The sequence below is a fragment of the Maylandia zebra genome, linkage group LG11 (assembly GCF_041146795.1).
Source record: "Maylandia zebra isolate NMK-2024a linkage group LG11, Mzebra_GT3a, whole genome shotgun sequence".
Lineage (NCBI taxonomy): Eukaryota > Metazoa > Chordata > Actinopteri > Cichliformes > Cichlidae > Maylandia > Maylandia zebra.
Genome location: NC_135177.1, coordinates 12172597 through 12415294, shown reverse-complemented (window position 1 = coordinate 12415294; position 242698 = coordinate 12172597). Strand labels below are relative to the sequence as shown.

General features: G+C 39.8%; 4 protein-coding genes across 12 annotated transcripts in view; 1 reads left to right on the top strand and 3 right to left on the bottom strand.

Moving 5' to 3' along the window:
- The first annotated feature begins 13024 nt into the window (after positions 1-13024).
- Positions 13025-175644, top strand: LOC101473661 (RNA-binding motif, single-stranded-interacting protein 3). 4 transcript variants are annotated; one of them, XM_004568057.4, is made up of 15 exons: positions 13033-13182; positions 41694-41763; positions 92845-93026; positions 103351-103409; positions 113757-113848; positions 139552-139709; positions 140628-140707; positions 155889-155995; positions 160287-160330; positions 164354-164450; positions 165506-165556; positions 172489-172605; positions 172836-172922; positions 173302-173426; positions 173811-175644. In XM_004568057.4, the coding sequence occupies exons 3-15, from the start codon at positions 92872-92874 to the stop codon at positions 173812-173814; spliced, it is 1176 nt and encodes a 391-aa protein (XP_004568114.2). In that variant the 5' UTR covers positions 13033-13182; positions 41694-41763; positions 92845-92871; the 3' UTR covers positions 173815-175644. The 4 variants fall into 4 exon arrangements, with proteins under 4 accessions (XP_023009732.2, XP_014266341.2, XP_004568114.2 ...); XM_023153964.2 differs by lacking the exon at positions 41694-41763 and having other exon boundaries at positions 13025-13182; positions 92848-93026; XM_014410855.2 differs by lacking the exon at positions 41694-41763 and having other exon boundaries at positions 13025-13182.
- Positions 175645-177993: 2349 nt separating this feature from the next.
- entpd3 (ectonucleoside triphosphate diphosphohydrolase 3) lies at positions 177994-188277 on the bottom strand. The gene is made up of 10 exons (XM_004568053.2): positions 188098-188277; positions 185682-185819; positions 184936-185053; positions 184622-184781; positions 183042-183201; positions 182701-182928; positions 181793-182056; positions 181594-181704; positions 180258-180386; positions 177994-179493 (listed from the first exon to the last, which is right to left on the bottom strand). The coding sequence occupies exons 2-10, from the start codon at positions 185814-185816 to the stop codon at positions 179305-179307; spliced, it is 1494 nt and encodes a 497-aa protein (XP_004568110.2). The 5' UTR covers positions 185817-185819; positions 188098-188277; the 3' UTR covers positions 177994-179304.
- A 6894-nt stretch (positions 188278-195171) lies between these two features.
- ddc (dopa decarboxylase) lies at positions 195172-228603 on the bottom strand. Of its 3 annotated transcripts, none has more exons than XM_004568052.2 (14): positions 228477-228603; positions 218346-218553; positions 217966-218079; positions 217740-217859; positions 214817-214951; positions 213580-213723; positions 213006-213072; positions 212637-212731; positions 211247-211314; positions 199813-199889; positions 198997-199016; positions 198813-198911; positions 196907-197008; positions 195172-196648 (listed from the first exon to the last, which is right to left on the bottom strand). In XM_004568052.2, exons 2-14 carry the CDS (start codon positions 218544-218546, stop codon positions 196448-196450), a joined length of 1443 nt encoding a protein of 480 aa, XP_004568109.1. In that variant the 5' UTR covers positions 218547-218553; positions 228477-228603; the 3' UTR covers positions 195172-196447. The 3 variants fall into 3 exon arrangements, with proteins under 3 accessions (XP_004568109.1, XP_004568108.1, XP_076745908.1); XM_004568051.2 differs by lacking the exon at positions 228477-228603 and adding an exon at positions 225664-225799; XM_076889793.1 differs by lacking the exon at positions 228477-228603 and adding an exon at positions 219358-219895.
- Positions 228604-231063: 2460 nt separating this feature from the next.
- grb10b (growth factor receptor-bound protein 10b) overlaps positions 231064-242698 on the bottom strand; it is a 72895-nt gene continuing 61260 nt past the window's right edge. For 3 of the 4 annotated variants that reach the window (XM_004568048.5, XM_004568050.6, XM_012923800.5), the window contains 11 exons: positions 239131-239246; positions 238810-238884; positions 236359-236496; positions 236074-236184; positions 235655-235753; positions 235457-235534; positions 235211-235327; positions 234729-234795; positions 234523-234610; positions 234290-234383; positions 231064-233421 (listed from right to left, as the gene is read on the bottom strand). In XM_004568048.5, coding sequence (XP_004568105.2) covers positions 233275-233421; positions 234290-234383; positions 234523-234610; positions 234729-234795; positions 235211-235327; positions 235457-235534; positions 235655-235753; positions 236074-236184; positions 236359-236496; positions 238810-238884; positions 239131-239246 — 1130 coding nt within the window. In that variant the 3' untranslated portion in view covers positions 231064-233274. The remainder of the gene's footprint in view (positions 233422-234289; positions 234384-234522; positions 234611-234728; positions 234796-235210; positions 235328-235456; positions 235535-235654; positions 235754-236073; positions 236185-236358; positions 236497-238809; positions 238885-239130; positions 239247-242698) is intronic. The other variant, XM_004568049.5, reaches the window with a different exon arrangement.

The window sequence follows — 242698 nt, the reverse complement described above, 5'->3', positions numbered from 1 at the left end:
CTGTGTCAGCATCTGAGCCACCTAAAACCACACACACAGGCCTAAAGACCAACTAGCAACCCCCAGGAACCTCTGGTTACTTGGGAAAAATGTGTGTTCCCTGACTGGTTGGTGAGTAGTTGTTGGTTGCTACTAGGTGTGATTGGTCACAAAGATGTATGTGGTGCTGCCCCAAAAACCTGTGGGTGGCTATAGGAGTCTGCTAGTGATCAAAACCGATCACAAGGAGGTTTTCAGCACAGCCCGATATGCCTTTTTGCAAAATACTTTACCTAGAAACTGTAAACAACCTCCTGCAGCCATCCACAAATCAGTCAGGGAATACATATTTTTCCCTAGCAACTGGTTACCATCACACATACATTCACAGGCATGTGTGACTGTGGCTCAGCGTAGAGTTCAGCCGACTGCTAGCGGCCTTCAGCAACCACTTGAAACCGGTTGGGGAATGCACATTTTCCCTAGCAACCAGTGGTTGCCAGGCAATTCCCTCCTGATCTCTAGGCCTGCGTGACTGGGATCTAATTAAGATCCTCTTGATTTTACTTTTTCTCTGTTTTGGTCCAAGAAAAGCAGTAGAATGATAGTTATGTGCTGTTGACTTTTTCCTGTGATTTATCGAAACAACAGGAAACGCTGAAAAGATGAGAGCTTCAGCCTGCCTGGACTGCCAAACGACACCACATATTAATTAGTGTGAAATACATCACACAACACTCTGTCTCTTATCTTGATAAGCCGCAGTCATGCAGAGTACTTTATATTTCAAGTGCGTATAATTTCCCATAAGCTGCCATTTATTTTGAATGTTTCTTGCATACATAACAAAGACCCACTGCTTCTCCTGTGATTTAAATTGCCCCTCCTGTGAGTGATAGAGAAGCTTTGGCCGTTTTGATTTAAGATGGGGTTGACCGGGTTGAGCCCTTCGAGGGTAGAGAAGGCTCCTTCTGTCCCTTTTCAGGGGAGAATCCTTTCTTTAACTTCCTCTCCCTCTTCTGTCTTCACTCCAGTCTAAATGTCAGCCAGCCTGAGAGCGAGAGAGACAGAGAAAGAAAGAGGGAAAGCTGCGGTCTTCTGGGAAAAAGCCATTGAAAGCATACATGATGACACACTTCCTCCATTCAGTCTGATGAGCTATTGAAAAGCAAGATGACATTTTGCAATAATACACCATATAGCTCCAGAGTTTAGGGAGATTAAATATTATTCATAAATATGTGATGCCTGGCATTTATTGATGTTTGCGGCCAGATTTTCTGTCAAATCATTTTCTGTGTCAGCTCGCAGTTTCAGCTTTATACGTGAGGAAATATACCGCATCTAGTCAAGATGATGAACCATGACAGTGAGCTGTTATAATCAGCTATCCGAGATTGTTTAGCCAAAGGAACGTAAAGAGTTGCAGAGGATAATATAGAAATATTTATAATACACCTCAAGCGTAATTATGAAAAATGAGCTATCGTGCGTGTTGTGCAAGCAAACCATGTGATCGTTGAGGTAACAGAACACCAAGAATCGAGTTCAGGCTTCAGCTTTGTGTCCTACTTACAGTAGAAAATTTTGCTACATCAGCTTGCACACCAGCCTGGAAAATCAGTTTTAGGTGATGAGAAAAATTATTTAGTTGACATGCTTTCCCACGAGAGTGTGTCTGAAAGCTTCTCGTTTTTTATGCTGAGAGGTGTGTGTGTGGGTTTGTGTAGCTGCATTTGCCAGTATGTGCAAGCACACGTCAGGTGGAAAACTAACAATATAGCAATTTTGGGAAATCAGTTTGCCTTTTTGGGAGCGGCAGGCGAGATCATGCTTTTATGTCTGTTCTCCCTCCTCCTCTGCCTCCCTCAATTTTTACCCTTTTCACCTTCCTCTGTGTTGCGTTCTTCTATCATTCCTCCTTCTGTGAGAAGAGGAATGCATGTTATTTCCTTTTATGTCCCCAAATCGGTGTGAAGTCCCCATGAAGGGTAGCAGATTAGTACCATTTTCATCCAGATAATTTCAACAGCTGCAGCGATGGCGGTGCTGCCGACATCTGTAGCCTCTTGTCTCCTGAGAGACACTCTGGCTGTTGGTTAAATTTCTGTCGCTTCAGATCAGCCCAGCTGGAGAAACACTAAACAGGCACATTTTATTCGCTCTGGGCCCCCACGGATGTTCTGGATTCACAATGCTGGAGCTGAAGTATCAATGAAGTATTGACTGTTGCATGCAGAGAAGGGAACAGCGAGGGTAGCAAGGGGACCTGAGTTAAATTTTACAGGGGGAAAAATGTTTGGTTGAAGACAGCAGAAGACTTTTAGAAGACTAGGGAAGTTTTTAAGTTTGGGTTAAATAAGTAAAACAGCGTAAATCTCATTAAAGGCTCATTAGACTTGCAGTCATGGGTATTCATATTTTGCAAATATGCGCTTTTTATGTCGTCTTGTTCTTTATTTGATCTAATAATCTTTCAGTTTTAGGGTTTTACCTTTGAGAACATCATAAAAATAATCCGACCCCTAAAATGAGGTTAATATGACCTCAGATCAACTACAAAACATGGCACGTCACACTGTGAAATATTTATTTAACAAAACATAAGCCAAAATACAGAAAGTACATTATTACTGCTTCCATAGGAAATATGAGGGTAAGAAGCAGCTTGGTGCTGCTAATCAAACGCATGTGGTTCACCGATCGTCAGTAAGTGTGGGCACTTCTATAAAAGCAGAACCTTTGGCAGTTTGCTGGTCTCAGAGCATCCAAGTGTTTGTTAAAACAATACAACAGAGGAAAGACATCAGCACTGATTTTAGAGAAGCAATTGTTGCTACCCGCCAATCTGGGAAGGGTTATAAGACCGTTTCCAAACAATTTGAAGTCCATCATTCTGCAGTGAAGATGATTATTTAGAAGTGGAAAATATTCAGAACACTTGCCCAGCAAAGTAACCCCAAGGTCAGACCGTACAAGGGTGAGAGAAACTGCAAAACACCCAAGAGCTATGTCTCGGCTCTTCGGGCCTCAGTTTGCATGTTAAATGTTAAACTGTCAATCCACAAAACCTCTGAAACAGTGTCTTTTGGACAGAGAAGACCAAAGTGGGGATGTTTGCTATAATGCACAGTACCATATTTGGCATTACGTCCTGATATGCAAAACCTTAGATATGACCGTGACAGTATATTGGGGAAACTCCGTCTTTCATCTAGCTTTATTTCATTTTGTTTTAATTACTTGAATGCTATCACTGTTAGTACACTTTTAATAATATTATAATGAATGTTTCTTTTTTTTTTGCTTTCGTCTCTTATTGAGTGCATCTGTTCAGATGTCTTGCTCTGACAGACTTACTCTCGAAAAACAGAAGCAATCTGGAAATGTTCAAGCTGTCATAACAACTGAGGGTCACAGATTGCTCTGGACCCTCAACATCCTTTACATGTTGAAATCCCTGATATTCTGGGTGCTTCAGTCATTTCTGACTGAAGCACCCAGAATATCAGGGATGCAGGTGCAATGAATAGATAGTCCCATCTTTTAAAACAAACTTTAACCTATAATCTCACAGCAACTCTTATATTGTATTACAAAAATGTAAATCAAATTGCCCTGCAGAGACACTAAAGTTTTACTCTCTTCTAATATGTTAATATCAGTGATCTATTTATGCACTACACAGCCAGCTTGCCTTGGACTCTGAATGCACTGAATAACAAGAACCCCATAAAACAAATATCACCAGTCATGTAGTTTTGTATTAAAAGGAAAACACTGTGTTTAGAGTACAACGAGTGAAGCATTTCTGATGGCTCTGACAGAAACAAAGGGTGGTTGTTGTTTTTTTCAGCTCTCTAATCACTAAACTCAGTTGCACAGCATGAGTGAGTGTCATTGGCAGATCTGCAGAACTGCCTGTGTGCTGTGTTTGCATTGGGTGGGTATTGATTTTGTGTTTTTCCTGGTAAATACTGTATTTTGGAACCTGCTGCTTCACTGAAATCTGGACAGAGTTGCTGGCTGGTAACAGAGGAGATGGAATGACACGCATGGGAGAGAGGTAAAAGAGTGCATGGCGCAACAGTAATACAGCCTGTGGCAAAGAGGGAGGGAAAGTGTGCGCTCGACAACTAACAAAGAGAAGGAGTGTGGAGAGCGGGGAAACAATAGGAGGTACAAAAGAAGGGGATAAAAAAAGAAATAAGACAATGGGGTAAAAACGCAAGATTTGAAGAAAAAGAATAATGAAGCGGAGGATGAAGGAGAATTTGTGGGCTGCTAATTCTCACTTGGAATACATATACTCCAATTCACTTCCAGTACAGACGGGATTTGTAGCCAAATCATCATTCGATCCTCCCACTCGTTCCCCTCGCTGTTCAAGAACTTAATTGCAGAGTTATTTTGGCCTTGTCTGTTGTTGTCGTTGTTGCATTCAGTCAGCTAATGAAAACAAAGACCACACATCAGAGATGAGATCAGGTCCTTTTCTAAAAAGTTAAAATGAAAGAAAAGAGAAAAGTTAAGAAAGAGTCGTCAGACTTTGTGTCAGCGTTCTGACAAGGATAATGAACGGCAAAGCTTTTCCTCTGCACGCTGGTGCCAGGAGGCATGATTAAGAAAGAATCATCAGACAAAGAAAAGAATAAATAAAATAAAAATGAGTTTATACTTAATCTTGGCTGTTGACTGTCCTGTGTCATTTTTGGAAAATGAGACAGTGAGAGATAAATGATCCTCTTAATGCTTGCTTTGTCTTTAATTAAGTGAAATTACAGACTTTTTGTCATTTAAACATCAACTAAAAACACTTCAAGTTCCAGACAGGACTAATTACATAGAATAGCAGCATGCGCCAGAAATGCTGTTCCCCTTCAACTTCAGCAGTGCTTTAAATGGAGTGTTTTTTGGGCATAAAGAGATGGAACACAGAAGAATGTAAACAAATAGAAGAAAAAGGCAGATGAGTAATCTGTGACAAAGAATTAAGCTTTGATTTGGGATTTGGCCTGGGATGTATTTGCTTAGGAATAAAAGTGAAATCTGAGAATTGTTTTAGTTTAATGGCTTTTTAATGCTAACGTATAAATACATCCGGCTATGTTTAGCAAGTGTTGGCTGCTTTTACAATCATATTTTTTTACTAATTTCAATGGCGGATTTAAAAGCAGCAAGGGTGACCAAAGTTTTTTAAAAGTTAGTTCAGAAAAATCAAAATGAGATAAATAAAACATGACATCAATCAAACACAACAAAATTGATTAAGAGCAGGCTAAAGCAAAAAGACAGCACATTATAAAAAATGTTAAAAAAAACCAAAAAAAAAAAACCTGACGGGGTTTAAACTGGACGAGGTATAAAATGGTAAATGGCCTGTATTTGTATAGCGCTTTTCTAGTCGCTAAGGACCCCAAAGCGCTTTACACAACCAGTCATCCACCCATTCACACACCGGTGATGGCAAGCTACATTGTAGCCACAGCCACCCTGGGGCGCGCTGACAGAGGCGAGGCTGCCGGACACTGGCGCCACCACCACCAGTAGGCAACGGGTGAAGTGTCTTGCCCAAGGACACAACGGCAGAGACTGTCCAAGCCGGGGCTCAAACCGGCAACCTTCCGATTACAAGGCAAACATCAACAAGAACCTTGATTAACAAGGAGCCTCAACACCATTCAAGTGGATCAAAATATCTGGTAAGGAACAGACGACTGAACTACAAAGCAGGATTTCATCGTATCCAGGTAACTTCAGGGTTAACCCTCAGTTTTCTGTACTACAAAGGTGAACCACCATGGTAACTAAATGCAAATCTAACCTGCTCTGGAGTGGGTTATTTGCATTATATAAGCATGAAATCACTGCCTACTGACAGATCAGTTCTCCAGAAAATAGCGTCGCCAACCCTGGAAGATCCCACAGACCTCTGCAGGGAGAGTATGAGGGTCTAAAATTTTTCAGTAGTGTCTAATGCGTTTGTATAATTATTATTATTACACTTGATTCCCCCCCATTGGTTACAAACTACTTTACAACAATATTGTTGTATATGCATTAATATATCATGAAAACAGAGGATCAGTTTGTACTTGCATCAAACTTGCTATGTTTGAATTCTGTTTTTATGTTTATTCTTTATTCTCAGACCGTTAAACACCAGTGGACCTGCAGCTGACGTAATGAAAAATACAACTGTCTAACGCAGATTTAAACATCAATTTAATGAAATACTCAATTAGAATTGATCAAATCCTCCTACTAACTCACTAACTCAGTGATCTTTCACGCACACTGATTTGTCTCCAGCAGTTGAGTTGATTTGCCAACAACACACCTTTCGTGTGAATACACGAGGGAAACCCTGGTTTAATTTGGTGAGTTGATAACCTTATTAGTGGCGTAAGTAAATCCAGATAACATAAAGATTCCTGAGGTCGGTTGAACTCACTCCACGGTACAGCCCTGGAAGAGCTGGCGCTTATAGGTGAGGGGAGACTGGCTGCAAGTGTGGGAGCCAGCAGAATGCAGAGACCTGGAGAAAGACACACCTTCACTGAAAGGGAAAGGTGAAAGACAAAGAGAGATGGAGAAGGAAAGATAGAAAATGAGGTGCTGGAGGACAGGAGGGACCATGGTATGAAGTTGTATTTGCAGCTTATAAAACTTAAAAAATGAACTGCTGTATGTAGTTGTAGTCCTGAGATAGTAGTATTAAGAGTACAAGCCTGAGTAACAAACTGATCATCCAAAGTTGTTGCCATCAGCCTCAGTGACAGAAAAGAAGCTGGCATGGCTGGTACTTTAACCAGGCGAACTTGTAAACCTTAATTAACCGAGTCTCTAAAGAAAGAGCGAAAATGCACCTTGATGGGAGGACTGACATGAAAAGAATGTGGTGACATGTAAATGCAAGGGGAGCACTGTTTCACTTACTGATTACTGTCAAGTACAGAAAAGGTTAAGTAAAATGTCAAATAGCATTTTCACTTTAAAACTGTTAAAACCTGCTTTTTCTTTTGGATTCTACTGACATGTAAATGTATTAAACTGGAGGAGTGTTTTCGTCTATTTCCACTGAATGTTTCCACTGAAGAGCAAGTTTTTGAAAATTGAATAAGAAATGTCTTTTCCATTTTTTAATGTCAGATTTCAACAAATAAAACTGCATTTCAAGATGAAGCTTTTTTGAATAAAATTTTCATCGTCATTTTAATATAGATTCTTACGGGTTTCTTTAATAGTACAAATTAAATTACAATAATAAGCAAACTGATTAGAGCAGCTAGTAATAACAAGATACACAAAGATTTTAGAAATCTGTCGGAAACTTGTTTAAGACTAAAAATTGCAGTTTACTTGGCAAATAACAAAATTAATTCACATTTTTATGCCTAAATTTGAGCCAGCACATTCTCAGACTCAAATCAAGTAAAACACACTTTTCTGTTCAGGAATGTAAGTAAACAACTGTAATTTGACATCTTAATCACAAATATAATAATGTGCTTTACTATTTTTTCAGCTTTTTGGGGGGTAAAATAGTACATTTGAAAAATTTTGGATAACATTATTTATATTTTAGCATTAAATATATAATTTCAAGTAAATATTTTGCACATACTAGTAAATTAGCTATTACAGATTACATTAAATTACATATTTTTGTAATTACCGTTACTGTTAATTCAGGGCAGCTGTGATGTAAACCTTACATTGGGTGCTGTTCTAGTAAATTTCTTGAAGACCATACTGGTAGTCTCTCTAGTACATTTATATAATGTCAATTAGTATTTTCAAATATTTTCATTGATTCCAAGGACCAGAGTTCTTGCAAGGCTTTAGTGGAGAATTGTGTGAATTAGCAAATTGCTTCCACTAAGTTAAGGTTTGGATTTCCAACCCATACCAGATGCTTATAGATCAGCACAAGAAATACAACTGTGGAAATGGCCATCAGTGGAAGTGTGGATTTTAAGTGAGACAAAGGAACTGCCACAGTTGGAGACTGCATTAGTTGAAGTCCTGACTAGATAAATTGCAGACAAAGCTCGTCCTGAAGCACCACTCAGTCTCTAGAACCCTGAGGAGGTATTCAAGTCTGCAGGGATGCCCCCCTCCATTTATTAAATGATTTTGCCGCAGTTACATAGCTATATAAATGTCACTTGACATGTGGGCGAAACTCCATTTAAAGCTTGTCAGAGAGATTTATCAGGGTATTAAAAACTTTTAAATGTGGTCTCTCTCTGTCTCTGTCTCTCTTTTTTAAAGCTGTTTTGATGTACCGTATACTTTCACAGCTGTGCATCATTGCAGGAGGGTGAAATAAATTCGCTAGTAAATAAACAGCGTGTGTTTAACTCTCGCACCATTGATCCATTCAAAGTACAGTTATTGTTTTTTATCCATTGTGCAGCATATAGCTCAACTGAACCGTAATGTATAAAATATTATTATAGGCTATTACATTTGCTTAAGTACTGTTGCACGGTCACTTTATTAAAAAGAGGTTATCGTGGGCTTTTTAAAAAAATTAATACAGTAAAATGAAAGATAACTAGTATAGCAGAAAGGATGTAGTATATCACTGGCCTAACTAGGATGTGTGCACTCCACTAGCCTGGAAATACATGGGTCACATATCTGGCTTTGGCTCCCTGTGGTGTCAAATACATACCTTGACTAAGCACAAATGGGCCACAACGAGGCCACCACTGACCCCCACTTTCCAGATGAGACACACTCATATGTTCCACAGGCTGCATTGCTAGTCGCCTGGTGCATAACATGAAATTATGACAGCAGTGTCATTTTTATAATCCTTCTTCTGGAATTAGGGCTGATGCAACCAGGCCAACTGTGGGGTTTCCGTCATGGCGGCTGCTGTGCACGACATAAAAGTTCCCCTGGTGCTTTTACACGCATGCACACACACATACACACACAGAGACTGTGTGCACTGTCCCTTCTCATTTACTGATGCACAAAGCCACAGACTGTGGACCAGTGGATTTATGGTCTGTGAACAACACTCCCCCCCCCCCCTCCTTTAAAAAAAAAAGGGGATTAGGTAAACAGTGTTTGGAGCCAACTGATCATTTTGCCGTACATTATCCCATTTGCTGGAACACAATTGCCGCTTTGCCAGTAACACTGGCTAGAACTTGGCAAAATGGGCCAGTGGACCAATTGCTTGTTGTTTCCTTAACAAAGGAGTTTAGACAATATATTTTTGAGCCAATTCTATTTTCTTTATATTGTCATCTACTTAACAGCTTTAATGGTATTTCTTACCACTACTATGATGATGTGTAACTGTACTTTTCTGTTAAGCAAGACAACCTCAACAGCCTTTCTTACCTCATCGACGACTTCACTGCTATTACTAATCGGATGGCTTTAAATTTCCTCCGTCTTAACCCTGGCAAAACAGGGGTTCCTGTTTTCAGCTCTGACAGCTTTTCCAAGAAGGTTCATCATTACATCAGCTTTCATGCCACCAATATCAAATGACCTGCTAAGAATCTGAGTTTTGACCAGCATTTTGGTTTCAATTTTTTCACCTGTCTAATGTCATTCAGTCTTGATGACCTTAGACAGACCTTATGTATCAAAATATCCTTAAATATCAAAGTGATGTCAGTGATGTCCTGTTTGATGTTCCATTATGAAACGTTATGCTGCAGCTAACATCATTAAAAAACAATAAAGGAAGCCTTTTGTTTTATAATCTGGTGCTTTATTGTAACACATATTACAGTTTAAAAAAAGAAGAATCCTTTTTTATGTGCCTTTACATAACAAAGGCACATAAAAACGGCTTAACAAACTCAAACAGCAGACACGGTCCTTCTTGCTGGCAGGTGCTCTATGCAGTGTGGCGCTGGATCAGACAGAATCCTGCAGAGGTGTTAAGAAGTCCCACAGCTATCTAAGGAGAGTAGAAAATGTCTGTAAGCAAGACTTCCAAATTTTTCACACAGCAATATTAGGTTTTTTAAAATAAAACAAAAAAATGGAAAGGAGCCATTTAAAGGGGAACAGCTTTGTTTTTGTTGTTGTCTCAAGATATACTGTATATAGGATCAACATGACTCCATAAAAGGAATATCAATCAATCTAACTTTTAGCAAGTGTTACATAGAGTATTTGATCATTTTTTCTGCAAAGTCAAAAAAGATACAATAATGCTTTTAGAAGTCATAAGGGGTGTTTTTTTTTTTTTTTAATAGTTAATTGGTATTTTATTGATATTAATTAATTCACCTGAATAAAAGCCTAGGAGGGTGCCATTCAGTAATTGTGTTTTTCATTGGTAGCTTAATAATAATAAACTGCTTGTTTACATTATTGTATTTTGCACAACTCTGTTGCTTGTGACGCTCGCACACAAGAATTTCACTCACATGTACTGTACCAATGTACCTGCACATGTGATGTGACAATAAAAGTGATTTGATTTGATTTGAACTAAACTCATAAATCTTAATCGAACAAGCATGTAACAACAGGAACAAGCAAGTGAACGAATAGGCCAGGTGTGACCAAAATGCTTGCTAAATATAAAAGCAAAAAGCAAACCGAAAAAATCATCTTGGAAAAAAAATCATTCTTGCTAATTAAATTTGTTTTAAATTGTTTGTTGTCATCAGCAATTGTGAGGGTTTTATGTAGAAAATTGTGTTTGAATGTCACTTCCTCATGACATGCAGATCAAGGAACTATTTGGCATGAGAGTCTAAAATTCTTTCAGCTTTCAGATGTTTTGTTTTCCTGCCACAATTCTGCACTTTCTTACTGATACAAGAGATTTGCTGATACTCAGAAGCAGCAGCCTCCCTCTACCCACTGTCTTTTTATGATGAGGAACAAGAATGCCTAAAGGACTTATGGATAATGCTCTGGGGAAGCTTGGGGAAAAGTTCGGTTTTAAAGTTCACACTGGTTCTTGCTACAAGGTACTGTTGATGTTCAAGTGATACTTGAGAAAAAGACATCATTTCTGTTACTGCTACATTAGTAGGTTTTGTCCATCTCTTTGGAAAAAATGCCATACTCAAAGTGGAGAAGACACCCTTACATCCAACTGGCTTGGCTAATTCAATTAAAGCAACATTTGATTAAGTCCAAGCCTGAGAGCTTAATTAAATACTAAGGGTTAGGGGGATGCAGTTGTACGTGCATGTTTAGTATGCAATTACACATCTGGGGGAGTGGATGCACATGAATGGTGTGTGTGTGTCTGTGTGTGTGAGAGGCTGCAGGTGCATGTCTAATTCAGTTTGTGTGCTTATGCTTGCATTGCTGTTTGGGTGTGTGTGTTTTATAACTGGTTGCTAGGCAAGGGATGAGATAAACTGAGACACAAGAGATTTCCAACTCGCTCTTAAGCTGCTGAATACACAATAGGATGGAGTTCAACAAAGTTCACATCAACCACTTCTGAATACTAAGTCAATGCTACATGAATATGAATTTGTGTTAGTTAGTCAGATTTTTTTCAAAGGGATAAAATTCAGAAAAACGCCTTGCAGCCAAAACAAACAGGCAAAGATGTTCACGCACAAGGTAAGGGCACGCACGCCCCCAAGACTTTGAACTATCAACTTGACATCAACAAAGACAGGGCATTAGCACAGGCACAAGGTAAATTATGTGTTTTGCATAGAAATATTCACAATCAGCATAGAACAAAACACTAGCTGAGGTTTTGACAAAAATGGTCTTCTTTATGGCTATGCACGCACCGTTGTTTTGGGTCAGAGCGAGTCTGATTTATGGGTCAGCCAGTATTATCAGACAAGTCTGGCCCATCACAGATAAATGGCTATGAGGATATACTGGAAAGTCTTTATCCTGGCAATTATTGGACAATAAATATGTTATCAGCACTGACTCTCAAAATGTAATCTCAGTCTATCTCTATAAAGCGCATGATAAGAAGTAATTCAAGAACATCTTTATTTATGTATAATTAAAAAGAATCCAGACAGCTTTATATTTATTATTTTAACATTTATTTGAAAGTTGAGTTAGGAAATCTGTAACAAAAAAGCTCATATTATCGAATAATCCAGTTTATGAATACAATGCACATCAAATGACGATCTTAAGTTAGTATTCATTTGAAGGTTGGCCTGTCACTTCTTCCTTTGTCCTCCTTCCTTTGTCCTCCACTTGTAGTCAAATGTTTTTAAACCCACATCACATACCATGCCATGATATGCCAGTTTTTGAGGCTAATGGCTCTATTGGGATCACCTTTTTGGTCCAAAAATACTATTTTATTCCTATCAAATTTGTTATCTTTGGCATTGATCAGAGACTTAACAAAAAAAAAGACACACTTCCCTTGAGTAAACAAAAAATTCAAGGACGTTTGGCTTCATTGAAGTATAAAGAAATGTAATGAAAGAAGCAGTACAGTGTGTCAGTGCTAGGCCTACAGGTTAACATCTAAAATTACTTTTCAGGACTAAAGTAGTGAACCAAGGTGGCTGTGTGATTCAAAGGTCAGTGTTAAGTGGCTTAACAAAGAAAGAGAACACTTCTCTGAAAATGATCAACCTCAAGGACTCAACTAAAATCGAATGAAAAAACAGCTAATATCCAAAACTAGTTCGGAAAATGATTTTAAAAAAAGCCCAACTCCTTAGAAGCAAAATATACAGAAATGAGGGGTGGCTCAAGACCTTTACACAGTCCTGTACTTATAAACATGTTTGATTGCTGTATTGGGATTAAAAATCAATGTTTTCTTTTGTTTTTCTGGGAACAGATTTTGCATAGTTTTTCGCTGTAGGCAGGGATAAAGATTTTTGGTACTGGAAGTTTTCTGGTTTTCTGCTTGTAGGCCAAGCAAAGTTTGTATTTTCTATACATCCAAATGATCACTTTTTAATTTCTTGGAAGCTTTATTTAGCAGGGGTCTAAGCCTACCAGATTATTCATTAGATTAGTCCTAATTTACAATTTTCAATTTTCATCCATTTAGATTCGATAAAGGTTTTAGGGGCGTGGCTTCTCTCACGGACAGGTTTGCCGCCACACCTGGGCTGATTGAAGTCACTGAAGCGGACCTGTGTCTTACCTTTGTGGTGCTGCTGCAGCTTTGGTGCATTCTTTTGGAATTATCTGAAAAATAATATGACTTGTCATCTTCAACAGCTTGTCCAAGAAGTTTGTGCTTCGGTTTTGGTGAGTGAAATTCTAGTATTTTAGTAGCTGTTATGTTGCACTAATTAGCAGGTATATGCGACCATGCGTAGCAGGTGCTGCTCGCTAACAACACTATAGCCTTAGCTAAACTTAGTACTTCACACTCTCATTCAAATATTATTACTTCATATTCATATTACTTCAAATATTATTAACAAATAAAACATGGTGACGACTAAAATGGTAACATTGAGATTTCAAAACGCAGTATCACACTGTGGCATTTCCATGTCGTTTATAGTGAATAGCTCAGTGTGCAAACTGCACTACAACACAACAACACACTATGATAGTGCGTTTTCAATAAGTGACAGCAGCAGTGTGTGCATGCAGTGTTGTTTGAAATGATGAAGACAGTGTATTTTCATTTGGCTCCTAAATTCTCCTGCAGTATTTGTTTGGATAACTATTTTCTAACTATAAATTGTTCTTGTTTTTTATTTATTTATTTTTTAGAAAGAGGGGCAATACATATTAATGAACATTTTAACAAATGTAAATATGCCAGATTATAGCCTTGGGCTAATTTCCATCTGCAGACCCTCTGGCAGGTTGGTGTTAAACACAAGTTAGTAAAAACATACAGAGACACTATTTACAGGTCATGTGACAAGGACAAAAACAGTGATCACATTATACTAGAACAAACAATGACAAGGAGAGTGGACACAGAGGACAGTATTTTTTTTTATTTTGGACTGTTTAAAAGTTTTCCTTACATAACCTGATTTGAATCCTTCTCATTTATGCAACTAAGGAAATAGTCACCAGAACATCCCTAGAAGAATGCTTGGTTGTCCTCCTTTGGTGAAACAGGGCTAAAAGCACAGTTTTGTGAAGTGATGCAGCCAGTGTTAGGATAGTGGCTTTTTTGCCCTCTTTGACACAGGTGGGCAGTGATTGAGGTTGTAGACTCAAAGCCTCTGCACTGAAGAATCTCACTGTCTACCTCTAAAAAGTAATTTTTGGGAGCAACGCCACTTTGTCTGCAGCCATAGCTCTTGAAGAGACACACATGGTCATTTCAGCCATTAGCAGCAGGATACCCATTACTCTTGGGGCACACCTGGACATGTAGTTAACACTGAGCACATGCCTGTGTACTGTGGCCCCATTTCCATGCTTTACTTAGAATGGATTATCATCACCTTTATGGCCATTTAAATTCACACTTGGAAAACACTTAAAGTTCAGTTCACTTAGTTTATAAACAGTGAACTAAATTTTCAAAGACTGACTAGTTCAAATTATTATTATTCTTTATTGTTCCGTGTGAGCCCTTGCTTCACAGACAGGGGACTTTAAGTGTTTTTGTCTTTTAGCATTTAAACAATGTTGCATAAACCAGAACAACTGAAAGCAGGCCAGCCTACAAATGTAATTCAGCTCTATAAGAATGTCTGCAGCTGTTAGTTGTTTGCATGATCTTATCCTTTGGTAGTGATTACTTCTTATCATCAATCACTAGCCAGATGCTCCAACTCAGTGTTGCGTTTAAAATTGGTTGCTGATGTTCTGACTTTTGAAAATGTGAGATTTTTTTTTTTTTTTTTTTTTTTGGTCACAATCTGAGGATCTGTACTGATGGCTTCCTTTAAATGTACATAAGGACTGACTTCAGCAGTTCCTTTGGGAGCTGCATTGTCTAAAATCTTTCACCTCTTTCTTCCTTTCCATTCAACAAGAACAGTCCACGTTAGTGGAGATAAAGTAAACAAATATGAACAATTTACCATACTAAAATAAGTTGAAAGTGATAACAGACTTGGTTTGACATGAGCCATTCTTTGAGATGTGCCTTTTAAAGTTTCATATGTTGAACTCTCCTCTAGGAAGTGGGCAAGTCTGTGGAAAATCTTTATCTATACATCTATACAGCAAAACAATCATACTAGAACTTGCCATGCTGACAGGCTGTATTTCTGTTTTACAGCATCCTTTCATGGGTACCTGTTAACTTCTGAGAGAATGAGTGATGCTGACATCATGTTCTTTATTTGAAAACAATTGAAGCAATGCAAAGAAGTCTGTTTCTCACAGTCTTTTTTTATACAATGTCATAATGTGTATTTTTAAAGTTTTAGTCCCATTTACAGTAAACTTGATGATACAGCAGGATATGCTTTAGGACGTGGCTACCTTGTGGTTGACAAATCACCGCTGTATGGGTGTGGAATCCTCTCATTCTTAGTCAGATCCACTCCTTGCTTGTCACAACTTTAGAACTTAAAGCCATGTTGGCTAAAATGCAAAACCCAAGACTTCGAAAGAGCACAAACCAAATGCTGACTTAGCATAGTGGTTACATCCATCTTTTGTGTACAGGCATGTGAAAAAGAGCATTTTCACAGCTTTACTACTTCCATAAGAATTAAGAGGGTGGCAATCAGGTGCTGTTAATCAAATACACTTGACAGAGCATCCACGAGTGTGATCACCTCTATTAAAGCAGATGTTTTGGGAATTTGCTGGTGTGGAGTATTCGAGTGCGAGTCAACACAATGCCAGTTTTCCCAAGAGTGGACATATGTCAGCAAATTTACTCCAAGGTCAGACCATACAATAATTAGAAAATTAAATACAAAAACAAGAGCTACATCTCAAACTATAGACTTTGGTTAGCTTTTGAAATGTTTATGACATTAAAACTGGAAAAAGACTGAACAAATATGGCTTGTTTGAATGAGTTGTCATGAAAAAGCCTTTTCTAATTATTTTTTTGGCCTTTTTTCAGCCTTTATTGGATAGGGACAGTGAAGATGGACAAGAAAGTGGGGGTGTAGAGGGCCACGGGTTTGGACTCGAACCCGGCCTACTGCTCTCCAGCCATTTTTTTTCCCACTTGTACAAGTGCTGTGTTGTGGTATACATTAATGCTCTCAGAAGATTTTTTTTTTTTTTTGACGGGGTGTGTGTGATAAGTCGAGCATATTAATTGATTAATTATTTTCTAGCTAATTGTACATGTTTTATCACCCTGATACAATCAGCTCCTAGCTGGGGCTACAGCGCCCCCATTCTGTTTGTCTGGTTGTTGGTAACTGCCAAATTGTAAACTTTATTTTTTGTTGTACAAGAACAAACATAAATCCTCCAGTCTTGTTTTTCTCTCCCTTTCTGACTTGCTGTAAGGATATTAACCTAGGGTGTGTTCAGTCTTCTCAGAGAGCCTGCTGGGCTGTAAAAATAAAATTCAGTCCATCCATGTGACACAAACTGCATTCAGCAGGTCACATGACACAGGAGAATTGGTTCCAGGGACATCAACAGAGTAACAAAGATGGTCACTGAGACAATTTTCAGCAGGATATAAAGTACTTGAATTGACCTCTATTTTCAGCTCTAAATGACTCACCCAGTGTCAGGGGGCCTTTTATGGTCACATGACAATTGGAGAATGTTTGTTTATGAGATACGCCTGAAGGGAAAAAAAGGGAACCACTTCAAGTCATGCTAGTCTCCTTAGTCTTGCAGTGAAGCAGTGTAATACCTGTCTTTTTGATGAGACTGGAAAATGACTAAAATAAATTCAGACTTGCTGTTACAAAATCATTTAAGCTTGACTTTGCTGTTTGTGATGACAATTTATCAAGAGACCAAAAAAAAAAGATTTGGATGCTTTCGTGGATAGCACACATTCATCCAGCTCGTCAAAACAAAAGTAGGTATTGCAGTTTCTAGCCTAATTCATTTACACAGTAGCTTATGTACTGTAATAGCTGATGGCAGTATGTGGGGTGATCTGGGAGCCTTTGGTGAAGAAAGGAACTGGACTTGATGTCAGATGAGTAGTTTTCAGCCTCCCATGCTGACTGAGAGCAGCCTCCTTCCTATAATTTACCTTTTTTGGAAATGATCTGCTAAGTAATTAAAAATTTATTTCCCCCTCAAATCCCATAAGGGCAGAATATCTGCAAGGCATGCAAAGAATATCTCGTGCCATCTGAGACACAAATTGCTGCAATATCCCCGCTCAGTACTGACTTACAGCATTGTGTAAACGATTACCTGCATCGGCTTTTGTAGTAATGATGCAGCAAGTGTGCACAGTAGGCAGATTCTGTGGTTCCCTCAGCATGAAAGAGCACTTTGTTTATAAGTAAGTAGTTGAGGAATACCCGTGCCTCTGTCAGGGTTCAGAGTTATGCTCCCATTGGAGCCACTAGTATTAAACACAAGAACACAGTTTGGCTGAGGCAAACAGCAAAAAAGGTTTGTATTTGCCCGAGGTGTCTTAATACCCATGTGCACAGCTGCTTTTTTTTTTTTTTCCAGAGTTAACTCTTCACCTGTCCCATTTTACTTTTGTAGTATTTTAAAATTTATCACTAAAAGTGAGTTTGCCTATGTGTGTCTATGGTCCAATTACAGTGTAGTTGTCAGTTATTTGATCATATTGATGCTACTTTTTGTCTGTTCTGTCAGGAGAGGGGTCCTCTGTCAGTTTTCCTACATCCCATCTGCCCTTCTGTCTCTCAGTACTTGTTTGTTCCACAAACATATATGTATAGCATTTTTCTATTTTATTACAGCTTCAAACCTTGTCCAATTCAGGAATACAAGCACAATATATATTGTTACGAAATCAGTTTCACCCCGGTTCTTTTATTCCTCGGGCATCCAGAGACGGCACTGGAACTCAGTAGTCATTTCACAAAACCTTTATTCATCTTCATTTAAGCATGCATCTTCTAGAAGGGAAGACGTGCAAGGCCGGTGTCCCTCTGCAGATCTTCCACTCCTTTGTTTGTTACAGCCAGCTTTATAGAAGTGACCCCATCATAAAACCCCCATGGTGTGCTGCAAACTCTGTCTGTGTGTGTATGCACGAGCACGTGAGTGCCTGTGTGTGCGCGTACCCGTGTGTCTATGTGAGTGACTGTGCATGTAGGTGTGGGTGCGTCATAACAGTCAAAGCACTGTGTGTGTGTGTGACTTCCTGGGGGTCATAAAAGTAATCTCACCCAAGCCACACCAAATTCCTTTAGACAACATACAAAACAGAGTTAACATATTACAAACACTGAGACCCCCACTCTGCATCCACTGGGCCAGTGGCCTCTTGTTGTCTTACATTTACAGATCATGTGGAGAGTCTCCTGCAAACCTACTTCTAAGTTATAACAATTATGAGTTTCTATTAAAGGTACAAGCATCAGCAACCCCCAACTGTAGCTTCCTGTCTCCTTTTATGACGGCAGAACCCAGTGTCCATAAATTCCTTTCTCTCTAAACAATTACACACAATCTCAGGCTACAGCTAAGCCAAACTAAAACACACAAACAAATCCTTCCCTATTCCTCTGACCTATTGCTGGACCCTCTCATCTAAGCAAATTTAACACATTACATTCTAATAATTATGTTCATGTATTCACTGTGTGTGTGTGTGTGTGTGTGTGTGTGTGTGTGTCTTTATAATGAAACAAGGTCATTAAGACTTTGTGGTGCAATATGAGATTTAAAATGTTGTTTAGATCATGAGTTCCCACAGCTTGGGTCTCTCTTCTCCTCTCCTTCTAGGTCTTTCTTTCTCTCCTCAGGTGACAGAGTGATGGATTAATCCCAAATAAACTCGTTCATCTTTCAATTAGAGCCAGTGTTGAGGAGGTGCCAGGCATTATGAAGCTGTCTGGAAGACTGGGACTAAGGTAGTGATGGAGAGAAGAAGGGAGGAGGAGAAAAGGGTGAGAGTGAGTTATGGCATTGGTGTGAGGGACAGAGATAGGTGTTTGTAAAAGACTGAGTGGGGAAAAAAGTGAGCACAAAATAAGATCTCTGTGTACATGGGGGAAGAAATGCATTGGTTGAGGGAGCACATCCAACTATTAAAACATCAATCAGATTAGAACTCCCATGCCTGGCTGACCATCCAAAGCCTGCCCCCTTCCATCATCCCCACCGTGGTTTGCACTTTTACACAACTTTGGATTTCACTGATTTTGTTTTTTTGTCCCCTTTGTTTCTTGTGTGTGTGTGTGTGTGTGTGTGTGTGGTTTGTTTTTTCCCCCACTTTAGTTGTTTAGATTGTTATCTATCACATTAAAACTTCGTAAGCTATATAAATGCTAAAACCTTTTTTTTTTTTTTTTTTTTTTTTTTGGAAAAAGTAGTAAAACAACTTGAGTCAAATGAGTACAAAAGTAGCTCTTGAGTTGAGTTCTCTATTCAATGGTTCGTTCTTAATTTGGTGATAGACTGCCCAGCCAAATAACTTTAGCTTTGATGATGTTTTAATAAGCTTATGTAATGGCAGAACATTTATTTTCATCTAAAATTGCAATTTTTTTTTTCTTGCATTGATAGGGTCAAGTCTTCTCCTCCAGTGTATCACACATGTTGTCAGTGGAGTTCAGACCCAGATTAATCACCAGATTAGTTATTTAAAGATATTAAATTGTCTTCGTATTGGTTTTATAGTATAGTGGTTAACATACATGTGTATTCAAAAGATCCTTGGATTGAGACCAGGAGGAGCCACAAATCTCTGAGAGGGTTGCGTAAAGGAAATGCATCTGCTGTTAAAAATCTGCCAGATCAAATATGCACTTGAATCGGCTGGTACTGCTCCATTATTGATAAGAAATTACAGAAGCTTAAATTGTATGCACAGGGTTCTACAAAGCACTTTGTCATTCAGGTTGGACTTAAATTTTTTTAAATTGTATTGGCTTTGTGCAACACAGTTTTAAATCAATCTTTCAGCATTGTTGATTTGGTCTAAACCAGGGGTGCCCAATCCCGGTCCTCGAGAGCTACCGTCCTGCAGCTTTTAGATGCATCCTTCTTCCCACACACCCGAATCAAATGAATGGCTTGTTATCAGGCCTTTGCCAAACATGATGGCATGCTGAAGAGGTAATCAAACCATTTGATTCAGCTGTGTTGGAGTAGGGATGCATCTAAAAGCTGCAGGATAGTAGCTCTCGAGGACTGGGATTGGGCAGCCCTGGTCTAAACCATGGGTCGGCAACCCTAGGCACGCGTGCCACAGTTGGCATGCGAAGGGTTAACTGATGGCACAACCATAGCTGGACTGGCCATCGGGCATACCGGGCATTTGCTCGGTGGCCCGATGATTTTTTTTAATTAATTAATTAATTTTTTTGTAATGGTATAAACAATGAAAGGTGGTGGATTGGCCAAATGCTGGCTGGTGTGTAAAAATAACTCAGTTGTTTGGTGGTGGCTATGGCGTAGCTTCCACAGATTCAGTAAAATTAACAAGTGGTGGAGGCCAGCAGGTGGATGAGGGAGAGGGGAGGCAGGAGGAGGAGAGACCCGAGGCGGCCGCCGGTCCGAGAGTGTCAGGTGAACTGAACTTCAGGTAAGAAGTTATGACCTGCAGTCTATCTGGGTCAGATATAAACCAAGTTTAGGTGGAGTTTATTTTCGTTGTGCTGACTTTTTACCGTCAGTTACAATAACTCGTACTGCGTACTAGCTAGCATGACGGAGTTTCTATACAGCTGGTTGGGTGCTATGATGTTACTGATAGTGAACTTTATTTTATTCATAAGGTTAGTTAGTAGAGTTTCCAACCGTCCCGTAAAAAGACGGAATCGTCCCGCATTCAGAGAAAATATTACGCGTTTCGTGTTGAGCTGAGAAGGGACGCAGTTTGTCTAGGATGGAAAAAGACACAAAGGTGGATTTATTCTGTCGTTACGCTGCACAGCTGCCTCTTCTTCTCCTCTTATTCTCTCCCCCTCCCTCTCCAGTTGCTACTTGACTGATCAATGATCAGCTGATTGGCTTTTCTCTCTTGTTTGTTTATCGCCCACTTTGCGCTAGAAAGAGGAAACCGCCGGATGTCGCGCTAAACAGCAGCAGCACGTTTAAGCTTGATCAGCTGTTGTTAGAATTTATTTAATATTAATTTTAAGTATCAGCTGATGTTTGCTGGAGCCACAGCTGTAAAAGCTCGTGGTCATGATATCGGTTTGGTTATCTGGTGAGAGGGAAACATGAAGATGAAACCAGGAGATGTCCTTACTGAATCATCAGCGCTGAACAGGTGATGGAGAAACAGGTTTACCTTTTAGGTGACATGAATGAGTTGAAGGGAAGTTATGAACTGTTTCTGAGAGACAAATAACACCAGGATCCTTTTTTTAATGTAGCTGACAGCTGGTAACTGTGCAGGGGCGGGTCTAGAAAAGTTTTGCCAGGGGGCCAGGTAGGGCATTAACAGGGAAAGGGGGGCACAGAGAAATACTTTCTTATTCTCATTTAAAATGTCTAGTTTTTATTAAATAATTGTGTGAATCTTACAACCAAAGTTTTTATCTGACATAAAATGTATCATACATATACCAACAAGATTGTACATCACTGTCACAACAGCGTTTGTTTTTATTCAAAGGCTTTATGGCTTTAATACCCGGTGGGCCGGTCTTTAGTCAAAATGCCCGGGCCGATTTTTTTCGTCCCAGTACAGCCCTGGGCACGACATGCAGTGAATTAATCTGAGAAGGTGCATCAAAAAATAAATGGCCGCGCCAGTGGTGCACGTCGCAAATCAGCTCGCATAGACACATTAGTTGTTCCTCTTCTTAATGATGGTATCTTAACTAACAACCCGAACTACCAGATTCAACTTGTAATTGGCTAAAAATAACAATAAAGCTAACAAAAAGGGACGTTGTTAGCTTTCCACATTTTGACACTTCAAAAGCTTCAGCAGCTGTCCGCTCAGCACAGCATCAGCACCACGGAAATACACGGATACATCCGTAGACTCGAGACACAATGCATCTTTGGGCCTTTCAGGTGTATGGACCAATGTTTTATTTTCTGATCAAACCAGAAATCTTTAATGAGTAGCTAGATTTGTCTCGCATTAACTGGCTGAGTTAATGCAACATCGAAGCAGCTGGAATCCACAGCTGTGCGTGTTCATGGAGCTTGCATTTTCACCTGCTGGACATCACTACCTGACAAGTTTAACTGTCTTCAGAACATTGCAGAGGCCTTATTGACAGTATTTGGCTCTACATATCTGTGTGAGCAGAATTCTTCTCACATGAAGAGATCAGAGATCAGTGTGTATTAACAAACATGCCATATTGGCTCAGTTTATTTTTCTTATCATTGTTGTGAGACCATAAATAGCATTTGCATTTTCTGTTGTACAGTTCATTTGCTGTTATGGATAAAAAGTGTCTTTTTTTTTCTTTTTTTTTTTCCAAAATGGCTGATAACTATTCGCTGATAGCTGCCAACATCTGCCAACATAATTCTATAAAGTGGTTCTATATAGTGTGTAACTGTTCATATAGTGTTATTAAATTTATTGCTAATGTAATCATATGGCACACTGACTTCTGAGGAAATTTTAAATGGCCATCAGAAAAGTTGCCTACCCCTGGTCTAAACGCTCTTAGGGTTTGAGTTTCAGAAACATTGTGCATGTTTTAACTAAATACAGCACTGTTAGTTTCATTGTGTTTATAAAAAAATTGAAATTCTAAATTGTCATAGATGGTGTTTGAAGACACTGGCTGAATAGTCTTACACGGTCTGCTCTAGTATGTTTGTTCTCTAAAAGATGTTAAAGTGGAACAGCGAAAAGATTGCAAATCATTGTGGATACATCAGTTTTTGCACCATGCAACAGATGGGCACGGCCCCCCATATACCTGTAGTCCTGATCTTAACATCACTAAGGCTACGTTCACACTGCAGGTCTTAATGCTCAATTCCGATTTTTTGATCAAATCCGATTTTTTTGTCTGCTCGTTCACACTACAAATAAAATGCGACAGCAAACGCTCTCTAGTGTGAACGCTCAAAGCGGCCCGCATGCGCAAAAGAAGATGTCACACACAACGCGCTCTGTTTAGACCCAGAGCAACAGTATTGTTTGACTGATGGCCCTTAATATAAAGACTTCGGTCTTCACGTTTCCCAATTTTTGCTTTAAGTTATTTTGTTATTTACATAATAATGTAAATAACCTAATAATTATCCTTATTGCCGTTTAAGAGAGGAGCGGTGCTTCAAAGGATAGCTGTAGATTTCTGTCAGAATCTGCAGATTATACAGTACAAATAAAATGTTTACGTTGTCTTCCCAACAGTTTCACTGACATCCACACTGGATGGCCAGGAAGCGTTCGCGATGTCTTCTCGGGCGCTTCTCTGGCGCTGATAATTGGCTTCAGTCTTGTGTCGGTGACGTAAAAGGCGGATTTAATGCGACTTGACCGTTCAAACAGCAGTCGCTTTCTAAAACATCGGATATGTATCGGATTCAGTACCACATACGAAAGTGACCCAGATCGGATTTGAAAATATCGGATTTGCGCCGTTCACACTGTCATAGCATGATCGGATATGGGTCGCATAGGGTCAAAAAATCGGATTTGATGCGCTTTCGCCTGCAGTGTGAACATAGCCTGAGTCTGTGTGGGATTACTAGAGACAGATGACACTCCAATATGATTCCAATATGTTTGCAGTAACCTACCTGCCAAGTAGCTAGAAATTGTACATTTTTCAAATCAACTTCAGCACCCAAATTGTTTGCACAGTTAAATGTAGGCGTAAGCATTGATATTAGTCTGCAAATTTGTGTACTTAATCACAGTGTGTGCGCTCATATCCTATTATTGTGTGTAAATACAGTATGTGTATTTATATACAGTAATAATGTGTGGGTACAAGAGGAAGAATAAGGCGGTGGTGTTTGAGGAGGCTGTTATGACTTTGTACCCTCACTTTCATTCTCACCTAGAAACCAATACCGAGCTGTTGGCATATTTTCATTTCTTCCATTTTACTTCTTCTGCTTCTTCAAGGAATATTATGTACTGTAGGCACACAGGGACGAGTTCTAATGAATTTGAATGAGCGTCTCAATTTATTTTCCATGTTTTATTTATTTTTTCAGGGTTTGGGGAGTAAATTGAATCGACGGCGGTGATGCGTGTGCTAGTCAGGAGCAATATAGGGACCTGCTGTTCTGATTAAGTTCCTGTTATGGAGCCGTTCATTATTGATTTCATTTCTCCTCACTTCTCCTCCCTCTCGCATTCACATTTACTCCATATCTCTTTCTTCTCAGCAGGGCTCTCCCTTGTTCTCTATGCCTCTTATTCTTCCCTGCTTCTTTGCAGTCAACTTTCGTCTAAAAGCAGCGACTTGTCATTTATAAAACTAAGAAAAATGTAAAATAAAACAATTAAAAAAAAATTTATTACAGTATTTGATTTCTTTTTTTCTACTAATCCCACTAATGTTTGGCTTTTGAGGTTACCAGTGTTGCTTAGTTCTTACAGGGACAAAACATGTATTCAGCGACATCTGTAATTCATTTATTTACCACATACAGAGATCCAGATACAGAGATCAAAATTTAATTATCATAGTTTGTGTTGATACACTGATTTAATTTTCTCTCTGTGCTCTTAGAGCTATGTTAGAACTTATGACAGGACAATATACAGCTAAAAAAAGTAACAAGATTAATATTGAGTCATAAATTGTTCTTATACTGTTTTATATTGTGTTTGTGTAGATTACAACACTTTTTTTTGTCTTATACACATGCCTGCATCACTGTAAATCACTAGTTGTTTGTTTTCCTTCTCGCACAAGAGCTCTGTGGACCACACTTGCACTGAGTCACTTACTGGCAGTCATACTCTTTGGGATTTCAAATCATTGTTTACCCTGCCTGTGGAGGTTCTGATACGTTCTTAGGTTTTCCAAATAATCTAGCTAGACATGCAGCCGAGAGTTTTCCAATAATCTCTCCAACCTTAAAATCCAACATTTCCAAACTTGATAGTATCAGCGGTGGCCAAGAAAACCATCTCACACACAACAAAGTCTTTGAATTTGGCAAATTTTGCAAATTTAAACTCAATGCAGATTTTGAGTTTTACATTTAATACAATTAGGACAGTCTCACTAGGATTAGCTGTATAAATAAATGTCTGACTTTTCAAGGTAAATGTTGTCAGTATGGAATAACTGATGGACAAACTGCTGCAGTGTAATGCTTCTGATGGAATTTTTTAGTTTTTATGTTAAAAGTGCAAGTTTGACATATGACAATGATCTTTTGGTTGTTATTCTATACCGAACTTGGCAAAATTTCCCACCCAGCTGAATGGTTTGAGACAAATACACCCACTGAACCCCCTATTTGACCCTTTCTTTTCCCTTTAGCACCGCAGGAAAACATGGGTCTGAAGTGCTCATGGAGCTTTTAAGACATGGGTTCTTGAATAAAACAGAATTCCTTTTAGCGAGCCTGTGGTAAATCTCTTTTGTTTGCGATTAAGTAGTGCTAAATAGTCTGCAGCTGTGTTGAGACTGAGCTATGGTTAGGAGGCCATCTGAAGTCCTCTGTGTTGTTATGACTAACTTCCTATAACCTGACCTCTCCATGAGTCAAGAGCCAAGTCATAGAAAAAGGAATGCGGTGACAGGTTCCACGGAACAAAGAAGAGGACCTGTTGTTTTTAATGAGCCCCTGGCCTTTTCCACTGGCTGGCAGGTTCGTGTGCTGGCAGTGTGGATAGCAGTTTGGATCACAAATGGGCCAGTTACGGCTAAGGTTGTTTTTTTTCTCCTCTGACTAATAATCTTAATTTGCCTGGCTTCCTGAGGCCGCCTTCATGGTTTCTGGTGTGCTGACTTCATGTGTGGCAGTTCTCATGCTAAGGTATTAAATTTTTACCATATACATCTGTCTGGTGTATTTATTTATACAGTTCATCACGTATAGGCATTTGTGAGCTAAGCTTTAAAGTAAGCTTTCACATGTAGTTTTGTCTGGCAGCCTTAGTCTGCCTTTTTAAAGAAACCACCCTGTCAAAAGTTTGGCCTTCATACCCCAAACTGTGAGAGCGGCGGGCTGAAACATCTGTGGTCTTGGCTGGGAATAAGAGGCTGCAGAGACTTGGATTTAGGATCTAATATGCAATCTCTGGGGTGGGGTAATGGGGAACTTGGCTTGGGGTTATGAACTAGGATTGTGAGGTGAGGTGAGGGGTAAGGGTGTTGGGCTGGGAAATTTGGAGAGCTAAGAATTTAGCTCTCCAAATTTGAGAGTTCGGCATTAGGTGATGAGAGGATGGAGTGTATCAGGGTAGCCTGGATAGGGGGAAGGGCGTGGTGAATTTTGAGAAACTGGGGTTAAGGCTGGGACAAATGCTGTTGGAAAGACAAGGGATCTTAATTTTGTAGCTGTACAGTGTTTTTAAAAATAGCAATAAATATGCCAAATAGACGTTTACTTAAACACTTCAAATACTGAACAGAATAAATTACTATAATGCTAAGTCAATGTTTTTACTAAGGGATTTTGTGTAAGGGAGACAATAAGAATTAGGTCGCCTACATGGTTAAGGAAGAGGCTTGTGTTTCTGTGATGTGGAAACCGTGGTGAAGCATAACTCTGGAGCTGGTTTAAGGTCCATGAATTGAGGTTTGTGGGCAGGGGATTGGGTGTTTTTTCTGTTTTTTGCTTTTTTCTTTTTTTTTCTTTTTTTTTTTTTAAGGACTGCAAAGGGAGGCTAATGTTGAAAAGTGTCCGCTAAAGCTGTAGCAAATGAATGGATGGATTAGTTGGAATACAAAGAATTCGAATGGAGTTGGAGCATGTGTGAGTGCTGTTGGCTTTCCGGCTGGGAAATTGGTCTGGAGGGTTGGGTGAGGGTCATTTGATGCTATTTTGGCTGTTCCCGGCTCAGTAACGGCTGGATAAGAAGAGGGTCTCTCTTTCTCTGACGCCCTCCCTCCCCTCACTCAAACGCATACATGCACATGCACACACTCCTTTCATGTTCGGCCAGTTGCATCCAACACTGGGGAGACTTTTGGGAAGATGATATTATGGATGATACGGAGTGGAAGATGACTCAGCCACAGGAATCCCAGAAAACCCACAGTGGTTGGCTGGAGTACATAGACAGAGAGAGACAGTGAAACAGAGGGAGGCAGAGGAAGTAAGTGTGTGTGTGTGTGTGTGTGTGTGTGTGTGTGTGGTATAAAAGCCAAGGAGAAGTAAAGGAGAAAGGGAGTCATGGGAATGTGTCATTGAAGTTGTCATTTTTATTTTTGGCTGTTATTAATGTGACTTTCCTTTAGTTCAGTTTAGCAGTCCATTAAAATAAGTACTTTAATGTTTCATGTATTTGTGTGCATTAGATATTAATGTTCAATAATAACGTGTCAGATCTATATCACTGAGGAAGTATGGACGCCTTCATTTAAGCATGTGCTTTCTGCTGCTTTTTTCTGCAAAGTTACCGTAATGTAAAGGCTACCAAATGTAACATTAGCATCAGTGAATAATTTATGACCTTTCATGACTGACTGTAACAGTGAGCAACCCAGAATTATTCCAGCCTAAGCTTTAGATGTGTTTGTTAGGTTCTAGATGCATCATTTTGTTTTTCATAACTATAGTTTGTTTACTCGGGTCTGAATCAGTTGATGAGTTTGACATTTTTTTGCTTTTTCCTGTGGTTTGGTTTTCATTGACACAGAGAAAACCCCAAGTGAACTCCAAGCAAACCAAAACTCTGTCAGGAGCAACAAAAATAAATGCATGAAGAGGGGGCCATGTTCTGGACTAGTGAATAACGTTCATGTTACAGCTAGTTGTCACAGTTTGTGTTCTGGGATGCTGGGAAATACACAAAGCATACCTGGCTAGGTAAAGGCATTTATCTCACACCTGCAGCTTATGCCTGGTGTTTGGGTAGGATTGATGTTGCATCATGTTCTCACCATAAACAAACCAGATTCAGGCGCCCTCCTCTAAAGGAGCTTAGGGTTTGTTTGTTTTTGTTTTTTTTGGGGGGGGCATGGTTACACCTGCAATTGAACAACTTTGGCTAAATGGACTAAACAGCACAGGAGTGAAAACACCCTTACGTCTATGACTTTATTCATTATTTGGTAACCTAAAGAGTTTGTAAGTTTTGTCATGTTCAGCTGTGCTCTTTGGTTCGGTTTCTAGCACAAAGAAGGAAAAGGCTGCAGCTATTCCAGTGCATATCTGGCTTTCTTTCGGTTAGTGATGGTAAAATGAGCAATTCCTAGTTGTGGAAGGAGATACCAATACTTTCTTAATAAGCCAAAGACTTCTGGGAGATGTGGTTTTAATGTTTTGGAACACCAACAACATTTACAGCGTAATTTAGACATTATGGTCTTCTCTAGCAAGGACTTAAGGTCATTGTGCAACAAGACCGCAACTAATTTGAGAATGATGGCTTAAATGTTAAATATCCAACATGTAAGTCTTGTCTTTTTTTTGCCTTTGACTCTGTGCTGTGATTGGAGCTGACATTGTGGCTTTTATCTGTTATCCTGCCAAGCTGAACTAGAGGCAGGCCTGGGATCAGCTCAAGTCCAATATGCTGTAAACGCTCAGTTTGTTGAACAGACACAAATGGAAGTTGAAATGTCCAGGTGAATGGGGTTTCAAGCTTTATTTCTGGCTGCATGCCTACCCACAGACTAGTTTTGTGAATTTGTCAGTTGATTCTCATTAATGGTGATAAAGCGATCTGTAAAATCAGATCTGTTTTCTGCCAGCCCATTTTCTCAATATAAAAGCTTTCTAAAATGCAGAGAGGAAAGCTAAGAGAGACTCAAATTGTGAGTAAACACTTACTTTAAGTGCGGATAGTAAAACTATAATTTGTGACAGTACGGCACAGATTTATTTTTATTGAAAGCAGAATTAGAGGCAGTTTGTGTAAAAACTGGATGTGAACAAAAGAGCATGAAGTAACATGGCCAAAACATCTGTAAAGCTGTGGTGCAACAGCAGATTTGACATTTTATTAACAAAGAATAGTTTTTACCCATAATGCCACCAGCAGTGTCATGCAATGGAGATACAATTTGATAATTAACAGCTTTTACACTTGCTCTTGTGCAATTTAAAATAAGCAGAGGAGTGGAAAAGTGCTGTCTCACCACTGAGCTCTTGGTATCGCGTGCCTTCCAAACTTTCACTGTGTTGCAGTGACCTTGAGCGCTGCAGAAAACAGCCTGTGAGTAACTCAGGAAAATGAGGAGTGGAAAAGAGAGAGGGAACCCTCCAGCTTGCTTGTCGACAGATAATCTGTCAACCCCCCACTGGTCCCCAGACTCACGGTACATGTGGCATACACACACATGCTATGCAGAACACACACACACACACACACCTCTCACCAGCCACCTACTCATGCTGCACAGCTGAGTGTCTGACAGTGAGGTAGCTGGTGGAGAACGTACTTACCTCCCTCCTCTCCTCATCTGTTTCAGCTTCATCCATCACACCCTACACACACCTTTCTCTCCCTATCTTTAACTTTCTGCCCTCTCTCTTCTGTTGTCTCTCTTCTCTATCATAACCTTTCTCTTTCTTCCTGTGGGTCTATCATGGTTTGTCCCTCCCTCGGTTTCTGCTCCTTCTCTCCAATTTATCTTCTCTTATTTGTCTTTGCCTGAACTCCCTGAGATGGTTGCAAAAAGAGAAGGCGAAAAAGTCATCAGTGAAAAATGGACACTGTGGAGAACACACACTGGTCTGTAATCTAAGTACATGCTGGAACACTCTTGATTATATTAGCCCTGTGATGTGCTGGAGCTAAGATGTAAAACAAGGCTCGCCATGAATGGTGGCTGTTAATAAACTCAGAATTGCAAACTATTGATTGGCTCACTCAGTATTAATCGTGCATGTGTGTGTGAAATGCACATCCGTGCATACTTCAGCAGTGATAGCCCAGTAGTTTTGAAAATAATGGTATCAAGATCTGTACACAGTTCTGCTCAGTGATTGCCTCCAGGCCTTTAATACCCTACAACTGACCCCTGCCTTGGGTCAGAACAAAGCATAGTCTTTAGTAAATGCTTCACTACTACCTACTAAGAATGCCTAAGGATCAAACCTTTGAATGAATGCCAACCATTTGCATAGACCATGAACACACAGGCATTGTAGAAACAGTGCTGCTGTAGCAATCATCATTTCATTTAGGTATAATCTGAAATAATACGCCAAATCAACGCAATGCACCATATTTTTTTGATGGATATCTCAGGGTGTTTTTTGTGCTACAGAAAACGCTCCCAGAACGTGCTGTTCATCTACAAATAAGAGAGAATCTCAAAGCGTGTAACCAAATCTAGGTTTTGACAAAATGTCAACAGAGCTGAGGTTTTGTTTGTTGCTTCGTGCTGTCTAATGGTCTTCCTTCCAAGTTTATTAAGCACCAGCATCACACACATGAAAGTTGTCCTTTCATTAATAATTTAAAATTATATAACATCTGTGACGTGATGACAGGATCAGGCAGGATCTAAAAGTGAAAGATTGTTTGGTATGATCACAACTGGGAGAAGAAAAGGTCTTGACATTTGCACATCTTGACTGTTGGGTAAAGTGTGCATATACACATCTAAGCATGTAGCTTTTAGACACATAATATGAAGGCACTGTGCATCAGTTGGCTTACATGTTTGACACCTCGTTCATGCATGCACGTGTAGAATTGGTGCCGTCTTTGCACGTAAAAATAAAACTGCAACTTCTAAGTCAGTCAGCTACATTATCTTGTATGCAATGAACTTACTCAGTCAGTGGGCAAACATGTGAAAGCTACCCATGAGAGTTGTCATATAACATGGAACTGGATACAGCAGTTAAATTTTTTTTCTTTTCCCCGTGAGTGGGTAGAGTGCAGAATGAGTCAGTGGGTTGACATTAACTGGCAGTTGTGCAAAGTGCGCAGATGTATTGCAAAAAACCCAGATGAGTCACTCCTCACTTCAGAAATGGTAATTGCACTTAATGACTCAATGACCACATTTGGATTGGAATTATTTCTTTGGAAGTTGTAGAACAAACTAAAGTGATATCATGGGCAGAAAGACAGGCAGGAAGGCAAATGGGAGAAATGAGTTGGATGGAAAGTGAGTGAAAGAAACTGATGAGAAAGATGGATTTAGAGTGGCAAAATATCCTCCACCACGTGGAGTTGTTTAGGCCATTACTGGCCATGTTGTTTGTTCTTCACTGTTCTTGTGCATCTTGCTGCCAACTTAGTGTCAGGGTAATGTGATGGTTAGATTTATAGATTTGTCCCCCTCTGGGCTGCCACAGGAGTTTGGGCAGCACAGATGTGATGAAGCACTGTCCAGAATCCAACAGCTACAGTTAAGTTCCCAGTCTGTGCCAAGAGCCACGTGAATTTGGGTGGGGATGGTGGAAGCGGATGGAACTTCTGGAGTTGCTGTGAACTAAATTCAATTTAACAGCTGTGGAGGGAAATGTCCACATGCTCATCATCTGGGTGGGTAAAGAGATGAGGTTGGGTTATGGATTGAATCCAAAACGTGTATTTTTTCTTTCTTTTTTGTATATACACAGGTCTGTGGCATATGTAGTCATGTATTTGTCTATGACCCAACATTACTGAAACCTCCCAATCTCACCTAAAGGTCATATAAACCATTTCTACAACCATCAAACACAGCAAAAACAACAATTGAAAGCACAATTGCGACATTTTTGCATAATTTGCATAAACACAAACAACCAAAACCCTGTGTTAACATCACTGTGTCTAACCAGGCAAACGACACATTGTCTAAATGCCGAGATAAAATTTTTGTCACGTTCTGACCAAAGTTCACTGAACCAACCACAACAGAAGATCACAAATGTTTTCACGCTTGATCAATAATAACATGAAATCAGTTTTACCTTTCCAGTCGCTTCCAAACCAAACATCCTTTCGAGACTACGGCTTATTTCCTGAATAACTCAATCTCCCACAATCCCTCAGGAGATTGTCAACACAGCGTTTGTAATTGCAGAGAAATACGCTATTCATTTTTGGGCTTGTCATTTTTGAGCAGGCACCTAACAAATACCCTTGGGGCTAAAGAGGTTAAGACTGTCTGAGCAGCTGTATTTAAGAAGTGTTTAAAGGTTGTAGACTATGTTTAGTGCTATCTTTTGTCAGTACAGAACATGGCGTCACTGGGTTGGTTGGTTGTTGCTAATAGGCTTCTAGTAACAGAACCAGTAACTCAGTGGAAAATAAGGACACTAAAACTAAAAATCGGTCTAACATTAATGAGTTTTATGTTAAGAACCCAAGGATACACTGTCCACATTCACTCTGTCTCTGAAGCAGTAAGTTATTTTTCATTGTTTCCCGTTTCAGTGCAGCTGGGCAAAGTCCACCTGTTACCTGTGATGTTTGGATTTGTAAAGCATTTTATAATTGAGAACTATCTCATCAGTGAGATGAGGGAAAAGGTCTCAAAAGTACAGCATCTCTTCCTTCGTCACTTTTCAGACGGAGCAACGGAGAGCTAAAATGTGCTATTTAACCTCCTAAGACTCGAACTCTTCCACGGCATGCATTTTTAATTTCTCTTTGATATTTGGGCATATTGGGGCCCGATGAATGTAAAAACAAAGAATTACCAGATTTTTTTTTCTTACCTTTGTTTTTAAGAAAAATAAGGGCCACATGAGGATATTCATTTAACATTTTGATAGAACAGTAGCAGTATAATGTCCTCATGAGTGGATATCAGGCCCTTGTAGAGCAAAATTGAGTATTTTGGTCTAAATAACCCAAAATGTGATGTCCACATATGTGGACGCCAGGTCCTAGGAGGTTAATGTGGTTGAGATGTAGGCTCATAAGGTCACCAACATAAACCGTGTAAAATCACAAAACGCTGATCCATTTGTTTTCTGCTGATAATTTCGTTATTGTACTCATACCAATAAAATGATAAAGACCTCTGTACACAAAGAAGAGCTCTGAGGCAGTGCAAGTCTGTGTACATAAAGGAACTTCCGAATTCATCAGCCTGTCAAAACAAAAGCCATAGCTGTTGCTTAATGAAGCATTTCATTTCCATCATTGTTTCTGCTCCCTCACAGGATTTCACTGTATCTTTTTACTTGATGTATGTGAAGTGCAGCAGAGCACTGTATCTGCATAATTTTAGAATAGAGGGCTCTGAAGCAGTGCCTCAGTATTCAGAATGGACTGGTAATGAGTCACAATGCTTTATTGAAAAAGTGTGTGTGCGTGAAAAATAATTGAATGTAAGTGGTGCCTATCAAGTTGTGGTTGTTTCTCTCTGGTAGTGAAACCTACGGAGATTTGAAAACTCATTTAGCTGTGCCACTTCAAAGAAAAGGAAGTATTACGTAAAATCGTTGTTGGACGGGGTGGCACGCTGCTCTGGGAAGAACTGCGCAAAAGACCTGGCGTGGTGAAAATGAATCAAGACGATCGAGTCGCTGTTTTCACTGTACTGTGGTTTTGTGCGTGTATGCGTGCGTGTGTTCACATCTTTGTCTAGGCTAAGTAAATGTTTGTATTCATGCTAATTAGTGTGTCCATTGAATAACAGGAAGCTGTTCCCAGTCTGCAAAGATGAAAGGCATTAGAACTGTGTCCAGTATTTCCTCCCTGGTGTGTTCACTCTAGCTCTGCAGGCTTTAACAATGAGATCTCTGAAAAGAAAGAAAGAACCAGAAAGGAGTTTGATAAGCTCTCTTTAACAGCAACATCAGAGTGAAAGCCTCAGATGAGTGCAGCCAGGTCGGGAAGGTTCCAGTGCAGAGCAAACTAAAAAAGCAAAACACATGCTTTCTGTCAAATCCACGAAATAAAAAAATAAAAAGATAAAAATGTGTGTATAGGGTTATAAACATACATTTACAGTGTTGCATATCCTATGTCATATTTGTCATATCTGCCAAAAACTTGTGTGTGCATGTGTTTCTTTGTATGTTTACAACTAAGCCAGCCAATCTAATGAGCTGCCTGGCTTGAAATGGATTTAATTAAGTTAAAACAAGATTTGACTATTAAATTTAATTGAGGTAAATATTATTATAACACGGGTTTAATACACACAGTGGGAACATAAAATGGTAATGTAACATTGTAGTTTTGCTGATGCTGCTTTAATAGAAATCTAATTGTGATCTAATTGTTTTCTGGTATCTCGGGAATTGCTTTTTACAGTTAAACGGCATAAAATAATTATAGCATGTGTCAAATGCAATTTGAGTGATTACTAAAGAAAAAGAAAGTATCCTATCTAAATCAAGTAAACAAACAGCCTAGTCTCTGACAGACTTCATAGTTTCTATAAACATAAAAACTGATAGGTGAATTATAACGTAGCTTATTGGCCTGTAGAACTTTTATAATTAGAGTGGAAAAGGTTTTTGTTTTGTTTTGTTGTTGTTTTTTTTTGTTTTGTTCCCCCCCCCCCCAGGCTTACATGACAGAAGTGGCTGAAGGGGACAACTCTCCAAGTCTAATTATACAAAGAAGCTATTCATAATATCCTATGAATTATTCATAAAATGTCACAGATACGCAGTCTTCAAATTTCATTTTGCGTTTGAGAAATCTTAGGAAAGCCTTTGTTTTAGTTGCCTGTCCTAGGATCACAGATCAGCTTGATACTGATAATATTGTTGTTATTGTTGTTATTAAATTTCTCTGCAAATTTAATAACAACAATGCATAAAGTCCCTTCCAATTTATCCACTTGTTTCAGGTAATCTGGCGTTTTAATTTGTCTGAATATGTACCCTGGTCTCTCTTAAACGCCACAACAGGAGTTTTAGTAACAGATCTGATTAAGCATCACTTTTAATACAACACAAGTCTGAATGCATGCAGTCACATTATGTTTGATGTTTCAAAATAATATAGATTTAGGTATCTGACAAATCTATAGCTGTTAGTAAATATGACACGTGAGCCTAGTAGCACAGCTCATCCTTTAATTCTTTTTAAAGAAGAAGACTCGATTTTCCTAGAGTAAAACAGGACAGAACCGCATTGCAACTAGAAGAAAATGTCTGGTAGCTTTGTTTTTTTTTTTTTTTCTTTTTTTTTTTTTTTCTTTCTTTCAGGTTCATTATCCAATTGCAAGCAGTTGCAGGAACCACTTTTGAATGCAAGGTGATTGGACGTATTGGCTGATGGGATTCAGATTCACACTCAAACTGGCGAAGATTTGCAAATAATCAGTGTCTAATTTATGAATGCAAAAAGATTGCCAACATGTTGCAATAGCTGGAAGTTGGTCTGCATCTGCGATTCAATGGGGCGACTCAACTCAAATGATTACCACCTTTTTGCCAAGTACCTATGTCATTTTGCAGTTAAAATGTTTTTCTGCATTTGTGGAGGAATTTCTAAATTTGTTTTAATTTGGGGTTCTAGTTACTTACAATGTAAGCAGTTTTTGGGAAGTCAAATTCCCTGAAATGTCTCTGTCAACGCATTTTGGCAGTTTGTCCAAATTTTGTTCATTCTGCACTCCAGATGGGTTGAGCGTTAAATTTTTTTTTAATCATGATGACCGCGTTTAAGCGGCGTTAACGCTGACAGCATTTTTTTTTTTTTTTTTTTTTTTTGTTTTGTTTGTTTGTTTTTTGGAAACTAGTTTGTCCATGTTTGGACTGCTTCTGTGTTGTAAACGCGCAAATCAGTCCGTGCATGATTACGTTGCCCCGCCCATCAAAAAGTCTGCGCATGCGCAAATATATCGGCCATCGGCATTTGTTGGACTGACGATTGCCGATTGGAAAATGTTTACATACCGCCCAACCCTATTTCCAGTTTGATATATACCTGAGGTATCAAATAGCAGCACAAACCTGTCATGATTGTATTTTTTTTTTTTTTTAACTGAGTGTGTCATACCTATAAGCTAACACAATAGCATTAACAAAACATAATAAATTCTCCCTGACATGAGGACAGGATTGATCAGGATATTAAAGGAAATGATGAGCTGTCCTAGAGAGTCACAGTTTAGTAGATTAATCAGACAGTTATAAAGTGTGTTTTTATATGCGTTTCTATAATCACTTGTCGGATTTGGCCTCTAATTATCAAAACAACTCTGAATATATAGCTGCTAAGTAGGTGTGGGCGATATGCTGATGAAATTATATCACAATATTTCAAGTAACTCTTGAAATATCTTTATCAATGTCAATTATATTTTTGTTTGTTAGCATAAACAAAATGAACATTTTCAGTCTTCGTTTTCCATTGAGCCACTATCAGCATAATGTCCAGTGACACAGCACAAGTCAAATGTAATTACAAAAGTATTCTAGGAGGTGTTTTTCTGGAAAGTTTAAGTATAGCATATAGCATATAGCATAGCATAACTGCTTAATAGCTTAACAGTGACTAAAATAATTTAACCTTGTACCTCCTCAGGAGCTGTGCAGTATTTTCACAAAGTAAAACAGAAAATATTTTCTCCGTGGGACGTATCTTGGGGTGAGCTTTTTAAACCAGCTCCTTAAAGCCCTCCTCTATCATTGTGTAATCACATTTTCCTGTTAAATGGAGTGCAACTAACAAGTGCTGGTTGAGTCATGTGTTTACTTCTGGGTCACACATCACCAGTTGCTAATAGGGCTAGGGGTTTGATCCAAAATGAATTAAAACTGACATTCAGAACCTCTGATCAATGTAAGCTTGTCCATGTCATTTATTTATTTTATTGTGTTTAGACTCTCCCCTCTTATATACTTTGGGCTGGGTAGACTCATAACAACAATCTGCAACATGGAAACATGATGGAGGAAAACTCAAATGCTGAGCTGACTGCACATCTCGAGCAATTTGGACACCGCATTTTCATTTACATTCTTTCAACACATTTTTGACTTAAGTAAAGACAACATCAAACAAAAGAAAAAATCAGAGTGAAAATTGGTGATATTACTTTTGGCCACAATCTGTTACAACATTTGAAGCACCGTCATATTAAAACAAAAGAAGAAAATCCCAGGTTTTAGTTGAGCAAATGAAACGAGAGAGTGTGTGTTTGTGTCTGTATGTGTGCGTGTGTATATTTGTGTTGCTGAAAATAATTTTTCATCCAAGTTGAGGTAAAATTTTGAACCAATTTTTTTTTGCGGTCACATGGCCCAGCTCTAGTTGGTATTATATCCTGCTTCATAGCGTGGTTGTAGTCAGTGGTGTTTTTGCCATAAGTGGTGAAACAAGTTTGTTGTTTTTACCTTTATCTTGGTCAGTTTTCTTGCTTATTTTTAAAGCAGTGTGTTGCTTTGCAGGTTGTTGAACATGGCTGTTGTGCGCTCCAGGGAGCTTAAATTCATGGTGTTGCTACATGACTGATATTTTATGTAAAAATGTATGCTTGTATCATCGTGCATGAGAGTTGGCACAGTCCCATCGCTAAGTTAAGAATATTCAGATCTAATGCATTAGGTTTAGTTCCACAGTTATTTAGACGATGACATAATCCTTGTAATCTTGCCTCAGTACAGAGGTTTTAAATCTGCTAGTTTAAAATCAAACAATCAAAATCTTATTAAGTGGAAACTTAGGAGTAGGAAATGTCACAAAACACATTAAAATACAACAAACTGTCATTCTTGAAGCATATCACAATCATACCATTTAAATAAATGAATCCTTCAACTGTCTCTCTTGTGTTTGATTGACCGTAACAAATGGAGGGAGCAGAGTAGCAGTCAGAAATCCACTGGCACAGATTCACACATTTAAACAGCAAAGGAAAGAATAAACAAAAACTCCACACTTAAGCTGAAACGAAACCAGTGCGCACAGATGCATACAGGTGTACAAAGCTTTGCTAAAGTTAAATCGGCCTTATCACAAGTTAACCCCACACCTAAAGGGTGGTGTGTGTGTGTGTGTGTGTGTGTGTGTGTGTGTGTGTGTGTGTGTGTGAGAGAGATATGACCAGCTATTGTGTTTTGTGTTATGTTTATATCTATTTTAGCATGACCAGAGATCTGGTCAAGAGGATACCACCATTATGTAAATTATATAAATATAAATCAAGAAAATCAAATGGGCAGCTCCAATGTTCTCTGAAGGTTAAGTTGCATCTTGCTCATGTAATGAGATCAGATGGCTACCCTAAAAATGAACAAAGTAATCCAACTGTCTGAAGGTGTTGGAAGTTCATACAGGCTTTGTATATAAAACTGTGCCAGTAAACCAAATTATCAATTAGACAGTGATGTGCACTAGACAATAAAGCTGATATAAAATCAAAAGAACTGTGATAGTCTAGACAAAGTGCAGAGGAGGAAGCATGCATGCAATTAATGTCATCATAATTAAGAATATTTAAGAAACCCAGTGAAACTTGTACAAGGATTTTCCCACTTAATAAATTCAGACCGGCCTTATTTCAGCAATAAAACAAACAAACATTGTAACCTTTATCTTTTTCACTAAGTGCTCATTTTGCACACTAAATACTTGTAGGATGATACAAGTCTGCTCCTAGGGTATGACTGCCAACATTGTCTAAGATTTGGATTCATTTCTGGAAAACATGAATGTTTTTTTTTTTAAGCACTGAGAACCAACTGTAAACCTTGCAGTGATGCCTGTAGTTGCTGAAAGGCAGTTTGAAGTTTGTGAACAGCTTAAATTAGAGTACTACTGAGTAAAGTGCAGTATAATTTGCATAAAGGCACACTTTAGCTGTAGACATATTAGTCTTAATATTAATAGAAATGGGGCCTAAAGTTTAACTCCTTTTAAAATCCTGAGACAATTTGACTTGTATTCAGATGTATAAATGCACTGCTTCCTATCTGTAGTGTTTGAACCACCCTATAGCCCCAATGTCACTGAGACTACTCATGGTCAACAGAATCAACAAACAAATGGCAGAAGGCAGTTTTACTTAGTGTAAGGTATTATTGTCAAGTTTTTTTCAAATGACTTTATTACAAAGTGTAGAATCTTAATATGAGAAGCTGCAGATATATGATGCTAATTTCGTAAATCTGAATGATGCCCAACCCTAAATAAGGGCAGAGCATGGGATGCTTTACAGTTTGTTTTTTTTCTTCTTCTCTTTTTTTTTTTTAAGGATTATATTAGTCTGACTCAAATATGAGTAAAAAAATCCACTGTAAGCTTTAGAAGATGGGGATTCAGATGACTGGTTTTTTTTGGCTCAGTAGATTTCAAAGGTTTATTGATTGTCACAAAAGAAATGGATCCAGAGAGAATTCAAATTAGAAAACTGAGACTTTGCTACATTTGGATGAAAAACAGAACTAGTTGATATAAATTGTTCATCAAAATGCTGAATATCAGTTTTACTTTTGATTTTAACTGAGTTTTCCTATATAGAACTAATGTCGTTTTGTGATGGTCAAACTTCCATCTGAGGTCTATTTCTTACCCCTCTGTAGGAAGTTCAGTCTGCAGGGGAATTTGTTGACCTAGCATTGGCATTCATTTCCCTGAGTACTTATACTGTGAACCATGTATTTCACAGATAATCCAAATTTCTTTATAGGAGCATATTCATTGCCTATTGTAAAAATGTTCCCATGCAAACTCAACATAATGTATTACATTAACTCTGCTAATATCACTATTGTACATGTAATTTAAAAGAGCTTATTCATCAGATTCTTTAAAATATCTTTTAAAAACACAAGGTTTGAACTAGTATGTCTTACAGAAGTGTTACCACAATGTTCGCGTAAGTCATTAAAAGTACTGCAGTGGTTGAATAGTTGTTGGGTGGATTTGTAGGGTCTTGGATCTTTTGAGTTAACCCTTATAGGAACATTAAGAAATTGCATTAGGTTTAAAGATTCCTGCAGGCACTTGGATGCAGAACATGACCAAATCCCATTTTAAGTCACACAGGACAATTAATTTTGAATCTCTCAGACTTTGTAAGATGGCAGAGAGGAAATGGCATCTTTTATATCATCCTACTCGTATTTTAACTGCAAGCAGTTCAAACTGTCTGGCTTTAGGTTTGTTAGATTTTGTTAAGGAGGTACAAAACTGATTTGACAAACATTGCAACTCTACCACCGTTATGATCAGTGCTGCAAACACTCTAGGAAAAAAATCTTGTCAGATTATCAGGTACTGACTCTTTTGGCTGAGTTTATAATAACACCATAATATCCATGTTAATTGGGGCAGCCGAGATCTTGATCAAGTCCATTTTATGGAGAGTTCTTCTAACATTAGCATACACAAAGCCAGGATCTACTATATTTTTAATAGTGGTAATATTTTTCATAGGGCCAAGGTTTGATTGCACATTCCCAGTTAAAAATAGCAGCAAAATAAAACCATTCAATATCCTAGAATGTGTGTTAGTCTCTGGCAGTAGAGCGTTAAGAGTACTTTTTGCACAGTGAGGATGCAATTCAGAGCTTTGAGATTGAAAATACAGCAGCGCCATCAATTGTGATTGGAGAGAGAGAGAGCCATCCAATCACATGGGATATAAAGGTTTTACTTAAAGATTAAATGAGTCTTTTCCCATAGAAGTTCTAAAACTTGGTGAGGGGATAAAGATCCCAGATGGTCCAGAGAGAGACATGTTAATTAAAAAAAACAACAGATGTGTGTTGGCAGCAGTGTCCGGAAGAGCCAGTCACACTGCTGCCTGTGGTCATTGATAAACAGCAGCAACCACAATACAGAAGGTAAGCTAGGCAACCAAACTAGGCCCCAATAAGCCAACACAATTCGTCCATAACCCAAGAGCAGTAGCTCAGTTCAGGAGAGTCCCTTAGCATCTCTTGTGTAATCAAAATGAGCTTCATAGGAGGTGTAAAGGTTTCTATCAAACAGCCGTGCCCATGTAGTCTAGTGCTAGCTGTAATCCATGAATGCAGCAGCACTAAAAAACTTAAATCTCCTGGCGGTATAAACTGCAATACATTTCTTTTGTTGATGTATAAAAATGTTACTATTCATGACTGTATTATCAATAGAACCCATATGGAAAAGATATATATAAATCTTATAAAGTTTGTATCTGTCTTGTGTGAAACTTGTATGAAAAGCATATAAGTGTGAAAACAGATATAAGATCCCTTGAAAAATTATATAATGAAACTTGTATGTTTTGGATACTTACTAAAACAATGTATGAAAGTAATGCGAAAGTGGCCACTTTCATGAGTAAATCATGTAAGCCTTATATGATTTACTCATGAAAGTGGCCACTTTCATGAGTAATCACATATAAGTTTTTACTATTTCTTTTCCGTATGGGAAGACACGGGAGAGGGGAATCAAATTTCAAATATCCCATGCAGGCACACAAACTGGTGAGACTGGTGTCCTCCTTGGGAGCCAACATGCTTAACTCATCTCTAAACATGCGTTTCAAATTAATGCCAGAAAGTTATACTGCTACAAATCATCAGACAGGGCAGATATTAACTCTAAAGATTGTTCCTTTGAAGAATAAAGACTCTGGGAGCTATCATTAAAAGAGTTTTCTTTTTCCTGTTTTCTCATAATCAGTAATCGTTGACTCAAACTGGAATCCTGCTTGATGCTAGACTTAAAGTAGGGTGTAGTTTACTTTCTCTGTATTAAAACTGCTAGATTAAATGCAACAGCAGGGCAAGGGCAGTATAACTTAATGACTCCTTTTTTATTGTAGCTTTTTAGGTCGTTGCCGTACCGCTCAGTGAACGACATCTTCATATTCAGCAACAGGGAGACCAGAGAAGGTAAAAATATTGTTTTCACTGATTTTTCTTTCAAAGTTAACAAGGGCAATGCATGACATATTTTGTGTTAACAAGGGAAATGCTGTCCCCCCCACTCAAATTGCCCCTCTCCCGTTAAAAGCCACCAGGGTATGAAGCAGAAGCCGTTGCTGTGAGGAATGAAAGCCATTGAGTTAAGCTTGTTGAGTTTAATGGAGCAGGAAGGCTATAGTAGAAGTAATGGCTGAGGGTGAGCTTAGCTGCAGGCCTGTCAGGTACCGCAGGGAGAGCAGAGGAAGGCTATATCCTGCAAGATCCTGCTATTATTTACCCCTGACATCCCTTCATTTTTTAAATTAAATACTGTATTTTCTTAGTTGTGGCTTTAGGTCACCATATATAGTTTTGTGCTGTTGCAGCTAGAGAACTTGATTAGTTAAGGCAACAGGAAGTGGACGCCGTTTTGTGTAAAATTTCTGTTAAATCATAAATTGGCTATTAGTCCACTCTTCTGTGATGTGCAACTTTAAAAGCGATACCACTATATCTTTGCAAAGTTAACAGATTGTTTTAATGTGTTTTGGCTTTTGCAGTATCCACTATTGGTGAAGTGTTACCCTTATTGTACTTCCTTTGTATACTTTGCGACTTCTTGATCAGCCATGATGCTTTTGAAAAGCAAACATCCCTGCGGTAACTTTGGTGAGGCTTGATTTGGAAGATCATTAGTGATAATTTTGGTGAGCATGGGTTGAAGAAAGTGTCCTTACAAAACCTTAGATTTTTGTTTTTTGTAGATGCTTTTAACTTGCCTTGATCAAAATAATCTAGCATTTGATACAACCAAATGGGCTATAGGGTTCTTCTTTTGCTTTTTTCCTTCTCTCTACTTAATTCAAAACAACTTTAAGAATTATTTTTACAATGACAAACAGGCAACTAAAAGACAAATGGCAATGAAAAAGAAGCCTTCTTGGTGGAGGTACTTGGTACCTCTCAGTTGCCTTTATGCTTTAAACCAGGGGTCTCAAGCTTAAATGAGCTGTGGGCCACTGTTGGCGCTGTCATCTCATTGGAGGGCCACTTTAGTGTTCAAGTAGTACAAAAACACAAACAAGAAAACACCCACAAATATTTCCTCACTCTTAACTGAAGCCTTTCATTGACAATTCATTGAACTACCAAAAAAACAAATTGGTACTCTCTTTCTGGCCAGACACGTGACAGCACTTCTGTTATAATTTTGTTCGTATTTAACAAAATAAGAATACAGATGTAAGTGTACACATTAGTTTTTGACTGCTAGTGAAAATTGTTTTCTCTACAAATAACTCTCACTGAACTAACACAGCCAATCCCTCAACATGTTTGTACTCTCTGCTCATATTGCCTTCATATTAAGTCTTTTTTTTTTTTTTTTTGCTTTTTAAAGAAATTATTTTAACATTGCACTCAACAACAAACATCTCCTCCCTAACAAAATAACTTCAAGGGCCACATTTTATTATATTTCTTCATGGCCACAAGTAGGGGTGACGTGGGCTGCAAGTGGCCACCAGGCCGTGACTTTGAGACCTCTGTGTTAAACTAACATGGCTTTAGATAAGGCCACCTGTTCTTACCCATCACTACTTGTTGATAATAATGTCTTAAGTGATTGCTTGGTTGGCTAATTAACAGCAGCTTGGAAAAAGAAGTAGCAAATGATGACATTTGGCTCTCATAATATGCTAATGTCAACTAGATGTTGGCTACAGACACTGGTGGTTTATGTCTGCGTGATGGTGATATCAGGCAGGTGTTGCAGTTGTTAATGGTCAGTTTTATGTCTCGTATAGTTTGTTCTAGAGGCTGAACTGCAATTCTACTGATTGATTATAGTACAGACATGTCTGCGTGGGCATAATGACTACAATGGCAGGATTGATTTTATTTATTAAAGTAGAGGTTACAGTCTCTCCTCTCCTCCTCTTTTCTCCTCTCCTCTCCTCTCCTCTGCCAGATGGCTGCTCCTTAATCAAACTCTCGTACCTTAGAGAGGTAAACACATTATGCTGCCCTGATTACACTAGCTTGGTGAAGCGTACAATGGAATGTGCGTGTAGGCTTTGCATGTGCATGACGGCTAGTGCATATGTACTTGTGTGTATGGACAAACTAGACAGGGGTGGGGGGGCTCCTATTAAGAGGCGGTGCTGTGGGGTATACACTTGGGAACCTTCAGTCTTACAAAAAGCTCCCGTCCAGAAGGGATACACACACGGGAACAGAAATTGTTACTCAGCATAAAGATCTTCAGTTATTCTCTCATTCTCGGACAGTAAACAATCCCCCGCCCACTGTAGCTATGGAAACACTAGCTGCCGCAGGCCCTCATATGGCTCCACTAGTCTGTTCTACACTGTGGTATACTATAGTTATCCCTGCCAAGTATTGAGGCAGGCATACTGCTGTCATACATTCCAGCAAATGCCATAAAGGGTCCTGTCATACAATCCAGCAGATCAATAAGCCCCTGGGCTTGATGTCACACAGTAATATATGTCTAGCTGTGAAAACACTGACATCGAGGCAAGCCATGTAACTTGCTTTGGCAAGGGGAACAAAGCAGAGTGGGGCTGCAGTGCTAATAGTCTGGCAACCCGATAGTGTTAGAGGCAAACACTACGGTTTTCACAGGACTCAGCTGACAGAGTGCCGAATGACTGCGGTGTGGCTCTGCACGTCTTGGTCTCTGGAAATTCAGAGGGGGGAAGAAAGCAGTGTTACATGCTGCTAAGTTATAAAAACAGTCTTGCACTGAGAAAACCAAGCTGCTTTAGTGTTATTGACCTTTTAGGAGGGTGCAGAAAATTGTAAGCGGGTCATATTTGGAGTAGAAATGTAAAGGAGGTGAATATAGAATATGGACCCTGACAGCTTCCGTCTCTGTCTATAAAAACCAGGAGCAATTTCCTACATGGCTGAAAAGAAAATCCAGATGAAAGAAATGAGAATGATTTTATTTGTCCTTTTGTGATTCATTGTCTTTCTAGTTACTGCAGAAAGTGGCATCTTTCTGAAATCAGTATTTCCTTGTAGTAGTTAAGCACTCCTGGGATATGCTTATAGGTCGAGTCAGTCAGAAAAAATGCTGTATATTTAATTAGCTACAGAGAGGATAATTCAGACAAAAATCACAATACGTTATCTGTTTATCTAATTTCTTATGGTAATTAATGTAGTTTGTATCTCCTTTAATAAAGTTCTTTGTAGATTCAGCTGTATTTTCCGAGTGGTGCAGCCTATATTTCAAGGATGCAAGGGTGAATAGTTGGGTGGAGGTTGCCCGAGCAGTTATTCTTCGGATTTAAGAGATGATGTCTAGATTTAAGTAATTACAGCAAACAGTAACCAGACATTGTTCAGTACTGTCACAGCCAATTCAAACATTTTCTCTAACAAAAAGTTCAGATGTCATCATTTTGTTGAAAAGGAGGACATTATTGTGACATAGTTGCCTTTTCCCCCCTTCCTCTTCTCCAATGATTCCAAATATGGGCAGTGACATTAATAAGTAGAAAATTGGTCTGTTCAGGTGTCTGTGCCAGGATACAGATGAAGACAGTCATTTTGGTTATCAAATTAAGCTTAGATCTAGAGTAGTGTCATTTGACTAGAGTACCACAATGATGTTTATTCCACTGTGGAACACGTAATTAGCAGTGATGATACTGGCCTTTGATGAGGCCGGATGAGATATAGTGAAATCCTTCATGCATTATAATTTGTGTGGTGTGCAACAGCGTAGGCGTCAAGAGAATTAAGACTATGAATATGGATGTTGGGTGAGCATCATGAGAGTAAATGTGCTTACTCTATTGATTAAATCTCCCATCAGTCACCTAGCAGCGTGGTCCCCATCCCCTGTCTCTCCCCCCGTCTATCCTTTCCTCTCCTACATCTCTCTACTCATCTCTGTCAAGGCGGGCTCAGTGGAGTGGTTAAATTGTCCATAGCGCGTAAACGGTCGTTTATAAAAGTCGACAGACGTGGCGGTCGTTTGCTGAAATTAATTACCCCTCGAAGCCACAGCAAGCATGGGCTCTAGTCAGTCAGTCACGGTCCACCACCTCACATGCCCTGTACCTGCACAGAAAGACAGAGAAAGAGAGGGCTGGAGAGAGCCAGGTAGACTGGCATTATTTTTTGCAAGAGTGCAGTGACTGAAGGACGGGGATGATTAAAACTGGGAATGAATTATGAGTGATATATTATTCCATAAAGTGGAAGAAGTGGAGGTACAAAATCGACCCCCTATATTATGTTGTGATACCACAACAAAACACAGAAGACATCTTGGTATTAATCCAACTTGTGCACTTTTTAATTGTGAAGTACCACCCCGTGTGCATATATTACTGGAGCAAAAGATCCATGGGGAGTTTTGCGCTGACACAGCCCAGGAAGATAATGTGATACAGACCACAGTGACGTGAAACTAATCAGAATGTGTTCATCTTCAGCAGGAGTAACTTAATGAACTTCTGCAGTATCTGATGCAACACTTCTCTAACATTAATAAAAGCTTCATCTCCTGTCTGATTTGCATAATTGTTAAAATGAATCCACTGACGCGCTGCTCTTTTTTTCATTTTTAATAAAATGATGATCTGTGTTAAAGTGAGCCATCCCTTACTGTTGAGATGGGAGGGGAGAGGGAGGGAGAAGAAAAGAGCATGGGAGGAGTGGGATTTGCAAAGGGGCCTAAGGTGATTTGTCACAGTTTTGATTCAGTCATGTAATGAAGCATACACTGTTGTACAAGGGGTTATTGGTTTGAAGTGATATTTCATATGGCCTTATGGCAGTGGAGATGGTTTGGAATTTTTCCCATATACTGTAACACAATCTCTCCACTAGCTTGTCTGCCTGTCTCATTGCCTGAAACATGAACGTGTGTCCTCTGTTCTTAATCTGCTTCTTGCTGTTGTCCATTTAAAAATGCTGTGCCTCATATTTCAGAATATTTTTGCTAGTGTCACTTGCTATCATAGATGCTTAAGTAAAAATACTTAAAGTTGGTAAATGGACTGGTTCTTGTATAGCGCTTTTCTACTCTCACTGAGCACTCAATGCGCTTTACACAACTTGTGCATTCACCCAATCATGTGCATTTACACAAGCACTTATCTAAGGTTTTTAGTGCTTCTATCTAACATTCACTCACATTCATGCTCTGATGGATGCATCGGAGGGCAACATGGGGTTAGTATCTTGCCCAAGGATATTTGGCATGCAGACTAGAGCAGACTGGGATTGAACCACCAATCTTGCGGTGAGTAGGTGTCCCGCTCTACCAACTGAGCTAGAGCCATCCCATTATTTGTGTCGTAGAACTGAAGATGATTTCCTGATTTATTTAGAGGTGCTGTATGTGATTAGTTTCAGGCTGAACATTACATTAGGATTAGACTACCTACAGCACAGTACAGCTACTGCACTAACAGAGTCATGCATTCTGTCTGTCAGTACTTCTCCAAAGTGTCGGAATACTTTAGATAAGATCTTACATTACTTAAAATTCCATGTATTTGGATTAACCAAATCTAACAACTAGTATCTGTTATAAGAAAGACTAGAATCTGAGCTAGTCTGAGCCGACACTGCCCCAGTAAGCCTACAGGCATTTTTGCTGGTTAAAGACAAGTGTTGGCTAGTATCATCCTGTAACATTTCTCAGTATAAACCCAGTCAAAGGCAAAATGACTGTCAATACATTCAATATTGGTGTAGGAAATAATTATTAAAAATTGCATTTATTTTCTTTTTGCTGCAAGCTTTCTCCACATTATCTGACATTACACCAGACACAAAAGAACTTTCCTTGGCAACAAAACAACAATATAATAGCTACATAATGGGGACCCTTGAAATTAGTTTTAAAAAAAAATTAAATGAATGGGGCAGCATACAAGTGTTCTAGCCTCTACACATGTTGAAGAAGGATGACAATAAACACAGTAAAAACTACAATGGTGACTACTGCAGCTGCCAAGATGGTGCCAACCTGACTTGTTGATGAAGGCAGTAAGAGTTGGGTATGGAAATACTTTGGTCATCCACCTCAAAATGCAAAGGGGAATAACTGATCCCTAAAAGGAAATATACAATAAACATTAGGTTTAGTAAAGCACCTAAAAACCCAACTACCTGATTTATTCACAGATTTCAAGGTGAATGAGTTTCAGTCAATATCCAGCAACATCCAAATGATCATTCTCCTTATGTTACTGCGAAGTATGCATTTCCATTTAGGTTGGGAAAGCTGGCATTGCAGTTGTAAAGTCAGCTACATCACAAAGGCTATAATATTTGTAATGGCTCATGTCATATAAATGTTTAAGATAATTTGATGTAAATAACTTGTCCTGTGAGCAGAATCTTAGCATTTAAATGGTGTGCTATAACCATGCCATTCATTTAAAAAATAATAATAATAATAAAATAAAAATAATAAAAAAAAACAATTAAAATTTTTTTTTTTTTTAATTATTTTTTTTTGTTTTTTTTAATCGAGGATTTTATGTTTAGGTACATGGAATAATATGTATCAAATTGGGTGTGAAAAATTGTGTAATTATACTGGTATTGGTATTGACTGCTAAACTGTCATTCCAACTTACAGTAATACTTACAATACTTACAATATACTCTGGTAGCCCATTGACTGAGTTTAGCACTTAATCTTACTTCTTATCAATACTTTGAGGCAGCGTGTGGCTTTACTTACCTCTGCTATTAAAGAAGTCTTTGAGAATGTGGGAAGGTGTAAAGATTCACTAAATTTCAAGACTTGGATATTAACTTCAAGACATTTTATTTGTATATTCACATTATTTACAATTGTATTTAAAAAAAAAAACAACAACAAATTAATTAGTACATAAAGGAGACCCAGTTGAAATAGATGAGTGGCAAATTAAATCAATGCAATAAATCAGCAGGGAAGTTTTGAATTGCAGGTGAGATGTGTAACTTTTGGTCTTTCCTAGCTGCTACATTAGAGGCTTGAATCAGTCTTTGTGTCCTACATCATCACACAGCAGGAGCAATCTGAGGTATCAGGGGGGAGGAAGAGCAGGTTATTAAACCACCAGCCTTACCTGTGTTTAAGATAAGATAGAACTTTATTAATCCCTCGGGTGGGTTCCTCTGGGAAATTCGGTTTCCAAAAGCACAGCACCGACAGAAGTTACAGTTACAGTTGCCAATTCACTTTCTTTAAAATCTTCAGCAGTACTGACAATGTGCAAAAAACAGTTGAGAGAATGTGGCGTAGATGTAAACACACAATGCCAATGATATCATTTCTTTAGGTCTAATTTCTTCCCCTTTGAGTTCCTGGATTGAGGAAACCGTTTATTCTGCATTCTGTGTAGTCCCCATGTTTGTATCTCAGGAGACTCACAATGAGACAAATTTCCTCATGCTGTGTGTGGCAATTGGATGTAATAGTCCATTTACCACTGTAAATCTGCTGTGTGCGAATACCACTGTGTGTGTGCGCGTGTGTGGTGATATCCTGGCAAGTGTTTTTCCTGAATCCTACCAGTGCAGCTTCTGTAGAGGACTATCATCATCATATGACCTCTTGTATTTTTCCAGCTGTATCTGAACTAACATGTAAGGATTTGACTCTTGTTTTTTCTTCTTTTTTTTCCCTCACTCTCTTTTGTGGCTCAGTGTTTGTTATACATCTGGTGGTCAGTGATGAGAGAAACGCATCCCTGAGACACAGCATGGCCTTTCCTGCTCCATTTACAAACTGCTTTGATGTCTGTTATTTGTTAAACATTGGACTTGGAAAAATCCTTAGAACAATGTCCTTTTTGTTAAGAAATGCAGATGCAGCAGGGACACATTCAGTCTGTAGAAACTGGCTGAGAATTAGATTGTGCTTATAAGTCTGTTTGATATTAAAATTAAGACAATTAACTGGCGTGAACTTACTATAGTAATTAAGGCTGTCCTGTCACTGGATAAGGTAATTAGGAAGCTTTATTCTGGCAGCGTATGGAGTGAGATGTAAAGATTGTGCTGCTCATAATAGAACTATGAAGTTGTGGAGGAATCAATTCCCTCTCTTTCGTAAACTTCAGTGTCAGCAGAATCTTAAGAATTCATGAAACATTCGGTTGGTATGCTACTGATATTACACACATACACATCCCTTGGCTCCTTGTATGCATTGTTTTTTGGCATTCTGCACATGGTGTTGAATGAATGTGCAACCTTACTCGATCAAACACTGTGTGTGAGAGTCTGACAGGGAATGGATGCTCTTTAAAGGTATACTTACATAATTTCTGCTGCTGGCAGTTTCTCACAAATCGCTTGTTTTATTTCCCCAACATAATAAAAATAGTGATTTGATCATTTGAAATGATTCAAGATTGGACATGATGGAATAGAATTCTGTGAAAACTACCCAAAATTATCTGCTCAAATCAGCTTTCCTTTTAATAAAACTGTTGAGCCAGTTTAGTTTCCTAAACTTGTGAAATTGTTGAATATCTGTTGCAATTTTCTTTTTTTATGATTACACTAAAACAGATCAGGCACATTATGATGATCATTAATGCAAATGCTTTTTTTTATTTTATTTTTTTTATTTATACTACAGACTCACCTGTCTGGTATAGAAAAGTGTTCAGGAGTAACTGTTTGCTCCTGACAGTTGATTTTAGAGCAGAAATCTATGAAAGTCTCTCGATTTGGGGATGTTTAAATGGATCATGTCTAGAGACTCCTACGCACACAGCAATAAACTACCCTTCAAGCCTCATTAACATTTTGTTAAACCTGGATTGCATGAATCATCTAGAGCTTCTTTATTATCCTTCGGAAAGTTTAAGTGTTTAAACTGTCTCAGATGCCTTGTTGTTTATGGACAAGTGGTGTTATTAAAATATGAAAGTTGCCATTCGCACATTAAAAAAGACTTTGAGGCCTCTTCCTTTGAGTGTGAGGAAAAAATGAGTGTGAGAGTTGGTGATGCTGCTTTAGCTTGGATAATTTGATGTCCTGCTTGCCAGAATGGTTGCCATGGTTAATGTTACACATGTAATGTAGCAAAGTCCAGCACTGTTAAAGTTTAAAGCAACTATAGTAAATATGACCTTTTGAGCCTAACATTAACAGGTGCTAGCATGCTGTAACAGTAGAGGGATGTCAATGTTAGCCTTCAGCTCAGAGGAATATTGTTTCTAAGCCTCATAGAGCAGCTTGTATGGTTATAAAAATATGTGGCATCATATTTTAACTTAACTTTTTTTCTTTTTAATTGAAGAGTGTGTGTCAAAGCAGGAACCTGTTTTCTTCATGCAAAAGAGAAATCTTGATGGTTTGTACTTGTGCTTAATTGCTTGTCGGCTAATGACTTCAATCTGAGTCACTTGTCTCCCATTTCAAGTACATCATACACACTGTAAGATGAGCAGCCATTTATCTGATGACTTACTACCTTCCAGGATTACTTTGGGTTGAAAAGAATTTGATTTTATGGTTAGTAATAATTTACTGTAATGAATAATCACAGGTTCTTTAGAAGAAATATAGTCTAAAACTAAGTGGTTGACAGTATATAAGCAAATTTGAAGACTAAACCATGCAAAAACAATTCTTAAACACAAAAACACAATTGTAAAGATCAAGTTATTTTGATTACCTAACACTCTTATTGTATTGAAATAAATGTATGCACTCCTGATGACACATTTGTTTCAGAAGCAGAGTAAACAAGCTCAATTTGTCAAATGGTTAACAAGGCAGATGAAAGGGATTTACAGTGCTGAATTCAGGCTTGCCTACGGGCACGATGAAAGGTTAGAACTGTGTTGCACACTTTGACTCAGACCTGCATTCACACATCAGTGCTAAGGTAAGACCGGTAAGATTTTCCTCAATTAACTCTTGAAAACCCAGTTAGATCCTAATAAGAGCTTTATTTGACCAAGCGGTTCTGAGGACTACCTGGTGGTAAATACCCACTGGGGAAATTCCCTGGAAACAACAAACCTTTTTAATGTTTGTTTTTGCGTTGCTGAGAGAAATTGGATGTTATAGCTGGCCAGCAGTTGGTGATGCAGCATAACCTCTTCTTTTATTTCCTCGTTATCCAGTTTCACCCTCTGTTTTCTTTCTATGTTGCTTCCCTGTGTGGTGGATGACTATAGGGGAGTTACGTGGAATTGGTAGTGAAGATTTAGAATATTTCATACTGGGTCAAAGTTGCCCTTCATTTCATTTATTGTATACACACTCCACAAACCTTGGACATTAAATTTGTTGTGTTTTTCTTCCATTTTTAAGGACTGTGTTAAGAGCTTTTGTTAACATGGGTAATATGTTGGCAGTGGCTGCTGGAGCTGCATCAGTGTGTTCAACCAGTCACCCTACAATTAAATCTGTACCAATTACACTACGCCTATGTCAGTAAGAACTCATATTTTGTACCTTCTCTGTAGTAAGAGCTAAAAGAGGACAATAAACTGAGTTCTAACACTACAGTGGTCTCTAATTCCTGCATTTTGGACACGGGACACAAGAGAATAGTTCATCCAAAAGTCAGAATTATAAAGTTCTCCGGGTTCAGAAGTGCATAAACTCTGACCTGAGTGTGCTTGGTCCACAAAAGGCTGTAAAGATCATCGTTATCAGTGGTATAGAATTTTTTACCCATCTCTTATATATGGAGCAGTGTTTATGTTCATCCCCTGAAGATGTCTGTACATAAATGTTGCAGGTCTGCTGCTAAGGGCGGTGGGTAGATTCTTGGCATCTTTACTCTGCATGTCGAAGTATCCTAGCGCAAGATGCTGAACTCAATTACTCCTGATGCATACGAACAATGAGTGTGTCTGAATGTTAGGCGTAGAAAAAACAGTCCTTGTCTGTCCATTTCTTTTTGTAGCATGTCCTTATTTAGGCAAGAAGCATGGTGCACCAGCCTTTAGCCACTCTATCACCAGTCTGTTGCAGGGGAAAACTGCATGAATGCACGTGTCTTCACAATTTTGACGTTAAACAGCCCAACACAACAGTTTGTTTCAGGGTGACTTACAGCACCACATATCAACCAGTTACCTCAAGATTCTTAAAAGTAGAGATGGTGTCTGTCTTCCAAATCCAAACTGGAAGCTGGTTCCACAGAAGAGAGGCCTGGAATCTGAAGGCTCTACCACCCATTCAACTTGTAAATATTGAGTATCTAAGGCCACGGGTATCCTTAAGGTGAAGAAAAGCAGGAGCATAAACATCATTTTCTCCTCTTGGGTTTTCCACTTTTGTGAACTATGGGGAAAACAACGAAACAGGGATTGGTTTGGTCAATAATATTTAGTAATTTCAAGGACCATTTCACTTTCATAGTCTTTGGTCGAGAGCCATGTTTCTCAAACATTATGTTAGTAGTAGTAGTAGAGACAAGTGTTGCTGTCTTTACCACTACTGCCAAAAAATACTCTGTGACAATGGGAATAGTTCAACAGTCAGTTTTAGTAAAGTACGTGAAGTTTCCCTTTAAACCAGAGAGGGAGATGCTACAGTATATTTTTAAGGTGAAAAATATAATTTTGGTTATCCAGTTTTGCTTAACTGGTTTGTCCTGACCAGTATTGCTGCTATTATGAAAACCTTATATGGTCAGAAGCTGTTATGTAGGAAAACGGTTTCATCTTCAAAAGATGTTCAAAGAATAAAGTTATATTAGAATTTCAGAGCAAAACTCAGTATAGTTGTTACAGTTTGGTTTTTGCTGAAAATGTGACTTTTTATGACTACAGTGAGTGTAAACTAAGGTAGACCGGCCAAATGTTATTTGAGTTAACTGACCAGAGCAATGACTTCTCTACTCACCAGATTAGCTCGACTTGCTTATAACTTGCACGACTCACTCAAACCTGTGGAGAGTGGTATGAAAAAATTAATGTACATGTAGGCATAGTGACAAATGGCTCTTAGAGGAGCCCACAATATTAATGTGTTTTTGCATCACAGGCTGTAAAGTAGTTTAATTGCCCACAAGAAATGAAGCTCTTATCTAAGAGTTTTCATGTATGCTTTCTGTTCTTGTGCCCCCTCTTTCCACTGCAGTGCATTGTCTGCCAACCCTTGTATCTTTCTTTCTCACAGAGAGCTGTAGTCAGAGGGCAGAGCAGCCTTTTCATGCATGGCTCACTTTGCTTATGTAAGAGCACTACTTAAACCTGGTTACATCACATAACAGGCAGCACTGTGTCAGTGGGTCACTGTGCCATACAACCACTGAACTACATACACCCTCCATGTCGGGCCCTTTTGCTGACATGTGTGAAAGTAGCATTGCTGTGTGCAGCAAGGCATCCTGTGCAGTTTGGAAGGGACTGTTTTAAGCTTATAAGCTTTTATGTATTAATTTATCTCTGCTGGTTATATTAGATAATCTCAACAGTCTGTTTAAACCAGGATGGCATTAATTAATCACGTACATGTAGTGAAAAATGACCATTTTGCTGCTCAATTGTTGCTGCACCTGTAGGGTGCCAGCAGGGGGTCCTCTGTTTTCCAAATATTCTTTATGTATCCTCGTTGCACTCTTCACTCCAGCTCACACCGCCACCCACCTCCACCTTTCAAGCTGAGCAGCCCTTATCGGTCTTTCTTTTTCTCATATTCTATTTAGCACAAACACACTCACAAGGGCTTGGAAGAGGGCAGGACCAGCCACTCCCACTGTTCTATAGTTCCATCATAAACACAGAGGGCGAGAGAGCCAGACAGCGAGAGGAAGAGAGAGAGCGAGGGAGGAGCATAGCTGCGCTGAGCCGAGCCCCTCTATGCCTCAGCACGCACAGTGGAGCAGACGCCAACAGCCACACAAACACACTCCCCTCTCAGTTACATGCACAGTCACACACATACCGCACGCACACACCACCACCTCCACCACCGCTGTTGCCGCCACCACTTCCACCACACACACACACACACACAGTGACGGCTGCCAGGCGCAGTGGGAAGCAAGCCGTCAGGGAGTGAGCTTGAGAAGAAAGAGAGGGGAAGAGAAGAGAGTTGGAGGGGGCACCTTGTGGATCAGAAGGGATTTTCCTCTGTGTGAGTGCACGTCTGGATAACGCCATCTGCTTCTTCCTCAGCTAGAGGAGTTTTCACCACGGCTTTTTCTTTTTGCTCATCCTCCACGCCGGGCTTCAGCAGTATCTACCTATCTATCCCCGGAGCTTAACAAAAGAGGGAGGGAGTGAGGAAAAAAAAGGCAGTCACAGCTTCAGCTCTAGACCACCCTCTCTCCTCCTCCACCTCCGCCTCCTCTTCCTCCTCCTCCTCTTTTCTCCCCAGCTCCACATCCATGTGTGAGTTCATCGCTGATTTCCCTGTCTTTTAAGGATAGAGAAGAGGACAGCGTGTGTTCTCCAGGATACAGCCGAGCTCCCAGAGGGATCAGGGTCTCGTCTGGTACACAAGAGGGGGAGGAAGAACGAGACAGGGAAACGGATACACAGGAAGAGAGAGAGAGAGCTGGAGAGAGACAAGAGAAAGACACTGGAAAGCAAATTAAGGGGCATGTTCAGGGCAGCACAGAAGAAGAGTGAGTCAAATTTTTAGAGCGGAGTGTGCAGGGAACCGGCAACCGAAACCCAGCCGTTCATCCCTCCTCCTCCTTATCATCCTCTTCTTCTTCCCTCTGCTTTCCCCCCCCCTCTCAGTCAGGCTTTTCAATTCCCTCTATTGTTTCCCGTATTTCTGCTATCCTTTCATATCTTCCTTTCCTCACTCCACACCTCCTTCTCCCCAAACCTCTTTCTGCTGCCACTCCGGAATCTCTTTCCAGACCCACGCAAGGAATGGTTCTGTGAGATTCCCTTTGAGCTCTCAGACAAGTAGACGGACTAAAATCTCAAGCACTATCTGTTCTTCTATCCATTCCTCCTTCTGCGCGTGTATCACCTTCACCAGTGAGAGGAGAGCGTTCTCTCTTCATCCCCCACTCTTGGAAGCAGTCATTTAAAGAATTCAGGCCATCCCCTCGGAAGTGATCAGCCTCCAGGACCTTCAACTGGATTCCAGCTACATGGGAAAACGTTTGGAACAGCAGCCAATGTACCCCCACTACACCTACTACTACCCCCACTATCTCCAGACCAAGGTAAGATGGTCAGCAAGGTTTGACTTATTGCGTTTCTGTGTTGCAAATGTAGATCAGCACGTCGTCTTAAAACTGTTGCAAAATTGCACTCTTCAACTCCCCTGTTAAAGTTTCGCCTTCCATATCTTGTATCTCTTTAAATCTTTCCTAACCAGTGTGAATCAGTCCAGAGTGTCGAAGTTGTTGCCCCCCCCCCCCACACACACACACACACACACACACACACACACACACACACACACACACACACCTACCTTTGTTGGGTCACGTTCCTAAGTCTGTGCATCAGGATCCAAAGAGTGATTGTGGCATATCTCAGGCGATCATTCTTGCCTGTGTTTTACAAAACCAGCAAACACTGAATGACGGTAAAACGAGCATCAGTGTATATATGCTGGGATTGTCTTGGAACAGAGCGTGCTAAATAGCACTCTGTCCCTTGTTCCCCCATCTGCCTTTAAGCTGGGAGATATTGATGTCACTCAACTGGATTTTTTTTCCTTTTCCAGCTGCGCTGAGTGCTTGACCCTCTCCTCCCTTCTCTGACCCCACCAGCTCCAAGTTCAAGTTCAGGGCAGGAGGCCCATCCTTCCCTCAATCCTTATATTCCCCCCTACTTTGTCCCCCAACCCCCACCACCCTGAGAACTCCACCCTGTACCCCTCCCTTCTCTGGCAGTCCCTAGTCCATGCAACTCACCCATTATGATATGTTGTAGAAATGATTGATGGAACCTGATTTACTTCTCGGATTACCTAGAATGCAGAAAAACAAGCTCAGTTTATTTATTTTTTCCCTCCGCTTTGTCAGTTTGATCCCAGTATGCATACACAGAGCATCTTGATAAATTCATTTCACACATGCACGCACTGACATGTACTGGTTCTTCTACCACCGAGAAGGCAGAAAATGGGTTACGAAGGGCCTGATCGATAGCTCCTGCATCATATCACCCGCCATTCCCTCTGTCTGCTCTGATTCGTGTGTGTGTGTGTGTGTGTGTGTGTGTGTGTGTGTGTGTGTGTGTGTGTGCGCGACTGTCTTTTTTTTTTTTTTTTTCTTTCTTTTGTCATGATAGTAAATATGAGGAGTTGGCAGGTTTGCTGCAATATTTAGTAAATATGTACATGTCAGTGGGCAAGAGCGATGGTGAGAGAGGCAATGAAAAAGTGTGGGAGTAGAATGCTATGAGAATAGAGAGATCATGTTACTGGTGGACAGAGTGTGGGAAGAACAGGTAAGAAAATTATTGCTCGGCTGTTAAAAATATGTTGAACTGTGAGCCAAGCAAAAACTGCACGGTGCGATTGCAGGCCAACAGCAACACGTTTATGTGGAGTTCCAGACGCTGTTGGTCGAATTACCCTCCCAATTACCGCTTTCCTGCGCTCATTCTCAGTAAGCATCTAGAGAAGTCTTGATGCAGGTTATAGAGGATTTACCTTAAAATACCCAAATGACTCTCTTACTAACAAAATAAAAAGCAAAAGTGCAAGTGTCCATTTGAGCACAAAATATTGACCACAAAGAATACTTTAAAAATTTTCTAGTGTTTCTCTTGCGTCTCAAAGATCACAAGTGCGTGTTGGTCTGCTTTCATTTTGTAAATTGAAATGGTTCCACATGGAAGACTTTTTTCACTGCTCGTTAACTTTTATATTGCATGCCTCACTGCAACAAGTTGTGGACAATTACTATACAGCTCAAAGCTGGTGGAGTCCACTAAACAATTAAACTTTTTGAGGCTCTGTATAACTGAAACTGATCAACCAAAACATGTCTTAACTAGCCAAAGTATCAACTTTGAATTATCTGGTTGATCAGTATACTAATGCAGGGATGGGTAGATTTTGTTCATGTTCACATGTTGGGCACATGAACTCTAAGAAAAGGGTCATCTCACAATGACTAAAAGGTATTGTAGTCAAAGGCTTCAATACTTCCAGTTTTAGCAGCTATTTGGCTTCACCATATGAAGTCTAAGATTTTTTTCCTATTTAATTAAGGGATGCGTTTACAGATGACACATGCAGATTGTATTTGCAGCGTGTCGACATTACCCACTTATCTGCTGATCTCAGTGCTGCACACATTCACATCTGGGATCTGTCTGATGTTTTTAAGAGCGTGCTCAAGACGAACAAACAGAAGCTGAGAACTGTTTGTTAATGCACATCTGTGATTTGCTTGTAATAAACGTCTTCAATGATAAGCGCGCCTTTCTGTTTGCTAATTTGCACCAGAAAATTCACGTCTGCTAGTAGAGAATATGAAACATGTTGTTTTTAATTTTCCTTTTAATGGAAGAAACTTAAAGGCTATAGATGGTAATTGTCTCTTGGCACTCTTGTTTATTTTTTTTCTTAAACCGGATGGGGGGGAACAAATTATTGAATTTATCATCTTAACAAACCTTTTTTTTTTTTTTTTTTTTTTTTTTTTTTTTTGTCAGAATGAGTTTTTGACAGTGTTCATTTTGTGTTTAAATGCTGTGCATTTACGCTTGTTGTTATGATTGAAGAAAATTCACGTTGAACTTAAAAGATTACTTTTTAAATTCTGTGCCGATATCTAGCATATCTGTAAATCTGGAGCCATCAAAATAAAACTGACTGTGATTTGTTGCTTTATTACACCGTACTATGCTGCATGAACACGTAGGTTAGATTAACTTCAACACTTGATGCATGCCCGTTTTACGTGTACAGATGTCACTGTGTCACACTGCTGTGGCTTGTTCTATTATTTATCTCAGTCAGTTCAAGGTCATCTCATTTCTCACAAGTATTTGCAACAGGCATCTGACTGAAACCATCACTTCATTCCTCACACTCCATCCCTCTCTTCCACCAGACCTCTCTCTGCTCTCAAGGTCATATCAAATTGGATCCTTCCTACCCCAGAGTACACTCGCACTGCAAGCACAGCTGAAAGGGTGTGTGTTCACGTATGCATTCATAGACAAATAAAACCAGTATCCGTGACTGTACATGAGCCTGCAACTTTGTCAATTCATGTATGAGCGTGAACTGAATTTATTTGCTCACTTTTGTGTGGATAAGTGTGGGCGTGTTATCCTGTGTGAGGTAAAGTGACTCTCTGTGTGTGTGTGTGTGTGTGTGTGTGTGTGTGTGTGGCCTCTGAACAATGAGTCGTCGTCCCCCCCCCCCCGTGCCTGACCCCTTTTCAGTGCAGCTTGCTGTCATTAAAGCCCCCCATGTCCCAGAAGAACAGTCTCCTTAGAGTGTGCGTGCCCGCACGTCTAACTCTCCATAGAAGTTCAGGCTTAGTTATGAGTCTATATGGACCTTGACAAAAGCCTTGTGTTGGATCGGCTCTTCTACTCTGACTTATATCGGGCAGGGGTAGAGGATTGTTGGGTGGAAATGTAGCCGTGCAGGTATTTTTCTGGCTTCTTTCCTTTGTGTGCAGAGAGACTAAACTGGTAGTATGTGTAGTATGTATTGTGTGCTCTCTTCGTTACTTTCTCCTAATTTACAGATATCTTTTTCCGTTTCTTCCCCTCTTTTTTTTTTTTTTTTTTTTTTCTCCCTCCTACTTTTGCTAACTGATCTGATGGGCCTCTTATTAATCTTGATTCCAGCAAGAGGAGCTTCTCTCTTTCTGAAAATCAATTGCGTGTGTGTGTGTGTGTGTGTGTACACATGAAGTTTGCCTTCGCTGCCCTGCAGTACTAGTCTTTAAACCTACACACTTCCTCACTGTCATTAACACACATGCACCACCTTCACATAGAGGCAGTTATGAAATGGCTGGCTTAAACTAACAACGGGGCAGATGACGGAGTGCGTGTAAATGCGCGGCTGTTAAACGGAAATTTACTCTTGCTCTGCTTCCATAATGGGCTATAGGTACAGTTGGTGTACATTAGCAGGGTGTGGGGAGTGATAGCATGGCCTCTTGCGTGAGCCCAGTGGCCCTTAATCATGGCTGTAAGAGGGTGTGAGGGGATCAGGGTGAGGGTTAATGCACAAGTGCAGCTGCACTGTTAGATTCTGTGTGATTTGTTAAAATTTAACCTGTGTGTGTGTGTGTGTGTGTGTGTGTGTGTGTGTGTGTGTGTGTGTGTTGTTGCTGCTGCTGCTGCTGCTGCTGGAGGGACTAAAGCTCAAATCTGCCATTCTTGAATATGAGCAATGTTTTGGATTTTTCTGATTGCGCTTGTGAGCTGGTTTCATTTGCTTTATTTTCTATGCTTGTTGTATTGCTTAATAGTTACAATTATTTAATGAAAGGATTTTTTTTTTTTTAAGAAATGAAGACTGCAAAAATCCCTAACAAAATGTGCAAAGTATTTTAGCTTGTTATTATTGCTGTAATTTCCTGTGTGTTTTCCTGAGGTTGTGGTGGTGTCACTGCAAATTTAGCAAAAACAACAAACTGACATCTCTCCTGTTTGAGAAGAGGAAACATGGCATTCATGACACACGACTTTTAGTTTTGACAAGGCAGATTTTCTTAACTTCGTGTTACATACCTTTTAATCTGTTACAGTGTAACAATATTAAATTAGCTCTATAACCTGATGGAGAAAGGCAAGGATTTCTTAAATCAATCAAGATGAAGTGCAGGCTTTCAGCTTTAATTCAAATAGTTTACATCAACCTTTGAGGAATTACACCCATTTTTACACACAGGCCCCAATTTTAGAGGCTCAAAAGAAACTCAACAAACTAATATCATTTTAAAAGTAAGATTCTTTCTAATACTTGGATGAAAATCCTTTCCAGACAATGACTGCCTGAAGTCTAGAACCCACAGATATCACCAAATTGTCTGTTTCCTCCCTTAATATGCTGCAAGGCCTTTTAATGCATCCACCTGCAGTTGCTGCTTGTCTTTTTTCCTTCAGTTTTGGATTTAATAGTAGAAAAGCATGCCCTGTTGGGTTGAGATCAGGCGACTGACTTGGCCATTGAACAATATCCCATTTCCTTTACCTTGAGAAACTCTTGGGTTGCTTTTGCAGAATGCTTTGGGTCATTATTTGTACTGCTCGATCTGGCTCAGGAGGTAGAGAAGGTCGTCTATTATTCGGGAGGTTGGTGGTTTAATGTCTGGTATCCTTAGGCAAGACTGAACAAGTTCATCCTGATGCCTTCATCAGAGTCTAATTATTGGATAGAAAACACTTAGGCATAGAAAAAAGTGCTTGCATGAATGGGTGACTGAGGCTTGTATGCAGTAGAGTAGGAAAGCGCTATATAACAACCAGTCCTTTTATATTTACAGTGTTCTATTATTTTTGCAATATTTGGCTGAACACGAGAGTGCAGCCCCGTTTGCTATCATCAGTTACCAGTATACAGTTAGTGGCCTGGTTCAACTGGCAGCTATACATGTCAATGCCCCATAACACTGTCTCCACCGTCTTTGACAGTTCATCATCCAAAGCATATCATTGTTTCTGTCCTTGTCCATATCAGTCTTCCCATCATTCGCTTCTCGTGTTGCAAGTAAATTTAGATTTTTTTTTTTTTTCTCTTTTAGTCTCCAGTCCTTAAGATCGAATGCATTAGCCAGCTATCTATGATAATTGTTAAATGGCAGGCTTCTTCTGCCCACGAAACTGATTGTCATTCATTGTTCAGTTAATTGTGAGTCTTTGGTGGTGTGCAGAAGCAAAACCACAAAATAATTGTGCATTCCAACAATTTATGGACCTAACTTTTTACCTGCACACTTCCAAATATAAGCCAGCACTCTTGCTTGTCTTCAGTTAAAATGCAGAAACTTTCGAGTCTTTCTCAGCTCCCCAATGTTTTCATTTTGCTCATCTTTTTCGTGTATAGCTGTTTGACTACGCAAATGATTTTTGTCTCCGTATGCATGAATTTGCTAGTGAACTTTGATCTTTATCCATCATGCCTCTCTAACTATAGCAGCTATTCATTTTTTTTTTTTTTTTTTTATTTTAATCTTTGCAGCTTGTGGTGATTGACTGAGGATGTGAATCTTTGATGATAATCACTAAGAGGGAGATAAGAGAGGCTAACAGGAAAAAAAAGTCATATTATCAACCAGCTAATCATTAGTTTGCTGCAGATCAGTGTGCTAATATGCTCAGCGGCACACAAGGAGCTTTAATTAGGATAATGAGAAACAGCATTTAGTTGATATCAAAGTAATGACACATGCGGACATGCCTGGACATCTAAATAGAATATTTTGTCCCTTCAAAAATGAGCTTTTTACATTCAATTACTCCCCATTATGCGTTAGATAAATGTGGTCAGTAGTTGGCTTTGTTGTGATGAGTAAACCTCATAAAGGAAGGAGGGAAACGGAGCACACAAAACATGCCTGACCTCTTTTCGGCTTAGCTCGCTGTCATTAAAACACCCTGCATTGTGTAAACACAAAGAGAACATTAAAAATTTGATTAACTCATTCACCCATCATCCATTTCACATAACCTTCCCCCTTCTTTCCTCGTCTCCTCCCGAGCTTCTGTTCCTCCTCTTGTCAAATATAAAGTACTTCGTCTTAGCAGAAACAGCCGCCATAAATTATGCAGCACACATCTCACACACACAGAGACGCTGAAAAGTGTGTGTTTAGTGTGCAAAGTAAACAGAGGGTATAAGCTTTATAGCCTTGCATGCATTCTGCTCATGCCCTGTTTCTTCTCACACATCTGCCTGCCTGCATCAGTTGTAGTTTTACAACCGGCAGTATTATTATGTGCATGTTGTTTAAAGACCCAGCTATTCTGTTTAGATTTCAACTCTGATCTCCATAGCATCGCATGCCAATGAAGAGAAGAGAGAATGGCCTTATGTTGCCGCCTTCTACTCTCCCTCCTTTTTTTTTTTTTTTTTTTTTTTTTTTTTCCCTCTCTCGCTTTTCCAGCCCCTATCCCACTGTGTTCTGGGCTCTCTCTCTCCCCTTTCCTCTCTCCTACCATCTGTTCAGTTTGCTGGGCCTAGGTAGTTTTTACTGCTTAAAAGGGACTCTCCTAACCACCCATATATGTCCATTTATTATTCTCCGTGGGCTGTTCTATTCTTGTCCCAGTACAGTAGTGGTTGCTGACCATTGCCTTACTATGTTAAATAGGAATGAAAAAGCTTCAGTGGGTCAGCTCATGCACAGAGGGGTGAGAGAAGCTCACCCCTGCCAGTTTTGTAATAGAAAAATATGTGCAGGAGGGAAGGAGAAGGCAGGATAGAGGCAAAAAAGGGATGTGAAGGAGACATATCAAAAAGAGAACAGATGGCTGTAGCAAAAAGAATTCAAAAGAAGAAAAAGAAGAGATAACGATCCAAAGGGAAATAAAGAGCGACGCTGTGAAGGAGACAGGAGTTGCAGGCTCAGTCAGGGAATAATGGTGCTGCTGCATTTTTAATAGTTGGCCACTTTGTAGCGACCCTTGTCTAATGGATTCTCTGCCTCTTAAAAGCTCCTGTCAGAGCCCTCTACCTCTAACGGTTACACAACGGAAATTACTGAAGGCTCCAACAGTCCCCAACACTTCCTGATAGAATAATAATATTGTCTGGCATCAAACATAATTCCACTCCACAGATTTTTTTTTAATTTTTTTTTATTTTTTTTTTGGGGGAAAAATATGTTCCGAGTTAAATTTACTTGCAGGAAGCAGAAACTAAAACACTGAGGGCTTAAGAAATGTCCAAGACTCGCACTGATATTACAACTCTTTGAGACGAACAGCTCTGGCCGTCACTTTGCTTCCTTTTAGAACACCGCTAAGTGCCTGACAAAGACTTTATTGGTGTGGTGAAAAGGGAGAGACACAGAGCACAACCTCTAGCTGTTAGCTATTTTAAGTGTGTGTGTGTGTGTGTGTGTGATTCAGTGTACAGACTATGGCCCCTGGCCATGAGCCTGATCTAGTTTGTAGAGATGGTAGATACTGTTCAGGTCTTCACAAATTACAGTGGGACAGCTCCAGATTTGCATTTTATGGCTTGTGGCCTAGAAACCTACTGTAAATACAGAATGTTAATAATCCTTAACGGTTTGTGAACAGATGGAAGGCTAAGAAATATGATGTGTAAAAAGGAAAACTTTTAAATACTTTGGTTAACATAATTTTGTTTTTCATAGAAAGAATTTCAGTTTTTGCAGTGGTCAGTCAAATGCCAAGTGTTTCAGTCAGAGCTAAAATAATACCATGTGTTGTGTTTTAAAGATTCTTGTAGAGCATTTAGTTGACTGGTCAAGAGGCATTACATCAGTGCCCCTAAAGTACATTTGGTGGAAATATGATCACCATCATTTCTGAGGTGAAAAGTTTAAGACCTTAAAAACTGCTAATGGAAAAAAAAGTGAGTTATGAAAGAATCCTGGACACTTTGGTGTAAACCTTCAGCCAACCTGCACAAATTGGAGGAGAGCAATAACAGCATGACTTTGAACTGCAAACTAACTTGGCTTAGTCTCAGAAGTAGAAATATTAACTTTTATTTTGAAGACCAAGTAAAGTACAGTGTTGTGGCTTCATTGCTTCATCTGGAAAAGAAGAGGGAGATCTGCAACCTCAACAAAATTTATATGGGGATCTAATGCTTCAGAGGTGCTGTCGGAGGGAGGACATGGTACCTAGTACTTTAGCCACAACTAACATATTAGGGTGCTGCTACTTTGCTAATTCAAGATCATTTGTATGCCTTGGCATAAGATGAATGGGAAAAGCTTAAAACACTGCAACATATTCAGTATCCTTAAAAGTTGCATGCAGGAACATCTGACAAATAACACATTAAAAGATTTTTCTAGCTATCTGAAATTGGTTATTCTTCCTGTTTTCATGTCAAAGCAAGAAAATCATTCAAATTATAATTTTTTTGTATTTCACAAAATATTATGAAACTTACAGCACAGTTGTGGTTCTCTTTGGCATTCAACCTACATCCTCCTGCCTATGATCAAATCACAGCTGTACATTCAGTACAAGAGCACTCCCTAGTGATATTGTTTAATCAGTCTGGCTTCTGATTTAGAAGCGTCCTGTGATTCTCAGTACAACTGATTATATATCTAGGATTTTATGTAAGTTGGCAGAAGCCTTCAACTTAACAACTGTGTGTGAGATAAATGCATTTTTGGAAAACTGGCCAAAATTGTTGGACTCATAAATATAATAAATGTAATGACCAACAATGTTTGTTTTTTTTTTTTTTATGATAAACTTTCAGATTTGTGCAGAACTCCAGTCTGCGTTGCTCATCTTGAGCTCTCTCTATATATCGCTGCACATGTAAAACTTTTCCTCTAATTATTTGTATTTTCGGCTAAGAAAATAGTTTTTAGTTGCCACTTCTTGTTTGCCAGTAGAACCACAAAATATACTACGAAATACACATTGAATCTATGAAGCAAAACATTCAGTTGTGATCATTGTGCTGTTTTTGTTGATAAACACAATCAGATTTCATTAAAATACTTTGTATGAAAAAGTGCATTTTTGGTCAGGACTGTAGTTAAGAATATAACTCTATAACAAACAGACATTATTTGCATGTATGGTGTGCATATAATCTTATAATCAATATCGGGGTTTGGTTTTCTTAATCATGTTTTCCATTTACTGTGTGTGCTCCCCGATGGAAATGCAGCAGGGTAGGTTTGTGCATTGGTGGATGTGTGATCTCTACACTAGGGACCAGATAGATAATTGAAAGATGGGCCTAAGGGATTTTCCCCATGTGGTGTTCTTTGGCACTTCCTTCTTTACATCTCCCTTTTTTGTCTCTCTCTCTCCTCCCCCCCCCCCCCCCCCAATTGCCCCTCATCTCTTTCTATCTCATGCGGTTTCAGGATAGTGCTGGCTGTTCAGAGGAAAATTTCCCCCTGTAAAATTCCATACATAGTTATGAGTCATTGCATTTTGTTAAAGATGTAGCAGTGGTATTTCCCTTTCCTTCTCTTGAATACATGAAATCAGCAGTTGTGCTAGAGTAGTCATAGCTGTTGTACTTTGTTTAAAAAAAAAAAAAAGAGGAAGAATGCGAAAAATCTGCATACAATATCATGGAAGAACCTCTTGACTTCTGGGCATGAATAGCTAATAATTAAAACCGTAAGTTGTAGAACTATGACCTTGATGTCAATTTGTACTGAAAATCTTCTCCCCACCCACTTTACCTGCTTGTCTCATATCTCTCATATTTCAAAAAGCTCAAAGCTTTCCAGTGTTGCGTAGAGGTTACTGGAGTATGACTGACTGGCGATGCTGTCCAATCATGTACGATAAATCCCTCCAGAGTTGTGGTGAGTCAAAACCAACTAAATAGGTGCCAGGAGTGAGACCCCTGCAAAAACTGTGCATTAACTAGAAATCCAGCTTAAGATGTGCACAGGTTGGGGGGTGGAAAATCCTAGAGCTCAGTATATCCCACAAATTTTCTTTGCTAACACCTATGGTAAACTTTAAAACACACATTAAGGTTATACCCCACAACATAAGACCTCAGTATTTAGAGATTTCTCACAAGTCTTTTCTGGGCCAAATAACTGCAGACTGATGGGATTTTGAGTGTGTATTTCTGTTTGAAACTTTCGTTTGTGTATGCTGGAAAGTAATGTGCATATGGAATGAAAGTTTCACTTTTCACTGCATTAAAGTGTGCTTTCAATGTGCAGTCAGTCTCTTCATAATGGCTGCTTCCCACTGATACCATTTCAGTCCTGGTCACTTTTAGATTGCTTGCAAAAACATTGGTTTTTTTGTATCCAGAAGAAAAATGGATCGTCTCCAAGTGGGAACAAAGTCTGGTGCTCAACCTCTGTACATTTTCTTTCTTTGTTTGAGAGGAATTTTTAAAGAAACCGAGTTTAACTCCATAAAACTGCCACAGTGTTTGCCCTTGCAGACAGTTTAGCTGGGTTACAGACACACTCTTGTCCCTGAGCCAGAGGTGGCTGGCCAGAACAAACATCTCCTATTCCCTGTTAATGAAATCCTGAATAAAATTCTCCCTCCTCAGCTTGCCCCAGGGGTACCAACTTACTGCCTGGGCAATGGCCAGCTCACTCGGCTGAGCACAGATTGTTAGGCTACATTCAGCTTTTATTCATTCACACTGCAGCATCTCCTCGGAGACTACCAGCCTTTTTCAAAGTTGTGCTAGAGTCTGCTGTAAGTATGTTTTGGTGTGTGACTTGAAGAGTGTGTGAGCATGCGCATGCACAGGAGTGTGCCTTTGTGTGATGTGTTTTCCTGCTTGTGCCTGAGACACAGAGAGATGAGGCGAGTGTGCCAAAGTGAAAGATAAACAGACTAACGATGAAGGAGGAGAAGTCAAGTGTGCGCCTGTGTGCACGTGCACATGCGTAGTGGATGTGTCGAGGATGCAAACTAGCTTTGTAGCTCTCAGTGAAGTGTTGATTTAAGTGGAAGTGGAGGGAGGAGATGGGATAAAAGGCCTGACTAGATTAGGCTGGCACACACTACTGAGGCGTGTTGTACTGCCTGGCCTTTCAGCGCACTCTGAGCGCGTGCATACGCGCCTGAGAGACGCGTTCTTGTGTGACAATGTTGGAATCGGGTTTGTGCGTGCGACTGTTGGACGCACTTGCTCTGGTGCTGATATCGGTGCTGCTGTACAATAAAGCAGCAGATTAGCCAAGCCACCAGAGCCGCTAGAACAGCACTGAGAACACTAATCATTGTTCTGGCATCTAGCAATACTCTTTGCTGTACATTGTTTGTTACCACAGAGAAGTGGCATTGTGAAGATGAGGTATGGAGGTTTTACAGTGTCAGCCACAGTGTGTACCAGATTCTTTATCTCGGTGAAGATGGGAGGTAGATTACAGCTAATGCAGCTGTTTATTTCTTTAAAAGTACTTACAACCTTTCAGTTCCTGCCAGTACTGAGGCCAAAATACTACATATTCAAGCACCCCTATCCAGGCAGCCCTTAAAGAGTATCCAACCATAATAGTTCTTTGAGTAAGGCTTGCAGAACTGTCTCTCTGAGAGTGGGAGAGTGATGTCTGAGGGTTAAAAATAACTTTTAAAGTGGTTTCAAATGCTTGAGGTGAGGTTATTTTAACTTGAACAGACAACCTAGCCGCTTCAAAACGCTGCCTTTTTTTTTTTTTTTTAAGTCTTCTGCCTTTTACTGACTTTCTTTTTAACATTTCTGTTACATTCTGCAGCTGTTCAGGCAAGATGTAAGGGTTGCTTATAGGTGTTATTTGTGCAGTGCAGTTTCAGCTATTGAGACATTAACAAATACATGCTAACAAAACACTTGAATGAGTACCTGTCTATGGTTTGTCACATTTGGCAGCAGCAACCTGAGCGTAAATTGAAGATGCTGCTAAATAAGGGTTTATACAAATGTAGTTATTGCTTCTGTTCACAGTAAGTAAACAGTGAACTGTCAGAGGCAAGAAAAAGGGGGGAAAAATTTGTGAATTCCACACAAGCATGCTGTCATTTGTGCTGAACCATTGGAGGAGACAGGGACATTTGTCTGCTACATGTGGTACAAGAGCAATCTGCATTTTTCATTGATTTAACTTCCTGCATAAATAATTAAGAGCCTGAGAGGCAGTATCTTCATGTACTGTACATTTTCATCTTTATATATGCACAATCAATTTGTCTGGCTAAGTAGAAAGTGCATGGTTGATGGGTGCTTTTACAGGGTTAGTATGAACATGCGTCTAATTCTATGGAGCCCATTTTGACATTCATTAAAATGTACTTTGTGCATTTAGGATGTTTGACATGCAGTACATACTGCTGAACATCATTAGGAGAATTCTCTTATCAGAGCTTGACATTGTTGTTGGACTCATGCTGACTTTGAACTGACCTGTGACTTAGGACTGACTCAGTCTCCCGATGCTGAATTTCACAGAACTTTACCAAATTTCCAAATCAATGCTAATATTGAACTTTATGGTGTGTATTCATTTTAATTAATAAGTGCTGTAACATTATTGACTTATTGACATCAAGAGAAGATTCATTGTCCTGGTATAGTGCCCACCATAATGATTGGGACAAACAATTTCTGTAGTTTTGCCATTTTGTACTTTTGCTTTTGCACATTACCACAGCAACATGTAAATCAATATATGAACAGAGTGCAGACTTTTAGCGTTACTTCAGTGGGGTTTTTTTTTTCGTACAAACTGCTTAAGAATTACAGCCATTTTTCTTCAGTCCCACATTTCCAGAGGTTCAAAATTAATTGGACAATTGACTGACAAACAGTTCTACAGCAAGGTGAGGCCCGCTCCCTTGCTGTTTCATGTGAAATGAAGCAGACACAAAATCTGAAGTTGAGTCAAAGTAGTGAGTTTGTATTTTTATAGCTCTCACTGTTATGTTAAATATGAGACCCATAGAGATGGCAGTGAAAGTGAGAGAATCTCTAAACCCAAACAAACCTATCACAGAGAAATGGGAGGAGGCAGGTGTATCACCGTCAAAGTCGAGACGGCTTTCTGAATGGAAACGGAAAGTATGTACAAAAAGTTACAAAACACTGAATATACTCAAGAACACTAGATTTGGCCACAAAACATCTAAAACGCCTGCAAAGTACAGAAAAAGTCTGTGGAAAGATGAAACAAAGATTAACTTGAAACTGCTTACGATTCAAAGCAATGCCACATTATCTGCTAAACATCGTGGATGTAACATGGGTATGGGTATAATGCCTGCCAGTCACTAGTGTTTATTAAAGATGTGATTGCTAATAGAAATAGCAGGATAAATCTTTAAGGCTATACTCTCTCCTCAGATTTAGCCTAATGCCACAAAACTGACTGGACAGTGGGTCATTTACAGTACACTGTGAAGCAAGGCAAAGAAATGAGAGATTCTTCTATGGCCTAGTCATTCGCCTGATCTCAATTCAGTAAAGGATGTTTTAAAAACAAAACTGAATGCAAAAAGACAACAAACAAGCAGAAACTGAAAGTGGCTGCAGTAAAGTGAAGCTTGGGATCAAAAGCAGCATTTATTGGTGTCCATGGATTGCAGGCTTCAGGCAGACACCGGCTGCAAAGGAGTTTCATCCAAGTATTAAAATCTTTACATTTATTTTATTTTCATTTTGAGCCTTTGAAAGGAGAACTGTGTATAAAAATGACTTTAATTCCTAAACAGTCCAACAAAAATTTTGTGAAACCTCTTGAATTAAAGATTACAGTCTGCACTTGAGTCACACATTCATTGTTTGTACACAAACAATGAATGTGGATTGTAAATCTGAGGCAAAACTACGTCTTTATACAGGACACTGCATATAGAAACAATTACTATTTTAGTTTAGGAACCGTTTTTATGGTTTTTATTCAAGTTTTTTTCCCCACAGCAACATTAATAGCACATAAATATTACTTATTTAGTCCTTGCAACAATTTTGTAAAATTATAGCCATCAGACCCCCAACTACCATTATGATTAAAATCAAAGGCCTATGCGTGCACACAGGATTAAATGAGACTGATAGCAAGTAGTTTAATGTAAAATCTCACACTCCTCAGTTACACACAGACACACAGAGAAAGTGTCAGCCCCTAGATTAGATGCAGTGGAGACTCTGCGTATATCAGGAGGAGCTTTCAGTGCACTGCAGATAATACTAACTGTAGCACTCTTACCAATACCAACCCTAGAATTATCCTCTCAGCGGAGGTCTCAGAGTCCTCTCTGTCTCTCTCAAGAAGAAATCAATGATGTGTGGGACACTCAGGCAGTACAGTGGGGGACCCACCTGCATGCAAGGCATACAATAATTCCAGATTAGTCTCTTCTTGGTACAGAATAAGAAGATAATACAGTTGTAAGCTGCTGATATTGTTTTCAGTCTGAAAGATTTAACAAGCAGAATGTTTTTCTTTTTAAAGATAGTTTAGAGTGCTTCCTATTATTAAAAAATAATAAAAAATCACACTGATGAATTCATGCACTTAGGCAAAGTGGATTAAATACGAAGCATACAGAGGTGAAACTGCTACCAATCCTCTTGCACTGCAGTAAGTTCATCCAAAAGATTATTTTCAAAAAGTCACTGTATTCCAGTCATGGATATTTCTTTTTACACGGCACAGTGACTGACTGCATACTAAGGAACAGACCTGCTTATAAGGATGGGTGGGTTAAGTTAAGACCTTAGGAGCATACTGCAGTGATACAGTTGGTAGGTGTCCTGCTATGAATTTTAGGGTCTTCCACAACACATAAGTTGGAATAAGGTCTTTGACTTGTCCAATAGCACATTATCATTCCTGGACATTTCTTTTGGTAGAATAACCTGAGTGCTGAAGTTGTCCTTCTGCTTGGCACTCTCTTTTGGGATTTAGCTAGTGAACAGGTGTCCTGACATTTTGATTCAGTTTAAAGATAGAATGATGTTATTATGCTTAGATTTTTTTTCTTTCCTCAAACAGAATGCGCCTCATTTTAAATGAAACAAAATATTGTTCCAACAGCATTCTGGCTGAGCAGTTGCTTTCTGCGTGAAGGTCCCACCCTACCGTAATAAGTGTTCTCACCCCTCAGACTATTACACACTTTGTAGTCAGCGAGTCCTAGCGAGGACAACAAGAGCCTTGAATTTTCTTCATTTGTAATCAATCTGTCTGAGGAATTTTGGAGTTTAAACTCAAAGAAGTCTTTCTTGGAAATCTTACAGTGAATTACTTCCTCCAACATGTTGTGAAAATCAGATCTTCGTCATCCTGTTTATTGAAAACAACTGAAATCTCTTTACCGGTTCCTTTTTTCCCTCCTTTTCTTTTAAAGACACTAAAAGACACTAAGACGCTAAAGTGAAAAAGGAGAGTTGTTAGTTCGCCTGGAAGCATGTGGTAGTTTAAACGTCCACAGAGAATTCTGGGTCAAAAACAAAGTTAAAGCAAAACAGCTGAGGAAAAGTGAAGCAAATAATCGGATTAGAGTAAGGAGTGCAAAGGCAAAAATAACCCAGTCAGGGAAAGAAAGAGGGGGGGGGGGTGTAAAATATGTAGAGCCTATAAGATAATCTTACATGAAGAGAGTTGTTTGGTTTAAAGATCTACTGTCACTCTGGTATAGGAATCTCATTGTGCATCCCTCTGTATTGCCAGTGTACTAGAGTGGTATATGAGACATGTCAGGCGAAAAGCTGAAAGACAGTCCTAGAGAGTTCAAAACATACAATCTGGACTTTACAACAGTCAACCAGAGACATAGTCTAGCTGAATTCCAGATTGAGTGACACACTCAGACAGAAGGAAAATGGGGCTGACAAAAGAGGAGTGGCAAAACAGAGACAAAGCAGTGGAGACAGACTTTTGCTTTCTTCCAAAGTATTGCCACAAGCTGTTGGGCTCAGTCTGCCAACCTAACACAACTTCCCAGCCATAGATAAGCTTCGTGTGCAAGCGCATGTGTCTGTGAGTGTGTGTACATAATTCATAAGCAAAGCCAAATCATGATCTAGAGATTATCATGTCCAGTGGCACAGAAGTAGAGCAAAGAGAGAAAACTATAGATGGACTGGTGGATGGACGGAAAAGTGTTTATAAGGGGAAAACTGCAAGGTTTATAGTACAAAATCATTTATAGGATATATATATATATATATATATATATATATATATATATATATATATATATATATATATATATATATATATATATATATATATATATATATATATATATATATATATATATATATATATATATATCTATATATATATATATATATATAGATATATATCTATCTATATATATATATATAGATATAGATATATATCTATATATATATATATATATATAGAGATAGATATATATCTATCTATATATATATATATATATAGAGATAGATATATATCTATCTATATATGGAATAAGAGAGAACAGCACCACCAAGGCTGGAGACGGAGCAATACTGGAAGAGCATATGGGAGAAGGATGCAACCCATAACGGCAATACTCAGTGGCTAGAGGATCTGAGGGCTGACCACAGCGACCTCCCTGAACAGGGTCCAGTAACCATCACAGTGGCAGATATCCAAGAAAGGGTCTCCAGTATGAAGAGTTGGACAGCACCAGGGCCCGACATGGTTCACGCCTACTGGCTGAAGAAGCTGACTGCACTCCACGAGCGTCTGGCAGCACAAATGAACCAGCTGCTAGTTAACGAGAGACACCCGGAATGGCTAACTGAAGGCCGGACGGTCCTGATCCCCAAGGACCCCAAGAAGGGACCGGTCCCCTCCAACTACCGACCAATAACCTGCCTCAGTACTACATGGAAGCTCCTGTCAGGCATCATATCGGCTAAGATGAACAGGCACATGGGTCAATACATGAGCGGGACACAGAAAGGAATTGGCAAGAATACCAGAGGCGCAAAACACCAGCTACTGGTAGACAGAACAGTCAGCCGAGACTGCAAGACCAGACTGACCAACCTGTGCACTGCCTGGATTGATTACAAGAAGGCCTATGACTCAATGCCCCACAGCTGGATACTGGAATGCCTAGAATTGTACAAGATCAATGGGACCCTAAGAGCCTTCATCAGGAACTCAATGGGGATGTGGCGTACAACACTAGAGGCCAACTCCAAGCCCATAGCACAAGTCACCATCAAGTGCGGGATCTACCAAGGAGATGCTCTGTCCCCACTGCTGTTCTGCATAGGCCTGAACCCCCTCAGTGAGATCATTAACAAGACTGGCTACGGATACCGACTACGGAACGGAGCAGTTGTCAGCCACCTCCTGTACATGGAGGACATCAAGCTGTATGCCAAGAGTGAACGAGACATCGATTCACTGATCCACACTACCAGGCTATACAGCAATGACATTGGAATGTCGTTCGGACTGGAGAAGTGTAGTCGGATGGTAACAAAGAGAGGGAAGGTAGTCAGAACTGAGGGGATTGAACTACCAGAAGGCAACATTGCAGACATAGAGGACAGTTACAAGTACTTGGGGATCCCACAGGCGAATGGGAACCATGAAGAGGCCGCTAGAAAAGCTGCAACCACCAAGTACCTGCAGAGGGTCAGGCAAGTCCTGAGGAGTCAGCTGAATGGTAAGAACAAGATCCGGGCCATCAAGACGTACGCCCTGCCCGTGATCAGGTACCCTGCTGGGGTAATAGGCTGGCCAAAGGAGGAGATAGAAGCCACTGACATAAAGACAAGAAAGCTCCTTACCATGCATGGAGGGTTTCACCCCAAATCCAGCACCCTGAGGCTGTACGCTAAGCGGAAGGAAGGGGGCCGGGGACTGGTGAGTGTCAGCACCACAGTCCAGGATGAGACAACGAACATCCAAGAATACATTAGGAAGATGGCCCCAACTGACCGAGTGCTCAGTGAATACCTCAGGCAGCAGAAACCCAAGAAAGAGGAGGGAGACGAGGAACCATCATGGAAGGACAGGCCCCTGCACGGTATGTACCACCGGCAGATAGAGGAGGTGGCTGATATCCAGAAATCCTACCAGTGGCTGGACAAAGCTGGACTGAAAGACAGCACAGAGGCACTAATCATGGCAGCACAAGAACAAGCTCTGAGTACAAGATCCATAGAGGCTGGGGTCTATCACACCAGGCAAGACCCCAGGTGCAGGCTGTGTAAAGATGCCCCAGAGACAATCCAGCACATAACAGCAGGGTGCAAGATGCTAGCAGGCAAGGCATACATGGAACGCCATAACCAAGTGGCCGGCATAGTGTACAGGAACATCTGTGCCGAGTATAACCTGGAAGTCCCGAGGTCAAAATGGGAGATGCCCCCAAGGGTGGTGGAGAATGACCGAGCTAAGATCCTGTGGGACTTCCAGATACAGACGGACAAAATGGTGGTGGCTAACCAACCGGACATAGTGGTGGTAGACAAACAGAAGAAGATGGCCGTAGTGATCGATGTAGCGGTTCCGAATGACAGCAATATCAGGAAGAAGGAACACGAGAAGCTGGAGAAATACCAAGGGCTCAGAGAAGAGCTCGAGAGGATGTGGAGGGTGAAGGTAACGGTGGTCCCCGTGGTAATCGGAGCACTAGGTGCGGTGACTCCCAAGCTCGGCGAGTGGCTCCAGCAGATCCCAGGAACAACATCGGAGATCTCTGTCCAGAAGAGCGCAGTCCTGGGAACAGCTAAGATACTGCGCAGGACCCTCAAGCTCCCAGGCCTCTGGTAGAGGACCCGAGCTTGAAGGATAAACTGCCCGCAGGGGCGTGCTGGGTGTTTTTAATTATATATATATATATATATATATATATATATATATATATATATATCTTTTTAAAAAAATTTTTTTATTTAGTAACCCCATACTTAATGCAACAGCGTGTGTTCACATACGCATTCCCAGGCACCTTCTGTTTCTCTATCTCCTTTCAGTGGCTCCCTCGCTCTTTTACTTTCAAGGAAGGGTAATCCCTCTTGTAGTTAATGTGCTGTGACATTTCATGGTACAATAGGATTTGGAAGACACTATGTATTCTCATGGTGCCGGGGTCTGGCTGATAACCTTGCTGTCTGGGTGATTTTGGACTCCAGCAACTCTTGGGCTAGCTTTTATCTCACTTTGGAAATCTAATTCTCAAGGTAGAAATGCAATTCACGGTAACACAGACTGTGAGGTGACGCACCGGGGGTTATTGTAAAACCACAGTAACTGCATGCTGTCATGCATCATCTCAATTTCACAAATTCACTGCTAGTAACATCTGATTCATAGATTTAATGTGGCATCAGCTGCTGTGACAGATTAACGTTTTGCTGAGCGGCAGTGCAAGTGACAGCCAGTGAAATCTTTATACTTATGGAGTGGTGCATGCTGGATACGTACCATGTGCTGTTGGAGCCACTTGCCTTTGAGAAAAGCCTTTAATATTAGACAGTGTAAAAATATTGTATTCTAGGTTGTTTCCTGGAACGTTAGGGATGAGATGAAATGGTTGAGAATTTCCATGTTTTGCTGAGGGACATGAAGGGAGCAGAACATGTAATCATAACCAAGGAAGGAGGGCCTGTTCTCTGCTGCCACTTTTATTGTATTTGAAAACATGGTGCCAGCTATCACTGTCACCTGAAGAGGCATGTGAGATACAGCTCAACTTAGAGGAAAATCAAGTGAGTAGTCCATGGTGAGCTTTGACTTTTACTTGAAGCAAGTTGTGTAACGTGACATCATGTCATAGACCACATCTGTAAAGTCAACCACATTTAAATCTTTGCTCTGTGAGAGTTTTGGGCTTCTTTATATGGACAGTAAAGAAAAGTGCCAACTGCAAACAGTAAAAGAAGAACAATTAGAGAGCAGGACAGGACAAAAGTCTCCAGCTTCCTGTGCTTTTTTGCTGAATTGAGACAGAATGTCTAAATTTTAGGAAGTATCTTGGCGTATGCAATTTGACATGATACAGGCAGCAGGGTTTCGACTTTGGATGAGCTCACGGCCAAAGTTCTTATCATGCCTGCAGAGCTGATGTGAGACGGTTGGATATAAGGATTTTCCCCATCGCCCTTCAGACCAACTGCCTAGACAAAGGCAGTGTTGGAAGGGATGATGTTAAATGTTTTACATGACATTTCATTGTTTTCTTCTTTGTTTGGAGGAAGTTTAAGTGCCATAAATAACAGCATTAGCAACTTAATTCCCCTCAGTTATACCTTCTCAGAATTAAAACAAAACAGCTTTAAACAACCTTTGATTTGGATATGACATAATAATAATAATAAATGTTTATATTATCACTTAGTTATTTAAACTGTAGTGAAGCCTCCGGTCCGAAAAGGCTAATTCGATTCACAGGTTGTCATTTTGATCTACACTAAGACGAGCCTTAAATCATCAAATGAATGACTTTAATCCAAATCATGCAAAAAGGCTCCAACATAGTACAGAACATCTTCTGCTTAAGCTAAATGCAGATTACAGCTGAAGTGAACTGAGTGTTTATCTAGCTAACAGCCATACCAAGGGACTAACGTCTTGTCGCTTTGATTTGCCGTAAGATTTCTTTTGAGAGCGTGACAGCGAGCGTGAGACAGTGAGAAGTGTCACGCCCAGATTTATGAGACGGGCTTGGCAGCCCTGATATTGCTGTTTTGGCTGACTGTGTTATACCTGGAGGGAACTCGCTGCTGCCGCCGCTACACTGTAGCCAATTTAGCTGGAGCACAGCTGCTAAGAGGATCCCCGAGGTGTGTGTGTGTGTGTGTGTGTGTGTGTGTGTGTGTGTGTGTGTGTGTGTGTGTGTGTGTGTGTTCAGGATTAGCCACGGCACCAATTAAAGCCTCACACTGGTTTTTAAAGGATAAATTATTAACAGCAGAAGTGACCCCTCTGGTGGCCTTTCTTTCCTCCTTTGCTGTTCGCATGTCTTTTTTCTTCCTCCTTTCCTCTCCAGTATTCACACACTTTTATCAGACTTGCTTCCCTTTCGTTTTCTTGTATTTGCCTTTCCTTGCTCTTGTTCTTATTCACTACATTTCAGTCCTTAAAACTTAGTCTTTGTGCAACCTCTAAAAGATTGGGGCAGGCTTTTTTTTTTGTCCTGAAATCAAGTGTCCTTAAAGCTGCAATTTTACATCATATGTGTATTCCCCGTACTGAGTTTTTAGGCAGATTGATGCCTTCAGGATACAGTTGGGTAAGATTGTTGCTCTATGCAGCTCTGTTTCATTCTCCTTTTTCTCCCTGTGCTCAATAGCAAAAGCATGTTAGCCGGTAATGGATACTTTTAACCTTTTCCAGGTAATTTGATCAGGCCTTTAAATCAATCCAAACACTGTGTCGGGGTTATGATTTAATGCGAATACACGACTGCTACTTCTGTTGAGCTTCTGTGTTTTTAAATAAATGGACGAACCATGTCTTTCTGTTGTGAATGCTTTAATCCTGGATTCTGAATTGCAGACGTGAGATGCTGTGCACCATCTCTCACAATAACAAAAGACATGAGACTTGAAATGCTTCACAAGCATAAATGTATTAAACACCACTTCATGTTGCCATTCAGTATTCCAGCTAATGGAATGTCCTGTGGAAAATTCTGCGACATCCCCTCGTCATAGTTGCTCATCATTATCCAGATGTGTTTTGATTTGGCAGTTGACTCTAAAATGTGATTTTCATTTCAACAGTAAAGTGCATTTTTGAATTAGAGTCCCTGGTGTAAAATTATTAAGCTTAACTCACTCCATGGACATCAGATTTTTACTCTGCCTCTGCCTGGCCAGCTGTGTTATGCATTTCCTTTTAAGTCATGGTTTGGGTTCCTGTCCAATCATCCACCTGCAAAATAAAAATATTAATTCTCTGACTCAGTTATGACTTTGTTCTGGTATCAGAATCTTCCCTCTAGATATCGTCAGGTCATCATCTGATCTCACAGAGGGCAGATTTCACTAAATATGTTCCTGTTTCTCACACTCTGATTTCTTCATCCTTCTATCCCACCAATTTTCCCATTCCTCCCACCTCTGTCTTCTCTCATTCCCTGAATATTTGCCCCTCTCAGATTTGATTAAGGAATTTAATTACAGCGAGGGACATAGTGGAGGAAGGCAGGAAGCGGCTAATAAATGTTCGGTGACCCAGAGAGAACAAAAGGTAAAGATAAGTGTATTTAAGTCAGACCTGGGGAATCTGAAGTGGAGGAGCTTATTGAACCTTATGTCAATAGCCAAGACTGCATAGATTTAGTTGTGCATTGATGCTGCATCACTGCTCCTACAGGTAAATCCTGCAGCACCCTTGAAGATTTACATTCACCAACCACTTTATTAGTCACACCAGGCTGGTGCTAGACACCTATTTACTTTCAGAACTGCCTTAATTCTTTATGGCGCAGAATCAACAAGGTGCTGAAGAAATTCCTGAGATTCTCGTGCATATTGAGCAGCTGTATCTCTACTAATTGAAGATTTTACATGTTGTGCATTCAGAGATGTCTTTTTTTGGTATACTAGCGAAGGATGGTTGGGAGAATGACCCAAAATAGGATATGCGGTAAAGAAAGATGCCACTTGCTTAGGTTGTGTTCCCTTTAAAACTTATTCCTTAACAGAAGGTAGTAAAACATAACCTCTTATGTTTACTAGATGATGGTGGAGGGTACCATATTGTGTTGAAGTATGGCTGAGCAGCTAGCTGTACAATGCTGTCTCTAGAAGCACATACTTTGCTGTTTTAAGGGCATAGATGCACTTAAACTGCATGTAGTACACTACAAGTACCTGGATGTTGGCGCTATGTTGGCGCCTTAGCAGACTGGGAGGGACTTCAAAGCACTTTTCAGCCAGCTGGAGAATGTCGTGGCCATGAAAGAAGTAACCATAAAACGGGCACTTAAGCAGGACCCAGGAGACAACAGCCCAAAGTTCACAGATTTTACTGGCACAACAGGTGTCTTCACAAAAGGAATGTTAAACAGGATGTTCATGGGAAGGAGTCTCTGGCAACTTGGGACAGCAATCCTGAGATAGAGGAGATGAGCGTTGGAGACAGTCCAAAGTATGAGTGAGTCCAAAGCTGTGAGCAAAAAGCACATTTAAATTGTGAGGTCTTACTTGGAAGTGATGTGAGGTGAGCTGTGGGAGGAGCCACTGATCAGGGTTTGAGTGGAAGAGGAGGCAGGTAAGTCCAGAGGCTTAGTATTTGACAAAGTTTTCCCAGAGAAGGCAGGCCAGCTCAATAGAAACAGGTGAGTGAAATTGGATTTGTAACTACTATTCAGCCACAGAGGAATCACTGGAGGAGAAACACAAGGGGGTTAGCATGGGAGATACTGAGGTTTTGCTTAGAGCCATAGAGAAGTCTGATTACCGCTCGGTAGGACAACAATCTGGCAGAGACTCTGTGTTGGAGCAGGTGACAGAATAATAGGGGACAGGTGTGCAGGCCGAAGAGCAGGAACATGGAGACCTGCACCCTATCCTCCTCGAAACAGAAAATGTTAGCATTACAGAAAATGACAGATGACCAGTGCAGACTATGACAGAGTGAGATTTGTCAGCAACAATGGTGACTTTAATCGTGACCAGCTATAAAACAGTTGCTTATTATTATTTTTAATCAGGCACTGATAAAATATTGTTTGGTCTTCATGCATATTAAGTTGGCATCATCACTGCAGAAAAAAATATTGTGTGGCTTTTAAGTGTGTTCTACTTACAGTGGCGATTGTTACTGTAAGTGCACACCTCAACGCTCCTCATTTGAGAAAAGACAACCCTGTTAAAGAATTCAGGCTATGGAATTAATGTACACAGTGTATTACAGGTATTTAGGCTTGTTTTTTTTGCATTATGGCAGTACCTGGAAAAATGTCATGTATCCATGTATTGTGGCAGTAAATCGGAATGTCTTAACTTAATTTAAGCAATTTGGGCTAGTGAATCTAAACCTTTTTATTCTAAAATCCATCTTTACAATGTTGAATATGCGCACAAACCTTTTAAAATTTTTTGTTTTAATAATGTAGCAAGTTACTATTCTGTTGCCTTGCATTTTTCGATGTACTGTATGTCCCCACCTCTGATGTTGCTGCATTTGGCATTTTAATTGATTCACTAATGAGAGTAGACCACCCCCAACACCCAAGCCTAGACACGCATGTTGGGGAATTACTGAACGATAATTCTTATCGCACTGTTTCTTATTGTTGTAAGATGATGAACCCAACACACACCAGTCTGTACACTCAGACGCATGCAGATACACATACAGGACTGCACCAAATCCTATCTTTTCAGCTTCTCATTGTTGCTGTGGAGAGACATTATTCTGTCTGCACACTTATTCTATAGTCTCCATTCTTTGACCTGACGCTATATAAGCATTCTGTCTTATTCTTATGCCCTCTTATTCTGATGGTAATTTGACTGCCTGAAAAGACTGGCAGAGGATTGTTCTGTCTCATTCAACAAAATACGGTAAAAAGTCATTCCTGGGATTTAAAAAAAAAAAAAAAAAAAAAAAAAAAAATCCTCTGCGGTGGATTTCCAGGGCTCTGTCGTCGTGTCTGCAGTTGCCTGTCGGCCTCCCGTTCATATGCTAATGAGCCAGAGCTTGATTGTTTCCTCATATTTTAATCTCCTGCATGGTGCTGGAGGGGAGGGGGCAGCAGATAGGAAGAGGGTGGGTATGAGGAAGAAAGATGAGACTGAAGGGAACGAGATGATGGATGAGGAAAACAGGACAGGGCAGAGGATGTTGGAAACTGAGGAATGGAGAGGAGAAAGTTGAAAGGGAAAGATGTTTTTATTTTTTTTGAGACTGCTGACTGAGATGATATATTGAAGGAAAATGTTTGACAAGAACAGTAAAGAGGTGAGGGACGGGGTGGGGGGCAGGATGAGGTTATTAATATGCAAGAAGTAGGCGATAAGATAAAGACGGATAGAATCACTGCAGGATGATAAGCTGCAGATGGAATACACAGTTCACCTTATCAGGAGACATCCAGAGTTTATTAGCGGTGACACAAAAGAGGTACTACTACAGATGGAACTCTGCAATATTTTATATTACTTAATTTTAAACTTCAAGGGGGGTCATTGAAGATCAATGAAACTTCTGCACTTTTTCTTTTTGTAGAAGTCTGTTTTAAACCATTCATGATTCACCAACCCTGTCTGCCACCGCTTTTCATACATACTGCCGGATTGAAACACATTGACCAGGGGGCAATGAGAGGAGGAGCGAGAGAGACTTTCTTGAATAAACTAACGTTGAATTTGCATAAATATACATAATAGAGCTTTGTGCAATGCGCCTCTTCAATATGCATGTTTTTTTTCCTCTTTTTGTAACTTGTATGCTAGAGGTCATGCAATTTAGAAGGAAGAATGTAGAATGAGATTTGTTTTTTTTGGAGGGGAAATATACTCGGAGAGGTGGAGATAAAATCATCTGGGTGGGTTTTGAAGTATAATGTAGTGGAATGTTTTTGTTGGGTGTCACTCAGGAAGGGTTTTCTTTAGAAAAAGCATACAAGGTCAACCTTTTTTTGTAGTTGGATTTGAAAGTTGCTGTGATTGTGGCAGGCAGCAGAGATGGCACATATGCAAAGATATGGCTTGACCAAGGACTTGAATCTGAGCCAGTGTGTGCACCGCACCTACAGGATGTATTTGGTGGGAAATACAGTACCTGCACTGGTGGAGCCTTTCTTAAAATGAAAACTACTGAAGGAAAATGACAGTATTGCCAAATCTGAGCATACTATATGCTAGCCATTAACCACCAACCAACAAATTTCATTTTTGGAAGCACCTGCTTGGCCAGATATATTTCTTTGGATGTTCTGACACACAGAATTCAAACTACCTTCATTTTAAACAGTCAGAGCAGTATGCACCCATTTTCTGTTACATACAGCAGAAGATCACACAGATTGGGAAAATGTTCCAACCTCTTTGAGGCATACGCTGTTACATAACTCCATTATTTAGACAACTGCCAATATTGCGGTAATTGTTGTAATATATGCTTTCCAGCATATTTACAGTGCAAGTGCATTCTTGTTGATATACAATTCAGGTGCCTGTGTACATGATAAGGTGTGGTTATAACAGCAGGTTTGTTGCTATGGCTACAGCTTGATAAATATACGGTTAAGATCGGCAGCTAAAAATGTTAAGACACTGATTACAGCCAAAGAAACAAAAAACAAAACCCAAAAACATCAGATGCAGGTAGAACTGGGCCATATCATACCGTTCACGGTGATACTGGTATAATGTTGGGCAATGATAAGAAAATTAAATATCGTGATAGAATCTGGGTTAAACGCGCGTGCACAGTGCCTTTGTTTCCGCACATGGCAGAAAAAGCATGGCGGTGACGGAGAATGAGAAGGGTGAAAGCGGATTGTTGAATGAAACTGATGAACCAGAATTGGTTTGAAAAAATGCTGCAACTTCAGTTGTGGAATTGGTTTAGCTTTCGTCCGTCAGATACACACCACAGCACTATTTTTGGTAGCGCATGCTAGCGGACCGTCGTTATTACAGTGTTTTTTGGAAAATACAGCGCACATAAAATCAATCCTTTGATTTTTCTGAAAATCAAACCTTATAATCCCATGTGCCTTATGTATGAATTCTGGTTGTGTTTACTGACCTCAAAATGATTTTAAGTGGTACACGGCGCTCGAAAATCTGTCAATGTTTTAGTACGACTTTGCTAAGCCACGAACCCGCACTACTTAATGGATTGTTGGAGCATTACGGCCATCGTAGGCAGGAGCCACGCGGAGTGATACGTACTGCGCTTCAACATAATATTACTGTATTGTGTGTGTATAACCTCTTTTAAGTTTTGTGGATATTATACATGGTTATGCTGAGGATATTTCGGTCAATTTCCACTGGAAATGCCTTTTGCTTAAACTGTCAGCGAGGAATTTGCATTTGCACTGTTAAATTCTTGATGGTTTTTTTTTTTTTTTTTTTTTTTTTTGCACTAATAAAGTTGTGGAGTTGTAAAGTATTTTGTCTAGAGTCAATTATATCGTCAGTTATATCGGTATCGCAAATTTTCAAATGTATATCGTGATAAATATTTTTGGTCATATCGCCCTGCTCTAGATGCAGGTCAAAAAAGTCCATCGTCCACACTGATATTCACATGCTATGTTTTGCTTTACCACCAATTGGGCGTATTACTTAACAGCTGGTAACTGTGAGGTGCACAATTGACAAAGAATAGCAGGGATGCTGGCTGTTTAATAGAAAACACATGGGAAGGCTCAAAGATGCTTTTCAACTCTAATTTCTTTGCTGTAATGTAATGGTGCATTACTCTGTGTTTAGGTTACCTTTTTCCAAGTGAATTGCTGTCTGACTTGAGATGCAAATGCATTTAGATAAAGTGCCATATGTTTGTGTTTTTCAACATTTCCCATAACCCTACACACCAACGGTGACTCAGCCTTGGTCTCCAGAACAATAGGTGGGCAGCCTAATACAACTTTGAATCAATCACAGCTTGCCTGTATATGCACAGATAGCCTGAACCACCCCTCCTCGACCCACCCACCCACTACCCTCCCCATGACCTTCTCAAAAACACAGCCGCAGGAATTCGCTGAGAGTTCAGCAACCTACCACAGCCTCTCTCCATCATCTCTTTATCTCCCACCAGGCCTGTGAGCACAAAGTCCAAACTGCATGCCTCCTGGGATGCTTGTGCAACATGTTTATGACAGCCCAAGTGTTGTTGATGCTGCTATTGCTGATGTTAACGAGAGAGGGAGAGGTAAAAGGCTGGAACATGTCGTTCCACTGGGAAGCAACCTTGACGACCTTGATCTTCTAAGGAGACAGAGAAGTAGAGAAGGATTCATATGGGAAGGTGGTGGCTGAGGAGACTGGAGAAAGGGAAAAGCTAAAAAAAAAAAGATTCTAGAAAGACTAAGTGGCAGCAGATTAAATATAATGATAGATCAACAAAGTATTGAGATTTTTATCATTTAGACAACGAAAACATTTTGATGAAAATATGAGTAATTTTCAAGTCGAATATCCTGCATCTATATATTAAACACCTTGCTGCAGTTTCCTGCTGCACTTTTGCTTTGGCAGCAAGTTAAATAGGTCAGACTGTTTTGATTGGCTCATGTTCTGTTTTAATTAAAGTGAAACTCTTTAGTGTGACTGACCTCACACTTAGATGTAGTCTGATGAAACTTGCAGACACCCTGGTAAAACCTGAGCATGCCTTTGAACTTAGGAAGCCTTCAATTACAATAACCGTGCTATGGTAGCTCAAAGGGTATGGTTAGGTTTAGTATTACAATTATATATAATGCTAAATATAATGCTTGGTCTGATATGACAGACATTGGCACAATACTGTATGTGTATGGGTGCCACAGCCTGGACCTCTGAACCACGATCTGAAGGTCCACGTGATGACAATGCTATATAGAGCTGTTTAAAATGACAATAGGTTTACAGACTGACAAGATCATTTTGGTGTGGCATACTTTGAGTATTTTAGTATGGCTTTGTCATACAAAGTCAACAGTTTAATTACGTTACATTTACATTGTTCTTGAAGGGGTTTATTTTCAATATAATAGACTTGTGATCAAAATCTTTTTGTATTTGATATTTATGATAAAACATTGGAAATAATTTTACTAAACAGTAAAATAAATGCTACACATGTCCTGTAGCACCAATAATAAAAATCATAAAATAATCTTCAAAAATTTATGGAGTAAAAGGCTCGCAAAATTTCAAAATCCCTGGTAGCCCTTCGGGCCGGCACTCTTCAGTTTTTGGTATCCCAAAATAAATTTAAGTAGCCCGAATAAAAAGAGCAATTTATGTTTTGTTTCCCGTTTTGTTTCCATTACAAATTTGTTTCCATAACAGAAACTAAAATTAATCAAAAACTTGTTAAAATACAAATCACAACAACTGAATAAAAATTACAATCATCAACTCAAATACTTGGTTCTCATTGAACAGAAATTTCTATGACCTTGTAAGAACTGTGTAGAACATGAATCAGTCTGTGCCAGATCCTGAATCTGACATTTCCACTGGAGTCACTGGTAAGAGGTAAGTGGAACCAAGATCTAGGCCATTTGCTTTTTGAAGTTTGCAAAGACTGCTAAATTTTGCCAAAGGTAGTTCACTCTTTGCAACATGGTACGCTGTTCTAAACAGCTTTTTCAGGACTTCTTCTGTGTGCTTGGTTCATTTTTAGAATGTTTTTTGCAATTGCTGTTTGTTCTGGGAAAGATATTGCAGACTGAGCAATAATGCATTTCTTGCATTTCTCATGGGTTCTGATGGGGTCTTTCTTAAAATTACTGGTCCCAGTAACAAAGGTGCTTGTCGACTCACAACACACCTGGCAGAACATCATGTTATTTAGCTCGTCATATTCCAGCCACAGAAATTCTTTTGTCCATGAAACCAAAAAAGCTGCGCTTTTTTTGCCTTATAGTCTGATTTGTCATAACTTTTCCGTTTTGTGGTTGGCTTTTCTTTGGCTGCCCCTTCTTCACCCTGACCTGTCTTATTTGGCTGAGCAGAACTAAAATACCTGCTACTGAAATCTCTGCGCAATCAACCTCACATGTTTAAGCTTGCTGTGGGAGATTTCACTTGTCATGTCTGAATAGTAAGCTAATGAGTGATAAGACGATGCCAGAGGAATTGGTGCGCAAATAATCGTCACTCACCAATCAGTGCTGCTGCTCTCTACACAGATTTTGGTAGCCCGACTGGAAAAATCGTTAGCCCCGGGACATCGGGCTAGCGATTTTGCAAGCCCTGGAGTAGATTAAAATGGGTTTCAAAAAGGGCAAATAACAAAAGCCTGCACTTGTTTTTTGTTTTTTTTTAACTGCACTATGCACTTCCTAAAGTACATTTAGTAGAACAAAGATAACAGTATAATACCATTCCCTTAAAAGTAAATAGTGCCCAGAGGGTGAGCTGCCTTGGTTTGGGTTTGTGCTCTTGGAGTGCTTCTTGTTTGTACTGTCTTGATCTTGACCACAGTTATCACTTTGACTATTTATCTGCATATTTTCTTCTTAATAAAGCATGTAGACCATCTGTTGAATCAAGGTTGCACCTCATGTAGGGACAAAGGACTGCAGATCTTCTTTTACTAGGAACTCGGCTGCTAATGGAGATAGTTTTATTAAATAACCCTACGGTGTGATTTACCCAGGCGTATCATTTACTCTCCAGACTAATCACAGGCTGGGCTACACCTCTTGCCTACACATTCTTGAGCTTGACACTTGGAAACAAGCAAGTATTCTGTATTGGATATCATTAGGCTTGTCTCCAAGAAGACTATTTATACCTGTGCACAGCATTAGCTGAACTCTCTGCAGTCTTCTCCGCTTCCCCTAACTTACAGTAAATGTGCTATTTTTCTTTTCCTTCATTAAAAACAATGTAAAGCACTCTGTGTAGAGCTTTAATATTCAGCTGCACCCTGAAGCCACATCTTTCAAGGAAACAAAGCCTGGATACAATAGTTTGACAATCAAGTTACATTTATGAATTCCTGAAAAGATGATTTGTTGTCTTTTCAGGCATTCTGACAGAAGCACTGGCCGAGGCTTAATTTAGCTGCTTGTGTAATATCAAAACAAGGACAGTATATTGGGTGCCATGTTTCCATTCGGATGTACTGTATTCATAAGCGCTTCCTTAAACCCTTCCGCTGCTGTGTTTAGAGGCACAGTGAGTAAGAGAGAATCTTAGAACTGGACCCAAAAATAGCTCGCATTCTTTCCTCTGTTTCAGGAAGCATCAGAAGAGGTCAGAACAACCCTCTCTCTCTCTCCCATGTCCGCCTCTTTCCTTTGTCCCATGTATCTTTAGCTTTACCCGTATCCTTTCTTACTTAACACTCTTTATCAGCCTTTCCTCTTCTATAGTTTTTTTTCTGTCTTCCCTCATGTCATCCAAAGTTCACCAGTATGCGATGTTGTGCAATACCTTCACCCACATCTATACTTAGTTTGTTTTTCCCCCCTCCCCTAATGTTGTTGCAGATAAGTTTGGAGATAAGTTTGATCATCACAAAGACACCTCTGCACATACAAGACTTTTCAGTAGCTATTCATTGTTTAGAAGTTAAAGAACTGAGTTTAATGTATTCTGTTTAAATTATTCCTAAAGCAAAACAATAGCGGGAAAGTGGAGATTGGCAGATTTGGGTGGGTGGATGGGAAAAGTCTACAGAGTACAATGAAATAAGTTATTTTGCAGGAATTACTGCCATGACGAGAGTTCAGTAGCTGGAACAAGTAAATATTCCTGCATTTTTTTTTTTTTTCCCTTTTTGAGTAAAATTCAACCTCGATGCGGTTGATTGAGGCATCCTTTCATTACACTTTAAAAAGAAATGCAACAGATTATTGTTATTGTTATAGTTCTCATTTGCTTTTTCTCTATTTATTTGCTACATGCAAGGACTAGTGTGAAATATCATTGTCATGATGAGCATAAATGAAGATCAATGCTAGCACATCTACTGTCAGACAGTTAGGCACACAAAGGGTAATCATACTCCTGCATCTTCACAAAGCAAGCAAATGTGTTTAATAAAACCATGCAAATATGGAGCAATGTGACTCTAAAGTGTATTAGAAATGTAAATGATACAGAACTTCATTCTTGAAGTCTGCAGTAGAAAGGAATAGAGTAACAGAGCTGAAAGTGGGGTCGATCTCAGCTGGTACGTGACAGAGCTTGGATCTCCTTCACATGGCATGTCAGACTCATTTTCCATTGTGGACCACATACAGCCCACTTTGATGTCCATTTTCCTACATGATAAAGAAATGGGGCTATAGTCAGGGGTGCACATAAGTGGTCCGCAGGTGCGCATTCGCTGTCAAAATAAAAGACGCGCACCGGATAAGAAGTTGCAACGCGTGTTTGCGTACGTTAGATTTTCTGGAGGAGGACAGACATTTGTTTAGAACTCTTAAAAATGTCGAAGAAGCAAGCTCCTTTAAGCAATTACTTTGGTGTTTCTCCACCTCCAAAGAAATGTCAGGAGTCCGAACCGCAAAAGAAACGCGTATTCTCGGAAAAGTGGTTGCAGGAGGTGAGCTGGCTTCAAACAAATAATGAACGCACAGAGATGTGGTGCAGAATATGCTGTGAAAATCCCATTCTAGCTGACAAAAACACTGCCTTTTATATGTACACAAACACGCGTTGCAACTTCTTATCTGGTGCACGTCTTTTTATTTTGACAGCGAATGCGCACCTGCGGACCACTTATGTGCACCCCGGCTATAGTAAATTAAAGAGATCTGTCACCGTGACTCTTTGGGACTTAAATTACAGAAATCTGTCATTTTATTACTTTCAGGTAAAACTTGTGAAAATACAATTAAGTCCAAAACTTATGGCCTCATAAGTTTTGGACTTCCGATGGATGGTCAGTGCCTTGAAAAAAGTAACTACTTCATAGTAATTCCTCTGCTTTTGCTCTGAAATGTACACCAGCATCAGTCAGCAGCATGCATGTGCATCACACTAAAATAATATTTCGCAGCACGTTTGTGTTTCAGGACTCAGTTGTGCATGAAATCTGCAATAATCCCAGTGACTGTGCTTGCCTTGTGTGACAGTTTGTGTCGCTGCCTCTGAGCCTTTTTCCCAGTGTGAGAACTGCTCCACTGTACTAAGTGTGTCAACAATACCAGCTGAGAGGCAGCCTTCAGTCCACACACAGCAACTGCAGACTAATCCTTAAAAGAGAGAAACTGGATGAAAGCACGGAGGGAGGGAAGCACAGAGGAGGAAGAAATATAGAGCAAGCATATGGGAAAGTGGAAGGATGGAGATGATAAGAGCAAGAGACAGAGCGATGGTGGAGTTGAGCTTGACAGTGAAAGAGGGAGAGAGGAGAGGTGGAAGTGTGAATGCTAGAGAGAGAGAGGGAGACGGAACGATTTTAATGTTTCAAAGGATTTCCCTATCACAGTCTCTGACACATTACATACACAGCTCACTATCAGCCCAACCCTGACAGCTGCACAAATTGGCTGAAAGAGGTTCCCTGGGCAAGGCCTTTGATCAGGTTTGTGTGTGTGTTGTGTCAGCAACACGAGGGGAAGGGGAGAGGTTTTTTACATTTGTGCATACCTGGACATCTGCGTAGTGGAGTGAAGAAAGACTCTTTCTGCTCCAGATCAGTGTAATGAAATGAATGTACAAAGATAAGGCTAACTGTGTGCATGTTTGTTAATAGTCTAACAGTCTGGTTTTGCTTCATGAGCTTATATTGTGTTTACCATGCAGTGGTGTGCAGTGTGTTATCTTAAGCGTGTATAGCTTTTACCCCTGTGATATTTCTCCATAAGATTTCAGCCCGGTGTCTTTTATGTGTCTGACACTCCCCATCAACCATGTGTCTGTGTTATCTTTCCGAGGAGGTTGGTAAACAAACCCATTGTTGAAAGGCTCATATCGAGCCGGTCCGCTGCACAGTTCAGGCTTTGAGGCGGTGAGGTTTCCAATATCGTGATTGCAGACACCACATGGGGGAAAAAAAGATATGCGCTTCTTTACTTTCCTCTAACAGTGACACATTATACAATAAACTTTTATAAAATGTCCTGAGAAAGCACACTTATGACAGACTTCACGTGAATTGTTGATTCTAATGATTGGTTGTTTAGCTTTGTTTGTCAAAAATGGTGTAAAATGACCATAATTTTAAAAAGTTTGAAATTGTGAAACCATTTGTCTATGACTCAAAAATATAAAGGCAATTATGTCCTGTCAACTAGATTGACTAATTAAGGAATTGATTATATTTAGCACATTTTAGTATATTATATAGTTCTGTTTTGTGTCTGAAGTGGCTGATACGAAGTTGTTGAGCCAGTATCAATATTCTTCTCAGTGAATACTGCTTTAGGAGTAGAGGCTGGAGATATCACGATATTTAAAGAAAATTTGCACTAACGATGCCTCTGATGATGCAGAAAAAATGATAAACGATGTTTTATGTTTGGAGCATGAGAGCAGCAGTAAGTAAATGAAGAGCATTTTCCATCCTCTTCCTGCGAGTTATTGTCATTGATGACACACTACCTAATTCAAAGTGTGACACTATTGAAATGAGGACCGGTAGCAGAAGCATTCTAATTCAACAGGGGCGACATAGCATGAGCCAAATATTAGAGCAAAAGTAGCCCAGCTGCTTTAGTTGAACAATAAACTCTTCAGGACCCTGGTCAATATGGTCACATAGTAAAACTGAAAAATACTTTATACCTGGGAAGCTGTTTAACCAGCTCTGTAAAGTTCTGCTTTTCCAACATTTAACTGTGTCAGTAATTTGCATTCACTGTTTGCCCATCCTGTCATACGGAGTTCAGCTTGCAATGCTTGGTTGGGTCTTTTTTTTTTTTTTTTTTTTTCTAACCTTTGCGTCGCATATCAGTATCTGCTCCATTGTAGCCTTGTTGTACTCGATGTGTTTTTCCCTCAAATGGTGAAACTCGTTGTTTCCACATTACCGGGAACAATTTTCTTGCATATTTTGCAAAGTAGCGTGCTGCTTTGGAGGTGATTTAAAATCGCTTCTGTTTTAGTAGCCAAAAATGATTCTTTCTCTCTGACATGCTTGGAATTGTTTCATTCATTGCACTGGTAAATGTAAATGTGTGGCATTGCTACAGCAACGATATGACAGCTTTTTGACATTATCATGTAAATATTTGTCGGTGGTATTGTGAAAAATGTATGGCGCAGCCCTAAATTGAAGTTATTCAGGAAATAACATCAAACTGCAAATCTCAGAGACACTGGTAATACAGAGTATTATTTGTCCCAGCTGTTAAACTGAAGTATTACCCAGCATAGCCTCTCTTTCACCTCTGCACTTTGTTTGTGTTTGAGCTGAAGTGTACAGGCTCGTTGTTGGCTGCTGGTGTGAGGTGCTGGCCTGTAAATGACATAAGCGCCTTCTCCTTTTACTCCTGCGTGTCTTCCATACATGTGTTGAATCCTGTTAGCGCTGTCTGTCTGAGCTGCTAGCATGCGTCTGAGTGTGTGTTAGGATTTGTGCACCAGCTGAGAGAAAATACAGGTAATGGATTAATATCAGAGCTGGCTCAGACTCCACATTGCTCTGTGGTGACAGCCTGTCATTATCACAAACACCGGCTCACACTCGTGCACGCACACACAAGCTCACACAAGCTTCCTTGCAATTGTGCATACATATCCACACACAACTCCAAATACAGGATTCACCTTAAGTATGTACACGCTTCCTTTCCTTACCTGTCTCTATCCTTTCTCTTCCTGTCTCTCATTTTCTCGTCATTACGGCACACAGTGCTGCTGCGCTGTGATCATCTCAAGCTGCAGCAGCTTCTTGAACTTGTTCTATCCACTTTCCAACAGTGGAACCAACACTGGGACTACACATCTTTGCGGTGTAGCTGTTTTCCTCCAAGGCAGCAGACGGAGTGTTTTGAATGCTGCTGTCATATGGGCCATCAAGCTTGTTTGCTTCCTCCAAACTTAACCTAATAGTTTGCCTAAGGCAGCGGGCAGGCAGGGGTGGGTGTGCCTTCAGTGCCAGGCACTCATTAATCCTTGCACTGCTCTTCTCCCTGCCAGAAATGGTCATCTTATTAAGCCATTTAGTCAGTATTGAGCTGTGTAATTGGACAGTGGAGGCCAATAGGAAATGTTTGAGTAAGTTAAAGGTGATAAAAGGACCTTGCTTGATTTAAATGCTGTACAGCCTGCTCGGTTCACCCATGGCATAAATTTATTAATACAAATTATAGCGGTGTTTGCTTTAAGACTTTCTTGCCTGACAGTGGCTTGATACCTTTGCATTACAAGAGATGTTTTGAATATCTTTCATTTTTCTGGTCTACGTTTGCTTGCATTGTAACTAAGGTTAAACAACCAGAAAGCAATTTGTGCTGCTTTTAATGTTTGCTGATTTGTGCACACACACAAACAAACCTGTTTTTCATGAAAATTATCAATGGTTTGAAACATTTCCTTATCTAAATCACTGTAGAAGTCACTGCACCTTTACACTTCAGTCAGCGCTGAAAGGAAGTCCCTACTGCCTTGTCATTATGTGCAGAACCTTATGTGAAGATTCAGCACAGCACGCTATTGTTATTTGGGCAAGCCCCAGTGGTTGGGTACCATGAACATCACGGACTAATTTCAGATCTCTTGCTTTCCTAATTTTATGTACTTCCTCTAGAATAAAGAGATAATTGGGACAGGAAAAGATGTGGATGTGAGATTGGTAGATGGAATTTAGCTGAGGAGCGGAATCTGCAGTGAAGTACTTTTTTTGTGGTGTTATCAAATACGTGATTCATGTGACACCAAACATAACAGTAAAGACCTAATGTGACGTTTGCCTTTCTGTGTGTTTTTCTGTCTTTGCAGCAGTCCTATGCCCCTCCCCCTCCACCCATGGCTCCACCCAGCCCTGGCAACACAGGAGGAGGAGGAGGTGGTGGTGGAGGTCAGGGAGGAGGGCTAGTGGAGCAACTTAGTAAGACCAACCTGTACATCAGAGGCCTGCCGCCTGCCACCACCGACCAGGACCTCATCAAACTCTGCCAGCCGTGAGTTCTATTTTCTTCTACTGTCCCTGCCTTCGCTCTGCAGATGCATTAAACGTCCTCAATACAGCTGAGTTCAGTTCATTCCTGCTCAGTTCAGTTTAGTTCAGCTTGTGGTAATTAGTGTTGCGTGAGTGTGACAGGAGCTTATAATGGGTATCAACAATTTGCTCTTGACCCCTGTGTTCCTCCTCTCTGCTTCCTCAGAGGAAAAGACACAACCCAGCTGGGCCTAGCCCATCCGCTCCTTTCTGCCCTGCGTCATCTACACACACAAGGATAGATAATCCTCCTGTCCATCGGTGGAGGCTTGAAACTCCTCAGTCACACGAAGATTTACTTCTCACATGGATGACAATATGATGGATCAGTCCACATTCCATGTTAATAGTAATATAAATGAGCTGTGGGAAATTAAATTGCATCAAATTACCAGTTCAATCTAAAATTTGATGACTTGATGCAGCAACTATATTTGATAAACATCTGAATATTTTAGTAATGGCTGTATCTAGAGTGATTTAGAAGATTTCCATTGGAACTGATGAAGGCATATTTTCATTTTTAGCAGCTTTGTTACGTCTGAGCAAACTCTGATCCAGCGTTTATTTTAACCCATTAGGCAGCTGTTTCCTGATCAGATTTTAGATCAGGGTTCTCATCATAGTGTCTAATCAGATTTAGACTAGGTTCAGAAATATACAGAGTTACTGTTTTGAAAAAACGATGAGACTTTTCAACATGATTTTGTTTTTCTAAGCTTCTTTTCCTCTTTTTAAGGGATCCTGTCACATTTGTTAAAAGCTAATTATTATAGACATTTAAAAAATATCAATTTATCTGTAATTGGAATAATAATACTACACAACAGCGGCTGTGATAATACTGTAGTGTACTTTTCCTGATTAATCACTGAATGTAGTAACTTAAGCTGCAAGAGCAGAAACACTTGACAGGTAATAGGGCCGTACTCTGTTAATTTCAGTATCTAGCTTTGTCCTTTTCTATTGTTTCTTTGTGTTAAAAGTTGGTCCTGCGCATTTAATCCCTACATATCCCAAATGTGGCTCAGGTGGTAGAGTGGGTTATCTACAAATAGGGACGTCGGTGGTTCGCTCCCTGGCTCGAGGTTATCCTTGGGCGAGGTACTGAACCCCAAGTTGCCTCTGATGGATCTGTCAGTGAGGATGTGTGCGTGAATGTTAGATAAGGTGCTTTGGTATAGGAGGGAAAAATGCGCTTATATGAATGTGTGTGAGATTTGGTGGTTGGTTACAGTAAAAAGCTCTATATTAGTACTGCTGCCATTTTCCATTTAAATTTTGTAAACAATTTAAACCTGCTTTTCTTATTTGCCTTCTAGCTTATGTTGGTCGATAATATCAAATGTAATTAGTGAGTTGTATGTTAATAATTATAGTGATTGCTTGTCTTGAAGCTATGGGCTTTAAATATTTTCAAAAGCAATTTGATTGTATAGATTTTGTGAAACAGAGAAGACGGATAAAAAATAAAATGCAAAGACACGTTCACATATGCACACACTGTATCTTTCCTTTCTGTGTGTCAGCTGCAGTTCAAGCCTGTTGTATTTCAGCTCAGCCCTGGAGGCAGTTCTGGAAAAACGGGGTGAAAAATGGGGGCCAATAAAAGTTTCATTAGAGGCCCAGTCAGTGTGCCAAGTGGCCAGTAACATTTAGGAAAGGTCATGGAGGAGTGGAGGGGTGCGTGTGCTGTTGGGCAGCATCATAGTGTTGGGTTTCTAACTTGCTCCAGCTTTTGGAAATAGAGTGGCAGCTTCCTGTCAGTCACTTACATGATATGCACGCATGCACACACAAACAGGCCTTTCTTTCATGCACAGTTGCAGTGAGTAACAGGAGGACAGTACTTACACTGATGCACATATACAGACATGCACACTCTTTCAATTCAGTGTCATCCATAATTGGTCGCCAACCATGGCTTTTTTTTTTTTTTTTGATTGTACCAAACCTCCCATCAGCATCACACACACCCTTACCATTCTTTCATCCTCCTCATTTCCTCCTTCCATCCTTTCCTCTCTGTCCGCCCTTCCCTCTCTCCCTCACCCCTGTTTCCCCCTTCTTTCTCTCTCTGTCTCCGTGCCAGTTCTCAGAGTGTCAGTGAAAAGTGCTGTTGTCAGCTGACATTTCCAATCACTCCCCCGGTCGCCAAAACTATGGACACACTTTTAACGTCTGGGGACAGAGCAGAACGTGAGCGGAATCTAAAGTGTAGCACAAGGGCAATTTCTCTCTCTCACTCACTTGCTTTCACTTCCCCCTGTTGTCTTTCTGTCTCTCTCTCACGCTTGATTCCCAGCTGTCTGTCTGCATATCGATCTATAACTTAATCTGTGGTTAAAACCTGCAGTGTAGCTCATGATGATCTTAAAAAAAAAAAAAAAGTGCTTCCTGTTGTGGTTGATGGATATGAAACTTAAACCTTACAAATATCTTTTTGTCCACACATTTCAGAGTTTCCATCTTAAATTTCAGTTTCCGTGATATTACTCATTACATCAGAGTGAAACTCATGGATTAAAAATGTTCAGCTGCTAGAGAAATCTGTTATGGGAGCCATATTGTTCAAACTGTAACCATATTGTAAACACCTGTACCTAGTCATTTTTTTAATGTGATTAAACTAGAGCCTGAGGAATATAGTATTTTTAAGACCTCTAAAAATTCCCTGGAAAGTGACAATTAATCTACCAGCATCTGGAAAGAGATCAGAGTTCCCCTATATTGGAAGTTGGAGTCAGCACTTATAACTTTTTTTTTCAAAGGGTTTTTGTCCAGTTTGCATTTATCAGATTTTAAAACATGATGAGTTGTAAATGTTAAAAAAAATGAAAAGGCAGAGCTGACACCAAGACTTTCACTGGGATGGACAAGGTATCAACACAGGAATGAGTATATCAGAGGGACAACTCGGGTTGAAAGCTTTGGAGATAATGTTAGAGAGGCAAGCCTGAGATGAACATGGGACATGTGCGGGCTAGAGAAGTGATAGTGGATTTATTTGACAAAGACTGCTTGTGAAGCTGCAATGCTGGAGGAAAAGAAAGACCACAGAAAGTTCATGGATTTAGTGAACAATGATATGCAGGCGGTTTTTATGACAGAGGATGCTTGGGACGGATGATCTGATATCCTCGTGTTGGTGTTGTTCCCACATCATCATAATAAATGTTGTTCCAGGTTCGATATTGCAAGTGACCAGGATACTGCTGAAATGCAACAAATTCAAATTGCTGGATTGGCAGACAGAGGCAGTTTTTCGCAAGTTAAGTAGATTTTTTTTTAAGGTGTTTTTTTCCCCAAAGTCGCAAAAGTATGATGTCACAACAATGTGATTGGTCACTTGCAATGTTAAACCTGGAACAATATTTATTATGATGATATGGGAACAACACCGACACGAGGATATCAGATCGTGCGCTTGGGCCAGCAGGTGATGGAGGCAAACGATCCACTGTTCCATCCCTTAGAGCAGGGATGGGGGAACTCCAGGCTTCAAGGGCCGGTGTCCTGCAGGTTTTAGATGTGTCCTTGATCCAACGCAGCTGATTTAAATGGCTAAATTACCTCCTCAACATGTCTCCAAGTTCTCCAGAGGCCTGGTAATGAACTAATCATTTGATTCAGGTGTGTTGACCCTGGGTGAGATCTAAAACCTGCAGGACACCGGCCCTTGAGTTCCCCCACCCCTGCCTTAGAGTTAGCAGCTGGAAGAGGAAGTGCTTCTTGTGGTACATCGGCAAATGTCAGCTACCAGTGTACAGTGTACAGATAAATTAATCAGGCTCAACCTAAAATGTTTGCAAATGTTCGCCGAGCATTGAAAGGGCTCCTTATATTTTGAAGGTTTTAATTTTTTTATTTAAATTTTTTTATTTCAAGAATTAAACCAAAGCAACTGTAAAAAAATAAATAAAAAATGCCTGACTAATAACCAGCTGTATTACATATATCATGCACCAGTATTGGTCCAGTAAGATCTTCTGCTCTTTTGCTGAGCCTCCATATTGACGTGTCAAAGCAGCAAAATATTGTTATTAAAATGACTATATTCCTTTTCCAGGCTTTTGTGCAGTCTGGCTTTTTTTTTTTCTTAACCACTTAATGGCACCACAGAATAACTCGTAGTGCTTTATTCAAGACTAAAGAAGTCTGTTGGATGACTTTTTCTTCTTTTTGAGCAAATAATGTTGGATCTGATGCTCTCGAGGCCTTAATGTCTTAGAAATTATTTAAATGTTAAAAATAACCCTCTGCTTGTAAGATCCTAAATGAAATATTGAACTATCTGATCTGAAGCGTTGTGGTTAGGATGAAGTGGAGATGAAACTATATTTAACTCAGATTAGAGTTTGGTCTGACATGGATCACCACACAGCATTATCTAATAAAAGCAAACAAAAAGTTGATAAAAGACAGCTCTTTGTTTGTTGCTTATACTAGTGGCTGTTTACTCTGTCATGGACACAAATTACTTTTCTGCTATAATGCCAACTCTTGAATGTGCCACCTAACTGGAGAGCCTGGGAGCTTATGATTTACACTTCATGGAAAGGTCTTTTGGCAGACAAACCTAATGTTTCAGTGACATTAAGCCATCGTCTAAACTCACAGCGCATTGGCTTTTCATCATGGAAACAGTCCAAGACTTTATTTCTTCATAGTGCCTAAAGATGTTAAACTACATATGGGGAATGGATTTGAAGACTTCTGAAGCATTGCTGTCTCGGTCCTCCCTCTGTGTTTGCCTGTGTGAGTCTAACTGGCAGAGAGGGAGGAAAATGAGGGAAATGCGAGAGACAAGACAGCTGTATCGGATCCCCAATTAGGAGCTACCACACACAGAGACCAACCTGCACGTACACTAATGCATGCACAATCGCACACATGCAGACAAACGCACAAGTTCTGACAGAACTCGCACAATTTGCAAACGCAGAGGACGCGTACATATACATAATGTATATAAACACTCTTGGATATCCTGGAGAGATGCAGAAATGATGCACGTTGGTGTGGGTGGGAACTGTGGTTCAGAAGACATCAAACGGTGAGCATCCATAGGCTGACTGTGTTCCACAAGGGAATGAAAACACAGATCTGATGCTGTGAGGGCCCTCTGAGGACTGTCATTAACACTTCACTCACACACAGACAGGGTTGCACACAGATTTTGTCAAGCCTGCCAAAACGGGGTGCGTTGAGTTTCGTATCGACATCCCTCCTTAAATCTCGGCAGTCTAGAAAATGCTGTCAATTTCAGTGGTCTTGGCAAGGATTCGGAGGAGTTTCCATGTGTTGAGGAAGACACATGGCTCATCCTTGAAAGACTGTCATTCTAAAAGTCAGCTCTACCCCCCACCAAACTAACCCAGACTGATGCTACAGAAAGACATTCTTCTCTGGCTTAGCACAGTGTTATTCAGCTTTGTAGCATTTCTATGAAGCCAAAGAAAACAGATTTTAGGTTAGCTCAGTGTCCTCCAGCGGAGATGTGTCTTCCCCTTTGGATTGCATGAACTCTTTGATTTCAACCAAAAGTGACAAAAAACGAAGCAAAATCCGTCCCCTGCTGAGTCATCGGATTTCCGTATGTAGTAGCAGGTCACCATATTCAGCTGACAGCTCCTTCAATAGCACCTTGAATGTTCTGTGCTGTTTAGCTCTGGAGCGGATGCTGTTTATGATCTTCACGACGGGAGTCATTACGTGCTCGAAGCCGATCACCTTTGTGCATAACGCCTGCTGGTGAATGATGCAGTGGTATTGCATGAAGTTTGGGAACTCTGTGTCACCTTTACAGTGAGCGATGAATCCTGTATGTCGGCCGATCATAGCAGGAGCCCCGTCGGTAGTCACTGATACCTGCTTTTCCAACGGTACCTTTTTCTTCGCGAAAACTCCTTCACCGCGTTATAGATGTCAACTCCCTTCGTAGTTGTCTTTAGCGGCAGTAGTGTCAGAAGTTCTTCTTTTGTGGAGAAACCATCAAACACCATCCGGATAAAGACCATCAGCTGTGCTGCACTGCTGCTGTCCACGGACTCGTCACACTGGATGCTAAACCACCTGCACTTTGCCAGATCCTGATCCAACTGATCGGCCAAGTTCCCGGACATAGCCGACACTCTTCTAACGATTGTAGTTGCCCCCAGCTGGACATCGGAGAGAGTGGAGATTATATCGTTTCCATATTTCTCGTCTTTAAGCATAGTTTTTGCAATTATCATCATTGCTTCTTTGAAAACCTCCCCGTCTAAAAATGCCTTCTTTTTCTTAATCATGAAATGTGTAGCTCTAAATGAGGCTACGGTTGCTTTTTGGGAGGTTTTTTTTGCTCAAACCTGTCTTTAGCTCGCGGGCTTTTTCCACTCGCAGTGTGCTGCCCTTTGGGTAGTTAGCATGGTAGCTTGTGTGACACGTTCGGAAATGTCTCTCCACGTTGTGCTGCTTTGCCGTTGCCACAGTCGCCCCGCAAATGAGACACACCCATGAATCTTTCACAGTGGTAAAAAACTCTTCCTCCCATTCACTGTGACAATGATATGTTTTCTTCTTCTTCTTTTTTCCGCCATTTTTTCCTTATCTCTTCACCTTTGCTGGTCTTCACGGCAACTGTTTCCATGGAGACCAGCTAGAGCTCATCTAATATTTAATAATAATTTTTTTTTAATATATTTAACAAATTGACACCAATGCAATTGTGATTTAAAAAAAAATGGCAAGAAAAAATAAAAATAGATGCAGCTAACTGGTAAGTTGTTATGGTGAGCTATTTTTAGAACAGGCCCGCGGGCGACTCATGTGGTCCTTGCGGGCGACCTGGTGCCCGCGGGCACCGTGTTGGTGACCTCTGGGTCAGAGAAATGGCAACTCCCTTGCCCCAAAAAGCCCAACTAAGAGCTACATCTGACTCCACAGGCCTCAGTTAGTGTGTAAAATGCTAAAATTTGTGACAATACAATTAGGAAAAAGCCTGAACTAGTGTGAAAGGGTTTCCAAGAAAGAGCCTCTTCTCCCTAAAAAGAAAATGACAGCTTAGATTTACAAAGTCGCATCTGAAGAATCCACAAGATTTCTGGAACAAGACTTCTGTCCTTTGGACAAGCAAGACCAATATAGAGATCTGTGGCAAATCAGCACAAAAACCTCATACCAACTGTCAAACACTGTGGAGAAGGGGTGATGATTTGGACTTGTTCTGCAGCCACAGGACCTGGGTATCTTGCAGTCACTGAGTCAACTATCGAGTCCTCTGTATACCAAAGTATTCTAGGGTGAAATCTGAAGCCGTCTTTCTAACAGCAAAAGCTTGGCCCAAATTAGTTCATGCAACAGGGCAATGATCCTGTGCAAAGTAGGAAATCTACAACAGAACAGTTAACAAAGAAAAAAATTAAGATGTTGCAATAGCCCAGTCAGTCCAGACCTCATCCTGACTGAAAAAAGAGAGCTGTGCATAAACAAATGTCCACAGACCTCAATGAACTGAAGAGACTGAAACAGTCATACAGAAAATGTATTTTGTTTCTCTTTCCAAAGTATTTTGTTAAAGGACTCTGTGTAATAAGCCTTGTGGTGGTGTTCATCTGAGGGTTGTCTGAAACCTTAGAATTAATAAGGGTATGTTTTTTCTTTTGGCTCACCGTGACTTTTCAGGGATTTAACTCAAACTTCTAGCCTGTAACCTGTCAATACAAATTTACTTTAAAATACAGTTAAAATACAGAAAGAACAGAATAATTGACAATGAAAATAATAGGTGTAACCCTCCATTTGGTGCTTAGGAAATAGAGAAAATAATCTAATTTCTTCTAATGAAAGTTACACATGTAGCCGTAGGTTATACCAATTTATTTTTTTTTGCTTCCTGGAGAATTACTTTAAATTAGAAGTAAAATTACATCCCCAGATATTTTTCAGAACAAATTTCTCTATTTTTTAGGCACAATGGAAAGTAATTGATAAGGAAGTGCTGACCTTTCCTTTCTGGCTCCTTGTAGTCTTTTATTGGTATGTTTTAAGTATTTCAGTAGTTTTTATGGCTCTCTTACGTGTCATTGCTATTGATTGAAGTGTAGGTCGATGTTATTTGACTCCAGGTTTCTGTTGGAATCAACCAAAATGTTCCAGTTGGGACTTGAAGAGGACATTCTGCACTTTCCTCTCCTCTTATTCCATGATCTAAAATTTCCTCACTTAACCATCTGATCTGTTATCAATACTTTTTTCCATTTCTTCTGCACAATAGTAGATTGTTGTAGCTGTCTGGATAAAATGAAATGTTGCCATTGAATCACAGATTTGGATGGTGCATTGTTGTTGTAATAGGACATTTCCCTAAGGCCATGGCGTCATCCTCTCTCTTCTCCTCTCCTCTCGCTAACCTGCGTAACTACAGAGGGAACAGGTGGACATACAATCTGACAATAATGTACCCAAACATGGAAACATGTTTTTTGTTTTCCTCTTTTTGAAATTAGACCAGTGCGACCATTTTTTATTTTTTATTTTTATTTTTTTCCCTCTTCAAGATTCATAGTGTAACTACCCAGGCACCCCCATCCCCCCACACCCCCGCTGTCCAGAGTCTGGATATGTTTCAGTCTTCTGCTGGGAAAAACAAGTTGGCAAAACACGTGGATGATGTATGAGATCTTTGACATGGATTCAAACTTCCACAAACATACTCTGTCACACACGTAATTACACCTACACAAGTATTTGCATGCTCAAGTGTTCGGTCACATGCACTTGAGTCATGCTGATGTAGAAGTCACTGAGAGTTGGTCTTGCTATTGCCAGATGGTGTGTGTAGTGTGTGTGTGATTACTGCTTTGGTGTAGGTTTTTTCTTTTCTTTTTGATCTGTGCCGTTGCGTATACGTGTGGGCGATTAGCCTTGTTTTCTTCAGATATAGATTTAAATTGCAGGAATGAAAATGTGTGAAAACTGAGTGTTGTTCAAATGTTTGATTTTTGACAAAAACAGTGATTTTTCTCTCTGCCAATTGCGAGATCATACGCTGCTCATCTGTCATGTTAGGTGTGATAGCAGTCCTTTAAAGCCTTTTTTCCTGTCCCAATAGAGTTTGATATGAGGCTGTCAGGCGAGCTAGACTCGGTTCTCTTCTTCTTAATGACAGAGTTGGCTGACAGAGACTCTCCTGATGCTGACAACTAAATGATCTCTTCTTTATTAAACACCTCTTACTATCTCTCCATCTCCCCCGGACTATCTCACTTCCTGCTCGCCTTGAGTATCTTTTTATCTTTTGACTGACTGCTCTCCCTCTCCTTGTCTATTTCACATTCCTTAGTCTCTCCAACCCTTCCACTGCTTTTCTTACCTCCTTTGCTAGTAGGAAGCTTCTGCATTGTTTTCTCATTGAGTTGTTTTTGCTTCTACCTTCATTGTTTCCCTTTTTTTTTTCTTTTCTTCCCATCTCTCAAACAGAAGAGGGAATATACTTCCATCCTTTACCTGGGGCTATCAGCCAGTCTGCTAGCCAGTCAGCGAGCTTGTCGGGCAGAGTGTCAATCTGTTTGATAGTCACTCAGCCAGCCAGTCAGTCATTGTGCACCAGTGTGAAAACATTAATTAAAAGTCTCATCCACAAAGCCAGGCAGTGATCCAGGCTGATCTCAACAATTCAAGCTTTCTGTCTTCGTCTTTTTCTGACTCTACCTTCCTTTCTGTCTCTGTTATCCTCTCTCTTCATACCTTCTCAGCCTCTTTCTGGGTTTTGTCTGTTTCTTTCTCCTCTTTCCTTGAGCACTAAAAGACTGGTCTGATAAGAAACATTATTAACTTCTTTCTGAGAACCCAAGAACAGAAAGCTCGAGAATAGAAGTGGGATGTGGGGGGAAAATAAGGAAGTAGACAAAGAGAGAGGCAGAGGTGTCAAACATAAGAGAGTAAGGTGGTGAATCGGACAGGAGACATTAAAAGTTGGTAGAGGGAGCAGATGGAGGGACGGACTTTTTGTTCCTCCATCTGCTGGATGGAGGTTGTGTGTCTATCTTGTTAATAATTCTGACGCAAGTCATCCTGTGGTGACCATTTCGTGTACATATTTTGTGGTAGTCCATCACTGCGTTGTTTCCTTTGACTGGACCAAACTTGTGACTCAACGATAGACCAGAATTATAACCCTGCAGCTCTGCCTGCAGCACAGCTAAATATTTACCCAAGACTCAAATAACTAATATTGATCCAGATGTTAAAAATGGGCCAGCAGCAAATCAGAATGTTACATTGTTGTTGTTTTTGTTTTGCAGATATGGGAAAATTGTCTCTACAAAGGCCATCTTGGACAAAAACACCAATCAGTGCAAAGGTGAGTGAGTTTCATTCTACTTGTTTCTGCAAGGATGCAGTATCTGCACTCTACTTCACAACCTCAGGTCTTGATTTGATATTTAAGTCTTTTTATTTATAGAGACCATTTCCTTTACTTAAACACCGACAGTGTAAGTCCATGTGTTGGAGAACACACGGCCGCTGACTATAAAGGCCATGTTATCCTTTAATCTATCGTAATAATGCACTTCTAGAGAATCTCTATTTTGCTTAACTTCACCGTGATGATGATTTCAGGATTGCTCTCTAATGATACTCAGAGTTGAGCGCATTTTGAAAGCAAGCTGTTGGTATTGTTGTCGTATGCAAAATCAGGATGGGGAACACCAGACAATAGACACAATATGTTTCAAATCGTCTCTGCGGTAAACGGGGCTCACTCAAGTGTCCTCTGATGAGGGTCTGCTTGATTGTTAGAGTGGTCTGAACAAAGCACTAATCAATATGATTGTAGTCGTCTGTTTTGAAGAGGCACACAAGAGCGTGCGTTCAGAATGATTGCTGCTCATCTGTCAGAGCTGTACTCAAAGGTATCCTGACACGGTTTAGGACAACAGCACAAAGGTCCTGTAATCACAGTTTCAGGTTGGACGGTGTGAGTGAAGGAAAACCCAGACTGATTGGTTCTGATAGGAGAAATGTTAATGTGAATTTTAAGTCTTCATCTGTGCTGATTACTTAGGATAAAATATTTTGATTCCACTCCTGCTTGTCTTAACATAATAATGGGAAAACCAAATCTCAGTAAGGCTCCTCTGGAAAGTCTTTTACTTCGCTCATTATCTTGAATCTTTCTAATTGGCTAGTTATGTAAATCTTAAACTTCATCTTGCTGCTACCTGCTTCACCATCACATAATCAAATATGGCTTGGGAGTCTTGAGCGCATATTAAAATGCCTTTCCTGACTGCTTTACAGCACAGCCAAAGGAAGGGAAGAAAATTCTATAAGTCCAGTGATAGTTATCAGTTATTCTTTCTCGGCTCATTAATTTTTGTCATTGGTGTTTTGTGAAATGAGTTTTTCAAAACCTGTTTCAGTATGGCCTCCAGTTCATAATTGTGATGTCTGCCAATTATGTCTTCGTGTTCATGCTTCTTTATAGTATGGAAAAGTTATCATTTTTGATCGTACTGCACGAGTGCTTACAAATTAAATGGAAAACGAACGTAATTTCTGCTTTCAATTATATTTCCTGGATATGGGTGATGATATGGTTTCATTGTTCACCAATCCCAGGCAAACACAGTTTATTTGAAAGTCTAAAGCTTATTAGTGTTTACCAGTGCTGTACTTTTGTATAAAAATGCTGTTAGGAGCACGTCAGTGAGCCACGATATTGGGTGAGATCTCTCTAATGGATGCTGACACTCTGTTTCCAACCTGTGCACATCTGGTGCTCAAATACATCGGCTATGTATCAATCCATGGTAGAAAGTAGTCCACAATATAGATTTACACCTATTATAAAAACATTGTGGAAAAGCTGTTTCGGCTAATACAATATGTTTGTGACTTGGGTTTTAAACAACCACATGGGAAGATAAAAAATGATTAAATGAACAGTTATGTATTGACTTTTCTTTGCAATAAATAAAATAAAAGACTAAGATTAATGCCACATGGTGTCAATTTTGACTCATTGGCACTTCATTAAATATACCTGTGCATCTGCTAATCAACTCGTATCCAATCGGTCAATCACATGGCAGCACCTCTATGCATTTATGCATGTAGACGTGGTCAAAACAATCTGCTGAAATTGGACCCAAAGATGCTTTACGAAGAAAAGGGAGAAACGTGATTTAAGTGTCGTGTTGTTGTTCAGACAGGTTTTCTAGGAATTTCCATTCAGTTGTCTTTAAGGTTTCTAGCAAGCAGTCTAAAAGAGAGAAAATAGCCAGATATTGAGCTAATAGACAGGCAGCCTAAACCTAAAACAACACATTGAATGTTAAAGCAGATGTGCAAGAAGACCACACTACCCATATGGAAAAGAAATAGTAAAAACATATATGATTTACTCATGTATAAATCATATAAGCCTTACATGATTTACTCATGAAAGTGGCCACTTTCTCATTACTTTCATATATATTTTTTAGTAAGTATACAAAACATACAAGTTTCATTATATGATTTTTCAAGGGATTTTATGTGTGTTCACTCTTGTATGCTTTTCATACAAGTTTCATACAAGACAGATAAAAACTTTATAAGATTTATATATATCTTTTCCATATGGGTATGCACCACTCCTGTCAGGAAAGAACAGAAACTCGGGTTACATTTTAAACAAATAGAAGATTGGAAAGATGTTGCCTGAATACTCTCGATTTCTGCTTTGACATTTAGGGGATGTGGTCAGAATTTGGCATAAACAACATGAAAGCATGGATCCATTCTGCCTCGTATCAACCGTTCAGATTAGTTGTTGGTGGTGTGATGGAGTTGAAGATATCTTCTTGGCACACGTTGGGCACCTTAGTACCAAGTGACAGTCATTTCAGTGCCACAGTCTACCGGAGTATTGTTGCTGACTATGCTCCATTCCTTTATGACCACAATATACCCATCTGCTGATGGATGCTTCCCGCTGGGTAATGTGATATGTCACAAAGCTCAAATCATCTCAAACTGGTTTCTTGAAGATGGCAATGACTTCATTGTGCTCAAATGGCCTCCACAGTCACCAGATCTCAATCCAATAGAGCAGCTTTGGGATGTGATGGAGTGGGAGATTTGTATCATGGATGTGCAGCCAACCAATCTGCAGCAACTGTGTGGGGCTATCACATCTCTGTAGAATATTTCCAGCACATTGTTGAATCTGTCCCAGTGAAGAATGGATGCATTTATAAAGGCAAACTGGCCTTCCCACTACTAATAAGGTGTACCTAATGAAGTGGCTGAGGTTGGACCCTATTACTATGTGGGTTTTATATTTAGAGTCCAGAATTTGTAACTGCACAGACTTTTATTTCTCTTCTGGGTTCAATTTCAAGTAAGATAAAAAGTTTAGTGAATAAAATTTTATTCTAATAAGAATAAAAGTCAGACTGTGACTTAACAGTCTGACTGTTAAGTCACTGATTTTTTGCAACGTCAGTTAATGGCTTCAGACCAAAGAAGACAAATTGACAGCTTGTTTTAATCACATTCACTCACATTTTGTTTGGCACTGTTGACTAATCAATCCAGAGAAAAGTTCACGCAGCTCGTTGCCTGTAATAGTCAGCATGGGAGGTAAGAGCATACACGAAGCTGGTGTCTTTGTTCCTTGTAAAAAATGAATAAATAAAAATTACATTTGAAAACTTGCCACCCTGTCCTAGTTATATTGCAGACATGACTAGGGAAACTAAACATGAGAGAAACTTTTTTCAGAATGCAATCACTGTACAACAAGCTATGAACTGATGCACAATATTTAATGCACAGTCTACCATAATACACTAGCTGCAGCAGCATAGGCGATTACAGGCTGTGGCTCTCATCAGCAATTTCGCTGCTTGTGATGTAGACTTCATACATCTTTTAGCCAGTTGTTAACTCACAATGAAGGAGTTTCATTATCAGTCGGCCATTAGAGTGCCTTACAACCGGATAAGTGTTGGTTTGATTGCAAAGGCATTCAGTAGGGACAAGATAAGTGCTTAGCGTGACTAAGAGAGTACAAATTGGCACAGAGAGCTCTCTTGGAAAGGGAGGGATGGATGGGTGGAGGCACAGAGAGGTGGAGGGACGGGGTAAAAATAAACTGGGGCTGACAGAAAAGGAAGGAGACCCTTTGAAACTGATGATTTAGCAGACAGCCTTTTCTTTTCAGGAAGACTATGCAGAGAGCCAGAAAGCATGAAAAATGTACTCAAAGAGACAGGTACATAAATAAAGCCATCTTCCCCTGCAGTCCGAGGAGACGCACAGTTCGATTGGTTTGCATACTTTTGCTGTCATGCGGAACCATGTGATCTCAGTTTCTGTGATGTTTTTCTTGGTCTTTATCCCTGAAAAATTGATGTTTCATCTTCAGGGCAATGTAAATATATTGTTTGATGCCATGAAATGAGATGCACTGTTTTTAGAATTACTGTTTAATTAAGTAAACAAAGAAAATAAAAGTTTTACTTTATTCTCTGAAATAAAAGTATTATGTTTGTAGAGTCCTATGCTTTGTTGGGAGCTCGGTGTTAAATACACTGGCAGTTTTGTTGTTAGCGGGATCTCTGAGGGAGGGAGAGTGTATGCTGCACAGGATAGAGGAAGGGAGAGGAAACCACTAGATTGTAAAGGACTTCCATTTCCTAAAGCAAGCACCCTCCCTCTCACTGTCTCTGTGTCTCCAGTAGAATCCCCCCCTCCCTTAAAATTCAGTCTGCCTGTGCCTCTCGCTTGCCCTCTGTTCCCATCTCACTGCAACCCCCAAATTCCTCCATTGCTTCGTCTCTTTCTTTGAGTTCCTTGTGTTTCCTTGTGTACTCGGGCCATTAGAATATGCTAACCAAGGCCAGGAGCTCAGGAGATTGGATTGAATCTAGTGGTGTTTGTGTGTTCATGCTCATATTTATCTGTCCTTCCATCGGTGTCTATGAATCATTTGTGCATGTTTGTGTGCACTTTATCACTTTTTGTATTATCACAAGTGGAATATTTGTTGGAGTGACCACAGAGGAGAGGGTCAAGTGCACAAACATGAATGATTAAATGTTTTAGATTTTCAATTTTTGTTATGTAGACTTATAACATGTGTTCAATCACATTCACATTTTGTTTGAATAGAAAGCACACAGTCTTTCAGTTAAGATTTGGCATCTCAGGACATAGTAAAAATAACATGGTCCTTACACCATGTAATTATTTAACAAAAACCTAAACCAAAATGCTGCTTTCATTAAGAGAAACTAAGACTAAAAAATCATTTGGAATTGATCATGTGATCATCAGTAAGTGAGAGCACACCTATAAAAGTAGTTTGCTGGTCTGGAGCATTCAGATCTGTGTGTGTGTGTGTGTGTGTGTGTGTGTGCGCGTGTGCGTGTGCGCGCAGTGCCAGCAATCTGGGAATTATCCAGACAATTTGACATCCATTAATCTTCAGTGAGAAAAATTTACAAGTGGAAAATATTCAACAGAGTCACCAATCTTCCTAGGAGTGGACCTGCCGAATGCACCCCTATTCACCTCAGACTGTGCAATTCTGATAGAAACTGCAAAAAACCCAAGAGCTGCATCTCAGTCTCTACAGGCCTCAGTTAGCATGTTAAAGTCAAAGTGGAGACCTTTGGCCATAATAATTTGTTTGGGCAAAAATCAAGAACATCATATGACTACTAACGCCTCATACCAGCTGTCAAGCACAGTGGTGGTGATTTGGGTTTGTTTTGCAGCCACTGTGTCAACCATAAACATTTGTATAACAAAATATTCAAGATATTAATGTGAGGTCAAATGTCCAACAGCTTAAGCTTGTTCCAAATTGGGTCATACAAAAGACACCAACAAATCTACAACAGAATATCTGAAAAAGAAAAGGTTTTTCCGTGGAGAAGTGGAAGTCCAGACCTCAACCTGAAACTGTATTCCTCCAGAAATATGCAAGAGACTAGTACAGAAAAGGATTACTTCAAGTTAGTCAAGTAACTGTTATTCTACCAGAGTCATTTTTACTTAGGTTATTACTTAGGTAACAACACAGTTTAATATGTTAAACCTGCTATGTAAAAACCTTAGAATTGAGATGCTCTTTTTGGGGGGTGGGGGGGGGGGGGGGGGGTACTTTCTTTTTACCATGACTGTATTGTATGATTTACAAATTACAAAGTGGACAGAAGTTTGTTGTATTCACCAGCAGAACTGTCCATCAGCTTGAAAGGCAGGCATATGCTCGTCAATTCAACAAGCGTCCAGGCTTCTGAAGTGTCCTTGAGGACGACAATGAATCCCTACCAGCTTCTAGGATGCACTCTGTCACTGATACTTGACCTCAGACCTCGCTGGAGAGAAGGCCAAATAGATGTTCAGAAAACAGAACTCTCCTTGAGTGATGAATAGATTCAAAACAAATGGCACATTCTCTTCAAGGCTGATGTTTTGTCAAACCTAACCAGTCAGTGAGATGAGCACTTTGAGGAAAAAAAAAAACTGTCTCCATCATTCTTGCTTAAAGGAGAGTGAATGGTGCCAGGGCTGAGCAACACACACCTGTGCTAGGAGAATAAAATGCACACTAATTCCCTGAGGTCTTTAGATGTAAGGACCAACTTAAATGTGCAAGGCAGAGCAAGATTACACGCCAACAACTACAACTCAGTATTTTATTTACAGAGCGCGTACAAGGCTCCTGAGACACACTCTTGTGCTACTTTAGCACAAGAACGTGTTGGATATGAGCCTCTGATCAGTAAGTCACTGTAAACAGAACGGCTTCAAGGAGTGACTGTTGGTTACATTACAGATCAGTCTGGTATTTGAATGCTGTAAATATGATTACACCCAAGTTGCTTTCTTTTAACTCTGTTTAATGTTACTACCATAACTTTACTTAATATACTAGTTCATAATACATAGATTATATATAAAGCATAATATATAGGTTAAGAAATCAAATGTAAATCATCATATTAATGCAAGAAACAGGAATTAGATGTAATCATTAACACCAGCTTAATTGGCACTAAAAACACAATTTTTCTTATGTATAATAACTTATTCTTTTTTTCTCAGTTTTTCACAGGGTTTGCTGCAATGATTCTGTAAATTATGTGACACAAATAGTAACATTTTTTTAATATATTATCGCAGATGGGTCCAAAAGGCTTTTAAGACCACACTTTACTAATAGTGGGTTTTTATATAGATCTGGTATACTGTGGAGCTACCTGCTGCTGTGATAATAGACAAACCTAATGAATTTCATTTTTAATTATTACACAAATGAGATTTTTTTTAAAAAGATCTCGATAACTGCGCTACAATAAATGAATTCAATTTGAAGGAGTCGTGTTTCCATGATTTTATCAGGCCTCGATATGCGTGAGTGTTCAGGCAGGTGTTTGTCTTTCTGGACACATTTTGTCAGCACAAAAGCATCACAGTCATGGACGTGCGGTTAACGTCACAGTGAAGGCTTAAAGTAAAGATGTTGTATAATAACTCACTGGTGTTCAGATCTAAGTTAATCAGAAAACTAGTGAGTGAAATCATTTTACACACAGCTCTGATTTACAAATGTTGTCATTTCTGCCCATTGAAGCTCCAGTTATATCAACACAGCTGTGCTATGCTGATGACGCTGAAGATGTGCTGTCGAACAAAGGGTCTCAGATTTGGATTAGTGGTGACTGACTTAACCAGTTTCACATCTGCTTTGGGTTTCCTCCCCCCACTAATTAAATGGACACTCCAAAATTAAGCAGCACCCATTATAGTTAGTGTGAGAACTGATATGGAACTTTTCAACATTCCCTGGAATAAAATGAAAGCATCCCTAATGCACAGCTGACAAATACTGTGTGCGCAATCTCAATTAGTGGAACTGTTTCAGAGTGGCACTAATTAAATAAATATAGATTTAAAAAGCAGTCAGTACTGCTGTAGGTAGCGTGGATATTTGCATGCTTGCATATATTGTGTATCCATCTGTGTTTGCCACAGAGGCTAATGTGTGCACATCACGTGTGTGTTCCACAGGAAGAACTTGAATGTGTTTGTGTAACCCTATTTAGGCTAAATTATGAGTTTCTCATTAGCAACAGTATAAATATTTGTGTGTGCAGTGCAGATCTTGCTGTGAAAGCAGCTTGCTGCCTTTGAACAATAAAATATCATCTGCTTATCAGCAAAATGGAGCGCATTTCCAAACCCTGGAACAGACAGACAGACAACAACAGATGTTAGGGATGAGGCGTATGCGTGTTTCCAGCGTTCTTATCATGTTTACACTTAGGATTGTGGTAAGTGAGGCTTTTGACATGTGGATCATTTAACTGTGTTAACATGCAGCCCACTCCATACCACAGCTAGAATTTCAAGGCTTTTGTGCTCCCCCCCCCCCCCCCCTTTCCCCCCCCTCTTCATGCATGTTTCATACAGATATACAGTCAAAATCACTCACACAAGCATTTTACAGTTTTCTTCACATATGCCTCACGCAATTGCATCCAAGCTGTCTGACACACTGCAGACAGAAGTCTTTCTTTCCTTTTCCATTTTTTTTTTTTTTTTTTGACATCTCACTTAACTCGGCCCCATACCCAGTAAAAGAAAATTAGATTATTTTGTGTGCTCCTTCATTAGTCAATCTAGATTCACAGAGCTTCAAATTAAATGGATATCATTGTACATTTTACTTTTAACTTATTAATTTGACTTGAGCAAAGGTAACTTCAGCTGTTGCAAATGCTGCAGTAATTGTATGTTGCATGAGTTTTTGTCTTTTATATATACTGCAGAGACATTCAACACTGATCATTACTTAAGAATATATGTATGTATCTCTAGTGTTTTGTTTGAGAAGTCAGATACAATACAATGGAAGTAATTAGAAATACCAGCTTTTTTTAAAGATAATTCTGATTTCTGAATCATGGGGTTACTTAACCTTTTCTTATTTCTTATTCTATTCTTTCTTTCTTATTCTATATGTTAAATTTGACCTTTTAAATACAGTTTTTTTTTGTTTTTTTGCATATTCAAATTTCCTTTCTGAGAAATGTAACTGACAGCATACACATACAATACACTTTTCTTCAATGTAGAATTTTACTTTAAATTACTTTAAAAAATTATTAAACCTGACAATTTCTCCCAAACTGCAGTAAGTTACAGGATCCTCTCTCAACTGAAAATGTAGTAACTGTACACCCAATGTTGCTTGGCATATTTTAGCTTATCAAACAAAAACAGATGCAACAGATTTTATATAACATAACAAATGTCAGTTATTTGCTGGACAGTAGCTTTTTGGTTGATTTTTCATTTATAACCTGTGATCTATAATCTACTTCATAGTCAGTAACAACCCTTGTTGCACATTGTTTTTGATTTCTTTTCTGTGAGTTTCAATATTGACTTTTAGGGGCAGGGGAAAATCTATTAATTATCAAGCTATTTTGCATGGCAATACAGTGTAAATACCAGGAGACAAATAAATTTCTGTTAAATATGAATTTCTGTCTACATAGACAACAACAGATATGCGATTCTCATTCTCAGTTTATCACAGGTAATTGATATATTATCAGAAACCCATTGCATTTTTTTTGCCAACTTGACCCCATTCAATTACAGACTGATATCAGACCCATAGCAGACTGTCTGTCTTATGGCAACGTATAAGGCGTGCTTTTAAAACAGTGTTGGTTCAGTGCTTGACAATCTAAAATGAGACAAACTGAAATGAGATCTTTATCTTCTTGGATAAAACAGATACTAACAAAGTTAAACTTTGGGGCACTGTGATAAACGTATGATACTATAATACTCAGCATATCAAGAACTGTTAAAAATCACAATAACATTGGATTGTGAGTGAAGTATTGCAGTAAGGTATTGTGAGATGCCCGGTGCTTCCCTCCTTTGAGGTGGATCAGCTAAACCTAAGTGACACTGGGTCATATAACAGGACAGTGGCAAATGTACAACAGAATGACTGAAAAAGAAAAGAGCCGAGGTGATGCAATGGCCTAGTCAAAGTCCAGACCTCAGCCTGGTTGAAATGCTGTGGCAGGACCTTAAAACAGTTGTGGACCACAGTGAAATGAAAGACACTGTAAAGAACACCGGACCAAAATTCCTCCACAGAGATGTGAGAGACTGATGGTGATATAGAAACTGTTTGCTTCAAATTGTTGCTGTGAAAGGTACTGAAGAACTTGGTTTTTCACAGACCTGCACAGAGCGCTGTTGAAGTTTTCTTTTTCACATAACTAATCTACAGAGACTGTACAGTGAGCAGCTTTTAGTAGTGTATTTCAGTGCTGTGTTGCACTGAAATACACTAAAAATCATTACAAAAACATGGATCATAAACATGGTATAGTTATTGTTGTATCACCAGTTTTCTTCTGTGCAAAAATGCATTCAAAGGGAGAACTAGCAGCTTTCATTAAATACGTGACCTGACTATATTTCGACATATTTATTGCATTAATGCACTGAAAACACAGCCTCAGGTCTGTGATAGAAATCAGTAGTGAGCTTCCTCAGCACTATTCAGAACTTTACCCATTCCTGATTATTTTTTAATCATTTTTTTCTTTCCTCCTTACCATCCACCATCTTCCTGACACTTTCTGCATCTGTGTTACTTCTGTTGTGTGTACAGGGTATGGTTTTGTGGACTTCGACAGCCCTGCAGCAGCTCAGAAGGCTGTGGCCTCGCTCAAAGCCAGCGGAGTCCAGGCACAGATGGCAAAGGTAAGCTCCGTCACACGCTCCAGTCTGTGGTCTGATTAACTTGGCGGTGTTGGTGTTGATGAGGTGGTGTTGTAACTCCTGAAGAAAACGGATTATAATAGATGGTGAGATTACTTTTTTAATAGCTTGCGATGACATAAATGAGATGATCAAAACTTTTGCCGTGACCGCTTGGTTTACACGCGAGTAATACTTTTGGGTTGACTCGAGACTGACAGGTGCAGGTTTGCTTGAGTCGGTTTGAGATTACTGATCGAATTAGTCCTGGAGTTAATTTTTTCATGGCAAACAAACAAAATGACGCAGATTAAGGCTTGACTGCCTTCCTACATTCCCACAATCTTTCTTTACTTTTTGGTCTTATGTGGCCCTTTAGTAATGCTCTGTTTTATTTTCAAAAACGTGTGTGAAAGACAGATGAGATTAGAGAAAGTGGGTGTTTGTTAAATTTATATCCTTATGTTAGTATATCTTATAAGACTGCATAGTAGCAGGGAACACGCCTATCTTTCTTTTCTCTTAAGGAAAGCATGCAGGTTAATCTGCAGTGTGCGCATGTGTGCATGTTAGAGGACAACAATGCTGTGACGAAACTTGGACCTAACCAGCACAATCACATTATCCTGCCTGAGAGAAAGACAGAGAGACAGTGAATAGCCTGTCTTGTTTTCAGATTCATTAAAGCTGTATTGCTGCATACTTCCTTTTCTAAATGAGAGAGGAGTGCAATTAAAAATAGGCCAGTCTTCAGGCACCAAGAGCATCCCATTGAATTAAACAGCAGCAAGCCTTTGAGCCACCTTTGCCTTGCTCTTCTATTAAACCTCTTTTCATTAGACTTCCATCTCTTATTTTGTTCGTAACGGCTTAGGGGTGGTGGGTGGGGGGGTATTGGGATAGGGAGGAGCAGGGTTGATGTGTTTAGCTGTTATAGAGGGGAGAACCCTCGACTCCTTGGAGATTGAGTTCTCTGGAGGGATGGAACGGAGGGCAAAGAGTCCATTTCAAATGAAATTACAGACTTCTTCCAGTTTCATGAACTAATTATGCAGAAGAGCTGCTGACGTCCCACATAACTTTCCCAGATCAGTGAGCAGTAAATAAATCTTACAGTCTTAAAACACTGATGGAGGATGTTCCATCTCAAGCCTAACCTTGAACATTTTGTAAGTTGAGCAACTTTTTTTTTTAAATTAGAGAGACTGACAATTGAAAACTTATAGCAGTACAATGAGATTTTGTGTAGGCTAGCTGAGACGGTAAGCTTTGATGTTGCGTCTAATCTACAAGATAGTTGAGTCTTTCAAACAAAGTGAAGGGCGGAGAGAGAGAGAGAGATGATCAGCTTGTTTTAAAGAGGGATGAAACATCTAAGACAAATATTACCTATTTTGGGGTTTCGGGATGTTTGGATAGCGTCACTACTGAGCCAGTGCTGGCCTTAAATGTCATAGCATCCAATCTGCAAAGATAAATCTAGCCAAGCATGCCATATGCATATTACGTTTAAATATCTGAAAACATATTCTGTGTTGAAAGCAATTGTTCAGATAAATAAAGGCAGGCTTATAATCCCATATTGAGAACATAAATGGTGTGGGATATTTCATGATGCTCCCTGAAGCTCTTTACGTACATTTTTCCTACTTGTATCAAAGTCTCATAGTGTTGATCTATGCAGCCTATACAGTATAAAAATTATATCTCACAACTTTATATTCTTATTTTATAGTTACTCCCAGCTACCAGGAAGCACAGAGGCTTACTATATTCTGATACAGTAAAAAGCATGAGATCTACTGCCTTTTAAAACTGATTGGAAGAGACTTGAACATAGTAACTGGGGATAGAATAGGTTTTGAGAGGAAGTACTATATCATTGACCTTGTTTGGAAGGATGAATAAAAAAAAATGAATCTGTAGAGACAAGAAGAGCATGGAAATTGCTTATCTGTGGATCTGGTTCTTAAAATATCTTTTCTCTTTTCCTTTCTTTATATTAAAAAAAAGGAAAAGGCAAACATGATTGTGAATCTACAGATCCCAGGATCTAGGTTTTGCTTAACTTCCTCTGCAACGGTATAAATAGTTAAAAGTTGTGTTGTATAAAAAACCACTTTTAAGAGCCATTGTTGGACAAATAAATCTACACGGGAGACGAGATGATATGTCATAGATGTAAGCATTTGTGCCTACAGGAGCTCAGAAGAGAAATGGACTACACCACATAATGCTTATAGCCATCCCTAGTGTTATCTGCGTGTTTGTTTAAATGCCGAACCAGCAGTTTGGTCAGTCAAGACAACGAATCAGAAATGTCAGACAGGTTTATACACATGACAGACGACAGAAACGAATCAATGGGCAGCAGGAAAACCAAACACGGGAACCATCATGCTGCATGTCAGATAATTTAAGAGATGTAGGGGGCTTGTGCTGAGAGGTTGCATTTAGGGCAAGACGCTGGAAATAGCTTAAAATAGAGCTGGAAGCAGCAGTATATGTCACAGTGTAAGCAGTCTGTGTTAGCCATGATTACAGTAACTTCCTGACATCACTCATGAATTAATTAGAGCACAGTTGAAGCAAGATTAGACTGCTAGTGTGTATATAACTGGATTTACTGCGAGAAACCTTTATCCATTAAACCCTGCAGCTTGCACTGACATCTTCTTTTGTAGCAGGTGCATGCTTTGGTTGTGAAATAAATGAGACGAGAAGAAAACACAGCAAGCCAAGATGAGAGAAGAGACAAGAAACTGTGTGTATGTGCGTGTGTCCTATACTCACTTCCTCAGTCTTCTTGGTAATTACTGTTGACCTGAAAGATGATTACTTCTACAGCTGTACTCCCTCACGCTCTCGCCAGCTCACTCACAGTTAGTTTTTCTGTCTCCCAGCCTCATTCTTGCTTTCTTTTTGTAAGAGTATCTGTAGGTTGAATCCCCCTAACATTATTACACAGAGTACAGCGAATGATTTAAATTCTAGCTCTGATTTTTAACCAATATGTGAATCGGTGCTTCTCTGCATTTTATGCACTACAAAATGTTTTGTGAAAAGCATGTGTAGCCCTGTAAGAACATTCAGCAATGTGAAAGTATTGAATATTAACATTCATATCAGGGCATTATTTTATTTTGCAAACACAAAATCACCTAAGCCCGTGTGTGTGTGTGTGCGCGCGTGTGTGTGTGTGTGTGCGCGTGGGTGGGTGGGTATATAATAACAGTTACACAGGGCCAAGGTCACTATGCTAATTAGAGAGATGGTACTACTGGCAGTGACACTTCACACCTCCCTCCCTTATTCTCTCCCTTCTTTCTTCTCCCCTCCACTTTGTCCTTGGCACCTCCTGTCTTTGTATTCACTTCTCTCTCTCTCTTTTTTAACCCCCAATCCCACCATTTAATCCTATTTTAGGGGTTGGTTTAGTTGCTCCCCGCGCGCGCGCGCACACACACACACACACACACACACACACACACACACACACACACACACACACACACCCCCTCCCCATTTCCTCTGTTGTACATTCCCCCCAAACCGTGTGTGTATGTGTGCAGCAGGTGCTGCAATGCCTCCTCCAGAGTCGTTAGTTACAGGGTTGAGAAAGGACAGTGTGTGAAGGGTAGAAAGAAAACGGGCACTCGTAAAGTTAACGACACTGGTTGACTGTCATTTATCTGCCTCTTTTTTTTTTTCTTTTTCTTTCTTTCATTCTTTCTTACCTTTCTTCCTTCGCTCCCCCGGACTTTATTTACTGATATAAACGGTGTGTGCAAGCTTTCTTGCATGTGTACTGCTTTTATGTGGCTGTCTGTGTGTGTCTGACAGCTGAGGTTAGTGATGGGAAGAGGTGGCCAGCAGGACCAACTGAGACATAAAATAAAGATGAACCAGACAAAAACACATACACAGGAAGACAAGAGCATTTCTTTTTCCCCCCACTCTGCTTCCTGCTTGTCTATCACTCTGTTACCCGTTTGTTTCTAACCTGTTTGTTTTTTTCCTCTTCTTTTTTTTCTTTCAGCCATTTGTTTGAGTGTATTTTTTATTTTGTCAGCCAGATATACAGTAATACACCTGAATACTTTCACCAGCCAGCACATATAATGTAAATGTTGGTGTTATTCTGCTTTGTAAAGAGCAGCCTGTGACTGAAAAGCCGAGTTTTAAATTGAAAACCCTGGGCTAGGTGATAATGGTAATGTTCCTTTCTTCTGTTGTAAAATCTGAAGTGACCCATCTCTTTAGAGGACTCTTCTTTTTATAAACTATGTAGATTATTTTTGAATACACAGCTATGACAAAGAAGGTTGTCTCTGTGCAGTTAAACAAAATGTATTTGGATTCTCTATTTGTGTTCAGAGATATCAACTATAATATTTCTATATTCTTTAAAAAAAAACATGCCATCAACTTGCATTGCAAGTTGCTCAGATCTGAGTGGTTAAGGATGTTATAAAGCTGAATTTACTGTCTTTTTGTTAGACCTGACAGCCCCTAGCCAAACAATAGCAGGAAGAGGACATTCAGGAGGAGGACAGAAAGGAAAATAGGAATGGGAGGGATCCTAGTGAGTGAAACCCAATCGAATTAAATGTAATCTGGCCTGAATGTGCACAACCATCAGCTGCTTTCCAATCATATTAACCCTGCATTACCATCCCTTGGCTTTGTGTGTGCGCGTGTATGTGCATGTGTCTTTTTATGTTAGTGTGCGTAGAGGGTGATGGGAGAGAGATGTAGGAGTTAAGTGGATAAGTGAGAAAACAAAAGAAAGAGATGGACTGGATGGGGGAGAGAGCGTGAGAGGCAGGGAGACTGAGAGGAAAATGAAGATGAATATAGGTGTTTGGGTGATTAATGCGCCGCTGTTGCATTGCTAATGAAAAAATATTTCTCATCATTACAGTAATCATGATAATTCCTAGTGACACACAACAGTTTCTTCATTTTACTGCTTTACTAAGTTGTGTATTATGCCATCAAAAAAGATTACTTACACAACAGTAAATGTTAGAGTACTGAAAACAGAACTGAAGTCTTTTAGTATATGAGCATAAAGAGTACACGAGAACACGTATACTGTTTTTGGTAGAGACCTTTATAAATCTGTATAATGTCAACGTTCTAGTTGAATAACAAAAATGGTAAACATTGAAGATGTTAATAAAACATAAGTGACTCATTATCCGTTCGTGACATTTTTTTTCTCCCTCCTCAGTGTACAGTACTGCTAAAGGATAGATTGCAAGAACCTGAGGTTATTGAGCTTATGCAATATGCAGCCGCGAAGAGCATTCTTTCGAAAGGCCCTGGCTCATAAATGCTTCATTAACAAAAGTAATATCAGTAAAATGCTTGCCTTTTTTGAGATGGCAGAGCAGGCAATAAAAACAGAGGATACTTTTTTCTTTTGTGGCAAACTTGTTGCTGCTTACACCAAATGCTGCGGCTTAGATAATGCAAATGCTGTCATGGGTTGTTCTGTACTGAGTCCTCCATAGGTCTTTTGATGAGACAACTGAAGAGGGTGTGTGTGTGTGTGTACACATATGTATGTATAGATCAAAGTCCCTGGTTGTTAACTTAAGTTATTAGCTTCATAACTTAATTTGCTATATGTTTTGTAGTCTCTGTGGGCAGCAGTAGTAGTTTTTCCCAGACATCTTACCTTCCTCACAGCAGATGGAGCCACATTTTTGATGTGGCTCCATACAACACATGCTCTTCCTGACACAACCTTCTTAGGGATTTGTTTCCTCCTATTCTCAAACTTGGGATCTATCGCCTGTTGTGTAAATGTACAAACCGCTGCACTATGAAGCTGGTGTAATGGCCAAGAAAAAGAATAGCAAGGTGCTTGTGACTGGGATAAATTGTTGGTTGGCCACTGATTGCACTGATTTATTTTCACATTTGGTGACCAATTGCAAGTATTTGTGGACCAAAGCGATTCCACAGGTGGGAGGCCACTTGTCTCTAAACAAGCACTATCTGACTCTGATGATTTGCAAATAATTGCCATCTGATTTATAAACGCAGCCAGTACATTGTAGTAAATCTGAGTCACTTTGAAAGAGAACTAAAATAGAGCGAGAGCGTCATGGAAATGGAATCAAGCTAACAATCATGTTTGCTAACATCAGTACAGGTTGGGGATGAATTTGAAGTTTGTCATGTTTAAGAAGACAGTCAGTAAAGGATGGATTCCCAAGCAAATGCACGATTTGTTTGGTGGTGAATGAAAGCATTACATCTTCATAGCCTCATATTTCAGCAATGGAATGCAATCAGCTACAGCAATAACATGTGAAATTATATTATTTTAGAGGAACTGCATAATACATTTCAAGCAATTTTCAGTCATTTTGTTAGAGTAAGATGCTTTTCAACTACTGAATGGCTCATTAAGAAAAACCCTTCAGATTTGGTTTCACCCCAGCATTACCCGCGAGAGAACGGAAAACAAAGACGAATGAGGGAAGTACTGCCATGAACAGAGGAAGGATGGAGTAGGCAGCTAGAGAGTGGGGGTGGTGCTTGGTTTGATGGAGCTGGGTTGAGAACAGCTCTATAAGGACAGAGATAACTGGAAAACACTATAAAATGCCTATCCTCACATTTTCTCCCTCTGTGGAATTAGCCTTTGAGTGGGCTGCTGGAGCGAGGGAGGGTGCGTGCGGTGATTGATGGAGGGAGGGAGTGGGAAGCCCAAACTGTAGCAAGGGAGGGTGGAGAGAGATGGAGTATATGTGGAGTGGGCAGCCTGAACTATGAGAGGGAGGAAGTATAAGAAGGAAATAAAAGGCTAGCAGAAAAGGAGGGTGTGAGGAAGAAAATGGTGGCGCTGCATTTACAATCTTTTTTTCCCCACACACTCAGTGGAATACATATGAGTGAAGTATATTAATGGCAGTGAGAGAGGCTGTGTGAAAGGTCCCTTTTTATGGGGACACTATTGCTTCTATTTTTTGATTGGCTGTTCGGTCCTCACATCTCTCATTGTTATTGGTGGCCAGGCACGTTCGTTGTTTGTCATTGGGCAGACAGCATAGTCGGCTAGGTTCGCAATCCGATGGCATAATTCAGCCATCGATCAAACTTTGTGGACAGCAGTAGCCAAACTGCTCCTCCAGACAGAGACAGAGCCTTTAGAGTGGAATATCACAAATCAAATGCTGTAACCTTTTAGTACGTCTGAGTCTGTACATGCCCACTGAAAACCAATGAAGCCTTTTCCTCTCGCTCTGCCATGCAGTCTGACTATTCTTCACTTATCTATTTTTTAAGTATTTATTCATTTCAATTACATATCTCCATTCTGCCTCTTCATTTAGAAAAATCTCTTCACTGAAATCCTTGAAGTCATTTGTGCTTGTTGATTTAGAGGGTGGTGCACAGAGTTGTGGTGATTATTGAGTTGGACACCTGCAATGCTTACCAGTTGCTGTTACCTGGATGCCTGGTGGCGATATCTTTGAGACTGATTACAGCTGATAATGACCACTCAGTGGGACGATAACATTTGAGTTGGGTGTCCTTGTAACATTTACTCAGATGAAGGATTTGTGGTGTCAGAGAAAATAATGGCACTTGTATGCTAGAGATGTATTGTGTTAATTACCTCAGCTCTTGGTCCTGTTGTATTTTTCTAATGATTATTTACAATGTGCAATTTCACACATGGAGGGTTTAGATATGTTATAGCTACTCCACCACATTTGTAATACAAGGTTCTAATTAAACTATACATAATAAATTGCAGTGAATTGTATGGCGCTAGTTGTAGTGTGAGTGGGGTTGTTAGCAACAATTATATAACAAGTACCTAAAGAAATCTTAATCTTTCTGTTGACAGTGTTATAAATACGTATGATTTATGACCTACACTTAATTTGAAAGGGTTTTCCAAATATATGCTAGTATCTCTTTTCAAGCCATTGGTTAGGACAGTTGAGAAAAACAACATGTTTGAAAGTGAGATGAAAGTTGTGTATTAAACAACACTACAGTGAAAATTGGCTAAATATAATAATAATGAATGCACTTGTAATTCTGTGTGTATTTATAGAAATAAAAAATGATCTATATGTATGTATATATGGAAACGTGTGTGTGTGTGGGGTGGGGGGTAGTCCATCGTAGTCAACATTTATTATTTTGCAGTCTGTTTCGCTCCTGTTGCATAAACTGTTCTTCGTCTGCATCATCTGTCTCTCGTTGCATATCCTTCAGGCAAACTTTAGCTGTTTAACATCTTCTCCAATTTTGACTGGAGCAAAAACATTGATAAAGAGTATTCCTCACTTAGCAGAATGATTGCTTGGAGTTTTGTAGAATTATCCTTGTGTCCCTGACACAAGTTTTCTTAAATCCCTTCCATTGCAATAGGTCATTCCATGATTATCTATTTCTTCTTTTCGCCATGTGAGGATGCACTAATGTTCTTATTATTATTCAAGTAAAAACTCAAGTTCCACTTAAGCTTAATAGTTAAGCTGTTTTGTGTAACGGAATCAGACTGCAGATTGTGTACTAATGCAGTGAAGCAACCCCAAACAGCATAACATTTCCGCCGCCATACTTCACAGCCGGTTTGACATTCTTGTACTGAAAAGTTCTTTGATCTGCACTCTGCGAGTTACTTGCAGTTTAGTGTGACCAAATGTTTCTGTTCTTGTAGACTTCTTTAGGCATCAAACAGTCTGTTCCAGAGAAGAGTGGGGCGGTGGAGGGTCACTTGCCAGACTCAAAGCTAGACAGAGCTTATTTTTGAAGGCCTTAGAGAGCTCTTTAGATCTTGGTGTAGTGATACCACATACCTCTATAGCAATGAAAACAACAGAATCAAGATGTCACAAGTTTTAATTATCCAGGGTCTATTTGTGTGGGGAGACCCAAACAGACATGGAGAAGATCTGTCGAGAGCGAAGTGAAGGCCGCCGGAATGACGTGGACCCAGCTGAAGAGAACGGCCCAGAACAGTCCGTTGCCATGGTGTTGTTGCGGCCCTATGCTCCACCAGGAGTCTACAGGAAAATTGATTGATTGAGGGTCTATTTGTAACTCCTTAAGGAGGTTTGTATTTTTATGGCAAAATCCTCATAATTTGAGATCTGATTTATAGATTTTGTATTACAAAAATGTGCATCTCTTTTTAAAACCATATTTTTATACATACTTTAGGCTAACTTTTTTTCTAATATTTTTGTATGAAGGACTTTGATATTTATCTTGATGAGGTCCTATAGAAACACAATTGTACTTATTTTACTTACTGAAAGTATATGAGCCTTGTCATCTGTTTGATTGTATCTCTAGTTTATTGAAAAAGTTAGCAATTTAACATGGGATGTCCCCCAGGTTTCATTTCAAGATCTTTTTCTAGATACACACCAAATGCTTCAGATTTATATTGGATGCAAATATAAACAAAATGCAAATAGATTGTAGAGGTGGAACTTCAGTACAGACAAAATGATATATTAAATGTCAATGAATTTGTTTATATTAAAGCTGATATAATCAGTTCTGTAAATGTGCCAAGTTGAGTTAATGCTTGCTAAGGACATAAATAATGTTGCTCAGTATAAAAGAACCGTATGACCAGACTCCATCGTTATGACCTTTGGCTGGCTTAATTTGAGGGTGCAACTAAAAATGAAAATGACTGATAATGTCAAGAACTTTGAGAATCCTAATGACAGCCACTGGCTGTCCTTTTTCAGGAACGTTCACATTCTGACTAGAGAAAGGAAATTGGACATTAGCAACCAAAGTTCAGCATGAGGGTAAAAATTCCTGGCTCATCCTATGAATGTTAAATATAAGGGTGGTTGGCTCTCTGCTGCTATGCATACTATTATAATAAATCATATGTAATTGCTTCTGGTTTTTCCTTTGTGTGTGTGTGGAGTGTGAGTGTTGGTAGTGGGGTTATTATTAATTATTTCACTGCTTATTCCTGGTTATCAGATCCTATACATGCACAATTTGGGGTAATGCCCCTGAAATAGAAGACAGGCCAGGTTGTTGCGGCTGCTCCTAATGACGCAGCTTTAACAAGGTTCTGTCTCAGGAGGACACTAAACCTGCTCAGTTTGGACTGGGAGGGTTTAAGAACCCTTGTTAAGGCATAATGGCTTTGTAAGAGGGGAGGATGTGGTCTGTACATGTAAAATGAATAGATGAGTATGAGCCTGCCATCATGAGGTGTCCTTGGTAGAGGATATGATGGTAATTAGACTGCTGTTTTCTCAATGGTGTTCCTGTGATGAGACTATTTAAACTCTTGGTGCTGCGTGTGTAGGTGTGTAGTTCGGCAAGGGTGGGATGCGCGTACATAGGCATGCTCATGTTCATCTGTATGTGCATGTGTCTTCGCATGAGTGTGTGTGAATGTGCGTATGTGTGACTGCCCTTTAGTGTTTGCTGACTCAGGCTGGTTTTCCCTTTCTAAAAGTAAATAACCTTGGCCCAACAAGCTGTCAGCTGGCCCCACTGTGCCCTCGTCCCGACATCAAAAGATGGCGAGAAAATCTCTACTCTCTCATCTTAGCTCCTCAGCAACACACACTGAAAACGCATCTTCACAACGACCACATACTGCAAATGAAGTTGCATCTTCAAAAGCCCATCTCCTGATGCAAAACGGCTGCAGCTGAAATTCTTTTTTTGTGCTTCCATGTTACATTAATTCCATTAAATGTCTCTACATGTGCTTTCTGTGTCTGTAACACAGACACTCTGCAGCCAGAGCCCTTGGTTCAAACTCTCACTCTTGAAGTTGAGAAAGAGGATCATTTGCTGTACTATGTTTTTCTCAGCGTGTAACATCTATGGCTTTTGTTGCTTTTCACAACAAAGCATAACAACTGAAAATGAAAAGGCAACATCTCAGTGAGAGAATCCCAATATTTAGTTTTGAAATGTGCTGTGTGACAGTGGTTTCTGTGTAGCCCAAATCAACAGAGCTGGGCCAAAAGAAAAATTTAAGAAGGGGATCAAGTTGGCAGTATTACAGATGTAAATAAAGTCAGTCACAGATTTGTTTTTATGTTTTGTCACTTGTAAGATTATAGTGCTGATTATGTTTCTGGTATTGCAGGTACACCAGTCCTTTCTATTAAAAAGAAACGGTTCGAATCATGTGCTTTAAAAAACAATATGGGGAAAAAACAATTCATGGTACCCAGTGTTTGTTCAGTTATTTTTACTTAATCAAAACAACCCAACAGCAGTGTGATTGTTGATTTATACTCCCTGTGGTGCAGAAAACTTTGGGGGGGGGGAAAAACAACACGTCACATTTTGGGGGGTTAATGGACACTGCTGTGTCTCTGGCCCTCTGTTTATTATTGTCACTTTGGCTTATTTCGTTACTCATTGGATTTCTCACTCCTTGTTTTTCCTACACCTTTTCCCTCTCGTTTTGCTCCTCTGTCTCATTTTTTCTATCTTCCTGTCTCTCTCCCAAGCCAAACAGAGGTTAATCCCTCTGGTTTCAAATAGAGATAACCATGGCAACAGGCCACAGCTTTTGAGCTTTGGGTCTGTAGGACAAAGGCATTGATCAGGATGAAATAGTGTCATGTGAAAGCACAAAACACACAACTGGCAGATGTGTACACATGTTTGTGTGTTTGTATTGGGGCAAAAAAAAAAAAATCCTCTAGTGGCTGCTCAGTCACTCGTGTAGACTGTGTGAAAATGAAATATGCATTTGGTGTCTAAGTGTATTTCTGTTTTTAAAAAGTTGATAGACATGCTGAGAATTAAAGATAAGGTCAGAAGTATGCATTTTAGCTTAACATGTGTTTGGCACTGAAGAGCTAAGCTAACTTAAACTGCACAGAGTCCTTGAGAAAATGAAACCCCAGAACTCCATTAGAGCTGCTCAGTGGCCTCTTAAGGAAAAATGATCTGTACAGGAAAGTAGGTGTGAATGTTTAAGAGTGAAATGATGGAAGTGCAACTATTAGATTAGATGCTAGTGCTTTGACCCAAATAACACTTTTCATTCAGGCCACTCTGATTGAATCACAGTTAGGAAAAATAAATATTCAAAGTTGTGGAGGAAAGTTGCGCTAATGCTGTTTTCCTTTATTTTGATTGCCCTGAGATTAAACTTGCCTTCTTGCAGCACACAGTCATTCTCGCATACTCACGGACATACACATACTTGACCTTGATGGTTGGATTACAGCGAGACTGATGTAGTCAGAAGAGCAGAGTTGATGAAAAAGGTCTTTTATTGAAGTGTAAACCAGTATTTCTCTCCTCTTGAACTTTATAGCCGAGGCCAGCGGAAGGTGTGGGCGGACACAGACGGCTTAACCGTTATACAGCAAATCTACCAGCTCGTCAAAATTTCTGCTCCTTTCATAAAGTACTACAAGTGTTACATACCCTGGTATGACAGCCACATTTTTTTGACTTTTATGGCAATTCAATGAAGTTGAGAGTACGGTTGTAGCTCTTGCCTTAAAATCCTGCATTTATACTTTTTTCATGCATTTTCTCAAATGTTTTCATGAAGATGAAACGAATTAGATGGTATTTTTCCTGCACCAGTTTTCAAACGGCAGCCTCCTTTACACTTATGTATCTTGGCATTTTTACATGTAACATGAAATAATGGGGGGAACAAATACATCGTTGAATACCTCATCTTCTTTCAGAGTTTGATTCAGAACTCAGAAGCGTTTTAATCACTGCCAAGAGCACAAATCTTCTCTTCACTTGAATTTTTCAGGACCTTTTTTTAAAAAAAAGATATTGTAGTTTCCTTTTAATTTGTTTTCTCTCTGGCTGTGGCTCTTCACTTCTTTTTCTAGTGCTTTGTCTGACAAGCTACATACCATTTAAGAAAAGGGGGGGCAAAGGAAAAAAATGCATTTTAATAAGTTTGTCTGAAAACTTTCTTTATTAATTTTCGCTTTCCTTATCCGAGAAAGTGCTTCCTCAATGATAATCCAGCTATCCAGCAGGCCTTCTGGTTTATTGCATTTGTCTAATGAAATGCTCCAATACAGACAGACAATCAAGGAACAATTCAGTGAAAGAAAGAGATAGAGAGAGTGGGGGTGGAAGAGGTAATGTGTGAGTGAATTTAGGAGCTGAACTCCACTTTGTTTTAATCTGTTAAAGTGGTATTAAGAGTAGCAGAGTTACTGTGAAGGATGCAGACCATGTATCCAGGACTGCAGGCTTTGAATCTTTGATTTTCTTTGTAACTTTTCCCTGCATTTTACTGGCACACTGCAGTAAAATGCAAAGCTTAAATACTCCTGTGCAAAGTGCTGACTTTATTTAAAGAAAAAGAATGAAAACTGATGAAAAGTCCAGTAGCTATAATTGGTTATTGTTGCTTGTTAACACAAAACACTTGTTTTGCTCATTAGAGAACGTAGGGGCACAGTTAACAAATCAGCATTGTGTTGTAGTTTAGATATTTGACAATTTCAAGAATGATAATTACTATACTTAATATAAGCACTCAGGATCTGATCCTTCCTAAAAGATTGCCTGAAATAACATCAAAATGAGGAAAAAAGATGATTTAAGTGACTTTGAATTGGCAAAGGTTTACAGAGAATCTTCTGAAAATGAGAAGATATCCAGTGGACATCAGTTCTCTGGGTGAAAATGCCTTGTTGATGCCAGAATGAGATGACCGCTATGAACTGATAAGAATGCAACAGACAATACCTGCAGAGGAGCATCTGCTACAGCAGGAGAAGACCACAGCGTTCTGTTAGCTAATAGGAAAATGAGGCTGCATTTTGAACAACAAAATATTGGAAAACATCGCCCGATCTGATGAGTCTCGATTGCTGCAAGATTTGGATGGTAAGGTCTGAATTTGGCATAAAAAAAGTTGAAAGCGTGGCTCTGTCCTTAAACCACCACCTGGCAGGTGGTATAATAGTTTGGGGGATTGGTTTTGGGGTGGGGGTTGTTTGTTTTTTGGAACAGTTGTTGCTGACCATGTCCATGCCTTTAGTGTACCCATTTCCTGATGGCTGCTTCCAGAAGGATAAGGCTCACAAAGTACAAACCATCTCAAACTAGTTTCTTGAACTTTAATGGGCTCCACAGTCACCAGTAGAGGACCTTTGGCATGCAGTGGAATGGGATATTTGTATCATGGATGTGCAGCTGCTAAATCTGCAGCAGGTGTGATGTTGTGTTAATATGGACCAAAATCTCTGAGGTGTCCAGCTCCTTGTTGCCCCTGTGGCTCAGAGCAGTTCTAAAGGTTAAAGGGGTCCAGCCCAGAACTGGTAACATGTATATTTCACATGCGTTCTGCAGTCACGTGATAGATAATCATTGTCATCTATTTAAAATTTCCTTTTGCTCATCTCTTTTGTTTACCCATCACTTCCTCTCCAGAAGTTCTGCCTTGATCATTTGCAGTCAGTGTGACACCTCTGGGTGTGTGTTTGTCTATGTAGTTGTAATCATTAACAAATCCCTCTGAAGTAGCTTTAAACAGCCCTTCAAATGCTGACCCCAACCCACCACACACACATCGTTCCCCACCCCACATACTCAAAGGTGTTACATGCTCTATGTACCTGCAGAGTGACAGACAAGTCCTCGCCTTGGTTCCAGGTTGTATTAATCATTTAGATTGAGGATTTCCCCCGAGCCCATTCTTTCCTCAGGCAGACAGTATGACATCAGGCTGATGAGGCCTCGGATGACACAGACACATTCGTCAGACATACAAAAGATTTGTTTCAAAATCTCTGTTTTTATGAACATTTAAGTCTTAAAAATATCTTTGTTGTTCTATCTCGTGAGACTTGGAAGACTGTTGTTGTTGTTGTGAAATGTTTTATGTCCTTAACAGCATTTCAGTGTGCCCTATTTCTACTGTAAAAGGTACAAATTCTTGATCCTTTTATTGTATATTGCATTATGTGAGGCTTTCAGAGTACTAGGTGCTGCTCTGTCACAACCGTGGCAGAAAAAAGAAGGTTTAACTCAGGTTATTTTACTTTAGTTTTGTTTCTCCTTGTTTCTCAGCTCCTTCAAGAAGTTTTTCTTTGTCCAGTCGTTGGTTAGAGGTAAATGGCACAAGTGAAATTATTGGGAAAATATAGCTAGGGAAAATCACTGGAATCATTCGGTTAATATAAAACTGAGGCATAAAGAATGAAGAGGTTTTGTGTAAATTTAACAACGTGATTTTTCTCTGCCAGGCTTTTTACTTGGACTTCCTGAGTAGGAGAAGAAGCATAAACAGTTAGAAGCTAAATGTATTTGCTTCTTACTGACTTTTTGCAAATGCATCCACACGCAATCTCTAAAAGCACATGTCGCCAAAACACCACATAAAACCAAGACTGCAGAGAGACACACACAAAGTGGCAGGTGCATGAAAGTAAAATACTGCAGTGTGTGTCTGTGTGCAGTGGTATTAATTATACTGTGGGGACAAATTACACAATCACATTGTGAAGACATGTGTTTGGGGATAAACTCAAAGCTCCATTAGGCAAATCATTACATTTTAAGGTGAAGACTTAAGGTTTAATTTTAGGTTTGAGTTAGGATAAGGACTCGAACGAAGATATTGGTTGTGATTTAGGTTAGAGTCGGTCTTTAGGAAATGAAGTTAATGTAATGTCCTCTGAAGTGATGGAAACCTGACTGTGTGTGTGTGTGTGTGTGTGTGTGTGTGTGTGTGGGGGCCTGCTTCAGTGATCATCTGTCTGCATTCCAGGTAATTAGACTGGCCAACAGCTGAGTCCCATTAGTGTTGATTACAGCATTCAGTACTACAGAAGAGAAAGAAAGGGAGAACTAAATAGAGAGAAGTGTGTGTACAATGTGCACACAGGGTGGGCTGTGGAGGTGTTTGTGTGTATCATCCTTGTGCTTGGATTTTTGTGTTATAGTACTATCTTCCCATGGCTTATTACCTTGCGTTCTAGCAATCAGCTATAAGGAATTAATGTAACATTTGTTATACATTTTCTTTAAAAACTTCTCAAGGAGGATCCTCAAACTTTTTACCAGTCAGCTAAAAGCATAGTCTTAATCCCAACAGGGATCACTCACCTGTTTCTGCTGGCATCGCATAAGATGAGAAACTTGAGATGAAAAAGATTCAGCGCAGTGCCAGAAAGCAACAACAGCCACATAACCACAGAAAATGACACCACTTCTACTCAGCTGCTAGGAATCAGGCCCACACTCATAAGTTACATTTGTGTGGTCACTTTGAAGAATAAACAGCAACAACAACAAAAAAAGCAATATGACTGATGGAACGTTACATCTGGACCAGCGTTTTGTTTAGTCTATTGATGCTGCCTATCTCATGATTTCTGTTCTTATTTCAAATCACACCCAAGGGAAATTAAATTGCTCAACTTATGAAACCTTTTTGTCTGTATCCAGTCAAGGAAATGTTTACTTAATCCACACAAGGCTTTTCTGTCTGCATGTCCACCTACACTCTTTCTGTCTTCCTCTCCATGTACTTGTGTGTCTCTTTCTCCTCTGTCTGACCCTCCCTGATGGTTTCAGTGTCTCAGGATTGGGTGATTGATTCCAGCTCTGGGCGGCTGGAAGACGAGCAGCCTGCACACTGATGTGCAGCAGGAACTGCACTTTGTGACGAATTACTGGCCTTTTAATACACAGTAGAGACAGAGTGAGTAAAACATGAGAAGAGTGGAAGAAGCCATATTGAAATTGCAATGCCAGGATAGGGGAGAAGTCCAAGAAAAGAGGGAAAAGGAAACAAGTAAACATGTAAATTAATGGATAGATGGGTAAACGGATTAATCGCTTTATGTGTAACTGTGAGATCTTTGTGTGTGTGTGTAGCGCCAATTATCTAGAAAGGCATCTCCTAATGCTTGAAATGAGTCATACAGAGTGTGAAGATGCAGTGTTAGAAGCCTGTGGAAGAAAAAAACTGTCCTGTAATTGAATTAAACATTGAAACATAGTCAGTCTCTCACTTAGTCAAGAGTGATGCCATTTCTTTGAGTCATCAGGGTTTCTTTGCCACTTCACAGCCACTAGAGAGTCACAGAGTGGAAAACAGCTTTTCTACTTCTGAATATATTCTCATATGTCATCACTCGAAAAACCTTGAACTACAGTTTTAATGATCCTGGAACGTTACTGCAATCCTTTAAAGGTTAGCTAAGCTAATTGACCTTTTGTAGCCAATTAACCAGAGCAGAAAACTGGAATTTACAGAGTGCATGGATTTGTCTCGTTTTTATCTTATTTATTTTTGATTGAAAAATGTGTGTTTGGATGTTGAAAGCATGTGCCCCACTCACAGAAAGTTGATTCGGGTCATCTGGGTGCAGCGTTTTCAGTGGGAGAAGTCACTTGGATGAGTGATGAAACGTTTCTCCCTCTGAAAAACGCTTCGCCCAGATGACCAGAATCAACTTTTTGGGATTTTCTTACCTGGATGATTAAATAGGGCATGTGCCCTATTGCATATCAAACCCAATTCCCTCAAAATACTCACACATCCATTAGGAATAAATTGACATGTAGTTGGAATTGCAAAGCAGTTTAATATGTGTGGGTGGCGTATCAAAAGCGTTAGAATTACTACAAAAGATACATCCCATGTATCGCTACAGCTGGGTAAAATGGCATCTTGCATAGACAATTTTTTAATGATCTGTCTGTTACAGACACATAAACACACGTAACTTAGAAGCAGCTGCCATTGCTACGATAATATGTACTGACCAGAGACTAAATGATGATGTAATCAGTATCCAGTGTTGATTTCAGTGAGCTTCCCGTCATGTCGAAGATGTAGAAAAGTGTATATCTCCATGGCTAATGAAACCCTGGGGATTTCAGGGTTTAGGGTTCATAAAGTATTTATGGTATGTTCATTAAGTATTGATTAAGCCGTTAGAGAGCATTTAGACACTCAGACAATCATTATGAAAGATTAGAACTTAAGGAAGAGCAAGATGAAAGAAGTTAGAAATGCAGATGGCGAGAGCTGGCCATGAGAGATGAAGGAAAATGACACAGAAGCAGAGAAAAGTGGAAGGAGGACGGGAAAAGAATGAGAAGGGAGAGGAGGGAAATTTCTGCCCTTTAAATATTAATTAAGCATTCAGATAGTGTTTTAGACTGCAAGGCTACCATTATAGGAGATTAGGTTTTAATCTGAGCAGAGAGGAGCAGCAAATAGCAAGTAGGGGAAAAAAGGAGAGAAAAGGGGGAGGATGAACAGATTGGAGGTTAGAGCATTGGAAGGAGGTGAGTGAAGGAGAAGTAAGAATGGATGGATTAGGTAAAACGGAAGACTCAACACATAATGCTTTCTCAAATCAGCCTGCTTCTGGTTGAAAGTGGTCAGCTGTCTGTTTTCAAAGCGTTTCTGTCTACACTGTTTTTCTTCATCTTTCCTTCCATACATGTTCAATTCCTGCTCATTTCTTTAAGGGTCGTGGGAGGTAATAAAGTGTTAGTTCTGATGTGAAGTGTTGGGATTTCAGATATGAGCTGAATTGCTCATGCAGACTGACACGCAGACTGATCTGGCATTTCTCACAGATATTTAACCGTTGCTTTGCCCTCGCTTTACCCTCCAGCTCCTCAGCAGGTGCCTTTGCCTTGCAGTGTAGGAGCATTAGAGGCATAGACCTGTTATAATAATGCAGCAATGAGGTTTAATGGGGCTGAAAACACTGGCTGACTAGCTGGCAGGCAGGCTACCCAGTCAGAGAGAGGCACAGTTGGTGTGAAGCAGCTTCCAGCTTGCGACAGATGTTACAACGAGAGAGAGCGAGTGAGACATAGAGAATGACGTGGGGACAGAGGAAGAGAGAAGTGAGTCATTTGCAACATGCAGAGTGAGAGATCACTGTGAAGTAACTTTGTGCAAACAGCAACTTTAAGCAAAGTCAAGTAGAGTTCATTCACGTGTGGGTGCTCCAGAGCACCTTAGCTCATATCCCACTTGCAGTGCAAATGCACAGGTTGTGCAGGAATCTGTTTTGAAAGGTATTGTAGTAAAATTTAAATTGTGACAGTAAAACATTACATTGCCCCCATTGATTTTCATGCTCATCTTCCACGAGATTTCCCCCGATGGAGCCAATAAGAATGATGGAAAGAGAGCCTAAAATTTTTAGGCACGAAAGACATAAATTTAGAAGAATAGTAGTGAGGTTATGACTTCCATCTTGTTTTTTCTGCATTCATTCCCCTTGTTAGAGAAATTACAAACTATATGGAAAATGTGTGCCTAAACAGCTGACCCAGTTTTTTTTTTCTGAAATTGGCGAACTGCTGAAAGATACTGTATAAGACACATGATGACCAAACTGACCACAGGGTTAGGAAATTTTCTGGTTTACCATTTAATCTTTTAGTGGTTTGCAAACAGCAGGAGAGGGATTCTGTCAGTGGTACCACAGTAAGAGTAATGCACAGCATAGACTCTGCAGCTTATTTGTTTGAATGACAGAAATTCAGACTTTCAACAGTCTAATTGCTGTGTTTTAGTTTCCTCTGCGATTTCTCTAGTGGTTTCCTGTAACTTGGATGTGCAGCGATAGTTTTGCAGCTTTCTCCCTTATTAGCTTTGGAGTGTTTCACTGCTGAATCTTCTCTTGGGTTTTTACAGTTTAGAGAGCCTTAAAACTGGTTGTGCATTGTAACAATTTTTCACATAGCTATATAAATCCACTGGACATGTTATATTAAGGCTTTGGTTGACAAATAATAATAGAGCCTGGCTGATGTAGGATTTTTAAGATCGATGTGATACCGATATTAGATGATTTAAAAATCTGGAAATCTGATATATTAGCCAATTTTTTTTCCTTTCAGACAAAGGAAACATGACCAGATTTCTCAGTTATGTGTAGTTATTTATTTAATGATTTATGCTCTGCCGAACTCTGATTGGATTAGCTTTGGTTGCATAAATGGCATTCCAAAAGGGAAGTTGCAGAGTGCCTTCTGGTGGACAAACTATGCAACATCAACATAAAATGTTTGAGGATATTTTTTTTTCATGTCTATTTGATCTTTATTAAATTTTCATCTATTGCCTGTTATAAATGCACACACCAATATTTTGGCTAATAGCTAATATCACCCAACAATATTGGCCTGCCAGTATTATTGGTAGATTATTTCTTCAAAATCAAAGCTCTGTGTTGAAGCAAAAATTGATTTTTCTGTGTTATTTTCATTACTAGTAAACTCACGGTATCGTCAGACACACATGTTTGTTTGTTTGAATCATAATAAAAGATCCTTGAGATCATCTTTGTGTGGCGATAACATTTTTAACCACTTTAAAACTCAGGTGCCCGCATTAACATACTCATTCTTTTTCTTTATAATGGGCATGAAGACATCAACCCCTGTCCTTACTGTGCTTCCAGTGTCTGTGACAAATTACAGGAAAGAAAAATGGAAACTGTGCCACTCCACAGTAAGTGGACCCAGTGGCTCTGTTATGCTATAGAAGGAATTTCTTTGGAATGGTTTGGGAACCGTCCCACCACCATCATCAAGAAAAGGGTGGGGGGAAGGTAGATGCAAATCAATACAAACGTGCTTTAGTGACCACAGTTATCATATGTTTTAGATTTCTTTCATGACTGAAATTGTCTCTTCTAGGATGGGGCTCAAAGGGTCATTGAATGGTTTAATCGGCATGAAAATTATGTGAAAAATATGTGAATTGTATGCCTTCATGGTGACCTTGGTAAAGAAGATTTCTCAGAACAATTCTGTCTCAGAATAGTTTCGTATTTCTCTGCAGTAGACCCAAACCATGCTCACAGCACATCATAGCCACTGGCTCCCCAAGGTTTAGAGATCAGCAGTTTGGGTGTGTGTACATGTGTTTGTGTGTGAATACCTTTGTGTTTATGCAATAAAAGAGCTACCTGATGAGCCTGTCTTTAAATCTAAATGTTTTCTTCATCCACTGAAGTCTTTTCTTTGCATGCACCAGAGATGCTTGGAAAGTGGGAGACCCAAGCTTGGCAGACTGTGACCGAAGCAATCTATGCAATCAGTGACTCAGAATCAGCAGAACGAGTTCAGTGAAGAAGTCTGAAATATTTTACCTTTCTTTCTAACATCTGAATATATCTCTCCATCAGCAAGGGTTTTCCTTTGGCTGAGTGTCCAATGTAAGATGACACAATTGTCTTCCCACACAGAGCCTCTGACTTTGGACATACTCCTTTACATTTGCGTGCATGTTTCTGTGCGCTCCCATTTATAAAAGCAGTGACAGACGAAAGAAGCAACATCAAAGCTGCAGAATTTTACAGCTGTAGTATCTGTCATTGCTTTCAGAGTCATCTCCCTGAAAGAGTTACATCACTGAAATCATCAAAGTCTTGTGCTCGCTTCAGACCTGTGTAAATTGTAGTTTCTCTGCTTTTCAAGACAGACCTTATTAAAATGTTTTCATGATGAGATCACAGTGTTTCAAGTCTGTCTTAAAACTACGGTCAGGTGGCCGTATGGACATAGAAACAGACTTTTTTTGGGCTATATTCATTGGTCTCTTTCAAACAAGGAGGACCCCTTGGTGATAGGGCTGTTCGATATAATGATATATATCGGATGACGATATAAAAACGTCGTTTATCTCCAAAAAGATGATTCTGTTCATCTGGACGTAGTGTTTTGTGGGAGAAACGTTTCGTCACTCATCCAAGTGACTTCTTCAGTCTCAGCTGACAGCAGGTTTCCCCAATCTTATAAACAGTACATTTGCATAATGACTGAAACCAGCCCACTGAGGGAACAATGGGCTGGGAGGTCAGTTCCTTAATCTTAATTATGCAAATTCTCATGACCATTGATCAACAACCACTGACCAAAACCCACTGATCAAAGACCACTGATCAATGGCCATGAATACCATTCACAGATTTGGGGAATGGCTGCAATCACAGCATTATAAGATGGCAAAAGATGTACCCTTAGGTACGTAAATGGCCTCCTTGACTCCACGCTCAAACCAGCTTTCCTCCCTGTCCAAGATGTGTACTTCCTCATCCTTGAAAGAGTGTTCACTGGCCTGGGCTGTGCGATATGACCAAAATCTCATATCCCGATATAAGAATTCTATCGTCCCGATAACGATATAAATCACAAAAATGTAACATTTACTGTAAATTCTGTGAATCTCGGGCAGCTCGACTTGCGTGAAGTGTTTCCAGCTGGCCGTCGCGTACCTGGAGTCGAGTGTTTTAACTGATGCATGAAACGATACATTTTTAGACATAAGTTGTAACACTCTACTGTAGCACCGTACATGATTTTCAGACTGACAGAACTTAAATGTTAAATGGCTGCTTGATTCAGTAGATGGCAATTATTTAGTCAAATAAGAAAAATAAGTAGTAATTATTTTTGCAAAGAGCAATGTTGGTTTTCTTTGCTGTATAATAAAGCTTTATTTGTAATTGGTCTTTATAGGTTATAATCATAGCCATTATTAACTTGCTCTCCAGATTTTTCAGTAATTTGCAGAGGAATGGTCACTTTGAAGACTCTTAGTCAGGTTTGTTGTACACTGTAACACAGAAACAGCACTAATGACTGTTACTAATGATCTTGTCGCGGTCTCCGACAGTGTTTGTCCTGCTTGAGCTGAGTGAAACATTTAGTATAGTTAGTTGCATTATTTCACTACAGATACTAGAACACAACACTTAAGCAAATGCAAAGCTTTGATTTGTACTTTTGTTAAAGCTGGGACTGATGCTTTTCACCTTATGCTTCCCTTATGTACAATGATTAGAAAACACTTCAGTTCAGGTGATATAATTATTGCTCTACAGTGTAAAGCCAGATTACAAAAATCAATTAAACTCCAGGCATGGACATGTTTAGTTTTCTGCTTTTACTTTCTAACTAATTATTTTTGTCAAGCTTGTGTCCTTCAACACAAACATTAACCATAGCCATGACTGCCTATCGTGGATGTGGAGCCTATCCCAGCTATCATAGGTCGAGAAGCAGGGCACACCGCTGGACAGGTCGCAGGGCTAGGGGCTGGTTCCCTGTTTAAATCCAGAATTGAATTTAAAATATTTACTTTCACCTACAAGGCCTGAATGGTCATGCCCCATCCTGTCTCAAAGACTTCCTAGTACCATGTTCACTGTTGGGCCACAGGCCTAATTGTGGTTCTTAGAACTTACCCTAACATTCAGCTATTAGGGTTTGGGAGACAAACTCCATCTTTACTTGATGAACTTGCTGGACTTCTGTTTTTACTCACCATGTGTTTACAGTATATGCCAATGTTTATATTGTAGGATCTTTACCTTTACATTATAAAGCACCTTAAGACGAATATTATTGCTGTGAACTGTTGCTTCAGAGATAAAATTGTGTTGAATTACAGCATGTTACATGCTACACACTGAATTATTTTTGCATTATAACAGCAGAATTGTTACATATAAATGAGTAGTGACACTATTTATGTTATGAAATGTCTTGTAGACTCTGGAGACACTTATCCTTGCTGATTGTGTCAAAATGCATTTTAGTTTAGAAAAAGCCAAGAACAGAAATTGTAGGTTTTATAGTGGTCATGAGTCAAATCTGCCCTCATGATTTGTAAGATATTACCAAGCTTAAAGTGGATATGTACATAAGCATTGCATAAGCATTAGATTACAGCAGTTGTGAGTTATGAAACATCACAGAACCATTTACAGCATCAACAAACTCTTGGGGAATGCCTAATAATATTCATGAAATACGGAAGTAATAGATTGAAATCATGTTGTTATGGACCGTGCATGTATTGTACTTAATCCTTTGTTTAAAAAAAAAAAAATACCACTCTGTCAGACCATTTTCTAGATTCAATGCTATTTTAATTTGTAAGCACCACACACACAGGCTTTGGTCTCCTGCGGAGGATCATTTCAGTGGAGCGCTGCCAAGCAGAGCAAAAAATAATTGAAGTATACTAGTATAACTAACTGAGAAGCACATAAGGAGGAGGTTCCTTCATTCCCCTGGAAAAATTTAATACATCTCTGTTAACATTTATGAATCTGGAGGGGGTTTCCTTATTGCTTCTGGGGTCTGAGCATGAAGTGAATGTTCTGCCTTTTCAATGAAATTTTTATTCCCGTTTGCAAAGATATGCTTCTTCTAGAGTTAAATTCACAGATATGTTGCAGTGGAGTGTTCAGTCATAAACATGGAAACAAACAGCTTAACATTTAATGCATTTATTGCTGGAAAACCAGATTTGGGGGAAGCAAAATAGTCAGCTTCTGAACCTTTTACACAAAACGCAGTGTTAAGTCAACGTCTATTTTCCATTTCCATCACTTTATATTTGTAACACATTTTAATTTAAGAAGCTAAATTATTATGAATGAATAGATGAAATGGTTATTTTCCTGTAACATAATATTTTACCCATTTTCTCTATTGATGAGCAGCCATTTTACTGGCTTAAGTTTGAGAGAATTAAGAGTTAAGTCCTGAGTCACCTCTCATTTCATATTTTCTGAGGAAAATAGGAAATAAACAGAAGACAAACAGAAGACAAAATTGTGACAAGCTTGAAAGTTAATATTTGGTATGGCTCTGCAGAGGCCAATCCATGACTGATAGTGTGTGTGCGTGTGTGTGTGTTTAAATCTGAACTTGCTGCACTGGCAGTAAGTTTGAGATCATTGTTATGCTAAAACTGAAGCCACAGCCAATTTCGGGATGGTACTGTATCAAAATCTGGCCGTACCTTTCTGTGTTCATAATTCCATTACTTTCAACAAGCCGTCGACACCACTAGCTGGAATGGAGACACTCACCGTTGTACACCTCTGAACATACTGACGACATGCGGCCTGTTACTGACTTTCTGTCCAGTGGAGTGATGATTTGGCACACCTCAGATTTTTCTCTTCGTTTCCCTTCTTTAAAAATGGCTCCTTGCACTGACACCATTTCTGATGAGTCCTCTGTGAACAGTAGATGGATTACCTGAAGGTCCTGAATTTTGTTTCTATTTCTTAAGGACATGACTTTCTCCAATTGTCCAGTTTCCTCAGATACTTTTTTTTTTTTTTTTGGGAGCACACATTGCACACCATGCTAATAGATGATAAATTTGCATGTAATAGCTCTTTGGGAATCACCTTGTTGGTACAAAATACAGTTTTATGCCCTTCAAACTGTTACAATTTTTCATATACTCCACTAATCAGAGGGTACCACCATGTTTATTGCAGCAGGCTGCTACCAGATAAGTGCCTAAACATACAAATTTAAAAGTGGTTGTTTGCCAAGTTGCCTGTTAGATGTAGACAGAAGGCACAACACTGGCTCACTTGTTTAGTTTGATTCCTTTATGCTTGAACATTCATGTCATTTTTAAGTGGCTTAAAAAACATTCCTAAGAAAAGGTGAAGTACAAGGACTGGACTGAAAATTTGTGAAAAAACAGCCACTGTCCACTTTTGAAACTTTGAAAGACCCTCAAGAAAGCCTCGTTGCTCAAAACCACTTTAAAAAACGACAAGTACATCTGCCTCCTTGGAAGCAAAATATGACGAAACGAGAGGTGGCTCAAGTCCTTTACACATTGCATAAACAGATGCATCTGCTCTTTCCTGGTTTGAATTGACACTGATTGTTCACCCTCTACCCCTCTCTCTTCACAGCAACAGGAGCAGGACCCCACCAATCTTTACATATCTAACCTGCCTGTGTCGATGGATGAGCAGGAGTTGGAGAACATGCTGAAGCCTTTTGGTCACGTCATTTCCACGCGGATACTGAGGGATGCCAATGGCCTTAGCAGAGGAGTTGGCTTTGCCAGGTACCGCAGGATACTTGGGATTCTTGAGTTACTGAGATTATGCTTTCCGCTACTAGCTTTGATTTTATTTAATTTTTTTAAATATTAGATATTACTGCACTGCCTTAAAGGTCACTGAGGGGAAAAAAATAACTTGTGAATTATCGACCATATGTTTATTCTGATTGCTATAATTACATATTAGGCACATAATAAAAAAAAATGTTAATATAATTACTATAATCCACATTCTTTAAGATAATTACAATGTGATCCTGAGCTGATTCGTTTCCATTTGCAGCTGAAGGTATTTTAGCTGTACAGATCCACTTTGAATGTATGTGTATACGGAGGGGGGGCCTTCTCAGTTGCATCCTAGAGTGTGTCAGTGATTAGAATGAAGTCGGCTACATTCAGGGTCACTGGCTACATGAACAAAACCCAAGACCCACACAGTCATGCGTGTTCCCATCCCGAACACACACACAGCCTCTAACTCTTCAGTCACCGTCACCGTTTTGCTGTTCTCCACACACACAGAGACTGACACACTGGCTTTTGCTTGCCAAGCAGGCAATTAGTCATTGAGCTGTGATTGGGTGAGCAGAGCTGAATAGGGGCAGACAAAGAGGACATGACACACAACAGATCAGACTGAATGGAGCTTTTAAACTGGGACAAAGGAGAGGAAACCCCATAGAAAACAGACACACAAACACACAGACATGCACAGTCCTACCTAAGGCCTTTTCCTCAGGCATTCATAGATAACCAAGATGCATAAACCAGAAGGCACTTACAAGACTGCCCTTATATCTGGATGGATTACTTTTAAAGAACCTCAGTACCTTTTGTGCATGTTGAACTAAGCAGAATTGTAGCTTCTGTATTTTGTAGCAATTGTCCTAAAGTTCCTCCTCTTATTTTTCTTCATCCCAGGATGGAGTCAACAGAGAAGTGTGATGTGGTGATTCAAAATTTCAATGGGAAATTTTTGAAAACCCCTCCAGGCATGACTGGTAGGTGTCATTCTGAGACTGAGATTACAAATCCTGCCCGTAGACTCTGAACGTTATCCATCTTTGATAAAATTTCAATGTGTATTGTCGAGAAAAGAACTGTGTCAGAAAGCTGACAAAGTTGTGTGGTCACATTTATTTAATCAAAGTCAGCGTTATGGAGTTCGAAGTTTTCAGCAGTTTTTCATGAATTTATGGCAGGTTTTATCAGTTGCAGTCATGCTATAGCTGTATGCACCTTTTGGTATTACAATGTCAGTCTACATCCAACTCACGGTCAATGCAACTGATAAATCTTCTCTAATTATCTTCTCTCTCTCATGTTTTTTTCTCCCCCACTCGTTGAACTTCCTTGAGCTTATTTAGCAGGAAGATGTGAGTGATTAATTCTTTCTCTGAACAAGATGCAGACTGAGGCACACACGCAATGAGGCACATGTACAAACATCAGACAAGCAGCTCCCAAGGCAAACAATCTGTCTCCACATTTTCCCTCAATAAACAGCAAAAACTTGATGCCTTTTTAACTCTGAGCTGAAGACATTTGAAAAGGGTGGGGTGGAGGGATATCAGTAGATGTATAGGTGACATGAAAAAAGAGGAGAAAGAAAATGATCAGGATTTGACTGAGGATGTCACGGTATTTGAAGGGAAAAAAGCTCAGAGACAAGATTAAGATACAGAAAGATAAGGTATGGTGTACTAAAGGGAATTCAAAGACAGAGGGATTTGTACTCTGGCAGTACGGCACACACATGCACTGTGTATTGTGTGGTATAGTTGTGTAATTTTATAGCAAATTAAAGATGTATCCATTCCCCCTTCTGTCTGCAGCCTCTGTCCGTCTTTGACAGAAAAATAACATCACAGCTCTTCGTATAAGAATAATTAATACAGTGAAAATCACAAGACTTTGCAAGTTGGTTTCCATGGCAAAGCTGAGAACACTTTTTTCAGATTATATGCTGTCAAAGTAATCACAGTTATAGATTGTTGCCTCGGTCCATTTAATCAAAGCTGCAAAGAGGAATCCCACAACGGATTATTATGTTAATAATTTATACATTTATTAACTTTTGCCCACAGTTAATGTGACAAATTGTAATATATTTAATGATACTTCAGTGTGTATTGATGCATATTTGAGTAACATGAAGCATTTTCATGCTAACTATGGATAAAATTATCATGCACAAAGTGAAAGGAGCTGCTCATATTACTAATCCAGTATAACACGCAAGTCTGTAGTCAGTCTTAAAACTGTAATATTTTCAGGTGCGTGTGCAGCCCACAACTTAGTTTTACTTTTTTTTTTAAAGCAGCTTTAAGTCGATTGGTCGGGACTGAACTTAAGTGCATTGCTAACTTCAGCAGGAACTATGCTTATATTTCTCTCTTATGCAGTGTTACTATAAAGTTCACCAAGTTTTTAGCCTCAATTTAGACGATTTTTGGATGAATTGAATTGACTTCTTTTAAGTTCTTTCCTTGATGAGCTGTGAATGTATGTTAGAATTTTTCTGTCAGTACGTCTGTTCTGGGTTTTTTTGCTCCTGAGTTTCTTTTCCTTGTCATTTTTTTTTTTATTTTAAGACTTCATTTTTTGTCTGTATTCTGTGTTGCTCATTTATTTTAATATTAGTTGAGCCATAGACTGAAGTTGATCCTTTATATTTTGTTACAAAAGATAATATCTAACCGTGCATAAAAAATCTGTCTCCCCTTAGTAAGCAAAAATGTTAAATATCAGCTCTGGGGTCTCATAGCCTCCCTGGGGCAGATACTCATTCAAACAAAATATCTACAAATAAACAATGTGTATGAGCGGGTCATTAAAATCCAGCTTCTCCAGCCTGCAGAGGCACTGCTGTGCATACTCTTTAACATTCACACACCTGCCGGTCTCCTCCTGGCCAAAATTAAAACGTCACCAGAGGGTTTCAGCGTGATTTTTAGTGTGATTTATGGCATGTTGAAGAAGGAAAGGAGAAGATGTCCTCTGCTTGCTCAGCAGTCCCCTGTTGGTGAATGTGTAACGTCTTGGTCCACTGCTGGATAGCTCTGTAAGTCAACAACATATCTGTAAGACTCAAAAAAAAAAAAGGTTCTTTAGGGAGAAGAAAGTGGGTGTATACCTTGTCACTCTAATCACATCAAATACATACTAGCCAATATCTCTTAGGTGATATTATAATTTTTGATTCGCTGTAGGTCAACATGATGAATATCACATGTGTGATCAACAATCATAGGTCAATTTAACAAATCTTTTTAAAAAGTATTATTCATACAGTTTTATCCAATATTAAATTAATATTTTTAAAGTATGTAAAATTGTGAGAAAGTCCTGTTTACTCATAAAAATGAGTGCAATTCCGAAGCAGTAAAGCACCAAGACAAGAAGGAAAGTGAATACTGCAGTGGAACGTATCAGCTTTTACAAGGTGATTGTACACTTTGAGTTCATAGTCAGCTCTTAGTTTACAGTGCAAGTCTTGCATTCAAATACAGTTGCTAAGTCCACCAAGTCACTGACCTCTACGCTGAAAGAGTGTATTGCTTGTTGTTGCCGGGGTTATCTACTCCGTTTACTCATTTTATACATCTGTTGTCTGTGTGTGCGCACATGTGTTTGGATGTGTACAGAATGCTTAAATTTTACTGCACTCCCACACCGCTGAAATTGGGAGAACCCGTCCGCCTGTGTACTCCTCCACAAAAGACTTTGACACACATACTGTGCTTATTCGTTTAATACTTAAGAACAAAGTGTCTCTCCAGAGCCAGGTTTTGTAGATTTATGTTCTGTGTCACTGACAGTCTGTAACATTTCCAAAGATGCTGCTGTGACATTATGACAGGCTTTTGTACTTTGTTTTGTTGTTTGTCTGCTTATTACTTATACTTGTTGCCTTAAAAAATGTTATCAAAGGTTAAAGCATCTATGCTGGTGCAGTGTAGTCAACAATATGCATGCATGTCACTGAACGAGGATGTTTGTGGATTTTTGCCTGTATTTCTCTGATTCATACCACAGTCTCTGCTTCTTACACACAGCCAACAGTAATATTTAACTCTTAAGCTTCAGAATGAATGCTTACATTGATCACATGACCAGGACTTCTGTTAGCCCGTTTTACCATAAAGTTTATAGATTTTTGACTCCTATTTTTTTTTGTTTATACTTTGGTCTCGCTCTATTTACATTTCATTTAGAATTTCAAAGAGTCTGGGTTTGCAGATCAAAAAGATGTTCATTGCTATTTTACCAGAGAACACACAGGGATGTAGTGTTTAGCACTATCACCTCACAGGAAGAGGATCCTTGGTTTGAAACTTGTGGTTGATCTCAAGGATCTCTCCCAGTTATTGTGCAGTAGGGAACCACACCATTAAGACACAGCACAGAATATCAGAAGCACAGCAGGCATCTGATATGACACTGATATGACTGCCATGGCATGAAAGGTGGATGTGGTTTGCAAAGTGGCTTGCAGGTGAATTTTTTTTAAATTACTTAAATTATATCTCTGCTTCACAGATTAGATTCCTTAGGTATTTATTAAGTTGTAAACATCTTTACCCCTAATCATCAGCCACAAATTTGAGATTCTCATCTAAGATGTAAATTAAGTGCAGACAGTAGGTGTTTGCTCTGTGTTAACATTTGATAATGTTATGTCCCCATACTGTGAGGTGAAAACATAATTCTGTTTCTACTTCTTCTTCCTTATCCCTTTATATTAAAGCTTGACATGATTAAACTTTAATAAATGTTGACAAATTTAAAATCAGTGCTTATTTAAATAAAAATAAATGTAAAGAAATCTGAAGACCATTTCAATGTTGACTTCAAACACTGTTTCCTTTGGTTTCAGCGGTGGAAGTCTTTCCTCTCTCAACACACTATTCACATCCTAATCGCTCACTATTTGTACTGGTCCAGTGACATTTCTTGTTCACTCAGTGGTCACCCCCCCCTCTTTTTTTTTTTTTCTCCTTATCTCATCTTTCACTGTGTGTCTTCCTCTTGCACTGTTTGATATGGCGTATACTGTTGTAGTTTTAATAGCTCTATTTGTCCTGCCTTCCCGTAATGATAAGGCAAACGGGACAAGAATGAACCAAATCCAAATCTGAGTTAGCATGTTATCATTCAGTAGTTTTTATAATAATCAGAGAGCTTTAAAAATGCATGGAGCCTTAAATGTCTCGTAAGATCATGAGGCATTAAGTCCCTATTCACTGGTGAAGCGGCTCAATGCTTTCATAAATGGAAACTGAGTTTTATTTGATGTTCCTGATAATAGAGGAAAAACTGAATGATGCTTTACTGAGAAAAAGATTGTGTGGAAGTATTGCACTGTGAGACTTGTAATCTTACATATGGTTTTTTTTCAAGGCACTGTTTAACACTCAGACACAAGTATGGGTATAAAAATGTGCTGCTTTTGAAACTGAGACCAAATAACAATGATGCCATCAGGTTCTGATATTTGCAAAATATTTGCTTCCATCTTTGCATAATGCCTCATTAAATACATCTCAGCCTCAATACATTTTATTCTTATGTGACTAAAAGGCTGTTTCATATTAGTAAGTTGAATACGTTCACATTTTGTTCCCTATGTCTGTTAATGTGTATGACAGTGGAGTTAACATCCCTTTTTATTCTTTTTTTTTTTTCTCCTTTCATTTTGACTCCATTTGGTTGTTTGTGTTATTGAACATTTATTTAACCCTCCTTTACTTTTTTGCCTACCTTGTTTGACCTACCTGGCTGTTTTTTGCAATTTGGTAACAGTGTTACAAATACATACTTATTTCAGCCTCTCGTGGATTCTTCATTTAGCCACATTTGGGGACTGGATCCCATTTTCCAACTGAGCGACTTCCTATATTTGCTAATGGATTGGATTTTATTTTAAATAACTTTTTTCCCATTTGAAGGATTTGTTCCCACTCATATGATAGACCCCTTATTGTCTTCATAAGCCAAGTCTTTCTACTTGTCTAAAGACTGATGCGTGGCTTAGAAGCATCAAAGCTAAGATCAATATAATTTTCTGCACCTAACCAGGTATATCGAGAATAACCTTTCATCCTTCCTCATACTTTTCTTTCCCTCCTTTTTCTTCCCATGTGTCCCTCTAGCTAGAGCTGAAATAAATGTATGTTTGCCCTGCTGGAGTTTGAACAGTTTCTTTAGTGCCCTACCGCAGTTTGCAATATCCCACAGCTTCAGCAACTGGTAACAGTATGTGATTCACTGTTCACAGTACAAGCCACCCACCTTTTTACCTATGAACAAGTCCTGTTGGCTGAACATAAAATGCCACAGATTGCAAACTTTATTTCAGATCAATAAAAGACTTTTTTTTTCTCAACCCCACTGCATTCACCTAAATACAGACACAATCAGACATGCACATTCAGGCTGGACTTAAATCTTACTGAGATGCTGTGGCACGAACTTAAACAGGCAGTTCATACTCAAACTTTTCACTGTGGCTGAATTCAAACAATTCTGCACAGAAGAGTTGGCCTATACAGTGATGTGAAAGACTTATGTTATTAGGTTTAGGAGGCAATTATTTTTATTTTTATTCATGCACTATATGTTTCTGATATTGTTGCCATTTTTTTCCTTTAGTCGTGTTTTTGCATTGGATGGATAACATGTTGCAATGGTTGTATTTAACAGAAGAAAACTGTAGTCAAACAATTGCACGGTGATTGCTGCTGCAAGTCTTAATTAATGAGTACAAATAAATCCCCGGTGTGTGTGTGTGTGTGTGTGTGTGTGTGTGTGTGTGTGTGAGAACAGGCACTTGTATCTTCTGACCACTGTAATGTTTCTTTCCCCTGTAATTACTTTCCCTTATCATGTAGCTCTTGGCAGGTACTTGCTTAGTAACACTGAGTTCTAGTAAAACAAACACACACTGACACAACAACACACAAATCATAGTAGCTCAGTGTGTGGGTGGCTGGGTCCTTTTAGTTTTGGTTGTTGAGTAGTTTAGTTTGCACATTGTTCAGAAGGATGCAGGTGAGAATCACCTAAGAATGACAATAAAGCAAAAACAAAGGATAAATGTAAAAACCCTAAAAGTTGACAAATCAAATAATTTGTTAGTTTTGTTCAAAATAACACACAACTCTTGTCTTGCAGTTTAAAAGATTTTTTTTTTTTTTGCACATACAAAATAGCCAGTTGCAGTTAAAAACCAACTCAAAGTGAAGTCCAGATAGTAACACTAAGAATTCAAGCTTTTTAGTGAAAGGACTGAGGTCCTGTGGTCTTCTCTGCAATAAAAGGATCAGGCCTAGTATAATTATGTAGTTTAAATGATAACCCTGTTTGCAGAGAGTAATTTGAAATACTTGAATTAAAAAGAAATTAAACAAAGGTGTAATTTGTAAAACAGTTTTAACATTCTGTGCAGCTTCACTCTGTGAATGCCTCCACAAAATAATCCTTAAGAACATATGATTTCATCCAAAAGCTACTTCAGGGGGGCAGTTTAGAGAAAGAATATATATACACAAGTTTTCACAGACTGACTTTGCTCAGATATGCTGCTCATAGTAAAAACTCTTTGAAAGAAAAAGATCTATGACTTTTTTACTGATAGTACACTGTATGGATAAAAGTAATGGGCTTTAGCTCTTAATTCAGTTGCTTTCACATGGTTACAGACTCAAACCCCTACCAGTGCAGTCTGCTTTTACAAGCATTTTTGAAAGAATGGGTCACTGAATATAAGTGTGGTGCTGAAAGAGGATGGCACTGTTGCAATAAAATTGTGACATTTCTTCTCTTATTGCATAATCAATTTTAAGTGGTGTGAGTGCTATGTTAAAGTGTTTAGGACCTACAGTAGCTTAGCCATAAAGTGGCACACCACGTAGAGTTACACGATCACCAAGTGCTGAGGTGCTTCAAACCACCACAGCTGCCATCAAGATTAGCAACAAAAAAACTGTGTGCAGAGAGCTTCATAGTTTCAATGGACGAGTATGAACATGCAGTGTAGTTTAACCCGTAAGATGGACAGTAAAAATATATGCCTCCAACCAAGAAAGTACTGGGATCGAATCCACTAGCCAGCTGTGACCTTTCTTTATGGAGTTTACATGGTTGGGTTTCTTCCAGGTTATCTGGCTCCCTCCTACAGTCCAAAGATATTTGTGTTAGGTGTGTGTGTGTGTGTGTGTGTGTGTGTGTGTGTGTGTGTGTGTGTGTGTGTGTGTGTGTGTGTGTCCCATTGTCTCTCAGAAGTGTAATACTTCCAAAGTCTGGTGACCTGTCCGGTGCCTTCTCTCGGCTCACAGCTCAGCTTCAGCTACACTGCAATCCTGAATTTATAAACCTAAGAAAATGAATTGATTACTATTGTTAGTAGTAGTAACAGTATAAGGGAGGGATTTGACCATGTAGTTATTTAAATGATAGCTCTACTAACTAGCTACAAGGGATTTTTCTCAGTGGTTTCTTAAATTGCTGGGGCAAGCTCCTACACAGATTCTAATTAAAGTCATTCATGCCTCCCCCTGAAACCTAAGAAATTGAGCTGAGAGTTCTCATACAAAACTATATTTCTCCTATCTGCCTGCTCTATGCTTACAAGGAAAAAAGCCTTAAGAAAAAAGAATGTTGTTTTGGTTAAGGGGCTTCAAGTTACTCCTGAATTCAGCAATTACATTTTTTTCTTGTCAATGGATTAGAATTGCATTTTATTGCATCACCCCCATGTCCTGTTAAAAATAAATAAATAAATAAGATAACAATCTAAACCAAATATCCAAGCATTTGTTTATGACAGCGTTGGGTAATTTGATATGCCCAAAAGGATCTGACACAGCTGTACCCAAATTCATCATAAATTCATCACATTGTGTCTTATAGAGCGAGGAGTGTGAACATTAGGGGTCAAACTAGCAATTAAAAGTGTCCTCCTTTCTTTTAAAGCACCCTTGTGAAATACAACAGATTGTGGAAACGAAGCTGTGAAAGCAAGCTGAATAATTAATGCGGTGCACCACTTTTATTTGCTTTTCCTACAGGTAATCTTGTCTCTTGATGTATTGCACTTGTTGACCCCTGACTGAGTGGCGGCTAGATTCACCTCCCTGGAATAAATAACATTCATTGGTTGTCATTATCATCTTCACTATTTATGACTTGTCACGTTGTGCTCATGAATGAATATAAAATGATTTGCAAAGTGTATTGTGCATATTTTTTCCTCCCCAGGAGAAATGCATGATATCATAATTCTGCTCATTCAGGCGTCTCCTGAAACTAGTACATTACAATATTACAATTTCATATTTTTCTTGAATTTTTTTTTTATATATATAGTGTGTTGATAATGCAGTGATTTACATTTCTTTTGCTTTTTTATATTGTATATTCTAGTGCTACACACAAGTACTGGTAGGGGCAGTAAGTCATTAATTTTGCTATATTTGCTGTGTGTGTCTTACCACAATCACTTACAGATTAGAAATGATAAGAGACCCATTTAATATTTTGGAGGTAAGACATTGTCACTGGCTATCTATTTGGAGGTAAATCAATCTTTTAAACTTGGTGCTCCATTGAAATTCTGGTTTGCAAGACCAGTTTTACAAATTTGTGCTTACCGTATTAAAAAAAAAAAAATACATCAGTACATCCATGGACAGCCTTTTTTAATAACTTACACTAAATGAATATTCTCTTGTGGAACAGTAAGTATCCCATGGCCCTCATAAGCCATTATTGCCCCCTTTATGAGATTAATAATATTTTGTTGTAGCCATTTGCTCAGGCAGAAGCTTTCTGAAATTCCTTCAGTTGTGAAATATTTGAGATTTTTCTTGTACGTACTGCTTATTTTGAACCTCCATGTAACATTTCTATTTAAAGTCCATGCTTGGAGAATGCCTTTTCACAACCTTACGTTTTATCTGTTTGAGCTGTTCGTAGGATCGTTATGCTATTGAAAGGGCCACTTTTGGTTTGATATCAATTGTCAGACAGATAGTCTAACATTATCTTCAAGTACTCTGTGATATGCATGTCAGTGACAGCAATTTATGCGGTTCCGCGGGCAGCAAAGCAACCCCAAACTATAACATTTCTAAAGACATGCTTGCTGTTTTTCTCCTAATAAGCAGTGACCTACGTCACACATGTTAACAACTCACCCTTTATTGTTCTGATCAGAGTTGGTGTGGACCTAATAGTTTTGGTGAACTTTGGGTTTATTTTATTTATTATTTATTTGTTTTTATTGGGAAGCAAAATGCTTTTTGCCTTATATACCTTTTGTGCAACCCACCAGTTGCAAGTTACCCATGTCGCAGTTTTGTGATTGCTTTGTTTTGCAGGTTCTAATTATACGAATTTTAGAATCAGAAAATAATTTTATCCCAAGTTGTGGTTTAATGCTGACCACTTTTAACTGAACAGTTTACATCTGTACTTATTGTCACGTAATGTTTTTGTTATGTGCATAGTGAGTTTTAGCAGTTTTCCCAACTTCCAGCATCATTACATGCTGATGGACATTCATATGTTCTATTCTATTGTCAACAGTTGTCTACAGGATGATATGAACGCCATTGGCTCTGTGCTCCTTCACTCAAGCAGGCACACACTGACACAGCCATAAAATCATAAAAAGTTCCTCGAGCAAATTACAAGCCAAGCAGCTTGGCATAAATCGACTCTCCACTGGAAGCAATGGGGATATTTTTTTTCCTAATTAAAAAAACATGATGGAAAAAAATAACTAGGATCTTTTTATTGTTACGTTGTTAGTTGTTCAGCAGATGTCAATCTATAGATACTCATGTGTGAAGCAGTTTGTCCAAGTTTGGGTGCTGCTTCTGGTGTTTCTCTCTCTGTCCGGTAATCAGGAAATGGCAATGGATTGCGCTACATTAACCAGGCACAGTGTTGCCTACCTCCTGGCAAAACTCGACTCTTACCAGAAACACCCTGTATATACTGCACATACAGTTTCAATCAATGCAAAATATAAATATAAAAGTATAAATCCAGGCTTTTGACATAATTGGATTTGCTTAGTTTCCACAGTTCCAGTAAATCTCACTTGTGTTTTATGGTAGTTTTGTTCTTCATTATTTTTGTTTGTTTGTTTGGCAGAATTATGAAATCATTGATACCTGAGGTTTAATAGGGTTAAACTCCAGGTATCCAATGAGATGGCAAAAGTGAACAAAAATCTATTAAAAACAGAAACTGCTTCTGAAACTCTCCAATTTGTTTCCCCAGATTAATATATTCAACCCCTGCAGCAGCTCCATAGCACTGATGCAGCCAAATCGGTCTAACTTTACTGATGCATATGCATTTGCAAACGGTGGCCCACAGCAGCTGGCCGGTGTTTAATGTTTGAGTCATTTCATAAGATCAGGTATATAAACAGCTGACAGCAAAAAATGTTTTACATTTTTAAGTCTGTGTGGATAAAATGTGTGCTGCTTTCAGGGCCTTAAAATAAACACAATTAAATAAGGTCACTGCAACTCCTGTAGTTGCCTCACAGGAATATCTTGTTGTCATGTTGCTGCTTTGCTTACTGGATGTTGCTGTTAGGAATATCAAGAACGTTAATGAAGAAAAACCAATCCAGAAAAACTCTGAGATTAAAAGATTGTTTTTCATCCTTTAGCAGCCAGCTGTCACATCTATGGGTGACGACATCTAAGCTTTACAATTCTCCATTCTCATGTTTAGGTACTTGTTTTTTTAATTACTAATTCTAACAATAAAAGAAACTTGTTTTCATCTGTTGTGCCAGAAAACAAACTGTGCTAAAGCTGGAAAATAAAAAGAAAGTTTCAAAACACACATAATTAATGTATAATTATTTTCAATCAACTGATGTTTTTGTCTTTATAGAACACAGACAAAGTATCGCAAATATAAACTTGACAAATTATCTGCCATCAATAGCATAGCCTTCTGTCTGTCACAGCTGTGAGCGGAAAAAAATAACAAATAAAATAACAAATGCAGCCTTTATTTTTAAATTGAGTGCCACTGTTAATGGTAGATAGCTTTTCACATTAAAAAATAGAAATCACAGGACACGTGTCTAATAAGAAATAACTTATAATTTATGATTGTATTTTTGTTAGTTATTATGTCTAATCAAAAATATAAATGTGATATTTTTTAACTATTTTTGATCATAATTGATTATAATAACTTTAAACTTAATGTGGTAGGTGAACTGACGTCTTCCACTTTTCTTTTCCCCCCAAATATCTTCAGTCCATCCATTGTTGCATCCGTGTGACTATCTGTGATTTTAGTAAAAGTAAAGGTCATTTAATGCATGAAGCAGAGCGGGTAAAAGACAAGAATTGATTCAGAAAGATGAAAAGCAAAGGATGACAACAGAAGGCTACACCATGTGACCTGTTGGACAAAATCAAGTTAACATAGTTGAATGAAAAAGTTCTTCTAAATGTGTTATAATCAAATGGAAATGTGTCTTTATATCATTACCCTTAGAGTGCCCGTCATGGCCCCAGGCATTCTAAAGAGCTCTCATCTCAGTCTTTAAGCTCTAAATGGTTTTCTCCACTGAGAATACCTCTTCTCATTTTTCACTTTACTTAGATGAAGAAATATTTTTCTTGAAGTAGGCAAGATAATTGCATAGTTTATTCTGGCATTCATAATGTTAGTCAGTACCAGCTTCAAGATATTGCAATTTGCAGTTGGATTTTGTTGTTGTTTTGCTTTTCTTTAAAAAAAAATCGATACTACACACATTGATGCTGATTTGACTTTCTTTGCCATTTTATCCTATTTGACAGTAATTTCAGAGTGCCAGCTTATAGCCTCTTCAAAGATGCATCAGTGAGTTAAAACCTCACTTTGTGGATATATTAAAATAAAATAAAAAAAAAAGTATAAAAGTATGCGGCTTGTTAGGGGTTAAGAGTGCATAAAAGTATGTGACTTATTCAGTTTGAGGGTTTAGAGTAGTCTTTACCAGCTGAATAGAAGACTTGTCCCAACAGTTTGCCTCTGCTGAAGCAGTATAGCACTTCAGAGTTTTTGCATCCTAGAAAGAAATTACATTTGCCTTGGTGGCTGTGACAGATTGACAGTTGCATGTGGAAATGTTTGGACAGTGACAAAATTGCTCTGTATGCCAACACAACATATATAAAGTTGAGATGCAACCTCGAAGAATAGTTCCTAGTGCTTTCAAGGGCAATATGCCCTCGGTAGAGTCTTTTAACCTCCTAAGACCCGAACTCTTCCATGGCATGCATTTTTAATTTCTCTTTGATATTTGGGCTGATTGGGACCCGATGAATGTAAAAACAAAGAATTACCAGATTTTTTTTTTTACCTGATTTTTGTTCCTAAGAAAAATGAGAGCCACATATAAGGATATTCGTTTAAAATTTTGATAGAACAGCAGCAGTATAATGTCTTCGTAAGTGGATATCAGGCCCTAGTAGAGCAAAATTAAACATTTTGGTTTAAATAACTTAAAATGTGATGTCCACATATGTGGACGCCAGGTCCTAGGAGGTTAAGGCACATTGGGCCTAGGTGATGAGCCAGACCCCTACAAAGAAGAAAACCTCTGGGTACTGGGAGCCCCGTTCTGGAGCCAGGTCTTGGGAGTACCCCACAACTCTGGCCGAATGGCTGGCCTTAGCCTTTAGATTTTTGCCCACGTCAAAGGTGCTTCTGGATTAATTTTTTTTAACAGATTGTCTAAGGACAGCGATAAGTGGAGACTGTGTTGGGTTAGGTGGTCTTAGGATCTCATTTCTGCTTTTTTTTATTATGGTTCTGTTGTCTTTATGAAGCAAATACCTCACTGCACTGTAGCACCTCACGCCAAATAAGAAGCGCTTAGCATGAGAATAAGCATAAGTGTGATGCTGTGGTACTCGATCAGAAAGGTTGGAGTGCCCACTCCTGGTCCAGCTGGGAGGAAGCCCTGGGGTTGAGCCAGGATACGCGGGAGAGATTGTATCTCTTTGGCTTGGGAATGCTCCGGTTTCCCCCAAGGAGAGTTTGGGGAGGTTTCTGGGAAGAGAAAAGCCTGTGCATCTCTGCTTAAATTTCTGCCTCTGCAGCACCTGTATAAACAGCAGAAAATTGATGTATGTATGGATTTAACCGAAGAACATATTTAAAGCTATATTTCAAGAGTTCGGAAAAATTACATTCAGTTACCTAGATTTAGTTGGATGAATTAACATAATCATTAATAATATGCAAATTTTTAAGACTTTAAGAATCTATTGCCACGAGTGAATGCTTGGGCACTGTTGCCTCAGAGCCAGAGCTCTGGGTTCAACCCTCTCTGCTTGTATACATTTTCTGCGGGTGAGCTCATTTCAGTTACCACTGGGGAGAGAATAAAACGAAATAACATGCCAGGTTAAATCTGCCTATGTCAGTCCTGGACAGTCTCACAAAAAGATGGCGTTAATGTCAATTTTACTTCCTAGTTAAACAAAGGTTAAAAAAAATACTTGGAGTCTGTGAACAGCAGTAATGGGTTTGCCCCTTTGCCAGGACTTTACTTCAGTTGTATTTGTTGGCGGGTCTTTCTTGTTTGATCTTTGTCTCCTTTAGGGTAAATACAAGCTTAATGGCTTTTAAATCATGGAATATTTTAAATATATACACTACCAGTCAAAAGTTTGGACACACCTTCTCATTTAATATTTTCTTTCTTTCTTTTTTCTACTTTCTACATTGTAGATACTTACTAAAGACATTAAATACATGAAGCAAGATATATGGAATTATGTAGCAAAGAAAATTTTTAATAAATAACTCTAAATTTGTTTTATGTTGTAGATTCCTCAAAGAAACTGTCGGACTTCTCTCAATGACTTTTTTTTGACGTAGTCATCTGAAACGGTTTTCACTTCAGATGTGCCTTATCAGGGTTCACTTGTGGAATTTCTTGCCTTCTTAATGGGGTTGGCACCATCAGTTGTGTTGTGCAGAAGTCAGCCCTATTTGAATGTTAGAATTCATATTATAGCAAGAACCAATCAGCCAAGTAAAGAGAAACAACAGTCCAAGAGTGTGCAATGCAGTGATCAAAGCAAAGGATTGATATTTTGAAGAATCTAAAATCAATTTTGTTTTTGTTTTTTACTACGCAACTCCATATGTGTTCATTCATAGTTTTGATGCCTTCTATGAGAATCTACAATGTAAATAGCCATGCAAATTTCTTTACTTAATCAGTCAAATATGTGAAGCAAAATGCTGGTTGTGAAGGGTACATGTTTTTGGCTGCAGTTGGTTAAACTGCAGCTGGAAAGTCTAAGAAATATGCCCTAGCATCACAGTTGCCATAAAACAGATTAGCGTCTGTTTATCCTCTAAATAGACAAGGCATCAGATATCTTATTTGAGTGTCCTGGTTCATGTTATGGTAATATGTTTTAATGTTAAGACATGTGGCTTCTGAAGCATTTCCCAGAAAATGAAGTAACTGTCCACTCCTGCTTGCTTTCTAACCATTTTTAAAGATATGCCTTTAAAGTAAATCATAGTAAACACAGACTTTTAGTTTTTCTTTGGATAATCCTCTCACAATCTGACAACTTCCTTCTGTTCACAAACCCTGAGGGTATATTCAGTTTAAGCTTGGTGAACTTAGACATGGAAGGTCACTGTAAGTTAATCTTATTTGTAACCAAACATTTCTTCTTTCTCTCATCCAGGGAGGGACAGTATTTTCTTTTCAGGACTTACAATTGCAGTCTGTTACCCATGGGTCAAACTACGTGGAGTTATTTAGCGTATTAAGTATGCCTGTTTGGGTTGCTGTTTGAACCTCGCACACCATGCACTATTGATTAGCCTGTGGCTTTGTTCCTACGTCAGTGTTGCTGTTTTGAAAGCATGGTTGAAGGGGCTAAAAAGAGATGGGGTGATAACTAGTGTTGTGTAAATGTTTGGATTACGGGTGGCTGAGATAAATCTAAGAGCTGAAGTGCTGCTTTCAGGACCAACTAACTTTTAGTTTATTTAAGCTGTAGCATAAAACACTTTAAGTGTAATCTTTTAAATTTAACCTAAAACATATAGTTTGACTTTCTCCTACTTATAAGGTGATTAATCTATAAATGTGTTTGTCCTTGTCTCACTCTATAGCTCCCTCAGAGCCTTTGCTGTGCAAGTTTGCTGATGGAGGCCAGAAGAAGAGACAGACCCAGGTCAAATATCCCCAGAATGGACGATCGTGGACACGGGAAGGAGAGGTGAGGCTTAAAAATATATTTAATCATCAAAAAAAGCTCCCTGGGAGACTTCATAAAATATTCTCTTGGCCTGCTGTCAAATATAGTCTCTTGCTTTTCTCAATTAAAATGAAAAAACAAAACTGAACACAAGTCTACTGAGAGGACTTTAAAAAGAGAAATTACAGTTATCAAAAAAAATCATTTACACTTCTTTCAATTAAGTTTTATAGCTGAAGGATAACATTTCTTTTATTATAATAGTCAAAGAAATGAGTGATTATGCACAGCGGTGTCCATATTATGTTTTAGGAAACGTTACAGTTGTAAATCATCTATTCTAATAATTTTCAATATGCGGCTGATGCTCCCTTTGACTCCATTTTTTTTTTTTTCTTCAACATACCGCAGAATTTAAAATCATAATAGCTTGACAGATCCCCCTCCTCTCCGTGGGGTCATTATCCACTTTCATTTCTAGTAAGGCACTGTAGGTTCAGTTAGAGATGCTGCTGACAGTATGAAAGCTGGCACACAAAAAGGTTGTTAAATTTAAAATATAAGGTTTCTGTAAGGTCCCAATTGCAAACTTGTTTTTGCTTTTGTTGAAACTCCCACCTCCTGTCCGTCATCTTCAGAAGAAATGAAACCTTGTGCAAAGGATTGAAAGCAGATTGACTGTTTCACAATGCAGAGAGTTCAAAAGTTTTTAGTGTCAATACCAAAGCTTTAATTTACAGAACAAGGGGAAGTGAATAATAATGCTGCCACCCACACACCCCGGTGCAGTTTTTAACAGTTTCCCAGTGTTCTCGTTACACGAAGGTTGGGAAAGAGCAGGGTGGTGGAGTGAAATGAAATGGAACCAGGCTGAAACTATGCACTGTAACAAGAGGCGCCGCAATGAAAACAAGATGTTGCAGTGTTTGACCTTTGCTCATGGCTGTGTGGAGCAGGCACAGATTGCAGCTTTAGTCTTTTTGTATAAGAGCAAACGTGTGTGTCATAGCCTGGCTTATCATTGGCCGAAAGGCTGGGCACACCCTAAACAGGTCACCAGTCTGTTACAGGGCTAACACAAAGAGATAAACAACCATGCACACTTCATTTTACCAACTGTGGAAGTGAGCCACAGTATTTGGAGAGAACCCACACAGGGACAACATGCAGGGAGAACAGGCTGCCAAACGCAGGACCGTCTTAATGTGATGCCACAGTGCTAACCACTGCACCACCATACCATCAATTTTGGTGGTATTTTTTGTAATGTGTCATCAACTAGGAATGGGAGTTAAAAAAACAAACAAACAAAAAAAAACTCCAACTGAATAGTATAAAACATAACTCATAAAACAGTCAGAAATGAGCAAAGTCTGCTGGCCAAGGTTAAACATCCCTGCAAAAAATGCATCTGCCTTTAACCACCACAGTAAATACCTTAATCACATTATTAAAAAGCTCAACTTAAATGTATTCACAATTAAATGTGTGGTATTTTGCACAGTGGATTTCACATATGCAGTGCCATTGCTTGGAGAGTTTAGCTAAATGAGCAGTTAAAGCACATACAGCCTTTTTTCAATGCAAGTTAACGTCCACACAGCTTTGCAGAAATGGGTAAAGTGAATATGTCATTTTATTCAGATTTCGCTTAAATACAGGCATTCATTTGCTAGATAAAAATACTATGGAGCTGTGCCGGTTTTGTATGTCTTAATTTCCAGAGCACTCTCATTCCCAACGCGTAAAATACAATTTGTCACGTCCCAATGCATCTCGTAGTAACCTGAAAGGTAGCCTTCCACTTACTCCAGATTCTCAATTGAATCCAATAGAATGGCACTCGCGGTGGTAACACGTGCTGCAGCTGTCTACCTCTAACCTTAACCTAAAGCCTATCAGGTAGTGTTTTCCAAAGTGATTCATGAACACAACGAAAAAACATATGTGCATGTATAGATTCATTCAAAACCACTGTCATGCCTCTGAACGCCTAACATACCGACGATTTGTCACATGTCAGTTTTCCGTTAACGTACTTCCCTCTTGTCAATGTCTGTGTGAACTTGAAATAAGTGATGACTGCTTTCAGTGAGACACCTCACACATTTGTCTGTGGCACACGTCGTGACAAGCCCCGCTCGGCCCTGAAGCATCTCTTCAGAGGTTTATGCATTTGTCAGAGCCAGGCCTCAGAGTCCAGGCTGACTTATATAAACTAATACTTCTGCTAATAGAGACATCTGGCCAGGGAGATGCTTTGAGGTGCTTCACTGCCTACTTATCTCAGTCAACTCATTCTGATACGAGTCTGGCCTTGGTACGGTGACGTGAATACGTGCGTTACACATGTAATCACACGCTTACAGAATTTGTTTTGGAAAATGGATAAGGGATACGCATGTAGCTGTGTAGCAGCACAGAAAGAGATTTGCTGTTAGATGAATGCAAATCCCTGGAGTTGATCAGTTTTTCTATTTGGTGTCTAGCAGTGCTTTTTGTTGCTTCTGGAGTCTATACCTACCTACCCAGCCTAGGCTTGGCTAAAACAGTGTTTGTGGAAAAACCAAACACTGAGCTGGGTTCAGCATCAGGGCACCCTTTCAACTCATGTGCCAATTTGGAGAGAAGAGCCTTGTGTAGAATGTAGAGTAAGTACAAATGACTTGTGCAGGGCCGATAGATGGTGATGGGGTGGTGACAGAGTAAAAAAAAAAGATTAGGAGCAAACAGTTGTTTTAAGTCTGGTCCAGAATTGCCAAGAGGTAGTCAAGTGGAAGCAGATCTTATTCAAACCTCAAAGAGAAGCCCAGCCTCAATCATTTGAACATGGTAGAAGGAATGAGACAGACAGAAACCACAAAGGGGCTAGTGTCACTGATAAATGCTTGGCTAAACATATTTAGTCACTATTTAATAACAGCTTTATGAAGGGAAGAAGGGACAGAGGGAATATAGAAATATACTAATATAATGCTGTTGGGGGAAAAAAAACCTTTAACTCAAAAAATGGATCAAAAAGAAAAGTTTGGGCTGCTTCAGTGAGTAGTTTGAGTGCTTTTGGCAATTTTTGACTGTGTGTGTGTGTGTGTGTGTGTGTGTGTGTGTTATTGCTATTATATAACATTATCTTATTTACCACTGAAAGAGCCACATTCATCCATACAGTACACACACTGGTACTCTACTTTGTGACAGTTTGTGTAGAAAAAATCTCTTACACTCTCAGGCACACACACAGATAAAATGTGTGTTAGGAACATGGGGGGCGCTTCCCAAAAACACTTAAACTTGGACTAGAGAAGGCTGGGATCAAACAACTGGCCTTCTGAGCAGATGTCACTTACCTCCTGAGCCACACCCTTCTTATGGACTTTTGAGTAATCTCTAACTTTCCTATGTTGGGCTGTTACCTCCATTAATGCCAACCAGCATGGATTTGTTTGACTTAGGTGGTAGTGCAACTTCTTAATGTCTTGTTTATTTATTTGAATGCTCCTCAGGCTAATCAAACATGGTATAGTGTGAACTGTTTTTTGTAAAAGAAAATAAAGTACCATAAAACTTCTATCCATCCATTCTCTTCCACTTATCCTTATCAGGGTCGCACTCATAGAAGCAATTTAGAATTATCAATTAACCTAACCCCAATAATTGCATGTCTGTGGACTGTGGAAGGTAGCTAGAGTACCTGGAGAGAACCCACGTAAACCCAGAAAAGCCCAGCCAGATAGTGGAGTTAAACTCATACCATAAAAGTTGACTTTTAAAAACCTTTAAGGAGAAACGGTAAAGAAAATCTAAAGCGTTCCACTGTCTTTGGTCTGCTAAAATTTAGAGTCAGTTAGAACTGGGAACTTATTTTGTTCCTACCTATTTTATATAGTCATATACCACATGCAACAATCGTCCCTCACTGACCTTCATGTGTTTGATTTTGTTGAGCATGTTAAATAAAACGACTGCACTTATAAATGGCTCTTTTGCTCAAAGGCAATTATTCCAAATAATTTTATTGTACATAAGAGCTTTTAGCTGGATTAGTTTGGAGTCTTTAGACTGCTTATCTATTGTTCATTCAGTAGGTCCTTATATCCCAGTCACTTTTGAATTTTGTGTTTTTTGTACAACGCTCTTGTATAGTTTGCTTTCTCTGTTCATTACACATTATAACGTACAATAGCTATATCATACTTTATTGTTTATTTAGTTGTATAGAGTAGCTGTATATGTGATAAAGACCACAAACACAAATTGGTTAAAAAGGCAAGTCATGTATTTAACATTTCGGTGTATGTGTTTCTTTCTCCAGAGTGGTATGGCGTTGACGTATGATCCCACAGCGATGCAGAATGGGTATGTAGAAAGTTTTTTTTTTTTTTCTTTTACCTCTCGCACGAACAACCTCGATCTAAAGAGTGTCTCCAAACTTGACTTTTTACTTACATTGTTACACGCAGCCTGTTCAAGAGTGACAGTATAAAATCCTCCTAAGATCAGTGCACTGAAACATGGCAACAACCTGCAGAAATATGCACAAGAGCACCTGCATGCAAACGAGAGGGTCACACATAACACACATTAACCCATATACCTGAACTGATACAGAACACACATACTATCTGGCGTTCGCTCTTATTCTTACACCTAACTGATGCAGATGGAGCATTTATTTATGCACCTATGCATACAAGCTGTCAGAGTTGTAGGTTTTGATTGCAGACAGGAAGATGGGCGTTGTTGCAGTGCTGCTGTAATACTTTCGTCAGCCGAGGCTATCTGCAGTGCTCCCAAGTTGGTTGAGGAGAGCAGAGTGCCTGCCTGTTTCAGGGGGAAATTGGAGATTGGTGTTGTCTGGTAGGAATGCTGCTGGTGATGTGATCCCTGGAGATGCTTCCCTGCAGCTCTGCACTCTTGTTCTTCTCCTCCTTTTGTCAGATTGGTCCGCCACTTTATACCTTAAAGCCACTCTTTCTTTTTTCTTTTTTTTCTAGTTCATCTGAAATTATACAGTCCTTTTTCTTTTCACTGTTTTTGACTTGTTTCTTGCCCTCTCCACATTGTTTTGTATTGCTCAATTCTTCTCATTCGTTCTGTTTTCAAACAGCTGCTTTGCTTTGAGTCGTCTTTGGTGTCTTTCGGTGCGAGTGTGCTCATTCGTGCATGCATAAATGGGCACTCTCACGCAAGCATCTGTGTGCTTGCTGTGTGTAAGCCCTCTCCAACCTCTCTTCCGAGGTCATCGTAGCTCCTTCCGGCGAAGCACTAAATGACTGTGAAATGCTAATGCAGCTAATTAGAGAGGCAAAAAGCAGGGAGGGAAGTGGGTTGAATAAAAATGGAGGGCCGAGTAGGGTCAAGAGGAGGGCAAAGGCAGAAATAAAGTCAGTCCAAGGAGAGGGGAAAGGTATGAATCAATTACAGGTTTCACTGTGAGCTTGAGGACAACGTTTTTTTTGTTTTGTTTTGTTTTTGGGTTATTTTAAAGCATCCATTGCCAGACACACATTGTTGGAAAGCTTATAGTTTGTCTTATCTTAACCTACTTTTGCTTATTCTGAATCTACTAGCTCCCATTAAGTGTATCTCCTGTCTTTTTTCTTACCCTTTTTTACTTCCCTTTTCCATCTATAGGAAAAGTCACTGGGGTCACCACTAAATCACTCAGTAATTTTTCAGTGTAAACGCCTGACAGGGCATTAAATCACACTAGGGATCCACAGAGGCTTTAAAATTCAGTCCTGTAATAATGTTCTGTTTGCAATTACATGTTTAGTGCATTGTTTAAATAGCAGTGCCGGGGTCCCCATTGACAGTTGGCTGCTCAGGGCTAATAGCCTACATCAATAACCTTGGGTCTGTCCTCTGCCTTCTGCTTCTCTCTCAATACACATCAGTCTAATGAAAATACAATAAACACAATCAGAAAACCACATTGAATAACCTGGCCCTGTCACCTCATTTGTATTCATCAGTGACAGTAATACAGTATCTGTAATGCAAGTCATTTATTAACTGTACAGTGAAAAAGATGGATCCATAGCACCGCATTGTGTTTTTCTCTTGATTCTCATTCATGACAAACAAGTTCCAGTTTGTACTCCAGCTTATCTACATTTATTTAAACCCTGCAATATAATGTCATGTCCAAAGTTGGAATATGCAGTTAATCTAAGGCAAAAAAGAATTGGAGACATTTTTGAAAGTGAGTTGTAGCTTAGAATAGCCATCATTAATAAATAGTAAACTGTAAAACTACTTGGTTAGATCTCTGAATACATGGTTGTTAAAAGGCCAATAAAACATTAATAAATTGGAGTTAATTTAAAATCAGTCTATGACTATTTGCAAACCTTATTATCACACCAAGAAATTTGATTTCATCCACCATTTCTTTGTTCCATCAGTAATAACACCAAACTTCACATTTTTACTGCTATTTCTTAAATATTTTGTTTTGTGTATGTTCAAAGTTATTCCATTGACATTAAATCATTGTTTAAATTTGACTGATTCATTGACAATAGCAACAATGTATGTAACTTATTAGCAGGACAGTGATATCATAAGCAAAATGTACATATAGATTTTTTTTCTGAATTACGATTACCATTCATGATTAAAATGAAAAGTTCAGGACCTAGCATCGATCCCCGTCCAACTCCAACTGTACATATTGTTTTCTCGTAAATAACTCTGGAACCAATTATAGGCTATACCTCTGATGCCATAGAGCTACAATTCAGAAAACAAAATACTGGGGTTCACAGAACAGTCTTTTTCCTTTTGCACATATATTTTCTATGAAATCTATACTAGCTATTTCTGTAGATCTTTGCTCTTTCTGAAGCTGTACTGATTTTCACTTTGCAACAATACGACTAATGTTTGCTTGTTGCACATGGTTAAAAGTAGACAAAACACGCAATCGAGCCGCAGATGAATTAGAACCAAACCTGCCACAAATTTCTTTTTCTGGTTCAACAGAAGTGAGTCATGTTGCGTTAAAAGTAATAAATGAACAAATAACTGGCGTGTCTCTATTATATATGTACAGCTACTACTTAGGCCTCGGCACACCAAGTAGGGCATAAAAATCCAACAGGGAGACTGAATGTCTGTGAGAAGCACAATCACGCTCTGCAGCTTATCGCAGGCAGTTGAACCGGCTGCATGCACAAGCCTTGAGCCGCAATAGTTTAAAAATATCTGACGCTTTACATCTCGCAGTTGAGGTTCAAAACTGCTCATGCCGTCACTGACTGAACAAATGTAATGTGAAACAGAATGTGCAATAACAGAACAGGTGGGTACCTCAGGAACCCATTTCACCCTTGAAATGAGATGTGTGCATGTGTCGCAGGCGACTACCACCACAGTCCTCCTAGGTTTTTCTGTCTTTGGCTGAGCCCCATTGTCATCTCCGTGCATGGGCTATTACTATATGTTGTGCTCACTGCGGATTTTAAGAAATATTATGGAGCGACCTAACAGTAGTTTGAAGTTGCCTTTTAAAAGTAAATTAAAAATGAGTTTGTCTTTTTATTCAGGTAATTTTCTTCCCTGATTGAGAAACACTTGATATGTGGCAAGTACCTTTTTTCTACAATCATGGCTGTGTTAGAGATGGATAGGGTAGGGCTTCGCTTTCTGTCTCTGGCCCTTGGTTTCCCCTCCCCTCACTGGCTCCATTATTCAGTCAACAGACACTTTGGGATCGATCGGGCACAGCAACACGGCTTGGCGGATGAAACATGTCCTCTCTAGGTACACAATGATAAATAAAGCACTGCGAGCCACAGCATTCTACAGCTGCAGAGCTGAGGGGGTGAAATGGGGGGAAAAAGAGATCAAAATGAGAAGGGCAAATAGAGGCATAGGAGAAGTGAATAGATTATAAAATGCAGATGTTACAGATGCAACCGATGGGAAGTAGGGTGTGCGTAGGTGGAAACATAAAGAGCAATACTGAAGTATTTCACCCACTCACACATTAAGGTAATAATTCATTATTATGCGTAGCAGTGGTGCAGACTCCTTTGTAACATGATGTGTAGTCTGGTGCGGTGTCAAGTCTCATTCTAAGATGTCTTTGATTGTGCTACATAGAGTGAAGCTGCAATATTTATTGTTTCCATGACAGCCTTGATGATGTCTGATCCATTTTGTCAGTGTTGTCTTGAAGTGTACTGGGTAGTTCAAAACAAACTGAGACAAAAGCCTCATTTTCAGCATTACATGTGGTTATGTAGGGTGAGCTGAAACTGCAGAGAAACCTCTGGATTGTTAATACACGCGTTTGGTTCCCTCCCAGGTGATTATTAGAAGTTAGATGATGTGGACAGTCAAAATTAAAATGTATGTCTTGTGCTTTCATAGGTTCTACTCTTCTCCATACAGCATCTCCACGAATCGGATGATTGCTCAGACATCGATCACACCCTTCATTGCTGCCTCTCCTGTCCCCACATATCAGGTGAGTTTAACCTCTCAGAAGTTTGATGAGTGCCGTGGCCTACTTAAAACCAGAAAATCCCATTCCTGACTCTATGTAGAGTAATTCCTGGATGTACAGGTGGAGTTTGTCATACTTAACCAAAGATATGAACCCAAAATGAAGTTATCAGCTCTGTAGAATCAAGGCAATTCTTTGTCTAGCAATGATAAAATGCAGGCTTACGTTGCAGAACTCCTCCTATCCATCTCCCATTCTTGAGCACAAATGCTGCTTTTAACTCTCAGCTCTCATGTGTCGCACCCGTTCTCTTCCACACACAAACCATATCAAGTTATGTCAGAGCTGGCTGGCAGCTGCTGTACCCAAAAACAAGATGGAGCTCTAGAGCTCTATAAGAAAGCCAAATTCAAAGACTCATGACTTAAAGTATCATGCTTTATAGGGAAAGAAAAAACATTACCTTTCATTGTTTTAACTCATCATTGACAGATGTAGGTAAGAGATCATACAGATGCAGGTACAGAATGCATGCATACAACAATAACACATGAGACAAAGGGACCCTCAGAGACTCATTTCTGCCTTCAGTTTGTTAGAGTTGAGCGGTCGGAAGGAGAACAAGATGAAAGTATGATTTGTGGCCAACTTAAGCTTTGATGATGAAACCCTCACTGTGAAGCAGTAATTGTTAAGACTGTTTTGCTCTCTGTGGTCTTCATATCCTTTTATAATTACGACAAACTTTCTGTATAGTGGACCCTTAGTTACTGCTGTAATATTCTTTAAGACGTGCTGCCGCTGGGACTGAGGCTCTGAAATTGGCTTGTAAAGGCTTGAGATAATGATTAATTTTCTTACTTCTCTTCTTTGGTTTTCTCATTTTCACTCGCTTCCTGTCATTCTGTCTTCCAATTGTCATTCTCAATGTTCTCTCTTCCTCAATTCTTTACCCACTTACAACAATCTTGCTTTTGATCTTTCCTTTCCTCTCTTCTCATCATGACCTCCCCTCTGCATCATCCTACTCGTGTCCGTCCTCTCCTTCTCCCTTCCCTTCTCTTCTCTTTCTTCAGGTTCAGAGTACATCTTGGATGCCACATCAACAATATGTTATGCAACCTACAGTAAGTTTTTAAACCAACATTTCCTTTGTTTTTAAGCCTCGTTCTGTAAAGTCTTGTTCTCTATTTTCCAACCCTTTTCACTCACTCCTTTATTTATTATATATAATAAATGTACACATGCTGAGTGTACAGCATGTGTCAATTTTTCTCCCTGGCATACTCTTTTTGTCTTAAAACTTTCAGTGTGTGTGTTTAATAGCTTCATTACTCATGTGAATGTCAGTGGCAGGATTTATGGGAGAAAAACTACAAAAGCTTTTAAAGCATAGGCTGTATTGGTCTCGAGGACTGCCTGCAAATGCTTTTATAACAGTATTTAATGTGCCCTGCCTTTTTCTTCATCAAATGAGTATTTAATAATTCAGGAATGAAAATGTTAGTAATAACAACAGGTCACCGACAAGTTGGTATGAATCACGAAAACTGCGAAAAGCCAAGTAATAAAAGGAAATTCTTCCAATAAGTGCTTGAGAGCCAAACCCAGGTCAGAGAAGGAAAATAACTGTAACCCTGAATCCCAGCCCCACTCTGCTGAATCAGCCTGTGAATAGCCTTCTCAAAGGACCCCAGAGAGCTTGGCGAAACTCACTTTAGAATCTGTAATAAAAGGTTGCTCCCTGCTGGTTTTGAATGAAACTGCATGTACAAAAACAGGTTTCCAGACGGCTAGTTTAAAGCACATTATTTATCTATAAGTCAATGTACATGTGTAACTGCTGCTCAGTTTCATATAGTGATGCATAAAATTTGCATATCAAAAGCAGCAGTGCATCTTTGTGTATATGATGCATAATGCAGTGATGTAAAATCCAACCCTTGGTGTTTATAGCTCTTTTCCATCCATCCTTGGCTAGAGCTTTCTCTCACATTTTGTCTCTCATACACATAGCTTTGATTGACGTGCAAAAACGTTTTAAAACACACCCACACATTCTGTATATTTACATGAAGAGTCATGAATCGACTCTGAGTGTAGGTGTACAGTCAACATACTCTATAAACCCACACTTACCTACAAATTCTCTCTTCTTTTGGCAAACACAAACATAACCTTAACACAAACTGTGGGCTTTTCCTTCCTTTGATACAGGGACTATATACAGCCGCTCTATGTTATTAAGCCTCCACAGGCTTCGCTCTAAGCATAGTCCAAAGCCTCAGTCTCTCTGACATTCACTGACTATTGTAGCATAAAATATAAAATCTCCGTGCCTTCATCTTGTCATCTGACAAAGTACTGCATTGAATTAGTGGAATTAGAAAGCTATATCATATAAATTGTGGAATAGTCCAAGCTTAGTCCTGCTTACAAGATGATTACTTCTCAGTGTAGCAGGACCGATGCATTATGAAATCACAGGCAGAAGAGATTCATATTACAGTAACCTTGAAAGTCTTTCAGATAAAATTTAACTTCTATCTCCTCTTAAACATTTGTTCAACAATAGTTTAAAGGTCTATATCAAACACTATATGGACAAAAATATTCATGTTTCAATTCTGGTGTCTTTAGTCCCGGCGATGCTGGCTCGTTCTTAAGCCTGTGCCTGTGGCATTAACATCAAACTAAAACTGCTACGCAGCTCCTGCAGCTCTAATGGTGCCCCAGTACCTTCGTCAATATAGTGTATCTGTTAAAGTAGCCTGTAAGAGATGAATGTGCTTACATTCAGGGGGTTTATCTGTACACCTGTGCTAAAAAAGGTTGTATGATTTTGTTCTGTCATTCATGGGGTGAAGGAGTTTATCGGGGCAGGTACGTAAGGCAGTGCAAATTTCTGCAATCGTATCCGCCGTGGTTGCCAAAAATCTTTAGTGTTCAGATTTGTTGCTCCTCCTCTGTTGTTCTCTCTCCCTGTCTTCTGTCTTGCTCTTTATGTCTGTCTGGCAAATCTTAAACACATTCTGTTGTCTTGTCTGATTAAAATTATGTCTCTGAGCGGGGATAATACCCTTCTGTAAATGTGTTTTCAAACAAATGTCCCATCTAATTATTTGGCAGGCCGCTTGATATGACTTCCTAAGACTTGGGAAAAGACAGGGTGAGCTTGAGCAGAGATTGATGGTTTGGAGAAAGAGAAAAATAAATAAATAAACACGGCGGATTTGACAAGGAGGACAGGGGCGAGAAGGAGGTGCAGGGAAAGAGGAAAGAAGGGATTACAATGAATATATTGAGAACAAAGAAACGAAAACAGCCGCTGCAAAAGCATGTTTGGGCTGTGCACATCTGTTCTCCACCCTTGTCTATGTATAGACAAATTCCCTGTTAGACAACAAAGATGAGGGGTAGTTATTGTATTTCCTGGATACTGAAGAGCTTGACAAATTAAAGCTGCATCAGGGAGGGAGACTGAGAGACACAGCAGCTTAAGTCTGTTCCTATGGTAGCAGAGGCTTCCTCACTGCTGTACTGCAGTTAATGACTGGTAACTTTGATAAATGCTATGCACTCATTGACACTTTTAGCTAGATGAACATGCGCACACCTCCTCTGGTTAACAGTCCATCATCTACTTTGAGATTTTTAAATGCTTGTGGCACCAAAATTGGAATGTGAGACACTCTGTCGCTAAAGAAATTAATGAGTCTAATTAAAAGGTTAGAACAAGAGAACAAACATCAATGCTGTGTGCTGTTTTCATGGCTCAGGATTAAAAATGCACATACACTATTGCTCATAGGTTTGGGGTCAACTAGGATATTTAAATTCATGAAAACTTAATCTAACAGATTTGCAGTGAAACGAAATAGACATTAATAACATTAGATAAAAATATTTTTGATTGATGGAACAATTTTGTACTGTGTACTGTCTCAGTTTTGCAGCCTTGCAGCCCTTTGGCACTCTGGCAGTTTTTCTGTTCCCATAACAGATGAGTAGTTAAGAGCCAGTGACTGCGCTGGCCACTCCACTATAGGCAAAACACCAGCTGACTGCTTTTTCTGAGTAGTTCCTATAAATGTCAGAGCTGCTTTGGAAATCAACTCCAGTCCTGCTGTATCCACAGGCACTGTATGGCACTACAAAACAGAGTGAAAGCCTGCCTTTCTCTTGTTCAAGATCTTTTGCTGTACAAATCTCCCACTTTAGCACGACCAAAGCCTCAAACCATCAAATTTCCTCCACCACACTTAGCAGATGCTGTCAAACACTATTCCAGCATCATTTCATGTCTGAAAACTGCTTACGTCTGCCCAATATTTGTGTGTTGTGTTTTGGGGATTTTTTTCCCCTGTCTTTATTTTCTACTTTTATTGACTGATCACAGTTATGGCTCTTTGGACAACTCTTCCTAGAAGGCCAGCATCTAAAAATCACCTGCAGGCTGGTGTTTTACAGGAACCATTTAATGCAGTGACCAGTTGAGGACCTATGAACGATCTTTTTCTCAAACTAACCACTTTGTACTGTCACCGGAGAATACTACACAATGCTGACATAAACACACTTAATTTCAGATTGTTCAGTTTGCCTCATGCAATAGCATTTACTTCTTAAAACAAGAAAACTGAGTTATTTTTTTAGCCATGTTGAGTGTAATCAAAACCAGGAACCCTTATGTTTCAGACACAGAAGTAAATTTATTGCTTATGTAATCAGTACAATCGTTTTCAGCTGTGCTAACATAATTTAAAAAACTGTGGATTTTAGGAGGGGAATTTGAATTTTACATGATAAATTTGCATTAGGTTGCATGGTTTGTAGTGTTTTTTTTAAATATTACTTAAAAATAATACATTATTTATGGTTAAGAATTGCATTTTTAAATGGTCATTTGTCAACCTCATCAGTAATTTTACGTTATTTCAAATAAAAAACAAATGTGCTTTACTTTATTAAAAGGAGCAGTAGAGGCTCACACAACTGTGATTACCGACAGACACCAGTGTAGCTACACCCTGCCTGATTAATGTACACACACATTAAACACACCTGTACACACACTGCCTTAAGGATTGTGCATTTCTGCGCCTTGGTGGGATGCCCAGATTACTTGAACTGCCTGTCTTTACATCTTAATTAGTGAGAGGATGTCTTTGTGCATAATTACTCACAAATCCCCCTACAGGAAATGAATGCATTAGCCAAACCACGCGCAAAAAAAAAAAAAAAAAAAAAATCTCACACACACACACACACACACACACACAATCAATGCTGCTTATTGAGGAGGGCTGTAATGAGACATCTAAAGAACTGGGATTTCAGCTCTGCAGGAGACAAAGGCAGTGTACAATATCAGGGCTTGCAAATAGAGCTCTATACCTCACGTTTGTTTTGTTTTGTTTCCTAACCGCGAGATCCCGTGTGTGCAGAACTGTCACAGGTGCATGCCTGCGGGTGCATGGATAAAGCCGGGAACTAAGGAGTACTTGTCTGGTTTTACGCCGAAAATCCAGTGTACTTTGTGTGTTGATAAAGAGGGTGTGGTCTCAGGAAATCAGCTTATAGAATAATAGAAACATCTGCACGTCGTAGCACACCACCTCAGTAAGAACAAATAATGCCAATTCAAAACTCTTTGCATTCTCACGCACATGGAGCGCCCATCATAAAAACAGCATTTAGGGGTTTTCTCAATAAACGAGTATCATTATCACTAATACTATGTATTTGATGCTTTCAGACTGCCTGCAGCAGTCAGTCTGCTTCTCTTCTTTAATGGGAAACTGACAGGGGAGAGGGAGAGAGGGCAAGTTCAAAGTTGAAGTAGATTCTGTGTGGGGTTTTGGTTGTTTTTTTTAAGTCATGTCCTCAGGGAAACGATAACTGTCATGTGGGCTCATTTATACCCCAGGAAAATCATCTGATGCATTAAAAACACGCACACCATAACATACAACTGCACTCATTACATACTAATACATAGTGCCCGGGTGCAGACCCATACAGAGATGGAGAGTTGATCACTTGTAGAGCTATAAATCAGAGCAGACAGCTACTCATTGTGGGTTTCATTTTTTTGTTTCTGCCTGGAAACCTGCTGTGAGATTGGATGAAGTGAAAGAAAGAGAAAGGGAGGATGAGAATTCATTACAAGAGAGAACGCATTATTTAGATGGTTGAAAAGCTCGGGTGTTAATACGATTCTGGCTGGTAAATTTACCTGCATGAGCCAAAGCTTTTGTGCCGGTTTGAGGGTAGATCTGTTGGTGTGTGTGTGTGTGTGTGTGTGTGTGGGCTTTCGTCTCATTCACTTGTAATACTGAGGAAAGTGTTTACAGAGCATTTCTGATGCTGCTGTGTTCTGCAAACAGATCTCTCTATGAAGACAGCAGTCAGGAAGAAAAACATTGTACCTTTGTTAACAGCTCTGACAATCTTTGTTTGCACAGTGTGTGCACGCGTGCATGTTTTTTTCCTGTAAAGCCTGCAGTCATAAGGGTCTTACCTTACAGAATCTTAACTGTGAACAACTGTCAGACTGTATATGCATTCAAAGCGAGCACTTCAGATATCTAGAACTTTCCTTGTTTTGAAAGTGTGTACTGTATGTGCTTATGTGTGGTTTTGTTGTTGCGAGCCTCCCAGAGAAACCCTACAGATTCAAAGCTGTTAAGTCGTCTGCCATACAGCCAGGCGTGTGCCTAAAATACCTAAATTTAATACTTGTGTTCTTCTAACGTTATGTCTCAACTTGAAGCTGTAGAGGTGCTGACTGCTCTCAAGAGCAGCACCAATACATAACCACTGATGCTGTCTGTGCTCATGGGAAGTGTAGTTAAACATCCATCACAAATAACCAGAGCACACAGTCTCCTATTAAATCTTTACAGAGCTGTTGAAGTTGTAGCAGAGCTGCACTGGAAAAGTAGATCTCAGCGCATCAAGGTGTTAGACTGCTTCAAAGGCCTTCACACTCAAGAGATTTAGAGTAAAAGCGTCTCTGCTCCATTCACAAGCAGGTTCTGTCAAGCCTTGCTGCCAAGCCTGCTGACTGGTTGTGTTGCTCATGTACAAACTTGCACAATTTGCAGTCACCAAATGTAACTACTTCTTCTAGCTGCAATTTTTTTTACTTCAGCTTAAAAAAAACTACAATGTGTCATTGCTTTAAAACACGTTGTACACTACACTTTCTTACTTTGATAGGTTAATGAGTGATCAGAACCCTTTATACTTTATACAGTAGTTTATAGATGTTTTCTTAATTATGTGTTTAAGCTGTAAACAGTGTTGGGGAGTAACGGAATAAATGTACCGGTGTTACGTATTTAAAATACAAAATATGAGTAACTGTATTCTGTTACAGTTACTGTTTAAAAGGGTGGTATTCAGAATACGGTTACTTTGTTGAAATAAATGGATTACACGGGGGTCTTTTCCTGTTTCATATGTTAGGCTATGCCCTCTCTATTTTTGGTAATTCCACGCCGGTGGAAACCCAAATGAAACGCACATTAAGACAAGCCCAGTTGTAAGTAAGCTATTAAGACTCGACTGGACACCGTGTTCGTGTTTTCCTCTGAAACAATAAGTTCCGTTGGAGCAGCCTTTCAACGCCTCTCTGTCTCTCACTGGCAAACAAAGTAAAGCTAGTTTTCGGCCACGAGCCCGACACAGAACCGACATATTAGCCAGAGGTCCCTTTAGCAATTTTGCCATTAAGGTCTCAGCATTGGTTTTTTTTGTTTTGTTTTTTTAAACCAACATGTCAAAGTTGTTCTGAATCTCCCCCCCCCCCCTTTCTTTGAGTTATGTTTGCCTGCAAATTGCTTAAAGCTGTTGTCTCTTTACTCAGCTTATTTCTTTCTTTTTTAATCTCCACATTTCTTCCGATTTAATTTCCTTTCTCCACCATCTGATCATATATTGATTCCTGCATCTGAATTAAATATCACTGAGTGACTCCAAATCACTTTTGACTCCAAATAACAGTTATTAGCTATAAGCTGACTGGATTTGTATCCTTCCATTTCTACTCCAGGGTGCTGTGATCACTCCAGCTGCTGCCATTGAGCCCAGTTTGTCTATTCACCCCTCCAGTGTAATGGCTCCTCTAACCCAGCAGATGAACCACCTGTCTCTGGGCCCAACAGGCACTGTAAGTCTCCCCTTTGGCCAGTCAGCTCATCGTGCTGTGTGTGCATGTGTTTGTTTTATCCTTTGAGTTATATGTGTAATATAATTGTACACTTGCAGTTTCAGTGTTTTTCTCAGAGTAGAAGCGCTAGAGCAGAGGAAAACTGCCCCGGTGCTTCTGTTTTCAGTCTAAAATGTGAAATGACCATAAGACAAATGACACAGTCTGTGTTCTTCCCCTTTTATCTGTAGTACATGCCTGCTGCAGCGGCTGCTCCTATGCAAGGAACCTACATTCCCCAGTACACTGCAGTGCCTGCCTCGGCCATCACAGTGGACGTAAGGACCGAAACAACCTGCAAACTTTCATTTGAAATGAAAACTGCTGATTAAACATATATATTTTGTGATATATTAGTCTTGCTTAGCCTTTGGCAATCCGTATACTTCAATGAGAGAAATAATTTACACCAAACCCTCCCCAAAGATCAGAGGAGCTGTTTTACAAGTTCACAAGTATATAAAGTTAAAATCACAGACAGAAAACTGACCGCACCAGATCAACCTGTCACCTTTAAAAAAAAAAAATGCTAATTGAATTTTTTTCTTTGGATTCCTTATCTATGTGCCATAAAGGAGTCCCTACTTTTATATGATTGCCCAAAGTTTCAAGGCTTTCTTTTGTTCCTTAATATCTGGCTTTCCCCCCCCTGTTCAGGGTGTGGTGACAGACCCCTCTCCACAGACAGCTGCCCCCTCCTCACAGGACGCCAGTGGGCAGCAGCCTTTACCTGTGGAGAACACAGGAGATCACGCCACAGCCTACTCTTACCAGCAGACTAAGTAAGTGTGATGATTGCAAGTCTGTAATTTTTTTCACATGGTCTTGTACAGCTGGTGCATCCTAACTGGTACATTAACTGTATCTGGAAAAATGAACAGCATCAGCTATAAAGGACTGCAGTAAAATTCCCAGATTATGCCGCGCTTTTTCTGTTTTGGTCACAGATGCATGGCAACCTTTGTTTGCAAAATTCTCCTTCTGGCTTTTTATCTTTTTCCTGGTGTTTATCTTGTTTTTCTGCCTCCTAGATAACCGACGGGTGGTTTCCTTTACACATAGTGATTGTACAAAGACTGTTGTGCCTGCTTACAAAAAAACCCGGTAACATTGTTCACGGTTCCCTCAGTCACGTCCTCGCTCACTGACTTTTCTGTCTCTTTTAGATAACAGGATTGGTAGGAATCATTGCTGCGTTGCCTTTAGGAGGACTGCACGAAGGCGCTGGAGACGCAGAGTATCAAAAGGAAACGGGACAAAACAAAAAACAAAAACAGAGGTGACATGGACATCACTGACGGGAGAATGCTTCCACTGTGCACGGGCACCAAATAAAAGACAAAACGAAGAAAAAAAATATCTTTCTTACCTGGTTGAACTAAGAAAAAGACAGAAGAAAAAGCAAATGATGGTTTGCTAAACTCAAAGACAATGAAATCAATGGCAGTCTCCAACTTTGAGTTTTCATTTTTCACCATGAGACTGGACTTTGCCTCCAAAGGAAAAAAAAAAACAGATAAGGGGACATAAAGAGAAATCTAAAGTCAACCAACTGTACAGAAAAAAAATGAACATTTGAATGTGCAGGTAGATTTTCAGACTTTTTTATTGAAAATAGAAGGAAGCCAAGTCTTGAACAAAAACGGGCTGTCTTCCTTTGATATTAAGCTACATTATTTTCATTCTTTTTATTATTTGAGTAGTTTTCTAGAATATTAGTGTTTTCGTAAATCTTTATTGCCTTAATTTTCTCAAACTTTGGGGAAAAAAAGTTTCCAAGTGTTGAATTATTTAAAAAAAGGACTGAGTTGTTGAATGATTTTTTTTTAAAGGGTTCTTTGAGTTTGAGAGCCTCAGAAATGAAATCTACAAAGCTATCTGTATAAGACAAAAAAAGGTTGTATTTGTATGAAGGTGATTTTAAATTATGTGGTACAGTGCAGGTGATGTTGGTTGACTAGGGAAAAAAATCCTTTTACAACTTGTGGGAGCGGTCAGCCCACCGCTTCCTGGAAATGCAGTTTAGTTCAATCATGGGAAAGAAATTCAGTTTCTCCACCACTTATTTTGTATTTTTATTTTTTTCATTGCGGTGCTTTTAAAAGTTTTTCCTTTGCCTGCTTGCTTGTCTCATTGCAAAAAGAAAAAGGAACATTTCTGACTTTGAGAAAAAGCAGAGAAAAAAAAGCTAGGATTTTTAAATGTGCAAAAAGCAATAGTTTTAGTAAAACTGTTGACAGTTTCTTGAGTCTTTCTTAACTGTTGAACAAAAATACAGCCCGCGGGTGGCATATTTTATACCAAAGATGAAGAAACTAAGTTGTAAAGAGATCTTCCTGTTGCTTTTTCTTAATTTTTTCCACTTTGAATCTGCTTTTTGGTTTTTGTCAAGCTGTTGCTGTGTGAAATGATCAGTGAATGAGAGCATGCAGTTGGTCCTTTAGCACATTTGCCTCAATGGGACGAGATGTTTTGTGCGTCATGTGATCAAACTACCACCGCATCTAAAACCCTGTGGAATCCTGGTGAAAAAGCTACTTTTTATTAGACACCCAACGACATCCTGCCGAGGCCTCATCGACTGACCTTACATAACAACGCCCAGACGGCATAGCTCGTGATGAATGCTTCCCAAAATATGACAGATGTCATTGTTTTGCATAATCTAAGTCCAACTCACTGTTTTGTCTCGTTCTTGCCAAACACAAGCCACTGAAAATATGAGCAGGTCAATGATCTCTGTGAGAGGAAAGGGCATTCCTGTTGAACGAAATGATTTCAGCTTATATATATTCTCCTAAAAAAATAAGGAGAATTACTTTTATGTTGCCTTTACTTTTGGTTTTTTTTTCTCTTTTTGATGATTATGTGTGAGCTGCTAAACACTTTTCAGTATTGGGGATTGAGGTTGTCTTCTGTTGGGTCTCCGTGGAATATTTGCACCTCCAGAGTGACTGTAATTGATCATTTTAAGCAGAATAAAGATGAAAGAAACACAAACGTGCATTATTGTGCCTAGAGAATATCGGTTGAGAACAGAAGAAAACTTAAGATGAACTTTAACTGGCTCGCACTGGTTCTGAGGTCACGCCTTCGAAGACTCACACGCCTTGACTTTCCACCAATGAAAGGAAGCTAAGGAGAGACACAAGAAACAAATGGACATAGGAGAAAACAAAATTGGTTTAACCAAAATCAAATGGATAGAAAGCTCTAAAATAAACAGGGGTAGGGAGTGAAAGAGAGAGAACTCAAAATCAAAAGTAATATTTATAAGATCTTTTTTTGTACAGGTGTGTACAAGAAGATGCAACAGAAGTAACTTACAGTGGGGCAAAAAAGTATTTAGTCAGCCACCGATTGTGCAGGTTCCCCCACTTAAAATGATGACAGAGGTCAGTAATTTGCACCAGAGGTACACTTCAACTGTGAGAGACAGAATGTGAAAAAAAAATCCATGAATTCACGTGGTAGGATTTGTAAAGAATTTATTCGTAAATCAGGGTGGAAAATAAGTATTTGGTCACCTCAAACAAGGAAAATCTCTGGCTCTCACAGACCTGTAACGTCTTCTGTAAGAAGCTTTTCTGTCCCCCACTCGTTACCTCTATGAATGGCACCTGTTTGAACTCATCATCTGTATAAAAGACACCTGTCCACAGCCTCAAACAGTCAGACTCCAAACTCCGCCATGGCCATGGCCATGGCCAAAGAGCTTTCGAAGGACACCAGGAAAAGTATTGTAGACCTGCACCAGACTGGGAAGAGTGAATCTACAATAGGCAAGCAGCTTGGTGTGAAAAAATCAACTGTGGGAGCAATCATCAGAAAATGGAAGACATACAAGACCACTGATAATCTCCCTCGATCTGGGGCTCCACGCAAGATCTCATCCCGTGGGGTCAAAATGATCATGAGAACGGTGAGCAAAGATCCCAGAACCACACGGGGGGACCTGGTGAATGACCTGCAGAGAGCTGGGACCAAAGTAACAAAGGTCACCATCAGTAACACACTACAACGGCAGGGAATCAAATCCCGCAGTGCCAGACGTGTCCCGCTGCTGAAGCCAGTGCATGTCCAGGCCCGTCTGAAGTTTGCCAGAGAGCACATGGATGATACAGCAGAGGATTGGGAGAATGTCATGTGGTCAGATGAAACCAAAGTAGAACTTTTTGGTATAAACTCAACTCGTCGTGTTTGGAGGAAGAAGAATACTGAGTTGCATCCCAAGAACACCATACCTACTGTGAAGCATGGGGGTGGAAACATCATGCTATGGGGCTGTTTTTCTGCCAAGGGGACAGGACGACTGATCCGTGTTAAGGACAGAATGAATGGGGCCATGTATCGTGAGATTTTGAGCCAAAACCTCCTTCCATCAGTGAGAACTTTGAAGATGAAACGAGGCTGAGTCTTCCAACATGACAATGATCCAAAACACACCGCCCGGGCAACAAAGGAGTGGCTCTGTAAGAAGCATTTGAAAGTCCTGGAGTGGCCTAGCCAGTCTCCAGACCTCAACCCCATAGAAAATCTGTGGCGGGAGTTGAAAGTCCGTGTTGCTCGGCGACAGCCCCAAAACATCACTGCTCTCGAGAAGATCTGCATGGAGGAATGGGCCAAAATACCAGCTACTGTGTGTGCAAACCTGGTAAAGACCTATAGTAAACGTTTGACCTCTGTTATTGCCAACAAAGGTTATGTTACAAAGTATTGAGTTGTATTTTTGTTATTGACCAAATACTTATTTTCCACCCTGATTTACGAATAAATTCTTTACAAATCCTACCATGTGGATTTATGGATTTTTTTTTTTTTTTTTTTTTTCACATTCTGTCTCTCACAGTTGAAGTGTACCTCTGGTGCAAATTACTGACTTCTGTCATCATTTTAAGTGGGGGAACTTGCACAATCGGTGGCTGACTAAATACTTTTTTGCCCCACTGTAGCTATTTTTTTTATTTGCTTGGTCACATGCCCCCCATGTCTTTAAAATTGTGATTTTTGAGAGTGTCTGTAGAACCAGTGGATATTCCTGTAGCTTCAGATGTGTCTTTTTGTTTGTTTCTTTGTTTTATTTTCTTTTTAGTCGAAACTTTCAATAAAAAATAACAAAAATGAACTCGTCCTGGATATTCTGCAGGAACAACACACTACCACTGGAGTGCGCTATTGTTTTCTGTAGAAGGAAAGGACTGAAAGTCCATTGGTGTGCACGTGTGCAATTTTAGTAAGTGACCAAGTTAAGTTCACACACGCAAAATGGTTTTAACTGCTGTAAAGGATTAAAAACGTTTAAGCGTTTAGTTTCACCAAGCGAGATTATGAAACTACAGCTCCAAAAGATGCAGTTAGTTGAGAAGTTTATTGCATACAGTACTGACAAGAGAGCTCATTATCGCCAAAGCAGAAACGGTGCAAGCAGTCTGCATCAAATGACAATCATGCATCATTTTCTCCAGTGCAATGACAACAAAATGTCAAGAGACAGTTTTATTCATGCAGTTTAGTCATACATCATACTTGCTGTTCCTGTGAACAAATTACTGTCATGAAATCTTTATTTTTATTCATCTTTTCTTTATAAAGAAATAATAAATAACCAGGAAAGTACCAAAATATTACTTTGTAACAGTTGCCAGTTTCATCTACCAGCTGAATCAGCAGGATGTAAAAACAGTGTCTCTGCTTCAAGTCCATCCATCCATCCATGTGCTTCACCACTAATGGATTGTCATTGCTAACAGGGCTTAATTTTTCTTTTCCCAACTGCTCCATTTATACAACTGAATGAACCACTTGTGTACAACTATCCAACAATACTTTGCTCAGAATGCAAGCCTTTTATAACTCACTGCAGCAATATACGACTATGATGCATTTAGTTAAATCAAGAGAAGCACGTAGAACTGCTGTAGCACTGAATGACTTTCTGTGATGACCAAATTAGTTAAGTAGGTTGTATGTCAATAATTTTAAACTGATATGAAAATAATGAGACAATGGCATCATTTATTAGGGAAATGTTAATTCAAAAAAAGCTATAGTTGTGCGCTTAAAGTTTGGCAAGACCATACACAATATAAAACAATACATTAAAGCTACAGTACAACAATTTGCAACCATTTTCAGTGCTATAACATGTAAAATGCAGGGAAAGAAACAGTAACTCATGCTCTGGTCTAAAGCGGGCGTTCGACTCATTTTGGGAATTGCACAACAAGAACAAGCACATGGAGACTGATGGATGCTCTTATATTTTTGTGCGATTTAGACAAACACTATCACTATTTTGTTGAGCGCAGTCAACTAAATTAAAAAAAAAAAGTACATTAATTTTTGTAAGATTCCCTGAGGTAGAGAATGAAGAGTGGTCTAATGCTTTTTAAAGCTGCTTTTACATATTTTATCTGAAGCTAAAACCCTCAAAGATGCCAGCACAACGTACTGCATTGATTTTGAGGCTCTTCAGTTTTGTTTGTTTTTTTAAACTAAAAGCTAGTTCATGTCTCAACCTGAATAATAACACATTTGATTGTTAACGTCCAGTCCAGGCGTCTTGGCACATGCAACTGTAGGATTCTCCGAACCTCTTGCAGAATTACAGCAGTTCCCAGGCCTTTCAATAGCCAGTGATTTCCTCTGTAACCTACGTTCTCAGTAGCAGGTGCGAATGAAGATGATGAAAACTAAGACGGCAGTCATAATTGTTAGTGCCGAAAATAGAAAGATGAGGCCGGCAAACACGGGGTTTGACATAGGAGGGATTTTCTTCACTTCGGAAGGAATCATGTTGGACATACTCAGCATGTAGCCCAAACTCCAGCCTATATTAGTTTTCTTTACCTACAGGAAAAGAAAGAAAACAAGTAATTTGAATGTTTTATATTTAAAACCACTTGCTTCCAACACCAGTACACCACCTTGCATGTCAGCGGGATGAAAATCATGAAATTGTATAATTACAGCTGTAGGGCAAAAGATGAGTCATAGCACCCAAAGAAGAAGAAAAAGAACAGGCTGTTTCGTAACTCAAAGTCTTGAAAGAACCTATCAAGCAGCAGACATCCCAAACTGCACACTAACGCCATTGTTGGAAATTGGGAGAATTGCCAGCTGTTTAAAAAGTCTTGTCTTGAGTGCAAAAGGCCGAACGCTCTTTGCAGTGTGGAAACATTGGCTGTAATCGTTCGTCCTTTATGAATCATGAGTAATATACAGAGTGTCAAAGACCAGGAATCCCCTTCTACTGAGGGAGTTTCTTTGTGACAAATTGATGGCATGCCTTCTGCTCTTTAGCTTTTTCATTGCAGACTATTCCTACGACATCAACAACAGTTTCAAGTGGGTGGCCTCATTCACATACGACTGCCAAAGGCAGTTAAATGGCTTCCTGTATTTGAACATGTATCAGCTGTCAACAGCTTTCCAAAACAACTCTCACCAAATTAGTACATCTTACAGTTATATTTCAAGAAGAATTAGCGCACAAGCCATCCATAAACTTTGAACAATGGGAGGATTGTAATGTACTAGCCTCATAGAAGGCAGTATTGAAACTTACAAATAAAAAGAATACTATTTGTCTTATTTACTGCTGTTTAACCAACCTGTTGTTGAAAGTTGATGTTTTTCCAGGTGTCGGTGTCAAATTTGTATCCATCTGCCAGCAAAGTAAAGACGTAATGACCTGCGTAACAGTTGGTCTCGATGAATTTGACGTTCTTTTGTGCGTTCAGCTGAAAGAAGGTTGAACAAAGATCAGAGTTTAGCCTGTGATTGTAATGACACAAGCTAATTGTATTAATTTCAGTTTAATCCCATTTCAGTGAGAAATAATGATTATTTAATCAAGATCATGAAAATATTGTGTAACAAAGACGGAGTGCAGTTTATTTCATTACCTTTATCCTGAAGTAACTTTGTTTCTTTTGCACAGCTGCACTCTACAGCTGTGGTTAGCACAAGCATGTCTCTCTAAATCACTTTTTTGGCCTGACATTGAGTTTGTTACCTAACTGATCATGTTTTTAAAAACTGATGTGGCAGACACTCGCAACAAAATCGAGGGTCGAGGAGATGCTTTCAAAGATGCCGTTGGTGTTGGTGCCGAGAGAGGGTGCTCTGAGTTTTTTATAAACTGCAGACCTACTGGGAGTTGAGTGAGTGGTATTTCTCTGGGGAAAAATGCCTTGTTGATTTCAGAGGTCATCTGAGAATGGCCAGACTGCTTAGAGGAAAGGGAACAATAACTCAAATAACCACTTGTGACATGGTTGCTGGGTGCCAGACAACCAGGGTATACAAAAGCACAGGCTCACTAAAGGGCAAGAGAAGAGTGGAAAAATGTTGCCTGGTCTAATGACCCTGGATTTCTGCTGTGACATTCAGATGATAGGGCCAGACTTTGGTGCAAAAAGCCTGAAAGCGTGCTGCTTTGTATTAATGGTTTAACGTGATGTTGAGGATATTTTCTTGGCATATTTCGGGCCCCTTAGTACCAATTGATCCTCCTTTAAATGCCACAGTTTTGAAGGTTGAAGGGGGTGCAACTCATTAAAGGTGTACCTAATAGAGTGTCCAGTTAGTGTATATTACTAGTAAAAAATGTGGACACACGAGCAAAAAGAAGAAAATGTGGGCGCACAGCATTGTCAGAGCTGGTGAGTAGTTTACTTTCTGTTGTGCCTTCTGTTCTAATCTTGATGAATGAAAATGACAACGTATTTTATGTAATTACCTTCATATTAATTCTGTCATTCTCTCCTTCCTAAACATGATTTCTGTTCTTCTTCACCTTAATTTCGTCCCACTCCTTTTTCAGGCAATTTTTGTTTTTTGTTTTGTGCATTTTATGTTCAATATAGGTATTTGTTGTGCCTGAAAATGAACAAATAAATGAAATGAAATGAAATTTCTTGATTTTCTACCTGTATGAAAACTTACCGTTGCCCAGTTTTTGTGGCAGAAGTTCCTAACTGAGGTGTTGAAGTGATTAATGTTTGATGTGCCATTCAACTGCAGAGCCAGGGAAGTCCAGAAGAATCCAGCGTATGCCTGGTCGGACCAGCAGAAACACACACACTAAGTTGTTTTGCATCGTGATCTATTTGCTTTCATGTGTTATATTTGCACTGCGTGTTACCAGGAAATCTCCGGTGACTGGTGGCTGCTCCACCCCGTTGAAGGAACACTGAGACGAGGAGCAGGTCTTGAAATCAAATATGGATTTCACTACTTTCCCACAGCCGTCTGAGTCGCCACCACCAAAGAAGATCAGCTCTTGATTGGGGTCGTAGTTTTGCGGTTTCTTTGTACACTGTGACTCAAAAATTGATGATGCCTTTTTGGAAGTATTGAAACCTTTAGGATAGCAGGGGTTTGTTATGTTTTTGGGGTTAGATGATTGCTGGAAAATAAAAAAAATAATAAAAAAAATGTCAAAAGATAACGATTTTTTTAAGAAGAAGGCAAAATCTATAAATAAATAGGACAGAAAAAGACCCCAACCCTGAACTGGATAAGAGGAAAAAATGAATGGCACATTATCTCCACACTGTAGGGCTTATTTCTTTAAATTATACAACACCGCATACAAAGTCTGAAGTAAACAGAAACTATAAGGTTAAGCTGTCATACCATCACTCTGATGCACTTTCAGCATATTTCTTGTAGAATCATTATTAGTTTCAAGAATGAAGCTATGAATTACCAGAAACGATGCATTTCTCCCAGACTAGCTTGACGACAATCACGGTTCGATCAATATTCTTAATGACATAATGCATCCCTGGATCCTTTGGCTGTTAGCAGCTCAGGGACAGCAGCGTTCACTAATCATTCCACAAATTGGCCATTAATGGATTTCGCAGTGCACATGTGTGCAAAGAGCCAGACGTTCCCACTGCACTTAAACGATAGCACAGTAACGCATAACAACCTAAGGAAAGAACCACCACTCTTGTAGTACCTTGGGAATATGAGAGTTCAGTGAAAGACACTATTTTTTTTCTGTGCATACTTGTAAAAGAAACGGAGGACAAAGTCATTCACCTGCACTACTTTCTCCAGAACCAACTTCCCAGCTTCATTTTTGCCATAGCAGAGGAAACTGTGTGTGTAGACATTGTAAGGGTAACCATACAGTTTGACACGCAGGTAGTCGGCTCCCTTGAGATCATCCTGGACCGCAAAGGCAATCTGTGTTGATGCTCCTCCAAGATCCATGGAGCCGACAGTCTTTGCTCCCTGCGGCCGTACGTATGCGTTCCACACGTTTTTCTGCAAAAACAACGAAGATTAATAAACGATGAAACGTACAATAGCAAATTTTTAAAGCTGCAATTATCTTGTTTTTTGGGCAATCGATCAGACAGGTGAAGGCTGTGTCATACCTCTACCAAGTTTCCCTTTAGGTAGTTGACAGTGATCCAGCCATAAAGCCCTTCTTCCTGCCCAGTGATGACTGAAGCATTTTGAAACATGAAGGGGAGGGAACTCAGGTATTGTCTGAGTTTTACCAGGACGTCATTGGCCCTCTGTGCATCTTTCATTCTTAACAGCACAGCAGAAAACAGAACTATTAGACATCACACTAGAAACAGACGTTGACAAATGGATTCACTATCATTAATGAAGCAGGTAAAGATTTTGCCAAATACACGTATTTTAGATGCTATTATTTGCTATTATTTTTATTTTAAACTCATCTAAGCCAGAAGTCATGACGGTAGGCTAGAAGGCTTGGCTCTGTTTTTTAAAATGAGATCAGTATGTCATTTTAAAAACACTAAGATGTGAAGATTTTTTTTAATGTTTCTGTCATTAACTGTTTTATGTGTGGGTTTTATTTATTTTTGGTTGTTTTGTTTTTGTCTTTCTGCTGTTTCTCTGAGCGTTGCACGGTCTGAGTTTGGGGTGCATTTGCTGGAAAGTCCACCGCTCAGAAGATTCGCGACTGTCTTAATAATTTCTCACTTGTGAATAATCATTTTCACTGTACAATTGTAGATTTTATAATAAGATCCTGTTTGGCGTCGTGCTGACACAAAACTAAATGCTCTAAACCAATAAACTGCCAAAACATCATCTTTTATCCATGTGCTCACACTTGCTGATGAGCAGTTAATCAGATGCATTTGATTCGCAGTGCCTGGAAGCAATGAGGAGTGTTCATCTATTTAAATAATGTTAGAGTCTGGAACAGATGTTATGTTTTTTAAATTATGCTAAAGAGGATGTCCTTTTTCACATGACTGTAAATCATTTCATGCAAACTAATCAACCTTTTTTTGTATGTTTGTTATACTTTAACAACAATATACGCTGTCCCCTACTTCTGCCTAGAAGGTCTGCTTTTGTCATCATCTTTCCTTGGGCTGGAAAGTATGAAAAGCCATATTTAATGCCGGGCCCAGAGTTCGACCCATGTGATTGAGATTCCTAAGTTTTGTCCTGCCCTTTAGTCTGAATGTGTTTTTATTGCTGGGGCTTCCCCAGGCATCCAGAGGGAGGGGGGGTTATCCATCAGGCAAAAGGGGGGCAATATAAGACACAAAGCTTTACTGTGAAGCAAACCTCCCTTTTTGTCTCTTGAATGCTTGCACAGCAAAATCGGCATCCATAATTCAGCACCAATGAAGTTGAATGGACTTTCTTAAACTCAATCCACAGCACATATTTGAAAGTATTAAATACATCACTTTAAGAACATTTCTGCATCTCTGTCTTGATATTCTCATCTTTAAAAATCATACATTGTACCCATTAAAAATTCCCACCACACACACACAAAGTCACAGATCTAAATATTATACTTTTTAAGAATGTATTTGTATTCATTATGTCTTGCAGTTCTTCAGTCATCAGCTTACTCCTCTGTGCATGAAAGGTCAAGAAAAGCTTAAAATGAATTAATATAAAAAAATCACTTTTGACTCTTCAATAATAATATAAATAATCAAAAGCTTCTTACTGCAGGAGTCTCATTCCAGCTGTAGCTCCGAGAAACAGGCGCGTACTGTTGTGTTTTGTTGGAGGAATGGTTTTAGTGACGATGTCCATGCATTTCCTAAATCCTGCCATTGTCTTTTCTTCGATCTCGGGGATAACCTTCATGTCGGAGATGGCATTACCTGAGGACACAAATCCAAGCTAAAATTCTCGTGTGTCTAGTAACCAGAATGTCTCCAATTTAAAACACACTCTTTATGTTTTTTCTTTTGTTTGCAAAAGCCTAAAAAGAGTTTGCCAGCACCCCCCCTCCTCTCTTTGTTATATGTGACTCACCATCAACTTTACAGTTTAATGTCTCAGTCACTATTCCTGTTTCGTTCTCCTTCGCTCCTGGCCATTCATACAGGTATACATTGGAACGAGATGAGCCAGCGTCTATCACTATGCCGTACTAACAGGAAGAAGGAAGACAAAAATGTTATTGCACAAGCATTTTCCAATCAGCTTAGCAGGTTGCTGTCTATTAAGCACAGAGTAGCCACCATGACTTTCATCAGGCCTCTGTGTGAAAGATGTTGCATAACAGCAGTAAAAGCAGCAGTATTTTCTTTATGGAGATATAGTGGGGTAATGGTATCCTTAGCAGAAAAGAAAGTCTCAAATTAGAGAATTGTGAGAACTGCAAAAGTAAAAAACCACTGGCACACTCCTGATGAAAAAGCATACACACATACACAAAAAGAGAACTGACAAACACGCAAAACGGCAACTGAAAGTCATCACAATGAGTTTTTTTCCTCTTTTTTTTTTTTTATCCCTTGTTTCAAAAAGCTTTCAGTTCTAATTAAAAGGAAAAGGGGAAACAGCAGACGGACAACATGCCTGTTTGTTTGAATGCCATTAACAGTACACGCAAAGTTAAACGTGTTTCATCAGAACCGCCACTCATCAGCAAGCAGACCGATGAGGAATCCCCCGTCTCTGATCCTTCGGTGCAGTTTTTATGCGTTGTCTTTATAACAGCATGCGTATTTATATTTGCATCCTGGAGTATTGCGCTGATGTGCGTATGTGCTCACCTCTTTGCTGTATTCTAAAAACCTCCAAGTGTCCTGGATAACAGCAACAGCAATGAGGGCAGCGATGCTGGTCAAGAGGAGAAGCATCACTCCTGCTATCCGACACTTGTAGCCCATCTTGTGTTTGGAAGCCATTTCCTGTTGGCAAGAAATAGGGTTAAAGAAGATGTGTGGTTCTCACTAAAAGCATCTTTCAAGGTGAAGATGTGCAGATGTTTAAAAAAGTCACGATGAGCCGTAACAGTGACCAGGACTGCTACAGATGAGTAAGTGCTCGCAAGCCAAACGGATGCTTAACCAAATCCAAATCAGAGGGAGGTTGTTCAATCAGAAGAACTCTTTTAGGGAGAAAGTGCTAAAATGCAAAAAAACTAAACGAAAACATTTCTGTTTGTTGTTTTTTTGTTTGTTTTTTGGCTACGATTACACATCACACACAGGCATGCAACATGAAATGCAGCTTTTTTTCATGTGTGCATAGATGGGCTGCACACAATTTAAACCTTTAAAGCTACTCTCATAAACATTGTGCAATATATATCACAATCTATATTCATCACTTTGCAAGGACTCATTAAATTCAAAAACATCCATGAAGTTTACTGACAGATGAATATGCCAGTTGATATGAATACTCTTTGTTATTCAATCAATAATCAATTATAATCATGTTATTTAGATTTGCTGAAACTGCCACACCACACTATTCTGCTCATGTTATGTTCCCGTGTGATTGCATCACTGTTATTGCAGCCATTTGTCAGTATACAGCCGTTAGGTAATTCTCCCTCAGCCATGCCAAAACTGTCCTCACCAGACTGACAACCACTTTGCGGATTAGGTGGAACCCTAGTTCTGTGTCTCTCTTGTTTATTGTCCATTTAAGCTTCATAAATCCAGGAATAAAATTTGCTATCTGACTCCTCTTTTATAGGCAATAACAACAATGACAAAACCAGTGTTTGTTAATCTATGAATAACTCTTAAGTTACCACAGCAACTTCTGTAGAAACAAGCAGGCTAAAGGTGCTCGACAAGGTGCGATCACAACTGGCTGACATGGCAACAAGCGAGTTTAATGTTTCTGATACATGTTGCCCGCAAGGTGCTTGACATTTCGAAGCCATGTGTGCAATACACGTCCTAGACTTTCACTTTTGAATGTCTCTTCTTTATAACCGCGTGCTTAACATTTCCCGGAGCTGTTTCCAACACAAAGAAAGTAAAGTGTCAGCCAGCACATGAAGAGAAATAGCAACCAATCTGTTTTTGCTGTGTCTATGTTGCATTCACTACAAGGTATGTTTCTGTAACTACATGAGATTATATCCAATCAACCTGCCAAGACAAACACAGTACAAGTTCTTACACTCCAAGCAGCTCACAATGAAAACAAACATAAGGAGGCATGAGTGATGGTGTGTCTGAGGATGGAATAGAAAACAAATAATTCTATAAAGTAATAATGCGTGTAAGTGCATAATACTGCTAATTTGCAGTTAAGGAACAATGTGTCTTTTGAGCCACTGGTAATGTGAGCTCACTCATCTCTGGCTTTACGGGCTATCATCGCAATGAGCCGGGCTTAAAAACTAAACTGTATTTAAGGTTGTGGGTGATTTTAGTAGCACTGAGGCAAACACTTCCTCCCTGTAAAGTAAATTTTGGTTTCAGTTCTTTCCCACTGCTTTCTCACCTTTTTTTTTTTTTTTTTTTTTTTACATGCACAGTTGTTACTTGTGGTTTTTAGTAGCATTAATAAGCTTGACATATTACATATTTACACTGCAGTGCATCTCAGATTTGCTGGATGTAAAGTTTCACACAGTGGAGAAACAACAAGATTAGGCAAACAGCACAGTTACTTATAGTTTGTTATTGTAAATGAACCGCCTTTTGGGTTTGTAATACAAAGACTTACTGAATACATTAATTGCACTTGACTTGCACCTATTTTACTTTATATGTCAATAGTTTTCTAAAGCTTAATTGTGAAGTTACTTGAATTTTTTTTTACTATCACCTGAATAGAAATGCATGGTCCTTATAGGATTTTGAGTTGGCAGTTGCAAAACTACACAATATCTATAAAATACTCAATGTGATATTACTGGTTCTGCAGTTTACTTAAAATTCAGCCAGGTGAATCAACAAGTCATATCGACTCTGTTAACACCCACTCAGTAAAAAATCAGCCATGTGTCGCTGGGAGTCAAATAACTTGAGCTATCTCCCCTGCTTGTAAGGACAGGTTCTTATGGTGGTGAGGAGTGGATAGAAGCAAATGTGTCTCGTCACACTCGGTACAGTAAAACTAACTTGCCAGTGTTGATTAACCCTTTGATCATGTCTAAATACCTGTTGTGTTCAAAGGTTTAAAAAATAAATGCATGTGAGGAAATGTTTTGTTTCTTACCTTCTAGAGCTGATTTTTAGAGCCTCGTTGAGAATAAGAGAGAGATGGTTCTGACGAAGGGATGTTGATCTAAAGCAGGAAAAGTGGTTGCAGCAAATCAAGAGAGAGAGAGAGGAACAGAGAGAGAGAGAGAGAAGGTGCTCTGAGTGCTCTCAAGAGTGACTGGCCCACAAGAACAGGAGTGGCGTACCCCAACATAAGTCACAGTGCGGGGAGGAGCATTGTGTGCAGGACTCCAGTTTTTGCCACTCCCAACGCACCAGTGCAACAAAGCAGCCAGCCTACGAAACACAGCTGCTCCTTGCTCATTGCCTGCGTCTGGTGATTAAAACAGATACAAGTATTTGTGAGTATGAACAATGTGAGAAGATGGGGCTGGAGCTGGGATGCTAATTGATGTGATCAATAAGAGAGACTGCAGTGTGGCTGAGGGTCTGCTGTGGAACTTACTATACATTCAGGTGTTATTTAATAGGAGTAAATTATGAGGCAATGGAGGCTATGAAAAGCAAAGGCTTAAGTGCTGTATCAACAATCAAGGATTTGTTGATAGCTGCACGGGATGCCAGCGTTCTCACAGACAAAACTCTGAGTCATTTGTGTGACAAACATGAGTCATTAATTTCTCTGACACAGTGCTGATGGACGAATGGGAACCTGAGCTTTTATTGCAGCATATTTGTTTGTTTTTTATGGGAAGACAGCAGAGAGTTAAAAGCATACTTTTAACGGTGTGTGCATTGCTCCTACTGCTGAACATTTTTGTAAGGGCTCATATGTTAGGAGTTTTGCAGCACTATCTGGAAACATGAGAAATGCTTTTCCAGACTGATACAGACTGATGTATGTGCATCAGTCTGTATAATATCAGTTAAGGAGTGGAGATACTGTCAGAATGCATCTGTCTCCATGCGCAGCCTACTGTAATGACCAAAACACCAGTTAATGCAATATTCCCAAATAATGCTGAGAAGTCAGACACCACTGCATTCTGCTGCTATTTTAAGTATTTTCTATGGTACCCACCCACCAACCCATTTGTTACCTGTAATACAATTTCATCAGGTTACCTTATGTTTTATGTTGGCAGACAACAAATGGTTCCATTGCATTGGAAGTGGTTACTTTGTTATAATACTGTGACATACTATGACATGGCCTCCTCACATGGGTGCCAGCGTCTGGATCTGCTAGCTTTGTTTATTGTCCTGGCATCTTAATAGAAGTTATTACAGTGGTCTGAGTTGTTGAGTTATTCAAAGGTTCAAAGGTATTTCAGATCATTGTCCCACAACAGCAGGACTCCTTCAGGACTTTAAGGTAAAGAGCAGAATTTATGGTTCCACTATACCAGGTCCTGAAGCAGCAAAGCAACCCCAGACCATCACGCTACCACCAACATGTTTGACTGTTGGGTTTTTTGTGTGTGAAACATTGTGTTAGTTTTCTTCATTTGTGGATAATGTCACTCACCACCATTCACTGGAATCCCAGACCCTTTTAAAATGCTTTGTAACCTTATCCAGCCTGATATATGTCAAGTTCTTTTAGATTGTGTTGCTTTTTGAAATCTTTTAGCCTACTTCACTTTGTCAGACAGGTTCTATTTAAGTGGTTTAATCCAGCATGTGTGGCATTAATTAGTCCTGGGTTTATCTTGTCAATTTCATCAACATGATAAAGTCACAAGTGTTCAAGATGCAGTCATGAAACTTCTCAGATGTGTAGTAAACACTGAAATGAAGACCCAGCTCAAAGAACATTGATACTGTGGTCTCTCTTCGTGACTGTAAATTTGCAGCAGCCTTTGTTTTTTTAACCACTGAATCTGTTGCCTTTTTAACACCAGCACTGGTTTCTGGGTTGTCTACAAAGGAGACACTAGTGGTGTCAGTGAAAGTGAATTACATGTCTGATTCAATGGGCGGTGAATGTATATAAAGTATTTTTGTTGCCTAACGTGAGACCTGAAACCTACTGGCCTGAATTAACCGGAAGAACAGGAAGCTTAAAATTAGATTAGCACCAAGAGATGAAAGAGAAGAAGCAAGTATCTTACAGAAAGATTGCATACTTTCTCATAGAGGTAGTACTGCAATACTTCTGTTAGAATGCATGCTCTTTCCAGCTTTGCTGCTTTGCACATGGGTTGTATGGGTTTAGTCTGTCTCTGCAAGACAGACTAAACAAGTTTGCACCCACATGTCTTCTCTTGTGTAAGGAAACATGTGAACACAGTGATTTCCTCTTTAATGCAGAAGAAAGCAAATAAATCAACTCATAGTGAAGAATATATGTGTATATGTGTACATATCTTGTGATGATTTGGGAAGAATTTAGTAATCATCTCCAATATGTTGCATGTTTTATTTCATCCTAAGAAAATACTGAGTTTCTGCTGTCTGCACAACTAAAAACAAAGTGGAAGTTCCGTCATCCTCAGATAATTACCAATTCAGCATCAGTGCTGTTTATAGTCTACTCGGATTTGTAGAGCCACCAAGACATATTCTCACTAATTGTTTATGTCTCTTTCAGTGCTTTTAAAATACATTAAACACCCTGATGAATCTCTACTGCAGGTCACAGGGCAGCACAGAGAGGTTTAGAAGCTCTTAATGCATCGTTGATAAATTAGCTTGACAGACCCATACTTGCATGCATATGCTGCACATAATGACAGCATTATGCGGTGTCAACTTATCAGATAATTACACCTCATGCCTCTAATGTATGGGTGTAGGAGGCTGGTCCACTTTAAACCCTGCTGCCTCCATTTCCCTTCACGCACCCTTCAGCCACTCCCACCACATCGCCCCATCTACCTAACTATTTCAACAGGGCTGACTCTCACAGGGAGCCGCTGTGTGAAACACTGTACACAACCCTCTTCCCCACCACTGCTTGACAGAAAGTAGTCCCCAGACTAGCTCAGGACAAACCCATATCTCTTACATGTCAAAGCTGTGTACCACTCAGCACGCTGCAATTGAATTATCAAAAAGGAAACTCTTATCCTTGTAGAATTACAGATATCAGAGTTAACAGCAATCAGTGCACATTTCAACATGGGGCAAATATGCTGGCCATGTAATGGGATCTCTGTGGTCTCAAACGCATTGTGATTTGAGATTCAGTTACGTGCTGATGGCTAGTAGATTATAATGTTTTCCCATCTGATCCCTCCCAAGTGAAACAGCATCTTGGGCATGCTTTCAGGAAAAACCTCACATACCAGATATTTGAAGGCTGCTGAGCCTAGTGGGCTGACAGCATGTGTTGGACTGGACGAGTCCAACACATCAGGGCTCAAATATGCATTTTCAATATGAGATTATATATTTGTAGTTTTCTGTTCTGATCTATTTCTATCTGTTCAAATAATTATGCACTGCAATACAAATGTGCTTTGCTCTCTGAATGTTTTGGCAGTACCGTAAAGACTCATGTTTGAACCTAGTTTGGAACAAAGCATAGGTTTCACATCACAAGTTCAACTTTGCAGCTAAGAATAGATGCTAGAAAAACACTTTTCACAGGTCCTGCCCTCCCTGTCTTTATGTATCTCCCACCTTTGCAATTACCTGCTCTGCCCCAGTGTGTTGCACCTGTGAGTAATTCCCTTCCCTTGTATTCAAAATGTGTTTTTTGCCTGTCCTTTGTCAGCTCGCTTTTGTTTATGTATGCACTTCAGTAATACTGCTCTTGCATTGGATTTTCCACGCGCCTAACCCTGTTTTGCCTTTTGGCTTTTGCCTCTGCTTGTTCCAGGTTTTGTCTGCTTTGATCACGGGTTGATCACCTGTGGAACAAACTGTGCTTTACCTCAGTGAAGTGGTGAACTCTCATGTGATCTCTCATACATTTCAGTTCTGTGTTGTTACAACAGGAATGCTGGTTAGATAAAAAAAAAAAAAGGCTGATCTTTTACTATCTCAAGAATGAGCGCTGTTTCTACGCTCATTCTTTTATTTCTTTTTTATCAACCAATCACACCCTGTGAAAGAATGCATCATACCAAGGTTACCAAGCACCTAGCTAAGATAAAAGTTTCCACCCCGTCTAAGATTCCTTCCATGAAAATGTTTGCACTCTCTGACAGGATTCTCTACTGTCCAGAAAACAACGGAAATGAGCGCAGACACCAGAGGGACAAATAAACAAAAGACCGATACATATGTGATTGCAATGCTGTATAGTTGCACAGAGCCTAGAAAACTGTGATATACAGTGAAGTTAGTTCTTTTTCTGGACTGAAGCAGTACTGGGGATCTTATGCTAAGTTAGAGGAAAAACACCAATACTTTAGATCATTTATTTTAAATAAAACTGCTGTTCCTCAAATGTTACTGAATTCAACTGAAAGACTTTCTTTGAAACTTTTAATAGAGATTTCCTAGCTTATGTCCCTGAGATAAATTCTTGGGAATACTTTAGTGGTTTTCTGCCTTTGGTCACTTAATATCTGTGCAATCAAAAGTCACTCTGTGCATGTTCACATTCATGTTCAACTGAAGACAAAGAAACGTTTTTAGAAGACTTTTCACTGTTAAAAGACTTTTTCATGAGCAGAGAGTGGAAACTGACTCATAAAATCTAAGTCTTGATTGAAATACGGTAGATTATGTATAAAAATTCCTGAACAGCTGATCAAATACTTTTGTGAGAAGCTTTAAATTAAAGCTGAAAGTCTGCACTTGAATCACATGATGTTTGTTAGATTTAAAATCCTCTGTACAGCAACAACAGTTGCCACTGTCCAAAACTGGACCAGAGACAAGTTATTTCTCTTTGATGAAATAACTTGTCTCTGCTTTATTTGGATTAAAGGTTAATGTCAGATAGCTTTTGAGCTGTCTGTAATACAACCTAATAATATTACACTAATGTTACCCCCCCTTTGTCTCGCCCTGCTTTCTTCTCTTTCAGGCTCTCATTTGCAACCTACTGGAGCAGATGGCAGACTCTCCTTGATCCTGGTCCTGCCTGAGATTCCTTCCTGTTAAAAGGGAGTTTTTCCTTCCCACTATGACCGAGTGTTTGCTCATTGTCAGTTGTCTGCTTGTTGAGTCTTGCAATATAAAGTACCCTGAGGCAACAATTACTGTGACTTACCGCAATATAAAAAAAACTAAATTGAATTTAACTACAGAGTACACACATAAGATTGAAGTCAGTTTACTATGCATTGAATATTTCTGATTATAAGCTTGATTATTTTAATATGGAATCAACATTTCTCAGTGCTGGGTTGTTCTCATTTTAAGGTAAGCATTATTTAAAGATGTTACCATACTAGTATTCAACTAAATTCATTTAAATGTTATTTATATAGGGCTAAATTACAACAGCAGTCACCTTAAGGTGCTTCATATTGTAAGAAAAGGGCCTAACAATAATGGAGAGAAACCCCCAACAATCAGACAACTCCCTTTGGTCAAGCACCTCATAGTGTGGAGGAAAATCTCCCTTTGAACAGGAAGAAACCTCCAGCAGAACCAGGCTCAGGGACAGGCAGCCATCTATTAGGACTGAATGGTGCTGAGCAAAGAAGAAAACCAAGTGTCCAGTCTTTCTCCCAGATCCAACCTGGGAGCTATTTCCACAGAAGAAGAACCTAAAAGCTGAAGGCTCTACAACATTTTTAAACCATTACTCCTGTGTAGCTGTCAGAAATACTGATCATGTGTCTGTTGGCATCTCCTTGTGGCCAAACTGCAAAATGCATGTCCAGAAACATTTGTAATGCTTGAAGCAAAACTCTCTCTCTCCTTTTTTTTTTTTTTTTACACATGTACACTCAGGAGGAGCAGCAATAAAGCTGCCAGCAAAATTATTGTAAAATCCCCAACTAAGAGTCAGTAAAATATGTGCTTCCATCCCCTTCACCCCAAGTGCTCAAATAAATGTTTAATTATAATTGCAAGGCCTTATGAAAGCATCTGAGGACTGAGACAATCACTCAGACAAGTCAGCAACTGTGATAACATAAAAGCAGCCTACAAAGGATTTCAAAGAAGAACGCAATCTTTGCTTTTATCTCAGTATGAAGTTGATTCAAGCCTGATTTTCCCCCTTCAATATTTAAGATGATCACTTCATTACCAGGGGAACGACATTTTCTGTTAAACTGACACAATGATAACAAATAAAAATGCTGATTAAAGTAAAGAAGTAAAAGTAAAGAATTAGTAAATAAATCACTGAAGACAAAAGAATATTCATAAAAAAAATTCTTTGCATTATCCTCTCTGTAGATAAAGAGTTAACATTTCACTCAAGTCAAGTGAGTGCCTGGTGGAAGCACATTTTTTATTCATAAAGTCTATACAGGTGAAGTTCTCTATTGTAAGCACTAGAAGTAAGACCTCTCAAGTAGCATTGTTATGTCTCGTGTCTCCTATCATCATGATTTACAATTTTAACTGAACAGACAGACCATGTGACCTTTTTCTCTTTGGCATTTTCAAAAGCAGCCGTATCATTTTTAAAGAGAAGTCTTCCTCTACAACTGTTGCTGTGTGATAGTTGCCTGTAGAATTTATATTTATATTTTTGAAGCAAGCAAGTGAACTGGCCAATAATACTGACGAGTAATCAGGGACTAAGAAGTAACATCTAATACTGAATCCTCATTTGTATTTATAGAAGGCCGGCCTTTGTCCTCAGGGATTAAGATGCTCAGAGGAGGCTGATTTGCAAGACATGCTGTTTGTGTGTGTGTGTGTGTGTGTGTGTGTGTGTGTGTGTGTGTGTGTGTGTGTGTGTGTGTGTGTGTGTGTTGAGCAATTTCTGGACTGCTGGCAGGTCAGTTTATCCACTCACTCTTTTCATGGCATTTGGAATAGCTGCAGAACATTGCTCGGCATTGTCCTGTTACCTTCCCTAGCTTACCTTCCCTAAAGAAGACGTCACCTGGAGGGCAGCATGTATTGCTCCTAAAGCTGTATATATAAGTTAGTATAGTCACACATGTGCATGTTATCCATGTCATGTGCCAAAATGCGCCCCATACCATCAAAAAAATCAGATTGTATTTTAAACCTTGAAAGAGGATTGAAAAGTGACACCATGCAGACTACAGCAGACTTTATTCAAAGAAACCACATCACTCCATGCAGCACAGTCTAGCCAATGAGGAAACACTTGGGTCGGACACCGCCACTGACGTTAGCACAATCATCTGAAATTACAGCAATGCGTGGTGATGCTAGAGCACAGATTTCTAAATCCCCTAAAGGGCAGGTGTAAAGGGTCAGGTCAGGTGCAAAACTATAATGGTTTGGCAGGGGATGTAGTTACATTTGATCATTATGAAAATTTATCTGAGTTCTCCAGGTTTTAAAAATATATAACAGGACAGTAAAGTGTGGCATCCTATATTTCTGGTACATTACAAAGACAAATGCCAAATCAGTGACGCAGAGAAAAAAGTGAGCAAATATTTAATAAATTTGCATAATTTAGGTTTTAAACTTTCATCTTAATATTTTTTTCTGTCTGAGCACAGAAATGTAATGAAATTTAGTTTATTTGAATGTACGAAAAAGTCCCAAAGGAGCATAATTTCACTTTAAGCCCACTGACAGTGACTGAGTGATTGTCTTGTACTGCTGTTGTGGAATACTGGCCAGCTGTCATAAGACACAATATGAATCAATAACATATAATCAGCCCTAATCTGCCATTGTATATTTAAAAAATACTACTTTTGCAAATTAGTTAATAAATAACTTAATCACTAGGATATTATATTAGAAATCTTTAGCCTGACACTTCATGAAGCCCTCCATGTATCACGCATATATTCATTTGGAAGCAGTTTCTGACTGAGCACCTAAAAAAAAATAGTTGCAGACAAACACTGAGTCAGAAATTCACAAAGTGTGCAATACATTCTTTGCTGAACTCAAAAATAATTTAGCCTCAATTCAACCACACAAAACACTGAATTTACCCCCAAACAAGTTTTACACACAGAAGACACAGAAGCGGCATAGACAAGTGCACTGTGACGTGGACAATAACGTGATTAGTGATCCGTGAGAGACAACGTGGAGTCAACAGAGGGAGAAAATGCAGATATAAAATGTTATTTTTGGAAGTCTACATATGTTTTTGTCATAATTAGTAGATACATAAATATACAATAATTTGCGACAATGTAATATTTACCACTGTTAACTCGACTGGATTCTTTGCTGCAGACAGAAGGAGAACTGCCTGTTAGACAAATTACTCCACATTCCCTTTATGACATTTTACATCTGCAAAACTCCATCAAACGTCAGTCACAACTTTGGTTATCATTCAGGGATCGGAGTGGACGACCCCTTTTCCAGCGTTTTTTTTAATGACTGGCCTCCTGCAGAAGCTCAAATGTCAGCTGCGTGATGTGCTGCCATGCTTGCTGGATGTGATGTGACTCAGTAGTGCGTGCACAGATGGCAAAGCGCAGGACAAAGCGGCCTGAGAGCTGGCAAGGCACCAGATGGATCTCTCTGCTCTTGGTGATCCTTTTCAGCAACTCTTGGTTCAGTTCATTGGAGCCCTGAGAGGAGAAAGCAAGGAAGAATTACACCAGCTAGGCTTTGTGTCATGACTACTTAATAATTAGGTGACTGGATTAAAGTAATCACAGTCTTGACAGTCAAATTCCCATAGACAGGGAGCTCTGATATGCATTTTCTAGCTTTTCTAAATAATGCCCTCGGTGTTATTGAACCTTTGAGGTTTCTAGGTGACTTTTTTACTTTTTGTGACCACTGCAGAGATCAGATCATAGAGCTGTACCGTTGGGTGCTGTTACCTTGAGCCTGAAGCAGACCAGTCCCAGGACAACTTCAGCACAGATCTCAAACCTCTTGTCTGCTCGCACCAGACTCTCAAACTCCTTGGCCAGGGCCACTTGCTGTAACAGAGGATGTGAATTATTCATAAATATTTCATGAAATGTAAAAGATTTATTGTACATGCAAATAAAAGTGAAGTTTTTTTAAACCAATAGTTTTTTAAGCATTTGCTTTAAAAAAAATCCTTCACCTGCAAACAATATTAGCTGTAATTGGCATTATTTTCCACTAGATGCCAGTGTGGTTTGTTACGTAGCCTCGTGCTTTAGGATTGGAAGACTTTTTTCTTGTCATTCTTAATTAAAACCTTTCTTTTTTCTTAGAGCATCACTGCTTACTGTGAAGTAAATGCGTTCATCTGATTAAACAAGCATGCAGTGTGATATTTCACATTTTAGAAGAGACAATTCCTGGTGAGCTCAAATCAGACAAGTTCAAAATTTGTACTCAGCACCCATGAAATAGCCTTTATCAAAGTCTGCTCTGAAAATGTCATCTTCCTCATACTGATTTTTCTAAACATGGTACTTATCAAAGATGTTCCTAAAGTACAATTTATCCACTTAAGATCAAAGACTCTGCTGATGCATGCTGAAACGTGCGTCAATGCAGTTATCCCGGTTATATCGTTGAGCTTCCACTCAACTTTTCCAACTGGTAAATAAAGCCAAACCTCTGGCATAAATGGCCAACAATTGGTTGACTGTGATCTTGTTTCTTAAGTCCCAGCAGATAATCCAGTATCACTGTATTTGATTACAAGCTAAACTCCAGTGACCTCACTTCCTGTCCTACTGCTGACTGTATGCCAGGCAGAACTTTTCATACATATTATTCATATTTTGCGGTTTCAGATGGCTGCAGGGATCGATTCTGCTCCTGTCACTTTATTTGAAATGGAGCATAAACACAAAACAGGCTGATTTGATTGACAGAGCAGACTGGAAGAAGAGAGAGCGAGTCAGACAGGGGTCATGCATCAAAAAGAAAAGATGAAAAGAAAAGGCATGTGCAGGGTTGGGAAAGGAAATGTAGTTTTAAATAGAAGATACATGCCAGACATATATGACTGCAGGGCTAATTATGCCGATGAAGAGATAGAAGAGGAGGGAGGGCAATGGCAGGACATTAGTGGTAAGGAGGATTAGGAGCAAAGAGTTCTAGGAAGCAGGAAGGCGAAGGCATTTCCCATAAAGGCATATATGATTTCCTGAAGTGTTTTTTTTTCTTTTGGAAGTGACTGAGATGTAGAGAAGTGGTGTGTGACAGATAAATGGAGGTGAAACAGCAAAGTGAGACTGATACCACTGGCACCACTGTTGGTACAAGGTTAATCTTTTTACTACATGGAGGATAAGAAACGCAGGTTAGCAGGGTTACAAAGCCTGAATTAGCACTAACACACTGCTACTTCTTAAAGTAATTGATCTGTTATTTACATCAGCTCTCACACATTATGGGGAATAATTGTCAGTAATCCCTGCACAGCTAAATGAATGGAATAAGTGAAATCCATCCATGCTCTTCTGCTTTAGGGTCACGGGGGTGCTGCAGCCTATCCCACCTGTCATAGGGTGAGAACCTGGAGAAAAACAACACCGGAGAAAATATGCAAACTCCTGGATTCAGACCCAGAACCTTCCTGCTGTAAGGTGACAGTGCTGACCACAGCACCACTGCACCATCCACATATGAAAGCATATATTTGAATAACCTCAAATTTAATGTGTAACAGGCAAATAAATGATCCTATTACTTCAAATTTTGACCACAAATGCCACAAATTTGAAGAAACCCTTCACATCCCCAGGAACAGGTACATTTGCCGATGCTGAGTGAGAGATCATTTTCCTGCGTGTTTACCTTGCGTATATGAGCTTGCAGACCTTTGAGCCCATACATGCGAAAGACAAACCACATCTTCAGTGAGCGAAATCTCCTTCCCAGTGGGATCTGCCAGTGCTGCAGGCCAGAATTGGATAAGGAGAGAAGTTATTACCACAATGTTCAAATCATGATTATTAATCATGATAATAATTCATCTTACCCGATAATCTGTGACCAGTCCTGTTGATAGAAAAACAGATAATGTTGTCCATTACATGTGCACAGTCTTAATTTTAAATAAAACCCCTTTAAACTACTCGTGTCAGCCAGCCTGCTTCCTGGTTAATAAGAATCGTAAGTGCAGTCAGTGCATTTTGAATCACAGACTAAACGCGTTTTGCACAAACAGAATAGGCGAAAATGGCATTTTATAAGATTATAAGATTTTATAAGATACAAGATCTATATTTTCTGAATGTAAAGCAACACGCCACAGATTACAACTTGCATCGACTTAACAAAGCTCCAACATTAAAACAACCCTTTTAAATTCAAAATGTATCTTCTATAACAGCTGCTTTTTGCTATTATCTTAGCGTACTGTTGATTGTCCAGGTGTTGCTGTCACTGCGCTCAGCGCCTCTATCTCACTAATCACAGGTAGCTCATCTCTGCAGAATAGATGTCTGTGTTAGCCTGGACTAATAACCACTAATTAGATTGAGGAGTCCAGAGTGCATGAGCATACGCTTTTGTAAGGTGCTTCACAGTGGTGGGAGGCACTGCAGCTCTCAGTCTTTCTGTCTGCTTGACAAGTAAATTACAGTGAAAATCTGAGACCATCTGCAGGCTATAGGAGAATTTGCACAGACACACAAAGTAGAAGCAGACAAAATTGTTGTATAGGAAATTCCCTGATTATATCTTTATAGTTTTTGTTTTTATTCAAGTCTCCAAGACAGGACAATAGTTTACCAATGGAATTTGGACAAATACTGTCGACTTCTAAAAGGATATCAGTGAAAACTATAACTACCTGATTCCTGGTTTTCATGTTTCAGGTAAAGTGGTTCCATTTTAAAGGCTCCAATGATGTCTGCTCTCTCCTTCACCCTGTGGACAAAAACTTCTTAATATGGCATTAAGCTCTAAGAAAAATGTCCAAAAATTTAAAACTTGTATATCAAAATTGAGTGTTTTACTTTATTCGTGGGGGTTTGCCACGCAAGATTTTTAGGAAAATTCCACCTCTTTTCAACCAATGAGTTGCAAAGTGAATATATGGTATAGAAATAATATTTAAACACTTTATTAAAACTTAATAAATGACCTTTTGGCTTTAGACCTGTATTTTTAAGGAAATCAGCATATGCTTTATGAAACAGGCTAGTCTGCTCTAGTTTTTGCATAGTTTGGAAATGAGTTATGGTTCATTATCCTGTAGGAGGAAACTGTCTCCAGTTGAGCAGTTTCAGAGTACAGGATGGTACCGTGATGTGATCAATTTCCTTCTGTTATCATATTTTCTCTTTTAATCTTATTAAGTGAATTTCTCAAGCATTTATCCATTTATTTTATTTTGTGTTGTAAAAAAAAAAAAACCCATAACATCTAATATTAATATTTTCATTTGTAACTTCAACATCCTGATAATGCCTGTCGGCCTGTTGTTTTGCTGTTATGATTTAGTGAGACTGAGAATTTAAGACCTGTTAAGTGTCTGTTTTTGAAACATGAGACTCTGATGCACTTGTCCAGTTGCTCTGCTGTGCACCTGAATGTCCCACTTCTCCTTCTATTCTGGTTAGAGGCAGGTCATCAGTTTTATTTAGACATCACTGTCTGGCATCTTAATGTGTTGATATAATTGACAAAATTCATTAGACTATTCATCTGGTGAATAAGTGTTACTAGAATGCTGAAGTGATAGTTACTGAAAAAAACCTCTGTATTTCTACACACCTACACTTAATTATATCCATTTTTATATAATAATAATAATAATAATAATAATAATAATAATAATAATAATAATATTTACCTATATATTCTATACCCAAATGTGAGCCAGCACACTGGACTTCTCTGAAAATGAAGAAATTGATCAAGCATAACATTTGATCACTATTTTTTTTCTTCAGGAATTCTAGTGAATAACTAAAAAAATATATGTATAATGTGATTTCCTATTTTTCATCTATTATTAAAATAGTTCATTTGAAAATTCATGCATAACAACATTATCTATATTGAATAGAAAAAATATAATTGTGATTAAAGTGCTTGTGCATACTGGTAGATTAACCATTACAGAAACAGTGGTAATTACCACTGCTGTTTATTTAGGGGAGCTTTGTGATCGGGTGGTTTGCACATTTGTTTAGCACCAGAAATCCCAAATTTTTTCACCACCATGTAAAATGCTCCTATTAGCCCATACTTGACTTGTTCGTCCTCCAGATAAGCAGTTTACTGTACAGGGTGGGCCATTTATATGGATACACCGTAATAACATTGGAATGGTTGGTGATATTAAAGTCCTGTTTGTGGCACATTAGTATATGTGAGGGGGCAAACTCCTCAAGATGGGTGGTGACCATGGTGCCCATTTAGAAGTCGCCATCTTGGATACAACTTTTGTTTTTTCAATAGGAAGAGGGCCATGTGACACATCAAACTTATTGGTAATGTCACAAGAAAAACAATGGTGTGATTGGTTTCAACATAACTTTATTCTTTCATGAGTTATTTACAAGTTTCTCTTTGTTCATAGCCATTGACATGTCGAAGAGGTTAACACATGAGGAGCGGATCGAAATTGTGTTGATATCTGGTGAACGCAGTAACCGGGTCATTGTAGCAGATTTCAATGCAAGACACCCTACGAGACCACCCATCTCCCATGCTACAGTTAGCAAACTGCTTGCTAAGTTTCGTGAAACTGGTTCAGTGTTGGATTTGCCAAAATGTGGACGCAAGAAAACTGTCACTAATGAAGAAACATCAGTGGCTGTCCTAGCTTCATTCAGCAAGAGCCCACAGCGTAGCACTTGCCGCATGTCACTGGAGAGTGGCATTAGTCGAACATCCCTTCGGCGGATATTAGCTACTCACAAATGGCACCCTTACAAACTCCAGCTACTGCAGCATCTCAACAAGGATGACCCAGATCGGCGCACAGAATTTGCCGAATGGGCAAAACAAAAATTGGAACAAGTTCACGCAGAAGATTTTGTTCAGTGATGAGGCAAACTTTTATGTGAATGGTGAAGTTAACAAACAAAACCACCGCTATTGGTCTGACACTAACCCACATTGGATGGATCCCTCCAAGACTGTTGGAACAACAAAAGTGATGGTTTGGTGTGGTATATGGGGTACAACGACACTGGGTCCATTCTTCATCAATGGTAACCTCAAGGCCACTGGATATTTGAACTTGCTACACGATGTGTTTCCCTCTTTATGCACTGAAGCTGGCACGTTCCCTGAGTTTTTCCAGTAAGATGGTGCACCACCACATTATGGGTGCCAGGTCCGAGCATTCCTAGATGAACAGTTTCCTGGAAAGTGGATTGGTCATCGTGGGCCAGTTGAATGGCCCCAAGGTCTCCCGATCTGACCCCCTTAGACTTTTATCTTTGGGGTCATCTGAAGGCAATTGTCTATGGTGTGAAGATACGAGATGTGCAGCACCTGAAACTACGGATACTGGATGCCTGTGCTTGTCACGATCTGGTACAGGGATTCAACGCAGAGCGGTAAGGTATCTCCAAGGTGTGGTTTATTTACAGTGCAGTGCAATATATGTACAGTGAAGGGATCCAAAAACTCCGGGGGGAATCACAGGGTAACTCGCTCACGTCTTCTCCGCTCACACTCACACACTTTCCCGTAGCAGGGAGGTCGCAGGTCCGGGGGGGGGGGGGAGATCTGAAGCAGACGAGAAGGCAGGTCACCAACAAATCACAAGTCACGGATATGAAGCACAAGAGCTGTGAGAACACTAACGTTAGGGGTACAATCATCCAGCGACGAGAGGATCTGTGTTCCAGCCTCAAATAGTGCTCCCGGTGATGATGGGTGAGTGTTGTCAGGTGTGTGTGTGGGCCAAGGGCGGGAGCCCACAGTGAGCTCCGCCCAGGCAGAGAGGGAGAAAACAGCAACAGCAATTGTAGCCTTGTGGGGCCGACCGGGCAGGCACGGAGACCATGACAGTACCCCCCCCTCAACGGGAGCCTCCCGGTGACCCACCAGGCTTACCTGGATGCCTGCGGTGGAAGTCCCGGAGCATGGCAACATCCAGGACAGCAGCTCGAGGCACCCAGGAGCGTTCCTCTATCCCGTAGCCCTCCCAGTCAACCAGGTACTGAAAACCCCGACCCCGGCGCCGGGAGTCCATGATGCGGGTGATATTGTAGACCAGCTGACCATCCACGAGCCGGGGGGGCGGCGGGGCCCTGGAGGGAGGGCACAACGGGCTGGAGAGCACCGGCTTGACCTGAGACACATGAAAGACATTGTGAATGCGCATGTTGCGCGGCAGCTTGAGGCGGACAGACACAGGGTTCACAATGGCCTCAACGGGAAAAGGGCCAATAAACTGAGGAGACAGCTTCTTCGACTCAGTCCGTAGCGGCACAAAACGGGTAGCCAGCCATACTTGTTGACCGATGGTGTACACGGGGGCCGGTGTCCGGCGACGGTCAGCGAGGGTCTTGTTCCGCTCCTTAGTACGGAGCAGGGCAGCCCGAGTCGTCCGCCAGGCACGACGGCACCCGCGGAGGTGAGCCTGTACAGAAGGAACGGAGTGCTCACCTTCGATGGCCGGGAGCAAAGGTGGTTGATAGCCCAGGGACGCTTCGAAGGGAGACTTGCCCGTGGCGGAGGATGTGTGGCTGTTGTGGGCGTATTCGATCCATGGAAGCTGTTCACTCCAGGTCGATTGGTTGTGCGAAGTGACACAGCGGAGGGCAGCTTCCAGCTCCTGGTTGGCCCGCTCCGATTGCCCGTTACTCTGTGGATGGAAACCGGAAGACAGACTGACCTTGGCCCCCAGTGCGGAGCAGAACTCCCTCCAAACACGGGACGTGAATTGCGGCCCCCTATCCGAGACGATGTCCTCGGGGATCCCGTGAAGACGGAACACATGGGAGGTGAGGAGCCGGGCCGTCTCCAAGGCCGAGGGGAGCTTCGGGAGGGCGACGAAGTGTGCAGCTTTGGAGAAACGATCGATAATGGTAAGTATGGTGGTGTTACCAGCGGAGGGCGGCAGGCCCGTGACAAAGTCCAAAGAAACATGGGACCATGGTCGAGCTGGTGTAGGGAGAGGCTGCAGAAGACCCGGTGGAGGGCGGTTCGAAAGCTTATTCCGGGCGCAGGTCGAACAGGCGGCTACATACTCCTTGGCATCCCTAGTCATAGCAGGCCACCAGAAGTAACGTCGGAGGAACGAGCAGGTGCGGAGGACCCCAGGATGGCATGAAAAGCGGGCGGTGTGAGCCCACTGGAGAACCTGAGAGCGGACGGCTGAAGGAACGAAGAGGCGACCAGGTGGACCAGTGCCAGGATCCGGTTCGGTCTCCAGCGCCTCTTGGATGAGCCCCTCGATCTCCCAGGAGATGGCTCCAATTACGCAGGCGGCCGGGAGGACAGGCTCAGGGTCCGAGTCCTCCCCAGTGATGGAGAATTGCCTGGACAGGGCGTCTGGCTTTACGTTCCGTGTTCCTGGCCTGTAGGTGATAGTGAAGTCAAAACGAGCGAAAAACAGTGCCCACCTGGCTTGCCGGGAATTGAGACGTCTAGCCGAGCGCAGGTACTCCAGATTCTTGTGATCCGTCCAGACGATGAATGGTTGTGCTGCTCCCTCCAACCAATGTCTCCACTCCTCCAGGGCCAGCTTGACGGCCAGAAGCTCCCGGTCCCCGATGTCATAGTTACACTCTGCTGGGGAGAGACGGCGAGAATAAAAGGCACACGGGTGCAGCTTACCGTCCATCTGTTGCGACAGAACTGCCCCAACCCCGGAGTCCGACGCGTCCACTTCCACAACGAACTGCCGTGTAAGGTCCGGTTGCCGGAGTATGGGAGCGGTGGTGAACCTGTCCTTGAGCAGGGCGAAGGCTCGCTGAGCGGCAGAATCCCACTGGAAGGGAACCTTGGGAGAGGTGAGTTTAGTGAGAGGGAGAGCGATTCTGCTGAAATCACGAATGAACCGTCTGTAAAAGTTGGCGAATCCCAAAAAACGTTGCACTTGGCGGCGATCAGGAGGAGTAGGCCATTCCACCACAGCTCGCACTTTCTCCGGATCTGTCCGCAAGTCCCCCTTCTCGATAATGTGGCCCAGAAAACTCACAGACGACACGTGGAAGTCGCACTTCTCCCCCTTCACAAAGAGCCGGTTCTCCAGAAGGCGTAGCAGGACCTGCCGGACATGGACCTTGTGCTCCTTGAGCGTCTTAGAAAAGACCAAGATGTCATCTAAGTACACAAACACACAACGGTTAACAAAATCACGAAGGACATCATTAACCATCGCCTGAAACACCACGGGGGCGTTAGTCAGCCCAAACGGCATCACGAGATACTCAAAGTGGCCCCGATGCGTATTGAACGCGGTCTTCCACTCATCCCCCTCCCTGATGCGCACCAGGTGGTAAGCGTTGCGCAGATCCAGCTTGGTAAAGACGGTCATGCCCTGAAGCAGTTCAAAGGCGGAGAAAAGCAACGGCAAAGGGTATTTGTTCTTAACAGTGATCTGATTAAGGCCCCGAAAGTCAATACACGGCCGCAGCGAACCATCCTTCTTATCCACAAAAAAAAACCCAGCCGCGACAGGGGAAGAGGAGGGGCGAATCAACCCCGCCGCCAGCGACTCCGAGATGTAGCGCTCCATAGCATCCCTCTCTCAGAGGCTGTACAGGCGGCTAGACGGCAGCGGAGCTCCAGGAAGAAGATCGACGGCACAATCGTACGGGCGGTGCGGGGGAAGGGACCGCGCCCGATCCTTACAAAAAACATCCCGCAGATCATGATAAACCCGCGGAACCATCGAGAGGTCCGGGGCGTCCGACGGCGAGGCCGTGGGTGGGAGCGAAACGGGGGAAGCCGCAGCCCGGAGGCAGTTCATATGGCAGGCCACACTCCAACCTAGTACAGCACCCTTCTCCCAGTCGATATGCGGGTTGTGGAGGACAAGCCAGGGGTGACCCAGAACCAGCGGAGTGAGAGGAGCCTTAAACGAAAAAAAACAAATCCTTTCTGTGTGATTGCCAGAGAGAGATAATGAAAGGAATTCAGAAACATGAGTGATGTCAGGCAGGCGCTGGCCCGACAGTGCGTGAACGCGGAGGGGGCGTGACAGAGGCTCCAAGGCGATGTTCAGTTTGGCGGCGAGTGAGGTGTCAATAAAGTTCTGCTCAGCCCCAGAGTCAATGAGAACGGAGAGAGAATGAGAAACAGTCCGAACACGCAGAGTAGCTGGTAAAAGAAGTCTGGGGAGAGGGCTTTCACTCGACAGATCGCCCACCAGCACCCTCACGATCACTGGTGAGCGCGCCCTTTTGCCAGCGTTGGGCAGGAGGAGACAGAGTGGCCTTTACGGCTGCAGTAAACGCACTCACCGGAGGCAAGGCGGCGCTGGCGCTCCGCGGGCGACAGCCGCGAGCGCCCAAGCTGCATGGGCTCTTCCCCATCCCCGGCGTCGGCGTCACACAACCCATGGGCCGCAGTAGGGGTCCCACAAAAGTCCAGCGGGGCATGCCCCGAACGCGCGCGTGCGCTCCGATGTGCGCGCACCTGATCGTCCACCCGCATACACAAAACCAAAAGCGCATCCAGGGAGGAAGGTAGTTCTCGGAGCATAAGTTCATTCCTTATTTCCTCATTAATATTAGTGAGCAATGCACTTTTAAGGGCCTCTTCCCCCCATTTCGCCTGTTCAGCCAAGGTAGAAAAGTCAATAGAAAAATCAGCCATGCTGCGTTTACCTTGTTTAAGCGCAAGCAAGCGCTGGCCGGCGGTGGCAGTTGTGGCTTTCCTGTCAAACACACCTTTAAACTTAGTCAGAAAGTCAGAAAAGGTGATGTCCGGCTCCGCCTGAAGCGCAGCTTGAGCCCAGGTTAGAGCACGGTCCTGGAGTAACTGGACGATATAAGCGATTTTAGCACCATCAGTAGAAAAGGCTTGCGGTTGCTGGCGAAACTGAAGGGTACACTGAGTGAGAAAACCAGCACATTTATCAATCTCTCCCGTGAAAGCCCTGGGAGTAGGGAGGAATCTGTCAACGTGAACAGGTGAGGGAACAGGTGGCGCGACACTTACAGCTGGAACTGGCGCCTCCAACGGAGGAGCGGCGACCAGAGGAGCGGCCGGTAGCGGTGTTAGCTGAGCCACGGCCTGTGTGAGGTTCGCGAGCTCTGCTCGAAGGTGAATGAACATCTGCTCGTGGCGTGCCAGCATCGCGGCCAAAGTGGCGAGGGTGGGAGTCGAGACCGCTGGGTCTGCTGAATCCATTTCCGTGGCTGGATGATTCTGTCACGATCTGGTACAGGGATTCAACGCAGAGCGGTAAGGTATCTCCAAGGTGTGGTTTATTTACAGTGCAGTGCAATATATGTACAGTGAAGGGATCCAAAAACTCCGGGGGGAATCACAGGGTAACTCGCTCACGTCTTCTCCGCTCACACTCACACACTTTCCCGTAGCAGGGAGGTCGCAGGTCCGGGGGGGGGGGGGGGGGGGGGGGGGGGGGGGGAGATCTGAAGCAGACGAGAAGGCAGGTCACCAACAAATCACAAGTCACGGATATGAAGCACAAGAGCTGTGAGAACACTAACGTTAGGGGTACAATCATCCAGCGACGAGAGGATCTGTGTTCCAGCCTCAAATAGTGCTCCCGGTGATGATGGGTGAGTGTTGTCAGGTGTGTGTGTGGGCCAAGGGCGGGAGCCCACAGTGAGCTCCGCCCAGGCAGAGAGGGAGAAAACAGCAACAGCAATTGTAGCCTTGTGGGGCCGACCGGGCAGGCACGGAGACCATGACAGTGCTGGCATTTCTCCTGCGGTGTTGCTATCAGTGTGTGAAGAGTGGGAGAAGAGGGTTGCATTGACAATCCAACACAATGGGCAGCACATTGAACACATTTTATAAGTGGTCATAAACTTGTAAGAAAGAATAAAGTTATGTTGAAACCAAGCACACCATTGTTTTTCTTGTGACATTACCAATAAGTTTGATGTGTCACATGGCCCTCTTCCTATTGAAAAAACAAAAGTTGTATCCAAGATGGCCGACTTCTAAATGGGCACCATGGTCACCACCCATCTTGAGGAGTTTGCCCCCTCACATATACTAATGTGCCACAAACAGGACTTTAATATCACAAACCATTCAATTTTATTACGGTGTATCCATTAGACCCCATTTCTACAAAACTGCTCAAAGACGTCCTGCCATTAATTAATGCTTCAATCTTAGATATGATCAACCTATCTCTAATAATCGGCTATGTACCACAGGCCTTCAAGGTGGCTGTAGTTAAACCTTTACTCAAAAAGCCATCTCTAGACCCAGCTATCATAGCTAATTATAGGCCAATCTCCAACCTTCCTTTCATATCAAAAATCCTTGAAAGAGTAGTTGTCAAAACAGCTAACAGATCATCTGTGGAGGAATGGCTTATTAGAAGAGCTTCAGTCAGGTTTCAGAGCTCATCAAGATTAGGCTTAAAACTTTCCTTTTTGCTAAAGCATATAGTTAGGGCTGGACCAGGTGACCCTGAATCCTCCCTTAGTTATGCTGCAATAGACGTAGGCTGCCGGGGGATTCCCATGACGCATTGAGTTTTTCCTTTCCATTCACCTTTCTCACTCACTATGTGTTAATAGACCTCTCTACATTGAATCATATCTGTTATTAACCTCTGTCTCTCTTCTACAGCGCGTCTTTATCCTGTTTTCCTTCTCCCACCCCAACCGGTCGCAGCAGATGGCCCCGCCCCTCCCTGAGCCTGGTTCTGCCGGAGGTTTCTTCCTGTTAAAAGGGAGTTTTTCCTTCCCACTGTCGCCAAAGCGCTTGCTCATAGGGGGTCATATGATTGTTGGGCTTTTCTCTGTATCTACTGTACAATATAAAGTGCCTTGAGGTGACCTTTGTTGTGATTTGGCGCTATATAAATAAAATTGAATTGAATTGAATTAAATGGCCCACCCTGTACATTTACCCCTGAGACCACTTTTAAGATAAGATAAGATAAGATAACCTTTATTAGTCCCACACGTGGGAAATTTGTTTTGTCACAGCAGGAAGTGGACAGTGCAAAAGTTATGAGGCAAAAATTAGAATACAATAAGAATAAATACAGTGCACAACTGTACAAAATAGAATAAAATAAAATACTATATACAGTAGAATAAAATAAAATAAATATACAATAAGATAAAAATAGAATACAAATACAAATACTATATACAACTGAGTAAAAATACAACGATGACAGAAAGGATTATTGCACTTAGTATTATTGCATATGTATGGATGTGTGTGCTTGATCAGTTAAAGTCTTTATTATGGAGTCTGACAGCAGTGGGGAGGAAAGACCTGCGAAACCTCTCCGTCCCACACCGTGGGTGCCGCAGTCTCCCACTGAAGGAGCTGCTCAGTGCTGTCACAGTCTGCTGCATGGGGTGGGAGATGTTGTCCAACAGGGATGACAGCTTAGCCGCCGTTCTCCTGTCACTCACCACCTCCACTGGGTCCAGAGGGCATCCTAGAACAGAGCTGGCCCTTCGGATCACCCTGTTCAGTCTCTTCCTGTCACCAGCAGAGATGCTGCTGCCCCAGCAGACCACGCCATAAAAGATAGCAGAAGCCACAACAGAGTCATAGAAGGTCTTCAGGAGTGGGCCCTCCACTCCAAACGACCTGAGTCTCCGCAGCAGGTACAGCCTGCTCTGCCCTTTCCTGTAGAGGGCATCTGAGTTATGAGTCCAGTCCAGTCTATTGTTCAGATGAACACCAAGGTACCTGTAGCTGTCCACAGCCTCAATGTCCATACCTTGGATGTTCAGTGGTTGCAGTGGAGAATGCTTGTGCCTGCGGAAGTCTACCACCAGTTCCTTGGTTTTACTGGCGTTGATCTGGAGGTAGTTCAGCTGGCACCAGTCCACAAAGTCTTGGGTCAGACCTCTGTACTCCTTGTCGTCCCCATCAGTGATGAGGCCGACTATTGCAGAGTCATCAGAGAACTTCTGCAGGAAGCACTGGGTGGAATTGTGGGAGAAGTCTGCAGTGTAGATGGTGAAGAGGAACGGAGCCAGAACCGTTCCCTGTGGGGCCCCCGTACTGCAGACGACCCTGTCCGACACACAGCCCTGAGTCCTCACATACTGTGGTCGGTCGGTGAGGTAGTCCAGGATCCAGGTAGTGAGGTGATGGTCCACTCCAGAGTTCACCAGCTTGTCCTTTAGAACCGAGGGAAGAATAGTGTTGAAGGCACTGGAGAAATCAAAGAACATGATTCTCACAGTGCTTCCAGCGGTCTCCAGGTGAGCGAGGGAACGATGTAGGAGGTGAATGACGGCATCATCCGCTCCAATGCCAGGCTGGTAGGCAAACTGAAGTGGGTCCAGTGATGAGCTTATTAGGTGCCGAAGCTGAGCCAGGACCAACCGCTCCAGGGTCTTCATCAGGTGGGATGTCAGAGCCACCGGCCTGTAGCTGTTGAGGTCCTTGGGGCGTGAAGTCTTTGGCACTGGTACAACATATACCTTCTTTTTACATTTTCTGAGGGGTTTTTAAACAGGAACTGTTCCTGTTTTCTTACAGCAACCTCGTATGCACTCTTTTTTAGTGTTGCCATGTTAATCTGAGACAGCCTTATTATGCTAAGAATATAAGTTGAATTCCTGTGTTTTTAAAATAGTTCTAAACCTTCTACTCTTTTTAATAATTTCCATGATTATATAAATATGAGATTTTTGATGTGCCCTCAGGCATTTAAACCCTACACAGGACACCTTTTTTGAATAAGGTTCAATGATTTTAAAGAACAGTATCAGACAACTAAAACATTAGGCTGTCTTATTGGTTATATTGTTATATTGTCAACAGTAAGAGAGTACGAGACAGGCAATGGAAAATGTTTTTTAAGATCCTCTTCCTCTAACCACATGTTGAGTTTCTAACTTTTTCCATCTTGTGAAACACATGTCTTGTTTTGTGGATGCTGACAGAAGAGGCAGGTGGAAGGCGTGAGTCTATTTTTACTGTGCAAATGACTGAGGTGTAGATGGATATCAGTAGTCATTGTTACTTCATGGGAGCATGTGTGAGGTGAACTTGAAAAGAAATTCTGGAACAAAACAAAACAGTACTGGATACTATAAATGGTGTGTGTAATGCTCCCTTTTTTAAATAATACTTATTTAACTATTGCTGCTGTCATATCTGGTGTGTGTTAGACATCTTACCACATCGCGGAGCAGTCAAAGTTGACTAAAAGCCACTTGTGTGGGTTGAAGTTGAAAGAGTCTGCAAACTAAAATAAAAACCAAAAAGTTAGCCACAGTGCTAAATCTTGAACAAAGTGATCGGAGACCAAATAATCCTGTAAAAAAAATATTTTTTTTGTACATGCTTTGTACATGCTTATTTAGTCTTACTAGTGCCAAGAAAATCCTATCACCAACATTATTATCTAGACAGAAGGTGTCACAGTGTATCTGAAATGCAAAAGAGGAAGATCCAGCCATCAAGCTCACAGAATACACTGGAAATAACCCTTTCCTGACAGGGTTCATTCAAAGAGAGACAAACCAGTCTTAATCTGCTCTCATCTTTTTGTTGGCTATCTTCTGTAATATCCTTTTCCCTACCTCCACAAATGCAATAAGACAGCGCAGAGAGACAATGTGATATAAACCCCTGTCTGACAGTTGCCATGCTGACTGATTCAAAGTGGGGGGTGGTTGCTTCCTCGTCCCCGTCATTCATATCCTAGCAACCATCACTTCAGCAGGGCTGCTCTCTCATCCAAAAAGGACCGGGCTTCCTCTTCATGCCCTCATCCAGTCATTTTCACTGACCTCATAATGCTTCAAAGTTATGCAGTAGAACTACGGTGCTATAAATGAAATCCAACTATTGTTACATGTGGCTTAAATACATTTTTTTTTTGTCAGTGACGTTTAAATAATATTAGAAATTCTAAAATGATGTGTTACAGGTACAAACCCAAAATCAGCACTGGCAACAGCCACACTAAAAGAGAGGATGGAACAACAGCTGTTCCTTTTACAGTTAAGTCTGTTTTCTCTGTGTCTCCACCAACGTTGTTTGAACTTGTGTGTCTAATAAACAGTGATATATAAAGGTCTAACGCTGCCTCAGGAAATTACTCTGTCCTTATCTCTGCGTCTCTGCACAGCTTGGGGAGCAACAGCTGCCTCGGCAGCCTCAAAAGGCAGATTGATGCTCAGCGGTTTATGCTGATTGTTCGGTCTAACACTCAGCCCTTCACGCTTCCTCCTTGACATTAACGTTATGCCCTTTTCAGACAGTATACGGTTAGTGTTTGCTTTCATAGATGCAACGGCCGATACTACATGTGCAATCTGGCAGGATAGGTTTAGCACCGCCTAAATTTCTGACCACAATTAAACCACATTAATCACACGGAACCACATTAGTCACTGTACCGGCAATGATTAGAGTTAAAATTGTGCTGTGCCACTTTTGTGTTGGAGGTTCTTGTAGCAATCGTGATTGTAGAACCTTCATGAAGGACTAAAACATTGCGGCTAAGATTAGTCAGGGTCTTAGTGCACTACATGAACATGACAACTTGTACGTTTTACTCACCTCAACACCGTTCAACAAAGGTCTAAATTCTGGACAGATGAATGCACTCCCAGCATACGCCGCATCAATGTGCATCCACATATTTTCCTCATTACCTGAACAAGAAAAGGAGACATTATAAATGTTTGTAAGACAGTTTGTCAGTATAGATAACTACTATCAAATATTCTGGACCATCATAAAAATGAACTGAGATTATTCAGAAAACTGACTTTTTTGTTCTTTCTCAGCAAATTCATGGAGTGCATTTGGCATTTCTCTTCCTGGTCTTATTAAATCAAAGTCACTCTCAATGTGCTTGTTAGGATTTATTTGTGTGCTACAAAACAGAAAAAAACGAGTGTGTGCGGCAGCGACTTGTTGACTCACATAAGGGTCCCAGCTCAGTGAGGTGATCAAAAGCACAGGAGGGAGTGGTGCCCAGCGTCGCACAGAACTGAAACATACAAATATTGGACACACCAAAGTGCCGTGTTTCCTGTGTTTCCAATTTGACTGTCACAACTGTAACAGCTGCTGTAAGACATTGCTTTTATATCAATTTCTAAAACATAGATTAAAGATAGGTTATCACTCCTGACACAGCGATGATTCAGAGCTGCTGCCTTTTCTTTAATATTCACTGATAGTGATCTGTAGGTCCAGATGAGCCAGGGATTATTGTCCTTAACCGGATAGACATACATTATATTTAACAGAAACAATGTTATCCTTCAGCAGAAGCCTCAGGGTGCATACAGCTGCATCACAGGCTAATTGTATCATTGTGGCTAACAGCTGACAGACGTGTTGCTCAACTGCTTGTAAGCTTTAGTAGCGAAAGCAAAGCAATGACAAATGAGAATTTAATTCCAAACTGTTAAAATCTATATTTTTTGGTTGCCGTATGTGTCTTTCTGTGTGATAGTTAAGTAAATGCATGGGGAGTTTTGTCTTTTCCTACATAGAAAGGGATGAGTCCAGCTGCTTTGTCCTCCTCCACCATCTTCTTAAGCATTTCCCTTCTGACAGCATAACGGTTATCTGTGGGCACCTTCCTCATCATGACTGCTCCAATCAGAGCAGCACGCTCCACTGAAGAATGGGCCTTAGGACAAAAGAGATCCAGCTCAAGTGAGAACAACAATTCAATCAAGTTCTTGGAACACCTGCTCCTTTAAGTAGCTGCATAAAGCTGCCATGCAAACAGCTAAGTTCAGCTTTATGGATACTAAATCATTTTATCTGATTATTATGCAGGCAAAAGGTCAGAGAGCACACGTCAAGTCTCACAGCAATCAATTGCAGACAATCAGCTTATTAAAACAAAGTGTTCAAACAACAAAGTACTATGAACTGTACAGTATGAAGTCAAGTATCACTGTTGTGATGTAGTTTTATGCCATTTGATTCATGCTGTAAAATTTAAGTAACACAAACTAAAGATGAAGATTTCTTTCCTGTGCTTAATTTGTTTTTGGCTAACAGTGCACAATACTAAACGGCACAAATCAATCAATTTTGAATTACCTGCAGGAGATTATCACTAAACATAACTATTCACTGTGAAAAAGGCATATGTTGGATGGATTTGTTGCTCCTGAACAGGCAGTAGACAAAAATCGCCGATCTCCCTGTAAAGGTCGGTGTGGCCCTCGGGCGACTCCCTAACACAATCACAAAGTCAGCCTGGTATTAAACCTGATCCGAGCGCGCTACTGCCTGGCTGACCCTCTGTCTTCCTAAATTGCTGTTACTGACGTAACCGCTGCCGTCACATGGACTGCCGTTTAACTGAGTCTACTTAAAGAAAATCTGTGTTTGTAATGCATTTCATTTATCTTTATGTCACAGTTGCGTAACTTAAAACTATATACCTGCAGATATATTAAGCTGTTTTGAAATATAGCAAAGCTAATAACTTGCATGTGAACTTTAGATGAATGTAAACACTGTGACTATGGTTCTTCACAGTTGTAATAATAAACAAGTAAATGTTAAAGTGATGGAAAAAAAACTAAAATTTAAGTAAAGTTAGTCATTTTGAGATGAATTGTAGAATTAATGTAGAATTATGGACATGCATCAGGCAAGTAATTGCATCGTTTATATGCAAGTAAAGTTGATAATTTTGATCACATCAGGAGTTTGCATCAAATAACAGAAGAAGAAGAATAGTAGAAAGTATATGTTGCTCTTACTTGGTCAGATGTGTATGCCACCAGCTTGGAAAGGATTTCAGACTCAGACTTTTTGGCATTGATCGTCTGGACCCGTCTGACTGCTTTACAGCGTGCAGCGAGCAAAGATATCAGGGTGGCCTCACTGGCAGTTCCCTGTTGAAGAATTAAGGAGGCTGTGAAGCAAAGCCTTGCTGCTGTGGATGTTATTTGACTGTAAAAAAAAAAAAAATCAGATGCTACATGGTTGCCAGTCAACGCCAGTCATCCTTTTGTTTACGATGGACTCTTGGAGCTTAATTATTGGTTTTTAAAGGCAGGGTTTCTGCAGGTATTCTACAAATTGTCTAGAATGTTGCTGCTGTGTCACATTACTTCTATCCTCTTTGCACTGGTTCCCTTTAAAATTTAAGGTTCAGTTTAAGATTTTGTTGATCCATTTCTTTGCTCTTAATAGTCCGAAGCCTCCCTTTATTATTGAACTACTTCATCTGTAACTGTTAAATCTTAGATCAGCAGATTAGTGCTCATTGACTGTAGCTGAGTTCAGGTTAAAGACAAAAGGAGAAGACAGCGCTTCTGTTTTCTTGCTTTTATTTTTGTGGCTCCCAAGTTGTGGAACTCACTTCCATTGGAGGCAAGATCAGTGAACACTGTTGATAAAAAGAAGCTGGTGTCCTGTGCAGGATTGCCTTTCATTAGTTTTATTAATTTATATTATTTTAATTTTTGTATTGTTTTGTTTTTTAAGGACTTTGTGACTTTTGTTTTTTGAAAAGTGTGCTATAAGTAAACTTTAATTCTTTACTTGTAAAAAATTAGGCATTCAATTATTATTTATATTTCATTTTAGAATAATGAAAGCTATTAATAGAGAATTTAATTTCCATCTTTAAACCCGAGACGATATGTTATGCATGTCTATATACATTTCAATCTGAGATGTCTGTGGTCCCCTATGAAAATTATTTAATGATAAGGATTCTGTTATATCTCTTTTGTTAATTAACTATGTCTGTATGAAACTTTGAGAAACTTTGTTTGATTAAACATGTAAAGTTTTTGTGCTGGTGGATAGTCCCTTTGACTGCATGACTCATGTTTAGACCAGAAAAAAAGAAATTTGGAAATTGTTGTTTGAAAATAATCATCAACCAGCCAGCTGATACAGTGGCAACTGTTGGAGCTGGATATTAATAAAGTGAAGCATGGCTTCTAAGGTTTGTGGAGTCCTTTTCACAAGGAGATCAATGAAATGTTAAAATCACCCAATTAATAGGCACAAATCAGCAGAAAGAAATTACATCAGTGGTTTTTAATCAAACTTTTGTCACTGACTAACTCCAAGGGATGAGTGTGAGGCTTGAAAACTCGTGCTAGAGAGCTGGGTGGAAGGCTTGGTTGAATGTGATTTTAGGATTTTGGACATGCATATAGATCTGTAACCAGCTATAAGGACATCTGAAATGTGAAGATTTTGTAAATATAATAATAACAATGCAACCTTTCACCAGAAGCATATTGTAAGTATTTTCAGATGTGAAGGCGGGAAGCGCTAACCAATCATGACTCTGAGAGCTTGTGCAATGTAGTCATCATGAAGGAGTTTAAAGCTTTCTGCCTAGTCAGGTGGTAAAACTGGGTTTATGACTCTGTGTGTAGAAAGTTGCCTTTTTATTTTAAAAGGCTTTCAGATAAAGGGTCCCTACTCCTCTGTAAATGAACAAACCATGTAACAAACTGTTTTATGAGGCGATGTGAAAATCGCATTAGACTTTGGGACCATATCTGGATGCACTGAGTATCCTGGTTTGTAAATATATCAAGAACTTTGAAATTCTTTGAAAAGCATGAGGACACAATGGGTTTTTCCAGCTTTCACACACCCAGCTGTACTAATAGGAAAATGTAGCCTTTTATTTTTCATGTATATTTGATTCTACCTTTTATCAGCTGAAAAGAAGAACAGAAGCCAAGATGTAGTACTGCTAAAGATGAACTGTGTAGTTTCAAGAATTTAACATGTTTTTGAAATAAATGTATAATGGTCACACACACAAACATACACACACTTTTTTAAATTGAAGCCATTAGTCAATTAGCACATGTAATCTTTTTAAGTAGTATTTTTCTCTGTCATCACGATTCATACGGGGTAAAAAGGGAACTCTAAGGTCACCAGAGGGTTTTTTTTAACCATCCCACTTCCCCTTTGTGTTGGTATAAGGTTTATAATAATAGGTCTGCAACGTGCGGTCACAACACTCAATTAGCCTTGCTGCAGCGAGAAGAGCCCCATTCGTTGCCATAGTGAGCCGTGCTAAAACAGGAGAGAGGCAAGACAGAAACAAAAACACGATGAGCCAGATGAGCACGCACACAAAAAACACGCCCTCACACTCAGGTGGTCACAATAGAGGAGGCATGAAATGATCTGTCATCAGAGTGTGCTCTCATGCTCCACCATTCAACATCCCATTAACACACACACACATATATATAGAGTGTATCCTCAGCTATTGCTTTCTGTATTTCTGTCAATGGAACACCAAACTAATGCTTAGCCTTTTTCCACACGAAACAATCCCAGCACCATCATTGTCATCTCTGCCTGCCTGTGGATGACACATTAAAAGGCAATTTCCTGCCAATTTTCTGCTGGATTGAACCAGACAGAGGCAGAGACAACAAATCAATAGCATAAAAGCTGGTGATGAATATGAGCACAGGGGCAACCAGGTTATTTGTATACACATAAAGACTCTCAAAGTCAATCTGCACCGAAACTTTTAAACAATAACATGTATAAAAGTGTCAGTTAGAGCCACTGATCTTCAAACTAGTGTTAAAATATGCAGAAGCTGGTTGGACTCCTTGATAGTGGTAGCCAACCAAGTGTTTGACCAAAGCACACATGCAATGAACACATACAAATGACCGTTACCTGAATGACACCACCTCCACGGCCATGTGTCCCAGCTATAAAACACTCAGGCAGCTGAAGCATCTTCCCAAGCCAATCTAACATCACTGTCTCTAGCTCGGTGCAGGCTGGGCTGGCAGCCTGAAACCACACGGCCAAAATGCAAATGAAAATGTCAAACACTTCAGATATGGATTAATTTCGAAATGCTGAGTCAGATACAGGAATACAGAAAGGTTTCAGTTACCCAGGAAAATCCAATGCAGCCAATAGCTCCACAGAGCATGTCGGCCACCATGGCAGGGTAAGAGGATGCTGCTGGAAAGTAAGCAAAGAAGTACGGGCTGTGCCAGTGGGTGACCTGGAAAAACACAAAACATAGTACAAGTGGTTATCTAAATTCATCTTATTCCTTATTTTGAACAGCTAATTGACCATCCTATATGGCCCAACAGAGTCCTAATATCCTGCAAACAACCCTTTTAAAAGCTGAAGCTTTAACCAGCAACCAGTTTCTACCAGATCATCTACTAAATTTAAACTGCTACACCAGAGTTGCCTGAACCTCAGAGATATCTAAATCACAAATGAATACATTTATACCCCCAAAATATATATAATATATACCCCTGGCATTATGACCCTCTCGACGTCTTTTATAATGTCCTCATAGCTTTCTGGCTCCAGTGGTGCCTCATTGGGGATTAAAGAGCGAAGATATCCTGGTTCCAGATCTGGGTAGACGGGTCGCTTCTCTATGTTTTCTAGGTAGTCGGCCACATAGTCTACCATCTCTTTGCCTCTGCGTCGAAATTCTGCTGCATCCATGGTACAACTGTAAGACACCACAGACACTCATTACCTTTCAGTTTTTGTTGTTGCTTTGACTGCTTATAAATGATTTTGGTGTGTTTTAAGATTAAGATACTACAGAGTGGTACCAAATATTTAAAAGAGCAGCTATATTAGCACACAGAAGTTTGACCTTTGATCTTGCTGTAAGATGATGCTAAGTTATGTCCGGAGTTTTTGATCATGAGGCGTTTAAAATACATAAAAGCAGTTAAAAGTTACATTTAGTCACTCATTAATAAATACATATACACTCACATTCACTCAATCATATACACTTCATCACCTGTACTGGCTTAGATCCTCTTTTGATTTCATAACTGCATTAATTCTTTGCTGCACAGATTCAACAAGTTGCTGGAAACATTCCTCAAACATTTTGTTGCAGCAGATTTGTCAGCTGCACATTTAAGATGTGAATCTCTCTTTCCACCACGTTGTCGTCTTTGATTGAGAACTCGTTGTGTTCAAGAAACCAGTTTGAGATGACTAGAGCTTTAGGGCGTAGTACGTTATCCTGACAGTAGTGGTATCTGACGCGGTCTTCTGCAGCTGTAGCCGATCTGTTTCAAGGCTGTGTATTCAGAGATGCTTTTCTGCAAACGCTGGTTAAAATAAGTAGTTATTTGAGTCATTGTTGCTTTCCTATTAGCTTTAACCCTTTACAGCCGATCGGAGCGGGCACGCTCTGTTTTGCGTAACTATTTTTAAATCCCGGTAGCTCTGCAACCAAGTAAGCTAGCGCAATAATTTTTTTTGCATATGAAACCGGAGGAGTTGTACTTACATCTTATGCCATCAGCTTGTCCTAGGTCACAGTTTCCTTCCACATATAGCTTTGCAAAAACTGCATAAAAATCACTTGCAGCAACAAAAACATGATATTCCAGAAACACGCTTCGCCGATCCATCAGCTGTTTGTAACACTTCCTACGTCCATCAGCGCGAACTATCACATGACCGCATGACCTGCCCGAAACCGGAAGTGACGTCATTTTCGCGGAAATGTAGTTTTTTACGATCGGGGCCTTATGAGCTTGTGTTTTACTTGTTTTGTGTTTTAAAAAGTTATGTTTGACTTTATGACTTTCTGTGTCGTTTCTGGGATGCTTAAGACTCATATTGCACTGCTGGAAATAGTTTATTTTGATGCATATGCTGTTATTTTGCAAATTTGCACTATAATATTTATTTTCGTTTTTCCTGCAGTATATAAAAATTGGTGTATTTCAAAAATAAAACTATGAAGACACTCAAAATAAATTTCCTGTGGTGGGAAACTAGTTTGTGCAACTTTTTTGTATTTACAGTTTTGAGGGATAAACCTCTTAAATTTCTCTAACTAGAAATATATGTTAAAAAAACACAAAAACGATTTTCAATTCTTTTGTAGTTTATTGCACTTTTTTGCAATTTATGTAATTACTGTGCACTTAATGCAGACATATTATTAAAGTTTGGGCTATAATGGTTGTATTGATGTATAGCAACTTGAAATGCTCCCAAAAATGGCTCCACAGCATGTAAAACTATAATATAAGCTCTGGCGAACTTGGTTCTATGGTAGGTCTTAAAGGGTTAAAGAGCCTTGCCATTCTCCTCTGATCTCTGGCTTCAGCAAGGGACTGTAACCCAGAGAACTCTCTGTGTGCCTAAAGGCTTTGACTTGTTGTCATGTGATTTCATGATTAGACATTTGAAGCAGTTATTATATGTACAGTATCTGTACTGTACATACTGTATATAAGCACAAACATTCTGGATATATTTGTCTCATCTCAAACTATAATTCTATTTTTAGAGACAGCTCAGGGTTCAGTATCTTACCCAAGGTTATATGAGAATCCGCTTGGCCACTTGAGCATTTTTACACATGCCACATATCCTGATTCTTTAATATTGAGGATAAGAACAAACCAACACTGGCCCAGATGAGTTCAGTCAAACGATGATTTTATTAAACACACGCGTGGGAAGATGTATACTGTAACAACATCAGCATAGATCTCCGCTAAAAAGCACACTTCAAAATGGTTTTAATATGTCAGGGTTCAGCCCTTTCTTGCGTCAGCGAAGAATATAACATGCATCAGTTACAGCTAATGATTGATTAACAGTTAATGACAGTTAGACAAGTTCCCATTATCAGCAACATTTTTACCATACATGGCTGTTTGTTTCAACCGTCTCCCCCTCCAGATGGTTCCTGATGACTTGTTCATTTCACGTTTATTTTAACACCTCTTGCATCAACTGTTACTATGCAGGCACAAATGCAGTTACCAGCAAAATGTATCTCTCACCTCTGACCTAGAACTTCATCTACAGTTAGTTGTGTCTGTAAGCGTGCTTGCCTTGGCCTTCTTGCACTCTGGTCACCTTACACAATAGATCACCTGGACATTCACGCCAGACAAAGCTTATGACCCTCAAAAGGACTGAGCACCACATTTGCGAAGTGTGTATAAAAATAGCTACAACTACAAGTTTTAATAAGGTGGCACTAAAGCAAGCCATGTTAGCACTTTTAATTCCGCACACAAAACTTGATTAATCCTGGAGTCACGTAGCCACAGTCGTTCGGGTTTTTCTAATTGCTTTCTTCTTTTATTTTAGTCAGTTTATTGAGTTTTTCATAGCGAATAGTTCTTCCATTGAATAATTGTTACAGAGGTTTAGAGGCAAACAACATCCTGGCATCTGGATTTTTAACATGGGTCAGACATGGATCCCAGGTCCTTTCAAATAGCCTAATACAGCCTTACTGGCCAGGATCAACTTAATTTCTTCCAATGTGAGAGAATAAAGGACCTCCCCAATTTAGCATGTATACAGTAAATAGGTGAGGCTGGAGATTTCCTGTTTAATAGCATTAGTTATCTGGCCAGCAGAACTGTGAAAGCTTTTAAATTTAACAGGAGTGAAAGTAGCCTCAGTGAATAGGGCAGTCATGGCATTAGGAGTAACGTCGCTTCCAGTTAACGTGGAAGACATTTAAAAGATTTCAGACAAGAAATCATGGCCTTTTCGCATAGAGGAAACACAGTATCAAATATTTTGCGTGCTGAGCTTTAGCATAGGGAGCTTGATGTAGGATCTGACATGGGACAAGATTGTGTCTGTTCATTCTGACAGTAAAATGAGAAATTCCTTTTGTATTTATCCTGGCAGCCATGGAAAGATTTAGGAGTAAGTATTTCTATTTCTATTTATTTATTTATATAGCACTTTTAATAACAACAGTGGTGTTGACCAAAGTGCTGTACAAACATACAAATTACACAATAAAATAACACACAATAAAATAGCAATATCAATTAACATCAATGCCAAATAGCTAATAACAAGTGAATAAGTAAATAACGCTCATGCAGTCTTAAAAGCCAGTGAGCAGAAATGTGTTTTAAGATAGGATTTAAAAAGGTTAAGGGTAGGAGCCTGTCTAATGTGGAGAGGCAAATCATTCCACAATTTAGACTGCACGACCGCAAATGCACAATCACCTCTAAGAACCAGGCTCGACCTTGGTGTGGCCAAGAGCAAAAGATCACCCAATCTAAGAGCTCTAGGGGGAATACAAGTCTGACTGATACCCTGGGGCCTGTCCATTCAGTGCTTTATAAGTCACCAATAAGATTTTATAATTGATTCAAAAATGTACAGGGAGCCAGTAAAGCGAGGCAAGCACCGGGGAGATGTGCTCATGTCTCTTCGTTCGTGTCAAAAGATGAGCAGCAGCATTCTGGACCAGCTGGAGCCTTGCAAGACAAGTCTGACTAATGCCTAAATATAAAGAATTACAATAGTCCAGTTGGGATAGCATGAAAGCATGAATTGCCCATTCTAGGTTTTTAAAAGACAAAAAATATCTCAAAGTGGATAAAAGCCTCAGTTTAAAGAAAGACCGCTGTACAACTAAACTAATCTGTTTCTCAGAGGTGAACTTATTGTCAAATATAATCCTCAAATTTTTAGCATGCAATTTAATAAAAGGTTCTAAACTGCGAAAATTAAAATGTGAGGTTCTAGAATTGCAACTTGGTCCAAAAACGATCACTTCGGTTTTATTTTTGTTGAAATTGAGGAAATTAGAGGCCATCCAGACCTTAACTTCGCCAAGACACTGAAATAACGTTTCTTGGGAGGCAGAACTGTTTCTCTTTAGCTGAAGATAGATCTGAGTGTCGTCAGCATATGAATGAAAACTGATATTATATTTCCTGAAAATAAGACCCAGATGCAACATATAGATAGAGAAAAGAATTGGCTCCAGTACAGAACCTTGGGGAACACCACAAGTAAAGGGGGCTGTGGAAGAGATAAAATCTCCAATCTTCACTGAGAAAGTCCTATTAGAGAGGTATGACCTGAACCACTCTAATGGAGTGCCTTTGATGCCGCAGTGCTTCAACCGAGAGATAAAAATGCTGTGATCAACAGTATCAAATGCAGCGGTCAAATCCAAAAGCAGAAGCACAGCTGAATCGCCTGAGTCAGTGGCTCGTAAAAGATCGTTAAGAACTTTTAAAAGTGCAGTTTCAGTGCTAGGAAAAGCTTTAAAACCAGACTGAAACTGTCGAGAACATTGTGACCATATAGAAAAGATTGCAGCTGAACAAATACAATCTTTTCTAAAAAAAAATTGACTGAAAGGGGAGCTTTGAAATAGGCCTGAAGTTTGCAAGTACAGAGGATGAGAGATTAGGTTTTTTTAAGCACTGGTTGCACAACAGCATGTTTAAAACAGGCTGGCACAACACCTGATTTAAGACTGCTATTAAAAATCGCTAAAATGTAAAGGGCTGTGAGGACCGAGCATGACAGATCGGACAAAAGTAACCAAAAGGTCATCTCCGTAAAGGGCCATGCAGATGACCCATGGTATTTCTGACTGTGCCAGGATCATAACAGGATCAGACAGTAACGCAAAGGGCTGCCTTGTAGAATGATATAAATGAAAATATTCAGAATTTGAGTCATTTCACTCAAAAGCTGCCTGAGAGGAAATGTATGGTAATATCACACATGAAACTAATTTTTCCCCAATCCCAATCTACTCTGTCAAACGCCTTTTCGGCATCCAGAAGAAGCATCCAGCTTTAATATGAATTGAAACTTCTAGTAGAGCAGTTGGAGAGGAGTTATAAACTATACTAACGACTTGTTTTTTTAATCAGTGAGATACAATCCTGGTTCAGAGTTTGAGGGAGTATGCCTGTATTAAAAGACCTGATAAACATCTCTAGCAGGAATGTGACCGCCTGCTTCCAAAAGGTTCAGCCTGGGCTTTCACAGCTTTGTGAAACCTCGACGCTCCAGTTCAGATTCTGATCCAGAGCAGGGGTGTTGAAACTGTTTCAAATGGCCTATAATCTATCGAACATATCTCTCTTGAATTAATTTTCTCTGTTTTCTTTGTGTTATTGTTGGGTCTCCATCTTACATTATAAAGCATGTAGTGATTTGGTGTATATAAATAAAATGGAATTGAATGACATCAAGTCAATTTGCACCTGAAAAAACATTCCTGTCACAATGTAAAAGCCAAAATCATTTTTTGGAAATTAGACATTTATATATGCTTTATTTATCTACATAAAAGGTATCACTGACACTAAAAATGCCAAGGGCAGCAGAAATGGCACCAATAACATCCCAGTTTTATAAAGATTTTAATGCAGAGTAATAAAGACACTTTTATGCATAACCCTTTCTTAAATCCTGTTGACTACAGTCTATTTCCTAATATACGCAAAGACAGACATTCAAAAAAAAAAACACTCAGAAACATCAGAAATTGGCACAAACCTGGCAGCACTGATAAAACCTGTCTAAAAAGGGATTTTTCATCACATTTGGGAGCAAGACCCACCTTTATGTCAGAAATGTGCTCCAAGAAGATTATAAACCTGCCAGCAGAATCAGAAATGCTTTTACCATGAACAAAAGGAGAAGCTCTACAGTATGTATAAGAAAAGCAACATCTCTTAATTTACTGGAAATCGATGAAAGATAAGCTTTCTCAACGCAGGTTCTTTTCAGTCTAGTATTATCTCTAAAATGAGTTTCCTGCAAGTATATGACAATCAAGGTGCTGTAAATACTAGAAATGCTAGATGGTGATTTCTTAAGCTGAGCCATAAAGAGACAAAGCTTTCAACATGTGACCAGAACAATAAAAGGAAAAGACAAGAGAGAGGAAAAAAGGACAAAGACAAACAATTCTAAATATACAAGAGCACACTAAGCACAACAGAAGCATCCATACAATTATGTGTGTTACTTCTGCCCACAATAAACCAAAACAACCTGTGAACAACAGAAGAGACAGTGATTTCTTTTTTTAATTTAAAATGACAAGTAACTTTTTTTTCAAGTAAACAGAATTTTTTTTAAAAAAAATACGAGTAATTCAGCATCAGTATGCTTCAAGTAGAGCACTCCATATTATATCCAAGTCTGTGAACAGAGACAGCAGCAGCACAGCACATAGCTGATGCTACATGCTGGAAATGTAGTTTTAAGTCACAATATTTAGGGGAGTTTTTGTATCTGCCAGAATAACAGCTACAAGTATTCCTTTTTCAATCCTGCTTAGTTTATACAAACAGTCATTGAAAATGTGCATTGCTTGCACAACTTAAACAGCCCAAAAGCTCCGTTTGCATTCACTGTATAGAGTACAGGCATGGTTTCATAACAGAGTGTCAGTTTCATGAATCTGTTCAAATCAAGCCACCATCAAGGCTTCCTTGTTCGTGTTAACATTGAATTATTTCAACGCATTTAATTTCCATTTCACACGTCTCACAGTAACAAGCAAACCTTTTGCAATTAAATGAATAGCAGCACAAGAACACAAGCTTTAAAGACACCGTATTTGAACAGAGATGACTGTCAAACTGCTGATTCAGTGCCACAACAGCATATGAACATTGCCCCCTGAGCTCCACTACTGCTATCATTCAACAAGTGTTTCACCCTGCAAGTCTCTGTCCCTTGTTGAGATGACAAGTGAGTCCCTTATCCTTATCCTTATCCCAAATAGGATTACACATGTTGCATGAATATCTGTGTGTGTCTGTATACTCACATCTACAGGTGAGCTTCAGCTTCAGCAGCGGTGTTTGGATAGTGGATCTCTTCCTTTAGCGTCCACAAAGAGACCGACAGCTAGGCACGTGGTGAGTGTGTTTGTGTGTGTGTGTAAGCAGGACAAGAGACATTTGCTCCTTTTATCTTGCCACTTACCACCCTCATCCCACCAACCCCCACCAGACCAGCCAATGGGAATGGGGCTCATGGCCAACGTAAGAAAGACTGATTCACAAGGAGTTCCTGGAGCTGCTATTACCATGTCTCTACACACACATGTACATTGCACTTGTGCACACAGTGCATACAAACACACAAAAACGGGCACTCAGTCTTTTTACATATATTTTTTACCACATCCTCTAAATGTACACAGATATAGACATAAAGACATATTTAGCACTAAAATAATGTGCACATAAAGATAAAATAAACAACTAATAACAAAAATAGTGTTAGTAATTTGTAATTTTATGATAACGCATTTTTCTTTTGCACAGTTAGGAGGTACTTTTTTTGTGACAAAGGAAAAGCCTAATGCATCCAATTTGAAACCACCACTAAATAAAGTGGTTGTTTACACAATTTCTTTGAAATCACACTGAAAAATATGTTTTTGTAAACCAGCCTGGTGTTATTATTGTTTTCATTTTTGCTCATTATGAGCTGTCCATGTGTGTTACACATATGATGTGGAAATCAACCTGAAATAATTAGAATTCCCTGTAAGTTTATATGAATTTGAATGAACTAGAGCACTCAAAGTGCTTTATGGTAAAAATGCTATTCTACTATTTCTATCTACTACATACAGTCAAATCTGTCAAAATGCTTTAATGCTATTAGTACTCTTTCTTTATAAAATGCATCCTGACTTAACAAAATGAGGTTCGAAATACTCAGAACCAGCATCCACATCTTGAAATAGAAGCCAAAATGTAAGCTAATGTGCAATAGCACTGAGGTAAGACAGGAGCTCCTACTTACTCTGGCAACATGTAATTCTCTATCAAAGCAGCAAATTATTGTATTCTTCCTGATCACTGTGCTGGTGGGTATGATCACTCATTTCAGCAGATGTTAGTCATCAAAGTTAGATATTTTTGCATGCGTGACATTTTTGATTGATACACCTGGATTGAGGGAATTTACAATCCTCAGGCCAGAAATGTCAGAGTGTGAGTGAGTGAGTGAGTGAGTGAGTGAGTGAGTGAGTGAGTGAGTGAGTGTGTGTGTGTGTGTGTCTCTCAACATTTCTAGCTTGAATAAGCATTTAATTGTCCACAGTGAGTTTTTCAGTTCACCTCTTTTATTCATTTCAATCAAAAAGGGATTCTGGTATATCCGTTTTTCTTCTCCTTTTTTTTCCTCCTTTTCTTAATAGTTTCCTTTGAGAAAATGAGAACATTGCATTTTGCTTGTTAACTCAGTTCAGGAATTGCTATAATATTTCCCAGAGCAGGTGCTAACTACTGGACTACACCAAAGAACTTTCAATGCAATTTAGTATGCCAAACCCCCCACTGTAAATCAAGAGGGCGGCTCCACCTGGGTTCTTTCAGCTTCCCGAATGTGCACTATATTAACATTAAATGTGACTTTGGAATTCAAGGTACTAACCTATTTGATTTCCCCTTTTGTCACTTTTTTTCTGAGCATTGAGGTTTGAGGTTCACTGCATGTTTGACTTTCCCACTAGATGGCTCATGCACTTTCACTGGGCTGAACTTATAAGAACTTAACACAGAGTGTCTGTGTGTGAGTGAAAAAGATTACATTTCCTGTGACAGTGAAAGAGACAGTTTGACAGGTGGTGTCATCCAACCGTGTAAGGTAACAGAAAAGATGCTTATTTTACATTATTTATTCATCATTTGTCAATACACTGATTCCCCCCCCCTCTTCAATATTTGTTAACGCACAGTCTAAATGAATGTTATTTACTTTTATATTAGGTAAGCAATCAATCTAAATGGTAAAAATGGTAAATGGCCTGCATTTGTATAGCGCTTTACTCAGTCCCTAAGGACCCCAAAGCGCTTTACACTACATTCAGTCATTCACCCATTCACACACACATTCACACACACTGGCAATGGCAAGCTACCTTGTAGCCACAGCTGCCCTGGGGCGCACTGACAGAGGCGAGGCTGCCGGACACTGGCGCCACCGGGCCCTCTGACCACCACCAGTAGGCAAACATGGGGTTAGTATCTTGCCCAAGTATATTTGGCATGCAGCCAGGAGGCAGCCCTGGATCGAACCACCGACCTTCTGATTAGTGGCTGACCTGCTCTGCCACCTGAGCTACAGCCTAAAGGCAATCGCAGCAAACTACACACACAGCAGTGTTGGGGAGTAACGGAATACATGTACCGCCATTAAGTATTTAAAATACAAAATATGAGTAACTGTATTCCGTTACAGTTACCGTTTAAAAAGGTGGCATTTAGAATACAGTTACTTTGTTGAAATAAATGGATTACACGGTGGTATTTTCCTGTTTCATTTCCTGTCTCATTGAGTAACGTAACACGTTACAAAATACATTTTGGGGCATGTATTCTGTAATCTGTAGTGGAATACGTTTTAAAAGTAACCTTCCCAACACTGATACACAGAAACACTCAATGCACAGACATAGCACCTCCTATATTAAAGTCTATTTAGAGCTGTAAGATTAAGAAGGTAGATGGAAAAACAAATACTGGTTCATAAAGTAATCCATTTCTTTCAGAGTTTCACAAATGTTAAACTCTCTCCAGCAAAGTGGGCACAAAAAAGCTTTAAGCAAAAGTATAGGCAACTCACCTTGTGTCCGGATGTTATAAAAGTTTCTTTGGTTGCAGGCTGCGAAGCTGCAGACATGTTAATCTTTAAACTTTTTCTTTGCCCACAACAAAACTGAGCCTCAACACATGACTCACAATCCAAAGGGCGTGACAGATGGTGTCAAAGGGCAATTTCACGATGCCTTTAATGACAGCCCCGCAACTACCAACTTTTCTTAGCACCACTAACCACATATCACAAAGATTTATTCTGAGATTTTAATGTACTAAATCCTAAATCTATCAAATACTTCCAGAGACACTTTATTTGCTAGCTCTTGAGCTGGCTGTAGCACTGCACCATCTTCTGGAATAACCAAGTATTACACTTCATGGGTGAAAACACGAGGTTTTATGATATCACATTTTTAAAGTTTCCAGGAAGGCTTTCTACAAGATTTTGGCATGTGTCTGTGTGAATTTTTGCCCTGGAAGAAATTTCACACATTTGTTATAACAGAAGCCTCCTACTACAGGACCACACCCGAAATGAGGGAATACTTAAAGCCCCCAAGAATGGGTCGTTTTGTTTTATGCAAAAGGACTGAATGAAACACCCAAAATTAGTTATTAGTAGATGTGTCCATTTAGTGTATACAGCACTTGACTCAATTATCTGTTTTACCCAAAGTAGCAGATAGAATAGCTTTATAATTTGTTTTTCACATTCAATTTAATGTACTGTGTTAGTCCCTCACAGAAACCTTCACATGCTACTTTTAATAAGACATATGAAAGGGAAGCTTCTCTGCATAAAGACAAACACTGTCTTTTTTTATATCAATGTATTAATGTTTTATTCTAATTACAATAAACAGAATATATCAGTCCCTTATTTGTACAAAAATACCTGAAAAGGTTACAATTAAGATTTATCAGCCATTAAACTCTTTACAGATTGAAGCAAAGCACATTATGAATACAGAAGCTCTCTCTTACAAAAAGAGAAGTTACCGTTTTCTTTTTTGCATTCCCTGAAATACATAAGTTTATATTTTTATAGACATATTTTTACTTTTACTCATTTGTACAGCCACATTATCTTGCATTATGACAATGTTATGAAAATGCACAAGAGTCAGAACAGATTGCGCCACCTTTGCAGAATAAGGGCCAAATGTCTGAGCTCCAGAAGCACACCAAAACTGCAGCTGAAGAGAAAAGCATTCATTCCTAACAGCTTATACCAGATTCAGAGTGTGAGTGTGAGTGTGTGTGTGTTTTATATGTAGTCATCAAGTGTTTATGGACAGTAGCTTTGCTATTGGTCCACATCTTAGACCTAGTTGGTGCACAGCAATGGTGGTGGGGTGTATCAGAGGCACGATCTGTGGGTACAAGTTACCTGACTGCCAAAGCTTACAACATGCTCCAACATGAGTGATATACGCTTGTCTAATTTGAGTGTGTATTTGGCGGTGCGGGAGGGGGGTTGAATCAGCTCAGGAAACCAGTATTTCAGGCCTTTAACAACAAACAGAAAAAAATACAAACAAATTATGGAAAAACCAAAAACACCGTGTTCTTTAAAAATTGCTTGTTCTGTTTGATTTTCTCCATATATACTTTAAGTAATCACAACTAGCAAATGGGTGGTGCATGCAATGGAGAAAAGTCTCAACTTAATTAAACTACAATATCCAAGTTTGTCATCATTGTGTACTCGTCTTTTGACAGATTAGTAATTTTAACATGCTTCAAGTGCGCCCTGAGCAACCCAGGTGTATTCAGTTCAGTTAGGCAAAAATATCGATAACCAAAAATACTTACTCCACCTTCCACGTGTTCCCCAATTTAAACTGAGTTTCGCATTTAGTGTTAGTACAACCCTTACCGTTTTTATGTAAAATATAAACCCACACTTACAAAGCTCCCTGTACTGTCCCTCACATGGTAACATCTGCTACATCAAAACAAAGCCTCATTGGGGGGTACTTAACATTTTCATATTACAATAAAACTAACGGTAAGGACTCAGCAGCTTAGGATGACTTCCAGCAACTGTGAAACACTTTGTGTGATAATCCATATTCGTCCAAATCTCTGCAAGTAAAACATCAGTGACAGACTCCTCCCACATTCATACAATGATTAAAAACAGCATCGTCCTTTTTTCATTCTTAAAAAGATACCATTATTGTAATATTGTTTATTATATCCAATCTAAATTTTTTACTTTAATTTCTAAAACTCCTTTTTAACAACAATGTTGTCCTCTACCTGACCGAGTTTCCCAAAACATTTGTGGATTTATTACTTTAGTTCATGTCTATGGTTCTTTAAGGACACCACGAGAAAGCCAACTTTAGAGGTTTTGTGTTCTGGAAAATTTTGATATCTGGAATAAATATCAGAACTGTCAAAGAAAACTGAAAAAAAAAAAATTCAAAGTGATCAATGCTTTGGGAAACCCAGATACCTTTCATTCTTTCATTTTTCCAGCGTGCCATCATTTGGAATGACAATGTTAACACTACGGAGGCCAGTGTGCTTTAAACATGACTTCATAACAAGACTGATGATAACAAATCATTGCTGAATAATCAAAACTAAAAAGTCAATATAGGTCATGTCATTACAATTCTATTAATCACCCTGAACAATGAATTTAAAGTAATGACAAAAAACAAAAACAAAGTACTGAACAGCGCCGAGAAAAATATCTAAAAATTTCAAGTAATCAGTCACATCCAGGTAAATAAATAAACATTTTGCTGCAACAATAAAAACAAAAAAAAGCCATTGCATCTTACATAAATAATGGTGAACACACGGAGTGTCAACATAGCGCTGCTATTCTGCATCTCACTTCTAAAATACCTTAAGACAACCTGCTGGCAAATAATAGATGGCTGTTGATGTAAAAATGGTAGAAAAAAATAAACACTCCGCAGAGATTGTTGATTCTGAACCTACTTAAGTGGAGGAAAGCGAGAGCCTCCAACATTTACGTCCAGTGTAACTTTGAGATGCCAGTTGTGCGTCATCTATAGTGGGAGTGTACGAGTCTATCCAACGAGAAAGCTGATCTATATGGAGACTCCAAACTGAAACAGGTGATTCTAGGAGCTCCATCGCAGACAAGTTTTCAGCCCAAAAAAAATTTATTTGTATTATTCAAATTGTTTTGTGTGGGACAAAAGGTAGTCACAACTGCTTCCAGACCAACTGTATGAGCTCTTCTCAGTCTGATGCTCCTATTGTTGTCACTCAAACACACATATTTAGTAATATTTCCAGTTTTCCCTCTCTGCTTACAGAGTATGTTCACTTTATCGAAGAGCAGGCTGAAGAAAGAGTAACAAGGCCGGGATAGGAAAAACGAGAAGGCGGCGATACAGGTATCACTGTTGGATGTTCTGATGGTGTACTTTTGTGAAAGGTCTTTCCTGGTTGTAAAAAGGTGGGCTGTAAATGTATGTGTGACTGTGTCTTGGTACAAGTAGTTCCAGGTAGAAAGAAAAAAAAAAAAAAGGCAACATTATGTGAGAAGTAATGCACAGAGTCTGCCATTAATGTCAGAGCACGCCAAACTGTTTTCATTGCCACATGTTTGTTTTACAGCAGTTATGAGGTCATTTATGGAGCAAAGGAGCGTCACTGTGGGACGGAGGCTCCCCACAGGATCGTCTGCATCTCTGGGGGGAATTTTGTGGTTTTTTTTGTTTTGTTTTTTTTTTTTTTTAAACGAACCACATTTCCTTTGATGTGTTGGTAGTTACCTCTAGAGGAAATGCTAGTGGTTATCCTTCCCTGTGCTGTGGCAAAGAGAAATGAAGCACTGATACCGTCCTGCATACAGCTGCAATAGTATTTTTTTTTCCCCAACTGGGCCTCAATTTAATTTGACCAAAATTCACTCTTCTAGTTTGTTTTTGTGGAAGTTGCTTTAAGAATGTCTTGGAAAACTGAATTGCAGGTAGAATAGATAAAAAGCTTATGTGAAAATCAAGAGCTTTTAAAATCCAGGATGCAAAAAGGTGGATTTTGTCTTTAGTAATGATAATAACTGAAGCTGTGTGTGGGAAAAGATTTTGTACTTATACCAAAAGCTTTGTTTCAATAACCTTTAATTTTTGCAAAACTCAATGGGATTAAAAAATAGAAACCCTGGTGCCTCAAAATGTCCATGCATTCTTATGACACTAGAGGGCGATGGCACCACCTCACAGTTAAGTAATGCGCCACTTGAGAGATCATGCGGCATCCAATGCCATGCCCACTTCCACGAGTACAAAACTAAGAGACAAACTCTTAATTCATTCTGAGGACATTTGATAAAAATGAGCGAGACTCGTTTGTCCTTAAAGAGCAGAGTAGTCCGCATGAAAGCTTCAATTCTCCTGCTGATTGTCCAGTTGAAGGGGAACGGTGCTCACATTTGAGCTGCGTGGTAAAACCTCGAGGGTCCACGCTTTTCTGGTGACTATTGGTAAGAATAATGTGGAAGATTCTGCAACAGCATCGACACAAATGGCAGTGTTCATTTCTTTCATCTTCTCTTAAAACTGCGAGCCTCTGGAGTGAAGTTGTGCATCAGACTCCTCGAACCTCCATGCAGATGAAACGAAATCCCCCCCCCCAAAAAAAAAAAAATATCAGCAGTCTCCAGCAAGCTCACAACAATATAAAAACAAGTGTAACAACAACAACGTCAGTCAATTCACCAGCTTCTTACAAAGATAAAAACAAAAAGAAACTATCAACGGGGAGATTCTTTTCATTTTAGGCAGAGTCAGGTCAAGTGTTGGGGGGCGGGGTCATGTGATCCGAAGGTGTCATAAGGCCACGACGGTGCACGGGTGTTTGAGTTTGCAAGGCAGCACTCCTCTGTTGAGCTGGTAGAACTCCACCAGCTGAATCAGGTCGGTGAACTTGGTGGCGCCGTCATCAAGGCTGAAGAAGCCTTGGCCATCCTCTTCACACTGGCGGCACAGGCGAGAGCGAACGGCAGAGGGAGGGAAGAGGTGGAAAAGACAACATCAGACTTTCCTCTTATGGATCAACAAAATAATTTGAAATGTCTGATCGGTGCATTTTTTTAACATAGCTTATGAAATAATGCTTTAACCCTGAAAAGCCTGGATCATCAAGTGGAGTGATTACTGAACCTTATGACAAATTTAAAAATTAAATATCAATTTGCATATATGTGTTTTGATTTTGCCACATTTGGAATTTCTGTGCAATTTAGTTTTTTATATTAGTGCTGTCAGCGTTAATATCGTTAAAATGACGTTGACGCCGTGCAGCGGCTACATACCATACATACAAATAAAAAAATAAATAAAAATATAAAAACACTGGTGGTTTAAAGATCACAAACACTCATAACTATGGTACACTTGGCATTACAGGGTTAACAGACTAAGCTACCATGGAAGATGCAGTATTTAACAAACGTATTAGACCAACACCCAGTGTGAGTTTTATGCCACAGCTGCCCTAAACAACAACAACAACAACTGCTTGTAATTATCAAATAATATTTTTCTTTCTGTAATGGTTAATGTAATGGTCCAAATTTAATATTGTATTTTAAAAAAAAAGTTGAAAACAATAACAAACATTTAATTTGGCATCTTAAGGGGAAAAAATGAGTTCATTACTTACATACCTGAACAGGAATTATACTTGATTAATTTTTGACAGAGTTCTAAAACTCTTGTGTTTACTTACTTTAATTGTGGTTTAATAGATTTGGCAAGCACTTAAATGCAGTAAAGTAAAGCCATCAGGTGCAACAATATACAAACACGCACGAGACATGTAACAAGTAAGCGAGAGTCTTACCGGTAGGATCTGGAAATGCTTGATTTTCTGGTGATGGCACAATGTGAGCACAAACGCCTTGGGATTACTCTGACTGACTCTCAGCAGAAACAACCTGTGCGACAAAAAAGGAGACGAAATGTTGTAAAAGCCTTCACTTAGTGTTACAGATTATATATCTATATAGACACACCGATATATAAATAAATAAGTGTAAAAATATATAAAGAAAAAAGCTTTGCCAGCTTACTTACCCATCTACTTGTCCCTGCTGGTGGATAATGCGGTGGGACTCTTCTCTGGTTATCCTGCCATGGAACCAGAGCTGAGCTATGTGGATGACTGCAGAGAATAACATTTTTTTTTTAAAGTACATTTTTATAAAATAACATTATATACACAGAAAGAATATGCAAAGTTAGGGAGCAGTTGCAAGTTTTTTTTCCTGTTTTGCATTTACCTGAGCTTAGTGAGGAGTGGTGTAATGGACTGTTGGACCCCAGTATGTTCATTCGTTGAGTCCTCTTCTGAGAAAGATGCCACACAGAGACAAAACAATGTGGTTTAGTTCATGGTCTGTTTGAGCGACAGTAAACAGCAGCAATTTGTAGCTTCTTAACATAATTCTGATAACTTTAAGTGAAAAACAATCACTAAAACAGTAAACAGGCTAAGGAAAGATCAGATCAAATGTGGTGAACGCATGGTCTAATTTTAAGACTGTGGAACCTGATCATTGTCTCCTTTACAATTGGACAGAAAATGGAATTTCAGACAGCCTAAATCAAGTACTTAAAAGTCACCTTGTACATTTATAAGTTAAATGAATTTTTCCAACTAACTCTCTATAATCATCGGAGCAAACATAAACAGAACTGCAAGGATCATTAAAAAACAAAAACAAAAAACCTAACAGGTAACAAAAAGCCGAGCATCTCTCACCCGCCACGCGTGCCCCTCCTCCATGGCAGCACTCTGAGCTTCGACCGGGTTGTCAATCACTCTGCCTATCCTCCCTGAGAAATCCATTGCCACGAGGGAGTTCTCTGATACGCTCCTCTAGAGGGAGACAAAGACACATGACAGTCAAAATACAAGAGTGCAGACAGACTACATACGAAGGCAGATCATTTACCTAAACTAAGTCAGACTATATCCTTACATGCATAATCACTCCAGTAAACTTACCACAGGAGCTGAAAAGTGTGAAAGTAAAGTTTTCCTTTGTTGAGGAATCTTGTAATTCTGGTACAATACGATCCCATACTGCAAAGGAAAAGGAACAGAGTAGTGAATAAAGGCCATCAAATTACTTGCATTACAAAGAATTAAAAGTATGCTAGAAGTCATGTTGGCTGTACTGTGATGTAGGCAGTGCAGAATTACCTTAAAGATTCGAAAAGCAGTCATCCAACAGCTTCTGCTCTGTTCGTCCTCTGCACACAGCATTCTCAGCTCCTTCATATCCCCTCTGCTTTTATTAGGCTGCCAATGAACAATTTACACAATCAGAACAGAGACTACGCTCACTGCATCAAACTCTTATTTTTGACACCACTTCTATCACCATTATTATTAATTGGAGAGAGAAAGATGATATGAACAACAAAACCAAAGACAGTTCATCTGAGTTTATAACTCATAAATCACAGGGAGGGAAAAAAAAAAAAAGTTGCTGCGCTGATAAACCAGTTCCACTGAGACAAGAAACGGCACAGGATATGAATCATACTCAGCTCATAATATTTCATCATTCCACTATTTCATAATTAGATAAAATCTGTTTCATCTCACTTGCGTCTCACCTTGATGCAGAAGCCGTAGTCTGTGGGTGCGCCGTGCTGCTTCTTGCCTGTGATGACAGTGAAGATGTTGCCGTCCTCAAGGTCTGCTAGTAACTGTAGATGTCTGGGCTCCTGGAGACAGAAATTAATAAATCAAAATATCAGAGAGGAGACAGCCCGGAGGCACACGAACAGACAGAGGCGTGTGCAACTCGGCCGTCAATAATACGGAGTTTCTTTCAAGGAGATTACATTTAAGGTGGACTGTATTTCGCGTCTGAGATGAATGGAGCGAGCCGCCGTTACCTTTGAGGTTCCTTTTGTAGAACAGTAGAGCCCTGAGCGCCGCAGAAACATGTAAACCTTCTTCCATGATTTCCTTCCCACGTCCTTCATGTACAGATGCCCCTGGATTTCTGGACAGCTGTTGGTGGCTAGGAAGTTCTAAAACAGGGAGCAGGAAAATGCAAATAAATAACAATTTATTCCCTCTGTCATTTCTTTTGTAAAAAGGAGCCAGATTACATCTGAAGCCTTTGAACCCCCTGTCACTACCACAGGCAGAAAGCTGGCACCATCTGTAGGGGTATCAAAGACAGGAGGCTCATTGTGACAATGTGTGAAAACTCAAAGGCTGTCACAATCCTGATAATGACATTTGTACATTTAATTACAAAAAATAAGAACAGTATATGCATAATTTACTAATACTGCTTGGAAAAGATATGTCTGTTAAACTCAAAAGAAAAACTCCATTAAAACTGTGTCCTGTTGTGTTTTGTGGCTTTAAAATGAAAATCGTGCATTTCTACAGGGAAGCCTAACTTGTCTTATAGGTGTTTGAAGAATTGGGTGTTTGTGGTTTCCATGTTTTAGGAAAGCATTTCACCGTGAACTGCAAGTCGAGTTACTGAAGCTGATCTGGAATCTGTGGCTTGCGGGTAAAGGCAAACTGTTCCACAGTACTTTTGAATATTTAAAGCATGTGTTTCCCAGTGTTTTGGAAACAATTTGACATTAGGCTTCGTGCATGAACATTATCCAAACTCTGCACAGTCACACGGAACGTTAATACAAAGAGCTGTCCCTTGGAGGCCGTTCGCTTCAGTAACTTACTCACATGCATCTTGCATAATGCCAAATATTGCAAACACCTGGAGGAGCTCAGGATTAGAGAGCCCCTTGGTTTACACAGGATTCTAATTGAGTGCAAAGATCTTGTGTTTGGAAGAATTCCGGCTCTGGAAATTCCTGACAACTCCAGCTCACCTCATTCCGATCCAGTTATTAACTCCTCTATGCAGAGGATAAGGGCGCATAACTTCTATATGATCAGCCGGACTTAAAAGCTTTCTGTGAGTGGCTACCTTGAAGTGATGGATTGCACTTGTGATTTTAACTCTGACAGCTCCATTACATGATGCAGGAGAACGCCAGCCAATCCCATTAAGATATTTCAAAAAATAAATAAATAAAAAATCTCCTACCAGACATTTTCTCTTTTTTGATATTTGTAAAGAGTATACTGGGAGTATTAGTGAGAAGCCAAAAAGTACACATGACACACATGTGGAAACAGTACTGAGAAAACATACAACAGGTAGGTGCAGATCCCAACTTGGCTAATAAAAACAAACTGAGTGTAATTACCTAGAACCCCAAAACAGAACACATGGCTCGAGGCCCGAGTCATTCTAACCAAAAGGTCACCATTTGAAAATTTTCCACTATGGAACTACGCAAATTGTTTAAATCCTATTGCAGAGACACTCAGAAGATGGATGTATGAACATAAAGATATTTGGAGATTTATACACAGGAAATCCCACGAATATAAACCTGCCTCGGCCCAACCTGTCTAAGTCCTTACAGATTTCCTAAAGGGTGAGAAGTCTGGAGAAAGGATCATTCAACATCTAACATGTATCGACAGCCAGCTTTTCTGACAGCCATTTACAGCATCTGTGATAAAAACATGAATAATTTCCTAACATGTACAGCTGCGAGTTGGATCTGAAGCTCTGAATATGATGATACTGACAGGCACAATTTTGTCCGCTAAGCAGAAGCCACTGGACACACCCACTGCAAATTAAAACGACAGCACATATTTGTAACTACATTAGAGAAAGTCCACTAAAAAACTTCAGCAAACCTATCAAGTTTTTTCATTTTGGTTGCTACTACAGCTTTGACAAAAAAAGCATCTTAGTATATCCGACCAGCCTCCTTCACAAAAGCGGCTCACCGAATTACCATCATAATCCTCCAGTCCACAACCTGCCCCCACCCCAAACCTCCCACAACATTAAAAAGGTAAATGTTTTAGAAGATATTTTATTTTTTGCCCCATCATTCATTCCGCTGTCTGTACATTTTAAAAGACACTGTTAAAAAATTCAATTCAGCTGTGTTTTGCTTGTATTTCAATCAATAAAAAAAATAAAATTAAAATAAATAAATAAAAATTCCCAACCGCACAAGGGTAGATCCGAAACTCTGCGTTCTATTTCTGATGGCTTAATTCCATCCATCACAAGAGCCGGACCTGTGGTGTGCGCCGAGACAGTCGTGTCAACAGGGGATCAACACTAGTTATTACTGCAGGCTCTGACGAGACACACTGTCTAAGGGTCAGAGGTGAGGTATGCCAGCTTGATTGTACAGTATGTATGTAGCAGGTGCTGACTCTGAAAACGAAACTGTTTGCGTGTTAAGAAGAGCAGCGAGACTGCAGCGTGTGTGAGCTGTACGTACCTGAAGGAGCTGAGATGGTAGAATTGCATGATTAGTTTCCTGGCACCACGCGACCATGTGCTCTGGGAAAAACGTCTGTTCAAAGAAGGAGGTGTGGAGAGAGAGAGGCAGAATTACAGATACTGTGACGATAATTATAGTGTCAGATTTTGTGACAGAAGCACAGGTGACTACTTTCATTATTGCAGTCTGCTGTAATTATGAAATAATCTGCAAGGTTAAGTTGGCTCAAATTTGCTGTTTTTACAGGCTCTGTATTTCAACAAGATGCCGTCACGAGTGACGTGGCAAGTAAAGAAGTGTGTCAGGAAAAATAATTACCAGGGGGTTTCTGAAGAATTCATATTTGGCATAGTTCTTCCTGAAGAGGAATCTACCGTCGCTGTTCATGGAGGCCTGGACCTGAACCACCAGCTCATGGTCTTCTAGACAGCGCTCTGAGAGGAGACGGGAAGAGAAAGTCAAGCTAATTTCACAAGCTTGGCCGAAAACATCTTCAACATCTCACAAACACCCTCGCACCAAACTTAAATAATTAAACAAGAGAAATATTAGTCATCAACATTTCTTGTAAACCAGAAATGAAACTTAAAGGGGGGAGAAAAAAAACAAAAACAAAAACTCAGTGGGGTACTTTCGGCTGCTCCCTTATTTCCCAGGAGATTGCCACGGTGGATGTTTAATTTGGCACAGATTTTACGCCGGATGCCCTTCCTAATGAAACCCTCCCATTTGTACAGGCTTGGCACCGGCATGAGGAGTACACTAGCTAGCTTGTGAGTTTGCATCTCCTTCCGTGCTCAAACCAGGAATCTTTTACAATTAGAAGTAACCGTGTTTACTACTACTACACAGCAGAGCCAGAAAGGAATCAATCGCAGTCATTTGGTCTAAATTTAAAAAAACAAAAACAAAACATAGAAGCAGTATGATGTCATCTCATCTTTTCCCAAGATAAAAAAGGACAGGATGTCATTATAATAATTGCAATGTACATATGTCCGTATGTTCCCCATCTCTGTCGCTGACGAGTGGACCAATCTTGATTAAACTTTGCATAAATATTGCTTAGGGCACTGAGTGCCAACATCTATATGGGATATACAAATACTTTATGCTAATCCCACAAATGTAAGTATTTGTACATCTGACAGTTCAATTAAGCACCGAATAGAATCTCAGATTAGAATGGAATCACAATAGGATTTCTCACAGCATCAAACTGTAGTGATTCCTGGCATATGTATGTTTATATATTCCCTATGTAGTATATATCCATATAAATCACTAAACTACAGATGTGATTTATTGGTTCGTGCCCAGTGCCTCTCAGTGCTACTAAATAAATGGTTAAATCTGCGAATCAACTAAAAGTGTCCTTGAAGGAATGTGGAGTCAGAGGTCCTGCTGATTTAGAGTTTCTGATTGTGACACATTGGACCGGAACATGAGTCACACGGTTACAGCCTCCGAGTCCTGTCATGTCTTAAATTAAAGACATCCTGCCTTTTCAAGTGCATCTAATTAAATAGTGGAACTTACCAAACTTTTTGAGGACCATTAGACACCAGATCAGACACAACTCTTTCATGTAAAAAAAGGAATACTCTAGAGCAATTTTTCAGTAAACTCATCTCACATTATTATCTCATTCCATGAGCCCCCTCCTCTTTACCCCCGCGGCCACAATCTCCACTCTGTCACGACTCATCTTTCTCTTTCCGTTTAATCCTGTTGCCTGTCTGATGAGTCACTCATGTTCGTGACCGTGACTCACCCTGGCAGCCCCACCTCCCCGCCTGATAGTTGTTAACCTTTGCAAACCCACTAGCAGAGGTCAGTGTTACTTATCTCAAAGGGCCATTCAGCAGCATAGCAAGAGTGGGCAGCAGGAATAGGCACCGTATTGTTCTAGACTCCCGGAAACATCTATTCTCGTCTACCGTCCAACTGCATGTGCACACATTCGGGATCACATGCCGTGTGTGCTGACCCGACATAAAGCGGGGGTGCGCACGCAAATGGAGGCAGGAGTCTCACATACTGCTACAATTCAATTTCACTATATGAAAGAAATATTTAATGCACATATTACAGTGGCCGGCACCTCTCACGCAATTAAATATCAGCAAACAGCTACCGAACCGAGTTTTGGATATTAAAACGTTCCATCAAATACTTAACTGCATTTATCACAAATGCAATTTTGTCTTTTATGGGCACAAGGCTATTAAAAAAAAAAAAACAACAACCCAAAATCAATACTTGAGGGAGAATAAAGTAAACAAATGTAATTATGGCCTGTGACAAGCAATTAAGCACATCTGTTAGCTACTCAAAAATACTGACGAGAGCCACATATATGGAAATGTGTCAGCAAATGTGTTGTGATGCATACACTGAGCTTACTTTGATTTTTTTTTAAGAACACACATACAAATGGAGTGAAGCAAGTATAACATTAACAAACGGCACGCTGACGTCTCACTTACTGAAACGTCTAAACACTGGAGATGATAAGTAGCAATTCCAGACCTGAAAAGAACAGCGTTGCAGTACAGGTGTGCCAGAACAGAATAAAGGGCTCCCAGCCAAAAATGATGTCACTCACAATAAGCCAACTTAACTGTATTTGGCAGCAAGGTGCTGGCAGGAGTGATGAGAAATGTAAGCAGATCATGATAGATGGTGAAATGTAAGGTTAGAGCTTTGGGACTTTTACTTGCAGAGAACAGATCGTATTATTCCAAGTTTCCTCACCTGACAACATTAACAGCTAGCACAAAAAAATAAAATAAATAAAACTACACAAATATACTGACACAAGTTACTGGTTCATAAATTAAATGTCTTTTTTTTTGTGTGTTAAACCGTGTTTCTGTCTACTGTGCACTTCACTTCCAGACATGCAGCTCTATATAAAATTACACCCCCTTCTCTCCCACATCTGTTCAACTGTGCAGACATGAGCAGAGAGCACAGGCTCAACTTGTCTCTCATAAGTGCTTTATAATTGCCCCCTCCTCGGGGGTTTCTTTCCTTTTTTCTTAAACAGTCAGCTGGCCACAACCTTCCAAAGCCCCTCTTATACTGCTGAGTCTAGCACAAAAATCACCCGGACATAAATGTAAACCTCTGCGGCCTTCTTAATGCAGCACCAAGTTAAAATAGAGCTGTGTCTTTATAATGCTACATTAGTAGTTTGGTAGTATTCGAAACTAAATGTCACATTCTTATACTTTTTAGCAAATCGGGGTAAATGTTAAGCCAAGTCGGCCGCACTGCGTTACCTTCTTTCCACCTTTTTGAATAACTTCAGCAGTGTTTACCTCTAAATACAAGAAGAACATATAGTATAACACACTACACATGTCCCTACTAATGAGCAGCAAAATCATCCCCATCAGGTCAGCATCTGGTGCACTCATTGGCTTCACCTCTCCATCAGTTACAATAGCAGGTCTAGTAACAAAAGCTTTAAACAACTCCATCTGCTAACACATAACCACCAACCTCTCAAACCGTATCAACTGTAATCACATTTTAGGTCAAAATATTTCCCAACAAATAGATCAGGGCTCATAATGACAGGTGGAAGTGTCCTGGATTCTTTATCCATTCCCATTATGATTGTTTTGTATTGTTTTTATTTGATCTTAAATCAGTCTGCCAGAGTTAAAAATATCAGGACGTCCAATATAATTACTCTGCACTGGAACTACTTTCTCAAAAATTAAACAACAATCAAAAGCATACTAAAAGAACCTCAAGATATTGATTTTAATGTAATCGTGCACACATGGAGATTAGACTGTCTTTTGCTCTCATTTAACTGCTCGGTTTTGAGCTTTCTTTTAGATATTTCTTCCCCAAATAATCTTTTGTCTCT

Bases quoted from the DNA above. Each gene is read 5' to 3' on its own strand.
- LOC101473661 (XM_004568054.3), top strand. From the start codon at position 55,853: ATGGGAAAACGTTTGGAACAGCAGCCAATGTACCCCCACTACACCTAC. The intron at 155,996-160,286 runs GTGAGGCTTAAA...TTCTTTCTCCAG, and splicing joins CGTGGACACGGGAAGGAGAG to AGTGGTATGGCGTTGACGTA. The intron at 172,923-173,301 runs GTAAGGACCGAA...CCCCCTGTTCAG, and splicing joins CCTCGGCCATCACAGTGGAC to GGTGTGGTGACAGACCCCTC.
- entpd3 (XM_004568053.2), bottom strand. From the start codon at position 185,816: ATGGCTTCCAAACACAAGATGGGCTACAAGTGTCGGATAGCAGGAGTG. The intron at 182,057-182,700 runs GTGAATGACTTT...TTTATTTTCCAG, and splicing joins TTCTGGAGAAAGTAGTGCAG to CAATCATCTAACCCCAAAAA. The intron at 179,494-180,257 runs GTTGGTTAAACA...CTTTTCCTGTAG, and splicing joins ACATCAACTTTCAACAACAG to GTAAAGAAAACTAATATAGG.
- ddc (XM_004568052.2), bottom strand. From the start codon at position 218,546: ATGGATGCAGCAGAATTTCGACGCAGAGGCAAAGAGATGGTAGACTAT. The intron at 217,860-217,965 runs GTAACTGAAACC...GTGTGGTTTCAG, and splicing joins GCTGCATTGGATTTTCCTGG to GCTGCCAGCCCAGCCTGCAC. The intron at 199,890-211,246 runs GTAAGATGTCTA...TTTTGTCCACAG, and splicing joins TTTGACTGCTCCGCGATGTG to GGTGAAGGAGAGAGCAGACA.